General features: G+C 40.4%; 10 protein-coding genes across 11 annotated transcripts in view; 6 read left to right on the forward strand and 4 right to left on the reverse strand.

The window, feature by feature from the left end:
- Window positions 1-568, reverse strand: part of LOC308137239 (profilin-2-like) — a 10,608-nt gene extending 10,040 nt beyond the window's left edge. For both annotated transcript variants that reach the window (XM_080505846.1, XM_080505847.1), the window contains exon 1: window positions 302-568. In XM_080505846.1, coding sequence (XP_080361972.1) covers window positions 302-430 — 129 coding nt within the window. In that variant the 5' untranslated portion in view covers window positions 431-568. The remainder of the gene's footprint in view (window positions 1-301) is intronic.
- A 16,331-nt stretch (window positions 569-16,899) lies between these two features.
- Window positions 16,900-44,120, forward strand: LOC308138019 (TSC22 domain family protein 2-like). Its single transcript, XM_080506949.1, has 3 exons — window positions 16,900-18,900; window positions 42,007-42,058; window positions 42,235-44,120. The coding sequence occupies exons 1-3, from the start codon at window positions 17,513-17,515 to the stop codon at window positions 42,514-42,516; spliced, it is 1,722 nt and encodes a 573-aa protein (XP_080363075.1). The 5' UTR covers window positions 16,900-17,512; the 3' UTR covers window positions 42,517-44,120.
- Window positions 44,121-51,097: 6,977 nt separating this feature from the next.
- rubcn (rubicon autophagy regulator) lies at window positions 51,098-74,695 on the forward strand. Its single transcript, XM_080506707.1, has 20 exons — window positions 51,098-51,268; window positions 53,867-54,020; window positions 55,262-55,345; window positions 57,798-57,957; window positions 58,201-58,307; window positions 58,509-58,734; window positions 59,288-59,725; window positions 61,474-61,569; window positions 62,731-62,846; window positions 62,933-63,131; window positions 63,409-63,516; window positions 67,308-67,368; window positions 67,569-67,701; window positions 67,830-67,975; window positions 68,242-68,306; window positions 68,810-69,048; window positions 69,710-69,771; window positions 69,904-70,057; window positions 70,147-70,240; window positions 72,688-74,695. Exons 1-20 carry the CDS (start codon window positions 51,231-51,233, stop codon window positions 72,822-72,824), a joined length of 2,817 nt encoding a protein of 938 aa, XP_080362833.1. The 5' UTR covers window positions 51,098-51,230; the 3' UTR covers window positions 72,825-74,695.
- A 1,602-nt stretch (window positions 74,696-76,297) lies between these two features.
- On the reverse strand, window positions 76,298-80,080 carry LOC308137129 (5-hydroxytryptamine receptor 3A-like; the record flags this gene model as incomplete). Its single annotated transcript, XM_080505703.1, has 6 exons — window positions 76,298-76,644; window positions 76,807-77,016; window positions 78,160-78,370; window positions 79,184-79,344; window positions 79,467-79,636; window positions 80,076-80,080. 6 exons carry the CDS (start codon window positions 80,078-80,080, stop codon window positions 76,298-76,300), a joined length of 1,104 nt encoding a protein of 367 aa, XP_080361829.1.
- Window positions 80,081-85,523: 5,443 nt separating this feature from the next.
- On the forward strand, window positions 85,524-97,443 carry meltf (melanotransferrin). The gene is made up of 16 exons (XM_080506721.1): window positions 85,524-85,669; window positions 86,386-86,540; window positions 87,137-87,236; window positions 88,028-88,210; window positions 89,151-89,307; window positions 90,475-90,542; window positions 90,633-90,817; window positions 91,643-91,808; window positions 92,321-92,472; window positions 92,545-92,641; window positions 92,723-92,917; window positions 93,469-93,622; window positions 93,979-94,046; window positions 94,130-94,317; window positions 94,719-94,911; window positions 95,211-97,443. The coding sequence occupies exons 1-16, from the start codon at window positions 85,621-85,623 to the stop codon at window positions 95,282-95,284; spliced, it is 2,184 nt and encodes a 727-aa protein (XP_080362847.1). The 5' UTR covers window positions 85,524-85,620; the 3' UTR covers window positions 95,285-97,443.
- Window positions 97,444-98,675: 1,232 nt separating this feature from the next.
- Window positions 98,676-99,412, reverse strand: LOC308137868 (protein NCBP2AS2-like). Its single transcript, XM_080506745.1, has 2 exons — window positions 99,327-99,412; window positions 98,676-99,229 (listed from the first exon to the last, which is right to left on the reverse strand). Exon 2 carries the CDS (start codon window positions 99,168-99,170, stop codon window positions 98,865-98,867), a length of 306 nt encoding a protein of 101 aa, XP_080362871.1. The 5' UTR covers window positions 99,171-99,229; window positions 99,327-99,412; the 3' UTR covers window positions 98,676-98,864.
- Window positions 99,413-99,694: 282 nt separating this feature from the next.
- On the forward strand, window positions 99,695-101,788 carry fkbp2 (FKBP prolyl isomerase 2). The gene is made up of 2 exons (XM_080506742.1): window positions 99,695-100,232; window positions 101,363-101,788. Exon 1 carries the CDS (start codon window positions 99,787-99,789, stop codon window positions 100,201-100,203), a length of 417 nt encoding a protein of 138 aa, XP_080362868.1. The 5' UTR covers window positions 99,695-99,786; the 3' UTR covers window positions 100,204-100,232; window positions 101,363-101,788.
- A 562-nt stretch (window positions 101,789-102,350) lies between these two features.
- On the forward strand, window positions 102,351-105,910 carry ncbp2 (nuclear cap binding protein subunit 2). The gene is made up of 5 exons (XM_080505657.1): window positions 102,351-102,487; window positions 103,554-103,640; window positions 103,791-103,885; window positions 103,979-104,117; window positions 105,387-105,910. The coding sequence occupies exons 1-5, from the start codon at window positions 102,413-102,415 to the stop codon at window positions 105,483-105,485; spliced, it is 495 nt and encodes a 164-aa protein (XP_080361783.1). The 5' UTR covers window positions 102,351-102,412; the 3' UTR covers window positions 105,486-105,910.
- A 17,319-nt stretch (window positions 105,911-123,229) lies between these two features.
- LOC308137179 (contactin-associated protein-like 4) lies at window positions 123,230-228,111 on the forward strand (the record flags this gene model as incomplete). The annotated part of the gene is made up of 24 exons (XM_080505756.1): window positions 123,230-123,314; window positions 144,129-144,239; window positions 158,740-158,933; window positions 163,592-163,739; window positions 165,081-165,284; window positions 175,851-176,026; window positions 176,797-176,943; window positions 181,734-182,001; window positions 183,279-183,428; window positions 185,322-185,493; window positions 191,286-191,392; window positions 196,081-196,200; window positions 196,581-196,781; window positions 197,485-197,647; window positions 200,035-200,162; window positions 200,821-200,991; window positions 205,966-206,184; window positions 211,733-211,972; window positions 213,370-213,594; window positions 217,721-217,854; window positions 218,644-218,731; window positions 226,395-226,610; window positions 227,048-227,119; window positions 227,915-228,111. The coding sequence occupies 24 exons, from the start codon at window positions 123,230-123,232 to the stop codon at window positions 228,109-228,111; spliced, it is 3,936 nt and encodes a 1,311-aa protein (XP_080361882.1).
- A 50,570-nt stretch (window positions 228,112-278,681) lies between these two features.
- Window positions 278,682-288,358, reverse strand: part of cp (ceruloplasmin) — a gene marked incomplete at both ends in the record, with an annotated part of 24,154 nt that continues 14,477 nt past the window's right edge. The window contains one exon of the mRNA XM_080505704.1: window positions 278,682-278,892. Within this exon, the coding sequence (XP_080361830.1) occupies window positions 278,682-278,892 (211 nt within the window). The remainder of the gene's footprint in view (window positions 278,893-288,358) is intronic.

Below are 288,358 nucleotides of genomic sequence, written 5' to 3' on the forward strand. Positions count from 1 at the left end.
CTAAGTCTCCGTTTTAGAGGAAAATCATATTAACCCAGTTCGCGCAGAACTGCGAAACAGCTGGTGGTGGTGGTGGGGGGGGGGGGAGAAAGATTAAGAAACAGAAAACAGGCGAGAGTTCGAAAAGTAACGGTACACGCGAGGCTCCGCATCCTGCGAGCCGCCACCGGATACCATGTGTACCACACCGCTTATCGCCCATTCAACAAGGCCCAGCGGCCAGGGCAGGGCGCATGGCACCGGAGTTACGAAGTGAGCGACCCAACACGGCTTTATATATCGAGACAAGAAGCGTACTGACTGTAATGGTGGCGAAGGTACCGCCGTTGAACGATGCCCAGACGTATTTGGCGTCCGTGTAGCCAACAATGGCCGTGTCCTGGCAGGAGCCATCGACCATCAGGTTGTCCACGTAGCTTTGCCAGGACATGATTCCGAAATCAAGTTCTAAGACGGAAAGAAGACGTCGGCTCAGGTGGGGTTACGATCGTCTCTCAAACGACGGGGAAGCTGAGGCTGCCGTGCAGTGTTACGGTTCTCCAGCAGACGAACAGACTCCGGCGTCCCGGCTTTCTTCTGCCTAAGTAACTGAGAGGCGCTGCTGCAATTGGACAGGCGCTTGGGTGTAGTCCTCACCAGATCACTCCGCGCCGGTCGTCGTTCGCCCCGCCGCCTCTTTGAGAGCAACGCTATCTGGCGGATGAATATCCTGGTCGCTCATGACCGCGATGAGAAGGGGGACTACTTTTTAAAGCGCGTTAAATATTAGACCGTTGACATTTTTTGTGTGTGTGTATTTTAGCTTGATTAGATAATTCTCAAGTCACTACTCGGAGTATTTATATTATATTTTATATTTCAATAAAGCGCATGTCCTGGATTTCTGTCATGTGAACATGTGAACTGGTTCAATAATCTATTAAAAACATTAAAAAGACCCCCCCAACCACCCCCAATATGAAATTTGTAGAGTTGTATTTGAATGGAGTTGGTTAACCTTACTGAAATACACTTAACTCAGAAACAATTTTTTGGAAAAATGTAAATGTGCAATAGTGAACATGCAAATGCCACAAAGAAACACCGCCAAGCCCAGACTCAAGCCAGGAATATAGTTGCTGAGAGGCAAACTATATTCCACTAACGGCATAACCGTACAGCATAGCAGTGTTGATCACGAAGATCAAGAGAGACAAAGCTCATGTCTAGTCTTTCAGTGACCCCACAGGAACTGGCTCAGTCCTGTACCCCCCCCCCCCCCCCCCCCCCCCCCCCATGGGTCTGATCTGTTGAGCTCTTCACCTGGCTGCATGACTTCACCTGAAGTGACCTGGGATATCTTCAAATGCTTTGTGACAGGAGACGAGGCCTGCGTGGGTTTTTATTACTGTCGATCTCTGATCTCTGTGTGTGTGTGTGTGTGTGTGTGATCTCCTCTGTGAAGCGCAGCCGGTCATCTGGCGTGAGCATGTTGCATGTTGCCAGCTCCGAGACAATATCTGGCTCCACTGGGGAGACCTTACTCAGTGCCACCAACATCTATTGACTCATACTCAGTAGGGCTTGGGACCATCGTTTGCCAGGTAAAACGCTTTCAAATTCATGACCTTTGTTCACCACCATTTTTGGAATCAATGTAATCTCGAATGTCTGTTGGAGCAAATATTTTATTCTCCTAATAATTAGAAATGCAATTGAATAGAAATGAATGGCACCTTTAGTGATGTTGGAGGAGAAAGGTGGAGTTAGGGAGCCTTATAGTAGGGGCTGCTCTCTCAATTAACATGTACACATTTTAAAAACACACGTGTCTTTTGTATAGTTATTGAAGCTCAAATAAATTGCTTACCTTGATGCACAGCTGCAATGATGAAATCAATCAACAATGACTCTCTACATGAAGCACTTCTACTTGGGGATTATTTATCTTAATATTTTAACATAGGAAAGTATTTAATTCAAATAGAACATGTTGACACCGTGTTACAAATTATATTGTTGTTGGTTTTTTTACATGATACATTATATGAGAGATATCTATATAAACAATTCTCCTGCCTCAGCAGTTGCAGAGGCAGAAGTCTTCCCAGCTCCACGAGTTACAACCAAAATCAAAATTCATGTAATATCAAATGGACCGTCATAATTTGCATTTCTATGTATGAGATTTGTCTGTACAACTAACTTAATAAAAATGTGGGGATAAAATGCTTTGGTGGGGTTGAAGAAGTCTGTTAAAGTCTCTCCTGCCTTTGCGGTAGCACCAAGCTGGAATGGCCACAGAAGCCCCCAGAAATTCCTGCTCCGCAACAATTTACGCTTGGCCCTACTTGAAATGTGTATGTGACAGTATGACATCATCAGGCCGGGGTGTATCTGTATTGGTGTTTGCTGTCATGGAAACCTCTAATGAGCTGCTCACCACATGAAGCTCCTCATCTTGGTGTAATTTATTTCATTTTTTGTGTTCTTTAAAAGGTCCCCTAACCTTAAGAGAAAACCAGAAAAACACACGAAAACATATTGGGAATGACAGTATTTCTGGGCTGAGAAGAATAATTTGACACACCGTATATATGAAAAGTTTCACAGCTACATTTTCTTGCAATACTGTATACATCATGTCTTAGATGCTTTCCAGAATGTATTTTTCCACAACTTGTAGACGTGTAAAATATTCATTTACTTCACTGAATTTGAATCAATCAATGAATCAATTACACAACTAATCTGCAGATGAGGGGAGAGTCATACACACCTGGACTAATATACAATAAATCCTTCACATGACAGTGAAACGTGAAACTTCACTGTCACTATGAACAGCTTGCTGGACGTCACGACGTTGTCCTGCGTGACGATTCCTTTACGGCAATCATTGCGGGGCCCTGCTGCATGAAACAAAGGTGACATTTTACCCTCGTCCACAAAGTTCTCTGTCACCCTGCGAGAGAGAGACGAGTGAACAGAGTTATTCATTGACAAGCCAGACAGAAGGGAGCAGGCCATGAACCTACGTCTATCAGTTCGCCACACCCACATGCTGCTTTCCCACTGGATGTCCACAGTCTCCATGGCCACCTCTGTTTTGTACTTGTGCCTGGTCAAAATAGTAGCCCTCATAGCCACACCCCTGAGCCTGCACATGAGTCACAGAGACCCTGAAAAAAAAAAGTTAACATGTGTTTGCTTTAGAAAAGCTTAGGTTTGCGGATAAGGCTGTTACCATTGTGTACTGTCACCGGGGCAGCTGGATAACCCAGACGAATTCAATCGCTTATTTGTTTCAAATTTTTTTGTTTTGCAGAGCAGACACATGCCATCTTTACATTTCACATGAGAATACGGAGTGATCAGCATAGTTTAATGAGACTTTTAAATATTCAGTGATATGCAGACTGGAATCACCACACAAAAAAAACCAATTGTTAAGCGTTTCCCTGTCAGTGAGTCAGTGGGGAGTCAGTGGCTCCGCTGTTGCAGGACACTGGCTCTCAATGGGCCGAGAAGTATGTCAAGTCTTAAACAATGGCATAGGTACCCATAGGTACCCAAAACTCCAAAAGTTACCAAAAAAAAAGATCCCTCCTGGGAACCATAATGTTATTGATGATGCAGCGGTTACAGGTTTCAATTTCAGTACACTACACTTGCAACATGCCCACTGTGAAGGATGTGTTGTTACTGTACAATTGGTCAAATCGTCCAAACGAACAAGAAGTGGCCCAAACAAAAGACTTGACAGGTCAGTTAAACGTCATTAGCTTCATGAAGGTTCAGGAGTTTGTCCTCTGCCTGTCAGGAGCAGAGTTTAGGGATTTTACAGGTTGTTGGGACTTCCCACTGTGAAAAAAAAAAACCCCAAACAAACCTATTTCAATATATTTAATTTAAACTGTTTCTGGGCCCACAGTCAGGAGTAAAACGGTTTGAATTTAAATCTGCCTTACCACTTTTGTCACTCATGTGGTTCCTGTTCCCAAGGATAGGAGACAAGAGTCATCAGCAGCGGAGAACAATAAAACAGGATGTGGTACAAACTTCAAGGATATCCATCCTACGCTGCACTCTGATAATGGACTGCTGCAGACACAAGACAGGGTCGTCATCCCTCTCCAACGTACACCCATATCAAATAATCTTCGAAGGTTCACCTCCTTTAAAAGTCCCCGAACACCCCCTCCCTGCTCTGACATCATTTTGTTTTTAGCCCACCAAAGCGTAAAAGAGCAACCCCCTGCCACCACCAGATATTCTCCATGAAGAATGCACAGAGCCCCCCCCCCCCTCTTCCTCCGTAACTGAAATGACTTTGGTCTTTGTAGCATGATGAGTGTCAGTACAAAGTCCTACAAGTGCAGTCAGACGCTCTACTTGTGCATACAGATACTCTTGCAAGGGTGAACTGTGGTTTTATAAACCATGAGCTTCTCCTTCAAAACAGGACTTTAACAGTAAGAAGATGGTCCACTGATTCTGCAAACCTATCCAATTAAATATCATTTATTTTTTCAATGATGAACAATGAACAATTTGAAAAATCAGCATTTTGACTCATTGAAACCGAAAGAAGTGACCCTCATTACTCATATTAATTACCATATACCTTGAGAAACTGGTTGAGAATGAGTGGCATCCATCTAAAACGACTATCTTACTATCAGATCCAGATCTAAAATTAAGCGGAAATCCTCTGAACCTCATGCATTCTGGCTGGAAAATACAGAAGCCAGTTGTGTTTGTCGTAGAGCATCGTCCCGCAGGTTGATACGCCGAATTTTTATCTGAATTCTCAAACTTTCTCTCCATTGTTGTACTGAGCTTAGATAAAATCTTTATAGAGGGACAATCATAGCTTCAATATTACATTATATTCAATACTTGACACAATTGTCTTTTGGCACGACGTTATAAGGTGCATTGCCCTACTTTTTAAATGTTCGACATGCGGCTTCAGTTAAATTTGATTTGGTGGAAAGAGACACAAACGGCTCTTTTGGTCATGAAGGTTGCAAACCTCTGATCTTAACCAACTACATCTTTTAGATCTAATCCCATTTCAACTGTATAAAGACCTTTTCCTCCCAGTTCATACATCAATACTAGATCAGATGAGCTTCAGTATCCTCAGCAACAGGTTGAAGTACCAGGTCTTTAAGGTTGCTGTTATTAAACTTGTTCTTCAAAAGCCCTAAAAAGCGACAGGCCAAAATCCAACTTCCCCTTTATTTACAAAATCCTGGAAAAAAAGGGATTTCATATCAGCCATGTGGCCATTATGTTATGAGTTCTATATTTTAGTAATATTTTGAGTTTGGCGTATTTAGCAACAAATCAGTCTTCCACATTTCAATCTTAATCTGATGGAAACAAAACATTTACTACACGTTGCTCAAGTGAGAACAATGTGTTTTCACCGTAAACCACAATGTCTTAGAGTCTAATCAATATTACTCACACAGGGTTTGATGATATTTCCCATTTTTGTCATCTGTGACACTGTCGGTTGTGTGCTTTTTGTCTTTGTTGAGCCAGAAAAGAAAAGGAAAAAACCAGGGTAAAATTATATAAATCATTTATGACCTGAGATCATTTTTTGCCTATTTTTAACTCGCTTGTATGAATATTTTGGTGTGATTTACATGCGTTACTGAATAAAATACTCCTTGGGACTTTTTTCTCTCCCAAAATCTCACAATTGAAGCTCACTCTTTTTGTCATGAGGATGATTCTCAACATGTGTAAAACTCATTTTTATTAAAGACTGGTTTTTTGTTTCGTTTTGTTTTTTTCCCCCCCACAGTAGAATGCAAAAGTTGCCACAGCCCAATGTTAGTGATAGTTTTACATTACAAACATTGTGATCATTTAAAATAAAAAAGGAGTTTTCTATCGTCATGCACCACAGGAGCTGCATCACTGCGGTGCATTAAATATTGAGCAGCAGCAGGTAGCAAAGATGACGCGCGCATGTTGGAAAAAGGTCTGGTCCCCTTGCACACCAGGCCCTGTGCTGTCACAGACAAAGGAAATCAATAGTAGCCAGGGCTGGGGTAAAGCATGCACACACATCCTCATGGACCATGGACCGTACTGTAAGACTAATCTTAATCCTGACATTTAAAAAAGACAGGTTCTTAGGGTTGAATTTTCCTTCTCGTGAGCCAAGTTGATTTTTGACCCTATATTTTCCACAAGTCCAGATATCGTTAAACACATTCATTTCTTTCTGACATGAGTGACTCACATGCTGTCTGAATGGGGAAAGTGAGACGTGACACACAAACAAGCAACATTTAGGAAAATAAGGCGACTCTTTTTCTTTTGATGAACAAAGGTTGTGACCAAGATGGTTCAGATGGGCCACAAAGTATGTGTCCGACGACTGTAGAATTTAACATATTTATATGAAATATCAAAAATGCTGATCCTACATTTGTGGCCAAAGATGAGTCACAGCTGGTTTGAAGTTGTTATTTCCTGCTCCTCCTTCGGTTTGTCGACCTCAAGCTTTTCCCTTTAAAATGCTTGTGGAATGTAAATCCAGTCCATCCCAGTTTTTCTTTTTTTTTTTTCTCTCTAATTACACTAGATTAAACATTTTATCAGAATATCTGTATTGAAGGTTTTAAAAGAAAGTCTATGCAAAATGAAAAACGCAAAAATAACAACAACAGTGTTATCCAGCAGTTGCTCTGCAGTGTAAGTTACTTTACATGTCTGGTTTGTCACTGGTTATAAAGAACCTCTGTTCCACATGAATGAATATGATTCATACTGAAGGATGAAGTGAATCTGGTTCTGGATTGATATTCTTGTGCTCTGATCACTTTCCTGTTTTTTTATTTTTTTTTAAGAGTCTTTTTGAACTCATAATTATGGCTTCGTATCAAGCTTATTTTTAATAATGTCAGAATTATGACGAAACATGACCACAGCATTTCTGACACTGAGAAATTTCAGAGCAAAGAAATGCATTGAATATTTAAAACTGATAAAGGATGTAGAAGGATGGAGTGGCCCACAGTAACGATGGCTGGACGAAAAATCCTTGTCATTATGATCGAATGTGTTGAATTCCCAAATTCATCACGGACAACCTCCACTGCGCACGTAGCGCATAACTGTTGCCAGTACAGTAGTTTGTTTGATTCACAAGTGCAATGTCAATTCACTTTGTGGTTTTCAGTGATGTAAATGCTACACTATGCGATGACTGGCATTATTGAAATAGTGTCGTTTTGCACCATTAAAGTTGCTTTGTAATGTGATAAGTAGCTTCCCAAATGCCCTGAAGAAGCTGATGTGACAGTAAAGAGAACATCGGCTGCACATGAACTTCCCCCAAGTACGAAGGAATGATCAGAGGATCTTTGTGTGTTTCAATTGCAGGAACCATCGTCTAGAATCGAGACGATTCTTATTTCTCATCTAAAACGTCTCTTTGTGGAGGGTTAGTACTTTGAAAAACTTTAGAAGCTTTGGTCTGTAATGAACATCTTTGTACTGGAATGTATTTCTCCTGCCATATTGAAAAAAAATAAAAAACCTCAACTGTGTGCCTGCAGTTTTTCTTTTTTTTTTTTAATTTATTGCCTTAGTGCTTCATTCAAATGGAGGAATTCAATATTTCTTACCGACTATTATCTCCTTTCCGGTCTCATCTCATTAAACCTGTTGAACTTCCTCCACAGTCACAGTCTTCCATCATGATGTTGCATCTTTTTCCTCATTATTATTGTTACGGTAACCTATTCAGTTAATTTAAGGAGACGTACCCGGGAGGTTAAAGTAACAACGAAGACAAGTCCAACCTAATTTTTAAAAAAATGGAAAAATGAAAAGTGCACCATTTTTCCTCAGATTAATCTTTTTCTTTCACGTTAATTGCTTCTGTCCTCCAAACCTTTATTCAAAGCTGATTTTTAAACCAAATCCCAGTTTACTTTCTATGTTAAATCTTATCATGTTTATCTGTTGTGTTTTTTCATCAGCTTTGTTGATGTCTACTTGTATTCTATTCATCCATCCATCCATCCATCCATCCATCCATCCATCCATCTTAGGAGGTGTTACAGTTATACGTACATTTTCAGGTTTCTGGCATCAAAACATCAACACTTTATCTCTGGGCTCAACTCGGTGTCCTGAATGTACTGAAGTTGCTGATCACACTTTTCATTCTTCCAACTTTTGAAGTCTTTTCACACAATTGATGTCACTGCCACAGCGCCGTGGTTGGGAAAGAGAAGCACCCCGCCTGCTGTGATGAATCAGCTCTCACTTCCCAGTGCGGTGAGAAACGTGACCTTTTGATTCCCATCAGTTCACTTTCAGAGCACCCGCTTAAAGTGAGATGGGGAAACGAGAGCGTGTCAATTATGGAGGCAGACACGTGAAAAACCACAACCGAGGTAACATTGTGGCATGTTTGTTTTGCTTATTTTAAAGTTTGTCTGGTTACCACAGTCATAAATATATGCATATATATGTCTTCAGTTGGGAGCATGTGTGTGTGTGTATCTGTGTGAACCAAACCTGTCAACATTTTTCTATCTGCAGCTTCACAGATAAAATCTCCTAAGAAAGATGGAGTCGACATTTCAACACCTGGTTTGTCGCTGACCACAACGCACATCTACATGAGTACAGATATCATGCATGTATGCACACATGCAGAGAGAGAGAGAGCGAGAGAGAGAGAGAGAGAGAGAGAGCCACAACAATCTTCTGCAGAGTTCCTGTCATTTGCAAGTCAAAAGATTGTAAAATAGGTAGTACATTATACAGTAGTAGTACTTTGTGTGCTTGTGTCGGTTGTATTTGTTCAAAGGAAGGTTTGACTTTGTTCCCCTTCATTGTTTCAGCTCTCTTCTCTCAAGATGTAAACCAGTCATATTACATAATGCTTATCTGAGCTGATATGGTTCTTTATTGTGGTTTCCTATTATACAGGACTGACAGATGATTGTCAATGTGTTAGCATAAAGAGAATGAGCAGCAGCACAGGCTGACACGTGGAAAGAGACACATATTGTACTCAGTAGGTAAAAAGTTCCAGTAATGATGAGGTGATGATAGACACAATGATGGTTAAATGATAGAGACAACTGTTTTTTGTGGGTTTTTTTCGAAAATGCAATTCCTCAGACTATCAGTCCACGTCCTTATGGTGCAGTATCTCTTCCTGAAGAACTGTTGTCCACGCAGACAGACTGTGCAGGCCTCTGCATCCACTCGGTATACACAAAGTCCAAGTCCAGTGTCTTGGCTCCCTTTGCAATGTTCACCGTCGTTCTGCTTTGCAGCTGCCGTATCACACAAAGCAGCTTTGGCAGAGGATGCAGCTGTGGCACTCAAGCTTTCAGGAAGAATATCCTCCGTTGGGCCTTTTTTTTTTTTTTTTTTTTTCTTTTAACAAAGTTGGACGTGTTAAAATGTCTATGTCAGATCCTACGACACAAACGTGCAAGGAAAGCTGACTGTGTCCACTGTCCACCCTCTCCAGCTCCTCATTGTTGATGCAGAATCCTGTTTAGGCCTTGACAGGCAAGGCATTGTCCGCACGCTACCCTGCGAGATGTTGGACCTCCTCTCTGGAACAGTTCTCACGCCGGTCAATAATGAGGCCCACCGCTGTCTTCTGCAAACCTTATCATTATGGCGGAGGAGTGGATGAGGACACAGTCCTGGATGATGGAGGTGATTAGGAACGGATTGAATTCACAGCCCTGCGATGTTCCTGTGTTCGTGATTATGGTGTCAGAAGTGAGGCTCCGCATCCTGACATCCTGACATTATGTTGGCCAGGAAGTTCCAGGAGCAGAGTGGTGACTTTATACACCAGTTTATGAAGGGATGGAGAAAGCATGGTCTGTCGATCTGTGTCGCGTGGTTCCCCAGACTGGTGGCCGCCTGGATGTGTAGCGGTGCTGTTCTCCGTGTGCGCAAACAACGCCTCCTACTTTATGATCGCCTGGGCGCTTGTTTATGGGGGTTGTAGAGGTTGAGAATATTAGTGAACACTTCAGCCAGCTGGTTTAGTGCACGTCCTCAGTAGGCAGTCCAGCTGTTGGAGGGTGAGGTGTTGGTTTCTCCACAGTCTGGGGAAATCCCAATACATCTCTGGTGTTTGCGTGCACCTGTTCCAAAACGTTACTGGCTCTAGTGGGTGTATGAAGTGTGTTTATCTTGGAAAGTGCCACAGTCACCACTATTCACAGAACTGTGCAGCTATGGACTCTTTGATACTTAAAAAGAAATGATTTGTGAACTTTTTTTTTTTTTTTTTACAGTAGATTTTCCACAAATATTCAATATTCATGTTGTACTTTAGATAGGGAATCAAGACCTGAATCAACAAGCAGGTCTGACACTTGGGGTGTTTATTCTCTGCTCAGTGAGGACACCTGGTGGCTGCAGCTGCTCGTCACAGCCTCTAGATGTCTGCTGAGGCTCTGAGTGGGTCATGAAGGCAGTGGGACACAGATGGCGCTCGAGAGCCGCTGGTTACAAAATCCTAAACCCTCAAACAAAAGCCAAAAAAATTAAAAAACCCAGCACCAGATTAAAGAAATAGATATGTATATTATAGTATTTCCCACTAGCAGTTTTTTTTCCCAGTACCAAAGCTTCCTCTTACACTAGAATATGTACATTGAACTAAAAAGGCCCATCATGCCACATTTTGTCATTTACCTAAACATAATTATGAAGCATTAGTTTTATATATATGGTGTCTTGGGCAAGGACACTTTGGCATGTAGGCAGGCAGAGATAGGAATTGAACCTGCAACCAGATGATTGTTAGATGACCGGCTCAGTTGCAACAACTGGGGAACTGCAGGTGATTACTATTGCAACAACTGGGGAACTGCAGGTGATTACTATTGCAACAACACATCATCAGTCGGGTGAAACTAACCTGTCTCACGACGGTCTAAACCAGCTCACGTTCCCTATTAGTGGGTGAGCAATCCAACGCTTGGTGAATTCTGCTTCACAATGATAGGAAGAGCCGACATCGAAGGATCAAAAAGCGACGTCGCTATGAACGCTTGGCCGCCACAAACCAGTTATACCGGTGCATTTCTCCTATTTTCACCATTTCTTCCTAACCAAAGAAAAGGACTCCACCCCACACTTCCTGCATAATGAGCAACAGTTGCGTGGAAAAGTAACTATTGCGTGATTGTTTTTGGCACGTTGCCCTGTCACCATGATGTGTGCGTGTGTTATGTCTCGAAAGAAGCATATTTCTGAACACATCGATAGAAAACACAGTAAGGAAACACATTAGGGAAGGCACCAAGTCACCCTACGAGACAAGGCACGAGTTGAAATTCACTCAAAGCTACCTTAGAAATATTTACATTGTCAATGTACAGTATTCCTATCCAGATAGACAATCCAGGTATAGACCAAAGTAGATAAAAGGGACTTTCGGTCACACTATGTAAGGTTACTAGTGCCTCACAGGCAGTGTGGATACTGGCGAGTATCAGGGTTACTTGTAGGTGGACATGTTTCACATTGCTGTCAGAACTGAGTTTGTAAAAAGAATACTGAGACACTTAATCCATTTGGCGAACAGGAGTTTCATACAATAGTAACAGAGTGGTGCCAGAAAGCCAACTATTTTTGTAAACTCACATGATGCTAAATCGAGCAGCCAAGTTATTGAGCAGGATGGAGAGGGACAGTAGTCGCTATGACCAAATGAAGCAGCGTTACTAGAAGTTGCTGCTTTAGAACATTTTTATTGACAACACTGGATCTCATATGCAATGAATTTCAGTTTTACCCCCAACAAAGTCAGGACAATTCCAGAAATGTCACTAACAAATCACAAGATTGATTCCTTTGGCCCGGGTGTTACTTTCTATGTAGATACAAAAACTCTGTTACAAATTGCCCCAACCTTTCACACTTTTTCATTTGCATAATACTTATAAAAGTCTTGCGTTGTCAATACTTTTTCTAACATTTAAATTTTACCACCTGTTTGTTTTTTTTTGTTTTTTATATACTAGTGTGTACCTGTGTGAGCTGTTTGTCTGTTCCTACACTTTATCTTACGCAGTACTTAGTCTTTAAGGTCTTTATGAATACAGTACAGTCTGTAATTAAATAAAGGGTACTGTTTTCTTGTGTGACCTCTTAATATCTCTAATAGAAATAACTTTAACTCCTTTCTCTGACCAGATAAGATGAAATTTACCCTGTCCCTCTGTATTTAGTGTCATTGTAGGCGATATCTGCTGTTTTAACTTGGCATCAAATTACAAATGAGATTAATTCTATGGCACATCACTAATACACAGTATGGGGTGTAGTCCTTTTTTTCCCCCCTTTTCTTTTTCTGGTAGTCCAATAATAAAATAAGATAATGGAGCGCTGTTTCTCCTCTTAAACTGACTCGACACATCTTATGGTTTTCTTCCTGCTGACAGTGAGGACAACAAATCCGTCCAAGTCTTTCTGCTACTTTTGATTTGATCACAGTGACTTTCATTATGTGACGTCATTGCAGCATGGGCGACGTGACCATGTCTAATTAGCTGACAAACAAGCATTGCTCTATCTCAAGTCAACGTGGTCCCCCCCCCCCCCGAGGAAGATTGTCAAGCTTCAAGCTTGAAAGGTGCGTTTCAAGCTCGCCCAGAATGGCCTCCTCTGATGTGAATGTCCTCACGGGCTCGTTCTAATCCATTAAACAAACCTTCTTTTGCATTTGTGTCAACTTAAAGCTTATGAATGTAGCAGCTTAATGACTCATCAGCTCCAGTTCAAAGCCTGAGAAGGTAAATCTTTGTCTTCCCTGGTGATGTTGACAGTATATTGGAATAGTGCACTGAAGCTCCGCTTGTTTAAACAAACAACATTAGTGGGAATTTGTGTCACACAAGCACATTGGCTTACTCGTATGAGTCAAAACGCACAAAGGCAGTCCGAACAGACGAGCCAAAAGACTGACAGGGATGTAAGGGTGAACATTCTGGCAACCTGTACGATAACAAACATTTTATTCAGCCGTGATATAAAAGAGACAGAATTCACTGAATGTCAAAAAAAAAATGTCTGCGTCTATCCCTCGGTTGCTCCACAGTCGAAAACGCATTCTTGTCTTTTGAATAGCACGTCCATATATACAGTCTGACGCTGTTGACATTTTCTAAGACCAACTCCAGTCCAGCATTATATAACATTGTTGCGCAATAATGAGTTCCCCAATGGGCTGCTGTGTGAAGAAACTCATGAGGTAGTGAAAAATGATATCCGCGTACTCCCCAACACAACAGAGAAGTACCACAGAAGAGCTCCGAAAATACACCACGCTCAAATCCGAAGCTTGTTCTGTGAATTCCGTCTACTTGGAAGAGTCAAGTGGTTTACATGGACTAAACGGTACAGAGCTGCACTTTGAGGTGGGCTTTTGACTTTTTATGGTTATTTTTATTAGCAGCTGGACACAGTTGAATAAATGTTGAGACGAACAAGCCAACGGGTGTTTCTGTGGAAATTAAGCAGAATAAACTTGAAACTGTGTTTCACATGCACACTTAATCATGTCACTTTGAGGATGGTCAAGTTGCCCTGAATCAACCCCTTTGACCCCTTCCTCTCTGGATGTCTTTTTTTTTTTAGTAAGTGCTGAGTGATGGTTGGTCAGTCTATTTGCTGGTTGTGCGCTCTCACACCCCACAATGCTTTGCTCAAGGCCAGAGGTCCCCCAGGTTGAGCTGCTGAAAGTGACCGCTGGCCAGGTCCCCAGGCCCCGAAAATACGGGCGGCACAAACGCCTGTCTTGTTGCTGCGGCGGCGCGCTGAAAGTGGACCCAGCATGTCAGACGGCCACGCGCCGCGGCACAGCCAGGTAGTCTTCGCCCTCAGACCAGAGTAAATAAACACGACCAGCTACACAAACACTCGAGCTGTCGCTGGGAAAGCCCACGCACGGCCTGCTAATAAAGGAGGGAGCCTAAGTATAGCGGGCTTGCTGGAGCTTGATGTCGCAACACTGTTTTTTTATTTTTTTTTTTTAAACAGTTTTCAGGTCTTTAGAGGTTGATCAACAAAAGTTTTGGCTTCATAAAAACAACAACAACTTTTTTAATCCTGAAACAATCTGAAGGCTATTGCTGTGTCACCGTACTGTGAGAGAAGCTTTCATGCAAATCTTCGCACTGACAAACGCTTCCGAAAAAATTATTTTGACGAGCTTTCAACACATCTAATCCCTCTTAAACTCATGTCATGTTTACATAAACTGCACCTTAATCTTTTGACATTTTATCACTATTTCTACATAGCTGTTAAAACAGCACAATTCCTGACCTGCGTGTTTGGAGCTGTTTTCCATCCCCTCTGTCCCACTTGAAGACTCTACAAAATTGTTTTTGTCAGGACGAATCTTGTGAGTTTGCACCCGCATATTATGTAACTCTAATTCAATTTTTGTTCAGTCAGGGCCGTGGCAAAATTGGAGCTATTTTCAAGTTTGCACTGCTGTGCTCATCTTTGTGGTGAATGCTATTTTAGTTCAACTGCTTTCACTCACTTTTCCATATAGTTCAAAGGAGAATTAGATAAAAGACAGAAGGGATGTACACGCGTCTGCTTGTTTTGACTTACACTCATATAAATGCTAAGTTGTTCCACAGTATTGTGTTCTACAAAACTCTAAATAAAAATGTTGTTGTTGTTTTTTTAAAAATAACTCTGACCCCAGCAGCCTGTGCTTGATCACTTGACGATACCTTAACCCCAATCAATAACGGCTGATAAGCACTACCTCAATGCATGTTTTTTTTTTTTTCTGTCCTTCTTATGCTTACTCATGCGGGAATTTGTCAAGTTGTTTCTTTTTCTTTGAACATTTTCATTCATATTCTTTTCCTAATTATGTTTATTTCTGTGAAATCATTGTGCCACCATCAGTTGAATCTTCCTCACGACAGTGGTTAAGTTAGGGCTCTTCCAAATGTGTGTAGTTCTTAAAAATAGCGATCTTTTAATGGCTCAACTATAAAAGTCCTGATGCACATCTGACGGTGGATCTGTATGAATGCCCAGAATTTTACAGATTCAACAACAAAAGCAATAAACTGTGATTAAACGTATACGTGAGCTGAGAGGCAGTGACTGAGGCCCTTGGTTGAATAGGATTTTGTGTGGGAATTGTATGCTCTTCTTCAAGAAAACACATTCAATCGTCTCTCCCGAGTTCTGCAAGTCAACACGACATTTCAACTTTGAAATCTTCAGACAGATAAGGCCCAGAGACTAATGACGCACACTGATGATTAAGAAGCTCACAGGTCTGGTTCTGGTGTAAACATGTGAGGACACTTTACAAGATATCACAGCTAAAGTTGCTTAAAGCTCAGGAAACACCCCCCCACCCCCACCAACGCCACGATTTCTTTCTCCCCAACTTCCTTGAATTAATTTTTAAATCATGTGTTTGTCTTGTGACAAACTGCCAAACAGCTGAGCACAAGGCCTTGGTTGCATTTATTGGCACAATAACCTCTTTGCATTAGCGCTCTGTGAATGAATCAGAGACGGGGAAGAAAATGACATTGATACAGATAAGATAAAACAACATCGGCTTGATGTTACATTCATGTCCGTGTTGTAAACAGATGAAATAAAAGACAGTGGTGTTGGAGATGGTGAACTCTGTGTATCTTTGATACCATAAAGTTAAATGAGACCTGCTGATGTTTGCAGTTACTGTGGTCAAACTACAAAAGGTGTGAAATCACATGGGCAGTAGGTATGTACCGTGGGCCAGGAGGGCAAAACAAGGTCCAAATATATATATATTGTACACATTTTAAGATGTGACTTGTGACCTCATTTTAGAGGCAGGTCACATGATCCATGCAGTGGTTTTTCTCAAGAAATGTGTCACTTATGATTCCTTCTCATGACAACCCAGGAGTGAGTCAATGTAAAGATATGAGCAGATAAGTGCAATCGATTGTTTTTTTGTTTGTTCATTGACTTACCCTCATTGGGTCATGATAGCCAATCACGTCCTCATTTCTGGATGTGACTGGATACAACCAAGAGCCAGCAGCCAATTATACAACTATATTGTTCTAATATCTTTTGTGTATATTATTAATTATTATTATTAATCACTATATTCAGTAGATCACACAACTGTGCCGTACCATATCCATCTCTTTATGCTCATACATTTTTGTTCAGCAGTAACATGTCATTCGTAGCATGATGCCAAGTCTTCCCAGCATTAAGTGATTCACACAATAACAACAGTTGTGACTCAGCTGTTCGGATTCAGTGGTTGCTTTGAATTGGACGTTTTCAGAAAGAAAAAATGTTGTAGGCTATGTTTTTCTATACCAACACACGCATTTAATGATGCATTAGATTCCAAAACACAATACAAAACTCATGATGATACAATTTCCATTGTAACACAGACTCTGTGTAGTATTCCGTCATATACTGTAAAGTGAATCAAAATTACATAAAGAATAAATCATAATAAACGACACAAAAAGACACTAACTGGCCAGATAATAACCAAAAGACAACAAAAAACTGAAAATGTGGAGAAAGAAAATATCACAAAGTGATACAAAACATCACAAAAATGACCAAAGACCACACACACACACACACACACACACACACACACACACGCACACACACGCACACACACACACACACGCATTGACTTACATTTATCTCTACCAGACTGACCCTAACCCTAATCATTACTTATTGGCCAACTGTCCCGCCCTCTCTCTATCTGGACTACATTACCCATAATGCATCAGTCCCTTGCCATCTTGATAAGCGGCGGCGGTGGTGGTTAGCTGCCAGTCAGCCTGTTAGCTCGAGCTGCTGTGTGGAGCTGCTTCTCTGTCAGCGAGCTGCGAGAAGTGACTTTGCCCAAACGGCGTCTGAGACACTTTCTACACTCCGACGAGGTTTTTTTTTTTTTTTTTTCGGTGTGTGTTTGTGTGTGTGTGCGTGTATGTGTTCACTGCTGGATTATGGGGTGTTTCTGGGAAACCGGTGACGTTGTTTACATCACGATGTCGCACGTGCTGGAACCGAGGAGTGGAAAAACGAGCTAACGTCAGCTAACTTGGCTAAACGGAGAAAGAGAGAGAGAGAGAGAGAGGAGTGGACTGGACTGACGGGTGAGACCGGGCCCTTTTCACACTCGAGTACCGCTGGAGAGCAGCGACACACCAACTTAAAAAAAAAAAAAAAAAAAAAAAGGAGTCTTTCCAACTCTTGCTACCGAGACGGTGCGACGGAGAAAGGCCGGGGGAGGACGCAGTTCCTGCCCCGTGTGGTTGTCGGCGGGGGACGCCCCGGTTGTTCCACTTCACAGGGGGGGACCAGAAGAGTGTGGAAATGTCCGGGACGTGCCTCCGTCGTGTCCATAAGCTGTGATTCGGAGACCTGCTTGGAGTCGTCGGCGCAGCACGTTGCTTCATGAGGCTCGGCGCAGATCGCTAACATGTCCAAAATGCCGGTGAAGAAGAAAAGTTGCTTCCAGATCACGAGCGTCACGCAGGCTCAGGCAGCCGCCGGCGGGATCACGGACCACACCGACAGCGGAGACCATCCGGACGAGCCTCGGACCAAACTCTGTGCGGAAACCCACAACGACGCAGGGGACGCGCCGGATGGCCAGCTGCCCCACACGCATCCAGTCAACGGGGGGCTCCCCAGCAGTAAAAGTCCTGGCCGGGTCACGCCACACTACGCCCCGGTGTCAGCTGTGTCGAGACCCTCCACGCCGAGCTCCACGGGACCTGCTGCCTCCACGGTCCACACACCTCCCTCGAGCTCCAGCTGTACGTCCAGGTTTAGGGTCATTAAACTGGACCATGGTACTGGAGAGCCCTTCAGACGTGGTAGGTGGACTTGCACTGATTTCTATGAAAGAGATTCTGATTCAAATCGAACTGTGGACCGCTTAAAGCCAACAGTAACCCATAGTCACACCGTGGAGAGGGACAGTGGATTGGGGTCCACCAGTTTCTATGTCATTACCAGCAGTGCTTCTCCTGTGCAAGTTGTGGACAACCCCTCGGACGGTGGTCACTCGGCCTCGGTTGAGCACCCATCAGAATCTCCGCACAAAGGCTACAGCTTGCATCCTCAGATTGGGAGCAGAGTAAGTGCCTTCCAGCCCCCCGGATATATAATGTCTGTGTCACACAAACCGCAGCCTGTTGCACCACAAACCTTTTCCTCAGACGGCCTCAATGGCGTGCACCAAGGTGCCATGCAACACCGGTTGGGTCACTCTACTCCTCCCGAAGGACTTTCTCACAGCCACGCACATTATCCTCAGCACCACCTTGGCTCACAAGTTCACCCCTCTTTATCTGTAATCACTTCTTCTGCTGCTCCCTGGGAGCAAGGGCCATGTGGAGAAGAAGATGAAGCCCAGGCCCTCCTACCCCAGGTGGGCACTGCACCAGCCGTGGGCCCCATTGTTCCACGAAGCATACAGCAGCAAGTCCTTCAATTCGTCAGCCAGACTCGGCCTTCAGGAGGGTTAAGCGTTTCTTCTAGCACCACTACGCCCCACGCCAGTGGCCAGAATGTGCCTGCCACAGTGCCCAACGCAACCGGCAGCCCTCCCAGCGTGCCAAATCAGATATTTGCTATCGGAGGACTTGTCCAGGCCCAGGGGGCTCTTGGGGGAGTTGCAGCTTGCTTCAGTAAACAGATGGATGGCTGGAAGAAGATGGAGGCTCTACCCCAGAACTGTGCTGATGTGATGGCGGTGAAAGATGACGTGAGACTTTTCCTCAGCAATGACCTCGGCCTGTCCACTCCTGCTGCCAACAGCCTGGTTGGCATTCATATTGCCATGAATGCTGATGAGGACAGGTAAGATTTAATGTCAAACAAGCACCTGAGAGTTTGATTTTTTTTAAAAATCTTGACATTGTTTTGTTCAGCAATGCAGTACCATCGTTAAAATATCAGTTTACCATAGTGCCATTTTTAGTAGTAGTGTAAGTGTAAAGTTTAGGAAAGTGATTTAAGTGGAGTACGAGGGGGCATGGCCAATAGAAAAAGGACAAAATTAATTCTTTATGTACAAACTTAATACTGGGTGGCGACATCATTCTTCAGACACATTCTTTCCCTCGCTTGTTCGAATCTCCATAGAGGGTTTACCATCTATAGCTTAAGTTACAACACATGCAATAGATGCTTATTGATACCTGAGATTTAAGTGTGAACAGTGGACCGCTGCTTTAGAAGTGATGTTTGAGCCAAGGATAGAAGAGAACTGGTGTACACACGTACTCCGTGTCCTGCATTTGCGTACGTCTTGGTGTTTATCAGTAACCCCTGTCCCAGTGGTTTTGTGCTCCCCATCAATACGACACTTCAAGAATGTCACCTGTGTGTTTTGTTGCTACACCCCTGTTTTTTGCTCTATTGTCTTAATTGAAATCTTGGAAATCTCGAAGCAAATGATTGCATACTGGGAAACTTTATAGCGACGTCAAACCCGGGTCGGGGGTGTGTGGAAGACGGAAGCGAGCGTCGTGCTGTCACTGGTTTAATGAGAGGAACAGCTACCGTCTGCCCTCGTCCCTCTGGGTGAAGAGAGGGGTGACATCCGTGGCCGTCTGTCACTATGGCGACGGTGGCAGCAGGACAGGACATGTCGGAGGTGGAGAGCACACACACCTCCACCTCTGGCAATAGCAGGAGGCATGTTGGCACTCAGTGTGTTGCAGTGATGACATGACGACTGGCTCTAGGGTCTCGTCGGGGCTTTTCACAATAAAATAATAATAAAAAAAAAAACTTAATCATGGCATTGATATTTTTGTTCTCCGGGCCCACCCCTAATTTTAAATAAGACCAGTCTAAAATGACTTAAATCATGAAAAGCTATGAGCCACTTTGCTCCAGTAAATCCACACCAATTCATTTGAGAGAAACATGAACGTGCTTCCAAGTTTTTCTGACTTCACTGCATGAGATGTGCATGAAAAAAAGGCAGAGCTTGAAGAAGAGGCTTGGTTTTAAAGACACGAAAAGCATAAATCTGCACATCCACATTGACAACACCAGATTTGATTCATAGATGTTCAGTGTCAGACGTCAACAGAGGGGAAATTAAATTGTAAACAATAGTTGATACCTGGAATGACGCCCCAGCAGTGAAGAAAGTTTGACTCCTCCCCCAGTTAGTCAGCTCTGCTCTGGCACATGGCACCACGAGAGGAAGTACTTCCTCCTCTTCCCAAGACGGCCATGTGTGGGCGGAGACGGTCCAGCTCACACAGACGCAGCAGATTCTGAATGCAGCTGCTATGATCCAATATTCTAATGGAGGAAAATCAAAGAGGTTGGATTTGTGGCAATAAAAGTTGAATACAATGTTTTTGGACCAACGAGACTCAGTGTTGGAAAGCTGGATAATATGACCCCCTTTAACTATTATAAGCTATTAGTGAAATGCCTTGTTAACGAATCTCAGTATAGACGGATAGGAGCAGGATTTTGTTAGAAACACACCCCTGTGCACTGGGACAAGGATTTTCAGACTTTCACCTTTTGGCAGCACGGTGCGGTTTTGTGTACGAGCTCAGTCATTCTTGAGGAAACTGGTCCAAGTCTCATTGTTCTGTTTTGAATTATTAGTGCATCACTAAAGTTGAACAAAGCTTGGTGGGAGTGGAGCCGTGAGATGACGGTGATTTTCCCTCAACATTGAATGGTTTGCGTCTGCTCCGAGCACATTCGCCAAATAAAGTGATGAAACTGCCCCTGGGACAAATTGGTCTCCTTCAGGGTGGGGGGGGGCGCTTTTAATTTATTCCACTGTAGACGAGACAACCCTCTACAGTTTTATTTTGAAATGTCAGTTATTACAATTGATTACATGTTGTCGACAGTGATGTCAAAAATATTTAGAAGGACACACATGAATCTGCAGCTGATTTTCTTAAAGCAAGATATTTGTTTGATTTATTAGAAGGGGACTACAACAAACGTGAAATAATGATGCAGTTTGCGCCAGCAGTGTTGCAGAAGCACGGTCGCTTGCTGACTTTGTTTGAGGTCATTTTAACAAGAGATATGAAACGATTACCTTTGATGATGCAATTTTTTTTTTTTTTTTTTTTACAATTTATTAATCAACACAGTTTTGTCAGGTCACGTGTTGATTGATGACACTTTTGGTTCACATTTCTAAACCTGTCATTTTGGATTTGCTGAGCATGAACGCATAGAAACAGTTTCAGTCTTTGTGACGTGCGATGTATCGTATATTTGTTTGGATTTTCAGGCAGACATAGTTGGGTTTTTAAACAACTTTTTCTCCAACACTCAAAATGTTGATTTAACACCTTCATTGCAAGAAAACGCATTTGATCTTGTCGTCCTGCACTTGGTCTTTACTGCTCATGGCATCTCCTTAAAGCGAGCGCCAGTGAATATGACTTAGCACTACATTGACTTGCAGCTTTAGAAGGAGCTTAGCAGGTATCTTGGTGGTTAGCCCTTAATGGTTATCAGCTGACTTGTGTTGTGTCACAGAAGAATAATTCAGCTTGTCAGCCAAGCTGTTGCGAATGGCTCAAAGGTCGAATGCGGAATATTTCCTGTGTTATTTCACCCCCAGGCAACCAATTTTCACAGTTTCTTTGTGCTTTGTTGAGTATAGTTGTTGACACATGCGATCATATAACGATGACTCTGTGTCATTGGGCCTTCATGTGTTTTCAGACTCATTATTCGGCAGTTAAATGTGGGAAGATTTAAGATGCAGAGTGTTGTCTGGCTGCTTCACTTCTCAGACTGTTGTACTTCCGTCTTGTTAATGTATCTTTATCTTTTCAGACGTGTCACATGTAACGGAGTATATAGGCTCTGCTTCAGTGTTGTCAAACGCAAGACACAGAAAAATATGAGCCTTATTTTTAACTATGCTTCTTGGCTACAAGCAAATGTTCTCTTGAAAAAGCCTCTTTCTAACATATTAAAGATGCTGTGTCGGGTGAGTAGCAGAGTTTAATATCTGGGTTGTGCTTATGAACATTTTTCAAAAAATCTTCTCTGATAATGTCCCAATTTCAGCCCCAAAAGCATTGTTGGCGATATCGAATTATTTCCGCCAAACACAAATTCATTTACTTTTTGAAGTTTTCAATTTTCACATTGGTGATGAAAGGCAATCTGCCAAAGAACGTTTCATGTTAAATGGTTTGTTCAGCTATAAACTGTGACCTCGTATTGGTAAGAAATACTGCACGGTGGAATGGGATCAAGTAAAGACTGTTGACAAAAGGATTATTTGGTTATTTTATTTGCATTGCAGACCGGTGATTGTCGCCCAGTTTTATTTTGACTGTTCGACCACAAAGGGGAGGGAGTGAAGATGAGGACGGATGAAGAATGAGCTTTTGGATCGGCTCCATGTGTGTCTGTTGGCTGGTTGTAGTTTTGTTGCTGCAGCACTAGGAAACAAAACGACAGCTATTTTCCACAGATAGCTGACCCGCCTGAACTTCCAAGGGGGGGGGGCGTATTCCAGGAGCTGTGAGTGGCTGTGATTGTGGGACGCCCGTTTTGTCTTCTTCAAATGTGACGGGTCCACTTGGAATATGTGAGCAGTTAACACAACGTTCCTCTCCACACTGGGACTGCTGATGCCTTCACATCACATCAGCTTTCTGAGGTTAATTAAGGAAGCTGCTTTTTTTTAATTATAGCCTTGTTTCTTTTTAAGCTTACAGAGGAGTGCTGTGTTGTGCAGCCGCCATCATTTTTACAGGCGTATAAAACCAACCAGGTTTGACTTTTGATAACGTCCCCTCATGGTGTGATTTACCAGTATTCAGCAGGTTTTGTTTCCTTCTTTCAAACCAGTACTTCCTACTGGCAGAAACGGGCTCCCCTTTTTTGTCCCGGTGTGACTTGTTATACTTTTTTTTCTTTTTTGCAAAAAAAAAATAAAGATCTAAGGAGGCCGGTGGTGCGAGGCAAAGTGGTTGAAAAGTTAGCATAGCAGGACCCACCCTGTTATCTCAGCGAGATGTGGTCTGGGGATCACTTTCAATTAGAGTGGACCTGCCAAAGCAAGTAAACAGCCACACTCCTGCCGGCCCACCGGAGCTCACCCGCTTTGTGCTGGGAGGAGGGCAGTTGAATCACCCGCGGAGCGTGTTGTTTGGCCGTTCCAGGAATGAGGACAGTGTGTGAAGTGGTGTGTGTGTTGTGTTCGCCCCCCAAAAAAAAGAAAAAAGTCCCCGGTAGAAAACAGGTTAGACCCCCCCCCCCTTCGAGTGGTTACAGTATGTTAAGTATGTACGCTCCGGCTCATTTCAAAGGAAGTTCTCCAAGTAAAGGGACAGTCTGTTGACAGATCCGTGTTAACAGTATGTACTTGCTCCATGTGGAGGAGGAGCTGAGCAGTGTGACGTTCCCTTAGGTGCGTCACAGCTGAAAGAATTTCTCGCGAATCGTTTTTGATATTGGAGACATAACTAGAAAATACATGTGTTGCGGTAGGGTCTAACGGTTGTGTCGTGTTTATCACTACCGATGTCTGCGGGGGGGTGGGAGCCTCTATGAGGAGTTTTTAGGTACTTCCTGTGTTTGAAAGGCAGGGTTATGTTCTCACTCTGCCCATCATGTGTTGAAGTGTCCTCGGGCAACACACTGACCCCCCCCAGTATTACATGAGCACTTTTAAGCTCAAAAAGGTTAGCATGGTCGCACTATAAACCTGTGATCGCTGAATGAATGTAAACATCTAAAGATGGTTTTCGTTGTACACAATAACGGTATTATCAACTATATAAATACAGTGAACATATATGTTGAAAATTATTACAACACGAAATTCAACCCGGATCTTTTATGGGAGGAAAAATTACATTTGGAATAGAAAAGAAACGTGCTTAAATAAGTATTTAGCAGAAGGTACTGTAGGTCTTTCTGTTATCACATTCCTCAGTTTGTTGTTTTCTGGCTGTAAGGTTACTGGAAACTTTGACATTCTGATACAACATTTAGGAAGTGAAAAAGAAGCCTATTAATAGACTATTTGGAAGTGTCAACAGTGTGGATAACTGAGCAGCCGTGGGGAGAAGTGGCTACAGAGCCGACTCCGCGTTGCTTTCCTCTTGAGTTGTTGTACTGAAACATGCTAATGAATAAAAGATCTGCGCAGGCAATGAAGACGGGGGGGGGGGGAGAAAATTCAAATCTTTTGGGCTTAATGCACTGGTGAGGTGATTCAGCAGTTCCAGCACAATGCCTTTTTGTAGAGCGGCTTTCAAGGCTTACCACAGATCAGAGCTCTGGCTTTAGAAACGGAGGCGAGTCGGCTGGAAGTCTGCGGGATATAAATGTCTTCGGCTCTAAACAAGCAAACGAGTTGCTGTGGAAAATAGGGAGCTGTGTGTCGAGCCTTTCGGGCTCCCAGAGTGAGAAGCGAATGTTGAACAAGGAGGTTTCAGTGCTTTCAGGCCCTCCCCCCTAGAGCCCAAGATGTCTGCGTAGTGAGTAATGAGGATGTGTAGAAAGTATGGCAGGCAGCTGCATTTGAGTCATCATCCTCTCTGTGTGCTCTCCCATTTCAATGGCCTTCGTCGACTGATTTGTCTCACCGGTGCCTGTGACTCACCTATTCGCTCTCTCGCTCTCTCGCTCTCTCTCTCCCTCTCTCTCTCGCTCTCTCTCCCTCTCCCTCTCTGAGAATTGAGAGTGGCACTCAGTGTTCCTCGTCCATGTCTTCACTGTGAGAGAGCTTTGTGGTTCTCATGCCTTTCAGTCACTTAAAGATACTTTATTCCAATTCTCTCTTCCTATCATGGGGTGTGAATTGAGTGTCTGATGTGCAAGTTTTGCTTGAGACAAATTAGTCTGAGGCTGAAGTATAAACCTGTCGCTTGAACCACAGTAAGATGTACCAGTGTTTAGGATGTTCTTGTAAATACCACAACTGTTAATAACACTTAGTTCTCAGTTCATTTTCGGAGGCAGGTCTATGATTTAAAAGGATTGAATCGATTGCCATTATACATAAATGTAAATTACACATGAATGACTTCATTGGAAGTTATAGAACCCAGGAGAAACTGTCTAGTTCAAAGTGTCGGTGTAATTAAAAATGACAACTATTATCCAGGATAGTTGTCTAAACACTAATCCCTGCTGCATCAGTAATTACATTTATTGTGGCCGTGGAGGCCACAGTTCTTGGATAAAAGTTGTTCATCTTTTTGGATTTATTGTCGCTACCCTCATTCCAGAGGTCCGAACATGAGGTGTCCTCGTCGTGTATACTGTGAGCTTCCTTTTGGAGTTTAGCACCGTGTGAAGTGTGGACTCCAGGCAGCTCTGACCTGATGATGCACTCTGCCTCTCTGACGACGCCAGTGCGGCTGTGGCATCCTGTGTGTTTGCAGCCGACACACCAGACAGTGCTGCCGGCCCGGATGGGGACTTGAAGTGCTTTTGAACAAGTATTTGTTAGCCGCTTCAGTATCCTGCAGAAAGAAAAAATCTAAGTTGTGTTGAGTTGTCATGTGAGACACCCAGGAGCTTCATCTGCTCCACCACCTCCCTATGACTATGCAGTGTGTGTGTGTGTGGGCTGTGATTTATTTATTTATTTTGGTCTTGGTTTTAGGAGGTGTTTTGGACTGTGTATGAGGAGGGTTGCAGTGACATGACGACGTTCCACGTTCTGTTGGAGGTGACCCTGTGGAAGAGATTCTCAGTGCGCTTTCTGTAATTGCACTTTGCATTTCTGATGCCTCTTCAGAGAATCAGCGTCTCTGACGCTCTCTGGTTGTCTGTCTGCCTGATAAACAAAGGTATTTATTCTTCACCGAAATAAATGATCTTTTAGTGAAAGTGATGTGACATTTTGAGGTTGTTTGGTCACAGCAGTGGCTCTGCCATTACTCAGGGTGACATGCTGAGAACCTGCAGAAAAGCACCATGAAGGGTCACATCTCTTCACTGAAATTAACTTAACATTCAGGCAAAGGCAATTAGTTTCCTTCTTTGTGTTCGTCTGAAAAGTAGGGGGATTTCACAACGTCGGTTTCCTTCTTTGCTTAGAAGTCTGCTCTCACTTATTGCAACGCTTCCTCCGTCGTTCTCTTCCTCTTTCATCTCGAGTTCATCTGAAGTCCCTCCCGTACTTTCACACTGAACCTTTTTCTGCTCGCCACCTCCTCCGGTGTCTTTTGCCACACAGGCCTCTACAAGGAAACAGACGTGACTCAACATGACAGGGTAGACAGAGGAGCTTCAGTTTGACAAGCCAGATGGAGGCTCAGCTCATTTTAACTGTGTAAAAACTTTATTAACTCAGCGACACCATTCTGGGTCATGTCTGTGTCATTGCTTTTTTGCATCATACAGGTGTGTCCGCTTATGAAATGCAAGTTATTTTCACAACTCTTCACTGAGTGTCACAATGTTGTGAGTCAGACTTTAGTCATTCGACAGTGTTGGAATAACTGATACCATTGAGGAAAGAAAAAAAACAAAAAAAACATCCTGTAATAACCGCAGCCAATCCACTTCTTAGCGGTTTGATGGTTGATAAGTCTTTTTTTTATTTTCAAGTCGTGTAGCATTTCAGACAGGTTGACCTCATGGTCAGCACCGTGGTGTGGAGGGATGACTGCTCCCTTATGAACTTTCACACCATCGTGCCTCTGCTCTCATCGGAGTCCGCCTCTATATTTAACATGTTCAAATATTTCACCCACATTCTTATTCACGATCGAGCTGCAAAACATGGAACGCGGCTGAAAAGCACATGTGGACTGAAGTACTTGGAAGGTCACCCAAGTGGTCCAAAGCAAACTTTTAATTCATGTTTGTGGGTTTTTGCACCCACTGGCCATCTTTAAGAAGCAAAAGGTAATCGAGCTATTTTTGTTATTTGAATTGAAGCACTGATTTTTCTTTCATTCTGCTGCTGCTGTTCACCCCTCTGTCAATGTGCCACCTCAAACTCTGGTTCAGGAAGAGGTCAGTCCAAAACCTCCATGCCAAACAATGGAAATTACTCATTGACCACTTCCTGTGCCATCAGTGAGAGGACCTCAGCTGGGAGGCCGGCGGAAGCCCAGGCCAGGAAGCGCAGCGTATTGGCATTTTATCACTGAAATGTTTGTTCCGTGTCTGTGACGTCAACAAACACTGTCAAATCACTGATTTTCTGGTGGGGGAGGTTAGCTATTCTTGAACTGTGCACATTAAAGTGAGTTCAGCGGTAGATTCTGAGCTTATTAAAGCTTGAGATGGGAAAGAAAGTCCACGTACTATTACATTATAAATATGGTAAATTATTACAACATTAGGTACAACTTCTCTCCAAACAAAAACCACAAAGAAATCTTGTTCAATCAGCCGTGTCAGATGAAATCCATGCTCTAATAAAAAGTTCACCTCAGGCTAGTGATGTGCAAATATGAATATACAGTGGAGTATAAAAGCAGCGAAGACCTGGGGTCAAATGCATCGATTGGAGCAGGAACCGTGTAAAGGGGGCTGGTGATCACACACAACATACTTTGGAAGTGCATGGTGAAGTTTATTACTTATAAAATGCATACAATTTTAAAAGGAGCCTAACATTCCCTGTCGCCAAAGCCAATAGCCTTCTAACAGTGTGTATGTTTGAAATAATAAACTTAAAAAAAAAAAAAAAAAAAAGGTTAGTAGTGACACACACAAGTCATTTCGCTGAAGTGACTGAGTGGCAGGTTAGTGGTCAGAGCAGCTGACCGGCTGAGGCAGAAGCAGACTTGAGGCAAAGTGTGGCAGAGTTCAGCAGGAGAGCCGTCGTCTTCAGGAGCCAGTTCTGGAGCTTTATTTAAACCGCCGTCGAGCTGCTGAGCCCCGGCAGATCGCTTGGCGTTCGGAGCTTCGGGCCGATGCCATCAGTTGCCGTTCAGCTGACAAATATGTGCAAGTGGAACAGAAATTAACACCTTGTGCTCCGAGAATGCTCATATCGGTGTGACATATCTTCACTCGTCTTTCACCGACTTTACTCGATTGCCCATCGGCGCTGAGGCGACCGCCGCCAGACCTGAACTTTGCTCCGAGTTGCTCTCCTTTTACGCAGGTTTTATAAGCTGAGCCACAACAAATCCCTCTTTGATTTGTCGCGTACTGCAGCGTCCCAAAGGGGGAGTGGGCGGGGAGGTGTGGTCAGCAATGTTTGGCCGCACAGCTGAGACTTCTCCTGAGATGAGCATGGCTGTAGGCTTGATCCCATGCAGAGGGTCACGTCCTTGTTTTGCCACTGTGCCTTTTCCTCTCTCTCTTCCTCAGCGTCTCTTGATTACAGCATTATGAAAAGATTTCCAAGGTCTTGGTCAAGTTCTTATCCCACCATCCACTTTTTTTTAATTTTTTTTTTCTCAGCCCTCGCCGCCGTCACTCACTGCCTTCTGATTCAACATGCTTCCACTTGTGGCGTCAGTGATGTGAATGGAGAGTTGTGTGTGTGTGTGTGCGGTGTCATGTAGGCAAACATGTACAGTCGCATGTTTAGGGATCGTCATCAAAGAGCCGCTTCTAGGAAAAGCAGATCCAGGAAAACCAGCCGTTGAAAACCTGCTGTTTGCTCTGAGTTTGGTCTTTTGTGCCTTGCTGATTAAATTCTTGTACAGCACTGCCCCCTTTGTTTTTATGTAATTATTTTTTTTTAGAATAAGGCCTTAAATGACCCTTGAAATTCAAGCCCATCGGTTAATAAAGCAATAATTTCTATTGGCAGTTTCTAGATGGCATGAGGCGTCCAGACAAAATCCCTCCTGAGACTGTTTCATCCCATCTTGGTCAGTTTAATATTGTTAATTTGCCAGAACGTTGGCAGTTTTATAGTCATTCTTTGTTTTTATAGGTTCAATGTGCATTTTCTTTAACCTTATGAAACTATCATGGTTATGTAATTATAGTAATGCTACATGTATTATATTGACCAAGTGTTAAAAGTGTTAGGTCTTAGTCTCAGCTGCAGGGAGCTAATGCAAATTTGTGTTTCAATGTTGGTGGGGGGTTTTTTTTTCTTCAAAAATGAGCAATCGCATGTTGTGACAGTTGCATAGTTAGAAAAAAAAAACCCTGTATTGGTATAATCTTTGCCTGGCAAATTCCTTTATAAACATTCGTCCATTTCTCACGTCCGACAGGCACAATCATGCTTCAAACAGTATGAATCCCAGTTTTTTTTTACTTATTTCTGCTGAAAGGTTACTATTTAAAGATACATTAGTACATTGTTGAGGGTGGCTGCTACTTGTATGGCATTACAGAATAGAAAAAAATGCAAATAAACTAATCCTGAATGCACCACAACAATCCATATCTATGTGTATGAAAATTCCCATTTGATGAATGACAAAATGCTGTATTGTGGATTTCAATGCTCTTCCAGGACACGGTGTTTCACACTGAAGCTTATATCATCAGCGAATGCCGAGAGGCTCTGGTGAACTGTAAATCTGACTGACAGAAACTGGCTTTGTGATCAAGTGCAGTCATGTGCAGATGCATACATCGGGAGATAATTGCTGCCTGAAGTGTACACGAGAGCTCCCATCGGTTAGTTTAGCTTTTTTTTTTTACGTTTCTTTTGTCAATCGCTCTCCACGTCTCTCTTAATTCCCAGCTCTTGTTCAAACCTGGCCATGAAACGCCTGGCGTGTTTTCTGCTCTCCGCTAAACTGCACAGGCGGGTATATTGTCAAAGACCAAACAAACCCAAATGTTGGGTCTTCAGGGGGCCTTGATGAGGGCGGCGGACTGAAAGCTGACGTCTCCCGCCTCCGCCGTCAGCTCTCCTTATATTAACATTTCTAAAAATCAGAATTGCTCCTGAACTTCTCGTCACATGTCCCAATTATTGGTTTCCGTCATGACTCTCTCTGCGTCGAAACGTTCTTGTCGTCCCAATAAAACGAGGTATTTTGACTAAACGTGGAGAAACAAAGTCACAGCTGCACTCTTCAAGTTTGTGAGCTCTTTAAACTGGCAGTGTCTGAATACCTTGTCAGACCTTTAGGAAACCTGAAAGCCCGAAGCTGCTGCTGTTGGTGGGGCGTGGCACAGATAAATCAAGAGTCCACAATCACTAGTACAGTAATTGACGCTTTATCTGACTTTTCTAGTTGTGAAAGTGGATTCCTTTCGCTCGCCTGCTTTTGTTCCTCGATCTTTGTTGATCCTCTGTCGTGTAAAACTGTCAGGGTGATCATTTATCACCTTTGCTTTAAATTTTGTGCACGAGTCCTTAGAAAGGGCAGCCTGGTGATGTGAGCATGAACTTTTGGCTCATTAGTTGTGTGTGTCCCCCCCCCACCCAAGGTAAGACATGGTGTTCTAGCTTTAGCGAATCACAGTTCTTCCTTTCCACCGATAAACTTTGCAGTGGTTAGGTTTTTTTTTGGTTTACATTTTGTGTTCATGTTTAATTTGTAGAGTGATTGAATGTTTCTTTCAATATGTCATTGTATCTGAACAGTGTAGGAGTAATTAAATGCAAAGAAACTAAAAACAATGCATGTTATTTTTAAGCTATGCCAATTTTTGAAAAGGCCAAATAAGTTTTAGAATTACAAACCAATGGAAATTCGCATATTTAGATACATACGGCTATATTCACCCATCTTGACACACACATACTCATGTACACACCAGTTGTGACAGAACGGCCGTTTAAGGCTTGAACTTCCACTGGGAGCAACTTGAGGTCATTTCTGCATAGAAGCAGGTGAAGACGGCAAACTGACTATTGGCCTGCTGCCACCTTACAGTTCTTCTGTTTGATTTAGTCCTATTTTGAGTTTTTAGATGGACAAACAAGTCAAGACATCTAACAATTAAATGTCAATTTCCTGAAGTTTGCAAGCTCGCCGATTTTTTTCTTCTTCTCTTAAAACGAATCCAAAGACAACATCGTCCCGTATTAGTTTTCTGTCTCGATTCATATTTACTTTAATATACGGGACAGTACACGATGGAAATAATTCCTTAATCTGTAGATAAACAAAACGGTTATGAGAATATTTTACTGCGAAGCCCCCAGTGGGGGACAGCCGTTTGTTTGTAAACTTGTTTGTTATGTAATGTCGACATTGAGCAGCTCAAAATGTTGCGCGCCCTTCTTATTTTCATTTTAACATCTTTATCTCCGTTCTCCACATCCATACCTTCTCAAACACCTCTGGTATCAGAATAATATCGGTATCGGCAGATATCCTAATTCAGGGATTGGATTTTTGGTATTTCCCGAACGAAAGATGACCATCACGACAGAGTTGCGGTGATGTCTTTGGTTCAAGGATTTGCGACCAAAGACGACCTGCAATAAGATTCCGACGGCGTCGGTGTACGTCGTACCGCTACGACGTGGCCTGCTTTCATGGTGCAATCAACACACAGCCAAAACTTCCTGTCGTCCCCAAAGTTTCTTAAAGTCATGCCACACAGTGTGGCGAGCATAAGGAGACCGCCAGCTGACACTGGCCAACACATTCTGAAGTGGTCAACACGTTTGACTTGGCAGCAAGAAAACTAGTGCAATTTAAATTGTGATATTCTTTATCGGCCACGATGGTTTTCCATACTCTCCCCACTCCTCTGATCCAAGGGCCTCCTGTAATCGGATACAAAGTGGCTGATGCAATATCCTTCTTTTGTAAAACACTACTCTGAGGGACTTGAGCCCACTTTAGGTTACATGTAAACTATTCTTACTGTGGCTTATTTCAAAACATTCCTTTCTCACCAGTGCGTTTTTTTTCATTGACGTCGTTTAGACCACTTTCTCTTTGTCGTGGCTTGACTGCCCTCTGCACATCTGGACAGTTGTCAAGTAAAATCTATTAGAAATTTTTTTTTTTTTAAACCCACAGTGTTTATTAATCCCTCGCTTGTGCATAATGCACTGCAGTGAGTACCAGTTCGACTTCCAAATGTGGAATGTGTGTTTACAGAGTGCAATAGTAGCAGTTGGCCGAGTGTGGTCGCAGCTGGTGAAAGGCTCTTGTTTGTTCCTCATCCAGCCCCGTTCCTCCGAGCAGGAGTGGAACGGTATTCAAGCCTTTTCTGCCGACCACAGGTAAACCTGGACAACTTTTTGTCTCCACGCTTTTGTCTCTATTACAAGGCTGGACTTGTTGGTAGTGAAAGTGGGGGGTGAGGTGTTGTGGGCAAACTTGAGGGCACAAAGGAGCATTCCTGGAAATGATTGCCTTATGTAAACTGTAAAAACCTCACTTTGAAACAGTGTGCCTTGTAACTTGTGGTATTTTTTTTTGCGCAAGTTTCCGCGACAGAGTGGGCATCAAGACATGCTTGGCGGTTTATCGTTACAACACCGCGTCTACTGGCAGGCACAGGCTAAAAAAAAAAAAGGGCAGCTTTATTGCTGTGATTGTCCTCCGAGTTAAAATGGATATAAAAAAAAAAGAATCCCAAAATAAAAAGTGAATGAGGCTTTGTCATTCAAGAAAACCAAGCTTTAACCAGGTTTAAGTGAAAGTGCAACAGCAACTGTAGAAAAACTGTGGGGAGGAAAAAAAAAAAACGCAAATTTGGAAAATAAAAATCTTTTTTCACACGAATGATTAATGAATTAAATCCTTTTTTTTTTTTTTTTCTTGCCCAGTCCTAGAATAGGTGGAGAAAGTGAAAGCCACCCAAAGATCACATCAGAAAGATCCACAAGACCCCCCATTGGCTGCTAGTTGCGTCATTGGTGATGGTTCAACGTAGAGTCTCTATGTGACGCACAAAAACATTTATTAATCAGTCATTTCAGACTGGGAGCTTTAAGCTTTTCACCTTAAACCTGACACCTGTGCAGACATTTCTAAATATAATTTCACAAATTCACAGTTGACCCTCGTTTCATCCAGTCAGCTGACCACTGTTCATATTGTTTCAATGCACAAATTAATTTTTGTCTAACTGGATTACAAGTTCCACTCAGCATTTGTAAACATTCCGGGAAAGCAATCTGTTGATCTGCTGAAGGGATTAATTGTAAGGCTTGTGCTTATGGTCCGAAAGCAGCAGCAGCTCGTTTACTGCCTTTTTCTTCCACAATGATCAACTTTATGATTATGCACAATAAAGAAAAGACAGATTTATAGTAGGTCTGAGTGCACCTGACCATGGCTCCCCAGCTCTGCCACAGAGGGTCATTTGTTCCAGACCAGGTATGTGCCCACGGTTTATGGCTCAGAAACAAACACCCATTATTGGGGTGAGAAACGGGAGGAGCTTGAAGCCAAATCTCTGCCCAAAATTGGCTGCTTCTATCCACTCGGTTACACTTCATTTTCTTTTATTTCTTCATTTATGTTTTGGATCCTTAAATTACAATGAAGTGAGTAATGTACCCGTGAACAAATTCATGGTAGGTGCTAACCGGGGTCTGGGAAATGTCCTCAGATGACCTGGGGCCTTTCTGGGAATTACACATTTTTTATCCTTTGCTGAAAAGTCACAAATGACAGAGGCCTGATGGTCGTGACAGAACTCGAGGATGTGCTGTCATCTCCAACCAAAGCAGACTTCTTAATCACAGGGAGGTTGTTGTTGCTGACGGATGGTGATTGGAACCATCAAAAGACATTCACCTGTTGCATAACAGGCCTCGTTTCTCAATGGCCGTACTGTACAGCGTCAACATTTCCACTTCTCGTCAACGTCAGGGTTTTGGAAACTGTGCCGGCTGTGTTTTCCTTCAGGGGAAATTTGCTCGGCACACATGAACTCTTCCAAAGTCTTATCGCTTGCAACTCAGACGGTTGAAGACGTTCACCCCCGAGACACACCCGGTATGACCACTGGTGTCCCAACATTTTCATTGACCAACAAAGGCTCACGCTCAAAGTGTGAATCCATGGAAATGGCGTGCTGGGTTTCTTCCCACTATTGTTTATTACGTACTGTCCCCTGGTGACACTTTAACCACTGCATTTTGAGGAAACGGTGGTAAAGCACAAGTCAATGCAGAACGCAACACAGTGCTTCAACAAATGGAGGTAGAGGGAGTTGGATGGGCACATTTTTGACTGGGTTTTTTCCTCCGTGTGTCTTTGGCCCTGTTCATACCAACCACAAATAATCTATTTTCAAAAACTAGCCTCTTTTCTGGCTCCTCAAACGCTGCACCATGTGGATGATCGACAGACATTTTTATGAAATGAACAGCAAGTATGGAGGAAGACTTCCTGTGCATTCATGTGATTATCTATTGTTGGACATAAAATAGCATTTAGTTGTAGCTGCCCTAATAAACATTCATTTGGTCCTCTGAAAACTCCCGATTAATCAGTTCATGAAATGAAAGAAAAGGATAGAAATGCTTATTATGGATCACTGAGACTTCCTTCCATGAATATGAATGTGTTGTTTGACGTATAGGCCGAATCCCCTGATCAATTGAGATTTGAAAGTCAGAGAAGCTTCTTGGTTTTTTGGAATCTGGATTCAATTTAGGGCTGCAACTAATGCTTATTTTAATAATCGATGCACAAGTCGCGTGACACAACCAATCGATAATTAAATTCGTCGCCAACACTTTTAATAGTCGCATTTAATCGATTCGTTGTTGCCACGAGGAATTTTAGTAATCGAATAACTGGAGGAATCGTTTCAGCCCTAATTCAATTGATTTCTTGGCATTTATCTTTAAAAGGTAATTACAACCATGCTGTCGCTAATCAAATGAAAATGTTGTTGGTTAACTAATATCTCAATTGAGTAAACGTCGCAGCCCTGAAGTCAGCAATAAGCCTCGGTAACCGACTCCAGCGGAGACATTTATTAGGTGAAAATGTGTTTCCTGCCATCGCTCCAGGTTCCAGAGGTTGCGCCAGTAAGGAGAAGTCCTTTATCCTTTGGTAAATACTTTGCTTGAATACAGAGGCTTGTTAATGTGGACGTGCAGGGATTTTCACATTAAAGTGTCAGTGCTAAGAGTACGGTAATACCTCTGGCTCAGTGTGGATTAAGACCCCACCAGAGTTGGTCAAACAAGTCGTCCAAATGACTGCGGCAGAGCTGGAGAAATCTGATATTGACGCTCTCGGTGCACACCGAGGACCTGGCTGGAGTTGGTCGGTGGTGTAACCCCTGCCCGAGCTCCCCCACTGCGCTTGGCTGCGTAGATTGACGTCTACGTTGCGACTCTGTCATTTCTTCGCGAGCTGCAGAAGTGTCAACATCCCCACTGACGGGTTATTTTAGTCCCGAGACCAGCGAAACCTTCCATAAACCACTTAAATGACCAGTGATGGGCAAAGTTCAGTCACTGTCTCAGGAATCGAGATCTTATCCTTGCTCGTTTTAAGACCCTGAGAGATTTTAACTGCTTCTCATGCTCCATGTCATCCGGTTACTTCACCCAAGATGTCTGCTTCAGCCGCCCGTGTCTTCGGGGACGTCACGCAGGGGACAGCGGCTGGACGGGGGAGTTGTTTATGCACCAGTCTGCTTTGATTATGCAACAGACCAGGGTGTGAGTGGGACAATTCCTCTGGTGTGTTTACGAGGAAGTTTGGTGGCAGTGGACACGCCTCCTCCTGACTTTGATTTAGGGCTGGAAAAATAAAAACCCTCTATCTTTTTTTTTTTTTTTTTTTGTCTCCCATTGTGTCAGTACAGGCCCCTCAACACTCTGTAAATACAGTCTTCAAAAAAAAAAAAATGGACCAAGTGCAGACAGACATATTAACATACTCCCAGCATCCTGTGATTGTCACAGCTGTTGAAGGTTTACAATACAGTAAATTCCCTTCGTGATGCGAGTTCAAGTACAAGTGGGGAGTTCCTGGCCGGCTTCATTGAGGAAGACACAGTTGTCACACTTGTTTGTCCAGTGCATTGCATGTAGGTTGTTTGTTTGGCTCATGAAAAGTGAGCCGGTGCCTCGTTGGGTCCCGCGTGTTTACCTCTTGACGCGCTATTTAAATTTGGTCGGAATGAGCCAAATGGCCGCTGGACTGTTTTTGCGACTTTGATAGATTTCCACTCGGGCTGCAGCGATCACAACAAACGATCAAATCATGTTCTCTGCCTTGAAGCCTCATTTAAATCGTTTTAAAGCTCACGTTTCACATGGACACTTTTGTGTGTGTGTGTGTGTGTGTGTGTGTGTGTGTGTGTGTGTGTGTGTGTGTGTGTGTGTGTGTGTGTGTGTGTGTGTGTGTGCGTGTGCGTGTGCGTGTGCGACACAACGTGCTTGCATAACAAGCTCCCCTGCGAAGCGGAAGAAGACGGACGCGGTCTCTCGGTGGCGTGGGGTTTTGTTGCGTGCAAATGGAATGGCAGACTTTGGGACCGAAAACCGTGAACATGAGCAAGTGCAGTGTTTACTTTTTTTTTTTTTTTAATCTGATTTATTTTCATTTGAAATTCATGTCTAAAGTTATTTGATTTCCCGGGAGTTTTTTCCCCCCTCGTGCATCGTGGAGCAGCTGTGATGCCTGAATTCCCCCTCCAGGAAAAAAAAAAACCCCTTTTCTTCTTGAAAGGGTTAATCATTTGATGACAGAATAATATTTTCTGATCCGGTGTTATGTCTCTGTGTCTTTTTAATAATAGAGCATCCCTTGATATTTAAACAGGATGCTTTCGTAGAAAAAGATGCATTTTTGCCTGGTTGCATTCCTGTAAAGAAATTGAATTGAACAAGCAGCAACACTGCTCAGACTGATTGCCATTAAAAAAAAAAAAAATGTTTATCTCCAGGCAACCCAGAAGCTAATTGGAAGTGTATTTCTTTTAGTGGAAATTCCTTTGGAGAGCTGGTATGTGACCTGATTGATTGAAGTTGAGGGGTAAACTTGAGGGACTCGCAGGTTTCTAGGAAAACCAGTCCTCTCGCCACAATACTGGTTTCTTTGTTTCTATAGTGGCTGATCGTCATTGGAACAGAGCGCTGAGAGGCTGACTGGGCTGCTTGCCGGGTCATGCAGATGTTGCCTTAAATCTAGTGACTTAAATTGAAAATGCTCCTTGTCTGAACTGAAACATTCCTAAATTGTCCTGCACAGTCGATGCAGATACTGCGGTTATTGCTTTATTAGCATGAAACATTTGCACCTGACTTCTTAACAGAGTTTTGATGCATTTCTATATTTCTGCCTTGAATGTGTTTTTGGTTTTGTCACCGTTGGCCAAACAAAAGGACGGCGTGGGCGCAGGCACTTTTGCCTCGTTCTCTGTGTGAATGTGACTTGTTTTGTAGCTCAACAGCTAAAAACAAAGAGTTAAGCCAAGCGGCATTTAAAATGACATTTCATTTGCAGAAAGAGAAGAAAAAAATTGTTCTTTCAAAACAGCTGCTCAGGGAAAAAAAAAAAAAGTCTGAATTCAACTGGAGGCCTCTGCTTGATGTAAACCAACACTGAACTCATTCCAGATCATGTTCTGAAGTGTTGACTTGAAACGGTCTTTCTGTTCGGCCTGGTGTCGTTACGTCTGCTGACCTCATGTGGTGCAGCAGCTGAACTGCATCTTCTAAAGCGAACTTGTTGAGCCAGACCAAATCTCATGCTTGGATCCAAAAGAGAATGGCGAGCGCAATCCTCTGTTGTTACAGCCCCCACCTTACAACCATTGTTTGGAGCTGCGCTCATTAATCTGGAAGGGGTGTGGGGGTGGGGGGGGGGGGGGGGGGGGAGATCTAATTTATTCAGCTGTGTCCCCCCACGGTGAGTGTTTGTATGCTTTGAGACGAAGACGTGTGCCGCTACATCTGTGTCCTAATGGAGGACACATTGGATTTGTGGCAGTATAAATCATCATGTGACAAACTGCATGAGAGCGTATGGGGGGGGGGGGGGGGGGGGGGCGGTGCGTTGCTGCAGCACGTGGAGCAGAGGAAGGGGAGTCGACCTGCAGAAACGTTTTCAGCCCGGTGTCAAACAGGAGGCCTGCCGATGAAGGGAAACGTCTCTTGGAGCTGCCGTCAACTCCAAACACATTGCTGCTATGGGGGGAGGGGGGGGCTTCTAAGCCGGACCCTGGGCGAGGAGCTGTGCGCTGTCCCAGCACGACTGTGACTCCGACACAGATGTGAGTTTGTGTGCCCTGGCCTCGGGGCCGGAGGTGACCGGGGCTGGAATGCGCTTTGTTGGGGGGGGCGAGTGCATCTGCACACCGCTGCAGTCTGCAGGGAAGCCCCATGTTGAGGACAGCACAGCGGGCGGGCCTTATATAAACCTCCACATGTCCTACTTGAATAAAATGTACAGTTTGCCGTGTTTTCTTTGGACGCCGAGTGGCAGTAACTCTGGACAGTCTGGCTTATTCAACTCAACCTGCCAGTTCCTTGGTTTTTTTGTTTGTTTTGTTCTTTATCAAAAACACATTCTGGCCAAAACCTTGTGCACATCCTTGTCCTTCCCAGTCCCGGATGTGTAAAGGAGCTGTTCAAAGACGGCGATGCCCTCGGCAGATGCTGGTGATTGCTAACACCTTGACCGCATGCGAGCGCCATTTTTGTTGTTGCAGGGCATCACTTTTGAGCCGTGATCACCGGCGTGGGGATCCGTCATCTCGTACATCATGTCTAAACTAAATCCAGCAACATTTCACATAAGTGTGACTTGACCTCTCCTGTTCCCTCACCGCTTTGCTCTGGCCACAACACAACACACTCCTGCTGATCACACCGTGACCCACTTTGTTTATCCAAACTTAATCTTAATGTCACCACGACTAATAACAGCAGACACATAGAAGATAGGTGGACATGATTAAATTATGGAATAAAATCTATTTATGTCTGATGCGCACATGTAACATCCTGACATCAAGTCTTTGTTTCAAAATGTGTTTAGCCAGCAGATATAGCGCAGTGTCTATAAATCAGTGGTTCTCAATTATTTTCTGTCATGCCCCCCCTAGAGGACAGAATTTTTTTCAGCGCCCCCCCCCCCCCCCCGAATTGTACTACCATTGAGAACTTGATAATATTTATTTATTTATCTGTATAAACCACTGTATGAGTTGCTGGCACCAGCATTCTGCATACAATCGCCTGATTATCAAAACAAATCTGCTATGGTGTGAGGTTTTGTGCACCTTGCGATGTGGTGGGCAACTTTGTAAGAGGCTAACAGTGCTTTTTTGTTTACTGATGCCGCGCTGACAAAATGACCGGCTTGTTGGCGATACTCATGGAGTTTACGATGAAAAAACTCCAGTGCCTTACTGTCATAACTGGGGTGTATGGTCTCCAGGTGCCGTCTTCATTTATTCGGTTTCATGCTGTCCGCTGCCAGAGTTTTTAGGCATAAAACACAAACGGGTGTTCACGGTAAACCCAAGAGCTATGTAGGCATCGTCATATCTCCTGCTCTTACTAGGTGTATGTTTACTCTCACCTGTTTTCTTTTCCTCTGACGCCTCATCCTTTTTTCTTTTCACTCCTGTCAGAAACTTCTCCACCTCTCCTCCTCCTCCGCCAGCTCTGTACACCGGTGTTCATGTGTAGTACTTCTTCTACTCTACTGGTTGAACAGGCAGCCTGTTGATTAGTTTGATCACTGCTGCCACCTAGTGGTTGGAGGCCCTTTTTTTAATCCTTCAAGCATGAATAGACACTAATACTGAAAGTCGCCCCCGCCTCACGCCCCCCCTGACACCCCACCACGCCCCCCCAGGGGGGTGCGCCCCACCATTTGAGAAGCACTGCTATAAATCACAGCATTGTGGTTGATTTATTGAAATTCAAAAATCTGTCAGGTAGTTTTTGTTAAAATCTTGTTAAAAAATGTATTCCTATAGCATTATTCACATGCCAGATAATTCGAAGGGCATTAAGACATACATGAATGCAAAGTGATTTATTTATTAGTGGGAGCCAAGAAGAATAAAGTTAAACGCTTTCCCCAGATCACCCGCAAAATCACTTCTCAGAAAACCGCAGAAAATGTTTGCTCTTCCGAAGCCACGAGTATTTTTGTCATTGTGTTTGTATTTTTGCTCAACGTGTCTCTCCTCCGTGAGAAGCATGAACCGGGTTTAACGTTGGACAAGTGTCCCCGTGCCTCGGGAGTCATTTAGTGTAATTTGTAGTGGACGCTGGGATTGGAATCGTGTAAATTGCGCAAGAGGGGCGTCCCGGGAGGAGCGCGTGAGGGGGGCGGAGAGAGGGGGGGGGTTAGGGACCCGCCTCCGTATGTGGTCGCCATGTGATTGACAGTGGAGCTCACAAAAACATAAAGTGTTCACCCGGTCCAACGAGAGAGAGACACACACACACGCGCGCGCTCCGTCACACTCGCCCGGCGTGAGAAGCGCGCGACGCGATTTGGTGGGAGTCGGAAACATGCGTGGCAAGGTGAGCTACAGTCTGCCCTGCTCCCCGGGGACCTCCCCTACGGCCTGCGGACCCCTGCTGCCCTACAGGGCCAGATGTGTGAGGTAAACGTCTGCTTTTCACCCCGCCACTCTTCACTCGTTTCTTTAACTTGAGTCGCGCGTGAGGGCGCGGGCCGGGAGGAACAGTCTGCGGGCTTTTCCCTTTCTGTCCAACTGTTTTCCTGCTCGGACGCAGCTGAGGTTGATGAGCTGGTCGCGTGCTCTGTGTGCAGTACGTGCCCCGCGAGCTCCGCGCTCAGTACGTGCGCTCCAGCACGCGCGACGTAAACGTCCACGAGATGTTTACGTATTATGACTAGGAACAGCACCGTTTGGCTCGGGTTATTACTGTTTAGATTGTACGTTTGTAGTTGGTCTTCGCTGTTCTGATGTTCTTATTCCACCAATTTTGCCCCCAAAAAGATGTGGCGCCCGTGTGCGTTTAAATTAACTTGCTTTGTAAACGCAAGTAACTGTCAAACTATATTTTAATGGGTTTCCCCCCCCCCATTCCTGCAGCAAACCGACATTATGTATACTTAATAAGTCGTTCAGTAGACTATTTGTGTCTTCCATCAGGTTTGGCACTTTTTAAGATTTCTTGTTTTCAGAGACTCAAGACCTTTCTTTTTAATAAGGCTAATGTCCTCTTTACCTCTTGTAAGATTTCAGGATAATTATTTATTCTTTTATTTATTCATTCTTCTATTTATGCATATACAATGGCATATGGTGGGGGAGTATCATTTTGTTTTTAATTGGGTTTTCACCCTGTAAAGCTATTTATTTTTTTATAGCACTTTTAGTACAATGAAATGCAGCTTAAAGTTTGATATTTAATTTGGTTTGATTCTTGTGTTCTCTAAACTGGGGTTTCATGGCACAGCGCCGTCTAGTGGGCTCAAAAACGACTACCTGTGTCCCTCCTGTTTTTCATCCCCATCTGAGCTGCTGTGATTGCGCAAGAGGGAAAATAATGTAACAAGCACAGTGTCTGTGCTTCTGGGACTCCGTAAGAGAATTATTATTGCAGTGATGCATAGATGAAATCCTACTTCACATCTAAATCCTTGGTTAATGTGTCTTGACGTAACGGTTTGGAATCACTGTTGGTTTGTACAGAGGAATCATTTCAAGGCTAATGTATGCCGTCACTCTTATTCAGCCATGACACACTTTATCAGCTGGTTTTGTTAAATGCTCATTGGATGCACGTAGATTCACACCTGCTTTAGTTTTCAGCCTTGGGGTTTTATTACCGTGTGTCATTTTCTTGGCATATTCACCTCCAGGCTGTCATTGTGGAGCTCACACTCCTTTTAGTAATCTAACAGTTAAAGACAAATAAAGCCGTCCTCACATCAGTTTCAATATCAAATGTTTCCCTCTTGGGAAATTCTTAAAAAAAATCTTTTTAAATCTCTTCGGAATTTGATTCACCACAAAGTAAAATACACATTTCTGTTGTTTTGTTTTATGGCAGTTTGTTCTTAAACTGAAGTAGTAGTACTTAGTAGAGAGGATTGGTTTGTCATTGTGCAATCGATGGTGTCAGGTTGTCATGTGGTGGTCACCCTCGCTCTCCTCTCCCCACAGCACATCTTCTGCTGGCGTCGTCGCCATCGACAACAAGATTGAGCAGGCAATGGTGAGTTTTCCACACACTTGGATATCGGGCGAAACACGGTATTTCACACTGCCGACTCCACATGAACCTCAGACGATCCGTTATAAAAGCAAGTTCACAAAAGTCCTCGTCCCCGAGAGGAAACTGTATAATTCGTGTGCCGATTCTGAGCCCCCCCCTCCTCGTCTGTCCTCCAGGACCTGGTGAAGAGCCACCTGATGTACGCCGTCCGCGAGGAGGTGGAGGTGCTGAAGGAGCAGATCAAGGAGCTGTACGAAAGGAACTCGCTGCTGGAGCGCGAGAACGCCGTGCTGAAGTCCCTGGCCAACTCTGAGCAGCTCAACCAGTTGCCCGGCCAGCCGAGACCCGGCAGCACGTCGCCGCCGCACCTCCAGCACGTCACAAACGCCAGCGCCCTGCTCGCTCATCAGGGCGGCGGTCAGAGCATTCCCCACCAGCACAACATCACATCAGCGTGATTCCCACTTGTCTCTTGATCTGCGCAGGCCAACAGTCCCCTCGATTCCCCCCCCCCCCCCCCACCGTGACAGGACAGACTCTTCTCGACGCTCCGCCCGAGGTCCAAGACGGGCCGAGGGGAAAAAGAGGCGGAGCAGCATGAGCGCCAGTTCACACCAAAAAGTCGATGGGGGTGGGGGAGGGGGGGGGGGGTGGTCAGAGGGCACAGAGAGTTGGTGTTTTGCAGAGGCAGCGACTGTCCATCCGACGTCCGTACCTCCAAGGCTACAGGACGGGCAGCAGTGTGGTTAAGGGCTTGCCCCTCCCCCCCCGTGCCGGGGCGCCGCCGCTCCGTGGCGAGGGTCAAGAGCCTCCGCTTTTTTTTCCTATGCTGCATCAAAAGCTTGTGCTGTTCCCTAGAGCCACCTTGTTTGACATAAATTGTTTTAAATGTTAGTTTCGGGTTTAGAATTTGCATTTATTTATTTCAGGGCTGCTATTGTTATAATGTAAATGAACAATGTAACGGAGATGCTTCTTAAAAAAGACATATTTGGTAGTTTCCCCGCAGCAATTAGATCTCCACAAGTAGGCAATAAATTAATTGATGGACGCATTCTTGTCTTTTGAAGTATTAAGAGAATGTTCAGAATAACGCCTGTTTTATGTGATGGATTTTGCGAATAAAGAAAACTATTAATATACTTTGTTGAAACTACAATTGCAATTGGGGTTGAGGGTTGGGGATCATAAGAAGCTGTGAAAGTTGTTCGACCTATTTTTATAACCAAAGACACAAAACCGTGTAGGTCCTCTATTTTTTTTTCTTTCTTTCCCCATTTGGAATGATTTCTCTTTTTTTTTTTGGTAATCCCCCTTTCCTTTTATTTTGTCATTGCTGTTTTCCATGACCTATAGTCAAACCACTTTCTTGCCTTTTTTTGTCAAGCACTCTTGTGTTTCTGTCTGAGGGCGGAGAAATTGGTGTGCTTTCAAACATGAATAGAAAGGTGTTTGTGTCGGGATGGAGGGAAGGGCCTCGTGCAAAAAAGAAAGAAAGAAAAAGAAAACCAGTCAAAAGCAGCATTTGGTCTTATTTTCATGTATTTAACAATCTGATGCAGAGATGGGTTGTTTCATTGCAGATTTTGCGTTTGAATGCTCCGTTTGCTTGAGGATCTGAGCAGTCGTCGCATATAAAATGTAACCCGAGAGCAGGATCTGCAATTGAACAACACAAGCTGTTAAAACATTTCACACTTTTAACACTGGAATCCAGTCGATTGTCGTATTATTGGACGTCCTGTTTGTAACATCTTTGTGCCTCCAGTGCCGTTGGCTGCAACGTGGTTACGGCTTACAACCAAATTACTTGATAACTACAATCAATCATCTTTGCTACACTTTGATATCCTGTTTTTATTTGTCTTTAAAAAAAAAAATGGCTCCTTTTTTTTCATTTTTTTTTTTCATTTTGTTTTGTTTTGTTTTACCGTTTGAAGGAGATGCCATGTACATGCCAAATGTACCGTGTGAAAGTGATCACTGAGCCTTGGAGGAAAATATCAAAGCCCTTATGTGCTGTTCAATTTTAGTTTTCAAAATAAAGTTGCAATTTCATAAAGGTAATGTCCTGTGTTTTTAATCACATCAATCTTGCGAATCCTGTGACGCTGTCGTTGGTAAACGTACTCAAGAATTATGACTTTTTATATAAAGGAGTTTCAATGTCCCTAAACGCCTTTGTCATTAACATCCATGAATTTAATACATTTTACATTAAAATAATTGTATCCTTCCATTGTGTTTTGATATTACTTCTTCCCAGTAGTTCCATCACACTTCAGTAATTAATAGTGCTGATGATTTTGTTCACTGGATTACCTTCATAGACTTAATTTTAACACGAATCACCTCAATCAAGTGGCTGTAACAGCCTGATCATTTACTATCTTCACACAAAGTGATTACAGCAGAATTCATTTTCGACTAAAAGCCGAGTACTGGGGATGTTTTCCAGACAGACTTTAATTGTAGCAATATTAACTTGTACTGTATGAAATAAAATCCGATCTTAAATAAGTTGTGCAAAAAAATGTCTCGCCTTTGTGTCGTGCTCTCGATGAAGAGTGCTGACATGAGGCCTCAAAATAACTCCAATCACCTGAAAGCAAAAAAAGATTGAGTGTTTTGCAGTGCGCATGCACAAATGTACTGGCTCCTGGAGCCACGAAACACGTCTCGTCTTCAAAATAAAATGAGGCCGACGCGGCTTAAAACATTTCATGTAGTAGCTTATTGATATATGAGCGAAACTGTGTCTTATGTTGTGTGAAGTTTCAATTCCAATAAAAACATATTGCAGTACATTTTCAGCTGTTTGTTGTACCTGATTTTAGAGGATTCAAACTTTGTTTTTCAACACTTTTTTAAAGACTATTTTGACATTTTAACTGTTTCAACCACAAAGATTGAATTTCTGAGGCGTAACAAGCGGCATTATGGGCGGCGGCGGCGGCGGCAAAAAAAAAACACGGTAAAGTTTGGTGGAGGTGCCATCACGCTGTGGGACTGTGTGGCCTGTGCCCTTTCTCAATAACTCTCAGAATCTACTAATATGCAAACATGGTTCAATATAGAAGTCCTCTCTGTTTTAGGTTTGCAACTTTTTCCCCCCCTGTGCATCACTGACTTCCTCCCACAATCCCAACACAAGCTTGTTCGGTTAATCGATGCCTTGTAAACTCTTTGCCGGTGTGAATGTGGCTGATTGTCTCTATTTCAGCCCTCAAATGACACGAAAATCCAATTCTGCCCTACCCTTTGCCCGACGTAACTCGAGGAAGCCTCCGGCTCTGATAACCTCATTTAAATAAAGGTTAAAAAAAAAAAAGTGTTCACACGAGATTTGCAAAAGATGTTTGAAGAGACGAGCTGAAGCTTGTCAGACATTTTGCCAAGACTGGAAGGCATTTGAATATTTTAACAGTATATAGTTTATCCTCAATTTCGTGGCACATTTGACCTCCTTCCTGTCCTGGCCAGCTGAGTCCGACTCCCCCATTGTCTCAGTTGCACAATCAGTTGCAGAGCGAACGTCACATCCTCCCCTCGCAAATACCTCTGCGGACACTCATTTAGCATTTAGCATGAGTCAAATGTTCACCAAGAGGAATGTGTTGGGTTTTTTTTGGTTTGTTTGTTTTTTTTCTCAGGGCTGGTCGCCCTTTTGTTTTTTCTCAAAAGACAAGCTCACACATACTAACCTGCTCCTTGTGCGGTTGTCATGTGACATATAAACACGCTAACGCTCATATTCAAAGCGGTGCTGGTGTTTGATTTCATCTGACAGTTTTTGGTAATGCAGCTACTCGAAGCTGAAGCAAGGCAGACCAACTTTTGGCAGATCAGTTCAGCCAAGAGGCAACAACACGAAAAATAAAACAACATCAAGGCGTAACAAAACTCAATCAAATACAATACAGCGATGAGAGCATTGAGTGTTTGAAGTGTGTTCCTCTGACAAGTATGGCAAAGATTTATTTGAAAACACAGATTGGGAGTGATGCACTGTGCTCCTCATATGCATCCCAAAAAAAACAAACAACTTTCTTCCTTATGTTCCAATAGCAGCACTCAAACACTAATTATCACACATAAAACACTTCCTAATTAGTACTAATCCACCTTTACTGCAACTACTATCATCATACTCATCACATGTGCTTTCCTTTCGCTCTTCATTTATATTTCACCGCTTTTATTTTAATGGTTTATTTTCTGTCCCACCTTTTTATCCACAAAAACCACATCCATTGGGCAGAGGAGGCCCAAAATTCCAAGCAGCTTTATGATCATCTTCTTATTTGTGATAAATCCTGGTTTTCCGAGTCTCTCCTACTGCTGCAGATATTTGAGTTTGTCCTATATGTAACATGTTTCCTTCAGTTTCTCTCTGGGAAGTGACGGGCAGTGACACCAACATGTCCAAATACCAGACCGTGAAGGATGATTTCCTCATTGGAGAAACAAAAGGCGTGATCACACGTCCTTTATATTAGAAGTCATATCATACTGTTTTATTTCGGTGAATAAATAGGCACAATAGATTCATTTCCCATCATGACCTTTTAGATAAGCACCAGATTTTCACGTGAGTGAAAAGAGTTTCTTGATTCCAAAAATAGTGTTCTTTTTTTTTCTTCTCTCTCCCTACAATACATTATTAACACCATCAAACTACTTCAAACATCACTACAAATAAAAAGCAGAAAAGGTGAGTGGGGAGCGGATTTAGCATACGGCTATCAGCTTCAGAACAGAAATAAATCCGAATAATAATAATAATAATCAGAGAGAATTTTAAATGGACCTGACTAGATTATTTTCAACAGAGTTCACTCAACTGCATCCAGACTCTTTAAAGAACACAGACCCTTGAAAGAGGTGATCTGTTGAAAGACTTTAGTGAAGCAGCAATACAAAATGTGCCGCGGGCCGCCGGCTGGATGCAGCATGTCGTAGTTTGAACTGAACTCCCCGGCTCAATTCCTTTTTTTTTTTTTAATGACAGCTTTGGAAACTTGTAGCTGAAATGTCGTGAGCAAGTTGCAAAGGGTGGAACCGTTAAAAAAAAAAAAAAAGAATGTTTTCTCAGAAAGACGGCTTCTATTTTTACAGTTGCCATCATGTAAGACTTTTAACTGAGTTGTCATATCTGATCAGCTGTCATGGAATCACCCCTCTGGCTAATAGTTAGCCCAGTTTACTAAATTGCATTCATCTTCATGTCGTACATCTTCTCAAAAAGCTTTTCCTTCAGGTGAAAATCACATTCCGGGGTTAAAACTGAGCCTTGCATGGCAAGCAGAAGAAAAAGAAGAAACCACTCAAATATTGTTTGAGAATTGTGATTTAAATTCGCCACCAAGGCCAAATGGATCACTTTGTAATTGCAAAGACTTTTTTTTCCTCTGTGTGTTTTTGGTTTTTGTCTTGTCACATTGCCATGCTTTTTGCCCTGTATTGCCAAGGTTTTGACTTTCCCGCTTCATTGACGCTAAACATGATTGATTTTTGTTGTTCTTTTTTTTTTTACAGAAGGCATGACATTAAAGCCCCAACTACAAAGTTCCAAGCAGAACTGGATAAACCAAGGCTTGTGTCACCATGACAGATTTCTGTATTTGCATGTCTGTGCCACGTGTGTGTGTGTGTGTGTGTGTGTGTGTGTGTGTGTGTGAGTGTGTGTGTGTGTGTGCGTGTGTGTGCGTGTTCTTGCAGTGGCAAGTTACAGTGACTCACCGTTGCACATACTGAGCTGTGGTAATAACGGGGAGTGTTTAAATAGTTACTTTGGCCGATTACGATCTGGTGAACACAGCAGCACTGTGAGAGAAGGGAGAAAGTTTGAATGAATATTTCCTCTCCCTTCTGTTTGACTGTCAACGTGTTCTGACATGTCCAACCTCCGACACACATTTCTAATTGGGTCAACAGTCAGGATAAAGAATAAACATGTTCATCCACATTGATGACTTCTGTTAGACGGTGTTGGACTGTGATTGATGAAATGACATTCAAAGAAATATACTAGATATTCTAATTTGTACACTTGTGATCATACTTCATGGTGGTTTAGTTGTTAGACCAGAGGTTTATAACCTTTACACGCAAATGTCTTGCCTTAGTGGCAAGGTGCTAAGATTGCTATAGGAGGCGGCTACTTAATTTTATCATGACTTTTCTGCTGAATTTTTTTTTTTCCGCGTCAAAAAAAAAATCCTCACCAGATCATGTCAGCAACCAATAAAAGATTCAAATTATAGATTCACTAAAAGTTAACTTAAAAATCGGAGCTAACGCCTCAAGATCTCTCTTTTGTCTCAGATGTGAAATAAATGTGTTTATATGTTGAATTCATTTAATTTGAAATAATGTTATGTGATTTAAATTTAAAAAAAACCCAGCTCTTCCAGTTTGCTCACAAAATCCTGCATACGAGGTTACTTGGTGACCCAAAACTGCCCCTGAATGAGTGTGTGTTTGTCCGTCCCTGTGTGTGTGTGTGTGTGTGTGCACTGCGATGGACTGGTGGTCAGTCCAGGGTGAACCCTGTCCTCCTGGGTGGATGGAAATCAAGCGACATGCTTACATGTTGCCCGGTGACTCACACAGGGTAATTTTAGACCCTTGCAAACGTACAAGAAGGATTCTCATAAGGCTTTTGTGACTACGTTTCTCACTTGACCCCCAGTTTCTCCTCTAAACTAAGAGCTTCAAACTCGTACTCGAGTAAATAATCGACCTCGTTCATTTGGACTCTGAGCCGTCGGCTCCGGCGGCGCAGGAGCTGGCATTCTTCAAGACTCACTCCGCCAGCCAATCAGCTCCGAGCTTCCAAATGACGCTGTAGTGGGGCTTCACTCTCCAGGAATAATAAATCTGAATGGATGTAGCCACAGCCCGAGCGTACGCCGTTATGTTATAGTTTGCCACGTGCAATACACACTGCGCGAGATAGTGGCCGACCTCCCCCACCACCCTGGACATGGACTCTTTCAACCCCTCCCCTCTGCCCACATGGAAAGAACCTATATGAGGATATATGCACATATATGAAACCTATATGCACATATATGCTGCATATATGGCATATATGGCTGCATGGCTGGGTTTTCCTATATTTTATGTACATATTTTATGTACATATATGTACATATGTACATATATGCACATGTTTGTACATATATGTGCGCACGTGTACATATATGCACATGTATGTACATATATGTGCACATGTGTACATATATGCACATGTATGAACATATATGTGCGCGTATGTACATATATGTACATATGTACATAAAATATAGGAACACGGCCAATTTTATATATGTCACATATATTCAAAACCTATATCAAAACCTATATTAAAACATATATGTTTATATAGGTTCTTTCCATGTGGGTGGCAGGAGGCTTCGCTTCATCAGGACCAGAAGCTCACGCCACAGGAAAACAGCTTCTTCTCGTCGGCCACGGACCTCCTGAATCACGTCCAGGAACCCTGGCCCAGCACCTCGTGGCCACCGGAGTGGATGAAGGGCCAATAAAAGATGGCTGTCAGAATATTCATGCATTTAAAATCTCAATGGAGTCAAAAGTTTGGGTCACAAAAAAGAAAGACTTGTATTCATTGCCAATGAGTTTGTTCTGATTATTTTACAGAATTGAAAATGCAATAGTTCCGCTTGCTACAAAAGCAGCACTTCCAGACAACGAAGAAGCAACTGGAATGTTATATTCTTGCACAAACATAATGAAGCGAGTTCAGAATTCATATATGACACAGCCTGGGGATAGAGAGTCCTGATTTGCATAAAGCCTCACATACTGTGCGTGTGTGCCGCAGCCTTTGCTTTTTAAGGAACATGACTCAACAGCTTGCAGTCATGAACGTCTTCTGCCACACCTTAAAAAAAAGACAGCATCCATCCAGTGCACGGAGCAACACTGTGGAGTCCACTGACTCACTGCTGCCATGCAGTGCAACTCCACAGCCCAACAAGTAGAGACACACAGGCCACAATGGTTATGGCGCCATCGTGTGGTCATGATATTAAAGTAGGGTGGAATGCAATAGAGTTAGAATATTATAATTTACCAGAGATGAAAACGGGTAGGGTTTATCCATTTTTTCCCCCCAAACGAACAAAATTGTTTTCAACAATTGTCTCCCAATCCAGCCCATTCAAAGGTATTGCTTTATTTTTCTCCGGTGGTGACAGATGACACATGTCTTTTGAAGGTTTGCTGGTAAAATTCCATTTTTTCTGCCTTGGGCATGATTAGCAGTGTATGTAATTCTATTTTTTTTTTAACTATACGTTTTATTAACCCCGATTCAACAAATAAACGGTTTGTTCTCTGAATTTGACTATGGGTGATTTGAATGGCTCTTTTGTGCAGTAGCAACAAAGGAACTATATTGCTCTTATATGCGTTACCCCACACTTCTTGCACAATAACTCAAATAAGTCAATATCAGTGAACCATAACCATACCACAGGTTTGATTTCCATGTCACGGCTGAACACCGATTCCATGCAAAATGTTTATTTACATGTAATTTACCGGAAGTTTCAAGGGAGCCACGAGAGATGGGCTGGAGAGCCACGTGTGGCTCCAAACCCACAGTTAGGAGGCCCCTATTCTATTCTATTCTATTCTATTCTATTCTATTCTATTCTATTCTATTCCACCGGGCAGCAATCATGGGTGCAGTACTGTATTATAACAGCAGGTGGCACCATTTGACCGAGGTTCCTGTGATACACGGGTTTGGTAACCTTATTTTTCTGAAATCGTCCGAAACCAGATAAGTTCAGTTGTTCAGTTATTCTGCGCACCAAAGCACGGTTGATCTGCCGATGTCCACCCAGAACGGAGGATAAAAAGTGAGCCGCTCGGCGGTTCGAGGCTTTCGGGCGGCAGCGATGAGGTTAAAAAGGGGGCAGAGCGGAGCGGCACACACCTCCGCCGCTGACAGCAGGCGGCCTCCTCTGTTTTCATTCACGGCTCTCTCGGGCAGGGCGGAGATGGCGGAAGACTCCAAGTCCGGGTGATTCTCCGGAGTAGCCGCTACTTTTCCACCCCGGTCTGCCTCGATAAATCAGGGGCAAGCAGGGTGGGGTGGGGGGCAAAGCTGGCGACTCGGTTCCGCCCGGAGGACATGGACATGACGGCGGAGGGAGAAGCGGAGGAGCGCAGGTAAAGCACCGCACGGACACTGCTCAAGGGGGAGGTGGGGGGTTGGAAAGTACCAGTGTCGATGCAACCAGAAGCTTCCGTCACGGGTAAAAAAAACAACAACAAAAAAACCCCGTAACGAGCCCCGCTAATTATAAGAAGTGAAGCCGAAACCTCGTGAGGAGGCTTCGGGACTCCCAACAACAACTAGCATTGCACGCCGGTGGACTGCGCGGCCAGGCTAACGCGCTTTACCGGGGATTGACAGCTTAACGTCTCCGTGTGGAAACTTCCTCTCATAACACACACTCGACACTCGATAGTTTGCGGTCTAACGACACCGAGACGCCGCGAGGAACCGTTGTTTTTTTTTTAAATATTATTTTTATTATCAGACGGCTTGTCAACACTTGGTGCTAACTGTCAGTTGAGCTAAAGGCTAATCGCTAGCTGTCGCTAACACGGGACTCTCCTGAAGTCCCTCGTAGTGAACGTCCGGTCGATGAAATGTCACTTAAATCGCGATGATGTGCAGCAATGCTGCATGACTCTGACAATGCATCGCGGGAAAGGTTTCATTTGAGTCCCAGCTAAATACTGGATGTTCTGGATTGATCAGTGCAGGCAGCACAGGGACACCCTCCTACCGTCCGTCCCCAAGTGTCTGAGGGTGTGAAGTGAATTACAGACCCCCCACTACAATGATCAAACTCCCCTGAACCCATTCCTGCATGGTGAGCTTTCACTACTCATACCAGGAGGACGTCCAGTGGGCTGCAGGGTGACTTTAGGGGGGGGGGGTCAGGGGTCTGGGTCAGACACCCACAGTGACAATCTGTTGCCAGTGAGCTTCAAACAAACCAGCCAACCTGGTCAACTCATCGTTTGCTGATCCAACAATGAGAATTAAGTCAAACTCGTACATTGGTGACCCTGGATTGCTCCTTGGTGTGACTGAGGTTGTGTGGTTGGTTGTATGCGGCAGGAACCTCCTGCAACTCCATTGTTTCCTGAGATGCATCAGAAGTACCATCCTCTACAACCGTGTCCAGGTTTACTCTGGCCTGTAATGTTTTCATTTCCTCCCAGTCTTTCATTCCATCGTTCTCTTTTAGTGTTTAATCTGATTGAGGCTTTGTGTTTTTTTCGCACTATAAATTGAGATCACTTGCCTTACATGGCAAAAAGAGTGGGTTTTTTTTTTTTGTTGTTTTTTTTTTAAACACTGGGAATTTCAGTGTGTTTGTATTTTACATAGCCAGACTTTAGCATCAGGGCTGTGGAACACTGCTTTCGAAACATGGTTAACAAACTTACACTTTTCTAAAAGCCCCCAGAACTGTTTCCATGAGTCAAGCATTGTGAGACACACCCACTGTCAATGATATTTGTGTAAAAAAGGGGCTGCAAACAGAAAGTTTCGTGTCTACTCTCTCTTCTGATAGTGCCTTCCTTTGACATCCATATGTCCAATGTTGCCAAGAGAAACTTAACTAGCGAAGTAAATCTTTAACTTTCTCAGGCTTTCACACTCTTGAGCAATTTTACACGAAGAGAGACACACGCAGGCACAGATTTCACGCTTGTTGCACACTGCCGTGGTGAAGTAAATGCATCATGCTCTGCTGTATGTGGAGAATGTTCCCCGGCGTTCAGCCTCAATTTCTAGTTTGATTAATTGACTCGCCTCATGATGCTGCTACTCAGCCCTGCTGCTTCTTGCAGAAAAGGGCTTGTGTTTACAAATGTGCCGTCTCCAGGTCGAGTCATGTCTGAGTCAGCAGCTCAGCGCATCCACAGTTTGAAGTTTCTAATGTTTTCTAGGAAAAGAGTATGTCATTATTTTGAGTATTAGTTACTCCAGCTATGTAGCAGTATTCAATTATGATTAAGAACCATTTCACGAAACAGATTTTCTCTGGGTGTGAAGCTGAATAGACCATATGTCATTTGTGCTTCATATGTTTGATGTGTACATATAAAATGTTAATTATAGAAAGCACATAACAAGAGAAATAATCAAGTATTTCAAGTAACCATGCCCAAATGTTCACAGTAGATATTTTTTTCCATCCCATCATCGTCTCTATGTGACTGCTTGTGTCTCTCAGTTAAATAAAAGGACAGATACTTCCTATCGCTGTATCCTGAAGATAAGCCTTGCAAGACTGAGTGCTGTCTGTAGTTGTTACGGGAATTCATAGCAAACGGGTTAATAATTACTACTCAGGTCTTTAAAAAGTTTTAAATTAACCATTAAGTTCAGGTTTTGTTATAGTTCAATTGTATGCGTAAACCATAAAATACCTATCGCGGCTCCCTATTGTGGTCATAAATAGTTTGCATTGCAGAAAAGAGCTTATGACACTGACTCTAGTAAAATATATATTTTTCATAGTGTTGAGTATTTATCTTGGGATGTAGCGATACTGCAAACACTCTCATTCCTTTCCCACGGACTCACTGAGGTTACTGTTATTGAACAGCTGACGTGTACATTGTTTTAATTCTTGGAAAAAGTGTTTTGACTCACATGAGCAACAGTTTCAGCAACAGTGCTGCTCACACCAGCACTTCTTGACCCTTCTTCCTCATTGTTCAACTTCCCCCATCCTGCAGGAGGGAACAGTGGAAGCTGCTGTCCAGCCTGAAGACCACAGTCGAGGGCCTCGTCTCCACCAACAACCCCAACGTGTGGTCGCGGTACGGCGGCCTGGAGAGGCTACACAAGGACATGAACAACCTTCTGAGCCACAGGCTGAAGAACGAGCAGGTCGGGAAGGCCGTCCAGTCACCTCAAATTGAATACATTTTCCTACATTTCCCATACATTTATGTGGAGCGGTGTGCCGAAACTAAAAAAAATGACAGTTTTTTGCATTAGTTCGAAAGATCACACTGATGCCCGAATCTGATTTAGCTGAAGACGCTCTTCAGCCACTCGGCGATTGATGACAAATTAGTTGTTTTTCAAAGAATGCCAGAGCTTGAAACTGACATTGTTCATGTGACAAGCTTTTTTTTAATGCATTTGGTGCAGTCTGAAGTCAATCAAATGTCTAAACTGAATTGCTTTGCATTGACGTGATTAGATACTATGATTATAACTTTGAATTTGGAACAGCATTTATTGAACGTGTTTAAAAAAGACTTCTGTTAAATATATAAAAAATATCTCGTGATGTAGTAGTAAAAAATAAACTGTTAAACAGCACTCAATTTTTTGAAAACAAGAAATGAATAAAATAACACAGGAAGTAGATATACTTCAATAAATAAGTCCAACGTAAATACTTTGATAAATTGGTCCAAAATAAAATAGTGGTGTTGTAGAGCCAGTAAACTGGAGTTGGAGGCGGAGTGTTCAGCAAGGAACTCCAAACTTTATTCTCCATTCGAACACACTTCTCAGAAACGCCTTTCTTTTCTCTCATCTCTCCAAGGGAGCGACACACACAGTGTAACAACAAAACTACTTCTGCTCGGAAACCCTGCCTTTCTACAAAATAAAGTTCCCCACCACCCCACAGTAACTGGGCGAATTATGACGTTAACTGACCACCATAGTGGGGGATCGCTAGTGTTTTGGTGTAACAGCGTGTGGCGCTCTCATGTTGTAGAGAGAGAAAAGAAGAGTTACTGAGAAGTGTGGATTAATGGAGAATAAAGTTTGGAGTTCCTTGCTGAACACGCCGCCTCCAACTCCGACTCCCGTTCATCGGCTCTACAACATCATCCTTTTTCCTCCATTATATGAAATTTGAGATTGTCTGGAGCCAAAATCATAATCATGATTAAAATTAGATTAATCGAACAGCCCTACAAAGTCCACTTATTCACCAGCTGGCATGAATGCATGCAGGATAGTTTTTTCTTTTTTTAATAATCAGATGCTTATATAAATTACAAGTGGAGCATATGGGGAAAGGACACCTGCATAAAGGCTCATTGTGTTCATTGAAGTTTGTCTTAGATTGTAAATGGGTCACATAAACAGCTGGTTTTGTGTTCCAGGTTTACTACAAGCAGAGAGACTACTGGCCCTTTGTCTGGTGTGTCCGATACATCAGCCCCCACCTCGCCTCGCACGTCGAACAGGTACTGCCACTCCCAGCCCGCTTCACAGAGCTGCCCGATATAAGCTTTATAGAAATTATTTGATTATACCTACATTTGTTCACTGTGTAATGTGAAAATCTTCCCAAGCAATGTTTTTTGTTTGTTTTTTTTATTTTGGCTTTTTAGTCATTGAGAATTGAGATTAAAAAAAAATCATAGTTCCAAAGAGTTTATCATTTTACTCCCAATTTCCTTTAGTTCCTCGTCTTTAGATCCTATCATGACATCGGCTTTCTTTTTCAGATCCAGTCATTTCAGATTTATTTGTCTCTGGGTTAAAATGTGTGTTGTTGCTCCGTTTGGTGTCGAAGCTTAACGCTTTCTTTGAATTGAATGGTAAAATGTGGAAACTGGCATGCTTCATTCCTTTAATTCACAGTAGTTTTACACTCAGTTTTATTACTGTAATCTCTGGTTGTGGTTTTGTGTTTGAGATGTCAGCATTTTCTTGAGTCTGGCTAAATACCACAGCTGCAGAGAAAACAGTATTTGTGTGTTACAAATGCAGCAGCTACAAAAAAAACAGTGTTTAAAGAGACGTGGCCGGTGAATTTAAAAAGCTGTGTGTGTGTGTGGAGGGTTCCAGACTAATATTTCACTTTTGATATGATTGATTTCCTGTTTATTCTCTCAGATGATAGCGATGCTTGCAAGACTTGATTCCCCTTCTTGTGTTTTGTTACATCAAGTGGAGATGAGTGTTTCATATCAAGTGTTTCATATCAGTCTCCATATATGAGTATGATATGAGTGTCAACGACAGTAGCCAGTCCCTGAACGCATCACCAGTGAAGGGATAACTCAGGATCGCACGCTCTGTGAAAAATATGCAAACTCCCTATAAAAATACCGGGATTTGAACCAGTAAACACTTGCTCTGAGGCCAGGGTAAATCTAAAGATCTAATCTTAAAAGTGAAAAGAAACAAACGCTCTCAGTCTCAATTTGCAGATGAAGTTTGTGATGGTCATGCATATTTTTCCAATGTTGCCTCCAACAGTCGCAATTCTATTAGAGTTTCTGCCAAACAAACCTTTGTTTTGCAGTGTGGCTCCTGTACGCATGCTGACACATTGCTTCATACCCCGGAGCGTTTTGTGCTTCCTTGATTGCTGAACGTGCTTTTCATCACGCGTCATGAAAAACGGTCACCCTTCAACCGCAGGCCCCCTCGGGCCGAGCGTTAACAAGATTACGCAACAGGAACGGACATAAACCGGAATCTAATTATCCCGATAATACTTTCTGCTACAGACTAGAAGAGCTTAGCGCTCACTCAGCCACGACGTAATCGTCATGTGATGGATTGTAGTTGCCAGCAGTTCTGCAGTTCCCTTTTGTTTTTGTTTTTCCTTTTCGTTCCACTTATTGTTTTGTTTTTTTCCCATGTGAACTGTTGAGCCTGTTGTCTACATCACAGTGTTCGGACCGTCTCTCCACCTTTCTCTTTGTTTACATGAATAAACGAAATGGTACGGGAAGATGTTCAGGGGGAGAAACAAGATATACAAGGAAGAAAAAAAAACACTTTATGGGAACAAAAGAATAAAGAAATGATAAGTTAATGTCATGAGGGTAGTAGAGGTGGTCTGAAGTTCTTTAATGTCTTAATTTACCAGGTGACAGTGGGACATTTTAACCACATGAGGACTACATTTGAATTGTGAATGCTTTATATCTACTGTATCAATGAACACATTTGACTGTTCAGTGAGTAAAGAGAATCTTGTTTTTCCTGATCTATAAACAATGGATGCTTCACAAGACACAGTCTATAGTTACTTGAAGAGCTGAAGTCAGGGTCTTGTGATACATACTGTAATTATGATCCTGTTATTCTTCAGGAACTGGCAGGTACATTGAGAGTTTTTGAGACCCAGTTTTTTTTCCGAACTGCTATTAAATCAGATCCCACTGAGCCAAGAGTGGTCCAAATGTCTTTAAAACGTCCTTTCCATACCTCCAAAAGACGTCTTCAGGGAAGACAGGAGGGAAGTTTTTTTTTTTTTCTTTTTTCTTTTTGGTACGTCTTTCCTGGACATTTGCATGGAGGTCTTGTCTGGATGTCATATGAACGTCGAGACAGGACCTCTGGATGACGTGACTCAACACGCACACCTGGAATCGAACCCAAACCTCTTTCATGACGGGTCAGAATCATACTCACTAGCCTATGACTAAACGAACGGTTGCCTAGGTAACATCGGTTCATAATACTTTATTAAGCTTGTCATATGAAAGTGACATACTTACTAAAGTACTATAAGAGTCGGTGTTTATCTAGAGCGCCATTGGTCCAGTGGATCGGACTCTTCCCTGTCACGAAAGAGGTTTCCACTTTTAAAACTATAAGTGTGTTGCTCTTCATCAATATAGAAAGAGCTGTATATAATATATACATTGTTTCTCTCTGTGTGATTTCGTTCCTCAGTTCAGCCACCTGGAGCCGGTGCTGAGCAGCGGCATGCAGAGTGCAGGTGAAAGCTACAAGGCGGAGCGCTGGCTGCTTCACAGCTTACAGGTGCACATGCTGTCCGCTCAACTCCGCCCTCTGCTAGGACACCTGGGACACACGCGCAAGTATTACAATGGTCAGTGTCATTAGTGTCCATGTTTTCTTTGGGTAGTTTTCCAAAAATATTTGTACACTTAATACCGATGAAATGACAATAAGATGAACTGGATTGTGGTGTAATGAGTTTCTAGTCTCTTCCTCTTCCCGTACTGTTTTCCTGTCTGGCTTCACTGTATTCTTTCACTTTTTCCTCAATGTCCTGACTCTGTTTTTACTTATCTGCTGTCGCTGCCCTTTTTTTTTCTTCTTTTTTTTTTAGATGACGCCTTCCTGCTGAGCGAGCCTCATGTGACCGCCATGTTTCAGTGTCTGGAGGCTGTGGAGCAGAATAATCCCAAACTGCTGGCCCTGGTTGACACTGTTGGGGTGGGTTTGAACGTACAATCTCCACGCATGCTTTAATAATCTTTACTCCTGTAATTTCAGGGGTTTGTCAGCTTTATTGTTAGTCCAGTTTTATTTTGGTAGCTACTTTTTGAATTGATGGGATTTTTTTATTTTTTCATTTCTCCCCCCCCCCCACCCCCCCCCCGGCTTTGAAATATTCCCGTGGTCTTCACCCTGCAGCTGTCCCCTCTGAAGGGCCCTCTATGTCTGGGCCTGCTGAAGAGCCAGAGCCTGTGTGTCCTGCCAGGGGCCGGCGGGGCCTGGAGGAGCGCCGACGCGGCTCCCAGACGAGAGTCTCTGAACCGCAGACTCACCACCTCCAACTGCTCCCTGCGTGAAGCCGTTGAAAGCAGCCACAAGTCCGCCAGCTCGACGGGACCCGCGTCCCAAAAAAGCAGCACTACAAGTGAGGAAGCACTGACTTTTAAGTTTCAATCTCCTGGGGTTTTTCCCCTTTTGATTGAACTTCATGCTGTGTGAGGTTTGCTTTGTGTAGCTGAATAAAATTGTACAGTCACATTTAAAAAAATAAATAAATAAAGGAAAAAGCAGAAGTCGGACAAGTTAGCGCAAGGACTGGAGAATCTGGTGACTGTTTTGTAATCGCTACATGGAAAGACACTGGGGACGGGTGGGTTTAGGGTTAAGTCCTATGAATGCTCTCCAGTTTCTATGTCTGACTTTAACGGTACAAGGGTGTGATTGTTGCTGTACAAGGTCAGTTGTTTAAAGAATGTGTCGGTGCAACGGACACTTCTGAAGGCCCCGAACGGATTCTGCTCACTGGAGAGAATGATTAACGAGTTGCTTTATTCACAAGATGAAATGTAAAGTTATTATTTTACTGAGTCCACTAAAACATGTGTAGTGGATTCAGTCTGCACCTCTGTGGCTGCATGATTTGTACTTTTAAAAAATGTTAACCACCCCACCCATCTTCTCCCATGTTGTTGTGTCAGGCACTACCTCTCCGTCCAGCAGCCTCGGGGCTCCCTGGGTGTGCGTTGCCAGGCCGGGCGAGGGCGAGGGCGAGCGAGGCGTGACGCCCCCTCCCGCACCCGTATCCATCCCGAGCATCTCCCTGACGGAAGCCCCCTCGCCCTCTCTCTCGCAGCCCGATCCCGGGGACTCGGCCGACGGGGACTCCGACGACGGGCCGGAGTACTTGGCCATCGGCAACCTGGGCCAGCGCAGTCGGCCCGAGTCGAGGAGCTCCAGCCACAGCAGCGAGCGGGACGAAGTCAAGGAGCCGCCGGCGCCACGGAGCTCCCTGACGGCCGGGCCGGCCCCGACCAGGCGCTCGTCTTTTTCCGAGGGCCAGAGGGGGTCGGGCCGGGGGTCAAAGGGTCACACGCGCTCGTTTTCGGACACGGGCCTCAATCAGAAACTCAGGAATGGTGAGGGCAGTAATGAGATTTTTGCTATCCGATGAGTAACTCTGAAATTCTAATTAAGCTGAATTAAACTAGTCTTTAGGAACAAAGTGAATTTGTAAAGATCATCTTAAAGTTCAGTGCGTAGAAAAAATGGTCAGGCGTATAGGATAGAATTACTTGAAATATTTAAAGTACATTTTCACACTGTACGACTTAATTGAAAAAAGTAATGCTGAGATGATGATGTCTGTGAAATTAAAGTAACATCCACCATCAGCTGAAGGCCATCAATTTAGTTTCCCGAGTAAATAAAAGCTAATCCGAGCTAATAAAATCTCCCATTGGAACTGGAAACTTTAACATTTTACACACAATAAAGCTATATTTTAACTTGGAAGAAGAAATTATGGTCTCAACCTTATTTTGCTAATCGTATTAATATAGTTATTAATAGTTGTGATCCAGCTGAAATCAGCCCTTTAAAAAAAAAAAAAACTGGGTCAATTTCAGGACTAATGTGATCAGTTTTGTTTATAAGGAACTTAAGTTGTCCTGAAATTCAGTGACATCTCTGTGAGACTTTTTCTTGCTCTCCAATATGCTGAAGTTGGATTCTCTCTTCAGAGGCTTCACCTTCCCTCCGACCTCGTTTTGATGGTTCTCCTCCTGGATTTGACTTAACCTCCTGTCTCTCTGCTGTCTTCTCTCTCCTCTCTTTCCTTTACTGATTATGCAAAGGAGATGGCCGCAGAAAAATCACCATAATAATAGAGGATCCGGTAGCAGGTTGGCAGTACAGTTTCACTGTACTCCATCACTTGACCCCTCCATCCCACCTCCTCTGTTTTTATCACACCGCATGACCATGTTTGCTCTTCATTCCTCTCATTTCCAGTCGTCTCCAGTTTATCATCTGTGCGTTTCTTTGTTTTTTTTGAGGTCATTCCAGTGTTATGCACCCATGATTGGATGTTTTGTTTTGCTCATGCATCTACTTTTTATATTCCCTTATTTAAACGTATGCAAAGAAATCTGCTCAAATGTATATTTTGTTAATGATATTATTGTCAGAATTTAGCATAAAGTTGCATATTGTTACTATGCAAACAAAGCAGCTGTCCCTTTTTTGTTGTGCACCGCAGTGCAATGAGCTTTTATTGTTAAATACTTTTAGGACATTAAGTATGTGTGAACGTAAGCTTTTTACAGTAATGTTTCATTGAATTATATTTCTATACTTCAAGATGGTTATACATGCCCGTGATTTAATTAAATCTCTTGCAAAGTGGTTCAATTAACATATTTTACCATATGTGTTGAATAAATTGGCTTTAATCTCCCTCAAACATTGTATCTTCATTAATGAGAGCGTTAATGGCTCTCATTTATTTTGACAGATATTCTCGTTTTGCCCTTAACTTTCCATTGTTAAGAGAAAAACATCAAGTTACCAAATATGATCACTTGCCTGATATTATGTGTCCGTTCTGTTTAAACCAGTGTTTTGTTTTCCGTTTTTCTTTTAAGGAAACGCTCACCTTGCACTATCATCAACCTCAGTTTTGTTCCTGTATGAGACAAAGTGATTGATTTCTATTACCTGTATTATTTGGTCGTTAGAAAAGCAATTCAAATCTAAGTGTTTGATGTGCAGTCGTCTGTCTCTTGATGCATGATCCCATGAGTCATTCAGAGAATATTCGGTGTCCACTTTAGTGTCCCTCTCATTTTGATGATGTGAAATATTGATCCGCTCCGTCTTGTTTCAGAATCGGCAGATGACGGCTGCTGCAGGAACGACTATGGCCCTCTCTCGTCTCAGTACGGTGATTCCAGCACAAGCGGCTCCTTTTACATGGAGTCTCGTAAGTTCCCTTCTATGTATTGATCTCTGAAGGATTGACGTTAATGGAGGGAAATATAAAAATGTTGTATTTTGTAGAGTAGTACTTCATATTATTATAGTAAGATTGTAAATTACAATGTGGCCCAGAGCTAAGTCCACAATGCTCTGATGTATGAACAAAATCATGAGAAATGTGTTCAGTGCTGCCCCATAAAGGGGACACTCTGGACTTACAATAAGGTTTTTGTTTTTATGCAATTGGTTTTGTTTGTTTGTTTTTTTCTTCCCCAATCATATTTACAGTCACTTTTACTGCCACTGTACAATTCTTCCCTCATGTTAGTCAGTAGTCATAAAACCGCATGTAGGTCTTCAATGCAATTTTCTCATTTTATTACCAGTAAATTTCTGGGTACTATTGTTCTTCCTTCACATTTTCCACCTCTGTCCTAAAAAAACATTTAATATTAAAGTTAACAGAGATGCTGTAGATCAGGGGTGTCAAACATGCGGCCCGGGGGCCAGAAGCGGCCCGCCAGAGGATCTAATCCGGCCCGCCATGTGATTCTTTTTTTTTCTTTTCTTTTTTTTTAAGTATATATATGAAAACTGACAGAGGCTGATCTAAAAACTCTAGATTGGCAAAAATGACATTCAAAACCGCCCTTGGTCAGAATTTGACCCCCGACATTAATGCATCTGTGGAGGTCACATAACGCAACACCTTTCACAATAAAACAATGAGTCCAATTTATGTGAGTTGATACTTTAGACACGTAAACTCAAAAAAATTTCCAGATGATGACAAATTGTTTTAATCCTGATTAAAATATGATCTCCAGATACAGGTGACTGAGGGTTTTTTTTTGTATTTTGTATTTTTTTTTGCAAATATAATAGTATCCGATTAACTTTAATATGTATATTTCAGAATAGACTGACAAATTCTTGCAGTTACAAAAGGATCAAAAGAAGGACAGACTTTGCATTTGTCCGTATCTGCAGTTTAACATGTTATGTTTGACTCGTTCGGCCCTCCAGAGGTCAGATTAGGTTGATGTGGCCCCTCAACTGAAATGAGTTGGACACCCCTGCTGTAGATGAACATTTACTCCCCAAAGTGATCTGTTTGTCACTTTTGATGTGTGTTTGTGGATTTTTTTTCCCCCGCCGGTTTCAGACGGGTCCCAGTACAGCAGTGTTCCAGATGGGATGTTCAGGAAGCCCTCGGAGGGACAGAGCCTCATCAGCTACCTGTCAGAGCAGGACTTCGGCAGCTGCGCTGATCTGGAGAAGGTCGGGATTTGATGTTTATGTTATATTTGTATGTTATTTTCTTTTCTATTTCTTGCCTGGCTTTCAATTTCCCGGGCTTTCTGTAGGAGAACGCTCATTTCAGCATTTCGGAGTCCCTCATCGCCGCCATTGAGCTGATGAAGTACAACCTGCGGCGTCAGGAGGAGGAGGGCGAGGAGGACGGAGACAGCGATAGTGAGATTCAGCAACTCAAGCAGAAAATCCGGTTGCGGAGGCAGCAGATCCGACGCAGCCGTCTGCCGCCGTGCTCCTCCTCCCACCACAGTAAGGCGATCGCCGTATGGCTCCGTTCGATTCAAAACGTGCCGCCGTCCCCACTGATTTCTGGCATGTGAAAACATTTGTCTTCCAAAAGACGCCGTTAAAATTTGAGACGAGTAATCCCTCATGAGACATTTGCATTTATTCCGTTGAGCGCCTGCAGTGTTTCTGTTCCTCTCTGTGGAGCTCAGGGTGACATGATGCCACTCTTCCTCACACGATTATAATTTTTTTTTTTGTATTACTCGCTGTTGATTTCTCTGCTGTGTTTTGTTCCCAGTTTTCCACTCCACTGACAGCAGCGGCTCCAGGAGGAGCTCCCAGGACTCATACCAGGGCCTGTCGGACTCCGGCTCCGCCGAGGAGGTGGAGGAGTGTGAACTACGAGGTAGAGAGAGGGAAGGGGGGGGGGGGGCAACATGTGGGTGGTGGGCGGAGCTATTGCTCTTTAAATAAATGAAATAACCCGGAGGAGATTTTAAGAACATTGGTGCACGGATGTCACTTTTTGTTTTATAATGAGAAAGCTACAGCTTGACTCACATGACGGTTTTACATTCCTCTTGCTAATGTTTAGACGTGTGATCTAATAATAATAATAATAATAATAATAATAATCTTTATTTCTATAGCACTTTTTATACATTAAGCAACACAAAGTGCTTCCACAAAAATTAAAAACAGTGCAAAGATAAAATAGATGAATAAAAAGCAGGTGAACACACACACGCACACATGCAGACACACATCATAGGTGAAGACATGCCGAGTGATATGGAGACATGGCAGGACACTGAGGACTAAGGTGAGGAAAGGGACATATTTGGGCCGTCCACACTGGGGGTGGCACAACTTCCGACCACAGGGGGCGCCGCCCCACAGATCCCCCCCCAACCGGGCAGACAAGCCAATCCCACCGCATACGCGGGGGACCTGCCAGGTGCCCGGGCAGGGAAACCCATGGGACGGCTCCACCAGCGGCAAAAACCGGCCACCACCAGTGTAGCGCCCCCTAGAGGAACCACTGGAGATAAAAAAGAAAATTAGATAATTATCTGAAATAAATAAATAGAAGTAGATAAATACATTGATCAAATACATAACTATATACACACATACATGTATAAAATCAGTTAAAAGCCTGATTAAAAAGGTGAGTTTTTAACCCTTTTTTAAAAACCTCAATGGACTCTGCAGCCCTGAGGTTCCCCGGCAGGCTGTTCCACAAACGGGGGCCATAGGAGCTGAACGCAGCCTCCCCGTGAGTCTTGGTCCTCGTTTGAGGGACAATTAAAAGGCCGGTGCCGGAGGACCTCAGGGCCCGCGAGGGTTGATATGATAAAAGTAGTTCGGATAAATAAGAGGGTGCAAAACCATTAAGACACTTAAAAACTAGTAAAAGAACCTTAAAATCGATCCTGAAGCGAACGGGGAGCCAATGCAGCAATTTTAAAATAGGCGTGATGTGGGCCCGCCCTCTGGTCCTCGTCAGCACTCGTGCGGCAGAGTTTTGTAGGAGTTTTGTAGGAGTTTTGTAGGAGTTAAAATAAAGTAGCTTATGTCGTCCGATCTTTTGCAGGGCGTTGTAAATCCAAGGTGTCCAGTTGAAGTTTGTGCAGATTTATTTTGAGTTGCATTTCAGTTCCAGTCATAAGCACTCTCATATCCTCATTGCCACACTGACTGCTCATCGTGTCACATTTTAGCATGGCTCATAACCATAAAGATCAGAGTCCAGTGGTCACAGGGTGCAACTACACGAGGCTTTAGTGTTCAAACTCGTACAGTTTAAGTCATGTGATTCAGCACACGGCGCATTTGTATGGGTTTACTCATTTTAAAAGTGTCCTTCTGGTCGAGAGGCTCCTTTCTACATCGCTCCTGCATGTCTGTGTGAAGCTTAACATGATTTTTGGTAGCCATGTACTTTGTTTAAGGGTTTTTCCATGTGTTCTGTCTACATCTGGGACTGCATAAGTGTATACATTATATGCACACACACACACAAGCATTCATCTCCATAGCAGTGCAGCATGGTGTTCCTTGGTGAGGCGGCCCACTCCTCAGCGGAGTGTTAAAATGTTTGTGCTTGTGGTGACGGCAGTGTTGAGTCCTAGTTTCTGTCTCTCAGATGGCTGTGAGGGTCAGTCCCTACTGGCGGTGTCTCAGAACGGCCTTTCCTTGTCACTCGCCTCCCTCTTCTCAGGTATCTGCAGGCCGGACTGGTGTGCCAGACAACCCCCCCCCATTAGACACGCCACTGTGGCCGTGCTGTAGTGAAGATGCTGCTCCTCTAAACTGAAAGCCCTACCTTTTTTTAAAAATCAAGTCCCTAAATCATATTTCTTGTCACTTAAGCTCTCATTTTCTTAGCAATTTTTTAATTTACTGTTCGGTTGACGTCAAAGATTTTTGTTTTCTAACTCTTTTCCTGTTGGCGAAACCTTCAACAACTACAAAATATAAGAACCTGAACTGTGCATAGTTTGGGTTGATTTTGTTTACCTTCTGTTGCCTCACAGACTTTTTGCAAATTGTAAACATTTGTTTTTTTTAGGTTGGGACAACATGATTCTGACTCTCAATGAAATTGATCAAATGTATAAGGAGGAAATAAATCTATTACTTCAACAGGGTAATAGTTTTTTTTTTACTAAGATAACTTCACTGGGTTATCATAAGTATTAGACGTGTGCATTTAAAAATGAAATGAAACATTTTCATTGATTGGAAATTGAAACAACTTTAATCAATGATCAATTACTCGATTTATTACAAAAAAACAAAACTGCTGGCTCTTCAAAAGAAAGTATTCTATTTAATTGTTGAAACCTTTTAATGCGGCTGTTGTGTTAAAGCGCTCACAAAGTGTTTTGAGTTCTTTCAATAACCTCATGACGCCCTTTCAGTTTGGAGATGAGCCAGCGGCTACCGCGCCTCACCTGAACTGCACTCTTGTCTGTCTGCGTTGCTGCGTTGCTGCGTTGCTGTGTTGCTGTGTTGCTCGGTGCTCTGGGGTTTTGGTGGCGCAGGAGGACAAATGTGCTCTCACTTGTTAGGGTTTATCGAGCCTCAAAGAGAGAAGACGATTAATAACAAGTGGCATCCTGTCTCTTCCCAAACGTCTTGGACAATCACTTCTTCACCCATCAGTTCATCCATTCGTCATTATTATTTGTCGCGTAACACTGAGGAGGTGTGATTGTTGTCACATGTGCATTTTCTCCCTCTTTGTTCCTTAAACTTGTACAAGTCAATGCGATCGGGTGGAACCTTCACCTTGTGAAGCACCGCTGTCACATTGTTGCTTTCAAGATCATTTTAATTTTTGCCTTTTTCTGTTAAAAAGTGCTTCATAAGCAGAGGAATAAACTGGAGAAAGTAAACAACCGAGAAATTCTATTGTCTTCTGCCCACCGGTACTTCTCTTCTTTGCTGCCCAAAGTTCCCACAGACCTTCTAACTGTTCCACAGTCACACCTCACTCTTTGGGACACTGAACGACTTAAATCAGCCAATTTACTGATTTTTATTTATTTTTTTATTTGTTTTCTTTGCTATTGATTCTAATCTTGTGTCAAACAATCTGCTGGAATGGCCAGAATAAACCCACCTGATTTATGCAGCTTCTTCGCTCAGGTTACTTTGCAATAACGCATTTCTCATGCCCCTAAAGCTTTGGATAAAAAAAAAACCAGCACTTGATGTTAACAAAACCAAAGTGCTGGCAGCCTCCTGCTCTGCCAAACCTTGAGCTGCTCGTGTCTGTGTGTCGGTGTTGCTTCTGCAGCTTTAGAATGAAATATAGAAGGAAAGTCTCTTCCTGGCTTCCATTGCATGCCGTGTGCTGGAAAGATTTGAGAATAAGCTTGTATGGAACAAAATATAGTTTTTTTTGCACGTTTGAAGATTTGTCTTGCTTTCATTTTTTTTTTTCTTTCCCCATAACATTTAAATTATTTCCACTAACGGCGTAGTGCTTCTTTACTGTGGCAGACAATGACATGTAGTGGAAAACATCATGCCATTAGCTGTCTATACAGTTTTGTAGAGGCTTGTTTTGTTGTTTTACATTTATTGATAGAAAAGCCTACGTATGAGACGAAGTACGACTCCTCAGTTAAAGAGGGTTCCCTCACTGTGCCTTTCAGTCAAATCTTGTATTGTTGTGCCTTCTAGATGCAGACATAAAGCGCAGTGTAAGCTCCAGCGGCAGGTCTTTTCTCAGCTCAGAGTCCATGTAAGTAAAAATTTCAATTTCAACCACACTGAAGATAAAAAAAAAAAAAAACCTTTCAGGGGCCTTCAATTTTTATAATTATGAATTTGACAATTTGGGTAATTTCAACCAAACTGAATTTTTGTAGCTTGACAGTCTGAAACCTCTGGACCTTTTTATAATTAAAAACTCTTTTTTTTTTCTTCCCGTGTGTATTTTAGCTCTCACTCCTTCCTCCAGTCCAACTCTGCCGAGTCGGTCGCCATGGGTTTACTGAGGCAGTTCGAGGGCATGCAGCTCCCTGCGGCGTCTGAGCTGGAGTGGCTGGTGCCCGAGCACGATGCTCCACAGAAGGTACCGCAGCTTTAGTGTGACGCCTCAAAATATCACTTGTCCGTACAAAACGGTCTGAAACGATTCCTTCAAAAAAACGTTTTGTAGTTTCCTGAACGACGGTGAACTTTGCTCTGGCCGTTCCTCAGTTGCTGCCCATCCCGGACTCCCTGCCGATCTCCCCCGACGACGGCGAGCACGCAGACATCTACAAGTTGAGGATCCGCGTCCGGGGCAACCTTGAGTGGGCCCCTCCTCGGCCACAGATCATCTTCAACATCCATCCGGCCCCCAAGTGAGTTCACGTCGGGCTCTTCCAGGCCACACTTTCTTCTTCTGCTTTGCATTTAGTCATTAGTTCCTTATTTGTTCGGCTGTTGTGAGAAACCAAAAAAACACCACTGCTCATTTCCACTAAGGAACGCTGGCAAATCAATCAACACGCATTTTATGTTTTAACAGAACTGTGTGCCTAAACCCCTAACTCTTCCAAAGTGTCTGTTCAGCTTTTTTCTGTTCTTTTTTTTTGTGGCTATAAACATTCCGTCTCGTTCTTTCCAGGAGAAAGATAGTTGTTGCCAAGCAGAACTACCGCTGTGCTGGTTGTGGCACTCGTATCGATCCAGGTACAATCCGCAATCACCAAAACACTTCTGCACATCTGGAAATAGTAGACAAGCCTTTTTCTTTGTCCATAACAGGAAAAAAAGGTTTCAAAACAAATGTATATATTTTTTTCAGAACACATTTGTTCTTTTAAGAAAGGAGGCATGTATACATGTACAGCAATCCATATAATGTTCAAGTAGCGAGTGGTTTTATATATTGTCTATTAAAGTTCCACGACAAATTCAGTTTTTGTATGTGTTAGTATTTTCACACTGGAACTGACCGGTTCAGCAGAACTTAAATGGGGTCAAAGTCTTTGATAAATTGATATTGGGCATTTTCCACACTAATGGGTGACCCAGGTTCAAATCACAAGCGATGGACTGTCTTCACATTAATCCCACACCTTCAAAGGGGCATTATATTTGGTGAACTTCTAAATCTGTGTGGCGACGGCTCGTGAGAATACCGTGGTTCAGAATCTTGCTTTGTGTGTTCCCGCTGACCGCTCCCGCCTCAGATTACATCAAGCGGCTGCGTTACTGCGAATACCTCGGCCGCTACTTCTGCCAGTGTTGCCACGAAAACGCCCAGGCGGTGGTTCCCGGCAGAGTCCTGAGGAAGTGGGACTTCAGCAAGTACTACGTGAGCAACTTTGCCCGAGACCTGCTGAGCAAGATTGCCGGAGATCCGCTGTTCAACCCCAACGACATCAACAGTGGCCTGTACAAGAAGGTTAAAGCACTGGGGACTGTGAGGGTGAGTGCAGAAGCTCCACTCAATTAGGATCTGTGGCATTTGGCTAGGTGGTGTTCAAAAAAGACACAACCTGCATTTCAGCATGGCAAACGTTCTGCACGTGTATATTGGTAGTGTGTATTTAAAACTGATCACAGGATAAACAATAGTGTCTCCGAATACACGATTTCTTTCACAAGTAAGGATGAGGCCTAAGCTTTTCAGCAACTTGCTGATGATGAGTACCGATACGAGTACTTATTACATGCCATCTCATTAATATTAAAGAATCTCCAAATAATCCACATATTAGTCAGCAATGTTTGAGTGTGACGAGACGTTTACTTTCAATTCTTGGAGGTATTATGAAGCCAATTAAAGTCACCACCAGAAGTCCCTCCTCCTTTGTGTGCAGGTGTAGGTTCCCTGTATGATCAACATTTTCTACCAGTCGTCTTCTCTTGCTAAATATTTAGTAATTAATTTAGGATTCCTGTTGTGGACCGAATTCACTGTTTGACTTCGGAACTTGTCTTATTGGTGCATTAAGGTCTTATGCAGTAAAAGAAAGCATCTACTTCACATATGAGAGTAAAATTACTCTGAAATGAAGTTGCAGTGTTTTGTTCCAGTATATCACATTTTGTTGAACTGATTATAGTTTTTTTTTGTGTCTTTTTAGGATTTGAGGTTGCAACTATTTCACATGAAGAATCTCTTCAAGACCTGCCGTTTTGCCAAAGCGTAAGATGTTTGCATGTTGTTATTTATTAAATTTTTTTTAAGTTTACAATTATTTTGCTCCCGAACCGATTCCAGCTCCATTGTGGTCGACACCTCGCCGACGCTCATTCGTCTCTGCGTTTGTCACCTCAGGGCTCTGGAGCAGTTGGACCAGGTGCCCGGTCACCTGACGGAGGACCTTCACCTCTTCTCCCTCAACGACCTGGCTGCTGTGCGGAGCGGGGACCTGGCCGCCCGCCTCAAAGAGCTGCTGAAGCTTGGCACCCTCCATGTCGCTGGCTGTGTGGTACGACAACCATCCGCCTTTTGCGTTCTTCAGTGATTTTTGTACATGAAGTTGACGATTCTCTTTTCTTTTCTTTTTCTTTCTTCCAGCTTTGCCAGGCAAAAGGCTTTGTGTGCGAATTTTGTGGAAACGACAAAGACATCATCTTCCCCTTCCAGCTGAGCAAGTGCCAGCGGTGCGAAGGTGAGCCCCCTCTGCCGGTAGCAGGCCCCGGCGGTTCGAAAGCCCCCTTCCCCCTCCCCTCCATTGCTCTTACCTGGAAAGACTGGAAGATCTCGAAGCCCCGCAGGCTGGCGAAGGTCATCTCCCAAGGCAGGAGGGAGGGGGAGGGCGGGGAGGGCGGGGGACACCCAGGCCAGGAGGAGCAGAGGGCTGAGCTGCAGGACGAGGGGGAGGAGAAGGATGGGAAGGGGGGGATGTTTCAAGCTTTTAGGGCTGGGAGACTGGTGAAAGCTTTTTCCAGGAATAAGGAGGAGGAGGAGCAGTGTGATGAAGAGGGCAGCAAGGAAGCGGGGAATGAGAATGCCAGGAAGGAGAAGGTTAGCTTACTGAAGGTTTTCCAAATAGACAAGTTGCAGAGAAACTTGTTCAGAGTAGACCGAAGAGAGAGTGACACAGAAATACGCGGGAGCGTCGAAAGTCCGGACGATGCAGGACGGGAGGAGAAAAGGGTGTCGGGGTTAGAAAGTCGGGTCCAGAGTTTCCTGAAAATAGAGGTAAAGGACGACGGGAAAGCGGAACTGAAAGAGGAAGACGTGAATGACGAGTTCATCCAGAGATCGCTGCGGGGAGGGGCAGCTCAGGCCGGAGCACAAGAAACCCAACAGTCAGGGAGAGAAAGTGCAGCGAGTGGTGGAAAGACAGAATTCAATGTGGAGGAGGAGAAAGAAGCAGCAGTTCCAGCTCAGTGTAACTGGAGGAGCCGCAAAACTCGCAAAGCCCGGAGAGTAACCAGAGGCATTAAGACGAGAGGAGCACGAGGGAGAGAATCCAGGACCGCAGGGGAGGAAGGGGACACTGACGAGTGCAGCGGGGAGGTAGAAGCACCGCCACAATAAGAGCTTCACGTTCAGGTTCACACTGGAAGCAAAGTAGGAATGTAAATCAGCCGCACAACACTAGATATGGTGATGGATTATTAATTACTTGACGATTTTGCTGTTATTGTCCGTGTCTAGCAAAAGTCTGTATTTTCTATAATTTAATTTATTTTGTTGCCGTTTTCTGAAAGTGCGTTGTTTTTTTTTTTTTTGCCTTGTGTGTTTCAACAGTGTTTCATGTCCGAAGGTTTCACATGCATATTCTAATAAGGCTGCACAATGACAACAAGGACAGTTTGGAGTGTTGGGGCAGTGATTCCCCCTTTAACTAAATACTAATGACTGGACATTTTGGGAAATACTCTTTAAGATCTCCGTATTTCTTGTCTGACAGAAACACATTACGAAGAGTGTTTCCTCAACTTAATTTCCTTATTCACTAAATCAACCAAAGGTCAATCAGCATTTTGAATCTCTCAACTGTTTATTAAACAGTCTGGACTTGAGGTTGTGCAGCCGGAGCTCGCTACGTCTGCCTCACACTTTCCAGCCTGCGTTTGTTTGAGCTCTCTTCTTCTTCTTCTTCTTCTCCTTCTCCTCCTGCTCTGGTCTGCTGAGCTCTGTGAACCACAGCGTGGTGCTTTGTGGCCTCGGTTTCTGTAGTTGCTCCGCCGGTTCAGGGCGGATGTTTCCCTCTGGTGATGGTGGTGGTGGTGGATGTATCTTGTTCGTGGTGTCGGTGCTTCACTTCTGTCTTTGAGCTTTGCACTGCTTGGTCTTGAGGTTTGAGACTCGCTGATCTTAGAGGTTATTAGTTGAGAAACCTTCATCTTCGTAGGGGATGATGAGTGGGGATTTGTTTTGTTGTTGTTGTTGTTGTTGCTTATTTATTCACTATTAGTTGTAAATTTCTGTTCATCAGTTTTGTAAAGTCACTTTCACATGTCAGGTCTCTGTCAGAGTGCCATCCGTCCAGCTCAGAGGAAATGTGTTTATTCTGCCTCGCCTGTTCATTTTTTGATCATAGATTCTGTTGTGAGGTGACTCGATGTGTAATTTATGCTTTTTTTTTTTTTTTTTTTTAGTTGCTTCCACATATGACGGTTGTTATTTAAGCTCCATCGTCATGTGAACTTGAAATAAACTCTCTATTATTTTTTTTACTTTTGACTCATTCATGTGTCATTTCATGAATCCATCATTGATTGTTTCATATTAAAATCATACCATTTGCTGTGTTTAGGAACATTTTTAATGATTAAATAATTGCAGGGTTGTGGAAGTCGCCTGCGGCCCAGTTTGGAGGCGTGAGATGTGTCCCGGCAGGTTGCGGTGGTTTCTTAGAGCAGGGCGTCTCACATTGCTGCTCCTTTCTCCCTCCTCCTGCCCCCCCCCCCCCCCCCCCCCCCCCCCCCCCCCCCCCCACCCCCGCTCTCACTGTGACTGGTGCTTCACTTTCTACCTCATATCACCATCCTCAAACCAGTCCGACCGGTTGGCGTTCCCGTCAAGCTCCTGTGCTTTGCTTCTCCTCGGCGGACGTACTGCGACGCCACTAATGTTTTTTTTGTATATGATAATTTTTTTCAGACTGCCACGCCTGCTACCACCGCACTTGCTTCCGGACAGGTAAAGACTGCCCTCGCTGTCGACGGCTGGCGGAGCGGCGGGAGAGCTTGGCGCGGAAAAACATGGAGGAGCAAGAAGACGAGGGTGGCGGGACGTGACGTATCACAACGGCGGAGGACAAGCACAACGTGACCATGATTGTAGTCTACGACCATTTCTCTCTTTCCGTTCCAGCCCTCTCTCCGTCTCGGGCGTCGGCACAGGCCGCCGGGTGTACAGGCTTTTTTTTTTTGTTTGTTTTTTTTTTTTTTTACTACGCTCGGGCACTGGCTATAATATTTTTATTTCTCTTTTGCACTTTACTCCATCGATGCATCGTGCTTGGAAAAACTAGCAAGTAACTAAGTAATCGGCATCTAATTTTAATGTTTTGTTTTAGTTTTTTTTTGTTGTTGACAATTTTATCCCATCTTTGTTCCTTTTATGGATTAGTTTAATATATATAAATAAATATCTATGACTAAAATGTATTTATGGCCACCCTTTAATGAAGAAATCACTGCTCGCAGTACTTCTTGTTCATCCAAGCATTTTCTAAAAACAATGAAGATGACAAGCTTATAAAAAAAAAAAAAAGAAGTTATTATTTCCACCCATTTGTTTTTATTGAGGTTTTTTTTTTTCCCTAATTCTTCAGCTGTGCTGAATCATTCCTCCACTAAAACGGCTACTTTTGTACGAGAGATTGTGGACAATGAATCCTGCTGCCTTATAGACGTTCGACGCTGTTGCGGCTTCATAACGGCCAAAGATTGTCAGGACCTGCGGCTCCGGTGTTGCGACGATCTATTCCTGCAAACTCGCCGGCCGTCAGCGTGTCCAGGACGCTTGTTTTTTTTTTTTTTAACTACTGATGGAGCGAAACATCATTTCTGTGACTTTGCAATGGAGTCGCGCCGAGTTTGAGCAGGAAGGTACTACGGAACGGGGTGTCGGAGTCACTGTTGCAAAAAAAATGATCTGAAACTGCAAATGGTGTGTGTGTGTGTGTGTGTGTGTGTGTGTGTGTGTGTGTGTGTGTGTGTGTGTGTGTGTGTGTGTGTGTGTGTGTGTGTGTGTGTGTGTGTGTGTGTGTGTGTGTGTGTGTGTGTGTGTGTGTGTGTAACGGGGAGTGTCTGGCGAATTGCACTGATGCGGTGTTTTGCTTTTTTTTTTTTTAATTGAAGAAATGGGTTTGGAAGTTTGCAGATGTGGCGACATGAAGTTGGAAAAGAAACATCCTGATGCCTTCAGGTTCATAGTATTTTCAGTAACAAAATCACAGTGTACCATTGCAGTGCTTTTTAGGAAGAAGCACGAGAACATTCAGAGTTTCATCATTGACTCGGTGTGTTGAACACCAACTTTTTAGGCCTTTCACGTCTTTAAAAAAAAAAAAAGTGTGAAGCGCCGACACGATATTTGGACACGTTTCTCTTATTACAGCACTTCTTTGACCCCTGCAGTTTAAATGATTTAAATTATTGTGGCTGAGTTTAAAACTTCACATGGAGGATATTGTCGTCTGGACTCACTACCAAACAAATGCCAGCTATTTTACAGAGACTCTTCAGAATCAATTCCAGTCTTAGTTTTTTTTTTTACACTTCCATTATTAAAAACTGCTTTTTTTTTTTTTTTTTTTACATTTTTATTTTGTTATCCCATTCTTCCTCTCATAAGAGAGTACCTAAAGCAATAATTGAGACATTTGTGTTTGCGTCGGCACCAACGAGAGAAAACGTGCCCTTCTGTCTCGTTCTGATCCTCCTGCTTTGAAAAGAAACTCTGAACTCTTCGGCTGGTGAATGAAGTGACTGCCGACACTGAAAAACCCCCTTGACTTTGCTGTTGGTCTCAAACTGCCTTTAACATGGAGGGAAGAGGTTTGAAGTGCACTACAGATTTATGCGTCTGCTGTTATGAATGTTAATTAAGATTATTTCACAATATGTAAAATTGCTTTTGCTCTGCGATTATGATGATCATAATAAATGACTGACTCGACTGTTCACACGTGTCACTGATGATTGAAACGCAGCTTCTACACGTTCACATCTTCTGCTGTTTAACTTCCATCTGAACATAAGTGATGTCTTAACCTCTTTGATCACCATGGAGATTAAAGGTTCATTAAAAAGAAAAAAAAATGATGGACAAATGAATGAAAACTTGCTGTGGTGCAGACAGACGGCACCATGCAGGGTTTTATAAAGGTAAACATTTGTTGAAGCCGTCTGATGGTCACGTGGCAGCCGAGAGGAGAGGCGAGCGTTTACTCAGAGATTTGTGGGTTAGAGTCTCGAGCCTGACAAAGCACCACTATGAGTCCCTGAGTGGGAACCTTGATCCTCCCTTTCCTAATATATGCTGGTCTCATTTGATGGTTTCTGACAGTCACCCGTCAATTACCTCCTTGTCCGCGAGCATTTAACTTAACAGGATGCCTCTAAACAGGAGCTTAAAGAAATAATAACAGGTTTGAACCTTCCCTTCACTGCAAACACTCTCCACCACAAGGTCCCGGCTGGACGTTTATTATTTATATTGTACCGTCGCCTTTTCTCCTCTTTACAAAAGGATTGCAGTCTTTTATAGTTGTATCTATAAATATATAGTAAATCATAATTGTAATCATGTGTATACAGTATTTTTTGTTCCTGGTCTGTAGGGAATTGGTTACTGATTGTCTGCTTGGTCACTATTGAAACACGTGTGAAGCGCCACCTGCTGGTACAACCACATATTACAACTTGTGGGAACTCATGGGAATATGAAAACAGAAGCTTAATCTGCAGCGTCACAAGAGTGAGCAGGATTCATACATTGAGTCCATGATAATCACCAGAGCTTTTTTTTTTTTTTTTTCTTTCTTTCTACCCTCTGGAGTCTATTTGATCTCGATGCTTTAAAATAGAGATTTGTTCCCAGGACTATGAGGACATTGTTAAATATTCCCACCAGTCAACAAACCACTGATGGAGATGTTGCCTCACCACGTTTGTTTAATAGCCTCAGTCCTGAAAAATAGTTTACAGTGTACAAGTACCTCTAAGTGCAGCTTCATTTTTGACAAAAGCTGAAAGTGCGAGGGGTTAAAATGAAGGGACAGCCAAAAAGAAAAGTAAACAAAATTGCACGGTCAAAATATTGTTTAAATAGTACTGAATCGCTATTAGTGTTGTTAAAGTAGACAAGTAAAGGTGTAAAGTAGTAAGTATAAGTATAAGTCACATTTCAACACATTCAATTGGATCCATAACATTTAATTCACTTTACCTGTTTGAAACGTCAACACTCACTGCACATTCCTCAAATAGCCACATATAGAAAAGTTACACCAAACCAAACAAATGTGTTGGGGCTTGTTTTAAAACAAGCAAAGAAGATGACCTGCTGCAGATTGTATTAAAATGAAAGTTGTTGTTTTTTTATTATTATTTTAGAAAAGCATAATAGTAGCTGATCTGTTATTTATGTATGTTCCAAGATCTGCCCAGGTCATTGTGCTTTCAGTTCAGCCAATATCACCTTGTGTTTTGCTCCGAGTGTGATAAGACAATATAACTCAGTCGTTTCTTTACAACAACAGTCATGTTGAGTATGAGTTGCTCCAGATCCAGATCCCACTGATGGCGACGAAGCTCGTCAGGATGAAGATGATGTAGGAGATGAACAGCAGGCGGTCGATCACAGTCCCAATCATTTGCCATTCCTCTGAGGCGCTGCTCCCCTGGAGGTGTTTCTCCATTTGAATTCGGATGGCTGCGAGATCTCGACTGAGCTTCTTCAAGAAATCTATGGATGGATGAGGAGCAGGGGGAGGAGGAGGAGGAGGAGGAGGAGAGGGAAACACCAGGGTGGGGGCGAGTTTGTCTGGAAGTGTGTTACGAAAGGCGATCGGAACCCCGGAGCTGATTGTAGAGATGGTCTTCATTGCTGCCAATTCAAAATGGAGAAGAAGAATAAATACACGGACACTTTTCTCTGCACAGTGGAGAGAAAACACAAATAATCCAACATTCTATATTCAAAATATCCACAACATTGACTTCATACTGCCAGTGGTAAAACTCGGTGCCTCCCTCAGTGGTTACACACCTGTGTGAGACTGGTCGATGTGGACGGTGAGCCGGGTGCTCTTTTCCTTTGTCCGGAGACAAACCGCGATGGCGAGGTAGCGAAGGACGAGGACCTTGAGCCAGCGGGGAGCCGCGCTGTACTGGCTGGAGGTGAACTGGATGTTGGTGATGAAAATGGTCTCCAACAAGCTGGCCACCATCAGAGCCAGGCTGATGGAGAAGAACACATCTGCAAAACAGGCCCAGTTCACAAAAGTGATTCAGTAAATACACCTTGGAAGTTTTTTTTGATAACAACATAACATTTTTTCTTTTTTTTTTTTTTACACTGGTTGATGGTTTATTCACGGTTTTTTCAATGTATTTTTTTATTTCTTTATATTGTGCACTTGTGTTTTTTTTGAGTACACTCTGTTACACGGTAACCTTCTTGTGAGTTAGGACTGCACCTTACAGTTTCTCTGTACCTGTTACAATGACAATAAAGACATTCCATAACTAAAAGTAAACACTTAAAACGGATTTTTTCCAGTAAGTGGAGCCCAAGGACCCGAGCCCGAGGTGTGACGGGAAATCCAGTTTATATCTCGTTTGCGGCACTTTAAAGCTGGACATAAGTCCATGGCATGAAACTCTGCTGATGGTTTATGATCACACGTGTCTGGCAGTCAGTGCTGCTGACAACATTTCAAAAGGGTAAGTGAAAACCGCTGACATGAACGTTGTTGAGGGAGAAAAACATTTAGCAAAAAAGAGGATAAAATCAATTTATTGCACAATTCTTGTTACAATGGATGTATTTGTGATTTCAATAAGTTCTATTCATTTGTGTCTGAAGTTGCACATCCTAATTCAACAATATCAACAATCAGATCCTCAAGATGTTACTTGAATAGTTTTTAACCCAACTAACTGCTTTAATTGTTCTGACTCGGGTTATTTTTAAATTAACTTTAGCATCTTCATAATAACGTAACATGACTTTTACTTCAACAAATGTTTAAATGTTTGCTCTACTTATCTCTGTTTTATGAACAAGTGTGTCCTCTTTATATTTGCATTTCACACGTTCCAGTTTTGTCTTTGGAAAGGGTGGGAAGTTGCCACTTTGCTTTCAGCTCAAAAGAAAGAACAAACACTGCGTTTATTCATTGCCTCGGGTTTTATAGGGCGACGTACTTGAACTAGATCCCGTCAGAAGAGCTCGCTGTCGTGACTCAGTCAAACCTCCTTCCATAGGACTCATTAAAAAAGGCCCAGCGGAGCTCAGACAATAGCGACTCGTCAACAAAAATCTGGATATTATCTCATATTATTTGTTGATTTGTTGTTGTTGTTAATGTAGAGAATTGATGTGAGGCGTCACACTCACTAATCAGGGGTGTGGTTTCCCCGGTAACGGGCAGCAGGTCGTTCATAATGAGCAGGAAGACGGTGTAGCCCAGGATGAGCGTCATCTTGAAGGAGCAGCGGTCGACGCTCTGCGGAGGCAGCAGGAAGCTGAAGAGGTCCACCGTGACGAGGAAGCAGCTGGGGATCAGCAGGTTCACCACATACAGGATGGGCCTCCGCCTCAGAACGAGCTTTCAAATGACACAAACAACATTTTATTTCTCGAGATTTTAGACATCAGCCATACAGCCTTATCCTTATCCTTGTGCTTCTAAGTCCAAAAGTTAAAGGCATACCAGCAAAATGTCTCCATTTGTGATGATGGTGCAAAGAACATGAAGAAAACACACGTTGGATGAGCAAAAACATGAACCATGAAAAATGTGTCTTCTCCTTCTTGACAGTCCAAAATGGAAACAAGTAGGCTTCTTTTCTCAGCCTATTATAGTCTTCTATCATCACGTGATGAGGTGTGCAGTAAATCTATACATACTCAATGTTCACCCAAGAAAAGTAATGAAGTATCTCATCAACTGAATTAAAAAAAATAAAAATAAAAACATCTTTCCATGCGAGAATCTTCATCTCCTGCAAAATCACTCCTGACACAACTTCATAGTGATTCTGTAGAGCAATTAAAATCAAAATCCCTGCTGACCTGTGTTTTATGTAACGTGTTATATAATTTGTGTTCATTAATTATGAACGTAACTTAAAAGGAAAGTTGTTCTACAGTTGTAAAAGGTATGGATGCCATCAATAACACCTCACACAATAACATGCTTTGAAAAACTCTCACTGTCAAATGATGTCACACTTGTCATTGCATGCACTAAATTTTAATTCATTTATCATTTGAAATAATCTTAAAACATAGAATAACGACCACAAGGATCAGGGGACTTTAACACAGTTTAACCTGCTGGTGGTGAGATAATGTCTATATGTGCAAAATAAGTCATCAAAACCAAAAAAAACCCCCAAAGAATTAAAAACGTGCTCACAAAGAACTTGATCTCAGAGTATTCTCCATCTTCTAATGACAGTGTGACCCGAGCTACTTTGATGTCTGCCAGCTCCCACTCCCCGTTGGTCTCCAGCACATTTCTGGACTCCAGCAGGACGTCTCCAGACGAGCTGCCGTGAATCATCCTGATGTCCTCAGCTAAAAAGACATTAAACAAGCACAGTCCCTGTTCGTTTTTCCAAGAAAGACCTTCAATGGAAATGTGCACTCGTGTCTGCAAAGCAATTAAGATGCCTCTTGTCATGTTTCGGCAGACTTACCAAAGTGCAGGTAGGAGCCAAAGGTCAGCGAGCAGTTTTGGATGTCGAAAGGGAAAGTGTAGATATTTAACCGACAGGAGCTGAGAATGCCGATAGGCTTATCATCATATACATGACCTGTATTGTGAATGTAGACATAGGGAGTCTTTTGAGAGTTGGTGTCACCCAAGCTGGAAAACAAATTGAACAGAACAGACATTTATCACATTTCTTTTTTTTAATTAACCAACCAGCCCAGTATTTCAAGTTGAAAATGTATTGAAGTTTAAAGGATAAAAAAAACATTGTTCGTACAAAAACAACAAAATTGAAATGCTTTGTCTAAATATTAAAAATAGACCGAATTAAATTGAAGTGACACAAGAGAAAAATAAGAAGTTGTGTCCTTTAGAAAGTGACTGCTATTATCCCGAGAAGCAGTTTATTCTCTCTCTGGGTCACAAGTCTGTTTTTGCTAAATAATCACAAGCCACAATAAAGTTTAAAGACATTTTTAAGAATAGAAAGTAATTGAACAATTCTAATTTAGCACAAATATTGTTCAAACTGCAAAGCGGTCAATGCACATTTCCACTTTGCAAAATGGAAAAGTACCAATGAAAATATTACCCCATATTTTGCCATACACAGCTGACAGAATTTGGTATAGATATTCTCCTAAACATCGCACTTAGGCTGTTGGTGATAACTATTTAAATAAATGAGCAGAAAGCAGAGAAATACAGCTTTACGCTCACACATCAGTGCCAAGATCTCAAGTATGAACTCCAGTCAGAGACAATATTAACTGATGTTTCACACATTTATGGCATGCACTGTCAAGAGTACAAAGTACTACTGAAGAACTGCCAGATGTTGAAAATTGAAGTTGTAGTGGAAACAAAGGCCCGATGGGCCTGGTCAGAGATCACATACACATTTTAAATAGCACTGATATCAGAACTGAATGCAGAAGGCAGAAGTGCCTTTAGCTGTGGGAGCAGTGAAGGAGTTTTGAAAAGATGGCTTCCATAATATCACTAGAAACATCGAAGAAGCCGCCCGGCAGATGAGTTGGTATAAACATGCAGGAGGCTGCTGCAGAAATATTGTATCCGAAGAAGCAACAGGCTTTTAAACCTCATTAGTCTGAAGAAAAGGAGCTTTTCCCCTCTGTGTTATACTTACAACTCGGAAATAAGAATATCTGGGATCCAAAGTTTTTCCCGAGGCACAGACACTCGATCAGTTCCACATTGCTGCTCATCCCAGCTCAGACCGTGAATATCCCACTCCTGCACCCAAAACAACAAAACTACTGTCATGTAGAGCTCCCAAAAGTGTAAAAATACCTCAACTGTAACAATAAATAAGCTATATTACAAAAAAAACTGTCGTGTATTAAAGGTACAAATGTGTATATATAAACATGTTGATGATAAAATTGCATGCAGTCGGTAACCAAGTCAACGCCAATGAAGAGATAGTGGCTGTTGTGCAACAAACAAAAACTTAGCTAATCAAGTGAGACAATAAAATGTATCAGGTCATGATGATATCGCGATTCAAACATACCAGAATTTCCCATAAGACTGTGCTCAGGGTTTGGGATTTTTCATCCTGCAGATAAAACAAATTATTTAGGCGACGTAAAGCAAAAATGGTGTATTTAAATATTCCGGCACGTTTCTTATAAAATGTGCTGGCTCACCAATCTTAAAATTCCGACAATGGTGATCCTCAGAGTGACGTCCAAGGGAGTTGAATAGTTTTCAACTGGACGTATCAAATTTTCTGGGAACAAATTTCTCTCCAGTTCCTGAAACAGAGCCGAGGCCGTCGGACTGGAGCAATTCAAATGTGCGGCGAAACCTGAGTTCAAGAAGAGAAACACACAACGGTACATATCAGAGGAACATGTTATTCATTCTTTTATGGATACTCAAGCAATAAATTAGAGACTAACTGCAAATCCTCTCCCATACCAGATTAAAAATTTTTTTTTTTTAATCTCAGGGTGGTGGTGTGCTGGAGCTGAAGCCTTGAACACAGGACATACCCTGGACAAGTCTCACACACAGTGATGCAATCTGAGACTTCTAATTACCTTCACCAATGAAAGGTTGGGTGGAGAAGGTTATGTTTTTGGCCACGTGTATTTATTTATTTATCTATTTTATTTTACTGGTTTATGTCATCGTCCATGGACCAGTTAACTAGATTTTGGGACGTTAACGGCTAATTTTGTATTAATATAGCCCCAAAAATAACCTGTGAGAACATGTCCCATACAAAGTGGATGGGAGAGGCACCTCATGAGGGAGATCAGAGGTGATCAGCATCTGTTGCCATGGATACGTTTCCCAGCTCGCAGCTACTATCTGGGTTCGCCAAGTATCCAGGAACACCAGTGTGAACACATCGACTAAGGCAGTGGTTTATCTGTCTCTGTGTATCAGTGTTTCACACAGTGACGTTGCTCCCTGCCCGCCCAGTTTTAACAGTTGTGTTGATTTGACAAAATATATCTCTGAGTCCCTTTGCATGTGTGCGAAAATGCTCGTGAAATGTAACGAAATAGGCACAATAATGCAGAAACAGCTGAAACGAACTGTAAAGATAAGCTGTGGTATATTGGGATATTTAACACACAGTGCATGACTCCAGGAAGAGACACGTGAGCGAAAAAGAAAGAGAAAGCTTTCCTCCTGCATGTTACTTATAACCTTCCTCTTTAAACCTGTACAACTGTTCCTCTTCCTGCCTGGCGAGTTCACGGATCCTCACACGTCTTGGTGTCTTACCTTGACGCAGCATGAAGTAGACAAACAGAAGCTTGAATGTTCCCATTGTCGGTGTCAGTTCAGCCACTATCACCACTCCATTACAGGTCCTGAAGGTGTGAAACCTCAACAGTCCTTCTCCATCAGAGGAAAATGGTATGACGGTATGAAGCTGCATGACATTGTTAAAAAGTGACACTGCGACCTCCCCGACGATCGAGGCTAATATTGACTGAGCTGTTTTAGCGTGAGAGCCGCTCTTCTTGGTTTCAAAGTTTCTCACGGTCGTCCCATATTTGATGGTTTATGTTGCAGATCTGTGACAGTTGAAAGCCAAACAAACACCACGGCACACACATGTCTGGGAGCCATGTCACTTTTTCCTTCAGGGTGTATTTCATTGCCACGCTTTACGTGTGAATGGTTAGAAAATGGATTCAGGTTAATGACTGGAGACTTCATGGCAGCCAGTTCACCACAAATACTGTTGTACAGTCATTAAAAAAAAAAAAATTAACACAATGAAACCTTAAGATGTTCAAAAAGTATTAAGAGGAAGCATACAATTATGAAATCATTCAGTCAGTCTGTTTGCAACCAGTGTTTTTTTTTTATATAGTCCATTCCCCCTTCAATAAACTTCAGGTAATGAAACAATTACTTCATCTTTTTTCCACAGATGATCGTTTTTGCCGTCCTTGTCATCCACTCCCCGACGGCTTAGACGGCACGAGCCGGGGTTTTAGAATTTCCCCACTCTGGGACCCGTGTTAAAAAAAAACAAAAAAACAAAAAACAGTTTTCATGTTTCAAAAACACGCCTCATGTGGTTGATCGGCCAAAAACATCACCTTTAGGTGAACCGGTTTCCTGGTGTGGACGGCCCCTAAAGTCAGTATAAATGATTGCAAAATACAGCGCCAGGTGCTTTTGTCAGACTTGCTGAATGGCCAGAAGGCTCCAGTGTGTTATATACCAAATGATCATTGTGCACAGTTGTGTTTGTGTACGTGCAGGCACTGACTGAGACTTTTGCAGGTAATTAGCAAGGTTTCACTTGTTTTAGGAGCTGGTTTATTATTCTGATCACGAGTCTGAACCTGGTGAATGGTACAAAAACCCTTTACGACATGTGTCACACTCAAAAGTCAGCAGGAATATTTTATAACCACAATTACTGGCTTGTCTCCTCATAGGCAGCAGCACACAGAAGCTGCATCTGGCCTTTTCTTTCAGGTTAATCACAGAAAAATGACACGTCAAACGGTTCTTAACTGTCTCGTGCTTTATTATTTCAGTTGTAACGTCATCATATCAATTAGATTGGTACCAGAAGTTCCCCAAATGAAAAAAAAACAATCATTCTGTAAGGTCAGTGTTTTGAAGATCACTGATTTTTGTATTTTTTCAGTGTATTAATGTAACTAAGTAGTTCCAACAACCGTGTTTTAACTTCCACATTGACGCAGCAATACTATCAGTGTAATATACTAACACATATAAAAATATGGGCTTGATTGTCATGTTTCTTACGTAATGTCGATATCTGTGAACGTTTTCATGAGTAAAACCTAAAACAATGCAAAGCAAGTACGTGCAGAACCATTCAGACACGAGGCGATTCACATAAACTAACAAGAACTCGTAAAAACGTGAAAAACCAAAAAGCGTGTTTATATGTGATCATTTAAAAATCAAAGGGTTGAAGCAAGACAATTGTTATATAATCAATGGTTGTTCTCTGCAAAAGCAAATGTAAATCTAAAGCGATAGCTGGCGGATTTAATAAGAACTGAAGACAATCCAAACAACAACTTATCAGATCGGAGAGGTCTGCAGATGCAGAGCGTCATAGAAAAGCAACAGGGTTTTCAAGTGGATCTACTTCGACTCACGTAACGCCTTTTCCAATGGCTTGAACACTGCATTAACGACCTCCGCGCTTCTTGGTGTTGTGCAGGACTTCCACAAGTATTGATGTTGGTCATTTTCTATTTATTACACATAACATTTGTAGAAACATCAAGAATGGATCCTTGAGGGACTAAGGTTTGTTCACACAGACTCATAACCGACAAGTCACACAAAGATTTGTCACTGAAAAGTACTGAAAGCAATTTCTTTTAATGAACTGTTGTCTTGAGTCTGCCATTATATAGAAGATATTGGACTGTTCATTAAAGGCAACATTTACCACCACAATGGTAAAACCCTTTGGAGGCTGTTGACATTGAGAAGTGTCACATTCCTCAAGTAGACATGGACGTCCTTTAAATAATGTGGAGTAAAGGGATGGTTGTAAAGGTAGAGACATTTATTGTCTGTCTTCTAACCCATTCTCTTTTTGGTTTGGTACTTTGAGAGCACGACGTACATTTTCCCAAAATACTCTGAATTCTGTGACGTTTGGATGCATCCCAATATGTTGAACGTGGTATTTACAGTTTAAATAGACATTGACATGATAAAGTGAACTTCTGCGAACGAACGACGCCACTTCATGTCAGCCATGTAGAGTAAGAGTCTGTCCACTCACACATCGTCCAGATTTCCTGTCAAAGACACAGCAAAAACGTTCTCATTGTGCTTCAGTTCTGCTCTTATAATATTGCAGGGATATTTTCTTGGATCAACTTTTATTTGGTTTTCAGCACATGAACACAAATATAGATGCATAGGAATGGAAGTAAACTCATGGACTGGCAGCAGAACATCAAGCAAGTAGAAAGGAAACATTTACTTGAAGTTTTTAGGTTATTTTATGTAGAATACATCTTGCCTCTAATTCCCCAGAACCTTACAAATGACTTTTGATTACTAACAGAATGACGGCTCACGTTTTTTTGTGACTGCTAACTTTAATTATCAGGCTTTTTAGTCAGAGAAGGTGAAGTATTTAGGCGGGAAGTCAGATAAACAGACTCCTTGTTTCTTGTGTTGTGTGTTTTGCCAGGGCAGTGAGTCAGTTACCAGCAGCGTCACAGTTTCGGCCTGAATTCCTACTTTCCTTTGGCCCATCAGTGGAAAACCACCACACGAGTTGCAGGAAGAGGACTGAGGCGGGAAGAAGAGGTGGGGTCAGGGATGAAAAGGGTCTCTCTGTCCAGGCTTTGGCCCTCGGCCAGTCGAACGTGTCAGAGCAGGTAAAGCTGAGCAAATGCTACTGAGTCTCAATCTCTCCGGCTGAAAGTACCGCCATGTCTCAGAAGGACGTGTTCAAAGTCATTTGGTGGTAAATCAGTTGAATTACAGCCTCATCTGCATCCTGAGAGGACTTTAAGCCAAGTGGTGGTGATAGAAGAAGGACTTTGAACTCAGAGTCAATATATAAAGTGGAGGCAGGGAGAAAAGGTGATATTTTTTTATCATTGAGAGAGCGCAAGAACAAGACCATGGCCCTGTGGACGACTGCTGGAGCTCTGCTGCTACTGCTGCACACGGGTAGGAAACACATTCCAAACCTCAACTCTGTTAATGCACAAGAAATCTGGCATTGTTTGCTCAGTCATCAGTTCACACCTCCACGCAGCGCAATGTGTGAAAAAGCAATATTCCAGTTGTTTGATATCAAAATCGGCAACATATAGCATATTTCCATATAATATTACATGACTTTCTAATTGGCCACAGCATTTTGTAAGTTCTTGTTTTTACCAAATTACATGATTTGCTTTATCTATGCATCAGAAAAAAAAATCTTCTAAAAAAACCCCCAAAAATGTTGGATTGATGACTTAATAGTGACAATTTCTAACTCTTCAAACCTTCAAACCATTGTTTCATTGATGGAGTGATTATATTCAAAGTGATCCATTCACTGAGAAGAATCTATTAGACCCACATGCATCGTCAATAAATATCTATAAGCAGGAACATTTAAGATATTTGTTGAATTGCATAATAGTCCCCCAGGTGACAGTGATGAATAATTGGCTGATTTATAACCAGCCGAATACAGTCAAGTTTACAGGATGTATTGTTGGGGAATGTGAGAAAGGTAAACATGTGGTCTGATTGTGGGAACAGTTTGATACGTCTCTCTCTCTCTCTCTCTCTCTCTCTCTCTCTCTGTCTCTCTCTCTCCCTCCCTCTCTCTCTCTCTCTCCCTCTCTCCCTCCCTCTCTCTCTCTCTCTCTCTCTCTCTCTCTCTCCCCCAGTTGTTGGCCAGAGCACCATCAGATGGTGCACCATCACCAAGGATGAGCAGGCAAAATGTAATGCCATGTCACAGGCTTTCTCTGAAGCCTCCATCCGGCCCACCCTCAACTGTATCAACGGGGCAACAGTTGATGCCTGCGTTCAGAAACTGAAGGTTAGGCATGGATATGTTGTTCAAAAATAACTCCTTAAAGCATTTTTGTATATATATATATATATATATATATATATATATATATATATATATATATATATAATAAAAAAAACTTGGATATCCATGAGTATATTTGAATTCATATAATTGACAACAAAAACATAATCATTCTAAGCTCCTATGGCAAGACACACAATTGTTAAAAGCACCTAGGAATGACTGTGTTGTATTTGGTGCTATATCAATAAAGTTGAATTGAATTGAATTGAATTGAATTGGACATGATATATTGAGCTGTTATCAAGAATCCCAAACCGCACACACAATTAGTCACAGGCTATTACAATTGAGAGCTCACAATTGGCATTACTAACTAAGTCTACGTCATTTACTTCATATATTATCAGGCAGTTATTGTGACGTCGAGAAGTGACATTTTAAGCCCCAGAGATTTGTCTGTGAATCATTGAAAAGGTGTCAAGGCTTTAGGCTCTTCTTCAATAATTAAATCGATTCATTGATTACCCATGTGTTCATTGAGCTCAGCTATTCCTCATATCCAATGTTCATTAATACTGTTTTGTTTGTCTCTGCAGGACAAAGAAGTTGATGCTTTATCCATGTTCGGCTCTGAAATCTACAATCTGGGAAAGACCAATTCCTTCAAAATGGCAGCGAGTGAATCGAAGAATGGAGGTAAGCAGTCTGCGCCATCAGGAGATGAAAAAAAGCGTTTCCATTACATTATAAGCATCAATGCCAGAAGCTCAGCAATATTTGAAATGAAGATACGTGAGCCGCTCAATCCTGCTGCGGACACGACGGTGAATATAAAGGATCCATCGTTATGGCTTGGGTGTATATCTTGTAGACACTCATTGCAAAATTACAAGCAATTATTACAAATGTCCCTTCTGGAGAGCTGCTATATGTCTGAGTTAGTTTGAAACCAAATGTAATATGTCACACATTTATTCTTTTCTCATTTAAATGATCTGACTCCTGATCTCTTTTTTTTTTTTTTTAATCTCTGCATTCAACTTGATTTTCCTGTTTGAAATGTAAAGTGTCTGGAACAATGAAATCCTTCACAAACTCTCACTTCTATGATATATATTCACAAATACATTCACAATCTGTGGTGAGCCAGAGGTCTGTGGTCTTTGGATTGTTTAAGATAGAGGAAATCTGACGGATGCGCAGGGACAACATGCAAATTGACAGAGAAGAAGAACTTTTTAACTCTTGTGCTTTGTGCCAATATCGCAAACCGATGAACTCCGGTGTCACCTCTTGCAACACCAGCTGTGCTGATTACCCCTATTTATTGCACGTTAGACATTTTAAACCTGCAGAGATAAGATGTACTTTCATTTGTTCCACATTATCTCTGATAAAACGAGATTGCTGTGCGTGGCCTGGGCAGATCTCAGCGTCTCAGTGTCATGTGGTACGTGCCTTAATGCCTGCCCTCCTTGTTGCCCTAGATACCTTCTCCTACTATGCCGTTGCTGTGGCGAAGAAATCAAACTCTGGCATCAACATCAACAACCTGGCAGGAAGGAAGAGCTGCCACACTGGGAAGGGCCGGACAGCGGGCTGGAAGATGCCTCTGGGGTACCTCATAGACCAGGGCTTCATGTCGGTGATGGGCTGCGACGTCTCACAGGGTAACGGAGAAACCTTAGAAAGGGCGACAAACCCAACAAGAGGAAAATCTGCTTTTTTAGCTGAAGTGTCTTCATAATAATCAGTTTATATTTATGTTGGTCCTCAATTTTTATTTTTTTTTTCCAAATGTTGAAACAAAGTTTTAAACAAGATTGAGGTACTAATCCAGAACAACAACAACAACAACAAAAAAGTAAAAATAAGAGCAATCAGAGATTTCTTTCCGCCAAAATTTGACCTTAACTAAGGAAGAAAATGAATGTTTCTGGATCACGTCCACAATTTAATGGAATCTTCCATGGCCTGTGGTGAAAACTCCCACCAAATCCGTGCAGTAGTTTTTTGACGTAATCTTGCAAACAGACAAACAAACAAGTATATGGAGATGATTTTATTACGTCCTTGGTGGATGTAATAAAACAAGCATATCTTGCTATGAAACAAGAGGACTAACAACTACACTACTGTTAAGCACCACTTAACATTGTTTCGTTGATTCTCATTACTGAAACACATGACAGAGTTATTACTCATGTCATAAACCTTTTCTGAGTTGTACCTTCCTAACAGATAATTATGGAATAACTAGAGTGTGGTATGTAGCGAGAGAGGACATAGTCATTGAAATTGTGGTGATTATTAAATCATTTAAATATTCACTGAACACATAAACATACTACTACTACTACTACTACTACTACTACTACTACTACTACTACATATAATAATAATAATAATAATAATAGAATGTGACCAATTAGAGTTTTTGTCATTAACAGTATGATTTTCATTCACAGGATACAGTAGCGACGTATTGTCCACATCATTAACATACACACTGGATATATTATGATGACGTGTGTGTGTGTGTGTGTGTGTGTGTGTGTGTGTGTGTGTGTGTGTGTGTGTGTGTGTGTGTGTGTGTGTGTGTGTGATCAGGTGTGGCAAATTTCTTCAGCGAGAGCTGCATTCCCGGAGCCACGGCTCCTGGTGACCCCAAATCTCTGTGTGCTCTCTGCCATGGAGACGCCAGCGGGCAGCACAAATGTGAGATGAGCAGCAATGAATGGTACTACAGCTACGAGGGAGCTTTCAGGTAACACATCGTCAAGCATTTTATATTCCTGCCCTGCTGCTCAATTCTTAACTTAGTTCACGTATCTTCTCTTTGTGGATGTTTTCTCCCCTCCTGACATCTTTCTCTGCAACTTCATTCCCTCATAGGTGCAAGTTGAGTAAAATATAACTAAAATAGGATGCGATCATTTTCAATGATGCGTTGAAACAATAGCAGACATGATGTGAAGTTAACGTTTTCGTGTGTATAAAGTCAAGGCAAGGCAAGGCAGATTTATTTATAGAGCACTATACAAACACATTCACAGTGCTTTACAAAGAAATTAAAGAAATTAAAGAAGCTTAACCATTAGCATAAACTAGCCAGAGGACTCTCAGGAGGTGAACTGTCATCCTTTCTGGGACTCCAGTCAAAACGGAAGACAGACGTCTCTGCTCACATTATTCGTAGGGCTACAAGGAAGATAAAAACCCCTAATTAATACTTGGGATTTAGTTTCTTTCATTAAGCATAAAGAGTATAACTGTGAATTTAAGCTTTCATTTCAGTCCAAAGGGTAAAACTGCCTAAAATAATTTTGTTCGGTAAAGATCATTTTGCTTATTCAGTCTTAAATCCACACATCCGCCCCAAGATTTGATGGGGAATTATTTAACGCCCAAATGCTGTGTCAAATATGAATACCTGATCCTAAAATAGATGGGTAAAACATTATGTGACACTAATAAAAAACTGCTGTCAGATCATTTAACAGGTCATTTGGTTGATTCAGAAGAAGACGCATGACTTCCGATGCAGAGCTTTTCGGGACGCAGAGCAGTTTAGAAGTGAAAATGTGTCAAGTTGGATCAATCAATGAAAAACTGGCAAACACTTGTGTGACAAATTCCGTAAAAAAAGTCAGTCGATCTCAGCTTGCAATAACTCAGCAGGTCACATGACTGCGCTGGAGGCCCCTGCTTCCACATGTCATTATCTGTGAACACAGTTCACTGTACAAATCACATGTTCTGGGACGAGTGCTCCATCCTGCCAATTAGATAAGAAATGGATTATAAAGCGTGTTACTGGCTGGTTGGACAAAAACTAGCGTCACATGAATTTCGGTGAAATAAAGACAAGAGCAACAGGTTTAATGAACAGATTTCCAAACATCGGCTTCTCCTGTTGTTGTGTTGTTCAAAGGTGTTTGGCTGAAAACGCAGGAGAGGTGGCCTTCATCAAACACACAGTCGTTGAGGAAAACACCGACGGTTAGTGGTTACAATCCCGATGGCAATGTGTTTCCATTCATTGTTCTGCTTGAGCTAAAAAGATGGGGTTTTTTTTATTTTTATTACCAGGTCGCGGCCCAGCCTGGGCTCAGGGACTCCAGTCAGCAGATTATGAGCTGCTGTGCCGCGACGGCAGTAGGGCTTCCGTGTCTGACTGGAAAAGGTGCCACCTGGTCGGCATCCCGTTTCGAGGCGTCGTGGTGAACAATGACATCACTCCCTCCGTGGTGTATAATATGTTGAAGGAGGGTCAGGTACATCCTCTCAAAACTATCATCCAACAAAGGGGTCGGGGTTTTTGCGCATGATCTCACACAATATTTATCTAATATGGAATTAATGAAGTTTTAGCTTCAGCTGACATTTTCACAGGAATTATTAAGCAGGTTTATTAGGTTGTGACACATTAGATGCTGGTTAATAGAAGCCAGTGTTTCCTATTCACTGCAACATACTACGTGACTATTGATTGATTTTGGGGATATGAATGAGGAGTCAGTCTGGTAATTATTTTACTGAATTAATTCAATACTGTGACTCAGCAATAATGGAACACAATGACATTTACACAACAATAACAAACATGGCTGCATCCGGCAGTGCCATAATATTTCTGCCGTCAGGAGAAAGACAGGTTCTTCATCACATCGTCGTTCAGATTGCTGCCATTCATGTATGCAGTAATTGTTATAACAAGCTTTAGAGACACACCCACTTGGTTGCACTGCGAATAATCAAAATTTGGATGGACGTAACTTATCTGGACCAGATCCAAACATATTTCTTAATTTTCACTGAAATTGCTGCGATGACGAATGACGTCAGAGAGTTTTTCTTCTTTTTCTTTATCATTTAATTAAAATGAGCTTTGTGACCTGACAATTGAGCATCAAACTGTAAAACAATTTCATGATTTTAGAAGCATCAATTCACTCATCAGAATTAAAACACAATTGATTTACCCACAGAATATATTTCAATCAATAAACTTGTAGTTTTGTTATTCAAATGAACCGTCTGGCTCCTTACAGACGTGTTTCATCTACGCGTGATCTTTACCTTGAACTTTATTTTGGCAGCAAAAGTCCCACTTCAATATGTTTTCTTCGACCAACTATGGAGGAGGAACTGTGCTGTTCTCCAACTGGACCACCACGCTTGAAGAAGTCGCCTCAGACGATCCCAGGAAGTGGATGAACGACCACTATTATGCTGCTATGACAGCCATGGACTGCAAAACTGAAGGTAAAGCTCGTCTGCAAAGCTGCCATGTAACATATTTACCCGTTACTGCATCTAAACAAAACACCCGGGAATTATTCTGAAGTAATGGGCATCTGATTTATTTGAGGAAATGATCATTTAAAGATGTCCGCTCGTTTGGTGTGAGCAGACTAAGGTTAATAATTGGCTTTTCAATAGATTTAAATCCTTAAGTCCTGCTTTCTACTTCATTGTAGAAAACCATTCTTGTTCCAACATTTTTTAATCACCAGTATTAATTCTTTGATAGTTTGGTCCTCTGCTCTACACCAGGACCAGTGCTGAAGTTTGATGTCCGTCGTTTTTGTCCTTAGAAGAAGTGTTTTTTTTCCTAACCTTTAATGCTTGATATTATTGTATATTTTTTTTCAATGTTTTTCAAGTTTGAATAAAAGAAAATAAAATAAACTGTGCTTTCCGTCACCATGAATTGTCAGGATTTTATCTCACTCTCGCTCTTATTTTGACGTCCCGCTCATCTGTCAACAAAACAGACGTGCCAAGTGAGCTGCGTTGGTGCTCGGTGTCCAGCGGCGAGCAGCAGAAGTGTGCGGACATGATCACTGCCTTCAACTCCAAGGGCCTGACTCCGAAAATCAACTGTGTCAAAGGCGACTCGATCACAGACTGCATGCAGAAAATCAAGGTGAGGCCGGCCCGTGACCGCCGCCGCGGTGCCCGTCGCCCTCCACATTTCTCACCTTCCATGTTTGTCCAGAACAACGAGGCTGATGCCATCACCCTGGACGGAGGGGACGTCTACATCGCAGGCAAAGACTACGGCCTGGTTCCTGCTGCTGCCGAGAGCTACACAGGTTACATGAATAAACGATGGACGGCCGGACGGACGGTCGGATATGAAATAGAACTAAAGACGTGTCTATTTCCTTCCCCAGACGACCGTGATGGATCCATGTACTACGGCGTCGCGGTGGTCAAAACGAGCAGCTCAGACATCCGTAACTTTGAGGACCTGCGGGGCCGCAGCTCCTGCCACACCGGGTACCGCCGCACCGCCGGCTGGAACATCCCTGCAGCGGTTCTGATGGAAAAAGGCCTGATCAAACCGGAGCAGTGCCAGATCGCTCAAGGTCAGCACGAGTGTGTTAGTGTGTCAGAAGGACGGATCTGTCCAGTCACTGATCAGCAATTCATCTCGTTTAATTCTAAAGCACTCAGTGATTCTCGTTTTATTTCATGTGCGATATTTATTTCTTTGAGCATGAGTAGTAGAATACATCCTTGTCAGACAAATTGCACAAACACAAATTCTACTGATGATGATCTCATTGTTTTTCTTTTTTCAAGTTTCATATATACTTATGCTCTCTAATTTGTCAAGGGAGTCAGATCCATATAAGTCCCTTTAATTTGGTGAGATTAAAAAGCTTTACAGTGAGACACACTGAAACTTATGTCGAGTTTAAGAACCTGAAAGAGACATATGGAGTTAGTCGCTCTAATTCATTTATGTTTCCACCATGATGCTACTTAACTACATTTTCCCCTTACAAGATAACTCGAAGGTGTATTTTCAGACAAAAAACTACAAGTTATCCTCCTTTATTAAGAGGACAATTCTGAAATGACTATGGCGTTAAGCCTACTGACGTGTGAATGTTCTGTTTCCCACAATGCTTAGCGGTGGGGGGCTTTTTCAAGCAGAGCTGTGTACCAGGTGCCAATCAGCCCGGATTCCCCAGTAACCTGTGTGAACTGTGTGCGGGAGACCAATCAGGAGCAAACAAATGTGAGAAAGGAAAAGACCTGTATGACGGATACGACGGCGCCTTCAGGTAATGAAATGACCCCGGAACCTCTGCGCTCTACCAGGATGACGTGTTTGACTGTAGTTTTAAACTGAGACATTTTCTCTTAGTTTCAACCTGTTTTAGGCACATTTCCAATAGGTATGGAAATTAATTAAAAATGAATATTATGGATTGCTTGTTGTTAGTACTGCACATTCAAAGTTTATAAAAAAAAAAAAAAAAAAGATCAACCTGAAATTTTTCATTTTAATGAAATAGCTGGATATTTATATTCACTGTTGTAGCTGTTCATTATTTGAAAAGCAGTTTTGGGACATATTTCCTCATGCATTTCTTTGACCCCAGATGACACTTGCATGTGTTTTTCATTATGAATTCAGATGCCTGGCAAAGGGCAATGGCGAAGTGGCTTTCGTCAAACATACCACTGTTATTCAAAACACTGATGGTGAGTTGTGTAACGGCCAGGGAGTAAACTACTCCTTTACAAGTACTGAAACGTATCTGAAATGACTGTTTGCATTTATCCAGGTCAGGGCTCTGACTCGTGGGCTACGGGTCTGCTGTCTAAAGACTTCCAGCTGCTCTGTAGCCAGGGAACTAAAATTGACGTTGGAAGATACAAAGACTGTAACCTGGCCAGAGTACCTTCCCACGCTGTGATGGTGCGCCCAAACACCAACATCCACGTCGTTTATGGACTTCTGGATCGGGCTCAGGTAAGAGGGTTTATCCAAATGTAGTCTCTTCGATCGAAAAGAAAGAGACTTTGCTGATGGGAAACGTCCAGAAACGGGGATTTTAAAATCCGGAGCGGATCTTTCAAGGCTGCAACAACATCAAACAGTTCATATTGGCTTCCAGACAGCATCTCAGTATGTTGTCAGAAATTAAACAAAAAAAGATTACAAACAAAACAGAATGCATGAATAGAGTAAAAACGACATTAAAAAGGTGTTCTCGTGTGTTTTGCAAAACGAAACACTCACAGTTTTGCAAGAATGTGTGAAGTTATGTAATGTTTGTAATTCGGACGTACAAAGTACAACGTGTCTTGAGGTTCTCCACACTTTAAATCTCTGCAGTTGGACATGTTGATTCGTTCTATCTCCGTTTGCAGACGATGTTCGGCAGTGATACAAGTCCTGGGTTCAAGATGTTCGACTCGCAGGCCTATGAAGGCACAGATCTCATCTTCAAAGACTCCACTGTCCATCTTGTGGGCATTGGGGACAAAAAGTCCTACCAGGAATGGCTGGGTCAGGTCTACATGGACACCTTGGATAACATGCATTGCAGCTCATCGAGTGCAGGTAAAGAGAGTCATGTTGTCAGATACCAGATGACCAAACTTTGAAATACATTACAGTCAGTAGTCTTAAGTCACGTGGTGAGAGAGGCTCACAGAGAACTGAGCATGTCACAACCCTGGAAGTCCGAGATGATCTTTTCACAGGTATTCATGACGCCCAAATAGCTTGCATTTAGTGTTGCCGTGGAAACATTGCTTGATCTGTCAACACTGTGTGTGTCAATATAATGACCAACTAAATAATTAAGTTGTGCTAAAGACAGCTCGGGTGTTCAGAGTTTCCCCTTCTTCATGTTTCAGTTCCGGTGGTTTCGTCCATGTTGCTGCTGCTGGTGACTCTGTTCAGCACCGTCCTGCGCAACGTCTGGATGTAAACACACCGTCCAACTCTGAACCTCCAACACACTGTCTTTGATTGTTTTTTAACCCCCCTGCTGTCTCTCCACTGACGTTTCCGTTTTTTCCGTCGCCTTTCACAAATGAATGTTTGGAAATTAACCCTCTTGACTGCCGTCCAATGGAAACCCTGATCTGTTGCCGTTCTGGCGACCCGCTCCGTTCTGCCTCATACTATCACTTCCCTCTTGAAATGTAACGTCGGATTTGCCTCTGGAAACGACCGAGATGTGAGTCAAAGAGAAGGGTCGCCGCCGCCGTGTTTACTGAAGGTGAGCTGCCATATCAGTGCGTATGCTGCCACCTGTTACATTGCGATGGTGGGTTTGGCCTCCCGGTTTCTCTGAAGCAAGTTTTACAGTTTTACAGAGACCAAACTGATTTCTACCCTCACATGAGCCACGAAAAGATACAAAACTCTGGAACTTATAAGTGGGAAAGTAATCCACGACCATTTAAAGCTATCTTGTCCTCACCTCATCTCATGAAAACCATTTTTGGATATGTATTGTTCATCTCACTGATATAGATATATATATTTAGATTTTCTTTTTAGTCCTTTATGTGTGAGTGTGCAAATAGTGAATCTGCACACAGTTTCTCGATCACATTGTTTTTTTGCAATGATGATCATTTCAGATGTTCCAAATCTTTAAAATGAAGACGTTCTAAAACATCTTGAATCCACACACTTACAAATGAAGCCATAGAGAGACTTGTGCTGTTCAAGCGTGAGAACGCACTGACAGATGGAATATAGCCCTCCAATGTTTTTGGCAACACAAGAAATTAAATCTCAACAACAGCACGTATACGTCCTCAGACTCAATAAATGCCAGAAGCAAGTACCGACTACAACACTGTTGAAAAGTTCCCTCCCCGACACCTTTAAATTTCATTGTGCTGGTTGAGCACGTCTTCAAAACAGTAGTTTCTTTTCTTTTCCAAGGCGTCACGTGAGTGTAGAAGTCAGCGTGGACCTCTGCTTTGTGTGAACACTGCTACCGAACACTGTCTGGTTTCAGGCTGTGTTGCCACGATAAGCTAATGCCATATCAGTGAATATGCACTAGTGTTGCCTCCACACTGTTGGGGATTGTGTGATGATGATGATGATGATGATGATGATGATGATGAGTGATTGTCTATCCATGGGCTGTCTGCTTCATATTTTCTCCTCAAATATGTCAAAATCAATTGGATAATATGATAAAGTCTGCAGAAGTGCATGACAATCTTTTTTCTGTGAAGCTTCTCTTCTTGTTACTTAATTGGATGCGTCACAGTTGGAGCTGCTTTTCCAGCAGAGAAATTCACTCATGTCTGTTTCACACACGTGATTGGAGGGAGTACGACTGACACTCTGGTCAGCTTCCGTCAGATTTGGGGAGAACGTGAAGACGACAACCTGTGATTGCTGTTGTGAGAGAATGAGCTTTTGTCCGTTTGAGAGGTTTAAGTGAAGAAAAGTCTGACTGGACCTCGACTTTGCTGCCGCATGCTGTGTGTGAACACTGCTACCAAACACAGGCTTGTTTCAGACTGTGTTGCCACGATAAGCTAATGCCATATCAGTGAATATGCACTAGTGTTTCCTCCTCACGGGTTTGTTTGTGTGAGGATTAAAAAAAAAAAGTCAAACTTTGATTTGTATTATTTTTGACCTGGAAAAGCACAACTGTTTCATTTGCATGTTGTTTGACCTGTATGAAGGAAATTAGTCCCGGTTTGGTTTGGAAAGCGATTCGCCTCCTTTTTTTTTTAGTATGTGTGTGTGTGTGTGTGTCTTCATTCTACCATTTAGTCGACGCGATCAGTTCTCATGTTCTCAAACAACCAGAATCGCCTCCCTGTAACTGAGAAGAACCAGTCGTCAACGTGTCCATCGCACCCTCTGCTGCTTGATGCAGTTTTCAGTTGTGAAATGTTGATTGAACGTGTGTTTTCCTATGACGAGAGATTTATTTTTTTATATGAAGTTCAGATGCCATATCAGTGTATATGTACTGACTCATGCTGTCAGAAACGTGATGCTTTCTCTTCCCTTCCGATAAGAGATTTATTTCTGTGCGAAATGAAATAACATGTAACTAATATTTAGTTGCCAGGCCAGTGCGTCTGCACGAGTATTGCTACATAAAACAGACGATTTGACCTGTTTTCTGTGCTTATTCAAATGAAATAAAGATTTAAACTGCAGTTATTTTGTCTGTGGTTTTTTACTCACTTTCCTCTGAGTTCGTTCAACTGAAATGTTGGTTAGAGTTCGAATACGATTTTGCTTCACTTGAATTGTCTTTTCCACGTTATTGTCAACAACCTCAAAGAAAAAGTTGCATTTTTTTTTCCCCAGTCCCAAAAAAGTCATCAAATTTATTCTTTCAAATTATGTTATGGTCTGATGGAGATTACAGTTTTAGACATCTCCCTGCATTCCACACAGGGAATTAAAACTGGAATAATGTCGAAATTGTACTAATGATAAAGGTCTGAAATTATGTAGGTATTGTAAAATTAGACTCACTTACTTTGATCTAAAACTGAGTTGTTGCATCAACTCTTGACATATTGCTGTGGTGTACTTCTTTCAAAAAGTAAATGTGCAGCACTTTTTATCGACCTTTCTAAGGCTTTTGACACAGTCGGTCATGACTTGCTGCTACAGAGACTCCTGGACATTGTTCTCGAGGAACAAACAGTTCAATGGTTCCAAAATGATTCTTTCTGGAGTGTACAGGTTGATGGCAGCACCTCCAAGTTACTTCCTGTGTCCAAAGGTGTTCCATAGGGGGGTCTGTCCTTGGTCTATCGTTATTCACAATTTACATCAATACCCTCAATCAGAATGTAGTGGATGACAACTGTCATTTTTATGCAGACGATGCAGTCATTTATTGCTCTGCACCGTCACTAAAAGAAGCCCCCTTTAAGCTGCAGGCAGCTTTTTCAGCTATTCAGTTCAACCTGAATAACCTGAGGTTAAAGATTAATGCCATGAAATCCAAAGTGAAGCTGTTTTCACATTCCAGGAAAAGACCAATCTTAAAATCTGTGAGTTTAAGACCCTTCTGGTCCTAAAGGAATGCATGAGATGTTAACCGTTAACCCTAAAATGCGCTGATGCGTGAATGTGAGTGTCTGTCCTGGAGATGGATGGGCCACCTGTCCAAGCTGTATCCTGCCCTTGCTCATACTTATCTGGGATGTGGCCCTGCACAGGACCAAACACTGTAGACGACAGATGGATGGCCCTTATATTAAACATGTGCTATTCATAGAGCTTGTTTAATTTAAAATTAACACATATCAACACTTGGGCAGAGGCCCTAAATCGACCAGTACAATAATTTCCAGGGATCCTTCCACAGACACATTGTGAACAGTTTATTACACTGACGAGGTCTCAGACCTGGGAAACAGAAACAAAATTGTGTGGCTGCAGAGAATAAGTGCAAGTGGCTGCACGCGATGTCAACAATCCCACGCAGCCATCCAGACGGTTGCAGGTCCACCGGGCAGAAGCAGCAACACACGCGGTGTCGGTACAGTTCCGTCTGTTCACTTCTTGATCTGCCTCGAGCCGTCCTTCCATCCCTCCTTCACCTCGTTCACGAACGTGTCTTTGACCCTCCGGAGCTTGGCGTTGATGTCCGCCAGGTCCCCGGGGACGCTGCCGGCCTCCTTCCGCGCCTCGCGCAGCGTCTGGGAGCTCAGGACCCGCTGCGAGGCGTCCCGCCCGGCGAGCTGAGCCTTGGTGATGGCGTAGGCTGTGAGCTGAGCCGCCCGGCGGATCGGGCGAGACTCGGCCAACTTCTCGACGAGGTGCAGGTTGTTGATGAGCGACAGCAACATGCGCGACAACATCCTGACCCGGTGCCGGCTGGCTGCTCGCTTCCCCGGCCGATTCTGGCGTCGTTCACGCCCTGGAGAAGACACACCGGCGTGTGGATCAGTCGGCTGGAGACACGACCGACACGTTGTCTGTACAATAACCGACGTTTACTTGAAAAGTAATCTTACCTGAGGAGAAGCAGTTGACCGCTGAGAGGCACTCAGTGACGTAACACGTGAGTTTCGCGCTTGTGTTCCGGGCGCTCTTAAAGGGACAGTGTCTGTGTTAAATGCCGCGTTTCACCAGTGGCGCTGCTGGTGAGTCACAGTCGTGTCTTCTCTGCACTCGTTGCTCTCTGACGAAACTAAACATGCAAATAAGCAGCTTGAATTTGTGTCAAAATCACTGTTTCTCTTTTGGGCTTGCACAGCTCAAGGCACGACGACCATAATCTGAAACCAACCTCAGTCTTTTTCCCGACGTCTTTCGGGGTTACACCAGCCGACAGCGCACATCCGGTGTGACGCGGTCCTATCAGATGTGTTTCCGGTTTCAGGACCAAGTCACCGTTCAGGACCAAGACAGATTGAGCTGCCGAGGCTCTTATTCCTGCTCGTCTTCGCCTACAAACCGAGCAAAACTGCGGCCATGCGAGCCTTTGTGCTGCTGCTGGTGGCCACGCTGTGGCTGAGCCCGGCGGCGGCGAGCGGAGCTGAGAAGAAGAAGCTGCAGATCGGCATCAAGAAGCGGGTCGACAACTGCCCCATCAGGTCCCGCAAGGGGGACGTGCTGAACATGCACTACACCGGCAAGCTGGAGGACGGAACCGAGTTCGACAGCAGCATCCCCCGCGACAGGCCCTTCACCTTCACCCTGGGCACCGGCCAGGTGATCAAAGGCTGGGACCAGGGCCTGCTGGGCATGTGCGAGGGCGAGAAGAGGAAGCTGGTCATCCCGGCCGAGCTTGGCTACGGGGACCGGGGGGCTCCGCCGAAGATCCCCGGAGGAGCCACGCTCATCTTCGAGGTGGAGCTGCTGAGCATCGAGAGGAGGTCCGATCTCTGACGAGGAGCAACGAAAGATACAAGAATCAGGTGTGTGTGTGTGCGCGCGCGCGTGTCACCTGACCTCTGGATGCAGTGCACGTGCACGTTGACTTGTTTCTAAAATATAAACTCATGTATAAGTTTTAAAAAGGACTGTTCATATATTCTGTATCTAAACACACCTAATACTACAAAACCGTAAAATGTGTTTAAAGTTGCTAAATGTGATGTATTTCTTCATTTATTAATAATTTGGGACAACCATGTCACAGCCATGGTATGAAACAAACACATACAAAAAAGTAAAGAAAACAAACAAACACTAATATGAATTTAAGAAAAAAAAATGTAAAAAGTGGGTAAAAAGTAAAACATACTTGAAATGTGTATTTTTAAGGTAAACTTTGAATACACTGACTAATTTAGGCCCATATGTATAAGGTATTTGCTAATTTAGGACATGTACTTTACTTTGTTTCTTTTAAAGATGCATAACAATTGTAAGTAACGGATTTTATATTTTATATAGGTCTAACAGTTAACTTTTGTTTTATTTATAAATGGATTGAACTTCCAGGTGTTGTTTTGTACTGTATATGTACACTGAAGTAAAATGTAAGCGTAAAACTTTTTTTTGTCCAAGTTTGTTAGTAAACACTTCTCTTTTTCCAAAATAACCCATCTATTTTTGTGCAAAAATCGGAAATGCATCATTCCCACAGTACAAAACAGATCAGAGGATTCATTGGGTTTTTCTCTTATTAAAAGATAAGATGAATAAAGTTAAACAAAAAAGACATTCTCGCTGTCGGTAAGTCCTTCAGTCAGCATGCCAATTATACACCCTTCCTCAGAATCTGCTTACAAATCCCCAGAAGAAGTTGTACCCACGACTGGATCCCTTTAATGATGGATAAAGTGTCTTCAACTGTCGACTCCTTCATATTGCAGAAGCATGGATCACCTTAACATTCGTAAACTATAGATGTATTTACGTTGAACATGCTCGACTCATGACCAACTCTTAAATCTGTCTGAATTTGAACTATCCCTGTTTGGTGTAATTGTATTGGACTCTTTATATTTGCTGTGGGTCGCCTCACCTCCGAGTTTGAATTGTCATTATGGATTGAACATGCACTGCTGTCTCCTACAATGTGAGTCCATTTTCTTCACAGGTTCCACAAGCTGCTGCAGGACGAAGTGGAGATGGTCTGATGAAGATTACAAGGCAAATCTGAGAGTAGGGTTGGCACCATCCGGCAGAACCCCTGTCCTCCATTATCTGGGTTCAGGATGAGATTTATTGGACTGAAGTAATTATATGAAGATACAAGCACTAACTGACTGTTCCTCAATTAGATATTAGGAGCGTTGGGTAGTGAGTCCAATATTCACTCAGAGGCTGATAAATAAGTCATGTCCTGCCACGTTATCTCATTTTTGTTTAAAATTTTCTCTTGATTTCTGAGCAGGTTCCTGTATATCTGTGTGATTTTTTTGTTTTTTTTAACAAATTATCTGAGGTTTTGAATTTAGTTCAAGTCAAACTGAGGACAAGGTGGGATAAGTGATTTTGTTTACAATAAATTTTTGAATTATGATAAATTGAAAGTGTATGTATTCATTTTTTTACTCCATCTTTATCAGTTGTTTGTATATGTTGCGTCACCATTGCCTCCATTATTTGAAACATATTCTGATATGTTTTTATGGTCACGGTAAAATATATAATTTTGGCTTTTTGTTTTTATTTTTTAAGCAAAAAGGAGTTTAAACTGCTTTAAACATTAAGTCCCTTCACAGTAAGAAATGTACCCAAATGAGATTTTATTTGTAATTATAAATTGTGAAATACTCGCTCACCTTGGTGAGTTTCTATAAGGTTTTGTGATGATATAGATGTCACGTAATTTTAGTATTTATTTTCTGATGTCAGTATAAATAAAGAATTGAGTCTTTGACAACAACCAAACATAAAATTCCTCCATTTTAAAGATTTCAATGCATGTGTGCCCTATAAAAGGAAACGTGGTGTATTTAGACACATATACTCTTAAGACTGATTTAGGCCATGGAGCACCAGCAGTAGATTGAGGCACCAGCAGGCGGCGCGAGCAAGCGGATGTTAAAGTTGTGTGTTGTTCCACCCGGACTCCTTTCAAGGACGGACCGCGCATGCTTAACGGAGTGCCAGAGGCTTCGCTCCTTTCGGCTACTTTCTCGCCATGTCTGCTAAATTAAACGCCTTGAATAGCGATTCTTACATCGACATCAGTCAGTATAGAGACCAGCACTTCAAGGTAAGTCGGCATATGAATCTCGACTGGAGGTATTTTGGAGGAAACGGTGGATCTTTGTCACGTCAGCGAGCGTCGTCAGAAAACAACAGCGTTTTGTTTTGTGTGTGGATTTATTTATCTTCGGATCTTAAACGTCGGGACTGGTTTTGACTGTTTCTGTGATTTGTTTGAGTTATGTTATGTGTTATGAGATGAAGCCGCCAATTAATGTTTTCGACAGCCGATGTGTGTTCAAATAAAGTCACGCATAGCGTTTATGTACCAATTGATTAATTTATTACACCGTGGCGTGTGGTTTGTTTGAGGAATGTATTTCAACATCACAGTTAAAATAATACTTTCCCCGTGTGGCCACAGGCCGATATGTGTGGCATTAATATGGTTTCAAAGGTTATAGACGCCAGGTCTCAGTCATTGTGGAGCTGTGATGGTCAACACGCGGGCCAGGACGCCGGCAGGGGGCGCCAGAGGGAATAGAAATACTTTAATAATCCAAGAGAGAAATTCTTTTAAAACATTGAGCCACACAGAATACATAGAAAAGAAAGTTAAATATAAAACAAGACGGCAGAAAATCTAATAATATTCAATATGAATATGTACGAAGCTTAACGGGGACTAATATGAGGTCAGAAAGGATTAAATGAACAAAAAAAAAGCTCTATTTGCAGGGAGAAGTATATTGGTGCATCTCATACATTTTATGAGTATTGTTGAAAAAGTTCAATATTTCCCTCATGTTCCCTCATTTCAGAACGTGAAACCCAAATATACAGACTCATTACACAGAATGAATATTTCAAACCCTTATTTCTAGACGTGTGGATGATTGTGGCTCACAAGTAATGAAAAACCAAAGATTCACCCTCTCAGAAAATTAGAATATTGCATAAGCTCAATTAAAAAAACTTTGCCATAAACACAGCCTTCGTCAGGAGGAAATGTAAAGTTGGATTTCAGATGGTAATAAGCCTGGTTTATTGCCTTTTGGGTGTTACAATATGGCTGATGTCACAGAGCTGTAAAATGCTTTTGCTTATTAAATTCATGTCCCTTGTGTTTTCAGGGTAATCGCTATGACCAGGAAAAACTGCTGAAGCAAAGCAACACATTGTATGTAGGGAACCTCTCGTTCTACACCACCGAGGAGCAGGTAAGTTTCACTGAAGCACTGCTATATTGAATGCTTTCCACTATATATATATATATATATATATATGCTTGTACACCTAGCATGGGCTATTTTACTACTCAGCCGTTGTCATTTTTCTGACATGCTTCAGTGTTTGTTGTTACTCAACAGGTTCATGAGCTGTTTTCCAAAAGTGGAGACGTGAAGCGCATCATCATCGGCCTGGATAAAGTCAAGAAGACTGCCTGTGGGTTCTGCTTCGTAGAGTATCCTTTTCAAACAAGTTGGAGACTGCTCATTGGCCCCGGCGGCGCCATAAACACACAACTTCCCGATGCACCTTAACGTTGGCGCGCCAGATACCACGTACGCACAGACGCGGAGCATGCGATGCGCTTCATCAACGGCACGCGGCTGGATGACCGCATCATCAGGACCGACTGGGACGCCGGCTTCAAGGAGGGCCGGCAGTATGGGCGGGGCAAATCTGGGGGACAGGTGAGGGCTGTGGTTCTCTTTGATGAATACTGTATGTATGCATGTATGTATAAATATATATATATATAAGTGTAAATGAAACGCCAGCAGGGATTCATGAGATGTGCAGTAAAGCGAGGTGCAGTTTCAGGCATGTCTGTCACAGTTTAAAACCGTCCATGCTGGACTGGCAGCCACACGGGTCAGTGTCCTCGACCTCTCTGTCCTTCACTTTGAAAAAAAGTTTTGAATTTCTTTCTCTGCGGGATTAAAAAAGAAAAGAAAAAGTGGCTCACTGTGACATTTGAAAAAAAAAAAAAAATGGCATTCAAAGAAATCTATAGACTATATCACACCATTTTCTGATGCCGGTTTGGTATTTAGAACTTTTCACAAATAAATTATACATGATGAACTGTGGCCTTTGAAAAGATGATTTTACTGCACTTCATGCAGTAGAAAAATAAAAAATGTAAATCACAGCGTCGAGCAACACTAATGCATAATAGAGTTTTTTTTTTTTGTGGTAGATAATAAGCTTTCTGGGCCAGTAAACATGAATACATAAATATTAGAGATACACATTTCTCTCTTCACCTTACAGGACAAAAGGGTCTGCGCGGGGCACGTATGCTTGTGAAATGTCTCCAGGCTAATTTGTAGTGATTTTGCATCGTCGTATAACACACACCCCACACGTCTTTGTCTCAGCATTCCCAAATCTTTCCTTCAAAAAAGAAAAAAGAAAAAAGACTTCACTTCAGAGTGAAACTGTAAAACGACTCATCCATTTTTACTAAATATATTCTTCAACTGCGTCAAGAAAAAAATGAAGGCTGTTGATGTCAAACAGCTTTAAAAGCAACCAAGTTGTCCACATAAATGTCTTGTCGTCTTTATAGTTTTTCCTATATTTGCTTGTGTGATGGGAGCTTTTAACCCTTTACTGAATGAAGACGGTCATTTTGCAGTAGTTTTCAAAGTAAATTTGAAAATTGAATTCTGTTAGTTTCTTCGATAGCTTTATTAATGCTGTACATTTTTTTTTATAGGGGGCTGATTACTTAAAAAAAGCCAACAAAGGCATATTTACATGAAGGTTTATTTAATTAGCACTGTTTTAAAAACACATTTTACAAAACTGGGACTCCTGATTTGCTCAAAACTTGGAGTAAATATGAATAATGTATTTAAAAAAAGAGAGAATTTTAACCTAAAAGTTAAGTGAAAACAACAAGGTGGTCTTTTCGGTGAGAAGTTGGTTGTTGATTGGTCTTTGTCGCTGTGCAGGTGAGAGACGAGTACAGACAAGACTACGACCCGGCCAGAGGCGGCTACGGCAAACTGGCTCAACAGCACCGGACCACAGAGGTGCGCAATACGTTTTAAGAGCGTATTTGCCCCCCCCCCACCCCACCCCACCCCCACACACATCTGCCTGGACAACAAGGTGCATAGAGTTCTGGTTTTGTCTCACTGCTGCCCTGGAGCCCATCTGGACCACTAAACTCAAGAAATGATTCACTGTTGACTTGTTTTGTTCGCTTTATTTTTCAAACGATTGTCCCTGTGTCAATCATACCTGCGGACAGTGTTAAACTGAGAAATCTATTTGAACGACGTTTTATTACCACACTTTTATAAATTTGCTTTCAATTGGTCCTCAGATTCGGAAGCTTGAAAAATGGAAGTCACTCGGAAGTGACAAATTAACGTTTTGAATCAATTGGGAGAAATCTGTACACCATGAAACTGTCCTGAATGTCATGTCATTTTTTTTTTTTTGTTGAGTTTTTTTTTAATTAAAAGTTATTTTCAACTTTTTATTGTGTGGTGATGTGATTTGTTTAATTTTGGTTATGGCCATTTTAATTTCAAATTAAGGCTTTATTGAGGAGAAATACTAACATTTTATATATCTATTTTAGTCCTATAAAATGTTTTGTGTCCTTTACAATTTTGTTCAAATATCATTTGAAAGGTATCTATTTAGTGTAAACACATGCTGCACATTCAGTTACTTAATTTCTTTTTTTTTTTTGCAACAATTAATTTTTTAGTGAGTGAATTTTTTCTGAGCCCCAGAATTGCGTTTATAGCACTAAACTGCACACAAAGGAAGGAGGAACAACATTCAGTGTGACGATTAAAGATCAAATGGTTTGGATAAAAACTTGGAAAAATATCACGCGTCTCCAACATAGCAGCTCTTAGTGTTCACTATCTTTGTATTTTCTTTACAGCACTGTCATACTGGATTTATTTGTGAAACGTTGATAGTTAAAGCTCATTGTGGTCACGGACTGTTATTGTTTTGATTCTCAGGGGGGATTTCTCTGTGAAGAGCTGTGAGTGTTGCTGATTGGTCAAACAATCCTCATTCTGCCTTCAAATGGGGGGGGGGGCGTTGCAATTTGGAGTTTGTACAAACTTGGGTGCATTTAGGAAAACCTCCATTTCTGACTATTTTAAAAAATGAGCACAAGGTGGCAGAAGAGGACGTTATTTTAAATAATTGGCGCCTGAAAGAGACCGAGTTGTAGGATGACCATGTTGGTTCAAGGTTCTCAGCATGTTGACAAAAAAAAATAGCAAAACTCTTTTTCCATTTTTAGACTGTTTAGAATTTCAAGCCATACTTGCACACAATATAACAGTTGTAGATCAACAAGGCCTTTAAACTGGTCGTTCATCCATTTTCTTAATAGTTCATACTAATAGTTATTTTCCAAGATCCGGTGGAATTGTTGGTTCACCAAAGAAGATACTAATGTATTTGATATGTTTTTGTAAATAGTTATGACTTTGATAAAAGTATTACTGCAAAGACACCCAATAAATGCCACACACAAAAAAAAAAAAATATATTGGACCAAAAGCTGAACAATTAATTAACAATAAGTTAATGTGGAGTGATTTACAAAATTAGCTAAAAATGGACCTTAACAGTTCAAAGAGCTTGTAAAAGTGGTTTTAATGTGTTTCCAGGATTATTTATTTATTCTTGGAACATTTTCCATGTCGAATTTTCGTCGGATTGTAACAGTCAACATCAGCTTCAGGATGATTGGCTGGTGAAGTTGTCAGGTGAATGTGCAGTAAAGACCTTTCTCGCTCCGCTTTCAAGTATGTTTACAGGAATTACCAGAATATATATGGGAATTAAAAAGAAAAATCACTCATAAACCGTTTGAGCGATTCTTCCAATATTGACTTTAATACAATGGTTAAACAGTTGAAAATATAATCTACATGTTTTATAACTCGCAAAGGGATGAAAAACCCAAAGCGTGTGCTTGATGCACGAGCTGCAGGTCTGCTCGTGTGGCCACACGCGGTCCTGAAGCCACATCCTGAATCTTAAAGAAGCCGACGGCTGGAGATGCTGGCGGAGCGGGTCGTGTGCGTCACGGTGACCATTTGAAGGGCCGGCCGGTGGCCTCATGCTGGCCCGGCGTCCTGCTATCAGAGGCCCAGTGGGGTGGAGCAGAAAGGTCCACCGCAGGACGTCCTCCCACACCCGACCTTACCCAGGACAAACCCACACACAGAAAAATGAATGAATATTTAATAATGTCCATTCAACTGTTTGTTCTTTTCATATTTCAAAACAAAACAATTACAAGAACAGCCAGGATGTCATAATTGTTTATTGAGCCACTGTTTTTTGTTTTGTTTTGTTTTTTGGACAAGCAGGATGTCGAGATTTAAAAGTAAAAGTTGGTTAAATTATATTGTATTTGTCGCTGGGCCACGTCATTGTTCTTGGGGAGTTTTATTACTCTGCAGGTGGACCTTCACACTCAACTGCTGAAATTATTGTCTTAAAGGATTAAGATTCTCTACACACTTCAATAGAGCAACAGCTGATGGTCCATAAGAGCTCCACCCACTAATAAACTGCATTTCCTGTTCTGTGAGAGCCTCAATATTAGTTCCCCTTTTCACTCTTGTGCAGCAAAAGAGACGAAACTCAGTTTCGCTCAGCAGATTTACAACATTACCCCGTTATCAGTCTGGTTCAAAAAGTCAAGTTCCAACTGGGTCGAATGAGAATTAGACGGCAACGGGGTCAGAGACAGAATTAATGAGACGGCGTGCCGATGAAAGGGCTGTTTGGAAATAAGAAACAAAATAGTTTGCAACTTCCCAACAAAGGAAAGTGAGGACAGTCTCTCATTGGGAAGCTTGATAAGGAGAACAATATAGACCAACTTCTCTGCAACTCACCCGTGTTCTTTATAGAGCTGCAGCAGCTTTTTAATTTTAATCTTCACAACAAGTCAGGAATCAGTCTGAACTTTGTTCTACGAGCCAAACGCTGATTTTTGTCCTCCTGGTCAAAACTTTTTCTTTGAACCTTTTAGCAGCAACCATGTGTGTCACATCAGTTGTGTCGGGACTCTTCAGTAGTTTGCTTACTGGTCTTTCTTGATATTTAGTGTTTCCAACAATCTCCAGTTGTTTTCACCAAAAGACGAGACGATATGACTGTTGTGTCTGAAGCTTTCTCAATAATAATAAATCTCACAGTTCTCAGAGAGTATAATTAGTCTTTTAGGGGACTATAATTAGAATAAAAAAAGAGCTAAAGTGAGCTTTTCGCTGGAGTGCGTGAAGCAAAGCGGGTGACAGAGAATCAAACTGTCACTGGAAGCACAGTTGTGACTGAAAATAAAGAAACATTTAGAAATTGAAGCGGAATCTATGTTTAAATGTTTAAGAAAAAAAATCAAGAAGGATTTCTAAATCAAATGGAATCTCAATATTTTCAATGTTACAATTAACTATGAACATATTCCAGAAAGACTCTGAGAAACTGATCCTGCTGGTGAAACAAAGAACAAAAGCTTGCAATGTTCCTAATATCAAAATCAACAGATTCAATGTACTTTAAACAATAATAGACTAATGCACAGGAACAAATAACCTTCTTGCATTTTAAGGAGAAGCACTAACGTCCTCCAGGTTGTTTATATGCTCCAGAAGAATTGTATCTATAACCATGTTCAAAGGTTCACTGACTGAACATGCAGATTTCCTGTTTTTGAGAAGAATCTCGTTTTGACTCAGTAATTTCATTCTCTATTAGAAACAGATCTACGAAGAAGAGCTCTTGAAGTGACATAGAGACACTGGATTAGCTCATGGTTGCTTGACATTTTGTGGCCTTAGGGGAAAGATTTCACGGGCTTGAAATGCAGTGGTGTGATTTACATTCAGCTTAAATGTGAGTATTAGTGTTGGTCTTGATTCAGACCGAGTAGCGTTGTTTGATAAGGCTAAAGAGGAATCACCGAAAGAGACTCGGCAGGTTTGTTTCTCAGGGTGAAATTCTAAAAAAGGTCTTTTGTCCCTTTTGTGTCATCAGGAGCTGACGCTCAGGACATCATGGAAACATGATTGGCAATGACAAATGTAAATGACAGTGAGACTTCAAGGCAATACGTGAAAATCCACAGCAGGAAAGAACGAGGAAACATTATTTTTGAAACAGTCAACCTCTGTATGATCACACCTTCCCTTTCACTTTCATTCCAGGTCTATTTATTGACTCCGTCTGGCACATCAGTGTGACACCTGTCAACAGGTGAGGGGAAGAACCAGATGTGTCTATCTGCTGTAAATAAGAGTAGAAAGGAAGGAGACGGCGTCATTACATAGGAATGTTGCCTCAGGCTGTGTACAATGCAGTATGAGCAATAGTTACATTATTGCTCAAAAAAATATCATAATGAGGAATGACAGTTTTCAAAAATAAATACATTTCTGATTGGCCTTTCCTCCTGCACTGACTGAAAGCTCCCTGACTGCATTACAGATTGATGTGCCCATCAAGATGTCAATTTTTAAGATGTAGCTCAGTGATGAAAATGACAAGTTTATCATTCAGAATCTGCAGTAAATATCTTTAGACAGCACAAAGTAAACACAAACAGATTTCCTGCTCTCTTATTTTCATTGCACATTGAAATCTGCCTCGCCGTGTAATTCACGTAAAGATACACAAGTTCGTGAAAATAACTTTTGCGTTTTGGACAAGGTCAAGAAAAATACACACAATGTGATTTCTGGCTTTGTTTCCTTCATCAGCAATTTAGCAGAGAACCAAAAGTTGTTGGCAAAAATAATATTGAACTTTTTTTTATTTTTTCAATGACAGATACTGTGCAACAGAATTTGCATAGCTTCCACAACAGCACTGTGTCGCAGGGCTAAATGGGCCGGTGGGATTTCTGTGCAGGTGGTGGTGTATTTACAAGCTGAGAACTTATAAAGAGCTTTGAAAACATATCGAGGATTAAAAATGAAGACGGGATTGATTTTCTCCAGCGCTGCGTGCACTGGTCCAAACCGATATAGGAGCACGGTAAAAAAAGATGTTGGCTAAAATGTGGACAGACAGCATGAGGAAGATTAGCATGAATACAATTTATTCCCATTTATCTATCAACACGTGTGTGCATCAGTTCAATGGAACATAATTCTTTTAAAAGCTTGTCATTTGGACTGGAGCTCTACCTGTTCACTGTGTTTTCCTGTGTCCTGTGCTGGGAGAAAGACCCTGTCACTCATATCTGCTGGACTCACCATGCTTGCAGGTCGATCCGGCTCCGAGGTCTCTGGGTGGGGAAAAGCCGGCCTTAATATCACGCTTCATAACACCCCCCTCAACACCCTGCAGCTTTCCACAGAGTTCCACGTCAACCCTGGCACTCAAACGGCGCTGCGATAGAGGTGTTCCTCTTGCTCAGTCACTGAGGATCAATGTCAGCTGAGTGAGACACTTACCCGAGCAAACTGTGAACGCTCTCAAACCTCTGAAGCCCCTAATTTCAGTCGCTTCGACTCCGAGCTTTCTAGTGACAGTTTTGAAGTCCAACTTGAGGCTAAAACTTTCTGCGGCGGTTTCATCTCTCTGACGGAGATTACACTAAGAGCCACCTGTCTGAAGAACACCTCTATGTGTAGAAACAACTGTCACGCTTGAGCTCCTTTGGCGTGAACAGCACAGCTCCTGAGCCCGTTGGGAACCACGTGAGGCCTAATTGAACACGGTTATGACGACAGGAGAATTCTTCTGTTTCACCTCGGCACAGTCCATTATTTGCGCTTGATCGATCCGCTTCACCAATCAGCGGTCGGCACCGTCGTCGTCAAAGACCAGGAAGAAAACCTTGATGGCGACCCCACTCACCTCCTCCTCCCTTCTGAGCAAACTGCAGCAGACCATCTGTAATGGACGTACACAGAAGTCTCTGGAATATAGAGATCTGTTCCTTTACCTATAATGGCATTTGACTTGTAATCCCCACGAGGATTGTATGAATGAATCTTTATTTTGAACATACAAATAGAAAGAAAGAAAGAAAGAAAAAGAAGCATTTAAATGAATAAAACAAAAACAAAGAAACAACACAATCCACTTGATCTACATTCGTATGATCAAAAAGGAATAGGAGGAAGTAAACACTTATTGACTCCCTCAAACGCTCTTATATTCCTGTCAACCACTCAGTGACAAAGGTTTCTTACTATTTAATGGAACACCAACGGTTTCACAGATGTTTATAATAAAGTCTGGTACATTTTGATGCAATACTATGCATTTAACAATGAAAACTTCACAAAGATGAACTATTATAACTATCAAGAATATGTTGTTTATATCTTTTTTTAAACTGAAGTCTATTTGATATTTGTTTCATCTCCATTCCTAATTTATTCCACAACTATACTCCACAGATGGTGACACAGAAACCTTTTAGAGTAGCACTTTATAAATCTTGAAATTTAGTGTCTCTCTAAAATAATAACTACTCACTGTTTCACAGAACATTTTCTGGATATTGTAACTCGTAAGGTATCTTTTGCTTTGTACATTATTTGAATGGTGTTAAACTCCACCAGATCAGTGAATTAAGTTTTTTTACTTGTAAAATTAATGAATTAGTGTTCTATCAAACACCCACCTTGTGAACAATTCTTATTGATATTTTCTGCAGTAAACATATTTTTTGTAATGGACTTTCATATGTATTTCCCCAGAACTCTACACAGTAAGTTTCGTAAAGCAACACCAGTGAACTATAAAGAATGTGAAGTGATTTATAGTCTAATAGAGCTTTCGCTTTGGCCAGGACTGCAACACTTCTGGACAGTTTGAACATGTTTTGTACAGAGAGATGGGAAGAATAGAAGCATATGTCAAACTAGTGTCAATTGCATTTTATTAATTTCTCCTTAAACCTAACTTACCTGGCTGTCTGCTCCTGCTCTTGCACGAGAGGCTGAGTGGAGTCATTGTATAGACATAACCAAAATTTGCACTGCAGCAGCGGGCACAGGGACAACGATGTAGTAGGTATGCCAGGCCATGGGAGGGCGCTGTTGCTTGATTCTATAATGAAACCACACAGACGTGTGCAGAGAACAATACGCTATAAACGTGAAGAAAATGGAGAGCACCCGACATCCGTATGGACTGATGACACATCGGCTCCTATCAGAGGTGAGTCTCAACTATAAAACTACTGATATGGATGATAAAACTAGTATACAGACCGTAAGTAATAACGCTACGAGTCCGCCATGTTTGTTTACAAGTGGACGAGCAGAGGGAGGGGGAGAGATGCGCATGCGCAGTAACAGGCTCAATAGCATCCAACAATCTCTGCAGGATGGAATAGCGACTGAAAGAATCTTTCTACCTTGCGATCCGGTATAAAAACTTAGCGGATACGATGCACCCGCACACTGGTGCCGTGTAAACTGACCCCCTCAAAAGTGAAGAAAGTTTTTACAGATGCACTCGTAGTTGTTGTGTAAAGAGGGCCTTAGCGAGAGATTCACACTCTGATTGATTGAGAACAATTATTCTAGAGACAACTGAGGGAACACTGACCCCAATTTGGCGGGGCTGATATGTTGTTTGGTCCTCTGCATATCACTCCAACTGCTGCGTGAGGTTCAGGAATAGTCATATACTTCTTCCATGTGCCACAAGTGATCCTTTATCATGCTCAAAGTGCAAATACATCCTGAAATGCATTCACCTGCCCAACACAAGAAATCTGCCTTATAAACTCAAAGCGTCACCTAGTGGTCATACAACAACCCCCATTTGGTCCTTACAATAAATTAAATCTATTGACAAAATATGCTGTTTTTTCAACTTCATTGAGTTCCAATAATCGTTCTGTAAGCAGCAGCCTGTGGACCTGCAGTTCGGTGGGTTTCCATAAATGCTCTGTCCTCTTACACTGACGCCTGAGACAGCAAATTGACTCGTTAATCCAAGGTGAGGATTTTACAGAGGAACGTTTTTAAGTTTGAGGGGAGCAATCATATCTAGAACAGAGGAGCACCTGCTGTGAAAAAGCTCCACCAGAGTTTGCACGTCATCACAGTCTGGCCATGTTCATCAAATAAAGCAGTGCATTTTTTTTTTAGCTGTGTGTTCATTATGGTGTGCCGAGATTGAGACATAGATTTACGTGGGTGCATATCCAGTATAAAGGATATGTCAAAAAGGACACATTTTTGATCAGTGACCAGTAAATCTTCGAGGCGAATGTTTTCCATAGTTAACCAAAAGTAAAAACCAAGTCCAAAGTATTCCCAGCTTTGTGTGTGGGCTCAGAAACATGTTGCTTAAACTTAAAAGACTCAGTGATATCCACAGAGGCAGCGTCAACCTTAGAAGTAACATCATCAAAGTGAAAATTAAAATCCACAATAATTAAAACCTTTTCAAACATTATGACTGAAGATAAGATCTCACTAAAATCAAGACAGGGAAGGGCCAGGAGGTCGGTAGATTAAAATACAGTAAAAAGGATTAACACGGCCAACTTTGGTTACAGTGAGTTCAAAGGAGGAAAGTGTCTCTGTGCTGACTGACCGGCAGAAGAAATGACTTTTAAAAATCACAGCAAGACTTCCACCGCGGCCTCGGTGTGCTGATGCAGCTGCAGTCTGATGGGCACAGTTCATTAAAAGAGGCAGTGGCGGCTGGTGAGAAATCTCTTAGGTGGGGCTCTTCATTATCAAATACCCGCATGATGAAACATTATCGTTGTTTGAAACAGCTAGTAATAGAGACACTTATTAAGACTCATCTATTAACATACTTGTAAACAAATGCAAACTGATGCTTCATAAAGCCCCTTTTAGAAAATGAATGTGTTTTGGGGCTGTTTTACTTCAATTGACAGTCAGTCTGAGTTTAGGGAAAACAAAAAGTATGTCAGGTATATTTTCAAACAACACATCAATTTATTTTTCAAAGCGTTGTGGACTTTGAAACCTCAAAAAGTTGAACCTGACCCGCAGCGTTTCAGCCAAATTTCTTCTTTGAAACCGGCAGATTAGAAGAGATGTGACTAACTAATTAGTTAATAATCGGAGACTTGTTGTCTTCATCTCAACATCTCATCGAAACACGCAAGAACAAACCAGAACTGACTTGAAGCCAATGACTGAACCAGGGGCTCCAAGTCTCAGACATGAAATGACGCTGATTAGTTTCATTTCATGTCAGTCACTCTGGTGTAAATCAGTAATTGGTGAGAGCTCTACTAAGCCCCGCCTCCTCAGGGCAGCTTTTATATTATTTTATTATAGTGTCATTTTGGTTGGCACGACATACTCTTTAAAATAAGCTCTGGGGCCATCTTGAATTTTCCCTAAAATTTAATATGGCGGCCAAGATTCCAACACGGCCACCGTCACCAAAGTACCGTACACAAAATGTTTTCTGGAAGAACCCTATCCGGAGAAATGTTGTGGAGAACGAATCTGTGTCCTTAGAAGTATAATCTTTTTAGAAAACAATTTCTCTGGGTGAATTTTCCAGAGTGGCATTATTGAGTAAGACGACATAATTCTGTTATCTAACTGTGGTTTTCACAGTAATAACCTTAATCGCCATTGCAAGCAGGTGGATAGACAGTTTATTCTGGAAAGTTGGGGAAGGAAGTACCTTCAGTTTGCAATTCCTAGGGGGCAAGAATATTGCTGAAGGTTGGGGAAGAGACGTGGTCAGTGATGAATCCATTTCAGCAATGTTCTGTGAAAAGGGAAAATGGAGATTACACAACATTCTGAATGGACTAGCGTGTATGTATCTACACTGGCTTATACATACTTTTTTTGGGGTGGGGGGTGGTAGCAGGTCATACCAGCTTCTTTCAGTCATAAATTGTACCAGGTGTTATAGCAACTGCAACATTTCTACTTTAGCATTTTTCACTGGAGTTTATTACTAATATGGGAAGCTTTGTCTTTTTTGCTGCTGCTCATTGATGTTTGACTGTCCCTCCAGAGCAGTTCTGCCTCCGAGTGTTCGCACACCTCAACAGATAGACACCTCATTGATCCCACGGGAAATTTAGGCATCTCGTATCTTATAAAATCCCGGTCTGCAGTACACGTACCTATACAAATGGGTTCATTCCTACAGTTTTGATATACCCAGCATTGTACTCTGGCTGCAGCCTTTTCTGTCACCAGGACTGAGTTCTGCTTTCACTCTGCCAAAAACACAGTGGTACAAAAATGTTCCCAAATCACTGCAGTTCTGGAGTGTATTTCCCTCGGCACTGGCCTTTTACACAATTTCCTGTGAGGACAGTGTTTTTGCTTTGGCCCTTAAAAAAAAAACACAGATAAAGAGTGAAGGTGAACATAATTTGTGTTCACCTCCCAAAAAGTCTGTGTCAAAATTTCTTAAAATGACTGGAAACTACTTCGAAACAAATATGAACAGAGATTTTACATATATCACATGGACAGCACAGACATCTCTCAATTGTTGCCTCCAAGACAAGTTACACACAGGCTCTTTAACTCGTCGGCAAAAAAAACAGTGTAGGTCTCAATTGGTAACCCCCCCCCCCCAAGTAATCAGTGATAGTACCTCTCTGTCACGCCCGTCTACTTACCATTTTAATAAAACATATATAGGAAATAAATATATTCACAAACATATTCATTACGATGAAAGAAGCAATAGGTGCATTCAACAACAACACTTTTTTTTTTAACAGCAAAGGAATAGTTATTTCCATAGTGATAATCAAAACACATCCGTTGGAGCAGGATGAAATAACATGACACATTTTTACATTATGGCTTGGATTACTTCTCTTGCACCTCCAGTGTAGAAGGGGTTTATGTACTGTGTGATTGTGAAGCAATTTCATCAGATCTCTTGGACTGGCAACAAATAATCAAAAGAACAAACAGCATCAATCCAATTTTCATTTTGCATGGGGAGAAGGGTTAATGAAGAGAGCGTGGTGACAGCGTATTGTTTCCCCCGATGGCATAATGTCCTGCCTGTCGTTTTTTTCAAGCTCCAGAAGTGTTTTTAGGTGTTTCTCACAGAGACAAGATAAAGTGTTGTATGGACTAAAGCTGATAAAGGAAGAGAAGGAAAGGTCATTTTTTCGGAATAGTTGCAAACACGCATGCATTGATGGATGTAAATACAGATTAATGTGCATTGTAGAATGAAACCAAGTAACGTTCCGTCCGTAGTTTTAATTGAAACAATAAAATACTAAAGTGAGGAGTAAACGACTCTCTCATGTTTACCCACCAGGTCCTTTTGTGGTCTTATGTAGTGATCACTGCTGAGTTTGTTGACGCTGTGTTACTGGCGCTGCCCACAGCAGGCTCCCCTCATCTTGGGCGTAGCTGTTGTCAGCTGTGTGAAAGATCTGACAGGTTGTGTGGGTGTACCACAACGTCATTGGCTGCAGAAGAAGCCTTACTGGACAGCGGCTGGTGCAGCCATGGACCTAGGTGACAGCCACTCAGCATCAGAGGGAGGAGAGCAGAGGGTCTGTGGCCGAAGCTGTTAATACTTGTGCAGCATATACATGGAATGGAATGCCAGTACGTACTGTATGTATGGGAGCTGGGCGTGTCTGTCCCTCTCTCCCTCCTTTCCATTTGTTTGCTTGTTGATAAGTGTGTACCTTTTTTTTCTTCTTCGTCCTGCCTTTTGCAAGACTCTCCTTTAAATCACTTGTTTGGTTTTTGTGTTTACTAATACTAATACAATACAAGAGGTACAGAAATCCATGGCGTCCCCTCGTCTTAAATAAATAAATGATCTGAAGACAGAGTTTTAGTTTTGCTTACAGTTAGGTAATAAAGGTTATAGCAGACTTAACAGCAGGGTGGGGGGGGGGGGTTATGTTGGAAATGTAATGTTACCATTACCAGTTACCTGATGAAAGATGTAATAAGTAACTTGCTCTAATTGCCGTAAAAGTAATGTGCTGGGTTACTTTTAGTTACTTTTGGATTACTTCAATGCCAAATATAAAGATAAGAGAGTAAAGGAGATTGGTCACTTGCTCAGTCTATTTCTTTGGAGAAACATTCAACTTGAACAGAAACACTGAAAACCCACAGTGTTCTTCAATCAGGTGTCGCTATATTGAATTTAAAAAAGGACACCAAAAAAAAACAAAAAAAAAAATAGAACCATGACTTTCTAAATGAGGTTTTTGAATGGAAGTGCTCAACCAAGGAGAAGGACTGAACACCATCAATGACAAATTCAAATGTCAGTCAGTTGACAGCACTTTGGGACGGGCAGGTTTTGTCTGTTTGATGGAGCGACTCAGGACCTCTGGGCCTGGTACATGTTCACTGCTTTCATCAGTCAGGAAACTTTGTTTCCTCCAGAAAATACACAGTGCAAAATTAACTCTGAAATTAACTAATGACCTCATTAATTATGAAATATTTAGTTGTGTGTGTGTGTATATATACACACACACACACTTTTCTCCTCTACTGTGGTGGATTGCAATTACTTTTTCGTAACCCAATTAAGTAACGCCATTACATGTAATCCATTACTCCCCAAGCCTGCTCATCAACAGGTCTTGAAGAGAAGCAGCGTTATTCCATGCAGCGTCCACAAACAGGTGCCGTCTCTCATTTGTGCTACAAGCAATCACTCCTAACTCGGCGTGGTTTGTTGAATATGATCATGCTGCAGCTTCATCAGTGCCGGCGGTGCACTGTATCAGTGAGGAAATGAACCGGGCGCTGTGCAGCTCATTCTGGCTCACCATCAAGGTCTTGTTAGTGTTCATTTGAGGAATACAGTGAAGTGGGAAAATGAAGCCACGCATAGTGGATAGAAGCCAAAATACACCTCTCGGCACCTGTATTGATATGATATGATATGTATGCAAATCACATGTAAATCTCCTTATGTTTTGCACATTGCGCTTATTTCTAAATGAGTTGGGAGTGACGGATTCTGTGATGCTGCACAGTGGGAGATACTTCAAATGACTTTAACGCAAGTCGTTTAAATAGTTAGTGCATTCATAACACTGCCATTTTTCTGGATTGTCGGTTTGGTCGTTACTGCGGTGAGATAGTGGGACTGGATGAGTGAAATGATCCAAATTCTGCTAATGAGAGTGTTTCACATTCAGTCACGTGACCTGCATTGTGCGCACCAAACAACCCGATTGCTTTGGATTGTGCGTTGCTGCCTGTCCAGGTTTAGCGCAGCTTGTTAAGCTCTTTTAATTGCTGTGACTTTAAAACTTTTTAATTATTAAAGTGCAGCCAAACACTCATTTTGATCATGCTAATTAGTAGTTCTGTTTTTTGTGTGTTTTTTTACATCCTTGTGTACAGTAAAAGGGTTTCTCTGGTTTCCATGTGGATCTTATTTAGTTCCAGTGATTTGTCTATTCTTTTGGTTTCCATTTCATTAATAACTTGTCATTTCTTCATCATGTAGTCCGTACTAATTGTTTGATTCTCTTCTCAGTTGCTGGAGGTTCGTGGTGCCGGTGATGTGGTTGGTGGAGTCCCTCGTCCTCGGCGTCGTCGTCCAGTGTGCTGCGCACAGATTTCCTTCAACCCTCGGTGTCTCTGTCATGCATCTGCCTGGTTTGTATGCTGTATTCCCTCCTCTACTGGTTTTGGGGAAGACTCCTCCCCTCATCTGTTGTTCGCTGTCCGATATGAATCTCTCATGCTGAAATTTCCCTTCCCCTATTTGTATGGAAGGTGTTGTATGCTATATTATTAGTACTGTTGATAAAGGTTTCTTTTATAATTTATTTTTAACTTGGAGCCTCAAGTCTGGCCTATATTTTTTGTAGAAGGAACCCTTGTACTTAGACATGTAATCATTTAAAAAGAAACACAATTTCTCTGGGTGAAATCCCCAGAGTGACATTATTGAGTAAGACAACATAATCCTGTTATCCAAATGTGGTTGTCACAGTAATAACCTTAATCGTCATGGCAATCAGGTGGATTGACAGTCTATTCTGGAAAGGTGGTGAAGCAAGTACCTTCAGTTTGAAGGCCGGGGAAGAGACGACTTCTGCCAGGCGAAAGGTTCCTGGTCAGAATGACGACTCCATTCGAGTGATGTTCTGTGAAAAGGAAAACGGGGATTCCTCACAGCGGCTGTCTGTTTGATGCTCTGAGAGTTAAGAGAGAAAATCCAGTGAGAACAGGCAAACTGAACCGAAAAGAACAATGTGAATGGACTGGCGTGGTGATGAGCCCCAGCAGGCAGCAACAGGGAGAAAGGAAATGGCTTCATGAGGTGGTGAGGGAGGAGGCCTGAGAGGGTGATGGAGGTTCTCCACAGCAGCAGGAGAGCAGCAGTGCAGACTGTGACATGGAGGTGAGAAACAACGCGCATGTTCCGTTTCCCAGGATCGCTGTGCGACAGTGTGGCTCAACCATGACACGAGCACTGCTGAATATTCTGCCAAATACATGAACACACTCAACAGCATTGTCCAATTTTTTTAATACTAGTTAGATCTTTTTGAAACAAACTTCTAGTTATTAATCCTTTTGTGGTTGTTATTTTTCTGTTTGTTCTGCATTTATGTTTAGCAAAGATCTGCTCATGTTAATTTCATTAGAGCTATTGCTGTTTACAGTTTTTCTCAATTGCTTAGACACAATTCCTGGAACAACTCACCATTTTCTCAAATCTCACACCCAACAGTACAAACTCTTAAAAACACAAAAGTACAAGATCTAACTTCTGGATCTCGATCACTTTTTACGCTCAGACAAAACACACAAGCTGTCAAAACACAGACTGTATGAGTGTTTATTACACACAGGAGGAAATAATTCAACACACTGCCACTAAAATGTGAAGAATACAGTTCATTCACAGTATTTCCATAGTGAGCACATATACAGGTTCATCAGCATCAACATCAGCATCAACATCAGCATGATCTTAGATATTTCATTAACTTCATACATTATGTCTTCTCTCGCCAGGTTAGCATGGGAAACGTATCCTTGTGTGTCGGATCCAACCCTGATCCAGAGAAATATCCTTGCAGGCATTCACCGTTGCCTCCAGGAGATTGTGCTGTGTGTATGGCTTGTAGTCATGAACTCTCCACTGCCATGCTGAGAACCATTCCTCTCTTGGATTCAAAAAAAGAAGGGTTGCTCTTCCTCCCCTTCCTGTTGGAGAATGTTGCTGTGTACTGAAGGAGTATTGTCGGGTGGTGGTGGTGGTGGTGGTGGTGGTGCTGCCATTGCTAGTGGCTGCACACATGCTGATGTTTCCTCCCTTCTGGCCCGGAACATGTGGGATTGCACGCTGTCCAATTGCTGTCTCATCCTCTTCCTCTTCCCCATCTTTGTCCTCTTCCTCTCTGTTGTCTCTCAACCTCTGCGTGGCTGGAATCCAATGTTCCAAAGGAACATTCCTCTTGGCTCTGTTTATTGACCCCCAATTCTGATTGGTGCGTTAACAATGTTTCGGCTGTGTTTTCACCTGGAGGAGGGTCTGGTCTCTGAGTTTAGGTTATGATGACTTGAGTTTATTATATTGACAGCACGTGTTTGCTGAATGAACACAGTGCAATTAATGATTTACTTGGCCACTTTTGTGTGAGGTTTTGCAGAAAGAGTTTTGAATATTTAGAAACATGTGGAAACAGGTGAATTGTGTTTTTTGGTTTAGGGAAATGTGTGTGTGCTTTTGGCAATGACACAAAAGTTTGGGTTTTTGTGCTATAGGAACCAGGTTTTGACTAATATATATATATATGTGTGTGTGTGTGTGTGTGTGTGTGTGTGTGTGTGTGTGTGTGTGTGTGTGTGTGTGTGTGTGTATGTGCGTACAGAACAAATACCCCCAATTCCTCCAAATCTTTGTAGTGAATGCAATAAATAATTAGATTTTATGGGATTAACACATCGTGTCTTCACTGGTTTTCAGTGATGCAGTGATGTGGGTTTTACTTTGAAAAAGCGGGACTTTATTTGACGTGAAATTGAATTCTGTCAATTTTTTTGGACTAAGCACTGGTTTTATTTCTCCCATGTGAGTTGAAAACTTGTGAAAAAGGTATAAAGACTTGCTTGTTTTGCACAGAGAGCAAGAAATTATTTAATCAACGATAAAATGATTCAGTATTGTGTTTTAGAGGTTGGAGATGTCCAAAAAGCACTTTTATTTGTCCGAGCTTCTCCTGTTGAAAACCACCTTCTTGGTTAGCCAGTTCTCATGTTCCTAACGGTGTGTGTGTGGAATGGTGCCGATGCTGGCCCATGCTATCAAGGACGTATTGTACTTTTATGTTTGTTTATGAAGAATGAAAAAGCATTTATTTGATGGAACATTGACATCGTAAAATAAGCACATTGTGAGATTTGTACCCTGCTTGATGCCTGATCCTTCCCTTTCTCTGATTGAAGGTTAAAGCCATAGTCAATTGGAAGGTAGAATATAATTTCAAGTTATTTAAGATGAGTAAAAGCAGCAAACCTGTAATTTATGTAAATGTTGTTAATCAAAAACAATACATTTCATTTATTTTATTTAAAATCTAAAATCATACGTTAAGAAGGATTAGAAAGTCATAAAAATAGAATAGTACAAATTATGAACAAGTGAACATATTTGTAAAATGTGGTCATATAATAACAATTCATTGTAATTAACTGGGGATTCACTTAATGGCGAGTCTCAGTCGACCTTCGAGCCTCCACTACACCATTCAATATTCTGTGGTAGGATTCTGTCAGTCCCACTGACCAACACTGATGAGAGCCTATACTAGAATATTTTCCTTGCTCTTGGCTACGACCCTTGACCTATTGACTTGCAGTTCCATTGGATCCACAACAGACAATTTCAGAACGTCTTAGAAGGGACATTTTATTCAATTTTTTTCTTCTCCATGGTTTATTGTGCCCACAGTTATTGCATTCTAGTTACATTTTGCACTGTTTAAATAAGTGTCCAAATGTAAAAAAATAGCAATAGCTGTGTCCACTGATATTACTATTCTGAACCGAGGTAGTGACATGCACAGAATGTGGAGTTAAAAACAAACATACATTTCAGAGGTGAGCTGCCACAGACACACAGGCTCAACCGAGGTGAGTTAAGATGATGAGACACGAGGCAAATTGAAATCACTGAACCGATGGGTGAGTACAAAAAATGGAGTTATATGAGTTTAGCAATATAAACGACAGATGCCAGTCATTATTTCAAGTTGCAGTTGAAGCTTGATGTGGTTGTATTTTGTCATGCCATTTATAAAACCCTATACGTTTGTATTGTCCATTTGGATGCATTCAAAGAAATAGGCAAAGTTCTATTGATCTCAGCTCATCATGACCTTTATCATACTTTATCTTTAACTTAAATAAAAAAATAAAAAGCCACCTGCGCTGTGGTGAAACCAAACTTCCGGAGCTCCCTGAGCTCTTTTCGTCTCAGAGAGACAGAGACAGAGAGAGAGAGACAGAGAGAGAGAGAACTCGGACCTGCGACAGTCATAAAATTCCTCCTTCCTCTTTTTTTTTTTTTTTCTTTTTCTCGATTCACACTTTTTCCTCCACCACTTAACGGAGACAAGGCGGCGTGAGATCGTCTCCTCTCCCCCCGCCGGATCCCTGCCCAGGATCTGCACGCACTGTGGCGGCAGGGCTACTGCAGCGCGGCGCGGCGCTGCGCGGCGCGGCGCACCGGAGCGGAGCGGAGAAGCGCACAGGAGAGGAGAGGAGAAAGGACGGACTGTCCCCCCCCCCCCCCCTCCTCCTCTCTGGCGGGATTATACTCAGCATCAGTCTTCAACATGCCCGTGGGGACTAAAGGACTCTCTGGAATTACTGCGCTGATCGCCTGGTTGCTGCTGGATTCCTGTGGGACAGGTGGAGAAGGTGAGCGGCTCTGTGCGCTCCAGGCGCCGCCAGCCTGGAACACTCAGAGGCTTGTTTTGGTTTGAAAGGGACCCCCCTTATAGTCAATTATTACACCGAAACCTCACTGAGCTGTAAGGACATTTACCAAAATCTGGAGGCACACCGTTTCGCCGCTGACACACTGCATTCCGACTTGTCAGCAACTAAGTTGGATTGGAAGAGCGCAATAAAAAACAAAAACAAAAGGAAAACAACGAAACTTTAAGTTCTTCTCTTTTCTACAAATTGTAAAATCCCAAATCTAAAAGCGATCAGTTATAGTTCAGTCCCAAAGTATTTGAAGAACAAATTAAATGTCATAACATAACATTTTCCAGATTCACATGATTTCACAAAGACATTAAACAGTAAAAACACCACACTGGAGAAATTCCAAAAAGCATCTTAATTTTAACTTGAAGCAAAACTGATGACTGATTGATTCAGCTACAGTTTCAAAGAAGGGAGGGAGTTGAGGCTGCAGCAGCAAGTGGATTCTGATCGACGCTGCGACCAAGTTTCCCCAGTTTCCCCAGTTTCCCCAGTTTCTCCAGTTTCCCCAGTTTCCCCAGTTTCCCCATCTCCTGCGGTTTATTCAGTGAATGAAACAGTTGGCTGGGTCTGATCCGACCACCACGGGGGAGTGCGCATCCTCTGGGGATTTATGGCTGTCGAGTTATACAATATGCTGAACCCCACAAGGCATCTTGTTTTGTTTTGCGCTTTTCCAGCATTTGGCGTTCCTAGAGAGCGATAGAGAGAAGAGGAGACTCTCCACGGTCTATCCGCACAGGAGGATGCTGCTGCTTCTCTTGCGGCTGCTGCTCCTGCTTTGAATGTGATTTGATGCTTCGAAAAGATCCTGAAATGTGGGTTTTGGCACAGGGATAGTCTAGACTCTAGAAGATAAACCACTGGAAACTTTGCTTATTTCACAGTTATTTGAGAGAAATTGTTTTAAGAAAAAAAACAAAAAACTATTTCTGTAGTTACTGTATGTATGTGAGATTAGTTAGTTTTCTCACGAGATCTGAAAGAGCAAAATGGTTCATTTAACTATAAAGTAATTACCCTAATATGCTGCAACTATTCAGTAGCTGGAGGCACAAAAATAGCAAAGAATACACCAAACAGTGAATATTTTCACTTGAAATTACACGGAATAGGTTTTTGTTTGTTGTTTTTTTACAAGAATGTTACACAAAGTACTGGTAAAATGTGGTTAAAAAATGACCTGGGATTTGAATGCGTCATGCAACCACCATAAAGCAACTTTCTTTCCAGTCAAACAATATTTTTTTTAAATACATCCGAATTAAAGTGGCGCTCATGAAAAAGAGCAGAAGCTGCTGGATGTGGATTCCAACAGCTTGGAGGAATACCAAACTGACAGGCTGAAGCCGCCTTTCCCTTTATTTAAATTGCTGTTTGCAAACACTCAGCGAAGAAGGGTTCAAGATGGGATTGAAACATCTGTAACAAATATCTGCCATTTGAAAGCAGAAAAGAAAAGTTGTACGAATGTAGGTTGAAAATTCAAATGGCAGTTTTGCTAGGTGGGCTGTTGTGGAACTGTGAACCCAGTGCTTTGAGATACTTGGGAAACATTTATAGATTCTCTGTGCAAGTCATTGTAGCCTCATGAGGCAGATGCATATCACTAATGTACAGATAGTCTCAGTAATGACAATCCCTGTTCACACAATATGACCCACAACTATCAGAAGCTTTCCCATACATGAAAATCTTCAGGTTTTAGGGTGTGTGTGTGTGTGTGTGTGGGGGGGGGGGGGGTTAGGAAAAAGGGGTGTCGATAGCCACTGTGTTTTCTTGGTTGTATTGATTTAAAAAGACAACAGCTTTACAAAATCTGTGTTTACATTATTGACTGAAATTGGCTCAAAGTCAGATGAAATTGATTGCCTCAGACACAACAATCATCTGGTACATAATCACCAAGGGACAAACAGAAATCAGGCATCTTTTCTGTGACAAACACATTGTGGGTTTTTCCTGCGTTATAATGAGTTTGAGTCTTTATCATCCACATAACAACCTGTCCTCTGGCCAGATTGTGCTTCCTCAGCAATATAAAACTGGCATGGCTCAGTGAAGAACTGCCATATTATTCACACTTTGTACAAGGAAAATGAGAAGTTTCCCCTCATTGTCACATTCATCATCTTTTGTAATCCTCTTCTCTGTCTTTGTCAACTAATATACATAGCTGTTCACTCTTTTTCTTGCTTGCTCTCCCACATGTTTGTTTTTTTTGCTGAAGCTGTTACATCAGAAGTGCCTCCAGGTGGTTAAACAGCTTTATGTACGCCTGCCAACAGTTTTTTAAGAAACGTACTTTCTGAAACACAATTCATATGTTGTTAATACAGAGAGTGCTCCGGTTCATGCACCTATCGGCTTTGTTTATGCATCTATTTATGTAACCTTTCAAGACAACTGTAAATGCATTGCTGTTTTAAACGTGGTCAGGTAGCTCACCCCAAAATCCACTGCAGTGATTTAAGTGCAGTGCTTTTTTTTGTATTCACTGTAATGTATTTCCATAGTATTTGTAGAGAAGAACCCATTGCCATACCTCACAAAGCAGCTAAATTTCCACTTACTAACGGAGAGTTAATTATTTGTTGAACTGATTGTTGGAAAACAGTGGCAACGATTGCACTGAACCTCTATTATGGTAGCTTGAATTAAGCACATGAACTTTTTTACCTAAAAGAAAAAAAAAAGGTTGAACTGAATCCAAGATGGATAGAATCATGACTCTTCTGCTCTTCTACATACATTCTCCTAATCTGTTTTTCCATTGAGAACCACTTTACAACAAGCAGTGTCACACAAACATGTTACCTTTGAAAGCGCAGTTTTGTCCTCATTGCGGTTATTGCACTGGTAGTAGTGGCAGGGTACATTTGGGAGTGTTTCATTTCTCATGCGGCTAACACTGTGGGTTCCACCTCTACTCTTGTTTGAGTGTTTAACTAGCTGAGGTTAAAGGCTCGGCGGGGGTTCAAAGGGAAGGAAGCGTATCAAATGCAGTCTGCAGACAGACGGAGAAATCAGTTGACTAAGACAAAAAGAAAGTGCTGAAAGAGAAGGTGATTTCAATTTGAGCCAAGCTTCCTGCTTCTTATGAATACAGCCCCCCCCCCCCCCCCCCCCCCCCCCCTCTCTCTCTGTCATCACAATTCATTACTTTTCAATGAGCTGGTGATTTGCACTGCGACAACATAAGCCTCTGAATGAAATCACTTTGAGATGAACGTGTGAGGCATTTTCAGGAAAAAAAGCTTTAAGTGTCTTCTATGCTTAAGGAGATGGTGTGACCGGACAGTCACCAGTGTGACAATAGAGCAAAACAGTGGACGATAAATGACCCTCAAGTTTTGGTGTCATGTGTTTAGCAGGAGCGCAGTGATGAAGTCAAGGTCACGTAAAGGTGGTTGTGGCAGCCTGGAGCTGCCAGTCATGAATTTAGATTTAATAATCCAGGGACGAGTAGTTAAGCGATAAAAGTGACAGAGAACTGCAGTCCATCCATCTGCCTTTGTGACCTGAGGGATTTTGTGTTTGCCCAAGGCCAGCTCCCTGGCGGACGTCTGCCTCCTAAAAACAGACTCATTCATCAAATGGCCCCGTCATTTATATCAGATGACTTGTTATCGGTCCAAGAATCAGCCACATTCTGCTGAAGTCACTATTCACTGTCGCCCCCTGAAGCAGCAAGAAAATAGAAACTACAGGCATCAGCTATTGACAGAATGCGTCGTGTGCTAACGCTGAGTGACACATTCAACTGTAAATTATTCGCCCGTTTCTGACTGCCTGTAGGTGCCAAAGCATTTCACTCACTATCCAGTTTTCTTTCTCAGACTGCAAGGGATCTCTTTGATCAGAATGAAGCCTCACGAGGAATTGTGTTGCTGGAGGAAAGTTCAGAAGGTTGTTAAAAAAGGAAAAATCATTAATGAGGAAATATGCATGTTTTTTACCGGAAATACTGTGGCGCTAGATGGCTTGTGGTATACCCCGATTAAATAAACAGAATAAATCCAACCACACTTTGTTATGAATTTACAGCTTTCAGTCATATCGTTGCTAACAGATGGAGTTTGCTTGCTTGTCACCAAGTTGTAGATGTTCATTTCCTCTGAGTAGTTTAAGGACCCTTCATCTGTCTTGGCTCAGTTCCATAACAAATTCACTTGGTCGATACGATCTGATGTGATCAAAATGTTTCTCAATAGTAATGCTATGGACCATGTGGCAAGATTGTTCTGTCAGCTGCTTTCTCTAAGTTAAAAAAAATGACTTTGAACCCTAAAAAAAAAAAAATCCTCAATCAGAAGCTTTTAGGAACCAAAGATGTTTCAGTATGTTAGACACCGTCTGAGTGACGTGGAAGCGGACTAGTGGCAGCTCAGTAACTTGGATTGCAAAAGATTTCAAAAATGTATTTACACTTACTTATATTTGACCCCAACAATCTGGGAATTGTATTATTTATGGATCAAATGAAAAAAAAAAAAAAGCCGATGCAACTTGCATGTCGATGTTGCATCGTACTCGCACATACTATTGTTGCATAACTTGGAAAAAACCCCAAAGTGCTGTAGTCCACAGTACTTCCAACGTAGGCTCTCACTGACCACAAACCGGCACCCCTAAACTGTGCACCTGAAGACTCTGAACTCTGAAATAGTTTCCATTATCCTCCCATTAGCTTTTAATTTGAATAATGGATGCTTATTTGTTATCTGCATGCCACCTATAGCGAGGTCCCAAGACTTTAGAATGTCTTAAATCAAACTCAACGTTTTGACAGCAAATACTATTTTATTCTTCAATGAAAAATGTGAATGAGGTACAGTTATCCAAGCACCTGTCAACATTTTGGAAATGAAAAATTAGAGAGATCATACGTCCATAGAAATAGTCCCACCTGTGAGGATTCTGCTTGTATCATTCCTCAGCATCATGGAAAGGAAACCCCGACTCTCTGCTTCAGCATTTGAACACATCAGGATGAGTCAGAGAATTCCAATTATTGGATTGAGACTAAATTAGATGGTGACAAGTCGGGGTCATATTTTAGTGCATCTAAAATTCACACTTCCAAAGATATATATATAGTTTTTGCCCTTTTTGAGATGACTATCCAGCTTTTGAAGAGCAAAACAGCTAAATAGTCCACTAAGAACCACAACATGCTGCTAATGGCGGCTGTGGCTCAGTTGGTCGAGCATGTCGTCGTTTGATCCCGATGTTGGAGGTTTGAGCCTCAATCTTGCCTCGTCCATATGTGAAAGTGTCCTTGTTCAAGACACTGAACCCCAAATTGCTCCCACAGGAGACTGAGCACATTGCATGGCAGCTGTCACCGGTGCACGAGTGTCTGTGTGAATCAGTTGAATGTGACTAACAGTGCAAACGGCTTTGACACGGCAGGAGTGTTGAATGCAGGCTAAATAGACTGAAGTTCCTCCACCAGAATCCACACGGGAGAAATGAAATGAAAAATGTACGACCCAGTTTTAGTTGATGATGTACATTTCTAATGTGTCGATACCCTTCTGAAGGAAATTCGTTATCACAATCATACAAACATGGAAACGCCTGAAGATTCCCGAGGCAGTGTGTGAACAAGATCCCGTTTGTACACCGAATTTCAATCTCGAACTGGAAAAAACGATCAATGAAAAGTTTCACAACTATCCTCGTGGCTTCAATACTCTTTCTTTGAGAAAGTCTGGATTTGTTTAGTTTTTTTCAGACTGAATCGGACAAATGTTTATTTTTGCTTTTGCTGCAATATGACGTCAGTTTGGGAAACAAAAACAGTTGGATGGTGACAAATTCTGGTTTGTTTGTAAACATATTAACTTTGGTGTGATTGATTTAGGCACCTGCAGGTTGGACATTTGTGGAAATGAGTGTAAAGGTCTTGTTTTGGTGTATTGGTTTATTCTCTTGTGCAGAAGCTGTACCTTTTATGGGAAGTATATTTCTTTTTGAGATTTTTTTTTTTCTTGTACAGTAACTTCAAGTGCATTTAGCTTACATTTTACAGTTATTTATTAATAAAATAAGCTGTAATGTCAACAACCAACTGATTATGATTTGTCTCACTTGGTTAAGCGGACTGTCTTCCTGTCCAAAGATCAACAGTTTGATCTTATATCTTGTTCTGTTCATATAATCACAGTATCCAATGAATATCATCTGCCTTGCCTTTTGAGTATGAGTGTGTGACTGAGGCTGCATTAGCGATATTGCGTGCTTCATCAGTGAAGTCATTTAAAATGTTTCATAAATGCAAATAAGATTACTCATGACACCTCTTGATTGTGGATTTAAAACCGTTCCAGCTAGTTTCAAGTTTACGCGATTGCACGTTTCTCGCCAGGAGTCTCTTCTACCAAAAGTGACACGAATCTCATTAGATACACAGGAAGGCAAAAAGTGACATTTATTAGTAAAAAGGTGCTTGGTTAAAGTTCACCCCAAGACAAATGTTCTCAAGAAAATAGCAGAGAGAATTTGAAGGATTTCCTAAAGTGCTGTAGAGTAAGAAAGCAGAGGGAGTGAGTAATGTGGTAAAAAAGTGCAGGAGTTTGGTTCAGTGCCCTGTGTGGACATTCATTGCCTGTGCCCTCCGTCTTTTAGCCATGCAGTGACACTCCCGGCTCCTTCTCTCATTTCACCCATCACTGACTTTTCTTTGTGAGTGCATGTGCGTGTTGTCAGATCCATTGGGCTGACTCCGCTCGTTGCAGCTTCACTCGGCTGCAGCTCTGAGCTCCACAGCAACGCAGGTTTCGCCAATAATGCACAGCATAACTGCATCCCGTTCCTATATTGCCACCTGTGGGCCTGTATGACTGTGACGTGCTACTGAGATTGTTTCTCGTGAATCTTCTTAATTACTCACTTTTGAGGTAAGCATTGTCTTGTTCCCTATGATGACTGAAAACTTAAACTGGATGATTTAGAGTGGGAATAAAATCGCTGTGATTATTGCTGATAGGAAAAGACTTTCTGACTGACTGAGTTTAAACATGCATATTTTTAAGATTTTTTTTTTTAGGTGTGAATCCAAAGTAATTTCACTTTCCCTGAGCTGACTCCAACATGGAGAAATCTAATTCTGTATTTGTTATAATTTATTTAGTGTATAGGTTTATATTGGGACAATGAGAGATGTGCACCATGTCGTAGCATTAATTGTTAGATTTACCTCAATTTCCCTTGTGAACTTTACCTTCAAACTCAACCAATTACACATTTGACATCCATTTGTGATGTTGTCAGTTAAAATTATAACTTCAATAGTTTTGCAATAACAAATCGGAGTAAATGGTTTTGGAGACGTTTTTATAGTTTTAGTTTTTGTTTATTAGCAGGCTGAAACAATGTAAGTTGCTTTTTTTTTCATGCACTGGCTTGCAGCATCAGCAGTCTGTCACATTAAACCCATCTACACTTTACTGCAATAGAAACAGCGTGCATTAAAAGAGTGGGCACAATGTAGGGAGGAACTTTGGGTTCAATAGTTTGCACAAGGAGACTTAAAATACATTTTCAAAATCTATTCTGTTGGCAGAAGACCCACTCTACCAACAGAAAGAGAACACAAATTAAAGAATTATAATCAAAAATGTGGAAAAGAAAAATAAACTTTTGAACTACATTGAATTATATATATATAAAATGACTGAAAATCTTCACTGAGATTTGTAGATAAATTCATATGCTATCTAAACTTTCAAAATGAGTAAAGCAGTGCACTTTGTTTTCCACAAGAATTTTAACTTCCTTAACTCCTTAAGTGTTACAAGATCACAGATGTTGGCCAGCTTTATGTATAAATGGAAATTGTTAGGTTCAAAACCTGTAAGAATGAAAAGAGAGACAACCCCAGTATCGAGAGCAATAAAGAGTCAAAACAATAAGTCAGCTTGTACAAGGACAGAGAAATGAATTCACCTCAGGAGCTGAAGTTCACCGATCTGCCACGATCTTCATTTCTCTGCCCAGTTTTATTCAAAGTTAGAGTAGGCGGTTACATTTTCATACACAGACAAAGCAGGTTAACACTGGTTTCCAGGCCTGTGTGTGTGTGTGTGTGTGTGTGTGTGTGTGTGTGTGTGTGTGTGTGTGTGTGTGTGTGTGTGTGTGTGTGTGTGTGTGTGTGTGTGTGTGTGTGTGTGTGGTTACACTTCTATATGGTTCACACAGTTGAAGCAGGAGTCTCAGATAAGATGTCCCCCGGCCCAGAGGCCAGAGACCTTGAAGAGTCTCAGAGTGGTACAGTTTCAATAATACAAAGACTCGTGCCCTTGCAGGTGTGAACCAGTGAACAGTGGTTATAATAGACATGCATGAAACAACGATAACTTACAAAATGTTAATTCCCATTATATCAAGTACTAATAATAAACATAAAGTACAAATTTACCTAACAGAAATGTATCTGCTTTATTTGTACAGACAGACAGACAGACCCAATAGACTAAAGACAGTTATCCATGATGAAAACGTATCTTCAGTATAAATTATAAAATAAGATTTTTGATCATTTGTTATTGTGGTTTGGGTTTTCTGTTCTGTGGTACAACTTCAGGGCATCATTAATTTGGTTGACCTTAGTTAACTCACAAGGAAATGTGATTCGAGACAACAGTCAACAGCATATGTCAACCTTTTTTAGTGCAGGAGCAACTAAATTCTATTACACTTAAAACTTGCCCGCACTGCTCGACATCAATGTGCTCTGAATAGCCACTGGCTGTGGATCTGCAAATGAAGTGGAAATATGCTCACAAAGCAGAAGGAAGCTATAAAAAAAAGTGCTCAAAGTCTCATTTTACAAATCTCACAAGTAGGATTAAGATGTTAAAGTCAAATATAAATTTGATGACCACAACTGCAAGAGTAAGAGAAACCATGAGATGCCCTGTATAGTATAATCTGACAGAGAGACACGGGGAAATGAGAAATGTTAGTTCGTAAACAGAATCTAAAATAAAACCTGATTTGTGCTCTCATCACACTTGATAAATGCAAAACAACATCTGGATCAACTACAGTGGTTTTGGAAACAAGTTCTGGGAACAGATGACGTTCAAATTGATCTCTTTGGGGTTTCAGATATGCTGCTTTGATGTTTGTGCTATAAGAAACGTTGCAATGATCAGTTAGAGGGATGGACAGATTCCAGTGAAAACCTTGGATGTACAAATTGTAGATATTGTACTGGCAGGCAAAAGCACTGAAAAGAATATGAAGTGTATAAAATGAGTAAAATAGTAACCTTATTTGGGGTTGATCATTAAAAGAACTCTTGTGGAGGACCTGTTGTGGGAACAATGTTAGTTCAATTGGTGACCTTAAAGGGCCTTTTCCTTTCAGCCCCATTTTTTTAATCGGTCAGACAAAATCAACATCACATACTAATGATCGTTTTTGACCCTTCCTGGCTGCTGTTGTATTACAGTTGCTACATTTCTAGCTGGAGGAGAAGGGTATGCAAATTCCTGCTTGAAATGAGCAGAGCTCAATCCAAATGGCTTCACCCATGCAAAACATTAGTTAAAAAACAAAAAATAAGCTTAGTTTGGGTGAATTATTTTTTTTTAAACATGAACAAGTTGTAAAGGAAAAAATACAATTCCTCAACATTTTCTTTGATACTCAGCAGTCCTCAGCACAGGCAATGATTTGGGTTTCGTTCTGCAGTGACACCCACAGAAACCCGGTCCAACACACAAACACAACTAAATGTGATCCAGAAAGAGTTAGATGCTAGATTTTAATGTAAAACTTTAAAGGCACGTTGAAAATTACAGTCAGGATGTCATATAGTAAAATACTTCCCCAATTACCAGTCACGTTTCATTACTTTTAATAATTACATCAATGTAAATGTTATTCATTTATTTATTAATTCATTGTAAATCCTTTGCAGTGAATACAAAGAAAATATCAACTACCAGGAAAAAAGCTTAGAGAAAATAAAGTTTCATTGCCGTTCATGCCTTCAAGCGAATAGTCAACAATTCACTCGATTACTTAAAATAAAAAAATCACTGAAAGTTTTCTTTCTGCAGAGTGAGCCAAATCTAACTGCTTGTGGCAAAGAGAAAGTAAGTAGAAAAGTATCACGATTACCAAAGTTTGAGTGACAATTTTTTAAGAAGTTGACATCCTGTCCTTTCAAAGAGACTCCATAGTGAGTATGCAGATCTTTGTGATTAAGTGCCTTTTTCTTCATTGGAAAAACATAAAAAACATATTCATCTCTATATTAATAATACTATGCCCATCACTTATCCCACGCTTCTTTCCTTGTCCATTAATAAGTGATGTAACCTGCAGCAATTCTCTCTGTGGGTCTTTTTGTTTCAAATGTATTTCATGGTTTCTGCTCTCAGCATGTGCTCTCATGTGACGAGTGTTAAACCTCAGATAAATGTGTTAATTGCTGCTTTGTTGCAGCACAGGCTGCTATTAATCATCATTTAATTTACTGATTAGCTCTGTCTCCCATGAAGCACTGCGTCAATGCAGTTATCATGGAATAAATGGCACCGTTTGTTTTCTTTCTCTTTCAGCGTTAATTATATAAGAGTTTATCCTCAACAACATTATGGACATAATAAAATGTCATAACTCAAGAGGTCTTGTTGTTGACAGTCAGTAGAATTACCTGGTGTGCTGTTAATTGACTCACAAGGACCTGCAGGAGGAACAGACATTTCTCTGAGTGTGAGCAGTCAGATGGCAGAGATGTTCAGCTGAGCTGTCAGACTGTTGGGCTCCGGTCTGCAGCCAAAGCTGGCACAGCATTTACTGCAGTCTCTGCCAAACTGCACTATCAGGCCAACTATTAGCTGGCTTACAAAGCCTTAATATAGTGATAATTATAATGACACAACAGAATGACTTCATTCACAACTTAGAAAGCGTGTGGAGAGTGAGAAATTGAGACTTATGTTTCAGGATTAAGGTTTCGGAAAAAAAAACTCCCAAAACAAATGAAAAATCTACTACAGTCAGAGCTCGGAAGGTGATTAACCTGAACATGACTCGCTGAGGAAGTAATTGATTTTTAAGAAGAAGTGACTTAGAAGCAATACTTCTACAATTCCATGTAAAACAAAGGTGAATTTTTAGCGCGTCTTCGGCTCCCAGTGTTTATATAGGTGACTCAAGATCACCTGCATTCAGCCTTTACATTATTATACTAATAATATGATTTAGGAACAAGAACCGAAACAAAATCTGGCAGTCTTACGAGTCTCAAATATCCTCACAAAAATGAGTTGGCAGATGTAACTGACCAATAAAGATGACAAGCCTTGTATTAATATAGTCAGTGTTATCAGATTACAATGTGATCAGTTGCATTATAAGAGTGTTAAATTCATGTTGAAGATACTTTACTATGCCTGCAAAGATTGTCAGTCATCCAAGTCTGGTAAATCTAATTTATTATGAACACAGCTGTAGTCCCTTAAAGTTACCAGTCTTGTGTGGCTTTATGGAATTTTAGTAAACTGCTTTGAGCCAAAATACCAGATGATAAATATGAACAGCATCTTTTTCACAATGACAAAACCTGCCCTGCTTCAGGTTAACTCGCTTGACTGCACGTCACCTTGAATGGAAATTGGCAAGTACTTGCTACACCGTCCTTCTTCGGTGGGAATACCAATTCAAGGAAATCAGAATAAGGCTGCAAACAACAGCGCAGCTTGACAACCTTGACCTCGAGTAAAACCCAGACACAGAATTAGAAGAGGCCATATTTCACTGACATATAGAAATTGCCTTTTATCAAATAAAAATCCACTTTCTCAATAGATATTACTGGCTGAAGGAAAACATGCCAAGTTACAAAACTGTTGGTTAGCCTCAAGCTACGTATCGCAATCCTTTGATTTAGGTCAGCACAGTACAGGACATCAAATTTTCACTTTGGTGACACCTGGAACCAGCTGAAGCTTTTAATGTTGGGCATTTATTTTACTCATCAGAAGATTTGCCTCCAAAAGAAACAATATAAAGCTATTGTCTCCAGCATGCTGATCGAGGGTGTTTTGTAGCTATGGACCAGGCGGCAGAGTAAACTCGTCTTTTGATCATTGTATTGGAGATTTCTGTCATCCTGATGACTGAAGGTCCTTAAGTGCAACACACTCAGCTGCGAGCTGCTCCGTGTCACCAAGTTTACAAAGCAACACTGTACGCATATGTGTGCGCAAAAGAAAAAGCTGATTGAAATGTTTAAATGTTTTAAGTCCAACATTTTGTCAATACAGTTTGGCAAGTGCTATTTGGAAGTTATTATAATTTACTTTGCAATACAACCAAACAGAGTGCCACTCAAGATGAAAGGTGGTTGGTTTCTTTCACCTTTAGATTTTGAATTGTTTGACTCTCAGGGACTCTAAAAGTCTGTTACCAATGCTTGAAGCATTGATTTGTCCAACACCTGTGGAGATGATGTACTGCACATGGCAAATATTGCAAAACAAAGCACGGTGTCAGTAGGATCACCTGGCTGGAGTGCTATCGGTTGATTGGACGGGCAATTGTTTTCATTAATCTGCAGTTCGACCACACAATACGTGCAGGAACGGGACAGTAAGGCAAAGCGCACCCAGATCCAACTCTGTTGCGTGGTCATACCACAGAGAACACAGTTAAAATGTAGGTGAGGTTGTGATAGGCAGCTCAGGTATGTAATGTCATTAGCAACAGTAATCAGGTAAAACATTTGGCACACTGTGGGATACCCCTGTGGTACGAGCTGCCATGCATGTGGGTATAAATACCATCTCACAAGAACTGCCTTCGACTCCTTTGCCAGCAGTAAAAGCCACAACAATGTATATATCACCAGATCCTCATAATTGTTCTTGATCACAGGCATGAGCTCAATTGCTCCTTTATCCAGAGATATCTGTCATCTTCGCAGCATGTCTGCTGTCTTCAGCAACTGTACCACAGACGATCAATACTGATCGGCAGACGGCTGGAATGTTGCTCCTCCTTATGGGACACATTCTGTTGTGCGACGTGACCCAACGGAGGGCTTCCGAAAAAAACTGTAACCATTGGTCACGGTTCTTTTGGTACCATCCACAGCTTTTGTCAGTGGAGATGCACAAAAACCGTCTCTGTCCAGTCCCGCCTCATATTTTGCGGTGGGGCTCGCGGCCTAAGTTTCATAAAGGTTGGTTAATATGGGGCTCCTCTACCTTTTCAAGACAATTCAGTAGATATTTATCAGAATAATGATCCTGAGACTACAAACATTAGATGTTGGGGGAATGTAATTGTAAAAAATATTGACTTGACACAATAACTGTTATACTCAATGCAATGCAACAAAATTATTTGTTATCAATTCGTTATTATACTTTTGACTGTAAAGACAATTTCTGTCACGGTTGTCACATTGAAGTGTTTCCTTGGATGACTCTTACTTTTTTTCCCTTGTTTGGATGTCGCTCCTGAGTGTGGTTATGTTTTCTCCACCTACTCTGTCTTCTTCCCACCATGCAAACATATGATTGTTTGACAAATTGGTGATTCCAAATGACCCAAAGTTGTGTGAGATACTGTGTATTTGTCTGTTCTGGCCCTGTAACACACCGATGACCCAGCCAGTCTGCTGACATTTGCTCAGTTTGAACCAGGATTGGAGTTGGATTCCTGTGACTGTAGCTTGGAATAAGCAGATATAGATCCTGAGTCCTTCCTGCTTTTATTGAAATCCAGTGGCTGACGGCAGTAACAAGCTGTTTCAGACTCCAGCTTGGTCCGACTGTCCTGTGTCCACGAGGAACACAATTGTCTGGGGGAACAATACACAAACACAACTAATATATATTGACATATCATTATGTAAGCTTAAGGGCGGACCCATCATTTTATTTTTTAATTCCCATTGCTTCTTTTGAATCAACATTAAAAACTCCTGACCACACTGTCAGTGACATGTTAGTGAGACACTGACAATGATATGATGAGACGTCACAGACAGTGGGGGCTTGTCAGTCAGATGTCTCCATTTGTGCCGACACAGTTCTCTACAAGAGGAAGATTTAAAGGCATTCAGTCATGCTGAGACTTTCACTGCTCAGCACCTGAACATTGGAGGCCAAGAGAGTCACTGTAAGAACTACGCTTGACTTGTTCTCATTCCAACCTCAGCCTGAAGTGTCTGCCAAACACTTTTCTTCTCGTCATCCAGTCTGTTCTCTGGGATGTGTGTGATCAGACAGCGTCTCTGCTTTTGTTTTCTTCTGACCTTTCAAGTTTAAGAGTACCGCCGTCTCAAAAACCTCAACAGCAACACATTCAGAGACTGAAGATGATTCTGATACTTTAGATTTCCAAGAACAAGGGGCAAATATTAAGGGTCTAAAAACAAACTCCTTTTCTTTGTTATTCACAATGATAAAACAAGAAGACATTTTCATTCAAATGTTATAGAATTTCTTTTTTTTTTGTGGGGTGAAAATGTGTTCTTTATAGTTTATTTAGATATCACTATTTGGGTTTTGAGAGTTTATCACTGGTAGGTGGAGATAAACCCTCTTAGTTTCAGTCCCACATATTGATTGTGATGAAGCCTATTTGGCTACACTATGTTGGTAAAGGGTGAGAGGTGGGTACAAGACATTAACAAACAGACCAAAAACATGAGCAGCTGTTTTCTGCACAAACAAGTAGCACAGGGGCTCATTATCCTGCTAACTGACAAACTGAGATAGAATAAGGCTGGCGGAGTTTAACAACTTGACACTGAAATAGTGCATTTTTTTTTTTTTACTTGATTTTGTTGATATAAAGGATGCTTATTGGTATTCAGCATATTTGGCTTTCCTCTCATGTTTCTGGGGAGAACACTATGTCACTAAAATGGTCAAGTGGCATATGTGCTGCAGATGGATTGAAGAGGCAATCTTTTTTTATTTTAATCTCAGAGGGGCAATTTGTTGCACAGTCAGCAGTCAACCAAACAGCCATCAAACAACAACAATAAACAAGCAATACAAGAGAAGAGAAAATGCCCTCCAAAAAATCACAGTGGATGGACTTTCTATCTTTGTTATTTTGTCATTCCTTTAATTGATTTGCACAGCACACGAGCAGCATCATGAGTGTTATCATGAGACTGAGACCAGCAGCACACACTGAATATGTAGTGTGCTGCCGTGTGAAAGACAGTACTGTCCATAGCAATTGTTATGAATTCACCATAAACCATGAAACCAATTGAAACTATGGGCAAATAAGAGTCACCATTAAACTCGGTATTGCTTTTGAGATGTGGGATCAGGCTGGAACCAGGCCACTTTTTCCTCATATACTGGAGTCATGTTATCATATCAGGTAATATGGGTGTATGCAAGAAAATCAACTGTGCAAACAGTAAACAATCGTTGCAAAGGAAGATGTCCCCTCTGCATGCAAAATGCCCTCAAAACAAGCATAAAGCTGTGGTGACCCGTTCTATACCCTTGCAACTGCCCGACAATTACCTGACATCTCAAGTTGACTTTTGAGATGTTGGAGGTGGGGACGTGGGGGTGCGGCTCTCCTTAGACCACCTACAGTTTTCAATTTGTCTCTTGTTGTCTCTTCGCCTTTAACGTTAAAGTACAAGAGCAATAATAATTGTTGACAGCTCTCCCTGCAATAGCTGCTGGCTCTAACATTAATTAACTTCAAATATTACATAATGTGCCTACAAGGTCTTTGTGTCAGTTTTAATTTACATAGATCCTATGTTGCTGTTGTTCACACAAATAGCTGTTGTTGGTACATTTCATCAAGGTAAACTTCCAAATGACCTTTGACGCCTTTTTTCTTCAAACTCTTGTCAGGTTTCAATGTACCTAAAGATGAGAAGACTGCTTTTTTTACACTATTAACTATTATTATATACTATTAACCTGGGTTGTGGATTAGTTGCAAAGAATCTCAAGAAAGAAACATCCGTTTTAAATGAATATACGAGTATATATGCAAATATACGAGGGTGAATGTGCTGAAGGAAATATGTGGTTTTTCTATAAAAACATCTTGTGATTTTTTTAGTGGCTGCTACCTTTATCCAAGTCTCCCTTCAGATTTTAAGCTCAATGAGCACTCCTGGTAAAATAGTTTCCCAGGAAACTGTAAAAGAAACTGTAGGAATTTCATGTGTTTCCACACTGCCTCGCTCAAACGTGTTTAAGATGAGAGGTGAAACTAAAGGAGTAAGTACTTCTATTCTCCTGTTCTTTTTTGCTTTATTTTCTGTAATATTTTCTCCTCAGAATCCTAATTACATAAATATGTATTCGTTACGAAGCAGTGAATGAATATATTGTAAATGCAATGCAGATAAATTATAATTTTAAAAATAACTTATAATGAACTCTAAATGTAACACATCTATTGTGATTGCAGATTTCCATGTGATTCATGACTTAACAGTTTCACTTGAATTTGTTCTGTTTGTTTGTGAGGTAGCCTTAATAATGGAACGATATATTTTACTCTTTCCGCAATAACATTAATTCAGCAGAGGAGATGATGCATCGATTCCTACATCCTCGGTGTAGTGCAGCCTGGCTGTGCAGCAAGTTCAATGAATTAATCCTCTAAACAAAGTATTTTCTTGAGTGGGGAAGTTAATATTTTATAGTTTTGAATATAACTGGCTTTTAATAGATTTTGTTTCCATATACCAACGCCATTAATTTCTCTGTGTTTTAATTGGCATTATCAACACGGGAGACAGTGTACATTAGTGGGAAAGTTTTAGTTTAGGTTGAGCCTCAGAGACAGATGACAGTTCAAATGTTCCTGCATGCAAGATACTGTAGTGTATGCTATGATGAACACCAAAGAGTTCCTTGTAGATTTATCCGTCTGAATATACAGTGTATGACCTGAGACTCGGTAGAGAGGCATCGGCAAACTGAAGTGCTGGGAAATAAGAGTGGAGTTGAACTGAGTAGACTTAGACGGATATGAGAAGCTATTCAAAACTGCCAGCAGCTCGTGGTTTATGGCCTCAGATAATGAAAATCGCTCTGTGCTTGAAATGTGATGGAGTGTTGTTGACAAAGTAGAGAGATGGGACCGTCCACTTGCTCTTTTCGTGGAGTCAAAAACCTTTTCAAATGAAAGTGTTTAGATTACACCGACTGAGTATTTATTTATACAGCCAAAATAACTGTATATGCACTTCACCTGTGCTCTGTGCATGTGTGTGTGTGTGTGTGTGTGTGTGTGTGTGTGTGTGTGTGTGTGTGTGTGTGTGTGTGTGTGTGTGCGCGTGTGTGTTTGTTACAGTTTCAGCAGTCTCAAAGCATTTTATATACTCAGTCACATTGACCTACTGACAGGTCAGTTGCTGTTAAGGTCCACAATCGCCTCTAAAATCGTCTCTCACTGACTGTTTTAACACAGGGACAGCCACGCACGCACGCACACACATCTTTTTATCTACCTGATAGCTGGATGTTTTAGGAAATAGTTTCCCCGTGGAGAAAACACAAGAGCTTTAATTGCTTTAATCAGAGGACAAATAACCACACTCAGCTCAATTCTTTGCTGAGGGACCTTTTTTATGCATTGACTGCCTAAAGAAAAGCAGACATTTTCACTGCAGTTCTTTTTGTTTATTTGGCATTTGTATGGTGTTCATTTGGCACTTACATGGACAAAGTGCTGTAACACGGTTACTGAACGATAACGGTCAAATTTGATTTATATAAATCTGATTTAAGTTTCAGAAAAATCATCTTAAAAATGTTTAAGCAGCTCTCATTGTTACATTTACAACTTGATGACATTATTGGAGACAGGAATGATAAGGATTATGATGCTGCTGCCAACAAGAGACCAGTAATGAGGGACTTTTAATATCTTTGTAGTTTAATATAATATTGTTTCCTTACTTTGAAATCCTGAAATCCTAATATGTCACTATCGTGAATCACTTTGTATCGGAGTGTGGGTGGAGCACCAAAAGGAAGTGCAGGGAAAACTGAGAACAGTGAGATTAGAGCGTTGACCATGAAATTAAATGGTAAATTAAGACTCCAAACATAACTAAAAAACAAAGTGACATGATCTGAAAAAAGTATGCATGAAATGATCTTCAGAGTCTGAAATGTAGTAACGTTTACAGCTCCTGGGGTGTGTGGACTGGGAACAGGTTGATGAGTTGGCTGATAGCGGGGAGGGAAAAGTCCTCCGCAGGATTCTGACATATTGAACAGAGCACGAGGGGACCAAGCCAAAGGCCTGTGGTTCCCAAAGTGGAGGGTGAGCCACCTTGGCGAGAACGGAGTTATCGCATGGGTTGGCGCCGCTGATGACCCGTGTGTTTGCTACAGTAAACTTAATTAAAAACCTGAAACGTTAAAGCCCCAATTTTTAAGCCCACATTTTTTTTTTTATGTAGTGTCTGAAGAGGTGGATTGTAACCACATTCCTCACACAGTGGGTCCAGTTTGATTTTACAAAGCCGATGTTGAGGTTTTTATTATCAGATTTTTACTATTACTGGTATTTATTTACCTGGAGATGTAGTTGCCGTCTGTTGTTGCACTATTTATCTATTTATTTATTTGCACTGCCTGCTCTATGCGACCTTTTCATTGCCCGTTGCTCTACCACTGGAGCAGAGGAGTGGATGCTGGGAGCATCCCGGAGGTGAGAGGGCTCAATAATCCAACCTTCTCTGGTGAATCTGTATTGCAGTTGGTCGGTATTGTCGAAGAATGTGGATTTAAGACCCAAACACAGATCAGGTTCGAACTGAGGACAACCATTTTTTTACTGAAATCTATAAAAACCACATACCAGAAAAAGTAGTGGGAATAGTGGATTGAATACGTAATAAGACGAGAAACCAGTGCCTGTGTTCACAAAGCATCCTTAAGGCCAAAAGTAGGTCTTAGTGATGCCAATCCTAAAAAAGATCTTAGAATTTGTTGAATTTTAAGATTTTTCCTAGAATTTTACCTTACTAAGATAAAAGTAATTCGCAAAGCACCTTAAGCCCAAAGGTGGAAAACCAGGACTTTTAAGAAACTTTTAAGAGTTTCTTAGACAAGATGGTGGAAAGGCAAAGAGAAAGCAACTGGACAGAAGAGCTTTAGAGTTCTTTTTTTGGTATAAATTCTATTTGTTGTTTTCATCATTCCGTCAAATCAAATCTCTTTTTATAAGAGCTCCACCAATCACAGGAATTGTTGACAGCTGCGTCCGCGTCCACCATTAGTATCAAATACATTACGTGGTAAAAATAACCAGTGTGGACAGAAAAGATAACAACAAGCAAGTCAGTATGATATTCGGCATGTTCACGAAGTAAGTTCAATCATTTTTAAGCTGTGTACAAATTAATTACTTTTTTCAGATTTCACATTCACAGAAGTAGATGTTTGTTCACACATCAGGAGGTAAAGCTCGGTTAGATGCAGGTGGAAACAATCAAATTTAATACAGACGAGGAACAAGAAAGACAATTGAAATGAAGAGAGAGAAGATACACGTGAATACAGTACGAACATGAAACCCAGCATGAACTAATATACAGTCACAACATGAAACATGAAATGTATCAAGTCCTAAACATAATGTTAACAACCACATGAGCTGGAAGGCATAAAACACAGAGCAGCAATTTGTTTTCCAACATTTATTTTATCATTAATTTATGCTGTTATGAAACTTCAAATTACAACCAGCATATGAACTGTGCGGGATAAAGTTACAGGTGAAGCGATTTAAGTGGTGATATTGTCAATTGGCGTGAGGGTGATGTTATTATGATGATGATGATGATGATGATGATGGTAAGTGACTGCACTGAAGTCTGTTCCGTCAAGTAAAGTCAATCAACTATTTGCCAAATGGTCTTTGTAGGTACACATTGATATTATTTTGTAAATTGAAGTGTCACTTCAAATAGGGAACTTAAATCATGAATCATGTACTTCCTGATACGCAATACTGCGCAGCCACTGGAGAGTGAGTGTTTCTATTGAATGTTAATGAGCTCATTGATTTCACAAGTATTTCTGGGACACTCCACTTTCCTTTTTACCCTTTTAAGTGTGTGTTTTTGTCCAGTGTAAACTTAAACACGCCGTAAACTTCATTCATAATTGTCTTACATTGAAGTAGCTCAGGTGTATAAATGTCACGTTGAGCAGGGGAATAACAGACGCAGAATTTATGTTCACAGGCACGTGATATTCATCATCATCATCATCATCATCATCATCATCATCATCATCATCATCATCATCATCATCATCATCATCATCACAATAATTATTTACAGTTTGAATAAAGTGCTACTTGTGTTACTGTTACACACCGAAGTAATGTTTGTGTACAGCATAGTTACCCATTACTTCCAATAAGTATGGTGGTATTTTATACATCACAGCACAGAGTCATTTACTGATAGTTTGTCTTCATCAATCACAAATTCAGGTAACGTTTCCATTCATCTCCATTCCATGTCCTTGACATCCACAGAGGTTTTGATTACATTATCGCCCTCAGCCCGACACTCACATCTTCATATTTAAACTTTCAATTCAGATTTGACGTACTTCACCCGAAGCTTTCCAACAACATAATCACTGAATGATAATGACGCATCATTGTGAAATATTGATTCAAATAATTTAAAGGTTTCTAATCATTATTCTGTGTCTCCTCTGCCGTGTTTTTGGTTAACAGAGGTATGTGACAGCCCACTGGTCTCCAGTCTGCCGTCATCATCCTTCAGGAGCTCCTCTCTGCTGTCCAGCAGTCATGGGCCAGTCTTTGCAAAGGTCAACAGGAGAGAAGGTAAGGAATCATGCACTCATAGCTTTTATTGAGTCGACAATTTGTAGTACTCGCACTGACAGAAACATGCAGATCAATCCAACGCATCAGTCATAAAGGATGATTGAGCTGATTCAGGTTGAGAAACGACTTGACAAAACTAAGAAGGTACATTTTAAAAGCGATAAATCATTCAGACTTCATCTGACCTACAAATATATCATATGATATCAAGCTGGACTCATTGAGGTTAAAGCCAGTTTAGTTTAAAAGACATCTTTCTTTCTTTCTTTCTTTCTTTCTTGCAAAGTTGTTAATTTTTTACTGGACGTCTACAGATCAGACAAATGCACCTACAATGTACAACTGATACATGCTTTGTTATTTACATTTATTTTATGATGTTACTAAAGCTATTATTGTTTTCATGTTTTGCATCTAAAATTTGCATTTTGTATCTTTTTACTTTTTAATGTGGTTCTGCAAAAACACTATAATCAAATTGAAGAGAGGTCAATCCTGTTCACTTTTCTCTATGTATGTTTGTATTCTGCCATTCATGTGCCGCGTATCAAGACACATGCAAGTCCACTACGTGTGTGTTTATTAAAGAGTTAGTCTTGTTGTTGCCATCTTGTTGTAGAGTTTGAACAATTACACCTAAAGATTTTTTGCAATACACGTTTGTTGTATTTTCTGGAACTACAACCTTTACCATATTGTTATTTAAGTAAATGTTTTGCACGGTCTAGTACTTTTGGGAACAATGATTAGATTCTAAAGAAGTAAAGGAGACATGGTTCCTGTGATGAAGCCGAGATACAAGAGTCTCATCTTCAGACTTTAGTAGATTACCAGAGTGGGAAGTTTCGTTTCTGTTAGATATACAAATAACAAAGCTGCTATAGCTGCTTTAACAAACAGCAAAACATGATATGAAACAGTGTATGAATAATTGAAAGATAAATGGACATTGTAAAAAAATGAAAGAATAGATAGTTTATCGTTTAAAAACAAAAAGATTCCCTGTCCACGTGTCTGCTTGTCATTCAATCCAAGATAAAGGTCTGAAACATACAGTGGTGAACAGTAACAGAACATCAGTGTGGCAGCATTGTCGTTTCCATTGTTGTGCTTTTTAACTAATCACTGCTCTAATTTGACTAATCGTCAAAGTTCCTTTATTTTGACAATGCAATGATGGTCCCATATATCAGGAGGCCATAAAGTAGCTCAAATATAAGCGGTTCCTGTTCGCTCCAGCTGCATAGGCGTCACACTTCTCTACCCTTTTTCTCTTACAGCAATGACCTTTTCCATTTTTCACAGATGTTTGAAGGCATGAAGTGTGTCGGGTTTGTTGTGCAGCTTATCCATAAAAAGTTAAGGTTTTGGTTGCTTTGAACTTCATGCACTTGGTCAGTTGTTGACATCCACTGTCAAAAGCACCTTGAGGCCAGTGAAATGGTAGGAGCCACCTGAGAAAAAGCGATGTCCCTGGCTTGGATCTTATGTTTAATTTTTTCTTTTTTTTTTCTTTACTGAGATGTTCCGTTCGGTTGGCAGCAATGGTGCATTTTTTTTCTCCCCTCAGTGCAGGAGGGAGTCTCTCAATACTGAGCACAAAGCATCAAAGGCAAAACTGTGCAGGATCCACACTGTTTGAAAAATGCCTCTGTGATGACTGTGGTGCTACAGGGAGGGAGCCAGACAAAGATAATCATTCATCATTGTACATGATTAATGGCCACTGGATTTAAAAAATAACAACAACTTTTATATAAAAAAGATAAGAAGAGATTGGCAGTCAAAAAGTGTGAGCAGAGGATGGATGGATGAATAGATGATCTATCTATCTATCTATCTATCTATCTATCTATCTATCTATCTATCTATCTATCTATCTATCTATCTATCTATCTATCTATCTATCTATCGGTAGATAGCTAGATAGACAGACTCATTACTATGTAGCATTCAGAAGTGAAATAGAATTATCTGAGGTTAGTACATTAAACTTTATCTACAGGGCCACCTCCTCTCAATAGAGGCATAAAACTGAGTTGTGAGCCACCGGCTCAAGTAAAATTCAAGAGGGAACTCTTGAGGGATATCAAGGATTGTTTTTGAGGCGTGCAGATTTTCCCATTTGCAGAGCTCAGTGTGATCAGGGAGTCTGGAATTTCTTCCTTTTTTATGTAAGATAATTTGACCGTCTCAGACAACTGTTGGACGATGAGCCAGCACATTATTGTCTTCCATGTAAGCTCGGTTGTGAAGATTGTACACTTTTTAAATTTGTAAACCCGGTTCGCGTTCATGCTGTGTTCGTGTTTCATTTTGGATAAGTAAAAAGGAAACAAAACTCATTGACTGGTCCGGACCGAAAGTGGAAGTCCCTCCACGATAGCTTGTGGTGGCTAGGCTAATGAGCTCGTGACTAATTGGTCGTTGCAAACAATCGCAATATACAGTCTTGAGATCAAATATCAATGAGCGCCTTTCTCACTACTTTCTCACTAGATATTTTCTGACATTTTCTTTTTGCGTCTGCTTCTTCTGATTCCCGCCGTTACCTTTGTTTGTTTATTACCCAAATGCATTGCTCACTACGTCACAGCGTCTCACCCCACCTGCTGGAAAGTCTGCTCGCATCAGAACCGAAACTGACATTTTCAACAGGATCGTCAAAAGAAGCGAATTCTCCCAGAAAAGCCCCTGAAGTGTCTGGTCAGGGTCAAAGAGGGAAACGTGAACGCACCCTTAATCTCAAGCACCGCAGTCGTGTCCCAAGTGTTGTGCCTCACTGTATGTAACAAATCTGATTTACTTGTGTTTTCTCCAGTGCACCATTGAAGTAGCTTTCACCACTGGAATCACTGCGGTGATTGATTTTATCCCCACTGTCCTCAAAATAGTTCATTAGAACTACATTGACTTTTGCATGCTGGCATGTGACCAATTAAGTACGCAACCTGCATTACCAAGAAAGGCACAACCTGGATTTTATGAAGCTGAAAATAAATGGCATGAGGTGCGAAAAATCCATTACATTAAAAAAAAAAAAAAAAAACAGTTTGCTGGTATCTGTCATGATCAAAGTCAATATTTGCTTTATTCAAGAAATTGCAAGAAATAAATGTTATATGGTATATCACAGAAATAGAAATGATACCAAGGGAGAATATTATTATGAAATAGAATGTTTAAAAACATGTACCGTATATTCCGGACTATAAGCCGCTACTTTTTTCCCACACTTTGAACACTGCGGCTTTTACTACAGTGCGCTAATACATGTTTATTTTTTTTCGTGGCGCGAAAAACATTTTGGCTAGTAACAGTCAATCAAATGAATGAGTAGTTCACAGAGGTCCAATGAAATTGTTTGATCAATCAAGCGCACTTTATTATTGCAAATCAGTCATTTGTCCTCACCCTCATCAACATGGAAAATAATGGAAGAAAAGCATATGATGCGGCTTTTAAGTTAAAGGCGATCAATCTGGCGGTTGAAGAAGGAAATAGAGCTGCAGCACGTAATCTTGGCGTAAATGAATCGATGGTGAGAAGGTGGAGACGCCAGCGAAGAACTCAGTCAATGTAAAAAAACAACAAAAGCTTTCAGAGGTAAGGCTGGACTGCTGCGTGATGAAGAGCACGGCGTGCGTTCAAGTGACAACGACAACGAAGAGGCAGAAGTGAGCGACGAGATCCTGAGGCTGTTTAATTCGGACACTGAATTAGAGGACTTTGATGGTTTCAGTGCGCAGGAGGAAGATGAAGACCATCATTGACTTTTCCTGGTAGGCTGCAGTATACGGTCTATATTTTTACCAGTCGTTATGGAGATAGGCCGTGTAGAATGTTGTTCATGCACTGTTAAGTAAAAAGGCATAAGCAACGTAATTTGTGTGTTACCGACACCCACGTATATTTAAAGGAGCCGTGTTACAGGCACTGTTCGACAAAATCTGCAATATGTACGGTATTTGTTTATGTTACCATGCTGATTAAAGTAAAAGTTAAAAAATCCTCGGGTGTAATATCTTTCTGTGTAAATATCTCATATTATAAACGTGTTTTTGGTTCTCTGTTGAGACATAAAAGTGAACAGAATAGATGTTGCGCTTTAGCTTTCTGTTTGACGGGTGACGTGACAGCCGGCACCTGGACGTGTCGCAGGTGCCGGCTGTCACGTCACCCACTCTACTCTTTTCACTTTTATGTCTTAATAGAGAGAACAAAAACACGTTTACAACAGTAAGAAGACATGATGAACGTTTTTGAGCTAATATCTCATATTACAACGTGGGACACATGCGGCTTAAAATCCGGTGCGGCTTGTACAAGAATAAAATGTATTTTCTTTCTAAAATTAGAGAATGCGGCTTTTAATCAGGTGCGCTCTGTAGTCCGGAATTTACGGTACAACTTAAAAATAAAATTGAAACATTTTCATTTCAAAGAAATTAAAGCACCAGTTTTTAAAATAAAAATAAAAAAACCAGTGGGATAACACAACAGACCTATTGTTGCTCACATAAAGTGTCAATGAAGAAATCCCCACAATGTGCAGATAGTTAAATGAATGGGTAAGATCTCTAATTTAAAAAAAGGAAACAAAATTGTGGCAATATTCCACATTTCTTCGAACCTGGAAATCATATTTAAAACTAAAAGATAACTATAAAACATGAATATAAGCTCATACTCTCACACATGCATAGAGTTTTGTGCGCGTAGGTGTGCATGTGCGTGTATCAGGTGCCTATTGAAGCAGAGAATGACAGTATATTATACTACAGAGAGGGAAAACTGCAGTGAGCTGCAAACCCCATGGCCTTGAAAACTATTTTCACCTGCTGACAAAAAATAAACACAATTTCAATTTCAAAACAGTTCCCAGTTATTTTTATTTTATGAAATAATGGGTCATAATACCTCGACAAGATGTATCACATTTTTACTTCATAGAGTATTAATGTCCACATTTTATATTAATGTGTATCAATATTTGAATAACTTCACACTTTTTTACTACTTTTTTCCCCCCACTCTCCCTGTATTTTAAGTCTGCCTCTGTCTTGTTGCATGTCTGTTGGAGTTTAGCGTTTCAATTTTAATTCAGCCCCATTTGGATGCCCTGAAAACATTAAGATAACTTCATTCCATCTTATAGCCAAATGTTAATGGCAGTATTTAACATTTAAAGTCAAATGTTAATGACAGCATTTAACATCTAAGCGGTTTCTGTTTTTCAGTGGACCATACTGATAATTGCACATTAGAGAGACTGTAATTAGGCTGATGCAAACTCCATCAATCCTTGGTAATAATCCTTTTAAGTTTAGATACGAAACAGGGATCTCACATTGATAGAGGGCTGTACATCCAATTTAATTGCATGTAGAGAAACATAGTAGTGGCTTTACTTTGTGTGTGATGTTTATGTACTCTCTGCCTCCCAAGATGCCCCTTTAATGCTGCTCTTAAACACCTTATCTCATTAAATTCCTCAGCTTCTTCACTCAAATCCCCTTAATCTGAGGTAGTCACACTCTCTCCATAAATCTAATTATAAGGGTAAATATTGCTTGATTCCTTGAAAAAAATGTGCTAAAAGCCTGTCATCTAATCTTTCTTTCTACATGGCTTCTACAGCGCTCACTCAATTCTACTGAAAATAGCCAGACCTGCTAATCCATGACAGCTCATTAAAAATCAAATTTTTATGCTGTGACTATACCCTCAATTTACAGCTGTTGCTAAAATATCGGCGGTGCATAGTTCTACTTTAACTGTGTTCAGTGGCACTGATTAAAAACTTTGCATATTCACAAATGGAGACTTTTAAGAAACATTGTGTTTTTTAGAAGACTAAATGCTTATGCCAAATACTCAAAGACGGATACGTAAATTAATCACATTATTAAAATTATTAAATGTGTGTGCACACCAACACACACAGATTGTATTCAAACTCAATTTGAAAGTCTTTCAGACAATATGTCTTACTCATAAATCACCTTTGAAATCTTTAAAACGACCCAAAGCCTACACAGATGACAAATCTAGACTCTTGGTGGCTTTTCCTTTCTCATAATAGCCTTTATCTTTCTCCCGGTATTGATCCTGTTTTTATCGTCTTCCTGTCTCTTTTCCTGTTTTTACCTTTAATTCACTTGCAGTGTGTGGAACAAGAATACACCAATGCTAAACAAACCTTACATTTATCCGCAGCACACATCTGCTCCGACCATTGAAGCCATTGTCCCGGCAAGTCGCGTGTCACCCCTGATTTCCCAGTTGACAGTAAAGGAGATTGCAATTAGACGGCACAGGATAGAAACCTGTGCAGGATGTTGTTTCTTTATTCGCTTATTAGCAGAGACAAAAGCTGACATTAATTCTCCTTGTGGAGATGCTTCTAACACCAGAAGGGAATGGTCTATTGTGTGGCGTTAAAAAACTCATCTGATTTTTTTGAAATGTGTCTCTGGGGTCCACAAACCGTTGTTTACACAATAAATGATGGTAACTGGGATTACAACCTCATTTCAGCTTTGAGGCCTGTGCAATTTCTTAGTTCATATTTCAAAAATCAGCGTTTTACAAAGAATCACGCATCAGATATTTAAAAGACGGATATTTTATCGTGGGCTTGTGTGGCTCTGAGATGGCAGAGATAGATAAAACTTATGAACAAAAGGGAAATTTGTTTCAGGTACTAAGATTGAAATTGAGGTGAGGTACCTGGCTTGCATTTTATCCATCCATCCATCCATCCATCCATCCATCCATCCATGTAACTGCTTAGTTCCTTGGCATGCAAAATATTGAGGTGCATAAAAACAAATCTGATATTGAGGATATTCCTGTCATATTGTCATAGAGAATATGAAACCTTCCTGCTATGAGGTACTTGATACTAATTAGTTGTGAACACGGTCGATCAGAAGACCTTGTGTTCAATAATCTTCTGCATCAAGGCTTAATCCAGGTGAAAAATCTGTTCCACATTTCAGCAGATCTCAGGGGAATTTTCGGGATTCCCAGCTGGTTTAACTGAAGCAGGTTCTTATTTAAACTCTGTTGGGCACCAGGATTGAGTTGTTATTAGGGGAAACTCAAGGACACTTGTGAAACACAAGCAGTTTCACTGGGATCCAACCTGCTGCTGTGGGAAGTGAACTTGACATCTCTGAGCTTCTGCTCCATCTCCCAGCCCTCCTGCCATAAAAAAGTCATAATCCATTGCTGACACCACATGTCCTTGGCCTGAATCCTAGCACTGAGCCAGGAGGAAGCATCCAAAATAACATTCCCTTTGATGCTTTCACTCTATCCCAAATACATCCTTGTATGATTAGCAGTAGTGACGCACATTTACTTATTTGGAGGAATTCACTCATCTGTCTGAGACTTGCTGGTGAAGTTGAGCGAATGTTTGTACTATGGAAGGATTAGGACAAGGCTGACCTTTCGATTGACAACTGCTTTCTTATGTCGTATTACATGTGGTTTGTTATTAAACTGTTGAATGTTTTCTTGCAAATTGCAATAAAATCAGTTTTTGCTCAGCCACTTACGTGCTAATCAAAGTCATCCATCAAGGCTGGACAACGTTCTCATTCCAGCTGACTCGTACACTTTCTGCTGTAATTATTATGTAATCAAGAATTTATGAAGCAGGTTAGCACAGTGGGATTCAAGAGAAATGGACTTGAGGTTCACATGTTCGAGTTAACACTGTGGCTCTCTGACCCAAGGCACCAGGGTGACCCATTGCTCCCAGTATGTGCAGTTAGGAGTAACATCCACAAGGGGATCAATCACGTACGTTTTCTTTCATTCAATTGTTATACTTTTGGGACATTTTTGCGTGACGAGACATTTGTCATTTGACATTAGTCTTCTTTGTTTTCTGTAAATGCTTCCTCGTGGCACGGAGTACTGATTGTGACCAGCGTTTTCTCATTCCTCTGCCAAGGCTCTGCGTTATGCAATTAATTTACTCCAAGGGAAAGCTGGAACAGCCCAGTTTTGCTCAGTATGATTATACCGCTTAATAGAAAGCAGTTTGTTTCATGCTATTGATGATTTCCTGTCCCCGCTCTGCATCACTGTTCACTTTTTCCACTGTGTTTCATCTGGTAATGGTTATTCAAATTTTAATCCTTGAAATGCCAATCTATTCTCCACAAGCTGAATACACTTTTTTTTTAGATCGTCCATGCCTCATTAAAAACTACATTGTGCATCAGTCTCTTTTTGTACAGGGTGGCTGTTGTTAGTGCTGCTGCTAGCCAAGGTGCTCAACTACTCTGTATGACATGTGTCATGTCTACATATTTGTATTTGATTCATTTTTACTCTTTGACCTCCCATTGAAATTCAGGGAAAGTTAAAGGGCCTCATGATGCCATATTATGGCCTCGGTCTGATTCAGAGGTAGGACTTGTTTAGCAGCAACAATGCACTAAAGAGGTATGCACAAACATGTACGTGTACTTACCAATATTAAAACTGTTGTTATTGTATGATTGCATACATCAGTGTGTATGCACCAGCTTGATGATTAGACCTCTATATTGAAATCATCTTTATCTTTTAAAAAGGAAACTGTACATTGTACAAATGAGCAATTATTGATGTCGCTTTTTCGTCTGCAGCCTGAGTACACTGCCAGCTGTAACTCTGAATCATTCACTTTGACTTTAAAACAAGTGAAGGGTCCATACATGAATTCTACTCTGTACTGTAATGAAGCACAAATACCTTTGGAAATGTAATATTGCTGAAAACTTTGTTACATGAGATACAAGAGCAGACACGCTTTTTGTGAAGGGTTAGGGTTGGAGATAATTACATCCCCAAACCAATATATTTGGGTCAAAATGAACAGAAAAGCAATTTGTATTGTGTATTAAACAAATACGATTTTTGTTTAATACAAATACTATATACACACAACACTTCCTATTGCTCAGTCACATTGTTATACACACTGTGGTAATATTTCTGTGGCATGTACCTGGTGGCTAGTGTCATGGTCAAGGACACACTAATGGTTTCTATTAAATATGGGAAAGAATGCTGTTCATACACTGTCCCTCTGGATTGATGACCTTCTAACCCACTTTTTCATTTTTTGGCCGCCCATGCAAGTGTTTTTTTTTCATTTGCTCTCTTAGAGGTCATTCCCCCCTAAATGGTTGATTTATTCTGGGTTGGGTTGACATGGATGTCCGGCAGAGGTATGATGTAATACTCCTGATCTGTGTTTGACCTCAATTACTTTACAGGGTTTGAGAAAGGCTTATGTGTCACTATACATATCGAGAAAGAAAATAGGTAGATTTCAATGATCATGACTCAGAAACCCTTGTGGCTAAAATAATTCAGTGGAATTAGTGAATTGTTTTGTCTTGAGACTTTCATAGACTTAATATTCTTGCTGGATAAGCAGCGTTATCAGCCTCAATCAATTTCTTGCCTTCTCTTCCGAATTCCTGCTCTACGGTTGTTTATCAGTTTGGCTCCATTTAACTGCAGCCTTTCCCCCTTTTTTCCTTTGTCCATGCATGTTGGTTCTTGCATTTCTAATTCACTTGTAGTGAGTAAAGGTCAGTGAGTCTGCTCTCCCCTGTAGTGCTGTCAGAGTCATGTCTGTTACAGAGGTACTTAAAGGCCCTGGCCTTTTTGCAGCTGCCCTAATGAGCGAGACGCACAGCGAGACGCAAGAGGTTGACATCAGACACAGATAATTCACCCCTAAAGAAGCCACCTTTGTCTCTTGTAGCCATGGCAACAAACGGATCTCCATAAATGTTTTCTTCCTACTATGTCTCAGTTAAAAAAGATTATAATCATCCATCCATCCATCCATGTATTATATCAAAACTCCTATCTTCAGAATGTAATGTAATATAAATGTGAAGACAAATTAAAAACAAATAAACTCCAATGAAAAACTGTAACTGCAAGTATTATTATGAAGGCCTCCCTGATTTAATTTTAATTACATTTTTTTCATTTAACACAATCTTGAACTGCGAAATTCCGCCGTGAGTCTGACATTAATTAAAGCGTACTAATGTGAGATGAGATGCAACACATGTGATTTTTAGCGTTAACAGTGCGAGTTCCAGTTGTGAATTGTGAATGTGGCCAGCGCTGCTTTACCTGAAGTTTGAAACACGTGTTCTATTTAATCTGCTGGTAAAATGGTTCTTACCATTATAAGAGATTGATGGTGTTTACCATCCCCTGCAATGTAAAATAATTCTGCTCTCTGGCAAGTTGTGACCTTTTAGTAATGATCCCTCAAAAGGAACTACCCAGTGGAACACAATCATGTTGTTTTGGACTAAAAAGCAGATTGTGTGTCGTTATTATGTTTTACACAAAGTGAATGTGTTTCTTGGGTCAAGCTTTTACTGAGACTTGACACTGTTATTCAGTTGTGCTTTACTGAAGTTTCATATCTAATTCTGGTGTTGTTGATCTTTGTGTTCATAGTCCCAAGACATATTTTTCTTAAAGTGTAATTTAAGATATTAGATTATGCTGCTTTTGTGTTTTCCCAACTACAAGTTATGCTTGTTATACAAGTGATAAAAAACATCATATTCACTGAAATGTTTCATTCTAGTTCACGGCCATTGACATTGCTATCAGTAGCCCAGTGGCATTATTGTCTCAAATCTTAATTGGAGCTCATGATGAGCTGTGTTACTGCAGTAATTGGATAGAGGTCTGTATAGGAAGTATGTTGAGAAGAAAGTATGTAGACATCCTACTTGTATGTCTGAGGTGTCTGTAGTATTGATTAGTATTGTGCTTAAGTCAGCATGAAATCACCTTTGTAATACAATTTAAAGTGCTTTTCAGGCTTTCTGCTTTATCGTGTGTTCTTATGTATGTGATGTGTGTAGCTCTGCTCTGTGGGGGTGAAATCCCTCCATCTGCTGTTCAGGCACCATGGATTTGCTTTGCTCTGACTCAGCATTTTGTAGCACGCACGCAAGCATGCACCCTTTTCAGTATTCAGTGTCATTATCTATTAAAGCAAGAAGCACTCTCTTTTTTTATTTCCATCACCTCCAGTGTTTCTTTATAATCACGTTCGGCCAAAGCTCCGCCTATTCAGTTTTATCTTTATAACTCGCAATCAGATTAAACACCTGCGCGCACACACACACACACACACACACACACACACACACACACACACACACACACACACACACACACACACACACACACAGGGATGCCATCAAAAATAGAAATGAAATTGCAGCTGGGTCAGTTTCGGCAGTATCAGTAAAGGTTAGCAACTGTATTACAGAAGAATTTCTTTTGTGTTTCTCCGTCCCTTCCTTTGACTTACCTTCTGGCCCTACTCACTCTCCTACAACTCGCACGTCTGCAATCGGTTCAATTTTCCCAAATAAAGCCTCTCGTGAAGAAAATCCATTGTGTGAAATGACATGACACGAAGTTCAGATTGTGTAAATCCTGAAGGTTGTATTCCTCACTTGTTCTCGATTTTGAACTTACAGAAGTGAAAAAAAATAGGGACGGATCGAGCTATTTTGTTTTTCACATGGCTGTGCTATCAGTTTTAATACCTATATTTAAAGACATAATACCTATATTAAAGCACACGTATTCAAGCTATTTAAAGGAATGCTGGTGCCAAAAGATTAGATTAGACTCTTGAGAGCAGGGCATAGACAGAGGCAGAAGCATCAGGATTGCTGATTTGTTTTTCATACCACAAGTGCTGCCTTCTTTCTCTTTAAACGTTACACTTGTACACAAATATTGTGTGACATGCATAACATTTTACTTCTTGTATTTATATGGATTGTGGCTAACTTTTGTAAGTATCTTTTCAGTTACTTTTACCAGTATCTAGCGCTTGTCTGTTTTGTAAGTAATTTAGGTTTTAACTAAAGAAAATAGTCCGAATTTGTCATGTACTTTTACTGTGATGATTAACTGTACATGAGCCCCTCACCATACACGAATGGATGGACATTGTCAATGACATGTACAGATGGAAAGGATAACTTAGACACTTTATCTCCAAAAGGATAAATTCACTAATAACCAGTTTGAATGAGTAAAATTGAAGGAGTGACTTTGTCGAAATAGTATAACCTCACTGTCAATTTGAAATGAAACCCCAAAGCCAACGAAACAACAAACTATGTATCTCCCGATCTGTTTAAAGTTAGCTTGTTCTGTTCTCACTTTATTTATATTTTATTTTCAATTTCCCTTAATTTGTCCTATCCACCCTACATGTATGTGTATGTGTATGTGTGTCTGTATATGTGTGTGTGTGTGTGTGTGTGTGTGTGTGTGTGTGTGTGTGTGTGTGTGTGTGTGTGTGTGTGTGTGTGTGTGTATATGTATATTATACATAAACAAAAAAACATTTCATCAACTTCAATTTTGATTTCAGTCTTAATTTTCCTTTGATAAAACACTAACTGTGTTTGAAACATTGTTTATTATTTAACATGAGTTGATTCTTTGGCGTACAAGAAGTTATTACTGCTTGTCAGAAAGAAAGAAAAACTGAAAAAGAGGAAAAAAGTGTACAGATGTGCAAATCTGGAAGATTACTTGAGACTTTTAGAACATGCGTTAGATATGTCAAAGTTTTTCTGTATGATTGTTTTATTTAGTTTAGATTACTTTCTACAACGTCATTAACAATTCTATTCAGCTACTTTACCATTTAGAAAGAAATAAAAAAAAAAGTTTTGGTTTGACATCCAACAGTGCTGATGGGACCAACTTTTGTTTAGCTGCAATATGAAGACAGCGAGAGTTAATTTCATACATCCCTGGACGTCTGCTCCAGCTGTTGCAACAGCTGTTGTCAGGACAAAAATGGAGCAAGCTCCCCCTGAACACATGATCATACACCTCATATTGCCGTAGAAAACACCAATGCAGCAGCAGCTTAGTGATTTTTATTTTTTGCATGAGCACGCATTCATGAAAGATTGGATTGTTAAATGTTTTACGATGTTGTACAGAACTCCACCGCATTCTGTCGTATTTTATCAAACTTGGTGGTCCAATAAAATCAAGAACACATGTATTAACCGTCCAGAATCTGATACTCAGTTGTGAAGACTTCAAGAAGACTGTAGTGCCCCAGTGTCTAATGCATTTTTGTATTTGTGAAGCAATTGCATGCGAGTTTTGTCTTCCACTGTCAGGATATATTTATTTTACTACAATGAACCCAGGACAAATTTTTAGCTTATTGCCTAATTTTATGTCATTGAGGAAATACTGTATTCATCTCAGTTAAATTCAACTTGATTTAAACAACCCCAGTCACAACAGTGTCATCTCCTCACACATGAGATGGTGATTACATTTTGAGAAATAAACCAACAATAAGTTCTTATAACAGTGGAGAGAATGGGCAGAAAACTCCTTAATAGCAGAAAGCAAAACCTGGCTGCAGGACCAGACTTATAGGTAAAGGCTGTCTGCCGCACAAAGAACAAAACAAAGGACAGCAAACAGCAAATTAACAGTAATGCAGGGTAATGGGACCAGGGACCAAAGTACCTTCAAACTGATCAAAATAATGTGTGTGCACAAGCCATCTTCATCAAACTAACCGATGTATCTTCAGAGGAACTTAATGAGTGAATCAGCCCTAAAGTTCATCCCCACGGCACTGGAAGCTCAGCGAATGCACATCTCAACAGGAGTACAGCTTTGTTCACATTAACAACAAATCTGAATTTAGAGATGCATTGACAGTAAAGCATCTGTTACTAAAGGTGAATCCTTACTTGCACAAGACAGTACAAGGTTACCTAGGTTACAGCTGTAGCAGCTTGTGTAAGAAAATGGTCCAGGTTTCAAAGGAGGGGAGCTGTAAGCTCGCTTCACTGTGATTTCAAGATGAAGCAGCACTCGGACAGTGAAATGATCAGCCGTGTTAATATGAAAGTAACAGCTTTTTTCTGATTTGATGGCGCCTGGCTGGTGTGAGTTTTGTATGGTAAGTGTCCTCATGAAAACTCAATAGTAATAGGACTTACGTTCATTCTATGATTTGGAACGTTTCTCTGTGGAAGATGAATTGGGGACCATCCATATGTCTGGGAGTCCCTCGCCATTTTTCTGTGGACATTACAAGAAGCCAATTGGATGAATACATAAGACTATGACTGGCTCACTTAAAATTCAGGTCTCAACAAATATCAGTTCCAAACTGTGTATTTAGAAGTGTGAAGTTTAGGCTTCAAACAGATTTAAATGTGATCAGTTACATTTCATTTGGTGCAGTTTGTCTTTTGGTCTGCGGCTGTTTTGAATGAATTGTTTTGAAAACCAATTATGTGACTATTACATCCTCACAATGTGACTGTATATCTTAACAACATGAACGATCATCATATTACATCAGTTATACAAACATTGGCACGTCTTTTCGTTAACTCGTTGTTTTCATCACTGTACCCCCGTGTAGGAGCTGGAGGCTGGTCCCCCCTCGTCTCAGACAGATACCAGTGGTTGCAGGTGGACCTGGGCAGGCGAACCCAAATCACTGCTGTGGCCACGCAGGGTCGCTATGGCAGCTCAGACTGGCTGACCGCCTACCTGTTGATGTTCAGTGATACGGGACACAACTGGAGGCAACATCGGCAGGAAGACAGCTTAGGGGTAGGTTTATCATTTTAATTATATACTTAGAACTGGTCCGGGGGTTGTGGCCAACTGTGTTGAATTCATGGTAATCTGCCATGCTGATATCATTTTTGACCTCGAGGTGCTTCCAGTTGAAAGATTATTATTCTGCTCTTCCACATAGACAGCTTTTAAAAGAGTCCTGTGATCAAAGCACATACAATATGTTTTTAAATGTGGAGACAGGTTTCTAATTTTCACGTTAATGCAGAACCTTTATTTATTTTATTTGATGTTGTTTCTTCTATAGGATTTTGTTTTGTTGTTTTTTGTGTTTAATGGCATTGTCAGCTGCCAGACAATCGTAAACTGTGTTATTATTAGCAAAGGAATACAATATAAATTTTTTTTGCAGAATAATTTCCTTTGCAAAGTGAAAGCAAAGACTTACCTTTGAAACACACAAAGTGCTCACAGTTTGGTGTTCATGGACGAGAAATGGCATGCTTATATCAATTTTATATCAACTGTATCATTGTGTCAGAAACAGACAATTGAGGTTTGCTGGAGAGGTTAAATCAACTTGAACTAAAATACATGTGGCCTCACTGTCATGGACATATTTTACATTATCAGTGGGGATTGGTACTGCCTGCAGCAGCAAGTTGACTCACAAGGAGTCTTTCACCCTGTATTAATAATAGATGGAACAATGAAAAGAATCGGGGCAGTTTTCTGTCTAGGGGTATGGAGCTACTGTCAAAGAGTTTAACCTCCAATGACAGGAGGCTGGCGTAGTGCTGTTGTTCAAAAGACTTGGTACAGTAGAAAAAGTCACAGCTTTAATTCCTGCAGCAGCAAAAATGTCCATCACTGGCTTGCAAAACTGCAGAATGATCACTGACCTGTGAGCCATTCAAATAAGGGGGGGGGTCAGCAGGGCACATGGCAGGAGGACTTGAGTACCTTTGAATTGTCGTTGCTTTGCATGTTTCAGGATCTTTTCTTAAAAAAAACAAAAACTGGTCAACAAAATGACTTATCAGCACCAGGCCAACTGCTTTTGTTGAAATGACAGGAAACCGCTCACTTACTAATCAACATTAGATAGTTCAGCAGCATTCAAGCATCTCTTGCCTGCTTTGTAGAGGAAGGTGCTGCCTTCTCATTACAGCCTAAAGAACAACTTTTCATTGCAATACAACTCGTTTTATGATTATTCCTTTGAGCGGGATACAAGCTCTCCAAAGCCTTTTGGATTATTGATAAAAAGAGTGAGTGTGACTTTTCGCAGCTTAAGAACTTGTGAATTTGACACTCAGCCTGAAATGTGTAGATCCAGATCATCTGGATATAACACTGGAGTGTTACACAGCTTCACATGTTACCAAAGCAGCTTGGATTCTCTATCGGGAAGCAATTTACTCTACAAACAGCAAAAAGTAGTATCATCTTCTCTCTAACATCAGTCCCTGATGTATCATGCACTCCCCTCTCTTCTCATTTTTTGAAACGTTAAACAATTTAGTACAATGTTTTGCAGTTTCAAGGTGTCTGTTTCATCAAATCAATTCAGTTATACACTTTTAGAGTTGTATGTTTTTCATTGTTCAGAAGATTGATGGAATGCGGCGAACAACAACATTTGAGTTTATACGGCCAATGAACTAGTTAAAATATAAGGAGTTTGTCGAGAGTGACACTCGTCATTGTAGCTCCTGCTAGGGGTGGGTATGGTACTTTCAGTACTATCGACAACTTTTGTCAGTGGACACACATGAAAATGTGTACTGTACCGGCATATACTGCGCATTGCAAACTTTATACTACATTTGAAACATATTTCACTGCTTTGTTTGGATGAAAAGTGGGAAAAAATAATAGCTCATCTTTTTGAAGATGTGTAGTCACTGTCATGGTCCCTGCGCCAGTGTCATTTAGTCAATTTTAGTATAATTTTGGAATTCAGTCACAAGAAAATATGCATATACATACAATACATGCATATGTATACGTATAAACAAATAATGAGATTGAGATGTGAAACCTCTCCCAAAATCTGGTCTGAAGAGGTAAAACTGCACAAAAAATATGTTGAAGAGAGACCAAGAGTCAGGCAGAGCAAGACAGACAGACAGACAGACAGACAGACAGACAGACAGACAGACAAATTAGTGCGACAGCTAAGAAATGAAATAGACTGCCCTCACACAATCACACATGATCACCCCTAAGCTGCATTCAACTGTATAAGACATGATTTAAACGGATTCACATTTGAACTATGGCTGATAATGTAACCTGTTTTATTTCTATCACTTAATGACAGAAAACATAAAAAAATATATGGATCTACCGTAATCAGTTATACGCGCCAACATGGAACATTTTCCAGTGCACCTGAATAATCAGTTTCCACCATACGGATCATACTCTTGTGACACTATTATGTTCAATGTGTTCAGTGTTATATCTTGTTCTCAATGGAAATGAAGTGAAAAGTTGAAGGTTGTCAGCTGTGCTGGCCCAGGTCAGGGATTTGGTCGGTGGCGGTCATCCGGGGAGGTGGCAGAAAGCAGGGTTGTTGATTTGTTCTGGCTTTGTTCCAGCTGACAGTAACTATTTGTTTACTTCAATGAATTGCTAGTTTGCAAGCCAATTCCTCATCCTTTTTTCTGGCAGGTCCTAGCAGGCAATGATACTGATGCATGAGAAGCATCAGACAACAAATCACTGTGTGGAGAGTGACTGAATTTGACAAGATGTTAGGTGAAACAAATGAGAGTAGTTTGCTGCCATGAGGCTCGGTCAGTGGAAGTATTTGGTATTAAAACTGTTGAATGAAAGCATAGAGAAGAGCATGGCTGTGTGCAAAATGTGCAACAACAAATTTATGTATCACCAAAACATTGAAGTGTTTATATAACCTCATGGCTGCACATGTAGCCAGAACACAGGCTCTGAGACCAACAATAAGTTATAGAAACAATCCTTCTGTTATATTCAGACATGTAAAACCCCCAACATGATTTTGTTGTGTAAACATGTGAAAGTCTGTTTATGGAGTTATGATTCATTTGAAAAAGCTTGTTTTTGTAACAAATACTGAGACATGGTTTTTTTTTTCCAAGTGATGAAAGCACCTAATTAAATATGATAAAATATGATTAAACTACCTTCTGAATTCAACTAAACTGGCTCGATACCTGTAGCCTCTGCAATGACAAGGTGATATAATAATGAAACAGTGAGAGGGAAAGTGTAGCAGGGAAACCCAGTGTTGAGTTCTCACGTCTAAATGACTGTCCCAGATGATGTACGGGTCATTCACTTCATCAAAAGAAATACAATTTTGTTTGACAGTAACTTGTCACAGATGCTGAAGGTGCAAAAGCTGATCAAATTATGTTGAATGACAAAATTCAGTTGTTGGTAATGATAAAAGATTCGATAACAAAATAAACTTCACTAATTACTCAGACCTTCCTGTCACTAAGGACCTTTTTTGGAGGTGATTTGCATTTTTGTGGCATATTTACCAAAGAAAAATAAAAGCACAAGCTTAAACTGTATTATCATCATCTGGGTTTTTTTTGGGGGGTACCGACTAAGTTATTCAGCCACTGTTACGGATTCTTTCTCATTTTATCACCCCTCCCTCCTCATCTTCGTCTCATTCTCAGCCCACCTCCATTCCATTGACTGAAGACTTGTCAGAGGCTACACATATTTCAAAGATGCTCAGGCAAGTAAATGAGATGCTGCTCTCCCCGGCCTCCTCAGCAGGAAACAGAGCCATTTGTTGAGCTTAACGCTCCGCTGGCCAGCCGGCTCAGCCCTTCAAAGTGCTGAAGACGGCACTGAGATCACAATTATGCAGTGCCAGGGAAGCCAATTTCACTCCTGTAGCCACATCAGTATACACTCAGCATACTCTCTCTCTCTCTCTCTCTCTCTCTCACACACACACACACACACACACACACACACACGCTTTTGAGTAAGGAGGACAGACACAAGCAAAGGCCCACACTTAAACACAACTCACCCCAAATGCATCTTGTATTTTCTTTACATGTGGGAGCCTGTCAACAACAGGAACAAGTGCATGATTCCCACAGGTAGCTGATTGGGGATAAAATAGAAGAAGCCATTAGTCTTTTAGGGAGGATTGGAATGGAGGCCGAAGAGTCCCAGAGTTATTGATCACTGGTCAGAGTTTGGGGAGAGGGAGCGACTTTATCAGCAGTCAGGATCGATGGCCTCGGTGAGCTTGAAGTTTCAAAATGCAGAAAGAGTGTCCAGGATCAAGAAGGTTAGATAGACTTTTTTTTTTCCACACTAGCTATACATTTCTCTAAGTACTAATGGTACATGTTTTAACCCTTTCAGTGAAAATGTGCTCCCATCAGCTTAAACTACATTTTGTCATGGATTTCAAAGATTGGTCCAAAGAATATGAGAGGACTTTTGAAAAGGAATAAATTGACTTTGTAGACATCTTGATTATAACCCTCAACCTACATATTTAATACCTAATGGTCCAGTCTGAGGAACCCCAGGCTTGTGTACTACAAAGAGATTTTGATCATCTGCACTCCTCTAACAAGGAGAACCACTCTCTGCAACAAGCGGCAAAAGAACAGCTGGATGTACAAGAAGAAGCCAACTAACTTGTAATTTTGCTTGTGCAGGCATTTCCAGGCAACAGCAACGCCGACACTGTGGTCCAGTACAAGCTGCAGCAGCCTGTAATTGCTCGCTATCTTCGTTTGATCCCACTTGACTGGAACCCCACTGGGAGGATTGGACTCAGACTAGAAATATACGGATGTCGATACAGTAAGTCTGCTCTCAGGCTGCAACTTCTGCTCCAAAAAGTCAATATGACATCGTAAATTTGTTGAGAATGCGTCTGGAGTTTCAGTAATATTTTAGTTTTTTCCATAGCATACATTGTTACTATAATCATTCACTGCGTAACAGCGGCACTGTGACTTTGATCACATATCAAAGCTGCATGAAATTATATTGAAATTTGTTGTTCCCCACTGAAACATGAACAAAGCATTTCTGTCCCGCAGTTATAACACAAATAGCTTGAACCACTGTTTTCTATTTTTTCCACATGACTGATACTGATATTTTCAGTCACTTTGTTATATTGTGGCCATTCTATGAATTGTGGTTCACTCAGGAGAACACATCAGACACATGTCCTCATAGGATACATTATAATACGAGCGGTTAGTTTTAAGGACTAGAACTTCTTTGTTTGGTTTTTGAAAGAGATGATTTATACTAAATGTAATATTAAAACAAATCACTGGCGTTCTCACACTTCTGGTTTACACGCCAAAGCGAGTTCAAGCATTTCAAGAAAAACACAGAATTTTGGGTTTACTGACTGTATTTGAATAAATGTGACGAGAAACCAACCTTGATGACAACGCTGTAATGTAAATAGTTGAAGAGACTTAGGTTTTGCAGCTTCCTCAAAATAATTACATAATGAGAAACAAGCAAAGCACATTGTTGCTGTTGAAACTGTAACAATAATATCACACACATGAATCTGTTTGCTTTTGTTTTTTTTGATTTGTGGAAAGTACAATATCCACACTTTATTTGTACAGAATGCAACAAGAAATGGAAGCAAAACAAAATGTAGCTTAGCCTAGCGTATATAATAATAAAATGCAAGCACTTCACTTCTAAAGTAATACCAACAACCTTACTCTTCATAAATGTCCTGAACTAAACATCAGTATTTAGTTTAGGACATTTTTGTTGTATGTTTCTATTGTTTATTTCGTTTGATACACATGTCTGGTGTTGCTTTGATGAGACTTCAAAGAAAACCATGAGCCAGGGAAGAAGTACAATTCAGGTCAAGAGGGTAGTGAATATTATGAAACTAAATCTACTTACTGAACAGCTATTGGCAATGATTGTACCATTGTGTCATTAGTCATTAGTAAAGAGCAGGAAATCTATATTTAGAAACTTGAGTGGTGTTTGATACTTTGGACCGTGCTTCAGTGGTTGCATGAAACCCTTACAATTATTATTCTGTGGATGGTTTGAACAGGCAATTCATACATAATTCAATATTTTAGAATACTTTAGCACATTATATGACATTTAAGTAAATGGTCTTCTGCTTCTATGTGTACTTTGAAGCGTCAGATGTCGCAAGCTTTCACGGCAGAAGCAGCCTCGTCTACAGAGTGAACGGCAGGCCGAGTTGGACTGCGATGGAGACAATTTCTCTGAAGTTTAAAACCTTGAGAAACTCTGGGACCCTGTTTCATGCGGAAGGACAAAGAGATCACAGCCTCAGTCTGGTGCTGGAGAAAGGAAAGCTGTTGCTTTACCACCAACAAGGTAGGCCACTGAACTCCTAAGTCTGAAATTGATGCCTTATTGAATATTTTCAGTGTGCACTGAGGCTAGGTAAAAAAGATAATTTCACTTTACCAATTGTAATGAAAATTATATTTAGTTTCCATTGTTAGTTATTTGCATGATTCACCGAAAGTTATTTGCAACTTGCCACTGCCAAGGTTTTGTTTTATGTAGTTTGTTTCGAGCGTGCCATGTTATCTCAAAGTCCAGAATGTGAAACATAATGTCATATTGGTTTGAGCTTAAGACGGGTTTTTCTCCTGAAAAGTGGTCCTGGGTCTGTAATGCATTGTCATTTTGATCGTTCCACACTGACGACCGACCCGGGTTAAAATTACAAGAGATACGCTGCTTCACCAAGTCACAGTCAAAGTAACTTGATGACACGTCCCTTCAACCAATGACCGAGTTGCATGTCAGTTTAAAGATAGCATTATTTTGAAATCCCAGTGTTTTGTCGAATGACAGCATGGCGGACTCAGAAACAGTAGCCTGTTGGATGTGATTCAAGTTTTGCAAGAAACATTGACTGTGATGATACCGAGGGAATGACAAGCCAGCTACAGGTGCTGGTGTTGTTAACGACCTGCTCAAAGGCTTTAAATGTCACCCCCCCAAAAATGGTCAAAACCGAAACGCAGTCAGATAAAATAATTCTCAGGTTTAATCAATGAATGTGAAATACAATATCTCATTAACTCGATCAGCTCAATAAAGGCTTTTAATGTTGTGTCCTCTCTGAAAAGCTTTGAGAAAATAATTCTAATAGGCTGCAGCAACAGGATAGCACTGCTGACACATTTGGGACCATAGCAAGGAACAAACATTCTCAAAAGTTAAAAATGAAAACTGTGGGGAGAATCAGGTCGTCAGCACAAGGTGAGGAAACCGTTGTCATGGGAGATCCCCCCAACACTTGTGGACCTGTGCTGACACGGCCAGGGAACAGTCTTTGTTCATCACTTGAAACAGTGACGTTGACGTTCCACCGAGGACACAGGATGCCAAACTGCTAGAGCTAGCATTAGCAGCCAAGCTCACTAATGAGCCTCTTTTGGGAGGCAAGTTCAAAGCTCAGCAGCAGTTTCTTCGTCCTGCTGTACTGAGTGTGTGAAACGACTCACATCTCTGTCTGTTTGTCCTCCTGTCACACTGTGAGCCGTCGTATCATTGGAAACCTATTTTTTTGGGGGGAAAAACAAAAATAAATATATAATGAATTCAATCCATTTTAGACACTTGCTGTCGTGGCACTTGAACTAATTTGAAGTCCGCTCTGGTGAGAACGGGTAGCTTGGTTTCAAAAGTGTGTAAAGAACAACAATGATCAATGTCCAATGCGCAGCTTGTCCTTGGATATCAGAATCAGAATCAAAATCAGAATCAGCTTTATTGGCCAATAATGTTTTACATACAAGGAATTTGGCTTCAGTATGAACAAACTGTGCAAACTGTACAAGTGTAAACATTAATAATAACAGTAAGCAAAAATATAAACAAGTAATTAGACTAATATGCCCAGGGCTAAATAAGATAATGTACAACAGTGCAGTGGTGAGTAGTGCAACTAATGATGAGTAACATAAGGTAATAAGTATTTACAAAATAGAGTGGCGTAGATGGTCCTTAAAAATAAATAATATATGATAGGCCCAGCCACAGTGACGGTTAGTTCAAGGTTATTTCGCAGCAGCAGGTCTGACAATCTGTGACTATAAGTAGTGTTCATCAGAGTGACAGCCTGGGGGAAGAAACTTCTTGTGGCGGGTTGTTTTGGCGAACAGTGATCTGTACCGACTGCCGGAGGGGAGGAGTTTGAAGAGTTTGTGTCCGAGGTGTGAGGCGTCTGCATATATCAATCCATTAATGTTTTTTTCCACAAGTCGAACAAATTGATGCCTGTTATCTCTACTCTACTCAGCCTGAGTTTCTAGCGAGTCTGTCCAGTTCACTGAGCAGGGTTTTTGAACATAAATGTCGCGGCACCTTAACCAACTGAAAGTCCGCCCTGATGAGGACGGGTTACTGGTTTTGACGCGTTTACTGGGGAAACAATGATCCAAGGTCCAAAGTGTGATTTGTCTTTGGATATGACCAATTTATTTGTCATCAGATTACAGCAGTCGATACCCATCATCGCCTATTCAGCACAATATTGAATTCCATATAAAACCAAATAAACTTTTCCTCGGACTTCGCCGCTCACCCTGACCTGCCTCCCTGACTCGTTCCAGAAACTGTTTGCTCTCCACCTCCTGCACGCCTGGCGTCAATTACCTGAAGGCTTTATAACCTTGCCCCAGCGCCACCTAGTGGGTGAACATAAAACCTACTCATAAATCGAGGTTACAGGCGAACACAGAATCATGAATAAATAAACAACAAAACAAATAAAACACAAAAGTGGCTCCTACACTTGCTTTATCCAGACTAAGGTTATGGGCGCTGGAGCTTATCCAAGTTGTCAGTTAAGAAACATGACACGGAAATGTCCAGTATGTCCTCTTGGAGAGGTACTTGACATAATAATTTAGAGGCTGGCATAGTGATTGACGCTCTCACATCAAAGGGTTCAAATCTGCTTGTTGTTTGCATGTTTACTTATGGGTTTTCTCTGGAACTGTCATGAGCTTTCTTGCAATAGTAAACATTTATATTAGGTTAATTCATGACATAAATTTGGCTGTACATGTGATTGTTTTGGTATGTTTCCACTATGTTGAATTGATATAAACTGAATGTACCTTAGCTGGGATCAGCTCCAGTGGCTCATGACCAGGAACTGAAAAAGGTGGGATCAAAGACCAAAGGATGGACAGAATGTTTGTTGTATAAGATTCTGTTATTTTTCTCATGTGCACCATTTCGATAAATCCATCATATTTGGTCTGCCTCATAAATTTAATGGTGAAAATATAAGTATTATGAAAGAAACAGTGATTTTATTTTTATGTATCTCCCAGGAATAGATCGCTCTGTGTTAATCATCATCAAAATGGTCCAACATGTTCTTCAAAGAGACCACAAGTTGCAGTTATATTTTATTGGAACACTGAATGTCCCTTTTAGTTCACAATGTTCTTTTGCTTTAATTTGCACCTACAATGCAACCGTACCCAGTACCTGAGAAGATTTCAGTCATTCTAACCTATGACTTTCCAGAGTGTAATGTACCATGCAGATAAAGTTCTTCAATTTTCAAAGTTTTCTAAGAAATTGTCACCATGCAATACTAAATGCAGTTCAAGGCTTGAAGCTTTTTTCACTCTCCAAAATCTTACTTTTATGCAACAGGTTGTGGAGATTTTTCCTCTGTCTCCACATTTTGTAAGATATGTCAAGCTTTATTTCTCTAGTCAATATCTCACCAAATGCTCTTATCCCAGATAAACTAAACATGACAGGATAGACATTTTAATTACGTTGAGGTATTTAAAGAGAGATGGATTGTAATTTTCTGCATTTTATGTCTCATAAACTAGTTTGGTTTTTCAAAATACAAAATCTTTCTTTTGTCTTCTGAAAGGTACTCTGTGCTGTGATGACTTTTTGTTTTGTCAAAACAATTTCCCGTATATGATAACTCTCTGCTTTTTCCCCTTAAAGCCTCATATTTGATCCAATTACACACCTCCCATCACTGTGATAACATTTTTTTTTTTTTTTATAGTAACAGACAGCAGTTAGGTTTTGGGGATTGCTGCAGTGTCTCGGACAGACATTGAGGCTCTGTGCTGTCGGGAGGCAGAAACTTTCAATATTTGAATTTAAATGAGTATTTTTCAAGTTCATTTGGGCGTCTTGCCAATAAACTTTGCAGCTCTGTCTTTCCATTCCTTCGTGTTTACCGCTTTGAAAAATGTCATTTTAATGCTTGATTCGTACACTATAATTATGCTCCCACTCAGGCTTCATAGTTCCTAGCATCGCATCTCTATATATGGAATTCAATATGTAGAGCATTTTGTCCCCATAATGAAACGGTGTGAGCTTCTAGTTGGTCTACATCCATCTGCTGATTCACTTGCGTGTTTGTTAGATGTGATTTTGTCAGACTGCTGATTAAAATTAAGGAAAGTCAGGGGAAGAATTCTTCTTTCTGCGTATGCCTGCTAGCTCGCTGCAAAGTGTGTTGGTTTATTCATGTTTCCACCAGTTCTGCTGGCAAAACTAACCGAACGAAGTACAAGTTATAATTGTGACATTTCATCGGTTCAGGCATGAAGAAGCAAGTACAGTGGTGTTGTCGACTGGCTGCACGAGGAGAGAAAAAAAACACATTTTACGAGTTTTATTACTGACTTGTTTTTGTTTTCCCAGACACTCCCCGAGTTTTAGCCAGTCTCTGTATTTCAAGCTGGTTCTCACTCAGCTTGACGTCCTCTCTATGATTCTCTCTCTTTTAATCTGGGATGGATACAGGCAACATTTGTAAGGGATGAACTGTGTGGAGCACAGTGGGCTGGCACCACATAACACGGTGGTCTGTGCTTGCACCGACTCAAGCATCATGGGGGCATAGGGTGTGTGTGTGTGTGTGTGTGTGTGTGTGTGTGTGTGTGTGTGTGTGTGTGTGTGTGTGTGTGTGTGTGTGTGTGTGTGTGTGTGTGTGTGTGTGTGTAAATGAGGTTAAACCTGAGGTGTTGTTGGGCTGCCAGGTCATCATATTATTACCATATGGCAAACCTCTTATGACCCACGCCATGCCAGATACTCCAGCAGCGAGAGCTGGAGTATCTCTCAGCTCGCCATTTGTTCTACTTTTGCAAAGACTGAAGGTTTTTCTCTTCACTTTATAACTAGGATTGCACTTTTCTACCAGGAATAATAAAAAAAAAAGGTTCGACTTAAAATATGTTTTGAAATACGAAGCTTTCTCTGATAATAAAGCTGTGTTTTGTTCTAGGGTGAGATAATCGATGGGAACTGAAAAACAATGTTGTATTTTCACTCATTGAAAATGTTGGCATGTGAACTCAGAATTGGGGACACAGTTCTCGGACAGTGTTTATTCAAAAGACAGTCAGCTTGAAGTAGGATCACAAGAGCGAGAGATCATATCAAAATGAAGCAAAAACAATGTTTAAAAACAGGCGAGAGGGATTCCAGGCATGAACAGGGTACAAGTAACAAGATGATCTGGGGAGCACTATTTCACTGGCAACACAGAGCCTAAATACTGGGTTGTTAACAAGACACAGTGAAAACAGTGACATAAAGCTGATTCTGACATTTACCACCAACTGCATTCTGTTGTTTTTAATCATATGTTATCTGAATATTTTTAACATAATAAGTCAAGATGTTTGGGGTGTTAGGAGAACTACATGCAAAACGTGTGAGCATAAGATTCAAGAGTTCATGTGGAGTTGCCTATAGAGAGCCAGGCTTCTGAGTATCTGCTCTTTGCAACGACATTACTGTTGATCTGACTTAAATGTTGCTGCAAAGAACGTTTCAGTGTTTCAGTGATTTGTAGTTTTATTTTGTTTTTTAACACCGTCTATACACTATAACACTGCCGCGGTGGCAGAGGTTGAAAAGGGTGCTGGAAACATTGGCAAGATTTTGGTCTAAAACCGCTGCTTGCATATTTGTTTTTAACTGTGTTGTGAAGCACGTTGTGGCTTTTTGATCGTGAAAAGTGCTATATAGATAAATGTTACTTTGTTACTTACTTACTTACTTCTGTTTCCACGTTCATGGAGTAAAAATGTCGTCCCTCCATATCCCTAAGGTACACTGTTGGATTCACATCTGGTACCTGTGAAGGATATCAGAGTTCAGTGAACTCATTTTAATGCTCAAAATAGCAGTTTCAGATGATCTGAGCTCGGTGAGAGAGTTGGCCTGCTGTTACATTCTCAATCTTAGTTAATAAATAATATTAAAAAATAACATTTTAAACTAAATTTGTCCTTACTCAAGACATATAGGCAGGTCTAAGGCTGTATAATATACAATATATAAATATATCTTGATGATCTGCAGATAAAAATGGCAACCTGCAACAACCTGCAAACAGCCTGAATGTCTTCAGATCAGTACTTCATATTAATCTAACCCACATCTCTTTAAACAGACATAATTTCTGCTCTCTTTTGTGTAACTTCTAAACATACCCTATTGTATTATTCTTTTGTAATCAGTTTGCTGTTTGTCTTGATCTGTTTATGAGCATAATTGTTAGTATTTCAGGGCCAAATGTTTAGCAAACAGAGCTGCATTATATTGTCATATTGATCTCGGGAAAACGTCTCTCTCATTTAGTACAAACATTTCTTTCAGTATCTTACTTCACAAGCATGCACACGCACAGAAATCCCTGATCCGCACCCTTTATATTTCCCCCGAAAATAAGTCTGAATTTGTTTGTTTTCAGCTGGTGTATTTCTCTCTCTGATTCTATCCATCCCACACTCTCACCCTGTCCTCCTTCTGACACTTCATTTCTACATCCCCATAATAAAAGCAGAAGACTGTTCAATCCCCCCTTGTTGGGAAGGGGTGAAAGACTATTATTTCCCTGGTGGTATTGTCTGGGGTATGTCAACTGCAGAGAGGTGTCATCTGCAAAAGCCATCAGTCTGACACCAGCTCCCTGAGTGACGCCTGTCACATTTCACTGCTCGACTGCAGTTGATATTCAACAAAGTGCAAACGAAACTCTGTGAGGCTGAGAATTGTAAATATACACAGGCTGTTGTAACAGTGCAGAGATTAGTTTGAACTGTGGTGATTTGGGAAAGTGACTGTCATCGGAAGACAATGTTCTGCCTCAGTGTTGATACTGTGAGTTTTTCTTCCCTCATGACAACTTTGTTTCTGTTTTTGCCCCTCACCCTTTCTTTATCTGATCTTTTCTGTTTCTACATTGTGCTATATCATAGATTTTCTTATATGTTGTCTACGACAACGGTTTTTTTTTTCAGTAGCTTTTTTAGGTGCATGCTTTTCTTCCTTTATCCCCCTCTCCCTCACCAAGTCTCCCTTCCTTCCCTCCTCTTAGTCTCCCAAGAGTTTGCAGCCTGCAGAAAGAGTAATTTAGAGCATTCACCCTGTGCCACAGTATGCTCCTTCCACTGTCAGGGAAGAAGAGAAGACAAGGCAAGGCAAGGCAAGACAATCTCAAACCAAACATAATACCTGAAAGGTTGCACATTATTTTCATAGGACAGTGAACAACACTCTCTTACTTATCTTTCCCCCATTTGACAACCTGATCCTGTCACATCATGACAAAACAACAGCAGAGAGAAGAGCTAAACATGGATTGTGCTCATCAACACTGAGCATTGGTTTTTACATATTGCTTGTAAACATGCAAACATGAAGCTCAACCGGAACCAATGGCTTTCTTATTAGAATTATTAACCGGCTGAATGGCAACAACACTGCCGACAGGCCAACAAGAGCAGATAAGACAGGCAAACAAATAAATACAGTGAGATATTAGACCCACTCTGTCTGCCTGTGGCTGTCCAAGCAGTTGGAATAAACTGACCGGCTCATTAAGATTTATGTCTGCTATCCAAAAGCATCCCATTTCCTCTATGCTTTACATTTATCAAAATGTCAGTGTGCTGTAATGTACCCCGCTGCTTCATAATTCTGTTCAGTTCTGAAGCATCACCAGGACACTGTAATACGCAACAGCAAATACACTGAGGGCCACTGTGTCCTGCTCCGCTGAGCTCTGGACGGATGGTGTTAAGTATTGCTGAATAAATTAGGATGGCATCAGAGAGGCATGCCTGGCAAGCTGCATGTTAAGTGGAGGACCTTCTTTTTTTCTCTATGCTTGCATTATTCAACCCATGCTGGCACTGTTGTTTTCTGGTTTTGTGTGTCAATCCTAAAGTTAAAAAAAAGAATATGTTGCATATGTGATATGTAATCTGAATGAAAAAAACGGGATGCACTGATCTGGAAATCACAGATGCTTAAAGTTTTACAATTTCCTTGAAAAAATGAATTACTCAGGTAACACATTTTCTGCTTCTGCAGTCTCATCACACTTTCCACCATTAGTCACATTCACCAACTGGAGCACACACTCACATCACAGTGGTGACAGCTGCCCTACAAAGTGTTTGCCCACCGTTGGGAGCAAACTAGGGTTCAGTGTCTTGCTAAAGAACACTTGTCAGAGCAACATGGAAATTCAACCACTGGTAATTGGATTAGAAAAATCAATTAAATCTCCTTTAAAGTACTTGGCAATTCGGTCTTCACAGAGTCAGTAACACAACACCAGTATGTAAAAAAGCAACCAGAGCAGCACGTATCAGACATGAAGCTGAACCATTCTGCAAAAAGAATCTTATGAAAGAAAAAACACACAAAAAAAGACTCATAATTTGAAGTCTGTATTTTGTTGTGCATAAAATTTGTAGGTGACATGTTAATATATCATCCCAACATTTTTCGACAGGTTGTACAAAGCATTAACCATGTTACAATCAAAAAACGTCAACACAATCATGTTTGTGGTCTTTGCACACAGTGACAGAAGCTGCAAGGATATGATCCCCAGGCATTTGAGCAGTGCTGTTGAAATGAATCTCTCAGGACAAACTGTGCCAGTTTGCAGAGAAAATGTAAAACTGTGGTGATCACTGTTACATTTGCACAGACTTTCACTTTGTCTACGGCGATGTGTGTTGAGTATCCAGGAGTTTCTGTCCTAAACACACTCATAAGAGCTTTAGAGGAGCCTGAAAAAGCAAAGATAGACAGTGTGTGCATGTGTGCGTGTGACTTTAGGACAATCATGTGCTTTCTGCTGTTCGAAGCTGCTCAGAAAATGACATACATCCAGAAAGCTGTATGCAATTTGCTGTTTTCATTGTATACTTGATCCCTTTCCACAAAAGCTGAGGCGGTGTCATATTCACCAACGTGGAGGATCACTTTTTTGTGTGTGACAACACCCAGTTAGAATTTGAGAACTGAGAGGGCTGAGGGTATCAACTCATAAAGCCTTGAAAGTGAGATTTTATTTTTTTATCATTGCTTGATGTATGATTTTACCTCCCTTAAAGCTCAGGGTCTACCTTGGAATTAATTTGCTTCACAAACTATTTTCAGGGATTGGAAGGCTCTGAACTGCAGCCGGCTCACTGGAACACCTGAACAGTTTTACCATAAAGTTGAATGATCTATACAGAAGTTGATTTTACATTGACTTTCTACAATAAGCAAGCCTTCTGCATTGTTGATGCTGGTATATGTGAACCAGCTATCCAAGCCTTATGTTCTGTGAGGCATAAGGCTCTGAGTGAGGAGCTGTGATGGATAAGCACACAGAATGTGTTGAGATGAATATTGCCTCAAGGAACTGTCTGAAACAACAGACTCCTCCAAAAAAATGGGAAACTGATGTCGAGTGCAAACCCTTGAGCTTCACACAAGAAGATTAAATATTAGTCCATCCAGTCTGGATAAATTAAGCAGTTACTGTGGTGTAACATGATTGTGTTTCTGAGACTTTTGGTGTTCTCAGGCTGAAGTTGCTTTCCAAGTCGACCCCGGACACAGGACTCTTTGGCTGGTAGGGGATGTGTGATAAGGTTATTCCCCCAGACCAGTTCCTGACAACATGTCAGCAGACTGTGGCAGGCGTCCAGCAGCAGCTGAGTCAGGCTGGCCAGAGAATCCTGCACAAGGAAGCAGAAAGAATCCTGCATCCTTGTAATTCAGTAGTAATGGTTCAATAAAGGAACACATCGATATCACTGCAGGCTTGGCTGTTTATGATTACGTGGATCCATGAGTCTGATATGTGATGACATTAAAACATAAAATGTATGAAATAAATCTAGCCCCCCCCCCCACACACACACACACGCACACATATGTTCTGTTTTTTAGATCACAAAGTTTGTATGAGAAGTCGGGTATGGTTCCTTCAGGACACGTTTTGTGCATAAGCAACCTTCATACATGAGGCCCCTCATTGTTCTGTCAGAAAGAAAGTTCTCTTCATAATTAATGCCATCTTTTCCCTTCTTCTGGGCATCGTTTGATCGGCAGAACACCTTTTTCCCTCCCAGAATGTCCTGCGATACACAGTTAGATCCACCAGGGTTGATTCTGTCATCAATTATGTCCTGCTACCACTTTGTAGCATCATCATTTATCACGCCCGGCACTCTTCCCTTTCAGCATATGGAGACGTGCACGAAGGGACATGAGGGAAGGTGACCTCGGTGACCTTCTCATGGTTGAAACAAAGATGAAAGTATATTTCACAGAACCTGCAAAGTTTTTGTGACTCGTCTGTTTTGAAAAATCCTCCTTTAGATTTTCCTGCTATTGAAACAGACAGCTTTATCCTGGAATCCTTCAAGTAAGTTTGTTCTTGTTAAAATTGTGTTTTGGAGGAGGACACATGGGATGTTGACCTTGGAGAGTTTTTGAGGTAATAGTCAGATCTTCAAATAGGACCGCACATGAAAGGATATATGCATTAGATGGAGACATTGCTGTTTTCGCTAATGCACCTTCACGCCAACAATCTTCTTCTTTCTCTTCGTGTTGCAGGTGTGAGTTCGTCCTCTGGTGGAAAGCTTCTTGTTTCTCTGGGTAGTCTGCTCGACGACCAGCACTGGCACCACATAAAGCTGGAGAAACTCAGCACTCACCTTAACCTCACCGTAGACAAAAACACACAGCAGGTTCACACACCACCTGAGCTCAGCCGCTGGCATATTCATGTGGTGAGAAGAAAAACGCTTTTATGCACCAAACATCACAGAGTGTTTCAGATAGTTTTACTCCTTACACAATAGTATTACACAGGTACAGTTTACTTTATAGGCCAATGACACACAACAGCCAATCTGCTTTTTCATAAATAGTCAAATAATAATAATAATAATATCATAAAAAGCATGGAGACCATTTTGACTGCCACGCACCATATTTTGAAAGGTTATGTACACACCCAGATTTGTAAATTTTTGGGCTTTTGCAAAGTTTGACCACAATAGAGCATGCTGCCTGAATCGATAAAAGAAAAATCTATGTAACCAACTGCATGCTTTGTGAAAGACATAATCCCAACTGACAGTGGCACTTAATACTTTGTTAGTTCTATGATTTATTCAGGATCAAACAATCTATCAATCTTAATTTCTATCTAGTCTTTAAAGAGTCAAAGTGACAAGGTGTTTGTTAAAACAAAACAAGTAAAAACAGGGAAACATCGAAGTCAAGTCACTTTAAAACATTGAATAAAGCTTACTATTAAAAATGTAATTTAAGAGAAGATAAATTAATTTCAGATTACCTTCAACAAGACAAACAAAACTAATTATTAAAATGACAAAGATATGGGAAAACTGAACAAAGAAATAGAATAAATAAATCTGAGAAAAAAAAACGTAACCACATTTAACACAATGCAGTATAAACAAATCTAAATGAAAAAGATGAATGAACAAATGCAAACATCTTTTAATCAAAAATGTGTTAATTTGTTATGCAGCTGAGTCTCGCAGCTGCCCGGAGCCACGGACTGCAGAAACCCATCCTGCCCAACAGGAACTTCCATGGCTGCCTGGAAAACCTTCTTTACTGTGACGTTAACCTGATACGCCTGGCAAAACAGAACAGCTTACAGGTCACTGTAATGGTAAGTGATATGCTGTGTTTTAGCACATTTAAATCATCATTATGGTAAACCGTCATTCATGTGATCATCAGAAGAGACATCCACCTCCAGATATAACATTGATGTGCACATTTGCTTTGAGGTCCTTCAACAGCAAAACAACCTGAGGCTGTGTTGTTGAGTTAATTGAGCACCAATAGATCTTTCTCCTGGGTTTTCCAGTTTTGGCTCTTCATTTTGGTGTTATTTCCAGTGTTTGGTTTACATGTGTCAATGTTTTTTTCCTGCTTATCATGTGAACTACACCACAATGTAATAGCCGAGAGGTTCAGCCATTTTTTTGTTGTTTCATTTAATCACCCTGCTATTATTAATCATAATCAGCATAAAAGTACATACTGTGCCATTAAAGAGTCTTATGTTTCAGAAAGAAAGGGTTTGAATTATATGATATAATACGACTCCCAAGACAAAAGATATGGCGCATGTTTGCATGGAGGACAAAAGTCCTCCTATAACAATGCCTAATGCGACACAGGTTCTGTTCACTCAGCATAATGATGTACATTAAGAATCACATTTTTAAAAGTCGACTTGTATTGAATGTTGGAATGACTAAGTGGCTTTGACTCCCTCTATACTCCGGGGTACTGTATGACAGAATTGTTTTTGACCTTGCAAAGAGACTATTGAAAAAGATGGAGGCAATTATTATGTTGTAACCCACAAGCAGATGTTCTAAATAAGGAGCTTATATAATTGCCTTTTAAACTTATCCAAGGAACAAAATGGGGCTTATTCCCTCCATTGCCCGAACATACCTCAGCAAAAGAGGAATTAAAACAATAGCCATAAAACACAGTATAGCGTTGTTTGTAGGTGATGTATTATGGCGTTGTTCCAGCCTGAAACAAGCCTACCCGTTATGTTTGGGTTGGGTGAGGAAGAATCAAGAGATACCCGACACCGCCCAAGAACGTTAAAAACTCTATTTTACAAAAAACAGAAACCAAATGTCCAAAAAAACCCAAACTAAACTCTGCAGTCAGGTGAGCACAGGTTGCAAAGGCACAGGGAAGCTGCAGCTCAGGAGAAAAGTCCACCAAAAAAACAAAACAAAACATGAAAGCTGCAGCACAGGAAGACACAAACGCCGGAGCGCAGACACGTGGGAGCACGAGCACAGAAACACAGACGAACCAACCAGAGCACACAAGACAAGCGTCTCATAGACTAAAAGCACCAGGTGCTGCTAATCACTCACTCAGGCACTGGTGAAAGACATCAGAGTGGGGAACAGCAATCAGACACCAGGGGAAACCAAGGAGCCTGGAAAAAGAGACAGAGGGTGCTTCCGAATAGTCCCTCCTATCTCCTTTCTACATCTGCCGTGGTGAAAAAACTACACATTTCTACATTTATAACACTTCGCCCTGTGCTACTACTGATATAATCTCTTGCATGTATTTACACTTAAACGTTGGTAGGCGGAGATCTACGTCACAATTGGTGATCTTGTATTTTTTCCAGGATTCTGATTGGCTATCATGGCTTCATGCTTCTCGTTACACTGCCCCCTACAGGTTTGGCATACTCATAGTAGCACTGAACCAGGTGTTTATGTGGATCTGTGTCAATTAACATTTTTTTGTAAACATAGAAGGGGAAATATCCGTTTTTGTAAAAAAAATCTGGGTACGTGTAAACGTGGCCTCAGACTCACATAAAAACACCAGAACAAACTTGAACCATGACTATACCGACTTGAACTGTGTGTGGTTGGTGCCTTTTCAGATATAACAAGTTCTAAAAAGCCCTAATCTGTCATATTAACATGTCTGACGCATTTAACAAAAGTACTATATAGGGACTAAAATTACACTTTACTATTAAGAAAATTACTTTAGCAAACTTTAGCCACCTTTCCAATTCCATTAAGGTGGACTACGTTTACATATATCCCTTCTTGAATGCATCGATGCTTTAAGGGTGAAGATTTTAAATGACCTCATTTATCTCTTTTTATAGAATACCACTCTTTTTTCAATTACTAAAAAAAATGATGAGAAGACTGGGCCTCTTATACCTGCCATATGAGAGAGTTGGGCTACAACTGGCAAAAATCTGGTGGTATTTTTGGAAGCACAAATTAGAGCATTCATGTTTTACTTTATGAAGAAACGCCTGCATATATAGGTCAGAATGCCAACCCAAACTATCACAACGTTATAAATTAAAGTCAAATACAAATAAAATAAAGTCTTCAAAACAGACCAAAAAAACTTTGTAAAAAATACAATCAGTGGTATAGTACTGTTTTTTTTTTTAGTACAACTATTTCAATTGTCACCACTTTTGAGTGGTAAAGAGTTTTAGCCCGGGAGGACAGACCCAGGTTTTAAAGTTCCACAAATGTCCAACATTCAACAACAGTTCTCATTTGTATAACTGTTGGTATTGCATGAAATGTCTACAAAGCGTTTCCATGAATACCTTCAGCTGCAGAGATTTAATATGTAAAACAGTCTGTGAGTTTTGAGCTTCTCTAACTGTCCGGCCCAGAAAACATGACTTGACTTTTGCAACATGTGGGGGCCAGAGGACAGGTATCACTCATTTACAATCCGTTTGACGAAATGCAGAGAGTCCTCACATTGTATGTATCGGAAACAGAAGAATGTAACCTGAGTGGAATGGTTGAAGGCTTTCTCCTGAGCTCAGACTCAAGCTATGGACATGCACTCTAAATTATTACAATATATGTGGCTGAACAGACATAACTGTATATTACTTTAGCAAGATTACACCATTTCAACCTCAATATTCTTCACTCATGCATTAAATACAGTCACCGAACTTGAGGCTCTATTTCATTGTAAGTGGCGATGTCCCCAAACCAATTTAATCTTTTAAAAAGTGCAAAATTACTGGCAAAGAGGTGAGGTAAATTATATGTCTTGAAGATTTACCATGATGCTTTTGTTACATTACATAAAAAGTTACTGTTGCAATAAAACACACACGCACACGCACACACACACACACACACACACACACACACACACACACACACACACACACACACACACACACACACACACACACACACACACACAAAACCTCTCCAAGTTTTGGAAAACATAGAGTATACGTTTGCTTTCAAGAACAGAATGAAACCAAGGAATTGTCTCATGGTCTAATGTCGGGACTTAAACACTTGGCTGCTTTAATAAAAGAAGATGAGCTTTAAATTTGTTTTTCTTGTTTTGCTTTGTTTTGATTTGTGCAATGCACTGTTTGATTTACAGTAATAAAAAAAAATTAACAGAGAAGATTCATTTCTGTTTTGCTGCCAACAGAATTTGCCATTCATATTTCTCATAGTCATAACTCCTTGGCCAGAGTTTGGGACACTGATTTATCGTCAAGGTAAATTTTGTTCTCACTAAAAATGTGTCAAATTGCGAGCAAGCACATTTATCACAAGGATTTATGAAAAACACCGGTAGCTTGAGCAATGAAAAGGGCCAATTATATGTGTCTAATTTTAAACAACATGCATGTATTTGATATGTTCTACATTGAGTTTAACAGTATTTGGAATCATTTCAATTAGTACCTGCTTCAAATCTATTTAAAATGACTGTCGTCCTACTGTTACCTGCGAAACTAATAATCCATTCACTAGACTTCTGAAATACGAGGAGAGGGCTTTTTGTTTGTTTCCTCTCAAAAAACAACAAAAAAGGTTGTTCGTTCCTCTTGTGATCCTTAAAAGTAAAAGTAAACCTTCCCTTGATCATGGTGGGAATTAAAAATGCATCAGATCAATTTGGTGACACAACATTTTGCGATTGCTCACAGATGAACATAACAAGATGGCTCATTACATGGGTCAGTAACACATTACTCAAACACCGACATGTTGAAAAACTCAAAGGTAGTTGAGCACTTTTGTTCTTTCAGGCTTGTTGTGCTGCATCTTCCCGTCTTAATGTCTCTTTCTTTGTCTACATCAATATTATTATGCTAATGGTCGCTGACAATATTGTTGTTTTCATCATCATTATTTTCATCACCTGCGTCAATATTCACTTTATTTTTGCATTTGCTGTCACCATCAGAGCCATCAGCATGAACATTATTTCCTTTAATGTCATCACTAGAGTCATCACAACCACATTTTAGAGATAGAAACCCAAAAGCAAAATAAATACAGAAGCAAGAAAAGTAGAAAACTCGTAAGCTTATATGGTTATATGACAAAGCTTTAGAAAGAAAAAATATATGATTTCAATTCTACTGTTTGAAGGATATTTGTCTTATGTTATATTAATAATAGCACATCGTATGTCCTCGACTGAGTATCATTATTTCCCTCCAGACGCACCACATTGGTTTTTACTTGGTTTTTATAACTAAGTTCTACATATTACCGGTACAGACGTCCCATAAAAATCTTGATGTAAATTTTTTTTCTTCTGATGTGTCATTTCTATTGCTCTGTTATGGACGAATGAGGAGCGAAACTAATGGTGAAAGAAGTAAACGAAGTACACGCACAATATGATCGTGAAGATTCAGGTGTTCAGTGTTAGCCTGTATCATTGCAGCCATTCAGCTCATTTCAGTACGGTAATACAGGTGTCCTTTTTTCAGAGAAGTGCTGATGGGACCTCTGTGACATCCAGTCAAACTGAGTCAGCTTTTGCCACTGATGAATATTCATGTTTTATTATCTCTTTATTAATCATTTCTCTCTCTCTCCCTTCAATCATCCCTAACTCTCCCGCTCTCTCTTTCTCTCTCAGGGCAACGTGACCTTTTCCTGTGCAGAGTCAGTTTCTGTTGGTGTGACATTCACCGACTCCCACAGCTTCCTGCAGCTACCGGGGCTAACATCATGGTCGTCAGAGGTGGTTTCTGTAACGCTGCATTTCAGGACGTGGAATAAGGCAGGGCTACTATTGACCTTTGGCCTCCAGGAGCAGGATCACAGAGTTTTTTTGTTCCTGAGTGAGGCCAGGCTTCGCTTGCGGATCAGTAAAGCTGACAGGACCCTGCTGGAGCTCAGCACAGGTCGGTCCAGTGAGGATTGATGATGAGCATGCAAATGCAACATGCAAATCTACTAAATCACGTTAAGCTACAGTCACACTTCGTCCATAAATATAACAAACAGCAACTTTTATAGCTGAAAGTAAACAACGTTTATGCTTAGTGATGTATTAATGTGTTTACAGTTAAAATGAAGAGACTGAGATCCCTCGTTCAGCCGAGTTTAAATCATTTAGAAATTTGGTGATGGAAAATATGTGCTGTCATCATAGTTTCGCTGAGCCACAATCTTTATGGGGCCAAATAGCCTCAGAAACTCTGAACATTGTTTGAACAATGCTTTATAGATACATTCGCAGCACATGAAGTTTTGAAATCTACTCGTTTTCCATTTTTTGGAGAAAAAAAACAAGCCTGACAGAAGGAGCTTTTTCGGAATGTATTTTAACACCACCTGTAGTATCTTCATCTTATGACACAACATGTGCGTTGGTATTTGGTATCATTACTTATGGTAATATCATTTAGTTAAATGCTTAAACTGTACAGTCATTTTGGATTCTTCTGTTAGCACAAGACAAAAATAACAATTTTGGAAGGTTACAAATGTTTGCTTGAAATAAAATCCCTCTTTTCGTCTTTGATTCCCGCTGTATTCAAGCGGATATTGAAACAAATGCAGTGTAAACCATGAACAGTTCATCTGTCTGTCCACCAACAGACAGCCACAAACACAAACGTCCATACTCACAGTAATTGCTAATAATATTTGACTCAGACTCACGGACTGGATTGTGATTTACACAGAGAAAATGTGTGAACTCCACACCTAAAACACTGACCTGGAGTTGAATCTGGATTATTCTCCTATCTCTACTCATGTCTATGATGGTATGTCTTCTACGCGCCCTCCCAGTTTTCCCCAGTGCAGCAGGGAAGCATGTCAAATGACTGGTTCCGAGAGACCAAACTCCAGCCTGCCCATCTGTATTCATCAATACTGCTGTCTACACCGACAGACCTTGTAATCACTTTATGCATGTAAATGCAACCTAAAGCATCTACCAAGACTTCAAATATATTTTACAGTATAAGTTCAGAGAAGTACTTTGCCTGAACACGTCCTGTGGAGACGCTGATGGAGGGCTGAAGCTGCCGCTGTGCGGCGTCCATACTGAATGTGGGAGGTTTCTGCCGATTCATGTTTCAGTCTCAGACTTGTAGAAAACAAAGCCACGCATTGATGGAAATGTAATATTACTGGCTAATTGATTTTGTGCGTGTTTATATGCTCCCAGGCTCTGGTCTGCATGATGGCCAGTGGCACTCTGTGGAGCTGCACTTCAGTCAAGATCATCTGAGCATCACCGTGGATAAAGATGAAGGAGCCACCGCTCACACCAGCGTTCCACTTCCTCGGACTTCAGAAAGTCACTTCTTCTTTGGTGGTAAGAGGACATCAAGGAAAATCAGCTTTTTTTTTTCTTCTTTTTTTAAGCTTCACTGCTGCTGGCACTCAGAGCAGTGTTTTTGTTTGTGCATTGGGATGAGTTCTTCATGAATTCTTCAATATTTCCTAACTCCTTATCTTGCTAAATATAAATTGTACATGAGAGTCAACGGATTAGAATTCATGCTGGTATTTCTGTAATAGTGATCATTTTGAAACCTCAATTAGAGGTTTAGGACCACTTAGTGTGGAATGAAGTCATAAAGCTGTTCAATCTCTCCGTCTCTATTGGCTTCACTTGCCTCTGCTTCTCTGGTCTGATCTGTTCTAAGCATCTCTTTAAAACAATTAACCTTTTTCTTTCTCCATCTTATGGTCATTTACCTTTTCTTTATGTTCTCTTTGAGGTCTTTTCATTTTCAGTTTTCTCTCGTCCATCTCTACAGGGCTTTGTGTATGAAAATGAAGACTAACTGCACTACTCTACATTCAACACATTGTCTTATTCCCAAAAATCCCATCCTCTACCAATTAAAGCATGGCTCCTGACTGCCAATGACCAATAATTTAAAACATTGTTTTTCTACCACTGTATTTTATGGACGCTTATGGTTCACTTGTCTGACTTGAAAGCAGTATGTCAGCAGTATATTTTGTTGTATTTATTGTAAAGGATTTGTATTCAACAGTTACTGTATTACTGTGTGTGATCTGTTCATACAGTGTTATTTTAAATACTGTATGTGAACGTAGGAGTAGTAGTTGTAGTAGTGGTAGCATGTGAATGTTCACCACAGAAAGGAATCATCTGACTACAACTGGGCAACATTCTTATCATGATTAAAATGAATACACAAAGATGGAATAATACGGTGCGTTTTAAAGGGTAAAGCTGTGGCTCAGATGGTCGACAGTGCATTGTCTCCCAATTGGCAGGGTGCAGGTTCAATCCCCCATCTGTCCTCATGTCCAGGTGCCTGTGCTTTACACACTGAACCCAAAATTGCCTGTTGTTCTTATCTGGATGCTATCTGTCCTTCAAAAGATAAAACGTAGGGCTCTTTCACAGGATTTGTCTTTCTTATCTGCCAGTCACCTCAGGTCCATTTGTGTTCAGGGATTAGATGGGGGTAAACACAAAGAAGCTAAAAATCAGTTTCAAGGCTCATCACACAGCGAGAGGTAATGGAGCAGTGATCAAAAATACTCTGAGGATAGCAAGTCGAATCATTTCAAACCTTTTGTGTAAATCAATGTGGACTCTGCTGAGGAAAAAAAACTATACGCTGGTACACATTGTATATACATAGTCTACTTTCTTCACTTTCATTATGAACTCTAATCGTCTAATAGTGGTCAATGATAAGGCCAAGCTGAGTGTGCAAAGATATTAAGCCAACACAGCAACAACGCTGTTGCTTGAGGTGAACCAAAGCTGTCCGAGAAGAAAGCTGTTCTACATGAACGACTCCACCTTAACATCCACCTATCAACCAATTCTATTATTGCCAGCTTGTTTTAATCGGATAATAACCTAATTTCCCAACACAAAAGCTGTGAAGTGTAAATGTTGAGTAGCCCTTAACTTATGGAAACCTTGTGGCTGGTTAGTGTTGATCCCTGTTATACATATATTAAGCTGGCAGTGTGTCCAAGACACCACAGCCTCAGCACTGCCGTCACAAATAGTTTGAACAACAGCACAAATCACATTATATTGATAATTATCAGTGTGGAAGTGATTTATGGAAAAACTGGTGGCTATACATACAAATAAATAAAAATAAATACATAAACAAGTCATTTTGAGGACAATTTATTGGCAAGACTTAGATACGAAAGCATAGATAGAAAGTTTAAGCTTTAATTGAGTATTTGTTTCCATTGCCAGGTTGTCCTCTGGAGAGGAGCAGTGCGGAGTGCAGAAACCCCTTCAAAGTGTTTCAGGGATGCATGCGTCTGCTGACTCTGGATGGCCAGCTTGTGGATCTCATCAAAGTGCAGCAAAGGCTGCTGGGAAGCTACAGGCACTTGCAAATTGACATGTGTGGGATCGTCGACAGGTTTGTCCTAATCAGACACTTTGATATAGCTCGTGTGAATGAGAATGAGAATGAGAATGAGTTGGCCTGTCACACTCACCATAAGGGTCATGAGTGGAAAGATGACAAACTACATAAATATTAAGAGTCGTCACATTTTGTTTGTCAGTGGATCACAATGGTTCCAACAAATATATTGTTTTACGCAACCAAAGATGGCGGCTTGGCATCGGACAAAGTGTGTGTGGGCTGAGGGGGTCCATTCAGAAGTAATTGTGAATCTTTTTGGCTCAGAGTTAACAGCTCTGGTTCACTAGACATTCAGTTGATGTGTTGTTGTTTTTTTGTTCAGTCTGTTGGTGAAGTAGTTTTCATCCCTGTGACAGGCCAAAATTTTAATGTCCAATAAAAGAAATTGTAACAGGGGATATGATAGATCCAAAGTGAGGAAGAGCCGCCATCTTCTTCCTCCCAACACACTGAGTAGTGGGTTTGAGTAAAGTTGAGAGTGAGAATGTTCAGAAAACGTGGCTGATCATTTTAGAGATGATACTAATAGAGAATAAATCAGACAAATCAATGAATCATGGTGTGCATTTAATGCCTAAATGTGCTTGTGTTCATGCAAAGCCACATTCATGACAGTCGAACAAATATACTGTCATCACAAATGTCTCTGCAGAGATGAAATATCTGTCATACGTTTAGGTGGGTTTTTTTTTTATTAAAATTTAAAAAAGTTTCCAGGAACATTTATATTTCTTACAATCCACACTTCTTCTAAACATTGTTATGTAAGTTCCCAATTTTGAACTATCTATTCAGGGTTGTGAAGTCGCTTGTTTGTAATGTGATATAAAAAAGATCATGCTAAAAGGAAATCTGTCCCTGAGGCAGATGAGCCAGCCTTTGAAAATGTGAAATGAGATGAGCGCAAGAGGAGTCATCTCTTAATCCCAAACCCTTTTTCTTAAACACTTAACTCTCAGGGTACATCTCACTTATTTCTGAGAGAGGGCTGCTGCTGAAAGTTTTATCAAAGACATTTTCATTTTAAGAATACTAGGTTTTAAAAAAAATTTAATGTAGATTCCAGTAGTCAGCCTCTGGTAATTCATCTTTGGTTGAGCATTTCTAAACCATTCGTGTATTTTGTTTTTTAGATTATATTTTGATATTTTGTTTGTCAGTGAGAAAAGGGCACCACACAATTAGAATACAAAAAAACCCCAAAACAATTGTTTAGCTTGCGGATAACATACATATTTACTTATTTTGCTGTGTAAGTTATTGTAAATTGAATTGTAATATCATTCCATTGTCTTACCAATGATTACGAAAACATTATGAAACATTCTAATCCATGCCTGGATGTGGTCAAGCACTTTGTTTGAAGGAGACTGACGACTGACACCTTTGGGACGAAGCTGTTTTCCAAGGGTATGGAGTTTGTGAATTTACCACCATAACATGACTCAACCCATCTTTTCCCACTGCTTGTGTGTGTGTGTGTGTGTGTGTGTGTGTGTGTGTGTGTGTGTGTGTGTGTGTGTGTGTGTGTGTGTGTGTGTGTGTGTGTGTGTGTGTGTGTGTGTGTGTGTGTGTGTGTGTGTGTGTGTGTGTGTGTGTGTGTGTGTGTGTGTGTGTGCGTGTGTGTGTGTGTTCAAGAGTGTATATTCTGAAGCAAGATAGATGAAGCTGTCAGAAGGCAGTAATTCTGACCTCTTTGCTTCTGTCAGGTGGCTGACAACTTAATAATATGCCTTGCCAAAGGACACACACACACACACACACACACACACACACACACACACACACACACACACACACACACACACACACACACACACACACACACACACACACGCACACACACACACACACACAGAACAGAAGGAGTAACAGGTCCACTCTTCTTGTTGCTTCTGATTGTCCCTGCTTCTATCTGTCTGACTTTATGACATGCCTGTTCAGTGTGACCAGACTCGCAATACATTTTACACTTTTGTGTCATTCCCAAACTGACTCGTGAGCTTGAGTGTAAATGTGTTGTTGGGTATATCCAGCAGCTCTGCAACAGAGAAAAACCCATACCTCAGCCCTCTATCGCTCATGCTGTTCAGTACACTGGAGTTATTTGAAGTCATTGTAGGACATCCCAGTCTGTCTTCCCAGTGACAGTGTGCAGACCGGTGGAGTTGTGGTGCTGCGTTGATTCAGCCAGAGGCTGTAATGGAAGCCAGGTAGATTGGATGCAAGCCCTCTGATCCAAGCTACATTATAGGACACGCTCACACTATACAAGAAAGTTTTAGATAAGCCACAAAGTGTTTTCTTTTATTTAATCCAGAGGTTCTCTGTTCCAAGCTGTGGTGCAGTGTACTGCCACATTGCATTGCAAATTGTTTGTGAAACTGAGGACCATGTTTTTGCAAAACTCTAAACTTTTAAAACAGAAATGACTACTCAAGATTTAGGGTTGCGGGTTATTTTACAGTTTGGCATTTGACCCAGACTTGTGTTTAGAATCTTTCTGTTTCTGTTTCTGTTTTCTGTTTGAGGCTAGAAGTACTGTCAACATAGTGGATGTTGAGAGAACTGATTAAATAATCTACTATACTGCTCACAGGAGTTTATATGTGGCTGCAGATGATTCCGCCCAAGATAGTTTGGATGTACTTCAGTGTAAATACAAATTTATAATGAAATGTAAAATCACCACATGTTCATCTATTTCCTCTCCTCGTCTCCTCTTGTTATGGACTAAATAATGACATATTGTTCTCATGGTTCTTTTTTTTATTTGTCATGCTCCTTCAAAGTTATGTAAAATATAATCTTTTACAATCTTGAAAATCATCATACCCATAACAAATACGTTTGATATTCGGACTCACTTGCATATCATGATATAGTATCAGTTCAGCATTCAGTTCAATGCTGACGTCTATCACTGGGGTTGTCTCATTTCCCTACTGGTCTTCATACATAATTTAGTCCATTCTTCAAATAGTCACCTCATACTTATTCCAAGTTTCCATCCGTGCTACTCTCTGCCTCCACTCCCTCCTCAGTCCTCTGTCTCACCTACTAATCCCCACCCTCCCAGCTGCCTTCTCTCTATCTATACTTTCCAAGTCTTAAATCCTCCAGACCTTGCCTCTTTCTTTCATCCGTTTGGATACCCGGGTCTGCCTGACGAAGACTTTGAGGGAGTGTGCACTCTTACAGCTCTGTATCTTTGAGGACCAATGTGAGCATGACCTTGAGAATAAAGATGTTTCTCAAAAGTGAGGCAAAGGATGGTGAGAGTTCAAGGGACCTGGCAGTTTCATACATCTCAGGGTGGCATATAGGCCCCTGAATGTTTGTGTATTCACGGCTTTCAGTTGAAAAAGATTTGAGAAGAAATGTTGCGGTGTGATTTTCAACACCTGATAGTTACGAGAAATCTTTTCACACTTACACAACATGCATTCTCAGTGGATCACTCCGATAGCTCTTCCTGTTATTATCAGTATAAGATATTATTCGTTAATTATATAAAGAAAAAAAAAAGCACTTTCTTGCATTATCCTCCTGCCATGGTCATTTTTAATGCCTATGTATGTCCTTGATCGGGCGGGCCAATGATGTTTACGGCTACAACACACTGAAAGGACATAAAAAACGTTACTCAGCTCCATATTGAGAGTTGTGATTTCTATTCACAGACAGATGACACATGGTTCAGAATGTATTTTCTTATCTTTAAGTTATGCCTCCCTCTTGTCTGGTCCGAAAGGCCATTATAGAGGGAGTAGAGATGTTTTTATTTTGTATAAATGTTCAGCTTAAATCTTGTGGGAAATCTTAAGACTTTTCAAATCTGTCAACATTTTTGTCTACTTGCGTGCGTGTGTGTGTGTGTGTATGTGTGTGTGTGTGTGTGTGTGTGTGTGTGTGTGTGTGTGTGTGTGTGTGTGTGTGTGTGTGTGTGTGTGTGTGTGTGTGTGTGTGTGTGTGTGTGTGTGTTTTATTGCAACAGTAACTTTTTATGTAATGTAACAAAAGCCTCATGGTAAATCTTCAAGACATATAATTTACCTCACCTCTTTGCCAGTAATTTTGCACTTTTTAAAAGATTGTGATTGTGATTGTGTGTGTGTGTGTGTGTGTGTGTGTGCGCGTGCGTGCGTGCGTGCGTGCGTGTGTGTGTTTTAATTTTAAAATGTTTAAAGTCGGTATCCACTGGCCCTGGTACAGTCTGATCACATTAATGATAATGTGCTTGTAGCAAAACAAAACAAAAAAAGTTCTTTGAGACAGGGTATTAGAAATGAGACCACAGTGTATAGTGGCGCCATACCTGCCAACTGAAAGTTGTCATTGTCGTTACAACTGTAGCTTGTACGTTGTGGCACATTGAAAATAGAGCTGTTTTGTGAATGGGTCAGCATCGGAAACAACTATACCAGACTGAGCTCCAATAGCATGTGGAAGCTGTTGTGAGAATATATATTGCTTGAATCCCCCATTTTTTTTATTACTTCATAAGTAAGATGTTCTCATTGCTCCCTTGGTTTGAAATTGTTTTTCATCAAAAGATACACGCTCAACATATTGCCAGTCTGCCACCAGGGAACACAGACAAGCAATCACACACACTTTCATTGCTATCTTTGTGTAGAATCACCAATTAGGCTAAGATGATTTTTTAGAAAAGATAGAAATGAATTACCCAGAAAACACCATCACATGCAGAGGGAGAACATCACTGTACACCGGCTGTACTGTGCCGTTGTTGTTGTTGTTGTATGTTTTGTTGAACACCATTCCATCTGTGTTTTTAACATATCCATCAAATAGTATTAATTTCTGCTGAGTTTTCAGGGGCTGATTCATATTCCAGATCATCTGAATGACTGAGCATCAAAATGGGAACGTCAAGCTCTCGTGTACCTTTGGGGAGACACTGGTGTTTACTGAGGGTGGAGTGTGTGTTGTTATTCTGCCCTGTTTAGCACACTGACAAGTGGCAGAAAATAGGCCTAAACTGAAATGCTTTTTATATGACTATGGTATAAAAGAGCAGGTTTGTGATCCTTTTGTGATTCAATCTTTCCAAAAATCACTGGCTGAAAAGAGCTGGAAATGTGATAATGTGCATTTTATTGCACTGGACAAAAAAAAAAAAGTTATATTTCAACTGACCGTTTTACTAACGACGCACCCTTGTGTGTAGTAGGCCAAGTTCATGCATAGCAGCTTATTGGTGCTGAGTTACACATACCGGTAATTAGTTTGTATTTGCAGCCCAGCTAAATGTGCACAATATCACTGTTTGGATGCTGACTCTTAAGTGTTATTAGCTCCCTACAGCATAGCACCACCAAAACTACAAGAAAACACATTTTTGTCTCATGGGAAACGCCATGTTCTGCATTAGCTCACATGGAGGATTTTACTGTAGTAGCTTTGCTGAGATTGTTGTTATTGTTTATTACGTCTGCTGTTCAACATTCTGCAAAGCATGTTGTGTTTGGATGATGCAATGCGAGCAATGATAACAAAGAGCTGCTTCACAACAGCTACGTCTCATAACATTCAGGTGTTTGTTTTTCACCTGACATAAAAAAAAAAAAAGAAAAAGAAAACTTCTGAAATGTTCCTCTCAAGACTGAAACTTTTTTCTTCTTTTTTTTAAAGTCATACCAGTCAGAGGTGCTTCAGGCGTCTCGTTGCTTTTCTCTGTGACATCATTGTGAAACGTTTTAAACAGTTTTAAAGACAACAAACGTCTGAATTGCTGCCTTTGTCTGTCTGCCTCACAGGTGTACCCCCAGTCTGTGCAAACATGGAGGCCGATGCACTCAGTCCTGGAGCACCTTCCACTGTAACTGTTCCTCCAGCGGCTACAGAGGAGCCACCTGCCACAGCTGTAAGTCTTACATCTGAAAACACTTAGAAACCTGATATAATGTGCAAACTGAGAATTGCGTCTGACAAATTGTCAAAAAAATTAAAAATAGGCACTATCCAGGCAGTGCCTTCTCCTGAACGGATGTGAAAAATCAAAGTATCTGCTAATAGATTAATTTAACACACACGATGTGATTCACATAACCGAATAACATTTTTGCTGTCTGTGATTCTATTGTGGCTGCTGTGATTAGGCACTTCCTCCGCTTCCCCCTCCAGTTTTAATTGCAGAGGTTTCTTTTTCCTATTATTTCTATTGTTCTTCTTATTGTTTTTAACCGACATGGTTGACTTTGTGATACATCAAATCCCATACTGTGATAAAATATCAAAACAAAACAAAAAAACAACAACCTTTTGTGTGTAACTCTACAATGTGTTTGTTAACCTTAATATAACAGCTGCAGACAGACACACATGCAAAACCCTAATTTAAATACTCCTGTTTTATTGGCATCAATAATTTTGTCATTCTTCATTGAACACCCACAAAAAGATCACAAACAGAAAAATCCTCATTTTAAGAGTTTTATTGTCTATCTTAGTATATCGGGTTGAACATTCCAAAAATGTGTGGCGTCTGGACATGAACATGAAGCATCACAATATTTTTCTTTATTTGGTTTCGTCAGTAATGTTGGAGGAAAGTTTTTGCCACTGAAATAAAAGTTAAAGCAAACATGTCAATAAAAGATGCCATGATGAAATCCACATTTGACGTACATTTAGCTCTAGAAGGAGATCTCCATGGTTATCATTCGTGGTCCCAATGAAATATTGATAAGTTGATTTCAACAGTTCCATGAGTGGTTTCTTACTTGATGCAAGGCAGTGGTAAGTGCTTTTGTGTCTTTCTTGCTAAAATTGTTTGCTGTCCTGTAAAGCCTAAGTCAATTTACTGGAAGATGGTAAAACCGATGATCTTGAGCATTACGTACATATTTACTGCTTTGAAGCCTCACTAACTGGCTGCTAAAGAGCCACAATCAAAATCTAAATGATTGTCATATTTATCTATATTACTGTGTATTATTGCATCAACGATCGATCCTGACCCACTCACCGCCCTTCTCAGAGTCCCGCCATACAGTAACATGACTATTGCCTCGAAACAAGTCCTAACCTTCAGGACTTTACTCGCCAAAAGGCTCATCTTCATGATACATCCGCTCCTTCCTACACATAATGGATGGTTACTTGAAATCTTCAATTGCATCAAGCTTGAGCAGATCCAATTCTCCCTTTAGGGTTCCTTTATAACTTTCAACAAAATTTGGTAACATTTTATTGATTACATCAACTCATTCAGCTTTGTTAGAGAATCTGACAACGAACTGAGCTGACGGTGATTAATTAGACCCCCAACCCCCTCCCCCGTATGTATGAGTGTCTGTGTGATGTTTGTCTGAAGGATATGGATGTTTTTGTTTTGTTTTGGGGTTTTTTCCACTTATTTATTAACTCTTCAATGTTTTTTTCCCATCTTTTTTTTAACTTTTTTTGTAACTAACCTTGTCTTGTTATGCTTGTTTTCTTTTTTTGCTTGTTTGTTATTGTGTTTTTACCTTAAAAAAATAAATATATTACCACAGACCATTACAATTGACTGGTAAAACTGTACAACCAGTGGAATTTCAGTAAATAAAATGAAGAAAAAAAGCTTAAATTAATGATTGTGTTTCAGTGTTTATTGTGCATGAAATGAACACAAATAAAAAAGACAAGCTAAACATTTTAATTTGAAATTCTTCAGTAAGTGGCTTTAAATCAATTACATTCATCTTTTTTATTTTAAATTAGTGCAACTTTGATACAAAATCTTTACTCCATGACACAGTAGATATCAACATGTAGTGTCTTCATTTCAAATGTAGTTGCATTTATACTCAAAAAGTGAGCCGAGCAAGGTATTTCCTTGAAGGACTTAAGGTTGATATTCCAGACCTGTTTTCATCTTACTTCCTTTAATAACACAGAGGCTATGTGTCCCCCAACAGTTAATTTCCCTCGGTTTTTTTTTTCTGCCATTGTTTCAAAACTTTAATTAGCTGCGTTCAATCGGGAATAGACCAAACAGATTGGTGGTACTTCATTATGCTGAGTAAATTGGACTTCCATTTAAATGGAAAGTCTTAAAAGGCCTTATTGTTTACTTTGTGTATTCTGCAGATGTTCCATTCCTTATATGTATGTATGTGTGTGTGTGTGTGTGTGTGTGTGTGTGTGTGTGTGTGTGTGTGTGTGTGTGTGTGTGTGTGTGTGTGTGTGTGTGTGTGTGTGTGTGTGTGTGTGTGTGTGTGTGTGTGTGTGTGTGTGTATATATATATATCATGCAGTCTATACTCTGATGGGACAGACGATATTACGTAAAGAAGTCTCATCAAACATATAGGAGTTGTTAGAAAAATCCATATTTTATTAGAATGAAAGCAGATACTTTCAAGATATGGCTTTGTTGAGGATATGGATAAAAATGTGATGTAACAGGTTTATTTTTAGCATGATTCACCTATTACCTACAACAGGGTTCGGCAACCTTTAATGCCCAAAGAGCCATTTGGTCCCATTTCCCACTGAACACAACACCCAAAGGGCCGCAGACATTTAATTTTGACAGTCCCACAGGAAGACCATGCCAGGAGGACACTACACACAAAACCTTCTTCACTGCTGGTTGACAACTTACAACTAATAAATGTAACTACATGAACTAAGGAACAAAAACACAACGCAACACAATTATTACCAACACTACAAATCTAATATAACCCCCAATAATTACATTTAAAACACGACAAACAGAAACTCCCATAATGTATTGCAGCTATCAGCTCCTTTATCGCTACACATTAAAATGGAAGATATGTGTGGGAGATCTGGGATTTTTAGAACCATGAGTGTGAGTGGTGTGGCTTTCAATGTCCTGTAGTTGTTGTGAAAATTCACTATTATTTGCCGTCACTCAACAAGTCCGCAATGAACCTCCCGGGATTATCGGCGCTCCGCACCGCAGCAGTTTTCCTGTGAAAGGTACAGGAAGCTCCCAGCTTCAGATACCAGTTGAGCCGCAATTCTACGTTCTTCATTGTTGCGTAATGACGTTACATCGCTGCGTCGTTCACGACCCGCCTACATTTTACCACTCTTTGTAGCAGGACTGCGCTCTGGGTGGCTTTGCCTCCTTACGTCCCTCCGGGATGAACTGCAGTGGGACCGAGGCTCAAAGAGCCGCAGTGGAGGGACCAAAGAGCCGCGGGTTGCCCCTGACCTGCAATGTATTTAGTGCGTGATTTATCAAGCAGACAAAGCACAAATTAATCGTTAACATGCATTCTCCTCCAAATGTGTTTGGTGGATCAGAATCTAAATAATCTTTTAGTTTACAAAAAGACTGTTTTGCACACAGAATGAGCTTCAAAACTTGTGATGTTTTAAGTTACACATTACCAGCAACCCTGGGAAGACTTGCAGATTAGTTTTCACCAAATTTGACAGGCTGCACTTTAACAAAGCAGAAATGAAGTGTCACTTTATCCACTGAGGGAAAGCTGAGGAAAGAACAAAGGGAAGGCATCCTGCTGCAGATGAAAGCTGCAATTTTCTCCTACTTCTCACTTCAAAGAGCATGCATCCTGCTCTCAGTACAGACACGGTGAACATATTTCTACTTATTTCTATTTGTAGCCAGAAAAAACAAAAAAACAAAAAAAACAGTGCTTTTCCAGGAAGACCATGCAAACTCTAAAACATTACCAATAAATTACAGATTGTGTTGTACAGGTGACTACATTTAAGGTTACATTAACATACCTCTCGCTTTTTTTAGATAATTTATCAATCTATTTTCAATACGTTATCAGACGAAATTACAAACCATGAAGTGTAGAAGGTTGAAATCAAGAAGCAAGGACTCGTGCCAGAAAGAAAGGGAAAGATAAAGAGGCAGTCAGGATAAGAGTAAGACGGAGGTTGAAAGCATATCAGAAAAAGAGTGAATCCTCAGGCAGACTGTTCTTTCCACATAAATGGATTTAAACTTCGAGACTGCCTACAGTATTTTAGGTGCGTCAAATTAGAAATTAAAAAGATGGTGGCTATGATGATTCTGCCAAGCTTTATATGAATATATCTATGCTCTGGTGGTCTGATAAGTAAGTTCACATTCACAACCACACATACTGTACACCTTTTTGTTGTTTTCATTTTATGTGGGTCATCCTGTACTTGAACTGCATCAAGAAAAAAGTTGAGATGAAAAAAAGCTTTTGCGCTGCGTGGAAACCTTCCTTTGCTGCTCCAAAGCATAGATGATATAACGAGACTGCTTGATGTGATTTCTTCCCACCTATTTGGTTGCACAGAAGAAGTACTTTTACACAGCATGATTGATTAGTAAACGTTTGAAAATGGTGAGTTGCTTTCGGGTTTTTTATTTTCTTATATTGGCAACTTTATATAAACATAATTCTGGTATAACTACCTACATTTTTACCTTTATTATTGGGCGTATTTATTCCTATTGACTTTTTTTATTGCATTGGGAAGTGAAGATGATGACAGCTCTTTCATCAGTATACAAAGCACTTTGGGTTGATTGATTGATTGATTGATTGATTGATTGATTGTTTATTGTGCTTTTTTTCCCAGCAATGTATGAGAAGTCCTGTGAGGCCTACAAACACAAAGGCAACACATCAGGAAACTTTTATATTGACGTGGATGGAAGTGGACCAATTAAACCTCAACTTATTTATTGTAACATGACAGGTGAGGTGCACACTGACACTCACATTTTGTATTGTATCACTGATTAGCCAGACGAAGGTCTGCCTTAACATTATGACCACTAAAACGTGAAGTGAATAACTATTTCTTTGTTATGGCTCGTCATTGTGTGGGTGGACATTTTCTCCTCAAAGTATTTGAATGGAAAGCAATGAAATGAACAAGAGTTTTTGAACAGTATTTGGGAGTTTGTCAAGGGCCAGTCATTGACTGCTTCAGAGCATCTTGTAAACTATCAAGGTGTCAGAATGCACGATGCTTTAGGCCTGTATTGACGTGGTCATGGTGCTACAAGCTGATTGTTGCATGTTACAGTTTAAAAGATCATTCTATATTCCCCGAATCCTTTTCTCTGGCTGTAGAGGGCAGCACATGGATGGTGATCCAGCACAACAACACTGAGTTGACCACTGTCCAGTCTTCACCTGAGATAAACCAACATGTCGCTCACTTTGACTACTCCTCCGAAGAGCAGCTGTTGGCAGCCACCATCAGTCAGTCCGAGCACTGTGAGCAGGAGCTTTCAGTCCACTGCAGGAAGTCCCGGTTATTCAACACACACGGTAAAAATAGACTGCTCTGATCTGAGTTACAGTTTGGATGAAAGTGAAGCATTTGAGTTGAATTGCAAGTACAAGAAACTGATTGTGATTGTGTGTAAGAGAGAGAGAGCGAGACAGAGAGAGACAGAGAGAGCGAGAGAGAGAGAGATACTTTTTCATCCAATAAATCTCTCATAGAGATTACAGTAATTAAAATATAGTTTATATTTCAATTGTTCATATTGTTTGATTCTGTGTCCTGTTTTCTTTTATATTTTGGATTAATTTGTACAAAATTAGATAAAAAGGGTACACAAAAGACTATTTTCAGAAAACTGGAGTTTTCCGAGAAAACAAAGTCTATCTGGTAAACAAGAAAACTGTCAATTTATTTTAATATTTGTGATCCGAGGAGAGTAATCTCTTGTTGCCTGTGTGGATTTTTCACGCAAACAGAAATAATATTTTGACGAAGTGCAGCTGCAATTGTGCTGAAGTTGTTGATGGTTGACAGACACAAGCAGAAAAGGAAGAGAAGTTAGAAGAGGTTAGCGGCCCCATTTTTAGGAAATAAAGATGACACATTTCTTTCAGTAATTGTATATTCATGTTAAACTTTGTCATACCTAATTTTCAAAACCAATTTTGAAAATCCGATTTGTTTCAGAGGAAAGCACATCCCAGTCAGCAGGAAATGATTGACCATGTTTCTGCATGTTTTCAGAGGGCGCTCCATTTAGCTGGTGGGTTGGAGGCCCGGGTGGAGGTCAGGTTCAGACATACTGGGGTGGAGCTCTGCCAGGCAGTCGACGGTGTTCCTGTGGTCTCCACGACAACTGTCTGGATCCAAGTCACTACTGCAACTGCGACGCCGACTACGATCAATGGTACTGTTCATATGCCACGGTATTTGTTCGATAAACAGTGTTCTGAAGGTATTAGAAGATCAAGTAGGAATGGTAATTAATTTATTGTTATTCAAACACTTTTTTGAGTTCCAATCAAAGGCTAGAGGTTTTTGATATATATTTTTTTAATGTTCAGCAGTATGCAGTTCCCATATATATGAAAAAAGTAATTTCTGCATTGTGTTGACATTATAACCAGCGTTGAAACATTTTTAAATTCTCTGTTGAGCTTATGACTGAAGCATTGAGGTGAACAAGATGCATATCAAAAATCAGTAAATATGACTTTTTAAAATGTATCTATAATTGATTTGCACTGGCGTTTGTACAGGGAGGCATTTATAATGGAATATCACATGAGTCATTCAACACCCTTTGATTTGACGAAGATGGATCTTGAGGCAGAGAAACACAATTTTTTAATTGTCTTTGTAAAGCATCTGTTGGCATTTATGTTGCATGAAACTCAGAATCTGCCTCGTGACGCTTAATAAGGTTGTTATTGTCACAAAGGTCATTGCATGGGATGTATGCACTTGCAAAATGGACATCAATTTTGATTTCAGATAATCTGCTAAATGAATAGTGATTGTTGGAGGCTATCAATACGACTTTACAGAATGCAACACTGGATGGTTGGCTCCTCTTCCACTTTGGTCTGAACAGAAATATTACAAGTATTTGATGGATTGCCATATTTAAGATTAAAAAAAAAAAAGATGAAGAATGATCATCTTCAGCGAATCGGTTTTGAGTTCAACGTGCAATAAAGTCAAATGCTAATGTTTTTTTTTCTGTTTTCCATTGTGAAAGAGAAAAAAAATCTGAGTCTTTGTGTGATAGGTTCTGTAAGACATCTGTTGCTTCTCTCAGTGATTTGATGACAGAGTTGTTTACCGTACTCCGTCATACTGCACTGGAAGGAGCAATGAGATTTAGGACAAGTCCCAACATGGTGACAACATCCTTCTTTATGTTTTATCCCTATCTCGTTAATCCATGCATGAAGGAAATCAGTATTTAGGTCACTTTCCCAATACACCGACCACTCCTACCACTTTCCTTTATTCCAACTAATCGTGCCATTGACAGCATAGCCAGGAGTCTTATTTTCTTATCTATAAATATGTATGAGTCTCCCTCTTGTTCTTAGACTTTTGCCAACTATCAGCATGCCATCAGGCTCAGTTGCTGGCTGCAGGAAAAGTCCTCAATTTATTTTCAAAATTAGAACCAGCAGAAGAAGACTTCTGGATTCAGAACTAAAACAGTATGTTGAAAATACAGATCAGTGCGTAAACACACATTTGTGCATTACCGTTGCTCAGATATGTCAGGTCGGCTAAAATGTCCTTCACCATGAGTAAAACCTCAACTTTCAGTGTCCATCAAATAAAATGCGTCATGCATGTACATAGTTGAGACCTGGTGGAAGAGTGTAATGTCTCTTCGTCATAATGTCAAACAGTTTGGTTTGAATGCTGGTAAACATCATAGACATCATAGACATACCTTCAGTATAGTCAGGAGGAGTGGGATAAGGATTCAGGGGATATTCTCTAGTGAAGACAAATCCTCAAGTAATGATTTTAACTTGATTTAGATTAATAATTTATCTGCAGTTGATCTAATATCAAATTGATCTGAAATAGTCCTACAATGAAGACTGATTCCCATTTTCAGCAATTCTCAAGATTTTTTTGAGGAATAAATAATTTGTTGACTTATAAAAAAAATAAAACTACCCATATCCTGGATGACCCGAAATTGTTCTAGTGTCGTGGCGCATAATAACCTGTTATTACATTCAGAACCAACAGCAGCTATTATTATTCTTGAAAGTGTAATCAGAGAAATATAGACATTAGAAAATAACAGCTTGTTTTTCTGACTGATCACAAGTTACATCGCTCTTTTGTTGATGCATTTTTTTTACTTAAGTGTTCAATATCATATTTTATATTCAGTAGACTGTTTTGTCCAGCTGATACAATAGCAGCATTTATTTTACTTATTACTCAAGCTTTGTGTACAAGCCATTAAATGTTAAACAATTTGTTGAATATGTTTAACAATATATCTTAATTTTGACTTTTGCAGTGTTGCGTAGTGTCTCCATCCATTTTCTTGATTAGGATTTTTTTTTCATTATAACTAAACGTCATAAATTAATGACTAAAGTCCTAAATTGATTCCTGAAAACATGTTGCTTTATATTTTTCTCCTTACTTCCATTATTCCAACACCATTGTTCCATGATCAATGGAACAATCTTTTTCTCTCCCTTTGTTTTCCCTCACTGTCTATCGTTATTCCTTTTCTGTTCTCTTCTCTTTTTTTGTCCCCGTCCTTCTCTTCCACCTCAGGACTGACGATTCCGGCCTGCTCACCCATAAGGACACCCTTCCAGTCAGATCTCTGGTACTCGGTGATATCCAGCGACCCGGGTCACAAGCAGCCTTCAGGGTGGGGCCACTCCGTTGCCATGGAGACAGTAAGTGTTTTTCGCTGGACTTTTGTTTGACGGTGCTGTGGTTTCATGTTCACTGCAGTTATTTCTGCATCTGTATTCGATATACAGCACATTAGGCTTGTTTTAATTACACTTTATTGAAGCAACAGGTTATTATCCAGCTGAGCATTGACCTGAATTATAAGGATCTCTGTACAGCCTTCTGTCTGCCATTCATCTTATTAATGGGAAATAAAGGTTTGACTATATTACACATACTGATTGCCCGGCCACTTGTTGAAATATGACTCCCTGTATCCTCTTTAATCACAGCTGCTAATGAAAATATATTTAATAAATTGGTGAAAGTAATATATTCAACCTTATTTTAATCCCTTTTAATTCCTGCATTCAGTTTAACAAATTGTATAAATGCCTTGTAAGATAAATCAGCATTAATGAGATACTATAACTGAAGTTATGCTTTTGTTCCTACCTAATTAGCCGAACAGTTGGTTCATTTGTTTACGACACAATTTTCATTTCACAGCCAAACTTAATGAGGTTTCTTTTAATAAGCTTTGTTCCAGAGTGACATATCGCATTTCTGGATAAAAGTTTTGCTCCGTTTTGTTTTATAAAAAAAAAAAAAAAAGATGTGATGAAATTCGAGTGACTTAATGAGTTGTTTGTCTTGCAGAAAACTTCTGGAACGCTGCTTTTTTTGACAAAGAAACATCCTACCTTCACTTCCCCACATTTCATGGAGAGTTGAATGCAGACATCTCCTTCCTATTTAAAACAACATCCTTCTCTGGGGTCTTCTTGGAAAATCTGGGAATGAAGGACTTCATCCGGATTGAGCTCAGCTGTAAGTGAGAAATGAGGAATGTTTTTTGTCATGATTATAAAAACGTGTGTGTGTTACCTGTGAAGTGAAAATGCAACATTAAGAGTCATGAATGAACTGTTGGACCTTATTAAAAAGGTCCAAGCTGATTAATGCAGGACATTTTTATCTGCTCAGTTTGAGTGGTTAAAGCTTCCAACAGCAATTGGAACAGTTTGCAACTTATACAAGTTAAACTTTGAGGCCTTACTGTGGTGAAAATGAGCCCCTCAAATATGACAGAGCTTTGAGTGCAACTCAACCAACTGCACAGGCATATTATTTCTGCAAGAGTTTGTATAGCTCTCACAGACAGAATTTCTCTCCTCGCACGATCAATATTGTGTCCCGCAAGAAGAAAATCTGCTGAAGGAGCACATACCTTTTGTCACCACTGTCCTTCACATGAAACCTTCACCTGTTTGTTCGTGAGTAGTTTTTCCTTTTTGGCAGTGAGATGGTAGAGGCAGGCATCACTGCATCTTCACATATAATTAGTTAAAGTCCCATCAGTTGTGATTGGCTGTTGCCTTTGTGTATATCCTCTACTGGAGGTGTGAGATTTTGAGGGTTCTAGGAAGTGTCTGAGCTGCTCCCAACGACTGACCTCTTCTGGACTGAAGCTTCAGTTATTGTTGCTGGGATGTTGCTGTCAGCTGGTACTGACACATCTATCATTACCCTCGTCTGTCAACCACCACGATGTCCAGTTGGTTCGCCAGCAGCTGTTTGTCCGTCTGGAGGCAAACGTTCCTCAGGATCATGACCCTGTTGTTCTCAACCACCTTTGGCTTGGAACCAAATTTTAAACAATATGTGGGTAATTGACTAGGCATGCTGGCTCTCCCCTGCTGCAGCATTTTATTGATCTCTAGTTGTGATAGGAGTCGGCATTTGTGGATGTTTGTGGATATTATTTGATTAGATTTTCATAAATAAATTATAATAAGCTATTTTTCATCTACGCTCTCTTTGGGGTGTTAATGTGAAAATAAAATGTTCTGCATACAGGGTACATAGAGTTATATATTGTATTAAAAACCTTTACTTTATTTTTGCATAGCATTTTTTTAATAACTGAAGGAGGATGGGTGGTATTCAACACTTTTGTACTATCCTACTGCTCCTTAAATATGTTTGTATGTTGCTGAGCAGTGATAACTGGAGTGTGCTTCTGCACGTTCTGCACATATTCAGCGGATTTTCCCCTCACAGAATACAACACTGCTTGAACAGAGAAATTCTGGGTGGTAATACTGTGAACGCTCTCACAAAGGTATTATGGGTGCGACTGATTGAGTTCCGTATTTGGCTCTCATTTGCATTTTTACATTTTGGCAGGGATTTGCAGCCACACTTCGGAGAGGCTGATATTGTTGAGTAAGAAGCTAGTTAGAGGATATTTCCATCAGAACAATCTTCCCTCGGGCTGCGAATGTTTTGACAAAGTGATGAACAAAACCTGTGTTTGTACTTTACAGTATTTCAGGAGAATTGTGTGACCATGATCAGCACTGACTGATCAAACACGCCACATCTTGCACAGTCCCATTCATCAAAACAGCTATTTAAGTGTTTGGTATGATGAGAGGGATATTTTCTCTTTTTAGGATATATAAAGACAAAAACATGATCAGAGGAAGAGATAAAGATCATAAATGAGATGTTGGCAAAGATGAACAAGAAAGAAGTCCCAAAAGTTGGAGGATGGATTCAAAGTTGCAGCAGGAACTACGTGAATAACAAAAAAAAGATTAGTTATGTTCCAAATAAAGGCAACAGGTTGTGTGCAGGTTGCAGGTTGTGTCCTCATCACCATGACTCTGGTGATGAGGACTTCATTCCTTTTGCAACATGTAGGATAAGTAGTAAAAATGTACAAATTAAATAAATGACACTAAAACTGGGAAAGATGAGAGCAGCAGCATTCTGTACAATCTGGAGGCGACCAATGGAAGCCATACTACCCCCCACCTCGAAGTCATTGCAATAGTCCATCTGACTGGTGGATGCCATGGGAGCACGGACTGCCATTTAAAGGTGTTGCCTTGAGAGCAGAAGCTTTATTTTGTCCAGCTGCTTCAGCTAGAAATAATTGGACTTTACAAATACCCTGGTATGGGTGACAAGCTTTTGGTCCAGATCCATTCCAACACCAACATTTGGGATGACTGGCTTTGAAAAGTGAGCCAAGTAACCCAGATCTATAGGGTGGGTCCCAGTAGTGTCACCTCAAACCATCACTTTGGTCTTATTTTTATTGAAGTTTAAAAAGGTCAGTGCCCTCCACGCCTTTAGTTCAACAAGACACTTGTTATATTGAATGAAATGATATGTCTATGGAGAATGGAGCCAAGAGGGAGCAGGTACAACGTGAAGAAAAGAGGGCCTAACACTGAGTCTTGTGGCACCCCGCACTAGAAGGACATACAGGAGGATACGTAGTCACCAAGGTTGACACAGAAGATTTGGTCTACCAATTAGGACCAAGGGACCGAGGACCTAAACCACTTCAGTGTTATGGACCTGTTCATGAAAATATTATGATCCACTGTGTCAAAAACAAAGGTTAAAACTGAAAGCAAAAGAACAACAGAATTGTCACAGTAGCTAAAAGGACATCATTAAACACTATTAAAAGTGCTGATTCGGTACAATGGAGAGATTAAAACCACATTAGAAAACCTCAAAGATATTCTGCTCCTCCAGGAAGGCCATCAGTTGACAGTGGACTACCTTTTCAAGTATTTTTGAGAGAGATTAAATCAGTCCTCACAGCAACACAGCTTATTCTCCCTCGTCATAATTTGTGACGAATTATGTTTTGTTCTGACACAGATGTCAACAAACTGTTTGTACCTCATCTTAATGTTGAGCCTCGGCACATTTGCATTACTGTGATGGATGAATGGTCACCATGTGGCCTTCAGCTCACCTCCACTATTATAGGTTAAGTGTGGAGCCTATTAGTGTTGCGTAAATGCTGTGAAGATTAATGACTGTTATTATTATAAGTGAGTACTTACAGTGCCTGTGGTAACAAGAAAGGGCACCTGTTTGGTTTTAATTCCATCCGATGACATTCAGTTCTTATCAAGTCTTACAGTATTAGGCTTTGTGAAGACAGACGGACAAATGGACGGACAGACAGAAACAGAGGACTCATGAAGACAATAGGCGTTTTATAATTTTGAGAATGATATAAAGAAAAAAAACACCCCCATTACTCACTCATATATCATGCCACAAATCAAACTGGTAGGAGGTAAGGAGGGTTGCAGCGTCAATACAAGCCATTATATAACCAATGTGTGGTGTCAAAGCATCAAACAAAGCAGATTCCATCCTGCCAGATCGAGAGGGTTAGCCTTCTTATGAGTTGGATGCCCGTGGTCATACTTACAGTACTCTAAGTATGTCATGTACTCAAATTACAAAACACACAAACATCTGGTAATTCACATTAAGAGGAGAACTGGCTCATATTCTTCCCATCATGTCATTCATGTACCTTATAAACACTGATTCAACTGCTGCTGAAGTAAAATCAATAAAGTTTCAGGCTCTGAAATGTATTTTATATATAAATGTTAAAAGCAGCTCTTGGAAATTACCCCTACAGTATGTTCTTCAAGCCTATTTTCAACATATTTCTTTCTAAGCAGATGTGCTTAAATGTTTGGCTGCTCTGGAGCTGCATCAGTAGAGACATCTGATTTATAGCCCAGTGAGTTAAAACACTTTACCTGCAGTTCAGCCTCATCTCCTATGGTTAAGTCTGTCTCTCCTGTCCTTTCTATCAAGTTGTGTATAATTATTTTTCTCCTATCGTGTCTGTTCTTTTGCCTATGCTAATATTTGATTGAAATATTGAAGACAAATACAAAAGTAAAATCCTCGTATAATTATAAATACTCAACCAAAGTCTTCATATCTTACAATGATTATGCATACTACGTGTTTGTATTTGTAAATAATATGGCACATACATATTTATTCTACACAATGTTAAAGTAGATTTGACAAAATATATAAAACTGTGAAAAATCAGAAATGCCAGAGAAAGCCACTGAAGGCGTGCAGGGGAGTTTATTAATAGGAATATCAATGAATAGCACAAAAGCAATAAAGCCTGTGAAGAATATAACACAGGATCTCTTGAAGTTTCCCGTTCATTTCCAGTCTTTCATGACCACAAGCATGAGGTGACTATTTCAAAGTCATTTTGAATTTATTGGCCATGCATGGCCGACTGACACTGGGATAATATAAGATATTGCTCTTACCCAATATATGCACCATTGGCCATATAATTTCAACTGTGTTTCCTGTCTCTGTTCATTTGGACAAGTCAGTTGAGGTAAATAAAGGCAAAATAAGTTGGCACCAGCAGTTTCACTGGTTGAATATGGTATCAAATAAAAATAAAAATAACATTTCTTGCAAATATATGTATCCTGTTAAGTTTAGTTGACATTTATAGTAAATGAAAACCTTAGTCATATTCAACTTGCACTATATTTTTCCATTGACTTTAGGTTTAACTTTCCAAACAGAAATATTAATTTTTTTTAATTTGTTTTGGTACTGATCGTAAATCTTTGCCATTTTATTCCTACCTTCTCTTTGCTGACAGGATTTGGCATGCATTCTTCTTAAAGCCACAACTCATAAGACCATTTATTGTTTCCAGACAATCCACAAGCTCCCAGAAAGCAAAGACATAAATAATCTACAGTGTATATTTGTCATAACAATGATTCCCAGAACTGAAATACACCATTCAATCACAGAATTAAAAGATTCAAGGAGCATTACAGCAATCATTCAATCCACAAGCTGAAAGTCAGCGTTAGTACAGCGATGGTCATCAGAGGTGGTGTGTGGTCACTAAGTGGGCTTCAAGCCATAATTTCCTGTTTGTGTTTTCTCCTATTTGGTGACTTGTCTGCTCAGCTTCCTCACAAGTTGTGTTCTCCTTCGACGTGGGTAACGGCCCACTGGAGGTGCGAGTTCAGACCAGCGCTCCTCTGAACGATGACCGGTGGCACAGCGTGCGAGCGGAGCGAAATGTGAAGGAAGCGCTGCTCCGCGTTGACGATTTCCCCGCCGCCACTCAGGAGGCCCCCATCGACGGACTTGTTCATCTGCAGCTCAATAGCCAGTTATTCATAGGTGAGGAGCAAGAGGCCATATTTGTGTTTTTATGTGCTTGTCTTTATTGTCTACAAATTCTTTGACACGATTTATAAGAGCCTACGTTTGTGTTATATTGACTTAGAATGTGATTGGTATAAGGTTACTTAGATTATGAATTTAGGTTGTAACGTGTTTGGATCAGTGTGGTAAGTGTAAGTAGTATATGTCATTATATCATCAACAAGGGTATCTTCTGTTGCCCCCCCACCACACCCTACTCTCCTCTCTCTCTTCTTTCTGTCACTTTGACCGTTCCCACCCCGGTCGTGTCTGGCAGCCATGCTAACTTCCAATAAAGCAACAGGAGATTCTAAATCTCTTCTTGTTGCAGGAGCAAAAACTGTTCTGACACTGAAAGGCTCTCAATCACGTCATATTGATTGCCTAAGCTGCCGGAAAGGACAAGGGGAAAGAAAAGCATATAGATTATGAACTTTCTCATCAGACCTATTATGCTTGAGTATTACCCTGATTAGCTGCTAATTGGTATCATTGTTCCTAGTGCTCAGCCCCTCTTGCTCTCCACAGCAGTCACACACTGACGAGCAACATGTATATGTATCGGCAAGATTAGAATTAGATTTGAATTGAAAATCCAAAACTTTTTTAACAACTTCTGCACACGTTGCCATGGAGTTCTTGAAGAACAATGCACAGCTGCATACGCTGCCTGATAACAGCAACACTTGTGCTCAGAGTTCTCTATAACCCTGAAGTGCTCCAAAAGTAGCAAGTAATGTTCGCACGGGCTGCTGATTGGGCTGTATTGAGAGAAATGTCTGCTGTACTGTTTGAAGTAAATGCAGAGCCTTGGGTTTTTCTACAATGAACAGTAATTACCTTTGATAGATAACAGTGAAGTGGAGTGTGTCGATAGGGTGAGGCTTGTGTGTGTGTGTGTGTGTGTGTGTGTGTGTGTGTGTGTGTGTGTGTGTGTGTGTGTGTGTGTGTGTGTGTGTGTGTGTGTGTGTGTGTGTGTGTGTGTGTGTGTGTGTGTGTGTGTGTGTCTGTTACGAACTTAACAGGGCCATTACAACATTTGACCTCTCAGCAGTTTTACACCTTTGACATTTTGAATTGAGGACAACCATGCACCTTCTGCTGTTAGATGTTGTTCAGAAAATAACATGAAATACCTATTAAAACTTGCAGCATGGTTCACCTTGTACCAGATGGTGTTTAACTCCCAATTATGATAAGTAGTTGAAGCTCACCTGAATATTTTAAAAGATGACTCGACTGACTTTTATACCATTTAAAGTCAAAGGATAAGAAAAATATTTTAAAGTGAACAAATCACAAAGGATCCCAAAACCAGCTGCTCTGCTGTTTTGTTGTCTGTCTATAATTTTACAACTTCACAACCTTGGGACTTCTTCTACTGATGAGAACACATTTGTTGTTTTTTTGTTACTAAAAATAAACCACAGCATCCATGTTTGTGGAAATATAATCTATATGAGGGTTTAAATTTCATTTAGCTATAAGTGACAAAAAAAGCAGACATTTCAGGGTCAAATGGCCAAAGATGAGTATATTGTACTGTAGTGAGTGAAACTAGCAGATACTGTAGGGCTATGATGAGTTCTATGTGAAGCTGGACAGAAAAAAGATGAATGTTCGATTGTTTCACTCGGTCCTATGACAGCTGTAAGAATTTAACCTTCCCTGAACAGCTAAATAGAAGAGATTGTGAATAAGAATTTTCTGGTTAGTGTTCACAGCAAACACGTTTGAATTAGCTTTTATATAAAGTCTTAGAGCTTGACAAAGGCTTGATTTACAGCAGAACACCACTGTTTGGCTGCCTCTGTTGCCTTTCTGCAGACATATTGTTAATCCATAATGTCAACAGCATGCTCTCTGTGAAATCACAACTCGACATACAGCAAAAACATCTATATCACAGTGAATTGTGATCTGTAACAAAAATGTCCTTGCATACGTTCGTGTGTGCTTTTGAAGTCACATCTATTCCTGAGTCAGTGTATAGCAAACAAGAAAAGTAACATTTGCCAAACAAACACTTTTCATCTGCGCCACAGCCGTATTATTTAACGCATTATCAAACCGCCATGAAAACTGTGAATCCATCACAATCTAACAGTATAAGGGTGTGTAGACAGGAGCCATCTCTTTGTAATTGTTATGGATAGACAAAAAGTTGCTGATATAGTCTAACCGAGAATCATTTTTTTTCTTAGTTTTTTTCTTAATGAGACAGAAGAAGCTTAAAATGAAGACTTAAGCAAATAAAACACACTTCCCCCACTATTCTGTCACGACTGGCTGAGGGAAGTGACAGTTGAAATAGGACTAAATCAAGCTCTGAAGAGGACAGTATCATGAAAGTAGTTTAGAAATACTTCACCTTTGTCTCTCAAAGGTTCAGAGACTTTATGTTTTGAAAGTGGATTCTGGGATTTTACTTTATTTATTTATCAGCTCTGAGTATGGAAGTGCTCCCTCCATTTTTTTATAGATATGAAATATAGTATGTTCTAAGAATGCATGTGTTACACAGTGTTTATGATTTCTAATTATCGGTACATGAGATGGTACAGAAACTGAATAGATTATTTTCTATTAGGCCACGTTTACTGATAATAGAAATGTGCTGGACACAATACAGTAAGTACATAAGAGCCTTGCTTATACCATCCACACAGAAATCACGGGAGAGCACAAGGTAAGAACACAAGGTCAACAATTTATTAAAAAAAAGAAACGCTGACAAGTGAGATGAATATACAGCCAGGTAAAGAGGAAAACTGGCAATAAAGACATATTTTCATTTCACTAGCAGATCATCCATCCATTGCTCTTGTTCATCAGTTTTATGTATGTCAAGGCTGTATATTAAAATGTCTGAATATTGAAATGCTTTTAAAGCCAACAGATTAAAGTACATCAAATGGGCACTTTAATCTATTTACAGAAAACAACACTCAGAAACCTGAAGGTGGAAACACAAATATAGAGAGCAGCCAAAATCATTCCAGTGCTTAATGCTATCTCACGCCTTTGACACATAAGTCCTGGCTTTTGGAAAGAGAAATATGTTGTTGGGTTGACTCAGGGAGGAAGGCACATCCATCATTATTAATTCATGACTGTGAGATGACAGAAAAGAAAGAAAATCATTGTTGGACACAATAAAACCACGGCAAAGAAATTATTTGTTGGCAAGTCGTCTCAACACAGAACAAAGAGAAAGGAGTTGGTTCAACAAGGACTCAAGCTGAAAGATTTATGTAGTTTTGACGTGGATGGTGACTGTACAGAATGTTGGGACACACAATCCTCTCAGTTGCTGTGACAAGAAAGCATGAAAAGAAAGAGCCCATAAAGAAAGCAGGTTTGCATAACCTAACAAGAGCTTCCACTTAGAGATTGTTGCTGCTCACAATAAGTGCAAATCCAGAAATTATTAAATGCTTCCACTCCATGTCATACTGCATTTTATTTTCCTTTGAACTCCTGTACAGCTCCTGGTGGTTAAGTTATTTTGCTTCTTTCTGTCAGTGGTGGTGGTGTCATTGGTTCATACAAAGTGCAAAGTAATTTGGTCTTTTGTTTGGGGGGGTTGCATTTTAGCTTTAAAATGACTCATTTCTACTGTCGTCATTTTAAAGCTTTTAATCTTCAATTCAGTGTCAGGTCAACTGTATGGCATGGCTGACCTGTAACCTGTCTGTAAAACAATTATTGACCATTTTCTAGCATGGTCTAATAAAGGTGCAGCATTGCACAACAACACCTATTGGCATAACCAGCTCCAAGTGTTCTTGTTTTTTCCCCTCTATCCTCTATCACAAAAGTTGGTATATTTGTTATTATTTCTCTTCACAGATGGGGGCAGTTATGGCTCGCTTGGAAGAGCAGGTTCTATTCTAATCAAAGATTGGTGGTTTCATCACCCCATCCGGACCATTTGCTGTGTGTATGCACTTTCTTCAGCACAAAATGGAACCCGATGTCGAACCAGAAATTTAAGTGGATCTAATGCAAGGTTGCCAGCAGTTATAGTGCATTGAGTGGTGCATTGTGGCATCTAAAAGGTCAATTTTTTATAACATTTGCAAAGCAATGGACTCAATCCTGGGCAGATTTGGCTGCTCATATCACCAGATGTTGGTGAGACACTAGCAAGATCACTCTTTCAGCCCCTTTCACCAACTGAAGTATAAAATATTTCTGTCATTTGAAAAATCCCTTATGTGGCTCCTAACAATCTGATATCCAGAAATAGATTTGTATACTAAACGAAGGCAGCTAACAATTTCAGGAGATAGTGTTAAATCATACTTACTGGCTGGACACATAAAATAGATTATAACAAAAATGTGCATTTTCATTCAGAATTCAATTGTACATACCTCTTGTTTTCCGTCCTACTTTGAGCAGTAATTATCTCATAAAATATTTTCTGAAATAGCCATAGAAATAAAAGGTTTGCTTTTCAAGTTTCACTCTGTGTAGATATAATATCACTAAGAACATAATTTTTTTTCTCCACAGTTTTGTTATTCTTGCTGCAATAGGAATTCGAGCCCCACATATGTTACTAAATCTTTGGTATCACAAGCAGCTCTAGCGGAATAATTCAAACCGTTCCAAACTCATACTTGAATATGATATTTTCCATGTTTAATTATCTAGTAAAAGAAAAATTATTTTCTTTTTACCTGTTGGCAAATAAAGAGTGAACAACAAATACCAGCTGGCTCATCAGCCAAGCACTTAACCAATTAGAAGGGGCACTCGGTGGAGCCCATACCTTCGCCAACACCACATTTGTCTGTGGAACTGAGTTAGCATTGCCAGCATGTTAGCCCTTAGCTAGCATCACTAATAGCAACATCGCCGTGCGAAACACTGAGCAGGGCCACACAGAAAAACCACTACCGGAGTCAATGTGTTTCTGAGTGTTTCTGGATACTTACCGAACCGAGATGTTCGCTACGAGCTCCAGAGAGGAGTTAACACAGCAGCTTCCTTCATGCAGCCTTGACTGAAAGCTCACTGCGGGGCTCCAGTTTGTCCACAACAATATACATATCTTACCTCTCCAAGAGCTATTCGATCCCAAAATCTCAAGGCTTGGTCCTTAGATGATGACAACTCATCCCTGAAGATTTTATGGAATTTGGGTCAGTAGTTTTTGCAAAAAGTTGGGAACATACATACCTACACACATACAAACCAATAAATTCCTGCAGGTAAAAACACAACCTTCTCCTCAACGTTCGTGACGAAGGTAACAAGAACCAGACTTTGTCTCAGCCCTGCAGGCATTACCTGGTGCTGCAGTGGCAACAAGTGGCTGTCAATCGCAATTTCAGAGAGAAATGCACAAATTTGCAGTTATCCATTGATGTTTGAACACTGCTACTCTTCTCCTTTCAGCATTATTGGCTCAGGGTGGATTATAACTTGGCGTTAGGAAAATCTAAATACCCTGCATGTGACTTGCAGTCAAATAGCCTCAATACACTGATTCTCCTTATTTTTTATTTGGCAGGAGGTACTGCATCCAGACAGAAAGGCTTTTTGGGTTGCATTCGCTCTCTGCAGCTGAACGGAGTCACTCTGAACCTGGAAGAGAGGGCCAAGATAACTCCCGGGGTTCGACCTGGATGCCCGGGTCACTGCAGCAGCTACGGCACGCTGTGCCAGAATGGGGGTCATTGTGTGGAAAAGGCCAATGGTTTCTCTTGCGACTGTGGCCAGTCTGCTTTCACTGGAGCGTTCTGTCATCAAGGTACAGACACAGACACACGGGAGCCTTTCTGCCAGTAACTACACAGAGCCAGATCTGATAGCTCAAAGGGATTATCCTACAGATGGACAATGACAACTTCTTCAAAACTATTGGGTGTCACCTCAAAATGAAAATTTAAAATATTTTCTTAAAGTTGAAATAGGGACTTTAGAATTATTTGTTCCACAACAAAGTCAGTGCAAAGTGGCTACTGTAACGATGGCATTGCATCCCTTAGTAATGTAGCAAACATTCTTTTAAAATCTAATTTACACCAAGCACTAAGTGATTTGTGGCCATTGTCAACAATGTTCATGTTTCCACATCAAACGCTGCGTCGCAGACGTGTCCCAGAAGTGAATCAGTGCACCGCGCCGCTGCCAAGACACAGCAAGCCACATTAAGCTGCACAAAGGAAATCGAGCCAAGCGGAAAGTTCAATCACTAAAGTAATAGAGGATCTATTGGCTTGCATTTAGCTTCATTAATTCAATTATCATGTCAAACCTGGCTGGCAAGAAGCCTAAAGTTAATGCCTCAAAAACACATAAATCAACAAAAGATGACAAAAAACAACAGTCAAAGCCTCACTTCTGAAACCCTGCTGGTGCGGTCATGTGGCAGAACACCTGGTGTAAATTACCCCTAATTTTACACTAATTGCCCATCAGATATTGGGAGTCCCACCACGTAATGGTTGGATAATTTCATTAAAGCCACATTGCCCAATACAATCTTGAAAAGTTGAACTTTTGCTTTGCATAAAAGATTCACTGATTCACCGTGACATTCATGAAATGATCATTAAATAAACTGCTTTTTTTAATAATCCCAGAAGAAAGATAATCAAACCTTTGTCATGACTTTAACATGCTTGTGTTTCTTGGTTTATTAAGAGGAGTTTTTAAGCAGCCGTTGACCTCATCTTGATACCAAAGACCGAGATAGGCTGATGGAGTTAATATAGATAGTTAATTTTCTGTCAATGTGGTCGTTCATTTTATCTCAGAGTCTGTCGCTAAAACATACAGCTTCTTACCACTTAACAGGATTGCTTTTGGAAATAATGCAACAGTCAACGTGACACTCACGATTATTTCCCAAAAGGAGTTTATTTAATTATTCAAATGCATATATTTTTGCACCACAGTTATTATTCCACACCAAATGCAGGCAGTGGTCAAGATTAGCAGGTGTGGGGCAATCCTTCACATGCTAAACCTGAGACGTGGTTCCATCCAGTAGATTTTACATGTCATTGACCTCAAGCTACCAACTCAAAAATCAGCAGCTTTTTCTAAACAAGAAGACATTCCAGTTGGGTGTATTTGAACTTAAAATACTGAAAACCAGACAGTTCTACTGCTCACAGTTGTTACTGACTTTCCAACTTGCAGAGGCTTCAGCTGCCTTCAAGTCGACGGCATCCATCACCTACATCCTCAATGAAGCCTACGAACTGAGCAGGAACAGCAGCGCCTTGCCATCATCCATCCAGTCTGATATCACGCTGAGAGGAGAAAACATCTCCCTGAGCTTCAGGACCAGTCAGAGCCCTGCTCTGCTGCTCCATGTCAGCTCTTTTCATGGAGAATACCTAACCCTGCTCCTCAACAAACAAGGTAAAGAGACTCAAGTGGGTGTTTGTTTTGTCTTTTGTTTCATAAAAGACCAGCTTGTCTGATTTTAATTTGAAAGCCCATATCCACGTCTTGTTGTTCCGACAATTACTTCATATTATTGTCTACTTAGTCAATTCCCCATTCCCTTCATCTGGATTAGGTCTGTCATCCTACTGCCTCACAGTGTTCAAGCATGGTTTTCGGCAGCGGGCCGTCCAGCCGTCATTTGGACGGTACATTTTTGGAAAAGACGGCCAAAAAACTAGCGGACGGGTTGCTCAAAGCCGTCTACAATATGTGTATAATGACTATCACCACTTCTCTCCGTCTAATTTTGTCTAAATCTATCTTTCACCTAAATATAGAAAATTATCATCTTGAGTACGCAATTCGCAACTGACTTCCAGTTTTGCATTATGCCCAGTAACGGACAACGTGATAGGTCAATCAATGCTACGTGATATATACCTTTTGAAAGACGACCTCTGATTGGTCTGTAAGTATCTCACTCATCCTGAAAATGGTGAAGCAGAGAGGAGTTTTACTGTCCAGAATAAAAAAAGACACGACTGCATTGCTGCTTATATATAGAGTGATTGAACCAGCTCATCATTTCAAGTATCTGTGACTGTGACAGACTAAGGCCTTGGGATCGAGATATAGGTGGCATGCAGATAACAAATAAGCTCCAATGTTCAATTAAAAACTAATAAGGGGATAATAGAAACAATTTCAGAGTTCAGTCTACAGGTGCAGATAGACGCAATGTGCCAGCTACAGGGGGTTTGCACAAGTATCTGCAGTGAAGTTTGGAGTCAGGCGAGTCAGATACAGGTAGAAACCATAACTAATGAAAAGAAGCCATTACCTTAAAAGAAAAAAGACAACATTGAATCAAAGCAAAATAGGATGCATCAGCAACGTATCAGGCAGAAAAGGAAATATATCACTGTTAAGAAGCAAAATGTAGTCACATGTCACAATGTCACAATGTTCTAGTAGTCCAGAATGCATTAGAATACCATTTATCATCACATAATAGTGTGATGCATTTTTAAATGATGATTAGTTATTTATAAATGGCCATTCAAGGTGAGTGCATATGCCTGTGTCTCAAGTAATTTGAATAAATATGTGTGGAGTAGTGGTCAGTGAGTTTTTTAGCTCTTGAGAGATCACGCTTTTCATTAAGGGGAACTCAAAAGAACTGTCAAAGCAACCTGTGAGAAAATGTAGTTGAACTTTATAAATCAGGATAAACGGATATAACAAGATTTGAAAAGAGTAGTGTTTGAACTCTGATAAAGAAGTATAAAAATAAAGGTTGTTGTGTACATGTTGACATACTGTAGTGGAACAGCAAAGATTTCTGCTACAGCTGCATTAAAAATCAAAACCAAGCGAAGAAAAGCCTCCAGGAAAGGTGAAGCTTTTTGAAGATCAACCAAAAGGTTGTACTTGAACAAATATGAAGTGGTTGTGTTTCCAGAAAAAGAGGCTGTTACGACCAATACGACGAAAAGCTGAGCTTAAAATGTAGCAAACAGCACCTGAACCAAAACTGATCAAAGTGGAACTCTCTGGTTCCAGTTGTAAACCCTGTGTTTGGAGGGGAATCGACGAGGCATGTGATGAAAAGGACACTCTGAATGGTGGAGCTGGTTCTCTGACGTTTTAACATGTCAGCTACAGATGCACTGAGAATATAATGAAAAATAATACATCAGGCTGATCCATGGGATACACTTGAATTATCCTGTGTGTGAAGTGAAGATTCTGGAGGGACCATCACAGTCTCCTGATCTCAAGACCATCGATCTGGTTTAGACAACTCAAAAGTGCGGTCCATGAAAGACAAATAAAGAATTAACAGGATCTGGGGGAATTTGGCCAGTAGAATTAGCCGCTTCACCAACAAATAGATCAAAACAGCTCATTGCTAACAACTAGCACAGAAGACCGTAAGTTGTCATCAAGGTAACAGGGTGTATTACGCCACAGTAAGGATTAGGGTGTGCAAACATTTGATCTGCAACCATTGCGGTATAATGATGCTGTTCTGTGATTTTGAATAATTGAATTTTAATCCCATTACAAATAAATGTGTTTTTCCTGATAATTCACGGTTTCTTGTAACAATGGCAAACGTTATATAATCGTGTGTAAATAAACTTAGTAGCAGAAGTAAAAAAGTATATTTACAACCTTGAACACTTCCACTGAATTAGATACCTGTCCATGAATTAGTTAATGCAATAGTAATCATGCCTGTGGCCCTCTGATAAAACAACATTTGCATGTTTTAGACTAAGCTAGCAGAAATCACAAGCAGCGCACAGTTAGAGGCATGTTTTCCATCACCCAGCAGTCGCTCCACCCTCATACAGGGAAGGAAGCATAAACACAAAAGGCTCACTCTCTTGGAGGGCAAATTAAAAGATTTATTCAAAAAAATGTAGTAAACAGGCTTAGGAATAAGTGCTTGAATCAACTAAAGACTCAAAACTATGTGGTTGCAAACCGTGACGTTAGAAACATAAAATGTTTGTTTCAACTTTGTAAAATTCTTGTTGTGGCGACGATATAAAACGAACTGTTGTGAGTCTATAATCCTCAGCTCCACATCAACAACTCCCAAAAAAAAATTTTACCAACTTGTTAATTTAATCTTCTTGAGAAATGTCAAATTAGGCAGAGCTATTCTATAATCTTGGCATTCAGAGCACAACTATTCTCAATTGTTTTAAACAAACAGATGAAACTGAAGTAGATTGCGACAGGCTGCAAATCCACTGTCGCTGTCACAAGCTTCTATGTTGTATAACCATTAGCGATTAAACAGTAGTTGAGCATATGGGTATTGTTTCATTCCAAAACAAATATAAGTGACAGAAACTTGGTACAGACTGCTGATTACTGGTTTTCCACCTTGAGACTGCCTCCAAAATAGGCTGCGGACACTCTGTCTTAGTTCTATTACCTACCTTATACAGTATTTTATAGTAATTTTCAGAAGATTTGAACAATCATTCTCAACAATGTTCAATATATTCCAAAAGAAATATATGAATTTGCTTGCATGGACTTATTTGGTTGATTGCTGTTTTGCACACTGACAAAAGTATTTTTTAAAATATGAACTCATTGTATTTTTTTAAATATGAACTCACTGTCATCACAATGTGCTTTGAGGTGGCAGACTGGCTGTGTGAACCCCCATGGCGAGAACATCAATAGTTTCACAGAATGTGTCACTGGATATATATTCACCTTCTGTGTGGATAGCATCATCCCAACCAGGCCGGTCCTTTGTTATCCAAACAGCCAGCTGTGGACATCAATGCCATCTTCAACAAAAAGAAGAGCACCTACCCTGTATTCCGTCACATGCTGGGGCAGCAGGCTGAGGGTGGCCGACAGGTTCAGCAAACTCATCAGAAAGGCCAGTGACATGGTGGGGATGGGGTCGGGGATGGACTCCGTGCCTGAGGTGCCTCCAAAAAGGAGGGTCGTGTCCAAAAAGAGGTCCATCCTGAACAATGACTCTCACCCTCCGTAATGTCCTGGTCAACAGCAGGAGCTCCTTCACTAACAGACTAATCTACCAAAGTGCAGCACAGAGTCACAGGAGATCTTCATTCCTGTGACTCTATAACTCCTCCCTGTAAACTCTGTTTGCTGTGTTTTTTTAATAGAATTCTTCTATGTCAGTCATGGCTTAGCCCTGTATATAATATATTAGTTTTGAAAATTACTTATTTAACTTTATTCTGTCGTATTGATATTTTGACTTCTATGGTATTTATTCAGTTTTCTTTTCTGTGTAGAACTATACTGCAAGAATTTCCCTCTTGAATTAATAAAGTATATCTGTTCTATACTATTCTATTCTATTATATATGATATGATATGATATGATATGATATGATATGATATGATATGATATGATATTATATTATATTATATTATATTATATTATATTATATTATATTATATTATATTATATTATATTACATTATATTATATTATATTATATTATATTATATTATATTATATTATATTATATTATATTATGTGCAATTAAAACGGATGTCTCTATGTTTTTTAAATGTGTTTGTTGGTGAAGATGAGCTGGAGCTGAGGTACAAGCTACACAGTGGAAGAGATGTGGAGGTGTGGAGCAGCAGCGAGGTGAACCTGGCTGACAGTCGACTGCACACAGTGGCCGTCAGGCGACAAGCGTACTCCGTCTCTGTCCAGGTGAAAACCCAACTCACTTTTCACAGTATCACATCCAGCTCACGTAGTTGCAGAAATGTTTATGTTATTCAATCTACAATGAAACAGATTGTGATGTGCAAAGATATGCCCCCAACAGAACACAAAACTGTAACGTATAATGTACACTCTGGTGGGGAAATACAAACAAGGTGAGCCACTTCATGTTAAAGATCATTCAGCTCAGTATGCACTTTTAAATATACGCTTTGAAAAAGCCAGTGTTTGATAGTTGATCTCATTATTATCACTTTGAATTTTTTTTTTGTGAATTTATAATGTCCAAAATTACTCTGATGACGAGAATCCTTGTTAAAGTCCACACAACAGTGATTTTCTTTTTTAATTTCAAGTACTTTAAGTTTCCCTGATTTCTGTCGCTCCTCTTAACTCAGTTTGGTCACTCACATCATTTAAAAATATCTTATTGATGAATGTCACAAGAGACCAAATGTCTGTGTTTGCAAGCAATGTCACACAGACTCTGATGATACGTTTATTATGAAGAGAGTCTCTCTCATGGATCGGCCTCCTCCACTATTGCCACACTTTTCTGCCTACTTGTCATGACCCACAAAGACTTTTAGTTTGCAGCATATACTGTTTGTTGCATTTCTTTTGATGTGCAGATTAGAGTCAGAGGCTAAACTGTCATGGACAATTTTGTTGCTTCTATGAACATAAAACTGTTTCAAGTATCCGTTGATCTCACAGCCCCATCCTTGTCTCTTATTATTATTATAAATCTTCACTTGACAAACGATATTTCAGATTGATGACAACGCCAGAGAGGACTTCAACCTGACGTCTGATGTGGAATTCAACAGCATCAAATCACTTATTCTCGGAAGAGTGAAGGGTAAGTGAGGCTCAGAATCATTTGAATAACAGGAGCTGATATTCAGCCTCATGTGACGAAACGCTGCCTCGTGGTCGTCAGTTGGACCAAACGGAAAAGTTGGTTCCTGAACAACAGCTTTGGTGCCGTTAAAGAAAAAGTTGGTAGTGCAACCTTTAACTGTATACATCAGGAGCATTATTGGAGCCATGTGGACAGGTAGACGTAAATTACAATACTGTGTTATTAATGCCAAAAGTTAAGAAAAGACAGCATGTTTGTGCACTTCTATTTGGTGTTATAAAAGCAGTGACTAATCACGTCTTTGTATCTTTCTCGCTGAGCGAGGATTCAGACAGCTGTAATGGTAATAACATCAGAAAAGGTCCTTCACTTTGTATGGTAATGAGGAGAGATTGAAAAGAACAAATTACTTGGAAGATTGGAGTCAGCACCTCGCTATTCGGCATAACAACCAATAAGTCTCAGCTGCTGTGGGTGAAATCAGACTAAACCAGGAAGTCAGACAGTGAAGTTCAACCTTGTGTCTGTGTGCCAGAACAATGCTCTTTAGTATCATTTCCATTATCATCTGCAGAGCAGATGAATCACCTAGAGATTTGATCAGTTTTAAGCAACTTTTTTGACAATTCATTCTTCATAATATCAAATTGTCCTCAGAAATAGTGGGTTCCTGATGCTGATGAAAAATATTGTGCCTCTGTTGGTTTTCTTCTGGTACTTAGTCTTATTTGTCGAAGCCAAACACAGGTTTACTACTCTGATCGGTGTCTCTGAATTGGATGTGTGCGTGCTTGCCTGTCTCTGTGTTGGGTCTTGGAAAGATGGGGAACCCTGCTTTTCAGCAGTTGCTGCATTAGCCCTCAATTCTCAGTGATCTATGTCTTGGAAAAAAAAAAAAGATTTAGGTATCGACCAGAGTTATATGTATCTTTAGAGGAAATCTTTTCTGCTTAATAAATATTCAAAGATCTGTCATGATTGTATGCATGGTTGACTCTCTTGGTTGTAGTCCAACTGGTGAGCCTCTTGAACCTAATTAAAAAAAAAGTATGCAAAGAAACCCCCATCTGTTTGCAAACATTGATCGGTTACTTAACACTGACCACAGAGCCAAGCTAGAATTTTCACAGAAAATTTTGACATGAACTTTAAATACTTTTGATTTTATATTTGAACATCAACTTTATCAGTGTTATAGTGCAGGTTTATGTCGCGATATCCAGGTCATATGTAAATGGCATTCCTCATTCCTCAGATGAACTAAACTTCTGTCATTCAATTTTTATTCAATGTGGGAGAAAATGACTAAGTACATTTTTGTGGCGAAAATGTGTCATATTAAAATGTGGAAATCAGCTACAGCAAAGCTTTTGTTGCTCTGTGCAAAGTTTTATAATTGCATAATAAATACTTTAACTATTGTGAGATTCACTTTGCCATCGTGATGGTATTTTATAGGACCAAAAGTTGATTCCAAATGGCATGCTTGTGACATTTTCTGTGGCACAATTTCCCCAACAATGCCACATGCTGGGCTCAATGCAATAAACTGCAGGCTGGATTACTGTGGTGGTGTTTTCAATTGATAAGCACCCCCGACAGCTTTTTGGTGTCTAAAGGCATCAAGATAGCAGCAGGGTATGGGGTTTCTGAAGCTCATCACGTGTTGTGTTTGGTCTATTTGAGGCTTTTGCTACATTCAGAGTTTAACTGAACTTCACTCAGTTTATTCAAATAGAAATGCTTGTGGGATTTGGGATCAGTGATGATCTCATGCTAACAAACAAGACTCTGTCATTCGAATGGAGGACCAATACTGCATCTCTATCTGGACAAGAGAGGGTTTTCTTGTTTCATCTTTAACAACCTACACCAACGTTACGCACCACTCCAACTACCAACGGAATGGATTTTAAAACAATGGACACGGTACGATCATCCCTGTTCATTTTCAAAAGAACAACATGTTTGGTTTCCTTCCTTGTAATTTGTGATGAAACTAGTTTCCTGAGATATTAACTTATCTATCAGGTTCAAAAAGCCTCTGCCAAGTTTTGAAACTATCTTCATTTCTCTTCTACATCATTAAAGTACAGCTGGTGTTCAGGGTAAGAGGTATTGCGTGAGGCAACTCTGGATGTGGTGACACTAAGACAAGATGTCTGGCATTCATGACAGCTGCAGTTGTAGTCATCAAAGTTGTCAGGACACATATGTTTTCTTTTGTTCCAGGAGTATGTAGTCAAAGATATAACAGCTCGACTTCACGTTGTCCTTCATGACTTGTAGCCTGAATGGAGGCCACAGATGCAATTGCTTTTACGGAAGCACCAGCAAACATGTAAGGTTCCGTCTTTTGTGTGAGGTCAACTCGAGGGTGGTGAAGAGAAGTAAAAAGGACTTCTGATGTCTTCTTGGGCGCACATAAAAATATGTTTATTAGCATGGTTGGTAACATCAGGATCACAGCTGTATCTGCATGAGCTGTGAGATGTCGCCGGACTCCCAGAGCAGTGGCCGTCTGCATTGTTATATACTATTCTGGTAGAAGCTCCACCAGCCCAGAACGTTGGACTGTATAGTTTCATATTAGGGAAGAGAATACACAAGCCTCATGGACAGAGTGTCCAGCCATATTAGGTGATGGAATCCCATCTCAAACACTCCTTACCTAAACACTCACTTCTCGAGGTTTATGCTGAGACGAGCTGACAAATGGACAAAAAGAAGAAATAAGACAATAGGAAAAGAAGAAAATATACCTAATGTGCACTGTGAAGTTGGAAGCTGTAAGCATTTGCTGTGCCCAACTCAACACACCGATGGCCTATTCTTCTTTACCAAAAGATGTGAGAGCATCGTCTGCATAAAACCTGTGGTCAATGAATCTCTTTGCAACGTCATTTCTCTCCATAGTCAGTATATTATACAGCCATGGTAGTACACAAGAGGTGGACTCCCTGTACTGACATAATTCAAATCTTTGTCCCTGTACTCTGGGAAGTGAAGGAAGTCCCTATGATCATTCTTTACAACAAAGCTGGAACAGTTACTTGCACCTCCCTGAATCATATTAGCGTACCAAACAAGCAGTTCTTGAAGGCTCGGCCAGTGAGTGGAACTTCATTAAGCAGCAGCACTCCTTCATGTGGCGTGCTGGAATGAAAGACCAACATGAATTTTGTCTGGGTGTCTAGGGTGGTACACTGAACAAAGGTATGCAGTGACACTCTTGTCTGTTGTGGGCCTGGAACGGCGTCATGAGGATGAAGTAGTAATTGTGTTGCGCACTGCCTTTTAAATTCTGCGTGTTGAGAACAAACTCTTGGGGAGATGTGGCAGCCCTCTATGGTGGGAGGCAGGTCAGCAGTGTGCATGTTGGTCTGAAACATAAGCAGCTACTTTATATTAATACTGTCTTTTTAGCCTGGAGTGTTGCTGTGGACTTTACTGTTCATATCAGACATATTGATCTCCAAAGGTTTTGCTTTTGCTTTGATAGCATTCATTTCCTATTCAACTATAAGGTCGAGAGAAGCTTAAATGCTTTTCATTTCATTTATTCATTTAACTGAATGGGACAGTGTTTATTCATGAACATACAAAAAAGTGCTGTAATTATGCCGCATTTAGCTCAGAGATTGTCTGCTTCGCGTTTAGCTCAATTTCTTTTCCCAAGTGTGCAGCTCTCGCCTGTGCTGCTTCAGGCTTTGTGTTTTGCCGTAACAATTGCCAAACTAGCCTTTGAGCTGAATGATTTGTGAGCTGAGCCTGAATTTATATCATCATCCCCACATTCTTGTTTCCTGTTAGCTGAGTCAGTCGAGGGGTCTCTGTAGTCTCGACTTTACTTCCACTGAGCCCATGTCGCTGCACAGGATGCTGATATTCTTTCTTCTTCTGGCTGTCCTGATGTTTTACTGTGAAGGCCTTGCTGCCACCAGAAGCCAGCTACCCATCCAGCTAAATAAATCACATTTTATTGAAATGGAGTTTATTACTGTATTAAAATATGTAAGCATCGCTGTAACTTTCAGACAGACCTATGAGCTTGGGAAAGAAGGAAAGAAGTATAACAAACTGCTTGAAACTGCTGCAATGTTAAGACTTTACGCATCATCTTTCTCATAATTCACAGCAGGAACATATAGAAAACACTACCAGACCAGAAATGAAACAAATTAACTCAGCCACAACCTATCAGCATTACACAACCATTATAATAAAGTATTTTAAAAAGTATCTTGTTTTTTATAACTCTTTATTTGTCTCACACACACTGTGAACTTTGAACCCAACATTTAACCCATTGTGAGGGGCCACTGGGAGCAGTTAGGGATCAATGGACCCACGGTAGTAACTTGTCAGCTGTGGGATTCTGGCCTGCAAACCTCAAATCCCAAGTTTGCTTCTTTAACTTCTCGGCCAATCTCAACAGAAATATCTGCTCTGCTGGGAGAAATAAGACGTTGGGTAAAAAGCAAATCAAAGTATTTGAATATTAATTTAAATCGTAGTTGTAGGTGCTGCACAATAGTGAATTGGTATTAGAATTTGTAGCACATACATGGATTGCATGGAGTGAAATGTCCTTAACATTCAAATGATATAGCGACTTGGAAAAATACTCATCAATGTAGAAGCATTACAGCATTTGCACTCTTAAGTCAAATTTAGTCAAAAGTCACCGATTGACCAGCTTGGAGAGATTTTCCTCCCAGTTTTGGTGAAAGCAAGTTGAGACCATGAGGATGTCACTTTTTATAGGTCCCCCTCCTCAGTTTTGTCATTGTTGACCCAGGCCATGTTAGCAGGTGACCCAGCTGCCCGGATGCTGTGCCAGATGCCTCACAGTCATATTAGTATCTGAGAGGTAGTGAGATTGTTGATTTACTGCCACTCCCTGCCAGTCCTGCCATCCATCAGCCCAACTAATGGACCAGGAGGGAATGAAGGCTGAGAGAGAGAGAGAAAGACAGAGAGAGAGAGAGAGAGAGAGAGAGAGCATCTTTTCAGCATACTGATACAGGCCAAGTGCCATCAGTAACTGGGTTTGGCTCAATAAGAAAGGTCCCGCACAAAACCTAGACTACGTGTTAATGGAAAATTGGCCTGTTTTACCAAAGCATTTTATGTATTTTATATTCTCTATTGAGAATCCAACTGTCTATCTTGCTTTATCTCAATAAGCTTTGCTCGCGGTTGGAACAGATCATACAGTACAATGACTGAAAGACTGCGTCCACCACCAGGTCAATGGTAGGAAATGGGAGTACCCAAAGAAAACCCATGCATGAGGAGAACATGAAAACTCCAGGCTAAAAGGTCCAACGCCTGGAATATTTAAACAAAGTGTTCTCCCCGTGAGGCCTGAATGAAAACTATTCATTGTAACTGTTTAATTCTATCTTTTTCACTATTGCACAAATACTTACAGAGTGATTTTACTGTTGACTTATATGCCTGTACAATCAGCACATGCTAAATATTTAACATGTCAAAGCTGGTTACATTTGTGTGCCTGCATGTTGGATGAAGCTAATTACATTTTCTTGGATTACTGTGTATCCGGAAAAGAAACAATCTTGCTTGCATGCGGTTTATCTTGTCAAAAAAGAGTAACAGCCAACTGTGGAAATAATGCTGCAGTTTGTTTTGTGATCAATAAAGAATTGATACGAATAAGACACCAAGCAATACAGCTGTTTAGCTCTTCTCCTATCCCACCATAATCCCCTCATGCCTTTTCTTGGATTATTATAAGTAGAGCTACACTGCAAATCAACCTTTTTTTCCCCTATTATCATATTGCGTTTCAATTTTTTTATCTGATGTTATGCAGTTGATAAGCTTCTTTTTACTGTGCCACTATTTATCTGATGGAAAGTTTCTCTCTCTCTCTCTCTCTCTCCTCTCTCTCTCTCTCTCTCTCTCTCTCTCTCTCTCTCTCTCTCTCTCTCTCTCTCTCTCTCTCTCTCTCTCTCTCTCTCTCTCTCTCTCTCTCTCTCTCTCTCACTCTCTCTCTCTTCGCCAGTGGTGTGCTGCTCTGTAATCAAATTGCACTGAGTTATTATAGTCCGAAGCAACATTCATAGTTGTGTCTGGTTGTTATTTAGCACCTGGTGTCATAAATAGTAAGACTGCGAACACGAGGAAGACCCAAAGGTAGTTGCTTCCGAAGGTATGCGCAACAAATGAGAGGCAGTAGCACAGTGACGCAAAAGTATCTGTTGAAGGAATGTTTGAAAATGACGGATCAAATAAATAGATAGTACAGGTTTGTCTATTTTTCATGCAAGTGTTGAGGGCTAGAAAGTTCCAGTTTTGTGTTCAGTCCATGTCTCGTAAAAATAAGATGGACCTAATTATGCTGTGGATATTTATGGAGAGAATAAAACATCATGTTTTGATGACTCCAAACTCTCAAAACACTTTCAGGCTACAAACTGCAGTTGTTCCCAAGGAAAACAATCATGTAGACTGCCAATAAATTTGTTCAGCTCACTCATGCTCAAGGGTGAATAAATTGATTTTAATGACCTGTTTGCCCTCCCTCTGGCACCATTATCACTGCTGAGACTCTACTTGTTCTACCACACACTTTTCTTATTGTACAGTTTAATTACCCTTTCAGTCTTCATTAGTGCGCTTTGAGCATGTTGGTTATCAGCAATTTAATACTGCTTGGTCTGGCACTTCACTATTAAAATGGAGCTTCCTTTTTTAACAAAAGGAAACACTTTGTTTCATCTTTTTTTTGCATTTAAAGCTTAAAAGGGTCAAAGTATGTGATGCAACCTAAATCAACTTTTCAAAAAAAAAAATGTCTGGCATGTTTTATTTTTTCAGTTTTTCCTGCAATAGTTGTATACAATGATAACTTTCCACTAGTGTTTGTAACACTTTGTACAAGGTATTAGCAGCAGAGAAGTTCTCAAATGGCTTTCATTGGCTTTTAATTAGTCATAAAATTAGATTTAGAAAAAGAGACAAATGAAAACCCTCAGAAACAATAAATAATGAGACACACAAGGGTGAGTAAATTAATGTCTCGCGTAGTCAATGAGTTGAGGCAGACAGAAATGATAAGGATTCACATCCACGCATCCATATTCTCCACCGCTTTATCGTGTTCTAGCTGACTGTGGGCGAGGGCAGGATTCCAGAGATAACCCATGCATTCACCAGGGAACTTCTAAACTCCATACAGAAGTGCCCAGATTCAAACCCACTGGGCTAAGTTATTGTTGTCACTGCAAACCCATCAGGATACCTGTGAAGACTCATCATTTAGCACTTTAGATTACTTTACAGTTTTAATTCCCTCGTAAACAACTTCTGAAATAACAACCTGTCTTTGTTTGGTCTCATCCTGCTCACGATTCAAGTGCCATTAATAGTGGTGGACTATATGAATATTATCAGAGTAACTGTTGAAATATTTAAGCTCTGTCTTCAGACATAATATGTGGTTGCTATCATTATCATTTATCAGGATTTTATTTCAACTGAGAAACGTAAATACCACTTATCATCATAACAATGTTTCATCAAGATAAACATTCCTATCACGGCAGTATTTCAGATGTTTAATTGGATTGCACTGATAATAAATCTGTCCCAACTCTCCCTGTCTGTCCCTGTGTCTCCTTGTGTTCAGAGTCTGACGGATTGGATTCAGAGTCGGCCGAGTCTGGTTCTCTTGGGTTCACTGGCTGCCTGTCAGGCGTTCGTTTTAACTCCATCAGCCCTCTGAAAGCTGCTCTGCTCCATCCTGACAGCCCCGTTACTGTCACTGGCCCACTGCTCCAATCAAGTTGTGGCTCCTCTTCTACGGAAAATCCCTACGCAGCAGAAACCACACACTCCTTATCAGGTACAAGACAACCTCACATCCTCTTCAATAGACATGGCGCTCCTTCTCCCTATCAGGGGATCTGTCTGCCACGCCTTTAATATTATTCTTACGGCAGTTCATTTGACTTTTGCATTGGCTCATTAAGCATCCTCCTTGGATAGCAGACAGTGATGGTGCAGTGACAGATGAGATAAGACATTAGTCAGACAACTGCAGTGAACTCCTTTAAGGCTGTGATGAGGCTTCCAGAGAGCTCTGCCTGCACTGACTGATGGTTTTCAAGTCAACTCTGCTCTCTGTTCCTCTTTTGTCTTTGCATGTTTTCATTTGATTCATTTTGCTAAAAAAAAAAAAAAAAAAACCGACAACAAAAAAACCCCCCAAAAAACCAAAAACCTTTTTCCTTCTTTTGGTTTTCCTCTCATCTTTGCCCTTTATGCTGCACCCGTATGCAGACCAACCTGGTTCAGTGGATCCTCGTCAACCTTTAGTCAACACCATCAGGAGCGACTCAGCTCTTATTGGAGGTAATGCTATCCATCTTACTGCAGCTTTTCATTACATTTTCCATTCACTTAGTGGAAAACTTCAGGCGAGATGCAGCCTAACTATCAAACTTATTCACGCCCACAGGCTTCTCCTGTTTTGTTTTGTTTGGTTTTTATGTGTGTGTGACTCATTATTTTTAAACATTTTCCCCCAGATTGAGGCCTTTGTCTTTTGTATACATCCTAATAAAAAAGGCAGCTAGAAATAGGTTGAAATCAGCAGGTTTTGACAAGTCCTCTCTTATTCCACAGCTTGAGTATGTTGTAATTTCTGGACTATCCGGCACGTCACACACTTTGAACTCTGTGGCTTAAACAATGACACGCTAACTTATGGAATTTTTACAGTTAATGAGGTTCATGTAGCCAATACATGGGTGATGCGTTCAGGTGCATTGCGGAATTTCGACCTTTCTTTTTTAAATTTGGTGGATGGGGTTTATATTCAATAGTTCCAAATTACGGTAATTATCAAGTTTGTCATTTTATTGACAGCCAAGAGATCAACTTGCTGCTGAAAGCAGATTCATCTGTTCGGCTGATGAATAAAAAAGTGTTATAAAATAAAATGTGCTAAAGAAGTTTTGGTGGGCGTTTTTCTAAACTTTGCAGACAGCCATGCTCTTTGTTTCCACTTTGTATTTATTGCACAGACATAAAAAGGAATGCAAAATTTCTGTTTCATGGAAAAGAGAATGTGAACTATTTTTAATTGCCTTCAAGTGACGGTTGCACAGCGGTTTTAATTATCTTTTTATCTGTTGGATTTTCCAGGGGGAATAGCTGTGGTGATTTTTGTCACCGTGGCCATATTAGCAGTCATGGTCAGATTCATTTGCAGCAGAAAACAGACATATCAGAACCAGGAAGTAAAAGAAGCTCAGCCTGAAGACGGCCACGATTTCCAGTTGGGCAGCCAGGCGGACTCTCCAAGCGCCCCCAGTGAAAACCACAAGGAATATTTCATCTAGCAGGAGCCCTGACCTCTCGGTCCTATGGGAAGACGTCGAGACTTGAAGCAAACAGGGCTTTACACCACAGAGCACCTCAGTCAGTAGTACCGGGGGCCCTTTAAGCAATGAAGAACAATCTTTGATTTTATTCGTTCCCCCTTTTTTTGTAAAAAAATTGTACATGTCGTATGAAACAAAGTGGATCCCGTAAAGTGGGACTTCCTGATTTTAAGGATGTAAATATAAATGTTAAAACTGTGATTTTGTGTGCTTATTAGTATATTTCTCAAAATCCTATGATTTATACCCCCAGCACACACACACACACACACACACACACACACACACACACACACACACACACACACACACACACACACACACACACACACACACACACACACACACACACAATCAAAAGAAGCCCACATGCTATGATCAGAAAGCCCCTTTGTTCCACTCTCGACTTTTATCTTTTATTCATAGAAAATGACTTTTCTACGAGGAGGATGCTCTTCTGTGAATGGCATGTCTGAGCCATACAAGGGGTTTCTAAATGTGGGAGTAGCGACTGAACGGACTGGAGGACTGGCATGCATGGTTCACATATGGGGTCAAATCCTCACCGTCAAACAAACTCCAGCTGTTACAGTTACCTTGATTTCAGATCCTGCTGTATATATTAAATTAAAGTAATTCTAAAGCTTCACATCCAGACTTTGTTGCAATTGTTTGAAGACCGATTTATTTTTCTTTTAAGATCAAAATGACATATTTACAATGAAATGGATCATTTTTTTTCAAACAAGCGTAGCTTTAAGTAGCAAAGATTCCGAATGCATAGTGTTTGCCACTTCCCTTTACTTTTGCTGGAATGCGTGTCTTTACTGAAATGAAGACTAAATTAAATAACTGAATATAAAAAAGTCACAAAAGCTGACAATGAAAAAAATATGATGCAATGATAGTAAATCCGGCCAATGTTAACCCTGACTGCTTATTTCTGGACTGTCTCGGCACAACAATCATGGAAAACACTGAAAGCACACAACATGTCATTTAAAATGTTTTTTTCAATACTGAAGTATGTAATATTCACTACTGTTAAAACGTTTTATCACACCCAATTTTTAACACTAACTTATTTTCATTCAAGTCCAAAGAATAGCTTGAACTGGTTCAAATGATAAATGGATTTCACTTTTCATATTTATCTTTTCCACCGCGTAGGCAGTCCCCAAAGCGCTTTACACTGTTAATCACATTCACACGCCAATGGGGTGGCGACCATGCAAGGGCACTTCGACATGTGGAGATGGGAATCAAACTGGCAATCTATCAAATGGGAGATGACCAACCAAACCGCCTCAAAGGTAAACTAGATAAAAAAAAAGTTTAGTTGCTCAAAGCTGCGGAATAATTTACAAAGAAAAAACAAAAAGAGGTTTAGTTATTGTAACTTTCAATAAGTTAACATATTTAAGTAAATACAACACAAAAAACATGTGTCTGCAACTCACTGTAAGTTGAGGATTAATTAAGTTGCTAAAATTAACATTTTATGGAAGTCTGTTGCCTTGAATTTTTGAGTTTTGCCAACCTTTTCTTTTTAATACTTAAAACTGTCTCTCGACTATTTAGTGGACACTGAGCTCAAACAACTATATTCATGAACCGATCTACTGCTATTGCTAACATCCACTAGCTAAAAAGATGGCACATGCTTGTCATGTAGGGAAAGTGTAAAACACAAAAGTGAATGACTTTATTAACATGAGACAAACATTGAAGTGGAATCTGAGACAGGTTTTTCAACAACTGTGAAAAAGTGTTTTGTATGGCCGACACCCAAACCCTTTCACCAACCCATCCATCTTCTAACTAACTGTGCCTGGTGACCCTGAGCTGACAGTCGTCCCCATGATTACTCCAACCATTAACCCTCTGGAGGATACTCAATTATGTACTCGCGCGTGAAGATTTATTTTTACGCCGAAACACAAAACTCACAGGCACAATATTAACTTATAGAAACAATTTTTGAAAGGCAAATTTCCATGCATCCTAAAATGTGTCTGTTTGAGACATATTTCTCAATGCATTTCTATAAGAAGTTATAAAGTCTTGTCGACGTGTTGTCTTTAGTACAACTGTATAACAATTTAATATGCTACTCAACATGCCCCATATGTGCTTATTGTCAGTTTCTGGGGCCCATTATTAAATGTAATATTATTTGTATGTTATCAGAGTTTTGAAAATAAAAACATTTATCAGGGCTATTTCCAAGACAAAGGAACAAAACACATAATTGTCATCATATAACAAGTTTAAGGTGGACGTCTAATGCGTTGTCATTATCTACCCAAATTATAGAATTCCTCCACATCTGGCACCACTTATTTTTTATGTGTCACACAATAGTTTTTTTAATGTCCTTTGTTATCATTAATTCATTATTGTCATTTTGGAAATGAAGATGCTAACAAGGATGATAACTTGCAATATTGATTTTGTGTCCTCAGCTCCTTTTCCCCTTAAACATTTAAACCTTTAAGCCTTTGTGGATTCCTCGTTTGTCTCTCAGTTTGTGTTGAGCATCTAGTTAGTGACAAAACAACTGCAGTTCATTGAACCGTTGTCACATCGTTGTGGTAATAGACGTGAGTGCTTGTACTGTAGGATCTACAATATAGGTGCTCTGCATAGAGTCGATTAAAATCATTCTAAATGAAAATTAATCAATATCAAACATTTATTCACCACTGTACAATGTTATATTCATCATCTGTATCTTTTTATTCTGCTTATATTTTTTCGAATGAAAATGGATTGTTTTTCATTCGTCATTCACAATGTGAATCATGTTTACAAAATACATTTGTATTATTTTGCTGGTAAGATGAACAGAATTTCATTTGAGTCTTAAAAAAAGAAGGGGTTGAAGATCATTTGTAAGGAAAACAAAAGATTAATTTTCTGTACCTGCTTTACCAAGTATCAGCTGACAGTAACTGAAATGCAGGGTACAGTTGGAATAAGTCACCAATGAATCACTCGCTCACACCCCAGTCACCATATACTCTACAAACCAATCCTCACATTACCCAGAGAAAAGCCACATATGCACAGCGAGAGCTCACAAAATTCACACAGAGAGAGCTCGGCTCCAGAATCGAGCCGGGCAGGACTCCTGCAACACCAGGCTACCGAAAACAAAACGATATTTTAAAATGCTTCATTGAATTTTCAGATTTTGACCTAATATGCATGCAAATTAATGCAAAATTAATCTGCTCACACATACATACACATTTAAACAGTACATCTGCAATTAAATGTCTGAAGTATCCAGTTGGTGATGAAATGCATTCGGCAAACACACGTCCATGTAGTATTTTCTCCTCAGCAGCTTCAAACCTATAAAAATCCAAACTCTGTCAGCACATGTTTACACTCTTTTTTTCTTGCTCAACAGCATGCCAGTCCTGTGAAAATCTGCCTGCCGTGATGCCAACAGTTTAAATGAAGATGTAAGAAGTAAGAAGTCGGCTGTTGGTTTTATTCTAATGGAGGTTAAAGGCTAATAAATACTCATCTGGTTTGAAGTGGGCAAATTATACAGTCTTTCAGTCAACTACTTAATACCTCCCTCTGTGCGTCTGAGTCCCTCCCTGTGTTGCCTCTGGTCACACCGAAGGGATTTATCACATTTATATTGCTGGTGAAGCACGTCATGACAAACAGAAATGTACTCGTAATAACCACTGATGGGCTTAAAATAAAGTTTTATAGCATTAAAACTCAAATGAAGTTGGTAGCTGCTAGTGGAGGAAAAGACGAGAAGCATCGTAGGAAAAGCAGCAGAAAGCCAGTGTTCAGAGGCAGCCGGACTCTTTTGTTTCCCTGTTAAATGAAGCTGAAACGCAGCAACACTTTCCCTCTCTACAGCAAATTAAATTTACATAAATTTACATTACAGATTGTTGTTGCTTCCAAACTTTATGGGAGTGTTGTCTTTCTGTAATACATGGCATTATAGATGGGTATTAATGTGCTTCTGTCTGTAAAGCGATGATAAAGAACGCTGAGTAATTGAGTGTGCAGAGATGCAAGTAATGTCTTAGGAGGACCAAAGGAACGCCCGTCTCTAAAAGATTTAGGAATTCAAAAGAAACAACCTTGACACTGAAGTAAATGCTCATTTGATGTTGTAATTTAGTGTAATATGAATTTGAGATGAGCAAGATTTGAAAAGGTTGCATACATCCCATCTATGAAAAAAGAGAGAAAAAGAAATAATTTCTCAGCATGGTAAAGTCATTGTCAGGCCATCAAATTATTCACTGTCATTTGTGTCACCTTGTCAAACAATTTTTAAAAGAAAAAAACACTGTGTGAATTGACATATATTGAGTAGGGTGTTGTGATTTTAGCTTTGAGTTCTTCATCATGTCAACATTGCATGTGGGCACACTCAAATATGACGATGAAGTCAAATTAAATAACTTTGTGAAATGTTGCTATATAGTGAGCCAATTAGATTTAAGAAGTTATAAAAGTCTCAAATGAATTGCGAATCAGTTTGGGACTTTTTCCAGGACATAAATGGGTCAAAATATGCAAAGACAAAAATGTATTAAGAAATAAAACATCTCCAAAAAGAATCAACATGTGTCAAACATTCATCCTGTGAACAGAAAGGAGCTTTGATGTTTGCGCAGTTGATGTGGCCATTAATCAGAGCTGAAGGTCGGCTGGTCCGAAGCCTGAATTTGATTTTCAGATACACAAACATCAAAATGTATAAGAAAGAATGAATAGTCGCATCCAACATGAAATTATGTTTGATTCCACTTCTATGCGATACAGTTAATATCTATTCTAATCTCACATCAGTTAAGGAAAAGAGAGACAGACGGCAACACTGATGAAAAGCCGTGACACACTGCACTCTCACACAGGTGTTTTCACTCCATCTCATCAAAGCTGTGTTCAGGCTGCACTTAAGTCAAACCTCTGGGACTCCTGATGAGGACACGATACCACCTGTCAGCGGCAACTTCCTGTTCAGCCACTCGAAGAGACGACGATTGACTCTTTTGTGTTGTTTTAAACTCACCGTCGGCGTGACAATGTGTGCGATAGAACACATTACGCTTCGTGGGAGTCATGTCACTCTGGAGGCCACCTTTGTTGTTGTCGATCTACTTGCACATGAGCAGAAGAACTATTTACCACGTCAGTAGTGTGCATGTGTAGTAGCAGCATTTCCACCGTCTACTGAGGACGGCACCCAAGCGATTCCAGAAAGTGACGTTTTTGCCCGTTCACACAACGCCAAAGCGCCAACATTTTTGAAAAGTTCTACCTTGTGAGCCTTTTACAAAAAGTTGTGTTTTCAGTGCCTCCGACCACTGCTGTTGTGTAATCGGACAGCCGAAACCCAACTAGTTTTGCATTTTCACTTCACTATCGTTGCTGTGTGAACAGGCCTACAGTCAGTCAGTTTGTTTTAAATTACATTTGTAAAGAACAAACCTCTGCGAGATGAGCCACATCACTACATTTGTGAGTTAAGCCAATGAACAAAAGTTGTTAATCTTGCCTGCCAATGCAAAAGTGTTCATTCTGTCACTGTTTCTTTTTGAGTATTGTTTGGTAGATGAAATTATTAAATGAAGTATGACGAAAAAAAAGACATCTGTCGTTTGAATTCCCTCCAAAATCCTAACAGCCTTGTTGCTCCTCATGCTGGTCACCAGCCTGCTCACACACGGCTACAATAATGGCATCAATCACGGCTTTCTGCATTTGTCTGGTGTCATTTGTTTTGGTTTCTCTGGTATAGCTGTGATAAGGCGAACTGATAATTCCTCTCTGTAGAAGATGGAATTGTATACGCATGGGATAGTTTGTATTTTTGTACAGTGAACAATGGGGAATTAACACTAGTTTCAAAATCTCGCGTTGATTTTTGTCTGGATTGAGAGGCACCACCTGCACTGCAATTTATTCGGGGGGAAAATTCCATTATGTATTCACACACAACAACTGGCAGACTGTTCAGGGGAGTAGATGAAACCTCAATAGATCAATGGTTTCTCAGACCAGCCCGTTTGGCCCCAAAACAAATTCAAATTCAAAGTCTCTTTTTTAAAAGGAGGCATATTATTCAAAATTCACTTTCTAATGGTTTTCCAACAGTAATATGCAGTACTACTTCCTCTTCCCAAAGATGGGCATGTATGGGTGGAGACAGTCCAACTCACACAGCAGATTCTGAATGCAGCACATATGATCCAACATTCAAATGGATGAAAATCAAGGAAAAGCTGGATTTGAACTTTGAATAAAATGTTTCTGGATCAATGAAGCCCAAGAAAAAGTGTTGGAAAAACTGTATAATATGAGCACTTGAATATTCCACTGCTCATTTTGAAGTTTCTTAGGTTGTATTGCCATGAATGCATTGGGTTGGTGCCTTTTGATTGGCTGGTTAGATGTTTGCCTGATGGAGAACAGAGATAGTAGGTATAAAAGATGCTCAACAATACTATAAGATATGCCTCGTCTCACCTTGCTGGTGAAACAATCTCCCCAAAAAACTATTCTGCTGTGAAATTTTGTCCCATTCCCACACTCGCTGTTTCATCCGGCCTGATGCTGAATTAGAAAGCTAAGAATTTAGAACACATTCTGCTCTTTTCTCTTGTACCAGCGAGATGTCTGGTTCCTAGGACTGATCTTTCTTTCCACTCCACAGTGGTCCAGTCCGCCCAGTCCATATGCAGTGAAGCAACCTCCTGATCCACCAACCTGGACAAGGCTTCAGCATTTCTTTGTTATGTATCTGGATGGTTTGTCTGAAGTTAGGAGCTTTTATTCTGCTCATTGCACTTTGTTGTTGGGGGCCTTGGATAGAATCACTCACTGTTTGCTGTTTAGCTCCTTGAAATTGGGACCAGGACCAGGACACCCCTGCGTCCATTGCAGAGGGATTGCAGTTTTTAAGAAGGCAAGTTTAAACCGGAGGTGATCACTTGATTTTAGGAATTGACCTGATTCACTGTTTGAGGTACTGGCCAGACTTTGACACCATGCATTTCTTTTGGTGGATCTGTGGTCACTCCTTGCTCATTCAGGGCATGGCCCAAGAAGGTCATCTGCTGCTTAAATAAGTGGAGTGGCTGAACTGTCTCAGGGTGGCCCGATACACCCACATCATCTCATCTTCATCACTCAGTGTGCTCAATGAATGCTGCCTATTGCATTTGCTCCCGAAACAGAACTTCCACTGGATTTTAAAAAGTGTTTCGTATTCTGTGCTATTTACAGTATATACATTAATGAAAAGTCTTTGCTACCTAAACTAAGTTGCATCCATCTGCAGAACATTGCATCTACTCTTCTGGCAGATCCTGAGCTTCGACCTTCTGCATTCTGGTACCTTCTTGAATACCAATGACTAAGGACCTGAACTTGTTCTGTGCTAGCTGCAGGCTGTATCCATTTAATTGTCCCTGGTCATCCTTCAGGCAAATAGTAATTGTTAACAAACTGCTAAGATCTAGAATAAAAGCAGTTCATTGTATTCAATTGAAGGCACACTGAACAAAAAAAACCCTGTATAATACGGAACTGTGTCAACTGTGTAACTGCTCACTACCACAAGTCTGTCCTGTGGTTTGTATTGATGATGATGATCAGGAATCTTACCTTCCTGGAGTAAAAATTAAGTTATTTATGTATTTATTTTATTTATTTATTTGAATCCATATCAATAATCAATCTGGGTTAGAGGGGCTGGTGATTCATGAAACTTATATACGAGGATTATTTATTTCATTTAATAGTCTATCTGCATATCTAAGGTTTTCTCTTTGGCCAGTTTAGATGTTCTTTTCAAATTGTACATATTTTACCTCTGCCGGGGTTTTCTTCTTGTTTTTTTTTTTTTTTTTTCAATTCCATTTGCTCCTAACAGGATGCTTAAAATATCCCAGAAGTCCTGAGGGTTTTGCCTTTCAGTTTGCGTGCCTGTCACAGATGATGTTACAATCCCTGTGTGCTTCCTCCACAGCTGCTGTCACTTTTGAATAATCATCTGGTGTTGGTATCACGACACGCTTACATGATATGAAATTACCTAAACACCACGAGGGTTGAAGCGTCTCTCAAACGAAACATGTGGGCAAAAACATTCCACGGCTCAGAGGAATGATAATTGAATTTAACACACTCCTCACTCGAGGTTGGTGTCAAGTGTTATGTACAAATGTGCTCTCACCTGAAAGAGGAGAGTTGATTAATGTGTCTCTGTGCAGATGAAACAGCAGCAATCAGTAGCAAGAATGGAGGCCGGTGGAGAGTGCGCTCAACTCTTCGCTGCTGTTCCTGTGGAGGTGGGATGGATAATTACCAGCAGCCTTCTCCCTGATTACTGATCTGATGAGACTGCAGCACTACAGGCAGACACCACGCCGCCACTCGCCTGATTATAAATGACATCACAGACCTCTGTTGTCAGTTTGTGTCCATCATAATTGCTGTGGAAAATTGATCTGGAATAGCAATGTGGCTGTTGTGGGGGCAAAACAGTCTCGAGTTTGAAACATAAATAAGCAAGTGGGTCTGATGAGAGTGACAGAAGCTGATGATGACAGTTTTTGAGATCAGATTAGAGGAAGAAATATTCACGTTTTCCCTATTGTGGCATTTAATCAATTTTTGTAAAAATTAAAAAAAATAAGAAAGAACCACCCACATGAGTAATCTTATATTACCATATTTTCAGGATGAGGTTTATTGTATTTTATAACTTTATTGTACTTCCTCTCCATTTCTTATAAAGCTTGGTATATAAAAAACAGACTTATAAGGCGTGACCTCTAAGAAAATATCATTCTAATGAAAGACAATATACAATTTAAGTCATGAACAAGAATATCAAATGAATATATGTTATGAAGTGCTGTCACAACAACTCGAAATGTCTACATTGGTAAAGTGGAGGAATATTCAGCCATACAAGATCAATGAATTCATCAAGTTTTGTCAAGTGTGTCACTTTACCTTGTGTCTTGGCTGAACGCAAAGTTTTGAATCCACATTGGGATCCCATTGTTAGTCTATCCTATTTCATTCTAATTGCATTAAAACTTAAAGATTAACAGATTAATCAACATTTTCTATCTGGTAACAGTCATTTTTCCAAATGTTACCAGATAGAAAATGTTGATTAATATCATCAAATCAAGAAAAAAAGACAATGCACTTTAACAACTTAGCTACGGCTGCCATTGCCAGTCATTTACAAAGTTAACACAGAGATCCTCACACATGTACAGTCACTAGAAAATACAAACTCCTCACAGAAAGTAATGGTTTGACATCAGTTTTGAGAATTGGACTTTTGAGCTAAGAAACATTTAAGACACTGAGAGGCACATGAACATCAACATGAGCTTGTTATCACGTCTATAACATTCTTCATTTTGTTGGGCTGTATTGTATTTATGTGTTTTAATTGAGTTTTTAATGCATATCCCATCCTTTTTACAGAGGAAGCAAACATGCAGTATATTGCCCCTTTGACCTGTTGACTGGGTGGTAAAATGTGAATTAGATGTGCTCTTCATGTTTTCTTTCAATTATTTCTTCGAATTTTCATCCTCAGTCCTAATTTTAAGATTTTGGTTTAAGGTGTTCAGCTTGTCGTCTTATTCTGTTTACCTTATTTTGTAAGCGCGCAAATTCATTTTCGATATCAGCCTCTCTGCTTCTTCCCAAAAGAGGATTTAAATTTCTCCCTGATGCATAACAATTGCTGACAACAATCCATGTTGGAGGAGTTTGATGAAAAATAATGTATTAACTGTTCTTCAACATCACTTTTATCTTTTCTTTTTTTTAGTAGAAAGAGAAGTAGAAGAAGGTGAATCGCTGGGGTTAGTTTTTGACATTGCAACACCTAAGCAGGGTCCAGTATTGATTAGAAAGATTTCTGTGTAGCCCGTGTTTAGCCCCTCAGAGATTTAATAACAGTGCAGATATAAATCACCGTGCTTTGCAGCTCCGCTGATTACATCTTCAGCAGCATTAAGTGGAAGAACTACATAAATAAACGGATCTGGCAGACACTGCGTTGCTAAACGCCTCATGTATTATTGATATTCCACATGCAAACTGTCAAAGTTAATCCGTCAGACCGTTCACCACCCAAGCTCATTTCTCAGGATGTCAGCAGGACCTCAGTCTCACCTCTTCAACCTCCAAGAGTGACAGGTGGAAGATGTCCTGCATTTACAAGACGCACAGGAAAGGCGATACAAACAAAAGTTGTAGAAGACCATGTTCGGCATCTGTGTTCAAATCTGTCTTTAGTAATCTTTAGTTAACATTTATTTAACACAGTGTGAACAACAGTGTAACCATCTTGTGTGGCTGAGTGTGCGTGTGTCATAGACTGAAAACCTTTTAGACTTTATCCCAGAGCCCCTTGATCCCATAGGGAATACATTTGTAGAGAAGGATGATGGGTGTTTAAAACATGTTCAAAACGTGACAAACACACACACAAAATGGAGTCAAAGTAAAAAAAAGAAAAAAAAACCTTCTCTTCCCCGATCTTTTCTTTAGCCGGTTGGTCAATAGTTATTATTGTTTTTCCAACTATTGTGTGCCCCCGACAGAACCCTGATGTTGAGTTATCAAGACTGTATCAGTTAACATCAAGAAACAGAAGGGTCTGAATCAGAGTACATCCACAGAAAATGTGTTTTTCAGTCCTGCAACATTATTTAAACAGCCTCAGTGCAAGTCCCTCAAAAAACAGTGTGATTTCACTTTGAAGACAAAGGGTGGTCAAACCAAATGTTGCTTTCTTTCCTTTCCTTCCCTTTAGTTTACTTTAAAATCAGTCCAACTGAGTGATAAAAAAAAATCTACTATTTCTGTAGACTATTCATGCCAATCTTAATTTCATTATGGATTATAAGCAACAGCCACAGTTCTAGAAATTGTATTGAATACACAGAAACATACAAGAGAGAAAATTACATTCAATTTAATACTTTTGTGACATTGACACTGACACTGACAAGAAAATCGGACATGCAAGCAAGATTTTATTCTTACCATATATTTTAGCACTTGCCTGCTTGTTTGCTGCCTCTTATGATCTTGTTAAAACTTTGGCATGACTTCAGATGGCCTCAGATAAATGTTAAAATCAAGAGGAGGATGTTCGGTGCCTTGGCCCAGACATTCGGTTCGCAGATGTAGAGGAGAAACAGGCTGACCGGGGTGAGTTGAAGGATGTGGTTTAATTTCACCGTCAGGTAGATTGAACTGCAGCCACAATAGATGCGGCTCCTGCTCCCTGCATGCTGAGATGAAGGTCACATCAATATGTATGCAGAAATGCTGCAGTTGAATATTTCCTTGCTCACCATCACATAGGCTGCGTGCTGTGATGCTAATGGAACTGGGGCGATAAAGGGAACGAACCAAGTGTGGAGCAAATCGTGGGGCATTAATGTCAGGATAATGTAATGATAATACCTTGAAAATAAACATTTATGATAATACAGCAAACCAAATCTCTCAGGACTGCATACATTTCCATCTTTGTCATCTATTTGCTGATTTAAATCGCAAAAACAAACAAACAAGCAAACAGAATACATAAACTCTTTAGTTACTTGTTCTCGTGGCATTCCCACATGTACCTAAAGATTGTAATCTGATTTGCACTGTAATGTTTGGTTTGGTAGGTTTGATTGCAATAAATTAGAATGTGTTGTGTGGGTTAATGTATAAATTATGGGTCCTGCAATATGCACGAAACAAATGGCTTAATAAACTGTTGTATGAAAACAATGGGGTAATGGAACTTCAGTTAACCACACAATCGGTAAATCAAACTCCAAAATCACTGTCAAGTCCCTTTAGCGATTGTGCTGCTCTGGTCTTGGTCTGTTGGCCTGTCTTTTTGTCTCCTTTATAATTAACTTTCAGTTTTGCTTTTATTCTGTTCATAGTTGTGTTAAATGAGGCTGTGCCTCAGTGATTACAAGAAGTTATGTGCTTACTGTTAGTTGTCAGCCAAAAATCACATTTTAGCATTCCGAAATCACAAGTGCACAGACATGAACATCTGGTTAATAGTAATCATTATGTGCTCAAGCAAATTAGCAATGTGACATTTGTGTTACAAAGTATGGTCCTGACTTGCCCTAATCACCATCCACTCTGATTTTACCCCACATGCAAAAGCGTTTGTCTGCATATCAAGGCTGAAATGACACGTAGTATTTATACCATCTGTGCTGGCATCATCATAGCTGTCGTGCTGTGTGTCAAATTCCCTCCACTTTTTTGTATAATTATGGAGTCTTTGTTCTTGGTAATGTGGTCTATTATTACCCAAGGTCAGAGCAATGGGGCCGGTGAGCCAAGCCTGTGCTGGATTCATAGTTTGCAAGACTTTGAACTCTGCAACAGTGACGTGTTTCACCAAATCAGCAAAATACTCTTCTTTTTTTATTAGATTCCATTTCTCTGACATTTCAGCACCACGAGGGAATGGTTGCTGGAGACTGTAGTACCTTAAATGGAGTGGATGTATTTCTCCAGACCTGAATCCCAAAGAAAATCTCTGGGATGAGCTGAGTTGCCATGTAGAAGCTCACAACTCTGTACCCAGAACCTCAGTGACTTGAGGGCACTTCAAGAAGAGTTTGATGCCATGATGCCTACGCAAACAATAAATCCAACAGCAGGAGACGTCGTCGTTGTGCTGTAATTGATGCTCAAGGTCACATGACAAGTATATGGTATACCCTCCACTGCTGTTGGATTCTGTTTTAAGAAATTGTTTGAGATGCGGAAATCACCTTTGCATGCTTCTATTGAAATGATTTAACATTAGTCTAACATGAACATTATACGTTTTACATAAATTTCACTCAAAATCCAAATATGGCTAACTTTTTTTGAGTAGCGTATACAGTACACCTCGTGTACAATGAGTATCCAAGCAGATTTTACTTTATCAAAAATAAAAGCAATCAGTCTAAATATATGAATATGAAGTGTTATATCGTCCACCTTGGGAGCAGGTATAAAAAAGTCATGTGCACGGACTCCCACAAAAGAGAAGAACGTTTATATGCTTGTTTTCGTGTAAACCGGGCCTAATGGTGCTCCTGTTGTCGCTCTACCACTATGTTATTTTGGGAGCATGAATAATAATTCAGTGCAGCTAATCTGATCAAACTGATTCCAAGGCTACCAACCAAAAAGTGTGAGTCACTTAAATTACTTAAAGTTTGCTTTTCTGCACCAACACCAGCTGTTGAGAATTATACCTTTGACTAACAACTTTAAATTGGAGCCACAAGACAACAGTTAAGTTTGGCTGTATGCTGATGTTCAGAGTGAATCTATGTTTTTCTGCATATTGAATTTGACAGTGGGTTAGTTGTTATCTATAATTTTAAATGTCAGTGGAAGCACGCAGAATGTTTGACATAGAACTTGAGTTGTAAATCCTTGTAATTGATTTCGGGACATTTACATTGGGGGACAAATTGAGCCCATTGTAGGTCAAATATGAATCAAATCAGTGGATTAAAGCAGAAAACTCACCACACTGACAGGGTCATCATCTGAGCTGCACAGTATGAAAGCCATCTGGTCTCCTCATATGAATTTTTCCGACGTCATCAGATCATGAAATATTGAAAGAGGCCGCCATCTATCTCTACCTCTGCACAAATCATTTTTGATTAGTATTACTAACTTGGATTAAAGAATAGCCATCTGCTGTCACTAGAATGGGTCTAAATTGATGCTCATTACATCAGTGTGTGATTTTATTGCAAGTAAATGACCAATACCCAAATCTAGACGAAGACTAAAACAAATCAAAAGGCTTTTTTAATATTGTCATCCATTCAAATTCAAAGAAATTATTTTTCTAAAAGGAAGTTCTAAACTAAAGTCAAAGGTTACCCAACGTGACCTAACGAGAACATAAACATAAGAACAGCTTAGACTATATGTTCCAAAAAAAATCTTTAATAACGTGACATTGACACACACCATCAACAAGATATGCACCTGTAATAAAACAACAAGAATCACTGAACCCGTTATGGTCTATAAGACAACAACATGTCAATGCACATTTGGATGAAGGACCCAGACATAGAATTTGGGAGACTATAAACTGTAAGACTCCTACCAGAACAAAATACCAAACAGAACACTGGAGCCATTACATATTTTCAGTTTTTACATCATATTCATTTGGCCTTGTAGGTGTCAACACAGATGCTCCAAAGTAAAAAGCGATGTATTGCCCCTTTGGACATACTTCATATTGACACAATTCACATAAGGGTGAATTTTGCTTTGCACTTTTCACTGTAAACAATTATATGACCTCATTCGGTCTCAATGCTTTTTGTTTGTCCTGCTCAAAGACAATCTGTCACTGAACTTTATGAAAAGATGGTCACAATGTCATGTGAGAGGCCATGACCTCTACTTTGGCCCCAAACGATGTTTTTAATGCTTCAGGTGCTTTAGCTGCAGTTCAGCTGAAGGTACAAACGAAATAAAGGATGTGGTTACCTCCGTCTCCAACATCTGTGGCCCTGATGCACTTCATATTTGTTGTGTTGAGCTGCAGTTGACGTGGTTTTAACCCGAGTTAGCAGAATCGACCACTCCTCAGGGGTTCATGGCTCCATAAATAGATGAATAGGAACAGAGAAGGCCAAGCTTGGATTTTCAGAAGATTCCTACAGCAATAATGCTTCGTGGTGAAAAATGTGAACTGAATAGACAACCGACAATATAATATATTACAAAATATTGTTAGATTACAAAATTAAACCCTATACAACATATTCCTTGTGATTAGTTCTGGGATGATGAGTGAAATCCTGACAGTATTTTCATGTGTTTTATACAAAAGTTGACTCAACACATAATTTATGTGATTGTAAAACCATCTACACTATTAAATATATGACATACAAATATGTACATTACTCACATATGTTTATTTTCAGTGTAAAAACAAAAGGCAGAACACAAAGAAGAACGAAGTTGAAGAAAAATTGTTTTAACACTTTGATAATGTCTCCACAAAAAAAGGTGAATATTAACATTAATATTAACTTGAAATATGCCACAACAGAGCCACACTGGGTATTATGCTGCAAAAAAATTAGAATTATCCCCAGATGCCTATTGCAGTTCTGACTTTTAAACAGAAAATAAAAGATTTTGGAAACCGTTGTTCACGATGCTATTATTTAAACTTTTTTTTTTGTCTTTGTTCGAACGAGGAACTTCCAGGCACACAAAGTGAAGCCCCAAAATACATGCCCAATTCCCCAAAAGTCGTGAAGCTTTGTTAATGTAAATAGAAAAAGAAAGAAATTATTTTGAATTGTATAATTATATATTCAATTCCAAATGTGAGATGTGAGAAAAAGAATGTACATAATTGGAATAAATAAAAAACAAAGAAAGAAAGACACTTGCAAAGAAGAAGAAAGTATATTTTAAACATTCTTTTTTCTGGTAGAGTAGCTTTAAAACGAGGCCGCTATGGGGAAGACACTTTAGTATAGTTTAGAATATAGTTTAAGGTCTCAGTCCTTGATCTCTTCTCTCCCACCGTCTTTCAGTCCAGGTGATGTAACTGTGATTCGGCTTACCTAAAAACAACTTGTGAATATACGTCTGGAGCTGTGAAAGTACATGATGTGTTATTATTGAATGCATCTTATTCTCTCCTTTTCTCACCCGTTGCACAATGTATGACGCACTTAGGTGACCCCATTTTTCCATGGGAGACATCAAATTGATTATTTTTGCCTTATTTTGAATAGTTCACTTTTTTGTACTTATCTGCAATGTCAGATTTTTTTTCTACTTGTACTTATCATATTAGGATCAGCTTTTTCAGCTCCATCCCAGAAGTTTTCATGCCAAGGCAACAACAAGGAAAAGAAATGTTATTGTTTATGCACTATACTCTTTGGTGGTATCATTTAATTGCAATTGAATAAGTTTCATATGACTTTATATCACATATACATTAATTATCTTTGTCTTTGTGTTTGTGATGTGATTTGTTGTGTTTTTTTATATTATTACATTATTATAATCTGCCTTTATTTGTTGTGTTAAACATGCTGAGACTTTCATAAAAATGAGATGGCAAATAAAACAAAAAGAGAAAACTCTTCATGTGATTCATACAGTTATCTCAGATGCACCATGTTCATAATTTTGCCGTTTGTTGTCTTCTGCGCTGTTTTTTACTCTTTCCTGTCTTTACTACTTGACTTCAAGTAAAGCCCGAGTGACGCCTTTCAATCTCTTCCTTACCCTTCTTGTGTACTTCACACATTTCTTAGCATGTTTAACTGTATTAAGCTCGCCTTTAATCTTTGTCATAATTTGACTAATTGTTGATTATCGGTTTCTCCTCTCTCTGATTCAGAGACAAACTGATGCTCGAGCAATGTTTAGGTGTGGACATAACGTTTCTTTATTGTTACCTGTAAGGTCTTCATTGTGTTCACAAAACCAGTTCAGTGACCTTTCAAACTGAAATTTGGACTTCCACTGACAGCATAATGTAATAAGAACTTTAGGCCATTTATCTGTCATATTATAATAATGATATTCCGTAACATTTTTCATTGTCGATGATTTGACAAACCAGCACGACGTGAATTTGGAAGTTTCCTAATCAACAGTAATCTGGATTTTGAAGTTGTAAGCATAGCAACAGAATTGATGTTTTATTTGACTGTCATCAATAATTAGTCACACCTGCAGGTGTTCACGCACTTTGTGTTTGATGTTTTGTGGCTCAGTAGAGGTTGTCCTGAGGCTGTCAGAGATGATGTTCAATATGGAATGAGAATGTCATTCAGCAAGACACTCAGCCCATTTGTTTGAATACAAACATTTTGAAAACTAATCATTCAAGCAATTTGAATATGGTCCTTGCAATGTTCTGCCCCTAATCTCTGCTCAATTGTTGCCGGCTCCAAAAAGCCTCATCCTCAAACAGACTTTGGGATGAGATGGAGTGCAGATTGAAGGCAACAGGGCTAAACTAGCGCTCAGCATCCCTGGAACTCTGTAGGAAAACATTTTCAGGTGACGACCTCGTGAAGCTCATACAGAGAATCTAAAAGCGTGCAAAGCAGTAATCAAAACAAAAGTTGCCTATTTTGAAGAATATATAATATAAGACAAGTTTTGAGTTATTGAAGGAAAATAACACACATATCTTATTTCCCTCTTCAGTGCATTCGCCTTAATCATTGGCAAAGATGCACTTCTACATGTTTTCATGACCAGTTCTCCTCACATATCAATGAGGATTAATGAGAAACTCTACAAGACAAAAGTGCACATCTTTCTTTCCTGAAATGAAGCTCGTCTGTTCTATTCATTCATATGCATTAATGAAATAAATGGAAGCAGGGTTTTCAAAATACATTAATGGGTTGGTAAGTATCAGTAGGCAACCCTCTCAAACAGTTTGGTGCAGTAGCCAACAAGGCCAAATCTCTCAATAGACTTCTTTATATGCACAAAGTAATGGATGCCATGGTGAGTGATATGGGTTGATGATTTGAATTAAGACCCTGGAGAAGGAGAATTTTTCTCATAATTGCCGAACTGCTTGGCCCGCTGTGCCGTAAACACTAATGGTCTGCTAATTACTCTCAAGATTGTGTTTGCATTCAACAGTATCTTAAATCACCCTGCTTTACAAGTCTACTTAAACAAGTGTTTTTGTGCAAGGCCCATTGAATCCCACAGATGATGTGAATGTGACATCATTCTGACCGCCCCCTCATTTTCATTCATCTCTTGTTTGTTTGTCTCCTTCCTACTCTGTTCCACATGACGCTGAAATCGCCAGATATATGTAGATATTCAGCTTAGCATGAAAATTAGCAAAATTCACAATATAATGATTTCTTTTTCCAATATGCTTTTGACTTGGCTTAATGTGAAATGCATGCTCACTGGTGCAAGAAATCCACAGCTTTCACTTTTCAAAAATCCCTCCCACTCTTTCCTGACAACCTCACAATAAGAATACCCATGTAATTACATACAATGGAGTCATGATCTGTCCTAATTGTGTAAAAGCATCTGATTTCATAATTCCATTAATTGGTGATATATTCATATGTGTATTGTGCAGTGGACAAAATAAGACATATTATGTAAATTGTGAATTATTCTTTTACAGCTTTCGTAATAATTTTGCAAGCAACAATATCGCGAAAGGCAATCTCAGCTTGCAATGACAAGTCAGCTGTTTGAATGCTTCTCAACACTAAACGGATTCTGTGTCTGATTTGCATTCAAGGGACATCGAGTGAAGCACTGAGTTCGCTGCAGTGTCAATATAGATGCTCTACCAATTACTGTAGCAGCATTAACATTGACCTCAAATTTTAATTATCCTCACTTTTTCATGTCAAGCAATGTAAACAGTAATCATACGGTATTTAAAGTGCATACATTTGCATTCTGTATTAAAAAGAGGTGTTTTTCCTATCAGTGGCTAAGTCCCGAGCTGCTGGAAGACGCCATGGCAGCTGCTGATTGACAATACAGTGCCCTGTGTTGCCATAGGAACACTCAACTTGGTTGGCTGACTGGGGCAAATATTCACCTAAAGCAGCGTTCCTGTGGATGCACTACATTAATTAAATATGAGATTATGTTTAATGTCTAATTTGAACCGTTTTGTGTTGTGCATTGACTTAAAATATGTTTCCACCTTGACACATAAAGGCAATGTCATATTTACATGGCCTCATGTGGGCTTAAGATGGCAAAAAAAGATGGCTTTTTCTTCAGTTTGTTTTTTCTCATGTGATTTATCTCACTTATATCACTGTTTCAACTTCAGTCTGAAAAAGTTAGGATGGTAACATAAACCCACATGACAGCTTCAGACTGGTACCTTTCCCACCATCATCGAATTTAAAATGCCACCATCATCATCATCATCATCATCATCATCATCATCATCATCATATGTGACTTTCTAGAGTACAAACACGAACTTCACCGCATGACGGCAGTCAGGTAGAGAATTGTTAAGAAGGAGACAAGACAGACAGACAGACAGACAGACAGATGGACGAATGGACAGGCGTATAGACAGATGTATAAATGGTTGTCCGAAAATCATCTTGAGATATTTATTGACAAAGTGATTGCTTAGACATCATTTGTGTTTTGTCCCTCACCAATGATTCAACATCAGATTCCGCAAGGTGATGGTGGACAAAGACTATGACTCAAAATGGAGGAAATCTGTATAATGAAGTTTAAGCGAGTTTAAGCTTTGAAGCAGAACACCACCTTTGACCCTTTCTCCCTCGCACGCAACAGCAGAGAAAGTTGTATTGATGAGAAAGTGAGTTATCAGCAGCCAAAGTGAATTTCTTTCTTTTTAAATCACGTTCTGCTATGACCCTTGAGGGCTTCTCTTATCTCATTTCCTTTCTCTCATGTGGGTCAGAAATAAGAGGCTCAACACGTATAACAACTGAAAAATCCACGACTGGAATGATCAGATTTTAGCTGCTGCGTTACTAATTAGTCAGGTGACAAAATACTGTCAAACATTCTTTTTGGTTGCTCAAAGTCATTTTATTTCATTCAGTTTATCTTCAAAGTTTAAATTTGAATTGGATTACTCTCACTGAACACTTCCTTCAGAAGTAAATACTCGATAAATTGAATGTTAACTGGTCACTTCAGAGCTCAATCGTTCTGTCACTTTAATTTTCTCTTTTGCTGTCTGGAGCTTTGTGCACCTTGTGGGTCAGACTCACCAACACATTCAGCTGAAGTTTGAGTACAAGTTAATTCAGGATTATTGAGATACTCCTGTTCCTCCAGTAAAGACGAGTTCTGATATTTAAGTAACATAAATGTTACAACTTATAACTAGCTATCTATCTGCATTTATCTATAATGCAATCACTTATCTTGTCATGAAAAATCATTTAAGTTTGAAATTTTCATGTGACTATGCATGTTGTGATGCAAGTTTCCTTTTACACTTTTAGTATTTCAAACTGTGTTATGTCAGCTGATGAATAATGCTGAACTGTCCCCAGTTCCAGCCTGGGTTACACCCAAACATACACAGGAGGTTGGTGTGATAATCTAATGCATAATTTTGGACAGTGGAAGGAAAAGCTCTATGTGGAAAAGCTCCCAATCTGACAGACATCAGGGAAGTTCATGTCGTCAGGCAAGGGTGCTAAGCACTACAACACAGTGTGACTTCACTGGAATTCATTTATTAAAAAAAAAAAAAGAGAGACATGTAATTGATCAATAGGCATGTATAACTTAGTTAGTTGACAGTGAAAGTGAAAGATCTAGAAACTCTGCAACCAATGCACCTGTGATATTTATTATTAGTATACATTTTATTTGTCTGCAGTTTACAAACATGTGAAATATTACATTCTAAAGCTTTGTGTGAATGAAGAGAGAACCTTGTAGTTATAGTTTTTTTCATCTAATGTCAAAAAGAGAAAATATCCTATAATAAAACCTCTGTGAATAAAACAGGTCTCTTACTCCGGTAACAGCAGTCAGCTCCTCGGCATTGTTGATCACATTATTCATGCTACATGACCTGGTATTATAAACTCATTCCAGGATTTTGCACTTGATATTTCATATTCATTAAGTGAAACCCTTTAAATTAGTTGTGTCCGTTATGTTGCACATCTGTCACAGTTTTCACATCTTTTTACGTGTGCAAACTTTTGGAACATCAGGCGCAAAATGCTCAACCTTCACAACCTTTTCAAGGTTTTACCCCTGAGTGGTGCCACTGAAGTTGAATGAATTACTTCCAACAGTATGCATACATACGACTCAAATCATATTTTGATATTGGTGGAAACAGCTCAAAACGACTCAAAATGTGATCATTTCTCACTTCACAGAGGAAACTTCTCTTTTTGAGGATTGACTTTAAGAAGTCATTCCTGACTTAGGACTTACCACAACTCTAATACTGAGCAATGAAGACACTGATGGTTGGTGAGGAAAAAAAACAAGAATGCAGCACATGTGTTGTACTGCAATAAAATTACACATAAATGTACTGTGCTCACATAAAGGAAGCTAAAACTCCTTTTTTTCATTCTTTGCATTGTGTCAAATTGTGATTTCATGATTTTTTTTTAAAAACGACATAGACGTCCTACAAGCAGGACCCACAGTTTAATTGTGCACCCAGCTGATCTGTACTTAAATTTTACAAATTACCTTCAAATAGAAAGATTTCAGAATCAGAAAGATTTGTATTGCTAAGTATGTTCAGCATATGAATAGTTTGTTTTGTGTTTTTTTGGAAAAGAAAATGAGAATCAACAAAGACATACACACTTACATGTAGTCATATAATATTTACATTTATAAACATTTCACATATAGCCCTAACTAGAAATAGCAAAGATAGCAATATAACAGATACACAAATTACCCTCTTTGTTTAACCTATTTACATATAGAAAAAAAAACTGAGGGGAGTGCCTTGCTGCCATTCTCGATCGTCACAGAAAATTTAAGATTTGTGTGTCATGAGTCATGTGTCATCAGTCCACACAGTGAAGATGAGACTCAATCACCTTTAATTGTCCTCATCGCTGCAACCACAGAGAGCTAATGTCTCATCTTCGTATTTGTTCAACTTTCCTTCTCCAACAGTTTACCTGCAAAAAGCAAATCAGCATTCCTCATTAATTTTTATTTTGTTGTGAAAAAAATGTGATCGTAGACCTTATCCCAGATTAGCTCATTGTTTTCTTATCACACTATCTTTGTAAAGAGAAACACAAGAAAGTGTTATAAACACCAAAAGTAAATAGATTACATAAAGTTTTGTTTGTCTAAAAATCAAAACATTTTATGTTGCACAGTTCAGGGACAGAAGAAAAATATCACATTTCATCCCATTGCCTGTGTGCTTAACCTGCAATGAGAAGGGTCAATTGGAAAAAAAAAATCATTTTTTTTCTGCTGGCTGAGAGTGAAGAAAATAAAAACAGAGGCTTAGTAGCACAGACAATATAGATGAGTCTCGGCGAAGTGGTTTGAGTGCAGGTCTTGAGGTGAAGTCTGAGGCTGCAGATGAAACAGGGACACGGGCAGAAACCAGAGAAACTGCAGAGGTTGTGTGAGCGGAGGAAGGGCTGATGAGGAGCCTCGGGCTGAGAAGCAAAAGTGCAAAAGTTTAAGGTTGAGTTTGGGCCGGGAGAGAGCTGCTGCTGGATCGGGGCCAGGTGCTGGAGATAAGGTATGGAGTGTGAAACAAGACTTGAAATGAGCTGTCAGGCCTGTCAAGGTGCCCTCCAGGTGTAGATCCTCCTTCTTCAGTTTATTTATGTGTATTTCTGTACCCATCATCAGACAAAGTGCACCCCTGCATTATCTACATTGCTTTCTTTCTTTCTTTTTTTTCTTTTCTGTTCTACTAAGATACTTCACAACTTTTGGAAATATTCCATGTACTGTTTTTGTACTTTAGAAGAGGTTTTGCAATTTCTACTACCCTTAGCAAGTGTAAACACTGCAGGTTCATCAAAACATCTAACACAAGATTTATGAATAGTTTTTGCCCCCAAACCTCTCCAACTAAAATGTACTCACGAACAAATAACAGTACTTTTTCAAAATGCGTAAATTTATTTATTTATTTATTTTTGTGTCATTGGTATAACTGCTGGTCTTTTCTGTGCAGTGGCTTGTAATGGTTCATTTCCTTTGAGCTTTCCACATTTTGTCACATTACAAACACAAATGTAAATGTATTTTATTGGAATTTTTGTGTGACAGAACAACACAATGGCCACATAATTGTTACCTTGGAGGAAAATGATACATGGCTTTTAATTTTTTTCCTTTTACAAATCATAAGGCCTGGTGTGCAAAAGTACTCACAACTCTGATCCCTAAAATAAGATCCAGTGCAACGAAGTGCCTTCAGAATTCACAACACATGTATCAATTTCCGTTCACTTCACAATCATGCAGCACATTATGTTGGTCTATCACATAAAATCCCAATGGGATATATTTACATTTGTGGTCGTAATGTGACAAAATGGGGAAGATTCAAGCAGTATGAAATCTTTGGCAGTCCACTGTAATTTTCTCACTATTTATCCTCATCATATCTAGTTTATTTGTTCAATTATATATATAACATTGTTAATCATCAATCTTTTTCTTATTCTAATATAATTTTAACATATTTGAAGGCGATCCAAAAACTGTGTATGAATGCTGTCGTGCATTATTTCATAACCACACTTTTCAAAAATGTGGAATTTTGAACTTAGTAAAGATTTGATTTAGAAAAGAAGGACTATGTAAAAAGTCTCGTAAATTGCTCCAAAAAAGAATAAAATCCTGTTCATGTTAATTAATGTAGATTGGTGTTATAACATCAGGGGGGTGATTTTGACCTCCCTTAGGCTCATGAGCACCGGTTAAACACCGTAGCCTATCTGAACATTGTAATGTCCGTCATTTTATGATTGATGTATTTCCACCGCTGAAGTATGGAAGCATAATGCACTATAATACATTCAAAAGGTGAAGCTGTCGAAATCCTATCTTCCAATTTTGAAAAGGACTTTATTTGCACCAGGTCACCAGACTTTTTCAGATGCTCACTATCTGTATTTGAAGCACAGGATTTGAATTCAAAATCTATTGAACTCAGCAAACAATAGAACAGCACTCCGAGTCACTTGTTGACAAACTATAGCATCCTGTGAATTAATCAAAGAGACAGGTGAAAATACAAGAGCCAGTTGGAGCAGGTTTATTATAAATTGTACTGTCAAACATTGAGCTACATGCATAAATGGGCCTCCTGGCTGGTGGCAAAATGCAATGATTGATTGTAAACAAGAAAGGCAGCACAAAAACGGGAAAAAAAAAATGCACAGACAAACCAAGAGTCATACATGTACGAGATATATGACAGCTGTTGACATTTCTACCCAATGAATATGACTGTTTTGGTTGAACTGAAGTTTAACTGAACCCCGTAGACGTGGAGCTTTCATACATGTCGTTGTTCCCTCCCGGACATGTTTGCTATTTCAGTGTGATAAGTTCTTTCTGGAAAAGAGGACCAAGTGTGTTTTTTGTTTGTTTGAGATTTCATGCGTTTTTCTCCATGGGGATGAAAACTAAAGAATGCAACGACTTCAAAGTCAAAGCAATAACTTTATTCTAAAATACTGTAGGCTTGTCAAAATCTTTTTTTTTCAAGAGAACTGTTAACAGATGTAATTTAAGAATATTATTACAAAATCACCATGTGACAAAATGTCTACTCGGCTGTACTGACAACTGCACTGATGTGTTTGACCTTTCCATCTCAATTTATTTTACTTTTTTTCTCCTAAATTATTATATCCTGTATATTTTTGTGTGCGGAATTTAAAAGAAAATGTTTTCATTAATTAATTTTAAAATGTTGTGTGAGAGGGAAATGCTATTTCGGTTCTCTGTACGTGTGAAAATGTGTTGCAGAATTAACAAATAAAGCAACTTTGAACTTCTGAACTTCGATTATTTGCTTGGACCGACTACATATCTGTGTAGCGTCACTTTTGGGAAATAGAAGTGGCGATGTCCGTTAAAGGTGTACAGGAGGATTTTCCCGAATTTTAGGAAAGAACCGCCCTCTCCACCTTTTGAAAAAATGCACATGCGCAACGCTCTACCTGCTCCCGAGACGGAACGCCTACTAAAACGTGTGCGAGAGACATGCACGAGCCCAGTTCTCCTCGTGCACGCTCTGTTTACAAGTCACAAGTCGGCATCGCTCACACAAGCGGGGACGCAATGGTAAAGACTGTCACTCAGATAGATCTCATCTCACCTATTTCTATGTACAAGAAGTTTCACCGCAAAAATGACTGATGGTACATTTAAAAATCTTGACAGGCCTGCGGTAAAGATTAGGAAATGTCAGCAGACCTGTGGTCACCGTAATAACTACTGATGATGCAAATGACAAAACAAACTAATCAACTCTGGAAAGTTACAATATAGACGTAGATAACTTTTACTGGAAGTGATTTGAAATGGATTTCTCCAAATAGAATGCCAAACTTTACCTGTCGAGTAGAAACTTCGCGACTGAAGCATCAGTGGGAAGCCCAACCTGGGCTTTCAGCGCACGCCATCGTGTGAAAGAATCTCCCAAAAACACTCTGGTCTTGTTTCTCTCTTCCGAAGCCTTTCTCATCTTCTCATACACTTCGAAGACACTTTTTCTCTTGCGACCCTCTGCCATTTTCAAAGTACCCGGTGAGAACTGCGAGCTCGCTGAAGGCGTAGCTCACCATATACACCTGAAAGCGTGCATGCGCAGAAAGTGAAAACTAATAGATCCACGCTACCTAGGGACGAGCACGTACGACGGCCTTACGTAATATATCACCAGAATGATTGACAATTGGGAGGACCAATAGTCTTGATGATCCACCCGGAAAAAGAACATCCTCCTGTACACCTTTAACATATGAAAACATTTGGATGGAATATTTTGGACTATAACAGACGTATCTGTTTACAAGGACATTCTAGAAGGAACCATAGTATCTACATTTAAATCACATTTTAGAACTACCCTCACCAGCCACCTCATTAGCTACACATTGAGTGATGTTTTCATATTTTCACCTCCACCTCAACTATCCAAACTTGATTCATCTTCTATTAAACCACATTTTCACATGGCAACTAGAAGCCTTTATATATTATATATATATATATATATATTTTTTAATCAAAAAACAGTTTTATTTTAGAACAATTTTGCACAGTGTACTTAATTCATTACAGATCATAAACTAAGTTGTGAGAGTTTATAGCAAGTTAAAAACAATCTAGACCCCAAAAAGAATGTTTGCAATTGAGAATCAGCTTTGTACTTGGAGGATCTGTTACTGACAAGATTCTTTTCCTCCACCATCATATTCATGAGTAATAATGTGGCTATTTTAATATGCATTTTTGCAGATTCTGAATGAAACTTGTTTTTCCCAAAGGTGCCAACAACCATTCACAAGCAAGTTAGCAGTTTGTGTTCTCAAATTTGAAAAGCAATTTAGACATCTGGAACAACAACATTATCATCTGTTGCTAAATACAGCTTATAAATCAGAATGAAGTGCATATTTGTATTATACATGCATTAATAAAAGTAGCTACAAAGAACACAGATGGATCTGTCAGTACTGTGGAATGTTTTGTTGGAAACTCAATACAGACCCTCACAAACCAAAAACAATTTAACTAAATAAAATTTTAAGAATGTTCCAGTAACACAAAATGAAGCATTATTAAATCTAAACTTAAATGGACACTGGCAGCATTCATAGAGATCGATTTGTTAAAACCAAATCCAAAAGAAATTGTTCCTATTGATTTTGTTTTCTATCAGCAATCAGGTGAAATGTACAGCCTTGTATACATATACCAAAAAAAATCACATTCAAGATGATAAATAATCAGTGATCTACTTGGAAGTAAAGATTAACGCAAGAATATGATCTATTTATGCTCTACCTAAAAAAAGAGAAACGTGAAACAGATTGAACAAGGGAGAATCTTTTATGTAGATTGATTCACCACAAATATATACAGAACAGAGTTATTATGTACAGGACATCACAGCGAATACTGTGGTCTTCTAATGCTCCTACAGCCGTCGACGAGGAGGCTGATTCCTGAAAACACAGAAGAAGAAATCCAGTCAGAAACAAAGACGCTTCTACGTAAGAAGAGGTTCACCAACGAAGAGGGGATGAACCGACTGTTTACAGCGGCTGTACTCCATAAACATATATTACAAATGAGTTAAACGGGTTAAACAGAGCCTCAGTTAACTGCTGCTACGAGTTTATGCTGATGAGTGGTGGACACGTCATCACATGGAGTCGAGTGAAAACTCCTCCACTGAATGGGACCTTACCGGCCGGCGTTCCTCTCGTCGTAGACGGCCCGCCATCTCTCCTTGACGTCAGGGCTCAGACTCTCCAACAGGGCGGCGATGCACTGGTCCAGCGCCAGGCTCCGCGTGTGACACTGGGTGTCCTTTCGGCACACGGGACACTGGTCCTTCACCATACGCCACCGGCTGATGCAGTAGCGGCAGAAGCTGTGCGCGCAGCTGAGGGTAGTAGCCTGCAGGGAATAAGAACATCAGATTAAGGTTCCACTCGTTTATCTCGCGGGAAAAACAATTTCCATTTCGTCTGACTCGTCACATTTCTCAAGAGTTGAAGAACACTGTGAAGAAAGGCAAGTTCACCTGGACGAAGTATTCTGTGCAGATGGCACACTTCAGCTCGTTCTCCAGGATTTCACTCAATTTTGTCGTTGCCCTTTCTTTCTGTGCCTTTTCCTGTTCTTTCTCCTTCTATAAATAAAAAGTTAGAGAAAATCAGCAAGCTGCTAAAAATGGACACTGCCAGAGCGCTTTACATAGTTCATCACATTCACCCAGCAATCAAGTCATTGTGGCCGTACCTCAAGTTCTTGGTATTTGGCCAACACCGTGTCGTCAATGCTTTGTTGAGACTCGATGATTTTCTGCGTCATGTCCTTTTGCTGATGACGTTGAAGATGCATGAAAAAAATCAAAAGAGCAGATGCAGATTGTATTGCATAACAAAGAAGCGATTTTAAGATTTGAAACACATCAAGCATTATATTTTTGTAGATACTTGAATGCCATGCTAAACTGTTAGGTTTCTTTACATAAGTACAACTTCAATGTATTTCTCTATTACTGTATTTTATTCTTCATACCTCTTGTATGGCGCCTTCCAGCTGATAATTCAGAATTTCTTTTCGCTGCTCTGTTTTCTGCTCCTGAACATGGAAGAGGTTCCATTTGGATTAAAAACATTATGACAGAGGTTTTAAGACGATGTGAGATGGCAACATCATGAATCTTTTCTTTCTTGATGGCAGCCAGCTCTACATTTCTTCTTGTTGAAAGATGTCTGTCACAAACAAAGTCTCACCTCGACCTCTTTTTTAGTCTGGCTGAAGGAATTCTCTAGTTTTTCCATGTGGCCTATTTTCGTCTGGATCGTCTCGAGAATTTCACGTTCCTTCGTGATGTGCTCTGGTCCGACGAGGCCTCCATGTCTGTTTGTTCCTTCCAGAAAGACGACCTGGCCCTTCAGCATCAGGATGTTCTGGCTGTACCTGAAAACAAAGAACTAGAACGGTCACATACCTTCCACCATACCTTTGTTATCAACATTAACTTTACAATGTGAAATTATATAGTTAGTTTATGAGAAATTTAGTGAGAAATGAACAGAGTTGAATTGTTTGGGGGGGGATTTGTCTTTTAATAAGGTGGCTTACCTCTGCAGCAGGTCGGAGGTGTGGTTTTTGTCATTGCGAGGTGTTTCTTGCTGCTGCTTCAGCTCCTGCAGTTGCTGGTTTACGCATTTCAGCATCCGTTGACGTCTCACGGACATGGGACAGGGTCTGTCTGGAGAGGAGAGGCGGATGTGCTTTGGCTCTGAAGTTTGCGTATCATCTTCATTTGTTGACCGCTTCCTCTTTTGGCTCTCGCGATTCTTGGCCGTCTCACTCGTTTGCATGCTGGAGGACATTATGTGTTCGGAAATATCTCCACAGTCACTGACACCCAAAACTACTGCGACAAACTGAAAAAAGTTGCTCCAGTGTGTGCAGGTGAAGGTGATGATGTGATTCCTATTGGATTATGAAGCACAAATGTCCTTTCATCCTTTCATCTTTTGATCTAGCCACGCACACCCTGAGATGCCTTAAAAAAAGTAATACATTTTATCTATATACAGTATCTATATCTATATATGTGTTATATATATAGATATAGATATAAAAATAGCTAGCTATAGATATAGATACAGCTAGCTATTGATATAGATTAAGCTAGCTATAGATATATAGACAGAGTTAGATATAGATATAGATATTGGTGCTGTCGTAAATAACGCTTTAAATTAATTAATTTGAAATGTTTTAATTCCTTTAAAGAATGTACGTAATTAACTGAATTTTGTTTACTTACGGTTTTTCGTGTTTTTTTTTTTTTTAAACTTCCGGTACAACATCCGGAGCAGCGTGTGCAGCATCTCCGGGTGTCGCACGGAGACTGCAGAAAGTTTGACTTTAAAAAGTTCCCTGACGGCTGATTGAGAAAGTGAAAGTCATTATTTTTACTTTGAAAAGCCGAATTTGTCTTATTACACTTTATTCGGTTAATAAGTTACAAATATTGTAATCAGAAATATTCAAATTCTCAAAGTGTTGGACCTGCACTCTAACAAAACCCAGACTCATGTTAGATGTTTATTCATTAATTTATGTTTTTAATATTTTGCTAATCTTTGAGAGAGACAGCACTCATGCAAAGCTAAAATGATTGAATTTAAATATAGACGCTTGTTTGTTGAGTTGACATTCTTTCCGTGGTTTTCCCTCAATAAATATCCATTACAAGCTTCGGTTTTCAGTAGAAAAACAATGCAATTAATTATAATATATAAATATATTAATAACCTCTAAATTTACACTTATTGTCTATATGTTTGCAAGATCAAACAGGTAGTACTGAAAATGATTACATTCTCACAACTTTAATGAAACATTCTGTTGCAAAATAAAATGAAATGTAAAAAAAACAACTTGTATGAATCTTTCTTGGTGGGTTTGTGGGACCAGATTGGAGCGTCTTGGGTCTTATGTCCTCTGCTGTTAAGGCTTTACATAAGAAAGCACTGCTCAAAATGACTTGATAGTAAACAAAACAAAATTCATTTGATTAAAAATAAAATTCTTTCCACTCTTTCCATCTGTTTATCTCTTACACCTGCTGTATCCAGATCAAGACTTCTAGAGACCATCTGGGTTGAATTTGGCGAAATTGAAGCAAACTCATGTAGCAGGATGGATTCTACTCTGTCTCTCCCTCACGGCTGCTCCTGATTAGTGGGCGGTGCCCCTGGCAGCGCCGTGTATTTAGACCTTCACACACACACCTGCTCTGTATTCTGACTTGATGGCTGCAGCCATGAGTTGTGTACCTGTAAATATATTTTTTTGTCTCTCCACAAATACAACACTATACTTGCTCACAAATTCTTAATTACTGGAACACAAATTGTTCTATACAAGCTCACCTTTTTCCTGCTATCGTTGCAGTAAATTTGGTGAAAAACATTTGTGCACCTGTATCAATGTGAAGTTCTCCACAAGTCACAGAATGATGGGGCAGTATGAAACTGTTGCCTACTTTAGCCCACTCTGACAGTAGGAAAGTTGATCACTTTCAACAGGTAGCAGGGAATTGTTGCACACGGCCGGTCTAACGCGCCAATGAGGGTCTACTTTGGCACATCAAACACAACCCTGTAGGACAGCCCATGCTCCAGCTAGTACACTACCATGAGGACCTCCATGCATTGCCCCCAGCCATGGGTCTTCTCCCTCCTGAGTAGAGCAATCCAAGTCAAAAAAAATCTGAACGACAGGTACATGAGGGGGGGTTGGGCTTTGGTATACATGGGTTTCCTCACTGTAAAGGATAAAATAAAGTCAGTCCATAAAGCATGTTTTGTGTTCTGTGAGGTGAAGCATAATGCCAACATTGTACATAGGAACAGATTACATATGTGGGATTCATTTAAGTTGGGCTTTGATGTGTGGTCAATTTAAACATGCTCTGATCAATTGTGTAAACCCACCACATCCTCTTACAACAAGACTGTAAAGTAACATGCAACAGTATGTGCAATAACCCCTGCATCTATGCCACTTTATCTACGCCACTTTATCTACGTCACTAATTGACCACTTGTTGGGACTGAACCTGCACTGCCAACACTGGTATTATTTTTCTACTATAGTATGTTTATTGTACTTTATTCTACACTTTGCCCCCCCCCCCCCCCCCCCCCCCCCCCCCATCATAGTTTCATTTCCTTGTATTTCATCTTGCTGTATATTTTGCTCCCTTAGAACTTATTATACTTTATTATAGTTTGTGATTTTTATCTTATTTTTTAGTCCTTTTTTTTTTTTTTTATCTACTTATTGTTACTCTTACTGTAAATATTTTTGGTCCTTAGGGTTCTTGATAGTCATTGTATATAAGATACCTCTATTCTTACCAAACTGTTTGCACATTTCTTGTCTTTCCTACTCATGAGTGTCCTTAAGAGCAGGATGTAACAAGTACATTTCTTCATTGTGAGATCAATAAAAGCTTATCTTATCTTATCTTATCTTACTGTTTGTGCATACAATGCCATGAGCCGCTGCATTAGCACCCTCCTCCTCAGCGTCCGTTGGTTTTGCTGCATAGTCGACCAAAAAGCAGCTACAACAACCTCTTCTTGCTCCGTTTTGCTTTCACTCAACTCTGCACTCCTCAGCTGCTATTTTAGAGGCCAATAATAGATTGGCTTATCTGGCTGGATAGCACTCAGCTGTGTAGATAGGATATTGGTCATTCATTGAAGTGTGGTAGTGTTGGGCTATTATCTGACAGTCATTTCTTTCAGAAATCGACTATTTTGTCACATTAAAGTTGCACAGCTTAATGTCAAAGCACAATTAAGTCTACATGTCAGTGTTTACTGTTGTGTGTTGGTTCTTATGATATATATTCTCACATAATTGACATAAAACAGAGCACTCTGTCTATCAAGAAAAATGGATCAGACATTTTTAGCCACATGCTTCATTCAACATATTTCATTCACCTAGGAGTTTTGTGCTCTTGTATATTTGCATGCTTACAACAATTTCCTATAATCCTACTGACTTTAGATTAATGTTGGTTTGAAGGTTGATTTTGAGTGGAAAGTGAGTGCGTGCAACCTTTCTCAATGTGACGTTCTCTTAGTTTCACTTTAGTTCCTTGTCGCCTGGCAGTCTCTTTTCCTTTGAGTTACATTCAAACCTTGAGATATTTGAATTTATATCAGCGGTGAGAGGCACATGGGAAAGTGGTAGGAATGCACTTTTTGTAGTTCATTTTCTGAAACCTGTAGTTGTTTCCCCCACCACAGCAGACGTCTAACTTTGGCCGCCGTCAGATTATTATGACGTCGATATGTGAAAGTGTGGTCCCGACTGCCACACCAACATGACCGCTTTGACTAACTACTTTAGGCAGCCTTCAAACATCTTTCCTTAACCCCTGAAGTCATACACAAGGCTAAGGTAAAGTCGCTAGAGAAGGAGATAGGAGGGACAATTCGAGGTGTCCTCGTCTTGGTGTACCACGTGGTGTTTTAGGTAGACCAACTTCCCGCTTCCTGTACATTAATTGTTGGTTTAAAATAAAGTTCATAGTTTGGGAAATCACATGTCCAGCCCTGATTTGTGAGCGAATCCGTTCATTAATTATTTTAACTATCTATTGGGGCGATATTCCCCAGGAGGCGTTGTTTGCAAGCTGTTTAATACAAACACCCTACCGCACTACCACACTCAGAACAGGTTGCTAATCAATCGCACGACCGACACACAGTTACAAACACTAAAAATTTTGATTTTGATTTGAATAATAACATAGTTCTATATTTTAACCTTCAAATCAACATTAATCTAAACTATATATTAAAATTATAGCATGGGCTCAAAAACATTTGACAATGTTAGAACAATACTTGACTGCATGGGCAAAAGAAACTTGATCTGCATGAGACGGGATCATATCTGTTCCTTTTGTTTTAAATTATTATTGAGCTTTTACCCTTGGTCATTTTCAAGAATCCGGCTTGTGATCATTGTATAGACATTGAGTGCTGTTCATTGTTTAATTACATCCCTCTACTGAAGTTACTTTAGTTGTTTTTAATGCAATTATGAATTCAGATATGCTCTTGAAGGCAAAACCACTTTTTTATGGCCTTTGCAATGGCACCCATGTATTATCAGCATTATGTTAAGCATATATCACTTTCTTCCTAATTAAATCTTTGCATACCATAATTACATGACAGATTCAAACTGCTGTGTGGTTTTTCTTCTCACTTTAGTTTTTATTGATTTTTCTCATTTTTTCAAAACAAACAACATATTTAATTAAAGTTAACATAACAAGACAAAGACAAAAGGAGAAAGAAAAGAGAAAGAAAAGTAAAAGAGGAAAAAAATGGTAATATCCTACTGTGAGTTTCATTTAATTTTGTCCTTTCTTCCTCACAGTTTTCATCTTCTGTGTTTTGTTTGTTTGTTTATTATGGATCCTCATTAGCTTCCGCATAGCGAGAAGCTATTCTTCCTGAGGTCCTGCAGTCTTTCACCATGACAATACATTTCACACAATAACATTTCTTTCACTCTATGCAAAACACTCCATAATATATATCATATTGACAATAACTACAGAAATGAAAAAAAAAATCTGACAAATCAATGAACAAACGACAACAAAAAGAAACGAAACAATCACAAAGGCTCCTTCTGATTTTCAGCATCTAAAAGATAAACATGGCTGCATTAAAAAAAATATGGTTACATAAAAAAGGCCCATATAGTCCTATCAGTAACTGACTTAATTTTTTTTGTTTTAGATAATGCTCTTTAAAGGGGACAAATCACGCAACATTTCACCACTTTCATATTGTTCCTTTTGGTCCACAAACATTATGTTCAAAGTGTGTTTTTTCCCCAAATCCCACTTGTCTTTGATTTTCAGCCAGTTTTAAATTTATTTGATCATTTGAGCCTCATTCAGAATCTGCAGGTTTCAGAGAGCTGGACTGGCTCCGCCCACATGTCCATCTTAGGAAGAGGAGGAAGTGCTTCCTCTCCTTATGCCATGTGCTATTGTTTACATTCTACCTGTCCCTAAGTTATGGAGAAACACAGTTCAGCCAAACCAGTAAGAACCAGAATGTGACCCAGAAGGTGAAGCTCCTGAAGACGTTGTGACTGCTGCTGCAGCAGAACATTTCAGAATGTTAGTAAAACATATTGTGTGTCTGAATATGTTCATCAGTTGCGCTGAATATTTTCTTTACAAAGAAATGTGCTGTTTTAATAGCAAATAAATTACTATTTGGACCAGCCTGAGTGACTATGCACGAACTATGTTAGATAGTGAGATCGGATAACTTGATTTTCCTCTACTAATGATCATAATTAGTAGCGGACAGGATAATGGTGTGTGTCGATACTGAAGGATAATCTTCTATATTATTTAAAAGGAGTTTTGGTTGTTATGACGTTCTGTAAGAAAACCATCAGTGAATACAGTAAACTTTTTTTAACTTCAACTTATTGGACTATTGGATCTTTCTCGTCTGAGTTACTTGTTTTAATTGTTTGAGGGTTCAGCAGCCTTCTATGTGCTCACCCACTGCAACCGGACATGCTGATTCATCTTTCAATTGTCTGTTACTATTCAGGTTCCACTTTCTTCCAATAGTTTTGTTTCTTAGACTCTCAGTCGATGCATCAGTTTTTTTTCATTGTGTAGATTTCCTGTATTGTTTCTGTCCTTTCTTCCCAGGTGGGAGGATCCACTTTGCCCCATTTCCTTGTTATAGCCCCCCCCCCAGATATTAGTAATATTTTAACCAGATATCTATGCCCTGCATGTATGCCATTTTCCATTCAAAATAAAGTACCATTCAGCTCTTAGAAATGTCATATTTTAATATATGATGCAGTGGTATATGTATAGTTGTGCTGTGAAGTTTTGAATATGTGTACATTTATAGCTGATATATTATATGTACTCATAAAAGATGCGTGTTAAAAAAGTTTGATCTTAATTATTGAATTGTTGGTTTGTGGTGTTACACTATATGAACATTTATTTTTGTGCTCCTGAGTAACTGAGGTTGTTGACAAAAAGACAAATTCTCTCTGAATGCAGCAAGTGTAACCGGTAGGATTTAGTTTGCTTGTACTGGATGAAGGTTTGAGGGGCTGCTGTCAGTTTGGTGACCATTTCATGGCAAGAGGAGAAGAGCATCCAGTCTTGTCTCCTCAAGGAGAACTATTTGAGCAGGTTGTTTGCTTAGTGGGGAAGGTTAGTGACAGACCAGTGCTCGTCTCACTGGCGGCTTTAGACTTATCAATGAGCGGCTCCTGACAGCATACGACTTGCTCAGCAGTGCAGACAACACCCTGCTGCCTGCCGATGGGGCCAGAGGTGGCCTGCTGATTGATAGGTCTGGAGGGCATCTGTGCATCTCCACTAATTATGATTAATACCTCCATGTCTGGTGGATCACAAACTGCAGATGCGTGAAATTAACTTTAATTACTTGGTTTGCACATTTCACTTGTTTTTGTTTTGTTTTGCTCAGATAGAGCACTGACTGAGGAGCTCCGAGTGAGCTAAATACATCAACCATTTCAAAATGGCTCGCGGTGTGCATTTAAATTTGCTAGCTAAAAAAATGAATAAATCCATAATTTGTACTTGTGCTCGTTCTTTCTCAATAGAGACATTAGTGTGTCTGTTACATGTATTTTTCAACATAAACAATGACGTTAACTGGTACAGAAGGATGCAGAATAATGTCTCCTTTTGCTTGAATTCAATGCTGGAGCCCATAGACTCACCGTAATTTTTTTTGCCAAAGGGTTTCGACGCCTGTTGTTTAAATATGTTATACTCTCAGCTGGAATGTCCCTGTGAAAAGCACTACCTTAAGGTTGACTGTGAAGAAATAGCCTCATCATACCGATGCGCTGCCTGATGTGAACATGATAAATACTCTTTTAAAGCCGGATTAAACTGCATCATTTCATGCTGCCTGCCTCAAAGTTGCATATATCACAGCTAATGGAGTCATAAGATCACATGCAATATTCATGAGCTCCTCTCAAATTCAGGCAGCGTTATCAAAATACACCTGACAACTTTTCAAATAACTGCTTTCTCTATATCTTCCAGATTTCTTGTTGGGCTATCAAAAACTTTACTCATCATGCATTAATTTACGGGTTGGTGGCAGATGGTTGCATTGCAATTTTCCAGTCATAATGAAGGTTAGGATGAAACAGACAGATGAGACAAGTTTACATAACCAGAGTGGACTTTCAAAGTCTTTATCTTTTCCAAAAGTAGTTTTCCACTCAAATCATCTTAGTACAAGACAGCAATAAAACTCATTAAACAGTTTGAGAAGAGAACTTTTCATGTTACTGCACAAGAAAATCGGCATTGTATGAGGTCTTTGATCAAAGCTTTGCAATACATGTGATCACGTCACATGTTGGATCCACTTTCTTCAGCAACAACCTTCCAAAGTCATACGAATACATTTATAACTATAATTGTGGTAAAATAAAATACCCAAGGTGTAAGTAAACTTTTGAATGTCTATAAATGCATGCTAATTCAAGCCACAAATCAAATTTTTTATTTTTAAATTTTTTTTGTTATCCAATGCAACTGACCATAAAGCCATCAACCACCATTCAATGTATTATTTCACACAAGTGTTTTACATAAATCTGCATACTTTCACTTTGGCACCATACTACATTTCAGGCTGTGAAATCTATGTTCTCTTCTGCTTGACTTTAAATAAACATATATTAGGAATCTATGTGTCATCACCTGAAGAGAGGAGTGACGCCCTTTGCAAAGGTCTGAACATTGTTCATGAAAGTATTTGAAATGCTCAAAGTGGGATCCTGCAGAAAAGACACAGAAAGCAAAGTAATTTACAGTGAAGAATCCTCCCTTGGTTAATGTTTTGGAATGAATATCGTAAAGCAAGAGTGTGAACCATTTGTGAACTTAATCTGTTTATTTATGGACAGTTAGTGAAGTTGAAGGCCTTCCCGTTGAGAGTTATCGTTGAGAGTTATCGTTGAGAGTTATCGTTGTTCTACACCAGGTGGAGTAAATGTCTGCCATCGAGCCCTGGTAGTTTATAGATTTCTGTGTTTTGTTTGAAGTACAGTTTGGAGACAGTGTCTTCGACGTTTGTCTTTATGTTGTCTGTTTGGATGTAACCCAATGCAACACGTGTCACTCTTGGGCTCAAATTATTCACACAATGTTTTCCTTTTTATACAGGAATTTTGCACCATGTAATTATTTATCAGTATTTTTGAGAATAACCTCTATTCTTAGAGCAAAATGTAATCATGTGTTCCATACCATCCAACAAGTTGACTTCAAGGCAATTTTGATATTAAACTTCAAAATATATGCTAAGTCATGATTCCATGGTGCATAAGTCACCGTAGAAACACAATATTAAAAAAAACTAAACAAAACAATGGGACAGCCAGACATCAATATCTAGTCCTGAAAATGTGTGTTATTTAGCAAATATGAATGGGAATTCACATATTGTGGTTGTCAGAGCACTTCTAAAGATGGTACCCAACATTTTATCAACTTGTGTTTTTACCTGGACATATTATTGATTGTTCTGTCCACTAGTCCTCAGTCTGCCCTTGTGGTTTGGAGCCTAATCATACAAGATAAGAAATGACCCTAAAACAAAGAAACTTTCACTATGGGCAACCAGCTGTGATAAGCACGGAGAGAGATGAGTTCAAGAACACTTGTCTGAACAGATAACAATATGTATTAAAGACGTGGCATATTTTCATTATTGGACAACAAATCCTTTGACTTCCCAGCTTGGATTTGGGCGATTTCGTTCAATTGTATTCTCAAAGAAACCATATTCACGGGAGTTAGTATTCTTACAAGCTTTTCAAAGTCAATTCGGCCTTGATTTAATTCATATTTGTCCCACTGAAACCAAAAAGACTGAATCAACGGAGACCTGCCTCAGACAATGGCAGCAGCAAGATTAAGTATGCCTCTGATTCACTGTGATTACAATTGGAATCTTCAACATGAGTCTTTGTACACAGTAATGCATTCAGTCAAGAATTCTGTCTAAATGCTGTAATTTAATCACGCAATGAGATGTTTTGCGTTAGGCTACATGCTTTAATCTGTAATTCAAACTGATATGCATAAATACTCTTTTCCCTGCTGCATTGCAAGTCAATATTGGATCCCAAGAGCGGCTAAGTATTCAGCAATTGGCTGGAAGCCTTAGGGAATGTGTTTTATAGAGACAAATGACTAATTATGTAGTATGCTAGACAGCCTTGTATCAAATTTCGAATATTCAAGTGTTATATTTATTGACAAAGGCACAAATTAGGAGGCACTCTGCATCTAGGCACAGTTTGTATGATGAGTATTTACTAATTATCAGCAATTTGCATGTGTATTTAACATTTCTGTGCAGAGACTCTGTCAATGACGAGTGAGAAAATAGGGTTGAGTAATTATTCGGAAGTGGCGCCTAGCATGGCTCCACTGAGCTGTAATGTTAGACCTTAGCCTGCAGCTACACACTTTATTCTGTAACTGTTATAGCTGATGCTGTCCAAAAACAGACTACAGTCTTCCTGATCAACATAGAATATAAGAAAAGATAGACGATGTTTACACCAGGCTGGTGACCAAAGTAGAGCAGGGATAAAAATAGAGCAAAGTCCACGACTTAAGTTATAGATTTGTTATATATCTCAATCTCTCCAAGAATATTTAAATTCTGGATAATTTGTAAACACAAGGTTTTATTGCGTAACCTCGTAACCATCTGCCTTATATTGTGTTGTTACAGCCCACAGGCTGTATGACCTCGTCTCCGCCTCTGTGTGTGTGTGTGTGTGTGTGTGTGTGTGTGTGTGTGTGTGTGTGTGTGTGTGTGTGTGTGTGTGTGTGTGTGTGTGTGTGTGCATTTGTTACCTTGTGCTGTTTGACAGGAGGTATCCTCACAAACTTCCTCCTCCTCCTGTTCTGATGTGCAGCACTCTGATTGGAGGTTGACAGCTGATTGGCTCAGCTCCGCCCACCAGCTGAGGCCATTTAAAGAGCTCCAGCAGACTCCCCAGGCTGGCTGATGCGGAAAGTTTCTGCTCAGTCTGCCCAGAGAACCTTGACGTGTGTTTGGACGAGTGTGTGGTCTTTTGACCTCAGCTCCGCTCCAATATTTGAATGTGTGAAGTTTAGTTAAAGTTTTGTCAACCTGAATGTTTGTCGAGCAGTTTGGTAAAGTTACCAGCCGTTTCGTTTAGTGATAATTAGGTGTTTGTTTGTTTCCATTTTGCCACTCTCTTGTTTAGTAAATTTGTGAGTTGAAACTTTAGTTCACAGCCGTCTAGAGGGGAAGTTGCCTTTTTGTTATACTAAATCAATCATTGCATAGTTGGCAGTGGGGAATTACCTGTTTGGCCCTCCTTTGTGGTATCCTTGGTTATATTGTTGTTGTCTCTTGGGTCTCTGTTTGATTATTGTAAACTTGAGAATTACAAATAAAACCCTAATTCACCCGAACTCACCTGGTGCTTGTTACTTCCAATACCTACATCCTTCTCCTGGCAGAGCCGGGTCGTAACGTGTAGATCTCACTCAATGGCTCAGTGGAATAAGAGCACTAGGCCAACGATGTATCATTTCAGACTAGATCTAGTCTGACTAGAAGTTGTCTAGTTAACTGTAGAAAAATCTACAATTGACTAGATCCTTTAATTCTGCAAATGACATCTATATATCAAAAATTTAAAGGTAAGATCACAAAGCATCTCACTACTGATTGCCTATTTTGGTTAATGCATCCTGGTGCCATGTGTTTCCCAAGTATGAGCAATGTACATGCATCTGGCCATCCACCTGATACATGATTCACCAGACCAGACCTAGGGTGTCGGCTTTACTTTGGAAAGTTAGAAAATCTCATAGTACTTGTGGAGAAAGGAAACATCTGGTTTTCTGTTCCCAAGACTCTCATTTATTTGAGCACACGCCTGCACAGAGACTCATGCACAAAGGAGTTTGTCTTGTCCCTCGTAGGGAGTAATTAGAGGATAGCCTGGGCCGTCTGGAAGCCCCCTGACAAATACACATCACACACATAAAATGGTCAATTCACACATCAATGCAGTGCCATTTTTGCCAGTTTTTCATTAAAGTTTCCCAAAAAAAGGAAGTGCAGCACAAGGAGGAAATGCCATCAACAGAAAAACCAATGTCTGTTGTGATGTATGATTATAAGTAAGAGGGAAACATTGAAAGTAAACTAATACAAAATCTGTTTTGTCAAGAAATTGGAGAGGTCATTATGGAGAGGCTCTTCTGTACAAGAACATCTATTATAGACAAACCGATGGACAGGCATATAAATAGTTGTTGTTCTTCTTAATAATATAGCCATGCTGGCCATTGGTCTTACAGAATTACATTTAGACGACAAAGATGATGACAGAGGCCAATAATGAACTCTTGTTAACATGGGGTTGCTGATGGAAAAAACAAAAAACAAAAACAAACTCAGGAATATGAATCATGCAGGATGATTCTGTTCAGAGGTTGATGCGTCATGCATAACCACAACATTTGCACTCCATCAAGAATGTGTTGTTATAGCTGTAAACAAAATAACTATCTCAATAAGCTATCAATACAATGTTTACATTACATATCCGTAACTCTAACGGGAACTCAGCAGAGCGTATACATTCGCCAAGGCCACCTTACAATGTTAAGGTGAAATGAGGATGTTGCATTAGTTCCCATTCTTTTGTGTTACTTGAACACACCGTTGGAGCGAGTTGATTGGCTGACAGTGGAGAAGGGGGGTGGGGAGTGGAGTTGCGCAATGGCAACAGACACTTATCATCTTTGTTCTCCTCCGTGAAGAGTCTCTCATGGGACATTGTAGCAGACATTTTTTCACCTTTTTTTTTATTTATGTGGAAACAGTTCACTCCCCAAAATGTCATTGATCATTGGATGATGACAAATCATACCTGAAGATTTCATGAAATTGACATGAAATGACAAAAACATAAACTTCTGCCCCAACTTTTGTTGGCAAAGATTATAAATAAATACATGCGGCTAAAAAGCCAACCTTCTCGGTGCAACTTTCGTTGAAGGTATCAATAACTACCGTAAATGTATGCACGACTGCTTGTTGACGACTAGATTTCCTTCGGGAGTTGGCGTTCTTGTTCAACTTGTCTTATCCATTTAAATCTGGAAGTGATGGGGAAGCTCACAGGTTAATCCAAACTAAATGTGTGTAGAACTGATGCATCAAATAACAATGGCCATTTTTCTTATCTCAAGGCTTTTGCCACATGATAACGATACTTATGTGTGCAAGGTGTCGGTTTAATAACCCTTTCAAAGATATTATTTTCCATCCAGCATACCTATATATGTTCCTAAAGACACTTCGTCATTAGCAGTCAGAAGTGAAAGACAATACTCAATTAAAGTGTGCTATCCATCAAAAGAGTGCTTTGACCATGCTTCATGATGTTGAAAAGACTAAAATTAAATGTCTGTTCCTTTCTGACCTGGTGTAGTGGGCTCCTGTTTTGTTTCCCCTGTCCTCGTGTTGCACTGTGCAGCTGAGACCTTGAAGAATTGAATTACAAGCATTTTCCCTGAGTCTCTGTCAGCTTCTGTACACAGCTCAAGTCAGAGCTCCCAGATCTCGCCTGCAGCCATTACTTTTGAATACAATGCCACTGTCTTTTTTTCTGACAGAGCATCTTCTACACCGTGTTATATGGAAACTGGTTTTCGTGAGCCGGAATAAAAATAGGATTTGTTAGAAAAACATGGAGATAACGGGTCCAGCCACAAGCACAGGAGCCATTCACCACAACAACTGGAAAATAGCTTTTTGGCTTTATGTAACACCTTTACTGGAAGTTCTTTTTATGTTTTTAGAAGCAAAATGTTTTCTCATTGACTTCAGATATACAGCACACTGTTGAAATATTCCAAGAGTTAGTCACAAACAAAAACGATAAAGTGCATCTAAAACTCAAATTACTCATTTATATCAGGCTTTTTTCCCATCAAATTACCTTTAAAATAAGCTGAATTCCAGAGTTTTCTTTCTTTTCTTTTGGGTAAAACTTTCACTCAAACTGTATAAATCAAAGTAAGCGAATTCAAACAATTCATGCTATTTAGGTTGTTTATTGTGGACTCCAGCAATTTCTGTAGAATCTCTATCATGTGCAGGTACTGAACATGTGTATCAGAAATACTGAACATACAGTTCCATTCACATCCAGAGGACAAACCACGCACACTTCCACTCATTGATGAGATTTGCTGCTGATTTTTCTTATTTTCTGCTATTTTGTCAATTATCAAAATCATGTTGTTTTTGTTTTTGTTTTGTTTTTTCTTTTTTTGTGGTTCTTTGTTTTGTATCCTTTTGTTTTTGTTATTGTTGATTATTTTGGTTTTTGCTCTGTTGTTGATCAGGCTGGTTTAATCTCATGGCAGTTGGAAAATATTTGGATCACTGTATTTAATAATAAAAAAAAAAAAAAAAATGTAGCACTAACAAGGGTATTGTACCTATCTCCCCACCCAGTCTATCTCGGTCTTCCCTATCCTCTCCTCTCCTCTATCCTCTCACCCCAACCGGTCCGCAGAATGCCGCCACCTCTAAGTCTGGTTTCTGCAAAGGTTTCTCCCTGTTGGGGGAGTTTTTCCTTTCCACAGTCGCAAACACACCTGCTTGCTCATGTGGATATGTTGGGCTTTTCTATTTTCTCTATAAAAGCACATTGGATTGACTGTAATGTATTTAAAAATGTATTTTTTTTTTGAAAAAAAAAAAAAAAAGAAGAAATATAGTGAAATTATACAGTAGCTTAAAACCTCTGATACCAATATAGGGTGAGGTATGGCGACTCACAATACCACACTGGCTCATCAGGCCCTGTTTACACGACAACCTTCTCTCGAGTTTAACAGTGCTGTGCTTTGCATCACAATTGGAGACGAATTTTTTCTTATGTGGAACCGACACTGAGTGGGACAAAACAATGAAGAAACAAAAAAGCTTGAATATTTACGGTGTACTGTTCTCTGTGGGCATGTGTGGGTGATTATGTTACAAAAACGTAGCAGCCATTTGTGCCTTGGCACGCAAACTAGGTTTGTTTTTTGTTGTTGTGTACGGCAATCATTTAAAAAACATTGCTATCTAAAAGCAAACTTTTTCTGAAACGGAAATGCAAAAACAATGGTGTTTTTTTCAATTCAATTGTTGTCATGTAATGGGGCCTTCGAGTCACTACTTAACTGAACTGTCTTTGGACTTAAGAGACCAAGCCAGAACCCCTGAAGAAGATTCATGAACGTACAGTTAGAACATGCAATCTCCTTGCCCCATGCCCAGAATCAAGTCGAGGGTGTTCTTTCTTTAAGGTCAGAGTGCTAACTGCTACCATCATGTAGTACTCACAATATTTAATGTAAGAGACATACACAAATTACTTTGTATTCTGAATTTACACATCAACAATAACTGAAGAATAGTAAACATGAAATAAACAAAATGTATTTAATATATTCATACCAATGACATGCTGTCATCTCTATGTTGCCATGAAACTGAAAATACTGCTTTCATGCTGAAGTTTTCAGAACCATAAACTAAAGTGAAAACATCAGAGGTTTACAAATAATTTCTACTTTGCAAAATAAAATGAAATTCATCTTTTTTTTGGCCACCATCAGGGGGTGTGCATAGAGAAGCCCTTATACAACAGGACCACGACATGGAAGCAAAAGTGAAGATTAAAATATTCATAAGTTGTTTCAAAGTTGCTGGGAATCTAACCTGATAGAAAATTACAAAGCTCTGCCTGCCAGTCAAACCTGTGGCCTCTCAAATCCTCTGCCCCTGCACTTTCTGCACCATGTAATTCATTTTACCTCTTCCTGCGCCAGCCCTTTGACTTCCTTGTAAGTGGATTCAACATTTATTTCATCACACACCAGCCAAAGGCCTGTGCAAAAGCAAGAGATTTAGGCACTCTGAGCAATTAGAATGCCCTATGGTGATTCAGGTCATGGATGTTTAATTTTAGCAGAGGAGCCTTGGAAAAGGAATGATGGTTTGGACAGGAAGAGGCACACAAGCACCTGAGTCTGGGTTGAACAGTGATGTACCTGACAGTTGAGGCTTTGATGTTGTTGCAGAAAAGTATGACTGCTGTCTCCAAGCAGGACACAAAAGACTCGCTGGTACCTCAAAGAGACTGAATAAGAGTTCTTCACTTGCTCTGTAAAAACAATGTATTCACAAACATGTTGCTGTGAAACTATCAAGTTGAAGTTTGCCACTTCAAAACACTTCCAATGAATGCCAATGAGAAATCGTTCTGAAGAGTTGGCTGGAAAACTGCTCAGGGCAGAGACAGGGCAGCGGACAGTGTGTGTTTTCCTGATAGAATATCATTAAACACTGCAGAAACACTGAACATGATAATTCTGTGAACTCTCTCTGGTTTGTTCTGAGCTGCAGACCTGTCTTCATTCACATGCCTCGCTATGTGCCACAGTCTTTGACCACAAAATGCTTTTCAACACGAGCATGCCCAAAATACGGATTTAACATGACAGCCAGTTCTGCACTTCAGCATTATCTTGTGTTCTTCTAATGAGGCAGAGAGAGGAGCAGAAAATCAGAGAGACAAGCGGACAGATTGACAGGTTTTCATTAGATTGTTTTGTTAGGGGGTTTTATAATTAATCCTTCTGAGACCACTGCTGACTATCCTTTTGACCAGTTGAGAAATGAGTAAGCATATGGACTGAATGCAGATACTACATGCATTATGCTCTTCTGGGGCATGTCCTCTACAGAGAGATGGTGTGCATATTCAGGGAATGTGGCTGTACTTGCGATTAAATATTTGCGGCTTATATATAAATGGATTTGCAACTTCAAAGTTCCTCTAGCTCATGCGACGCAGCACGACTGGAGGGTCTCACAAAAGTGAGGCAATTTCATTTAAATGTAGTAATCCCATAGGAAAAGTGAGTAGAAGACATGAAACAGCCAGTTCCTGTTTGTATAATGACCTCTGTTTTTCTCACAGCACTAGTCATTTAGTCAAAATTTTAAAACTGTCCATTCATTTGCATATTTCTGACCTTATGTGATCCTGCAAATAATGACTGCATATCATGACTATGTAGAAAAGGGTGACATTAGTGACTGTCCACCTTTCTAAGGAGGAGGGTAAGGGTTTGGTCAACAAATAAGTGACCTTAAGATAGAAAGCCGGCTTCATTTTGTCGACATTTAACAATTAATTGGGTCTTAGCAAAATTATGGAAGCATGTCTAATACAGCAGTAGAAATGCTACGAATGTCAATGCTAATGTTTTGTTTTTGTGTGTCCCGAAGTATAAATGCACTGCCACAAATAATGGTTTTAAAATAAAGTTACTACCAAACACGTAATGCGGAACCAGGTAAATAAATACTATCATTATTTTGTACAATACTATGTTCTTAGGAGAGTAAATGCAAGTGAAGAAGTGGTAAGAGTACAAAGCACATATGTGATGAGAGGCTGGGCTGATGTACAGGACTGTCTCAGAAAATTAGAATATTGTGATAAAGTCCTTTATTTTCTGTAATGCAACTAAAAACATGAAAATGTCATACATTCTGGATTCATTACACATCAACTGAAATATTGCAAGCCTTTTGTCGTTTAAATATTGCTGATTATGGCATACAGCTTAAGAAAACTCAAATATCCTATCTCAAAATATTAGAATATCATGAAAAAGTATAGTAGCAGGCCATTTAACTAATCACTTGAATCGTCTAATTAACTCGAAACGCCTGCAAGGGTTTCCCTGAGCCTTTAAAAACACTCAGCTTGGTTCAGTAAACTAAATCACAAGTATGGGGAAGACTGCTGACCTGACTTCTGTCCAGAGGACCATCATTGACACCCTCCATCAGGAGGGTAAGACACAAAAAGACATTTCTAAAAGAGCAGGCTGTTCACAGAGTGCAGTTTCAAAGCACATTCACAAAAAGTCTGTTGGAAGGAGGAAATGTGGCAGGAAACACTGCACAACCAAGAGAGAGGACCGCAGCCTTAACAGCATTGTGAAGCAGAGCCGCTTCCAGAATTTGGGGGAGCTTCAAAGACAGTGGACTGAAGCTGGAGTCCAGGTATCAAAAACCACCGTTCACAGACGTGTCCGGGAAATGGGCTACAATAGCCGTATTCCCATGGTCAAGCCACTCCTGAACTCAAGACAACGGAAGAAGCGTCTGACTTGGACTATGGAAAAGAAGCACTGGACAGTTGCAGAGTGGTCCAGAGTCCTGTTTTCAGACGAAAGCAAGTTTTGTATTTCATTTGGAAGTCAAGGCGCTCGAGTCTGGAGGAAGGCTGGAGAGGAGCAAGATCCAACTTGCTTGAAATCCAGTGTGAAGTTCCCACAGTCAGCAATGGTTTGGGGAGCCATGTCAGCTGCTGGGGTTGGTCCACTGTGTTTCATCAAGTCCAGAGTCAATGCAGCTGTATACCAAGAGATTTTAGAGCACTACATGCTTCCATCTGTTGAAAAGCTCTATGGAGATGATTTCATTTTCCAGCATGGCACAGCATCTGGCACCTACCCACAGTGCCAAAACCACCAGTAACTAGTGTACTGACCATGGCATTGCTGTCCTCGATTGGCCTGCCAACTCCCCTGACCTGAAACCCATAGAGAATTTGTGGGGTATTGTTAAGAAGAAGCTGAAAGACACCAGACCCAAATGAGCTAAAGGCCGCTATTGAAGCATCCATAACACCTCAGCAATGCCACAGGCTGATTGCTTCCATGCCACACCGCATTGATGCAGTAATCCGTGCAAAAGGATTCCCAACCAAGTACTGAGTGCATTAATTGACATTTTCAAATGTTTGATTTTGTTTTGCTGTTATAAATCTTTTTTTTTACTTGGTCTGAGGAAATATTGTAATTTTTTGAGATAGGATTTTTGAGTTTTCTTAAGTTGTATGCCATAATCAGCAATATTAAAATAATAAAAGGCTTGCAATATTTCAGTTGATGTGTAATGAATCCAGAATGTATGACATTTTTGTTTTTTTAATTGCATTACAGAAAATAAAGGACTTTATCCCAATATTATCACAATATTCTAATTTTCTGAGACAGTCCGTACATGAAGAAGGAGCACAGGACAACCAAAACACAAAGAAATGGGATAATGAGAAGCGGATACCACCAGACAAGAGCAGAGACTGAATTGAGTACTGAGACCAGGGGAAGTTGGGCTTAAAAAAATCAAGATAAAATAACTGCACAAAACAGGAAATACAAAGTAACTGGCATGAAATATGAACTGGAAAATGAACTTGACGGATAAGAAATAACAGTAGACCAAAGGTGGTTACAAACTTGCCAGGAAAAAAGAGAGAAAACAACAAGAAAGTTCATTCTGACTGCGATATATTGCAATCAAACACAGAACTCCAGTTCAGACCTTCTCTGTAAAGCAAGGGCGCTAATGGCTGTGCCACCGTCACCAACTAACACACAACATTAACCTTTTTACGAAGATTCCCAATATCAAGTCAACTATTTACTGCCAGTAATTATGTTTGAGTGGCAATTTATCTTTTTAGTTTTTAATTGATTTATTTATTTTATTTTATTTTTTTTTCCTGACTCCATGTGAATGGTGTCGCCTACTGTTTTATGTGGGAATTACAATTTGTTGGCTTGTATTTATGGTAAGAAACCATTGTGATACTGTTTATTGGACACCGTGTTTAATAATTACAGTGTGATGTGATGCAGCAATAGAGTTGCTTACAAATAGTGTTTTATGTGTCTTTAAAATTCACTTTTTTTTATATTGCATGTGAAATGTGACCAGTATGACATGCTTTTGAGCTGTTACCTTGTTTCCTACCATTTTAAATGTTTCTGGGACAGTGGAAGCTGAAATCAGTGCTCTTATATGGCAGTTTTATGCCACAAAGTACAATCTTATAATTTGATGTCTCACCTTCCTCAAGGCACAAACATTTTTGAAATTTGAATGTAAAAAACAGTAGTTCTGAGGGTGCCAACTGCACAAAGGGTAAGACAACACACCAGCATTAAGTTAATATAAGCAGAAAAAGAATCACTTGGGGCAACCGGCAGGAACCATTGATGCTGGTGATCGAGCAGCCTGCTGAGTCTCAACAGGCATCTTGGCCAATTTAGTCTGAAATCAGCGAGAGTTTTTATGTTTTCATGTAAAGATCAACACCCACCTCCCAACCCTGAGGTGAACTTTACCCCGTGTCTTCAATTCTGATGTTTTTGTACATCAGGGCTGCTTTTGTCTGAGCAGTAGCACTGGAGTTTGTGATGGAGCTTTTGTCTCTGTTGTCGATGCAGCTTTTGTCTAGTTCTGTCTTTGTGTGTTCTGTCAAGTCCAAACAGGATGCGAGGAGAAAAAAAAAAACTGCTGTTCTGACAGAATAAGTGCTGATGCTGTAGATGTGAAAGGTCATCTGTGTGGAGGAGAAAAGGAGGGTTGTTATAAATTCAGCTGTCCCCCTGTCAAAATAATTTTGTGTGACAGGAGAGCAGATTCTTTCTTTCGGAAAACCAAGAGAGGCTGATGTGCGGGAGGCTAATAAGACTTAAATAGACGCTCACAAACAGAACCATGGACCGTCTGTTTACATGCGAGGAAGAGAGCAGCGGCGGAGAAATTGATATGCAAGCAGATCATCAAAAAAACTCATTCATCAAACAGACAGTGAAACTCAGGACAGTCCTTTTGGATGATGCTGACACTATTTCAGTCTCTGTAGATTTGTACAAAAAGGTATTATGATAAATGACGTGTGGGAAGAGGAATATCAGGCAAACGATCCCTGTGGTCTACAATTATTTCCAAGAACTTTTCAGTGTTTTAATGACATGTAAATGAATTTCCTCAAGCAAAAGAGATCTATACTGATAAATAATAGTGAGAATGTCTTAGGGCTTGTTCAGTTAACATGCACTTTGGGAGAGCTGATCACATGCTACGATCCCTGTCGCACACTGCTTACAATTGCCTGATCATGTGTTTGGTGCTAACCATTTAGTTTGGATAGTCTTGCTATCACTGTTAATTAGGTTGTTTTTTTTTTTGTTTTGTTTTTTTCTTCAATCAACTGCCTTAACAAACAAAGTAAAAGACACATGTATAACTGCATAACAGGAGAGTATAGGACATGATTAAATGCCTCCTAGCTGAGAGGACTGTTGCATCATGGCCAGCAGCGCTGAGAGATCAGGCACCCCAGCCGGCTTGATCAAGGCCTGGATGTCCTCCTCTCCAATGCCGCACACCTTCTTGATTCCATCAGCATCCACTGAGGCCAGGGTGGTGCGCTTGCATTTCTTGTTTAGAGCATCAGTTATCTCCTGCTCAGGGATCTTGCATGAGCTCGAGCTGAGGGCTTTTGTTGCGGCGTACGCAGAAAAAGAGCGTTCCAGGCTGCGCTTTGCGACAAGGGATACCTTGGTCAGTGAGGGGAATGAAGTAGAGCTGAGTTGCTCATGGCCGCGGAGTCCGAGGACTTTAAGGTACAGGAAGTTGGCACCATGGTCTCCTTGGAGTCTGTCAATGGTTCGCCTGAACTCGTCCGCTTCTCGGCCTACTCCAGGCATGAGGTGTGCTGCTGTCACATCCCCTTTCAGGAAGCCCTCTATAGCCTCAAAGGTGGTCACCTTGGCGTTCCTGGCAACCATCTTCAGTTGGTTGAGCATCGCATTAGCCGTTGCGCCGAAGTCGTCATGCTTCCTCATCAACAGGAACTCTAGAGTCCTCTTTCCCATTCCAGTGGCATGGAGGTATCTGATGATTTTGGGCATTGCAAACTTTGGAGTGATCTCAGGTGATTGTGGAGCCTGGCCGAGACCTGCAAGCATTGCTGTGAATCGTCTGTTGATTTGCTCCGTGGGGCCCGTTGCGCCCTTGATGAGGCAGTAGAGGATAGAAAACACAAGCTTTATTACGTAGAGTCGCTGGCTGGGGGTTGCAGGGTCGATCGAGGTTGTGATCCAGCCTCTGCCTTCTTTATCGCGGTGTTGGTGGGGTCGTTCAAGGAGTGGCTTGAGCTGGGGGAACATTATCATGAGAGCCTATAGGCCTGCAGACGTTGATTTCCCCGTGGTCACAGCTACGTAGGTCTCCAATCCCTGACCGGACCCTATCTGGGGTAGGATACGAGATATGTCTTCTGGCAGCGGAGTGTGGACATCTTCTTGCTGCGGTTCATCAAGCTCAAGGGTTGCGTAGTTGGTGAGTTCTTCCATGCTGGTGCTGGTTTTGTCAAGGTTTTTTGGTGTTTTTCTGGTGTTTTTCGATCGATGGCTCTGTTTGTTTGTTTATTCCTGTTAATTAGTAACGTGTCACTCTCAGATTACTCGTCACTGAAAAAAGTAGTCATATAACTCATTTCTATTTCCAAACCAGTAATCAGATTAAAATGACTTGTCCAAGTCACTGTGCATTACTGTTGTAGCATCCAGCAAGATGAGTTTCTTATTCGCAAAGCCGCTTTATTATTAATCAGAACTGGCCGTTCCTTTTCGCTCCTGCAAACTGGCACAGGCAGCTCATGCAGTCTGACCTGACCCTGTCAGGGATAGGAGGTGCTGTGCGGATGGACCCAAGTGCAGACTTGAAGAGTTCCACAAAAACCAGGTTTATTGCAGTCCAGGGGATACAAGGGTGATGAGAGGTGCGACAAGGCGACACGTTGACGAGCCGACAAGGACAACTTGTGGAACACAACAATAGGAGCACACAGAGAAAGCCATTGGTTGATTGGAAACACGAGGTGAGACACACACCAGAAATCAGTAATCTGATTACTTTTTTAGGGTAACTGTGGCAACACTGGTTAGGGATCATCCAGTTTGCGGTGGACAGCATCCTCTGCCCAGGCTGCTACAAGGCACCGTGTCCCTGCAGACCACCAGGCATGGACGTCCATGTCCTTTCCAAAGCTTCTTGGAAAAGTTGGAAAGTTGAAAATGCTGTCAAATTTAGACTGGGGGCGGGGGAAGCAGTTCTCCACCAACACTGCTTACAGTGGAAGTGGGGAGCTGTTGACCTCAACTGGGGATGTCGTTGGGCGGTGGAAGGAATACTTCGAGGACCCCCTCAATCCCACCACCACGTCTTCCAATGAGGAAGCAGAGGCTGGGTTCTCAGAGGTGGACTCGTCCATTACCCAAGCTGAAGTCACCGAGGTTGTTGTGAATCTCCTCGGTGGCAAGGCACCGGGAGTGGATGAGATTCGCCCAGAGTTCCTTAAGTCTCTGGATGTGCAGGGACTGTCGTGGCTGACTCGTCTCTGCAACATCGCGTGGCGGGCGGGGACAGGGGGATCGGAGGGTGTGTTCCAACTACAGAGGGATCACACTCCTCAGCCTCCCCGGGAAAGTCTACTCCAGGGTACTGGAGAGGAGGGTCCGGCCGTTAGTCGAACCTCGGATCCAAGAGGAACAATGCGGTTTTCGCCCTGGTCGTGGAACACTGGACCAGCTCTATACCCTCCACCAGGTGCTTGAGGGTTCGTGGGAGTTCGCCCAACCAGTCCACATGTGTTTTGTGGATCTGGAGAAGGCGTTCGACCGCATCCCCCGAGATGCCCTGTGGGGGGTGCTCCGGGAGTATGGAGTCCGGGGTCCCTTGTTGAGGGCTGTTCGGTCTCTGTATTCCCGGAGTAGGAGTCTGGTTCGAATTGCCGGCAGTAAGTCGGACCTGTTCCCAGTGCACGTTGGCCTCCGGCAGGGGTGTCCTTTATCACAGGTTCTGTTCATTACTTATATGGACAGAATTTCTTGGTACAGCCGGGGGCCGGAGGGGGTCCAGTTTGGGGACCACAGGATCTCATCTCTGCTATTTGCGGATGATGTGGTTCTGTTGGCCCCATCAAGCCTGGACCTTCAGCGTGCACTGACACGGTTCGCAACCGAGTGTGAAGCAGCTGGGATGAGGATCAGCACCTCTAAATCCGAGGCCATGGTTCTCGACCGGAAAAAGGTGGCTTGCCCCCTCCAGGTCGGTGGAGTGCCCTTGTCCCAAGTGGAGGAGTTCAAGTATCTTGGGGTCTTGTTCACGAGTGGGGGAAAGATGGAGCGTGAGATCGACAGGTGGATCGGTGCAGCGTCTGCAGTTATGCGGACGTTGTATCGGTCCGTCGTGGTGAAGAAGGAGCTGAGCCAAAAAGCAAAGCTCTCGATTTACCGGTCGATCTTCATTCCTACCCTCACCTATGGTCATGAACTATGGGTCATGACCGAAAGAACGAGATCCCGGATACAAATGGCTGAAATGAGCTTCCTCCGTAGGGTGGCTGGGCGCACCCTTAGAGATAGGGTGAGGAGCTCAGCCACCAGGGAGGAGCTCGGAGTAGAGCCGCTGCTCCTCCACATCGAGAGGAGCCAGCTGAGGTGGCTCGGGCATCTATCTCGGATGCCCCCCGGACGCCTCCCCAGGGAGGTGTTCCGGGCATGTCCCTCCGGTAGGAGGCCTCGGGGTAGACCCAGGACACGCTGGAGGGACTATGTCTCTCGGCTGGCCTGGGAACGCCTTGGGGTGCCACCGGAGGAGCTGGAGGAAGTGTCTGGGGTGAGGGAAGTCTGGGCAACTCTGCTCAGACTGCTGCCTCCGCGACCCGGCCCCGGATAAGCGGCAGACAATGGATGGATGGATGGAATTTATGCCATAATGATCCAGTTTCTGCAGAAGTAAGGAATGGTTAATTGTATCAAATGCTTTGCTTAGCCCAAGAAAAACCCCTACAGAGTATTGTTTGTCTACCGCTAAAGATATATTTTCTATTTGGGAAGCATGTCATCAATAGGTACACCTTTGACATTTGAAAACAGGCATGATAACCAGCGAAACTTGACAGCTTGATAAAATGCATTTGTTTTGTGTATTTGTTAATACACCAATCAACATTGTCATTCTTGCAATTGTATGTCTCTGAGGTGCAATATTTTGCTGACTTCTTTCAGAGGAAGGCCGTCTGTCATTTTTTTCACTTTTAAGGTCAGCTTTGTAAAAGTTTTATGTTCAACTAGTAATATAATCTTACTTACATGTGTCTCTTGTCTCGAAAGACTCGTATGTGGAAAACTCTGTCACCAATATTTAGGCGTTGTGCTTGCTGCTGCTCTGTGGTTGCAGACTCTCGCCACAAGTTCATTGTAATTCTTAAAAAGAAACCTATTGACTCTGTGATATCAACGTAATACTGTGGCGGTGTGATCGACGAGGCCCCTGGTATGGAACAGAGGCTGAACAAAGAGCAAAATGATATGCAGGTCCTTGGGAGGGAAACACTTGTGTCTGATGCATTGGATGGTCGTTCCTCAAACTATATTTATACCGATGTTTGGATTATCATACTAACCAGGCCACTGCTCACAGAAACATAAATGGTGTATATCCTAAAGATATCTCAATTGGGTTTCTAAATGCAGGAATAATGAATGATTCAGATCTTACTATCTTCAGCGCTAAAGTGGTTTGTGGAGATTTCTGGCACCTATAGTTTCATATGAATAAAAGGTTATTACTGCCAATTCAGCTGCAATGGCCGGGCCCTTAAATGCTCAGCATTCAAGGCAAAGTCAGAGAAGCATGTTATTGTAACTCTGCCTCATCATTGTTATTAAATAACTTTATAATATCCAGTCTCAGCCGACAATGGATAGATGGCATCAAGAGCCTCTATGATAAAGGAGCTGACTCATACTGAAGAACGTGTGTGTGCGTGTGTGTGTGTGTGTCTGGCCTACAGACACAGGAAATCTTGACACGCTCACATACTCGGATAGTGCATCCACAGTCAACGAACCCTCCCTTCTGACTCTCTCCATCAGGTTTGCATGATGATTACATCCTCCACAGTGATTTATGTGGCACTCGCCAGCAAACCTCACTGCTCTTAACCCAGGGGGAGTGCCAGCAGTCAGATGGGTTGAATGAGCTGACATGCAGTTGAGACCACCGGGGAGTTCATTACACTGAGGACACGAACACTGACATGGACTAAAGGCCTGTCTGTCCTGTGTTCTTCTTACAGTCCAAAAATGTCTTGTTAATGGGTGAATTAGGCTTTATTCATGTCAATTTAAAATTAAGAGTTGCTATGTGTTCTCCCCACCCCACCCCCAGTCAGAATCCCATGGCCTGAAGTCAGTTGAAATGGCTTAAAGAATAAATGGTTAAGTTAAATCAGCAGCCAATTTTGTTTCAAGCATTACTGGGCATTCCACTAAATGTATTTTTATTTTTTTACAATCAATATCCGTATAACATTTTAAGATTTCTTTCAGACAGTAATGACACCGAAGGCTATCCATTCATCGTGACACTAAACTGTGACTTAACAAGGTTTGTTTTTATTATGTGAACATTATTTCAACAGCTGGAGGGTGAATCCTTAAAGCAAAAACACTCAAACTCGGAAACGGAGGAATTTCAGAAAAGTAATTTTAGTGATGTTAAGAGATGTTTGATTACAGATGTCAGAAACTATAATTATGTAATTTCAGGCATGCACAGTATGTCATTGGATGTAAATCCAGTCAGAGGGATTCTGAGCATGGGCAAGAATAAATTAAGGGCCAAATGAATATTGTGACTATTTGTAATTATCAAACTGAGTTACCAGTCTGCTTACCTCTGACTGCCTGTCAGTGTCTGCAGGTCAATGTCAGTGATTCTATAACAAAGATAAAATGTTTATTTTGGATTTTGGTAATCCCATAACTATGATTTCAAATTCGTTTTCAGTCACAATATCAACATATTGTGACTGGAGGAGAAAGGAAATGGTTTGGTAACCTAGAAAAGAGCGAGAAATAAAAGTCATTAAAAAATATATTTGACATTTCTCTCAAAGAGTAGGAATATTATTGGGTGAGGGGGAGAGGAGAATGTGAGAAAGTGTAGGTGTGAATGTGTATTTACATTTGTATATGTGTATGTATATGTATATGTGTCTGATAAACACCAACATTACAGAAAACAGACACTAAAAATAAACAGAATAATGGAATAAACAAAATAATGAATGGATGATGAGTAAAACAAATTATATTATGGAATTCTTAAGCTAATTATCCCCCCCACCAAAAAAAATCAACATTTTCTGATAAACACATATACCAAAGTAACGAGGTGGAGTCGGTGTGTTTGAGCAGAGCTTTAAACTGATGAAGAAGATGGTGCATATTATAATACCCAACAACACATGGCTCTCACACAAACCGAGCAGAGGCACAGAGGCAAATGAGTGGAGGCTGGAGACTTTGGCCTGAATCTGTCCTTCCATTTAGACAGACAGATACATGTGGGATTCAAAGTGATTATGCTTTTGAATGGTGGAGGGATTTTATTGCTGGCTGCTGCTGTGTGGTTTTAGTCTTGGACTACACAGATTTAGGACCCGGGGGGATTTTTCTTTCACTGACAGGTGGCAGTTTGAGGTTTATCTTCACGGTGGAGGAAAAACATTAATGTGGTGTGTTTTCATAAGATTTATATAGATGTATAGTTATTTACAATGAGTCATCGACATCACAGATGCTGTATATCCCTTACCTGCTTTATTCTTCTGAAAAAGATGGAACATCAACATCAGGCATGTTTCCCGCTAGTCGGAGGAGAGGAAGTGAGTCCTTTTATTCTTTTGGTGCACACAAGGAGATTGTTTGCATGAAGCAGGAAGACAGTTCTTAGTGAAGTGTTGGGTAGGACGTCAACAGAGTCTCTCTTACCCAGCAAGTGTTATGTTGCACTGAGTCTGTTTGTTACACAGTCGTTTTGCGACTCAAATTTTGTTGCTGTATTTTGAACCATTAAAGCTTGGCTAGTGTGTGTAACAACATTTTTACAATGCAAGTAGCAATTATCATTTTTATAATTGGTTTATAACAACCTTGTTATTTCAAAAATGTTTTCATATTGCTCCATTTGCCATATTCACCTGGAGATGTGAATGGGAGTGTGTTCCACTCTTCAATAGTTGGCATGTGTTTATCACTCAGATGCTGGTACTGTTGAGACATGTGGAGTGAGCGCAGATGAAAAATATCAAATTCAACAATCTCACAGCAACTTACTGATGCTAAGAGTTACCAAACATCCCTGAAAATATATCTGTGGAGTGTCACTGACTTCAGAAGACTATGAAGTCTGTACATATTGTCATTGGTCCAGGCAGGAGGCGTCTCCAAGTTCATTGAATCAGGTTAACTGGACATGGTCACATGTCCCGGAAGATGTTTCCGCTTGATCAGTTCATAATTTCTCTTGTCAAGACTTTGTCATTTTCCATTAAACAAGTCCCTTTCGACGCACACAAAACATTTCTGAAATGCTTGGAACCTTAGAAATTATGTGATCCATAACATCCAATGTTAAGAAAGGCTGCCTCTTGGTTTGAAAGTGATCTGTTTTAGTTGTGTGAATATGAGAAAAAAAAAACTGTTTTACAATGCAATTTATAAGAGAAAATCTGAGGCACTCAAGAGAGTAATGATTAAAAATGCCTTTATTAGTACATGGCTCGTCTATTAAAACATGCCGACGCATTGCAGCCTGAAAGGCCTTCGTCAGGGAAAAGTGTTTGTTAGTCAACTCTGCTCATTGATAACTAGGTGGGTAGTTAGAGACAGCTGCTCAGTGTGGGCGGGTGGTTGGACACATGATCACTATGACCTGCTCATGACAGAAAAAAGTCACAAAGATGGCAGACTGTGTAAAACCAAAGGGAAATGTGCACCACACAATACAATAGAATAGAATAGAACTTTATTCCTCCCCAGGGGGAAACACAAACTTACAACAGCTCAAGGTAAAAAGGTGCAGAAATTAAAGATTTAAAATGTAAACGTATGTAAATATCTAAACGAGAGCAAAAAAGAGCACAAAAAATAGGATAAGTAAAAATAAAACAATCCAGTAAGAAAAGAAATCCTCTAAAAATACTGTAAATGTGTGTATATCAATTCTGTCAATTTACTCTGAGTACATCTCTGTTTCTACCCATGTACCGTTTACATCTGCACTGAGTTGTTAAATATCCTAACAGCTGTTGGGATGAATGACTTCCGGTAGTGTTCTGTTTTACACTGCGGGTGACGGAGCCTGCCGCTGAAGGAGCTGCTGAGCTCCTCCACTGTCGGGTGCAGTGGGTGGAGTGTGTTGTCCATGATGGAGGACATTCTGGTTAACGTCCTCCTCTGTCCTGGGCCGGTGGCCGGCTCGGTGGGACAGGGCCGGCCAACATCGTCAACGCAACAGACAATCAAAAAAAAGAAAAAACATACATACATACAAACATACATTCATATAATGAATATTAAGTCTAAGGACGTGTCTGAGAGACAACAGAACTATCAGATTTCTCTATTTTTTTTAATAAATTACTTCCTCTTAGAACTTATTGACCATTCAAACCTGGGTACTCTGTAGCTCTCAAACTCTGTCTCTTCCCCTGATTGAGTTTGCAATATGCTCTTTGCCATGGTTTGCGTCTATATAATGAACAGCCATGGGATATTGGGGTTTGCCAGTTCTTATTGCATATGTGTGCTCAGCCAATCGTTCCTTCAATTTGCGCTTTGTTCTCCCAATAGAGAAATAACCACATGGACATTCAAGTCTATAAACAATGCATGAGGTATTACAATTGATAAATTAACTTGTATTAACCTTACGACCAGCTGTAATGTCAGTAACGCAGTTAGCTTTTGTGGTAGAGAGCCAGTTCTTTGGTTGTATAGGGGGGAGATGACTTTGAACAAGTTTATCATTTCGGGTTGGAGCTCTTCTAAAGCTGATGGCTGGGGCATCTGGGAGAGCCTCTCTGAGATTACTATTGCATTTCAATATATCCCAATTTCTTTTGACAATTTGTTTGATTTTATTTGTGTGGATTTTTCTGTTTGGTGCTCTTCATTTTAAGGATCCCAAGAGAACAACTGTTGGCTTCCAGAGGAACACTTTTGTCTACACCCAAGCAGCACTCCTACAATTTGCCATTTGTTGATATTATACAATGCAACTTTATTTCAATTGTAGTGGCTTTGTGGTGCTTTCATAATTAAAACAGCAAATTAAAAGACCAGTCATAGACGTTGGATTGAATTTTACTTGCATTGAATTTGAGCAAAACATTTGTTAGAATTGATATGCAGTTACACTTTTGTCGTTTTTAAATAATTATGAACACATCTCATTGGTATCGAATCACAATTTTGAATTTGTGAAAATTGTAGAGTTACTGATCTTTATCGATGTCATTGATAGTTTGATATTCCAGTAAGTTTCATTGAAAGTTAAGCTTTGAACTTCCCAGCTCTATAAATCCTAACAAAGAACTTCAATTGTTGCTACACAACTAAACAAAACTCCAAAAATAAGGCATTTCAGCCTCCCAGAGAATATTCAGCTTCCTGGTCAGTTCAGAAAGCCCAGAGGGTTACATGGTGTTTCTCTGATGCTCTGCAATGACCAAAGAAGGTAAGGCCTTCCTGGAAATACCTCAAACCACAGGTTCACTTGTGTTTTGAGAAAGAGGAGGCGTATTTACATACAGTGATAGATATTCACCCATCATTTCCTAATGTTGGTGATAAAATATCTGACAGCAGGTGATATTGTGTTTTGCTTTTCATTTTGGGGTTCAAAGGTTCAATGGAGGCTGTGATCGATCCTTTGCTGATCTTATTTTCATCACAACCTTTTCTTCTGCAACGTCCACGTCCACTGGCTCCATGTTGGGCAAAGAAATAGGATTTTGTTTCATGCTCTGGTCAACATGGACACTCTATCACAAACTTCTCATATAGTTGCAAGTGGGGGCCTTAAACAGGATTTTATTTTGGGGCCCCCCTTCCAATAACATAATAATAATAATAAATTACAATTACTAACGAATCAAATGAACAGCCTCTATCAACAGTGGAACAATAACTTTACAGATGCACACGTCTGCATTTTCTGGATGCAAAGTCACCAATGAGCTCATCATATGGCAGCTGCTGTGCCACTTCTGAGTTTATGCTAATCACAGCCAGGCCACTCATCCGCTCTTGCGCCATTGATGAGCGAAGGTAAGTTTTCAACAACATACCGACCTTCAAGTGAAGCACGAGCCTCTTCTTGTTTGGACTTTTTCTTTCTTTTGCTAGCTCCCGAATCGTATTGACGTTTGGAAGCCGTCTCTCTCTCTCTCTACTCTCCACCTGTAAACAACTGCCTGCCGGCCCTTCTGACCGCTGATTGGTCAGATGGTGACGCTTTGCGATTTCAATCATTGCGTCTCTTTTTCTCTCTCTCTCTCCGGCCTCGGGCTGACTTGGTGGCGGTGCTCTACGCGCCTCTCGGCAAAATGCATGAAATGCATGAAAACGCATCCTTTGCGCATTTGCAGAGAATGATGATACTTTATTGATCCCGAGGGAAATTCAATTCACTTGCGCAAAATGGGGCCCCCCCATGGATCGCGGGGCCCTACGCACAGCGCGTGTTCTGCGTGTAGGGAGGGGCGGGCCTGGATAGTTGGATTAAGTGCCTTGCTCAAGGGCACTTTGTCTTATAATTGCAGGTTCACTCCCACCTCCCCCTCTTTATATGCCAAATTGTTCTTCTACCTTCACAGTCCTCCATAAATGTTATATACTATATGATACTTGGAGTGTTAAAAGGAATCTTGGTATTGTGCTGCTCTTAACAATTGTTACGGAAAATGATTCTGTGCCACTGAAGGACTCAGCTCGCGAAAAAAGACGACGCAATCGCCCCCCTCTCGCCCCACCTCGGGCCTCAATGTCATCAAATAATCACGACAATGAGGGACCACAAACTCTGGTCGAGCTGCACAAGCTACATACGTTAGCGGAAAGACGAGTGTGGAAATAGACCTATAGAACTAGTGTTATAAACTGTTTTGTAATAGAAGAAGACAGAGCATGTAGAACTAGAGGTAGTTACAATGAAGTATAAGTGAATATACGGAGTGTTGCAGTAATGTGAGTGTTTTTATGTGGTTACTTCCACGGGTCCTCACAAGCAGCATTTATTCAGATGTAGATTCATATGCCATCACAAGGGGGCGCCATAGCATCATCCAACACTGAAGGGTCACAGTATATTTTCCTTTCTGACACTGGAGCAGGGCTCTGCGACCTTTATGGTTTCCCACCAAATCAAAT

This window comes from Blennius ocellaris (genome assembly GCF_963422515.1).
Source record: "Blennius ocellaris genome assembly, chromosome: 12".
In the NCBI taxonomy this organism is placed as follows: Eukaryota; Metazoa; Chordata; class Actinopteri; order Blenniiformes; family Blenniidae; genus Blennius; species Blennius ocellaris.

Bases quoted from the DNA above. Each gene is read 5' to 3' on its own strand.
- rubcn (XM_080506707.1), top strand. From the start codon at position 51,231: ATGGACATGACGGCGGAGGGAGAAGCGGAGGAGCGCAG. The intron at 69,772-69,903 runs GTAAGATGTTTG...TTGTCACCTCAG, and splicing joins ACCTGCCGTTTTGCCAAAGC to GGCTCTGGAGCAGTTGGACC. The intron at 70,241-72,687 runs GTGAGCCCCCTC...AATTTTTTTCAG, and splicing joins CAAGTGCCAGCGGTGCGAAG to ACTGCCACGCCTGCTACCAC.
- LOC308137868 (XM_080506745.1), bottom strand. From the start codon at position 99,170: ATGTTGTCGCGCATGTTGCTGTCGCTCATCAACAACCTGCACCTCGTC.
- LOC308138019 (XM_080506949.1), top strand. From the start codon at position 17,513: ATGTCCAAAATGCCGGTGAAGAAGAAAAGTTGCTTCCAGATCACGAGC. The intron at 18,901-42,006 runs GTAAGATTTAAT...CTCTCCCCACAG, and splicing joins ATGAATGCTGATGAGGACAG to CACATCTTCTGCTGGCGTCG. The intron at 42,059-42,234 runs GTGAGTTTTCCA...TCTGTCCTCCAG, and splicing joins ACAAGATTGAGCAGGCAATG to GACCTGGTGAAGAGCCACCT.
- fkbp2 (XM_080506742.1), top strand. From the start codon at position 99,787: ATGCGAGCCTTTGTGCTGCTGCTGGTGGCCACGCTGTGGCTGAGCCCG.
- meltf (XM_080506721.1), top strand. From the start codon at position 85,621: ATGGCCCTGTGGACGACTGCTGGAGCTCTGCTGCTACTGCTGCACACG. The intron at 87,237-88,027 runs GTAAGCAGTCTG...TTGTTGCCCTAG, and splicing joins GAGTGAATCGAAGAATGGAG to ATACCTTCTCCTACTATGCC. The intron at 94,318-94,718 runs GTAAGAGGGTTT...CTCCGTTTGCAG, and splicing joins GACTTCTGGATCGGGCTCAG to ACGATGTTCGGCAGTGATAC.
- ncbp2 (XM_080505657.1), top strand. From the start codon at position 102,413: ATGTCTGCTAAATTAAACGCCTTGAATAGCGATTCTTACATCGACATC. The intron at 102,488-103,553 runs GTAAGTCGGCAT...TTGTGTTTTCAG, and splicing joins ATAGAGACCAGCACTTCAAG to GGTAATCGCTATGACCAGGA. The intron at 103,886-103,978 runs GTATCCTTTTCA...TTGGCGCGCCAG, and splicing joins TGTGGGTTCTGCTTCGTAGA to ATACCACGTACGCACAGACG.